Here is a 234,034-nt window from a genome sequence, read left to right as displayed (position 1 = left end):
CAGTCTGTAGATAACCTCGTACATCCATGGACAGAACTACTGCAGATTAATCGCAACGTTACGTTGATATAGTTGAAATAACAATTCGCCCATAACGCAAGAAAATAGTACCACTATTAATTTAGTACCAATTAGTACCACAGCCAATGGTCCGTTAGCTATCTGTAACAGACAGCAAGGCCTCCGGTCTCGACGGGACAATCGCACTTCAATCTCCTGATAAACGGACGTTCTCTGTGTGGTGGCGCCATCTGTCGGCGTCGATTAGTACCGTACGGCAACATTCCTAGTTCATTCTGAAGTGGCAGCCAGTTTCTAGTTCAAGGCCGTCCTGTTTGGCATATCATGATCTCTTAAGTTCATTTGGCGTGGACGCACTGCCAAGTAACACATTTGTTAACGTCAGCCAGCTCAAATAACCATGAAAAGATACCCACTATTTCTGAGCATTGTAAACACTCGTTATAATGAGACCGCTTTGCTCGAATGATCATTACATTCACAGCATGCGCTTGAGGCCGGATTCTTCGAGGTGAAATGGCGACCAACTCCAAGGCGTACCGAGCCCATAGTGGCACGTCGACCTTCTTGCGTTTTGCGTTTTTGCGTACTCCGTCGCACAGGATATTCTCGTGCACCAAGAACGCGAATAATGCAATAAAGAAGCACTATAATTATGAAGCATTGCTGCTCTTGCGAAGGGCTGATTTGCCACGTTACTCTGTAGTTTGTATTGTAGAGGCGACGTTATTTTTGTGGTGCTGTGATAAAAGGTACAGTGTGCTCATCAGGCAGTGGACTATGGTAATCTTCTTTTTTTTAATCGTTGTTGTAGTCGCTGTGGAAAACTTGGCTCACTCAGGGAGTGCAGTGCTGCGACCTTACGAAAGTACGGTAGCGTTAATACAAAAGCGAGTAGTGGCTGGCGAACATTGCATTACGGTCGAGGTACGCCATGACACGTGAAGGCGGAGGCCACTATATTGCATGGCGGCCCTTGCAAATGCTCAGCAGCATATCCCAGTTCAAGAATGCAGTCCTGTTGCCAGTAACTAGCATTCTCTCACTTCTGATAGGTTGGCACTCACGCGCGGTGTTAAAGGGAATATGTACTACGTTGCTTTGAAAACCCCCACTGCACTCATCCAACAAATTTTTTTATTGTTACAATGCTATGCGCAGTACCTGCGAATTCGTTAAAGCGGGTTCAATGCATAAAGAAAATCTGATATCACAGGTGGAATTCCGTTATCATATCTGTGGGACCAGGCAAGTAGAAGCGTAAAATTTTTTTTTAATGATTTTCTTTTTCGGAGCATATGACCCGGTAATCACATTCCTCAGTTGAACGTACTTACATGGTGTTGGGTGAACGCTGATCACCTGCTCCTTCTTCACTTGAACGCTCTAGCACGCACAAGCAGCAGCAAACATTTGCCTTGTGTCAATAAGTTCTAAATTTTAAGAAAACACATAAAAATAGCAGGAGCCATTCAACCATCGATTAAATCACGGGCTCGTTTGTAAGAGGCGTATAAACCAGGCCGGACTGCAAGATCGTATGAAAGTGTAGAAGTGGCCGCAGGACTAACTAATGGACGAACCAATCCAATGAAATACACAACACGAAAGCGTAATTACGAGCGTTTTCGCGACTTCCTTCACGGTTTATACACATGACCTCAAAAGTCTAAAATCCGAGACCCGCGAAACAATAAAATTTTGTCGAAGTCAACGCATTCACCCAAGGATGGAAACGTGCTGCGCCTAATCCTGGCTGTGTTTCAAAAGCACAAGAGAATTTATTTATTTATTTATTTATTTATTTATTTATTTATTTATTGAGTGGAGCAATATGCAAATCAGTACATTACTAAATATGCGGCAAAAAAGAAGTTGTAGTATGAAAAAATAAAGACAGATGGCAGCATACTAACATGATACAATAAAATCTGAAAGCGAAGACTAACGTGTTTACGCGACATCATTGAAGATCAAAACACGAATCACAGGTTCGCAAAAACGAACTCGACGCTATTTAGTAAGGCGGGTAATCTAGAATGAAAACAAGGAGAAAAAGAATCGAATATAAAAAAGACAATATCAGACATGCGACTCCCGCTTAGCGCGAGAAGGATAAGAAACAGTTAACGTTCTTTTATTTACGCAGGATCATCGCAAAAAAAAAAAAGGAAAGGCAATGAACCGCTTTTCGAAATGAGGTGTAATAGGATATATGGATGCGATATCAGTGTAAAAGTGGTTCCATTCGTTAGACGTATCTGGAATAAATGACCAAAATTTGTGTGACAGTGAGTCGATCCAACTTTATGTCGATTATCAATGCGAGAAAAAATAATATGCTCGATTTGGAATAAGTTGGTTGCGTAATGATTTACGGTAATACGTTTTGTTTTAAGATACACACGGGCGAAAAAAAAAAAGAAGACCTTTCTTCGATGTGACAGAGGAAGCAAAAAATACAGGTAATTAAAATTGCCCTCGTAGATATATAGCACTGAGCATGCTGCTGTAGGTCGCAAGAATAAAACGCACGCTGGTAACCTGAAATGGTTCAAGAACGTGGGTAAGTGGGTAAGCATGCTTATGCTCCCTAATGGAGGCAGCGCATTATGCATTAGAACAAACGAGGGTTATCGTAGAAAAGTTAGTACACTTCTTGTGACACTGGATCATTAGAGAATAGCATGCGGTTAACCTGCGTTTATTATGTCGATGTGTAGCTTTCAATTTAATGTCGAAATAATAATCGCACCAAAGTTTCGATATGACGATACGGATTCTAGTGGTACCAGAGAAAGGATGCCTTAGCCGAACGTACTAGCTGCCAGAGCAATCGAAGCATAGCCACGTGATCCGAATTTCTGTCAGATCCCGGTTGCGCTCCCAGGTTGAAGGTGCACTGTGAGCAGTTTTACACCCTTAATGATGCAAATTCGTTTGCAGTGTGGTGGGAGCACCTCCGAGTGCTCTGAGCAACAAGTCGAATGTGTTCTGAACGCTCGATTTAGACTAACCGAATGTAAAACAGAGAGAGAGAGAGAGAGCGCTCTAGATCGCTCGAAAGCGTCCAGTGGAATGGACCATAGGATAAACATTGTAGTTCATAAAATAAAGGTGGCGAAAAATGCTTCGTAGAGATACACGCTTATTAGTTTTCACTTGTTAGCGTTTGAATACATTAACCAGTCATGGTACCAAAGCGTTATATTATTTAAGTCATATTTCGGGGCACATATGTCGTCATTATAGAAAGCGCCACGATAAATTATATGCAGTCATCATGCGTATAAATGCGTAGGCGAGTATGTACAAGTAGCCAAGTCGTTAATACCGATAAAAAAGACGTATAGCAGACCCAGGACAGAGCTGTGCGGCAAGACTGACTTAAGAGCAGCGCATATTGGTAGCGGTTATTACAAAAACAACAACAGAATCATTCCAGTAAGGCTAGAAATTTGCGATAAAAAATTAAAGCTTAAGCAATAGTAATTTGTAACTTACATTGTCGACTGTTTTGGAAAAGTGCAGAAAAATGAAGTCTACTAGATCATTTTTGCGGATGTCACCATAATTTGACATCAAATAGTGCACGACAGCAACGATACATCTAGTAAGTTTTCACATAGCTTGTTTTCTTTGAGAACATCGAGAGGACCATGTGAAGAGCTGCCTTTTCTCACCTACACCTTACACTAAGTGACGTGGACAAGCTATAGTTTCTCCCTCTCTCTCTCTCTCCGTGTATGTGCGTGAACAAAATATGGACTCACTGGAGGCCCAACTGAGATTATTTTTTTTTCGTGAGTTTAAATACATGCGACGACACGATGCGCCTCTTGACGCAGCGTGAGAGCGCTCTACACCTTGATCAGATCATGGGTCGGAGTCCTAGGGAAGAAAGAGACCGTCCTAGGGATAACCGGAGCCAGCGATCTAGGTACCGCCGGTTCCCCAAGAGTCCCGACGCATTGTCCCCGGCCGAGAGGACTTTGAACTTTCGAGGTGAAGGGCCCTGGCATCGACGGAATGACCGCGAAATGACTCCACGACTAGGAAGGAGACCGAGGGTGGAGCACAGGAAAGGAGAAAGGGGGACGCAGGAAGCGGGAAGCTGACGGCGAACCGGGGGAAAAGGGGCCAACTCCGCAGATCGTTGAGCACTATGCGGAAATTACGGTTACGCGTCAGTCCCAGCTAGCTGTAGTTGTAACTCGATCTCCTTCGCGTACTCTCTCGCTTTCTCGTTTGCCCGTTCGAGATAAGTTGACTTGTTTACGTAGAACGCGGAAGTACTGTACCCCAGAGCAGTACAGGAAAACAAAATTTGTGGCATGGGATGCGGAGAGAGAAGATAAGAAAACGATAAGAAACTTGGCGACTGGCGCAGAGTAAAAACGAAATGTGACTGCACAATGTATATGGTACAGCACGCTAGATGACCGGGAGCCGCCTCGACCAAAGAGGAGAAGTGCGTGCTTACAGCGACTATATCTAGCCTGATGATTGTGAGGTAAAAATGAATGAAGAAAGCAAACGTCCCGCAAGTAAAATATTTTTTTGACGTGCTAGGCGTATTTGTTTACACATGGTTACCACACTCTTGATTAGTTGTTGATCATGCGTTAGTAGTCAGTTAAGATTATGTACAGCAGCTCAAGAAATAAATAAGAAAGAGAGATAAGGTCAGTGAGAAGACCAGCACATCATATTTTTTCAGTGTCTCAGTAATCAGGAGTTCCGATACAAACGCACATCCCATGGACTTCCTTGCGATAATATGGAACTAAACGGTCTGATTCCTCCTTTTTCGTTCATAATTTGAAAGCAATGATAAAGAGAAATTAATTCACGCACGCACAAACAAACCAAACGAAAGAAAGTGAGTGACTTTGGCGTAATGTTACCCAAGATTGTTACGCATCGTTTGTGCAACCTTCCGTCTATCGTCCGACTGCTTCGACAGCAATCGAGTCAGCGTTTCGCCACTCTTCGAAGCAAGGTGACTTCGTCTAAAGAAACAATCAGCTTGCTCAATCGCATCTAGAAAAATTAGGAAGTTTTTCCTTAGTCTAATTGATTTTTTTGTGTCCTCCTTTATTCTGGCAAACCAACAACCTCCCTACGTGTCTCTCGCTCCCGCGCAAGCCAATGCTCTCCCGAAGCGGGAAAACGGTCTTCCAGGAAATCTGCGCGGCGCCCCAAACGGGATCGATTCCTAGCTGCTTCCTCGTTTTACTTCTTTCGTTCAAGGCTCAAAGGCGCCCCATCGACAAAAGGAGCGGCGTCATGTGGATCTGCACCCACCGGAGGTCCCTGAACTCGGTGCGTCGGGCATAATGGTTGGCACCGAACGCGTAGTGACCGAATTGCACAGTGGGTTCATGAGGAACCCCCTATAGTGGATGGCTCCTGGCAAATTTTGACCAGCTGCGGTTCCTCTAACGTACACACGATCGTTCTTGCGTCCCGCCTCCATCGGGATACGACCTCCGCGGACGGGAATGGAACCCGCGACCTCGTGCTCAGCAGGGCAACGCCACAGCCACTGAGCTATACTGCTGTGGGCCTTTTTTTTTTCTGTTAAAACTGTACTGCCTAGCAAACGCTGCCCCAATTTGTGACGTCACGAAAGGGAAGTGCGGGAATTTAAACGCGGCGCATACGTACCTGTCTCGCTTTGTCGTCGTTTGTGATCTATTTGCAGCTCCATACATGTGATAACCCGTTCTTATACTGACGTGATAGTCCCAATGATAAAAAAAAAAAAAACGGCATGACGCTTTTCTATATCTTGCGTTTTATATCGTAACACTTCGAGACATAATATGAAACACGCGGGGCCTCTCTCCTTTCTTCTTCTTTTTTTCTTTTCGTGCCCTTTAAGTTCCTGGTAACTTATATTTAGTACATCGTAGAGGCATGCATAACTAAGGCATACGTTATATATTGTCATGTGGTGGTGACGTTGAATAACATAGTAGCAATACTGTGAACGACAAAACTAACTTTTATTGGGCGAACCTGTGCCCACAAAACAGGCTACACTTATAGCACAACGATAGCGGCGAACACGCTCGGCGATCGTCGAAAATCTGGTCAGTGGGTCAAGCGCGTCGGCTTTTATACAGTAGTCATCGAATGTTCCAGACTAATCGTTGGGACCCGCGTGCCTTCCACAAAGTTCTACACCATTCGCGTCACGCGATGAAATCAGATAGCTCAAGGTTCGGCGACAACAGACAGCGGGTAGAAGCATCGATAACTTTCCAGAAACTTCGGATACATGCAGGCGCGTCCCGCGCTGTGCGATAACATTTGTTGGGCGGCGAAACGTGGTCGCGCGATCAATATAAGTGCACGTGTCAATATACTATCCATTAATTCACGAAATACAAAACAAAATCACGGCCTTTACTTTCTTCTAACACGCGTAAATACCCTGCAAAGCCCAGCAGAACGTTTCATTTAATAGCATCGACGGATGGATGGATGGATGCTATGAGCGTCCCTTTTGAAACGGGGTGGTGCGTTGCGTCACGAAGCTCTTGTTCTTATTTTTTCTTAATGCCCTGCCTATCTTTATCACGCACATGCACACACACACACACGCATCCAATTTTCTGAACCACAATTGGGAACTTAGTTTTTGTACGCCTTCGCTGTTAGTGATCTCCCTAATTTTCTGCCACCAAACCTCCGATCGTCTTTTACTAATCTCTATTGCGGACTGTTTACTTTTCCCCGTGCTATTGCTGAACCCAAGGGCCTCAAGGTGGCCAGTGGAGCCTAAACCGACAGCTGGGTAGACAACTTCACATTCTCATTAAGCATGTTCCATCGCTTCCCTAGCTTTACCGCAGCAAGCATATTCACATTCTCAGCCTCCTCGCACTTTAAGCTTGACATTCTTCTTCTTCTTCTTCTTCTTCGTCGTCGTCGTCGTCGTGATCGTCGTCGTCGTCGTGATCGTCGTCGTCATCGTCATCATCATCATCATCAACATCATATTCATCATCCTAGTTAATGCAAGCTGCAGGACGAAGGTCTCTCCCATTGATCTCTCCAACTATCTCTGTCTTGCTCCAGCTGACACCATCCTCCTGCAAATTTCTTAACGTCGTCATCATCATCATCATCATCATCATCCTGGTTACGCCCACTGCAGGGCAAAGGCCTCTCCCATACTTCTCCAACTACCCCGGTCATGTACTAATTGTGGCCATGTTGTCCCTGCGAACTGCTTAATCTCATCCGCCCACCTAACTTACTGCCGCCTTCTGCTACGCTTCCCTTCCCTTGGAATCCATTCCGTAACTCTTAATGACCATCGGTTATCTTCCCTTCTCATTACGTGTCCTTCCCATGCCCCCCCCCCCCCATTTCATTTTCTTGATTTCAACTAAGATATCATTAACTCGCGTTTGTTCCCTCACCCCAATCTGCTCTTTTCTTATCCCTTAACTTTACACCTATCATTCTTCTTTCCATAGCTCGTTGCGTCGTCCTCAGTTTAACTAGAACCCTTTTCGTAAGCCTCCAGGTTTCTGCCCCGTACGTGAGTACTGGTAAGACACAGCTGTTATAAACTTTTCTCTTACGGGATAATGGCAACCTGCTGTTCATGATTCTCACCCGTCACCGGTCCACAACTGCGCTTAATTCACTTCCCGTGGCACCATTCTGTAATTGTAGTAGACTTCCGATTATTTGACCTACGAATTATATATACGAACCCGACTCCGTCTTTCCCTCTTACTCTCCCCTAGTATGCACACGAGGGGAGGGGGGTATTTTTGGTCGTTTACTTCCGAGGGTACTTTTCGCGCTCGCGTTTGCGTCTATATTTACGGGCGACAGCCTTTCTGGCGCAGTACCAATTAAGTATACTGCCTTAGCACAGTACAAGGAACGTTGTCTCCCGCAGACACCGGTGCGTCCACCGCTATTATCATGCGAAATCCTGTAAACGTGATTGTATCCCCGAAAGCAAAAGACCAGAAGTGTCATTGCACCAGCATACCAAGAGAAAGAGAACACATGCTGTCCTGTCTTCATTTCTCATTACATTATCGTGTATAGAAAGGTATAAGGTTCTGCATACCGTGCTTGGTTCGAACATTGATCAGCGGGTTCTCTTGCTTCTTGTCCCACACGAGGTGGGCTTACGTATTATAGGGGAAATGCTGCGAAGAGAACCTGTCTTCGCGTTCGAGCAATACTTTTTTTCACCGCAGTCAGCCAGTTAATGTTTACTCGCAGTATGTATGGAGATGAAAGCTTCCTTGAGGAAGCCTCCAAATTTTCGCTCCGGTGAATCCTTTATACACAGCTTGCGTAGTCGTCCTGGTGAGTTTCTTGCTTTTCCAAAGATAAAGAAAGAGTGCAAAAAAAGAAAAACCTAAAATAATAATCAAAGCGTAAGAGCAGATGTACTGCGTAAAAAGAGAACCGGGATGACTAACAAAATGCGAATGCAATACGCGTCAGACGAGCAGCGGAAAAACTGGCAAACCATGCACCTATGTTTGTAGCAGCAAATGTGTAATTTTCGTGTTTTATGACTGACAGCATCTGATACTAATTTAGTTTGTGTGTAATAAGTGATGTTTTGTCTCGCTTTTATATAGTTGCCGTCTGGTATATTTTTAGAATTCTTGTGGAACATTGTCACATTGCCGTCATATCTTGGTTTACGCCACATGTTCTTCATTCATCCCTAAACTCCGTGTTTATTTTGTATACACGCGTATATACATATTCTGATTTCAATTACCATGCCCACCGGAGTGATAGTGGATGCACAGGTGCGCGCTTATGTCCCGCATAAAGCTATATAAAGATTAAGCCAGCGCCAGCATAATCATTGATTTCGCACTAATATCCATTCACTCATCCGCCTTCACTTGGGTTCATCAAACGTCTTCACAAAAATGCACGGGCCTGAACTGTAGGCTTCAAATAGTCCAAATTGCTTACTATGTGCTTGACATCTTTCCTCATCATCGTCACCCATCATGCGCCTTTTTCTTCCCTCTTTCTTTCCTTTATTCCCTTCCCCCAACGCAGAGTAGCTGGCATAGAGGAATGTACCGCAGGCCGACCTCTCTGCATTTGGCATCATTAAACCTTTCTTACTCTCTCTCTTCACGAAAGAACAAGAGGGGGTGAACAGTACAACATCAAAGAGACTTAACATGACGGTGTGATCGGAAGAACCATGTTCCATTACGAATATCCGCAGCCAGCCTAAGTACGGGTGACATTAGGCAATGCAGTTGGATTTAACCGACTTGTAGGCGTTGAGCCAGCGGCTACAGCATATCCCGAAAGTATTGCAGCACTTATACGCCACAGGCACAGAAAGGTACACAGCGCTATTTGTTTATTCATACGAGTGCACAGTGCTGCTGTACTGCCTGTGGCTGACGAAAGTATTTTTTGCAACCGCTTATTCTTTCAGCATATGAATGGTCGACAGACCAACTTTCGACTTTTGTGGGTGCCACGAAACCATTGAACATCTATTGTGCATCCCGCCTAGATATGACGTCCATCTCCTCTTTCTCCAGATTGCCGTTAAACCGACCCGACTTCAAAACCTCTCCAGAGGAGGGGGTATTTTGTAAGCACGGCCGTTAACGTACAGTCATGAACAACAGAACAGGGGATGCCAAATTTGTTTCAAACAACGACTGCTCGCGATGCGTGGATTCGTGTCTGACATGCCAGTAAGCAACGATTTGCTTTTCCATTGAACATTTAGTCTCATTGAACACTTCTACGCAAGACATGTGTCTGTAGCCATACATCCTCTTGAATGCAATTTGGATGTTCCCTTTCGTATTGCTCGGTGCGGCACGTCGCTGGTGGAAAAAGGCAATTGGCACCTCTCTGAAGTTTCTGGACAAAACCTTTCTTTCCCCTTTTTCTATACCCCTTTTCGTGACACTCCCGTTGATGACATCAATACAGTTGACATCTTAAAATAGACTCAGTGAGGCTTCAATTCACTCGTACCCGGTTTAAATTTTGTTGCTGAGCACACGAGTGCAATTTTTGCTGAAGTTATCGCAATCGCTTTAACGGCGTTGCAGACGTGTTGAGACGAATGGGTGTGACGTGTGCGAAGCCTTCAGTTCTTGTTAGTATGCGATCTCCTTACCTTTTTTCTATTCGCGAACGTACTTTCAAGGGTATGTTTTCTCGCTTCGGCTCTACAGTTCTTAGCGTTCGCCTGCGCTCATCCCCTTTCCTATGCGCGTGTGCTTCGCATTCGCTCCTTTACCGCGGCCGCTAGATAAAAGCGTTGCGTGTTTTCATCAACCGGTCGTGCCTTTGCTTAACGGCGTCTGACAATCTTTCCCCGCAACAGGTTCTTCCATGGGACTGCTCCGGCGACACTCCCTCGTCTCCTGCGAAGGTGCGGCCCGGTGTCGATCCGCTCCAGTGGTGCGCTGGTACAACCGTCTTTTACCCGAGGCGGCAGACCCACCCCGCTTCCCCAACTCCTTCTCTCGCCTTCCTTCGCGACGCCGTCTCTTTCCTCCTTCTCATGTGTTTAGGGAACAGTCGCGTTTCCCCTTCGCCACGGGGCCAATGACCGCCAACACCGGCGGTGACGTCACGAAGGGAACAACGGGAAATGCTGTTCAGATGGCGAGCCTTCGACGAGGCGAGGAGGAAAGAAAGAGAGAAATGAGGGAAGTAAAGTTTCTCACTTGGTTTCTAGTTTTCCTCACTTTTTTTTCTCCTTTCGTTTCGCGCTCTCCCTCTACTTCTGTCCTTTCCATTGCAGCATTGCGATGCAGGGTTTGTTTTCGACCGGAGGATCCGAGAAACGCGCTGAGCAGGGACGGCGGCTCGTTCTTGTGTTTGCCGTTACGCTGCTCATTCGTCGCTCTTGAATTTAGCTTCGCGCGCTGTCAATAATTCGTGCGGTAATGAACTTGTGTCTGCGAGAGGTATTAAGGGCAACAAAGAGAGGGATTACGGTTTCTATTGCTTTTTTTTTTCCGGGTGGAACGAGGCTGTCGCCTTCATTGAGCGTATCTTTCGCCTCCTCTCCCTTCTGCTTACTTATATTTTATTTATTGCTTTTGTGAATAAAGCTTTCCTTAATGAAATCTCCGCTAAACATGCTCGCAGATTTGTCAGTTTCGAAAACTGCGCAATGTGAAAGAGAGAAAGACAGGCAGACGGGACCTTGCCTGCAGCGGATCTCACGGCGAAAGTCTTGTCCATCCGATTGGAGTAGTCCCTGAGTGCAGCGCATTTTTATTCCTTCTTTTATTTCGCATTTGCAGTTGAATGACCGCTGGCCGCATACCGACAAGCGTGCTGCTATCTAATTAAGGAGCAGCGTATAAAGCCGTAAAAAAAACCGTAGCCCCAGCATTTTCAAATGATTCCCGAGAATCATTATTCACTCGGAGAACGTGGTGCGCCTGCTAACAGCTTTGTCGGTCCAAGCCTTTGTTCTCGCTTGCCTACTGATTTCCCCCTTCTTATAACTTGCAGAAGAAAAAAAAAACGAAAGAAAAAGACTGGGAACAAGACAGTTAATTGTTGCGTTTGGAAGACCAGCTGTTGCATTAGTTAAACAATACTGCAGGATAAAATGTAAGCTGCGATAAAGTCGCCGTCTGTAAAATTAACGTAAAACATATTGTGGTGAAGATCGTATGCGCATGGTCGATTGTAGTTCGGCAGCCGTGATACAATTAACAACATTTCATTTACAGCTTTTATGATGAACAATAGAAGTCAATGTAGACCTAGCCGAAATAATACCGCGCGCTGTATCCCCGGTCACTTTAACAGGAGGGAGCCACACAAAAAATGAAGCACGGGCGTGTAGCCAAGCCAGCAGTAGGCGAACAACATGTTTATTGCGGTTGAGCAAGTTACATATATAGAGAAGCAAACGTGACGTAACAGATCACGGGTGTTCGGTGACGACTGCAGATTCAGCCGTGTTACAGGGCGTTCTTTTACAAGCAGCAAGTCAGAATGCATGTCAGAACGATCCTGCAGAGAGGTTCGTAGGGTTGAGCATTGGGCGAGGTGGTATTGCAGTCTAAAACTGGTACAGCGCAACACAGAAAGGAAGAAACAAGCCGAGCCGGCCATATGAAAGAACAGAGCGCTGACTTCAGTTGGAAGTCAGCGCTCTGCTCTTTCATCTGGCCGGCTCGGCTTGTTTCTTCCTTTCTGTGTTACGCTGTACCTGTTTTAGACTGCAGAGATGGCCGTTCAAGAAAAAGCCTTAGAAGGACAACAAAGTGCAGTATTTTAATTAAGAGCTGTGGTCACAAATTACAACAGCGGAATGCCAAAAATGTTCTTCACACTTCGTAAGCAAAAAGAAGGCAAAACAATAAGGAAGATGAATGCATGCATGGCGACGCCCCCGTGAAGTTCCTGCATTGCGTTCTTAGTAACGTCATGGATTTTGCCATCCTCTGTTCGGGACTAGCCAGGATTATATAGATAACTATCTAAGGAAACCAAAAACATAAATTAGCGAATTTTGATGTCCTTTTTCTGCTAGGACACGGTCTAATTAAACACGCACAACTACTTTATCTGTATCCCCTGCTTACTGTATATGCACTGAAACACCCGTATAAAGATATCTTCGAACCACAACACAAACTTAAGCAATTATCTAACTAATGGTCATTCGTGGTGTAATAAAAAAAGTGTTTTGACATTTATGTTTTTAGGCCTCCGCAAACATCATTCGTATAGCTCCTGAATGTAAATTAACAATCACATAATCGTAAGATATGAATCTAAAAAAAATAATTTTAGGAGCTGTTCAAAATGAACATTTAATATTCCATAGCCCAATTAAGTATACCGAAAAAGATTATTTCTTATCCACGTCATCGTGAAAACGCGCTCTTTTTCAAAACCAAACGTTCTCGTGTCTTTGGGTTATATGCGCACATATTGTTGCACGAGCTCCTCACTATATACCAGGGCTAGTATATATATGTTGGCTCAGCGGCCTGGAACTTGACCTGAAGAGGACCCGGCAGTGACGAGGCTGCGCTGAAAAAAAAAGAAAAAAAAAACACATTTATTTACATCGCTAAGTGAACAGCGGCCAGCCCTGGAACGCGAGGGAACCGTCCGCCGAACCAGGTGCGGGGCCGGCAGTCGGTCGCCACGTCGAGGCTTTCAGGGGGCACAGCTGCTGCTCCAACGTCTTCCCGTGTCGAGCGTCGTCGCACACACGCGTTGGAGCAGGCTTACATACGCACGGACAGACGCCTGCACGCGCGGACGCGCTCGTTCACGATGGCCGCTACAAACACGGGGCGGTCTTCGGCGCTTTGAAGAGTCACGAATGTACTCGCTGTCCGAGCGACACTGTGAAGCACTTGCCGCCGTTTTTTTGGCCGCGTGACACGAATGTTCGTCCAGGAGGCGAGTCGTAGCGACATTTATACAGAGTCATCTTCCATACTGTCTGTCTTCATGGCGAAATACAGATCACGGATCCCCCGCAACTGCATTTTGCTAGAACAAATGCTACGATTGATGACGATAATGCTATCTTCACATCGCGCTCTGCTGCTATTCTTCGTGCTCGCAACCTTCTATGACTGAGCATGCTGATTAGCCATAAGTTGTGATTAGTCATGTTTCCTCGAATAAATAACGAGTTGCGTATTCCGTACTAAACTAAATTATGGGGTTTTACGTGCCAAAACCACTTTCTGATTATGAGGCACGTCGTAGTGGAGGACTCCGGAAATTTCGACCACCTGGGGTTCTTCAACGTGCACCTAATCTAAGTACACGGGTGTTTTCGCATTTCGCCCCCATCGAAATGTGACCGCCGTGGCTGGGATTCGATCCCGCGACCTCGTGCTCAGCAGCCTAGCACCATAGCCACTGAGAAACCACGGCGGGTATTCCGTACTAAACTGTGAACTAATTACGGGGAATTCAGTACTATAGGTGTTCCGGGTATTATACAGAAATTTCTGAGACCGCGGGGAAGGGATTATACAAGCAGATAAGCATATTTTCCCTCCTTCTTTTTTTTTATACGACCATTCCTTCATTTTGAATGATAGATTAAGTAGTTTTGGATATTAGACGCATTAGCGAAAGAAGCGCGAGCCAGCGACACCGTCTATCGCGATCACCAAGCGTCGCCGGGATAAAGAAATTAATAGCTCGGCGCTGTCAAAATGCTCACGAAATGCTTGTGAGCCAATAGGAACGCCTCCTTTGTGCACATGCAAGCAGTAACGAATCGCGATGCCAGTTTTTCATATTTTAGCTTGCCTCCCTTATTTTCAATTTTGGACAGCAAAATAGGGTGCAGCGCCTACCTAACGCTCCGGTATCTCCTCTTTACGACGGTAACGGGATGACGTAGTTGTGTCAACGGAAAGCCGCGCGATCCACAGTGTGATCGGAGCTCCCGAAACCCCATTTCCTAACAAAATTTTGCCAACAGCCCACTAAAGAAGCAATTTTCTAAATTTATACTTCAGATGTCTTTCTAATATTTCCACATGTAATAAAGAAACAACTGGGAATCGCAAAAGAAAGAAAGAAAGAAAGAAAGAAAGAAAGAAAGAAAGAAAGAAAGAAAAAGAGGATCGGCGACTTTGACCAAGTCGACCATTATATAATGGCCGAGTTCGCCCAGAAAGGCGTTTCGGTCAATTAGTGGTGGGCGGTAAACCGGATTAGAAGGCCGTAATTGCCCCGCGCCCACTGTGGGGGGGGGGGGGGGGAACCTTGCATGTTTTAAAGCGCATCGCTCTGGAAGACCGTCCCACCTGATGACAAATCATGCACATTTCATCACCGTTTCAAACGCAACGTCTAAGAATATCTCATCAATGCGTTATCGAACTGTTCGATACTGCATACTCAAACACATTGTCACGCGGTTACTTACTTTTCTGCTTCCTTGTATATTCATACCGTACATCTCTTTTTTTTTTAACACTGATGAATCGGTATTTCCTTGATGACATATAAGCAAAAGGCTTATTCTCTGAGCGCTACTATTTACTTTTGTCCTCTTTTGTTTGTTTGCTTTTTTTATGCTCACGCAAAGCATTTTATCTTACGTTAGCTGCAATCTTTTGTCATACTTGTATTTACCTCGAATTGTTCCTTGTTAAGGGGTGCCCCCGACAATTTCGGTCTGGGACATTTGATTATGAAACCTCCGTTACCGACTTACTGGCTTGGGCGTGAGATTAATTCGGCCGCGTCACTAATGTAAACTGACTTAGCGTGGTCTACATAGCTGTCCCGACGACAATAGCGACGATAAGGACGTGTCGCATTATTATTTCTTTATTATTTCAAAATACTGCAGGTCAATGTGGTGGCCCAAGCAGCTGTGGGTTACATCCAACATGAATGTACAAAACAACACACAACAAAAAGGAAAAAGAAAAAGAAAGTTTAAGAGAGAAGGTGACACTCCAACTCAGCGAGAAAATTATTGGAACCAAAAATATCAGAAGGCAATGAATTCCAATCTTCCACAGTTCTAGGAAAATAACTGAATTTGAAAGATTTTGATCGGGCAAAGATTGGGGTTAATGCAAATTCATGGCCATGGCGTGTGCGTCGTGTTGTTAGGGGTTTTATACTGTCTGGCAGATCTATTTTTATGTTGCCAAACATACAATTATAAAGAAATGAAAGGCGACTAACCTTTCTGCGGGCTTCCAGAGTAGAAATGCAGTTTAATTGCATTGGGTTGGTTGGGGCTTCAAGTCTACGATATTTGCCAAATATAACCCTAACAGCCTTTCTGTTAATACGTTCAAGTTGCATGATATCTTTCTTTAAGTAAGGATCCCAAATGATAGAAGCATACTCAAGCTTAGAACGAACACAGGTATTATAGGCTAAAATCTTTGTTTGCGAAGGTGAGAATTTCAGCTTTCTTTTAAGGAACCATAACTTACGTAGTGCAGATGTGCAGATCATCGTTGAAGCCTCCTTAGATTAGATTTAAGTGTTCAAGATTTACTATCATTGGTTGCCTCTACCCTTGGGCAAAGCGACGGGAAGGCTAGCGCTGCCATGCAAGATTTTCTCTTAGGATCAATGAATTAGATTTAAACTATAAATTCAAAATTTTAAGCTTCCTCTGATTTCACCGAAACTGAATTTGAATTGTTTTATTTTTATGATTATGATATAACTTTAATTCTCATAAAACCATGCAGTCTCTCCCCTCTCTATATTTCGATTCTAACTTACTTATTATAAAATATTGTCCTCTTATTTTGTACACTTTACATTGACCCACCCGGTTCTTGGCCAACCCCAGAGTGGGTAGGTGCCAGTATTTCCCAAGGATCTACACCTACATCTACAAACAAACGCTGTTTTCTGTTCTGGCAACTCCTTCGGTTGAGAAGACGTGATGCTCATATGCCTGATGCTGACAATCGCAACCGTTGCCGCGAAATCTGACTTTCGCCGTAAGAACAAAAGAGCACTCTAGTAAATATGGATCAGTAGAGAGCGATATGTGCAAGCTCTGCAAGTCTGTTAGAGCCACCCTTCAGCACATGTTGTGGGGATGTGAAATATACCAAAATAAAATGGCAGTCTCCCCAGAAAATCTACGGGCGCGGTTGTCGACCATGCTGCTCAGCTCAGAACTCCAAGGCCAACTCTGGGCCGTCCAGCGAGCCAAGGAAGCCGCACAGGAGCAGCAGCTCCCAGTGGCCATCTAGGCGGCCCCAGGCCCGGGACTCCCAATCGCCGGATTCCAAACAAAGTTATCACATCAACACAGAGGATAATGATTAGAACGGGTATGGATATTTCGACAACAGACATAGGGGGAAAAAGATAATGAAGTCGTGGGCTGTAATGTTAACCAAAAGAAAGAAAGAAAGAAAGAAAGAAATAAAGAAAGAAAGAAGAAGAAGAAGAAGAAATACAAACAAGGACAACTCTCCATGACACGAAAAGATTGCCTTATTAAAATTTCGCTTTTCCCACGATTGATCTATTTCTACTTCAATAAATTATAAATTTAGAAACATTAAAGTAAAAACAGAATTTAAGAATTATGATATTAATGTTATTATTCAAAATTTAGCCTGCTCATATTTACGTCTATCCTTTACTTTATGTATCTTATGTTGCTATTAATGTTGCTACTCCTAAGCAAGGCTGACTGCCTTGTTATAAACTAGTTTATTTCATTTATATCCGTTTGCTTCTCATCTTTAACTATTCACGTATTTTCCTTTTTATAAGTTGTTTATTTATTAAATAATTTATTTCATTTCTGAATCGCATACCACTCACTTCGTGGTCTATCACCCCCACTGGATTTGTGCCATTAATTAAGGCTTAATAATAATAATAATAATAATAATAATAATAATAATAATAATAATAATAATAATAATAATAATAATAATAATAATAATAATAATAATAATAATAATTTCCGCCTTTCGTGGGTACGTACCATATGTTGAAGGCGACAACAACAATTGCAGGCTTGTTATATCGTACGTCCACTGTGCGATCACAGTACCTTGGCGACATTAATGCCATCATTTATTTTCCCGTCGTTTGAACGTGTAAATCACTTCTCTAAAAAATACTTAATTTTTGTTTATCTGCAGCCTTCTTAGTTCTGAGAACATATAGAGTGCAAATGGCAGATTTTAAGATTTGAAAGACTGTTTATTTCGGTTTCGAGGACGAAGAAATAAAGCAAAACAGAATAATTTAAATGCACTTTATAATTGAGATGCAGCGTTAAATGTTGTCCACAAAGAAGGTAAAGCATACTTAGTATTCATTCTTGCAACCAGGCAAGGAAGGAAACTAATTTGTTGAAGTTGATACCTGGCGTGTTAAGGTCAAGCTCTTTCCGTGTTCAGTGAACACATCGTTTTTGAGCCCATTACAGTTCCCTTGCATGGGGGTCACGAATATCGCAGGACCGTAACAGAACACTAGAATTTACTTGCTTTCTGCCCTCGCTTTCTTTTCTTCTTCCTTCATTTCTTTCTCTCCTTTTGCAAAATTTGATCTACCGCTATAATAATAACAATATATATATATATATATATTGTTACGTGTAGCTGACGTACGAGTCTACAATATATTTACACGTAGACAAGCGGTGGCAATGATGGCGACGCTATATCAAGCGGTGGCCACGTCGTCTTCCTTCTCCTCAGTGCAGCCACACTGTGGCGGCTGTTCCGTAGCATCACCCCCGGCAGTAGAAGCGCCGTCCCGGTGCTTAATCTACACATCCGCGGCGAAAGGTGCGTGATATGGCTTTAGTCTCGCCACGTGAACGATGTCACTTGCAGCCGACGATGACGCTGAGAGGCTGGCGGGGATGACTTCATACGTGACATCGGTCACTTGTCGCACCACACGGTATGGGCCAGTGTAGCGGGACAGCAGCTTTTCGGAAAGGCCCACACGTCGAATGGGGGACCAGAGAAGCACCAGAGAACCCGGAGTAAATTGTACGTCGCGATGGGGGCAATCGTAGAGGCGTCTCTGATGCTCCTGCGAGGCCTCGAGACGGGTGCGGGCGAGCTGGCGCGCGTGGTCGGCGTGTGCGATCGCGTCACGGGCGTATTCAGTGGCTGAACGTGTGGCCGAGGGCAACAATGTGTCCAAGGGCAACGCGGGTCACGGCCATATAGGAGGTAGAATGGTGAATAGCCGGCGGTGTCGTGACGCGATGAATTATACGCGAACGTCACATATGGTAAGTGAAGATCCCAGTCGTGGTGGTCGGTCGCGACGTACTTGGATAGCATGTCGGTGATGGTCCGGTTGAGGCGCTCCGTGAGGCCGTTGGTCTGTGGGTGGTAGGACGTGCTGAACTTGTGCTTAGTCGAGCAGGAGCGGAGGATGTCCTCGACGACTGCCGACAGAAAGCTGCGGCCACGGTCAGGGAGTAATTGGCGCGGGGCACCGTGCACTAAAATGATGTCATACAGAAGAAAGTCGGCAACGTCAGTAGCACAACTTGTCGGGAGGGCTCTGGTGATTGCGTACCGCGTAGCATAATCAGTAGCGACGGCGACCCATTTATTTCCGGAGCCCGAGAGAGGGAACGGTCCAAGAAGGTCTAGACCAACACGGAAAAAGGGTTCCGGTGGGATGTCGATCGGCTGAAGACATCCAGCTGGAGGTGTGGAGGGCTTCTTCCGGCGCTGACAGGGCTCACAAGCGGCAACGTAGCGCCGCACGGTGCGAGCGAGACCCGGCCAAAAGAAGCGACGGCGTACACGGTCGTATGTGCGCGAGACGCCCAAGTGTCCAGCCACGGGAGCGTCGTGAAGTTGTTTGAGGACAGTCGACCGCAAGTGGGATGGAATTACGAGCAGAAGGTCACGGCCGTGTGGATCGAGATTGCGGCGGTATAGTGTCCCTTCCTTAAGGAGAAACATCCGGAGAGAGGCGTCGCCAGGCGTTGACTCCAGATGGTCGATGAGGGCGCGTGAGGAAGGATCGCGGCGTTGCTCATTGCCGATTTCGAGCAACTTGGACACAGAGAAAACGCAAGTGATGGTGTCCGCATCAGCCGGGTCGTCGACGGGGTAGCGGGACAAACAATCCGCATCCTGGTGCAAGCGTCCCGTCTTGTATACCACGGAGAAGGTATATTCTTGCAGGCGTAACGCCCAGCGAGCGAGTCGTCCCGTGGGGTCCTTGAGCGAGGATAGCCAGCAGAGCGCGTGGTGATCAGTGATGACACAGAAGGGGCGTCCGTACAAGTATGGGCGAAACTTGGCAACAGCCCACACAAGAGCGAGGCACTCGCGCTCTGTGATTGAATAATTGCGCTCGGCGGGTGAGAGAAGTCGGCTGGCATAGGCTATAACGCGATCAGTTAAAACAGATCGGCTTGTCGTCCACGGTTCGCCATTCGGAGGGGTTGCGCTGTCCATAAGAGTAAGAAGGGCGCGGTGGGGCCGTGCGTGGAGAGAGAGGTTCCGAGCATGCGGAACGAATGGAGTGCAGGCCGACGTTGGATAACTCTTGACGGACGATGGCCTGGATCAAGGAGATTGCCACCGGAGAATGATCAGGTGACGGAAATGAAGGGGCCGCCGGTTGTGCCGCTTCGACCTCACGACGAACAATGCGGGTCAAGTGGTCACATCGCGACGGCTGGTGGAAGAGGTCGTCACAGGATGACGTAGCAGCTGTGTTGGGAAGTCGCGTGATGTGCTGGGATAACCGGCGGCTTTTAGCATGCTCAAGACGGCGGCACTCCTTGAGGATCGTATCGATGCTGGTGACGTTGGTAAACACCAGTAAATTGAAGGCGTCGTCAGCAATCCCTTTGAGGACGTGATTTACCTTATCGTCCTCAGACATGGTCGGGTCAGCCTTGGCACAAAGGGCCAAGACGTCGAGAATGTAGGACACGTAGGACTCGGTCGACGTCTGTACACGTGTGGCTAGGGCTTTCTTGGCATTGACTTGACGACCGAAGGGATTGCCAAAAAGGTCGCGGAGCTTCTCTTTGAAGAGATCCCAGCTCGAGATCTCCTCTTCGTGAGTCTGGAACCATGCAAGTGGAGCTCCGTCGAGGTAGAAAACAACGTTCGCGAGCATAATAGTCGAATCCCACCTGTGACTGGTGCTGACACGTTCGTATAAGCGGAGCCAGTCGTCAACATCAGGACTGCCGACTCCGTTGAAAACACCAGGATCTCGAGGTGGGGAAATGGCGACGTAGGTCGGGGCTGCAGGCGGAGACGGTTGCGTAGAGGAAGGGCCGCCAGCAGGAGCCGAAGTTGCACTGTCGCCGTTGCGACCGCTGCGAAGCTCCATGACGGGTACGGGGAACGTCCACCTCCACCAAATTAATGTTACGTGTAGCTGACGTACGAGTCTACAATATATTTACACGTAGACAAGCGGTGGCAATGATGGCGACGCTATATCAAGCGGTGGCCACGTCGTCTTCCTTCTCCTCAGTGCAGCCACACTGTGGCGGCTGTTCCGTAGCAATATATATATATTCTTCGGTTTTACGAGCGTTTTCGTTCTGTCAGTGGGAACACAAAAGCCGCGAGTTGGCCCGCGCGAGCGGTTTCAGCCAGCGCCAAACGAAAATAGAACAGAAGGGAAACGGGAGAGCGCGACGCTGAGGCTTCTCCGCAGTATGACTCATCTTGCAGAGAAGCCCACAGTGCGATGTTTTTCCCCCCTCCGGCACATTGAATGGAACGGGTGCACGCGTGGTGAGGGAAAATTCTTTTGTACAGCGACCACCTGCACGGTTTTCGCTCAGTTTCATGGCACATACTTTGTTACTTTTGTTAGTGCTTTATCGTAAGTACCATTCCAAGAGCTCTTTAGTCTTTATTTAGTTTCGATGCTCGCCCTCTAATCTTTCAGCTCACTTTGTTCGTGTGTGGAGGAAAAGTCGCACACGAATACAAGCGCAGATGTAGTTTAAGTTTCACATACCTGAATAACCCAGGGGCGATGATTTTATGCCATTATGTGAGGCGAACCAAATATGCCAAGTGAAGCGGTTTTATTTTTCATCTTCGTCGACGCTGCCTAATGCCCCCCCCCCCCCCCCCGAAAGAAAAAGTGAGATAGAAAGAAGAAACTCATAACGGCTTTTGTTAACAGAATAAGTACATGTTAAAAAAAGAACGACCTCGTACAATAATTTCGCCATAGTATAAATAAATACGCATTTTCTTTATTCGTACTAAGTAAAACTTGTGGTTCGCAACTTACGTGTAGGTAAAGAGTAAGCTCGTGACCGAGCACAACAAATCGATGTAACTACGTCCCCTCAAAGTACGCTCTGAAGCCACACGTGTTTGAATGAGACTTATGAAAGGAACATGAGCGGTCATTACGGTGATCCCTATGAAAGTAAAAAAAAAGTTTTGGTGCACTTTACAAGATTCAACTTTCCTTCGTGGTGACCACTCACTAGCATTGGTTGTAGAAGCTGTGAACATTCTTAAACCTACTCTATTTCTAAAGCTTTATTTTTTTTTACTGCCTTTCTTGTTTTTCAGTGGCTCATGGTCGTTTAAGACACTAATAAAAATATAAACGCTTTCCATGTACGTAGACGCGAGTTGAACGCAGCTTCCTCTCGTGCCTGTAACAACATTCAAGCTCTCGACTTAACAAGCCGGCTGGGCTTGTGTACCAAAACTGACTTACTAAACGAGTAGGGCGGCCTGGGCACGCTACTTAGTACCCGATATAAGGCGAGAGTAATGACGTGTCAAATCAATCAGTCACTCTGCGAGAAAACCGTAAAGGGTTGGTATGCACGTCAAAAAAGCTCAAACGATGGATAAGCGAAGTGCGAAACGGAACAGGTCGTGCCAAAGTGCCAAAGGAAAGAGGGCATCGCGCCAGCGTCAGCGGTAGGAGGGGCAGAAGCAGCAGGTTAAGGTCGCATGGAGCGTGGGGCATGTGCCAGGCAAACCATCGATTTTTTCCATTGACCAAGAGAACACGGGCGCTGGAGCTTGGAAAGAAAGGTAAGACTGGAGACGGTCCCCGAAAACCGTCGGGGGATGCAGCGGAGAGTCCGACCCCCGACTCAGCCTCACTCTTTCCCCAAAACAGCCACCAGCACCCTCCCCACTTCCCTTCGCAGAGTCACAGCCCCTGAAGCTGCATCCTCTCACCGGCGCGGCCGCCAACCAACGGCGGCGATACTCGAGCCACAGGCCGCGCATGTGAACGTCGAGCGTCGGAAAACCCGGAGCAGAGCGAGGTGAAAAACGAAATAAATTAAAAAAGAAAGAAAGGTGAGCGCGGAGTTCCCGTGGAGGCAGCGCGAATTCCCTCTTTCTTCCGAGACGTGCTCCGCGCGGGGATGATTCATCCACGCGGCACACGGTCGGGGAACGGACTATGCGGACACATCCGGGAAGTACTGAACGCGGCTTATAGCCACGCGGCAGCACAGCAGCCTCTTGTTGCTTAAACCAATTGCAGGCCGGACGCGGCGGTGCTTTGATTACCCATGTTGACTGGATTTCTGTTGATTAACTCGCCCCCACTTGATTCAGCGTGAGAGCGTAATTTAAGGGACGCACTAATTGCACATGCCACATTTACAGAGAAAAGAAAGAAAGAAAGAAAGAAAGAAAGAAAGAAAGAAAGAAAGAAAGAAAGAAAGAGAGCGAACGAAGGCGCTACAGAAATAGATTTTGCGCTGGCAATGTTTCGAGATTAGTCACGAACGAACACTCTGCGTGTAGCGCTCTGCCTCTCAGAGCTTACTGGCCGCATCCCTCGCAAATGACATTTCGCACGTATACAAGACGGGCTTTCGAATTTTGCGGTGATCAGAAGGTACGGCTTCCGCGCAGATGCGTCGACTGAGACGTCCCCAAGAAACATTCGCAGCGGCCACACACTTGCTGCATTGACGCGGCCAATGACGTGCACTACCGCAACAAGGCAAAACTTACAACTATAGTGAAAGCCCTATACGTTGCGCTGCATTGAGGTTTCGAGTACATAGATAGAAAGCTAGATATTGCAGCTTTAAAGTGCATGCGTGAAACGGACTTCAGTGGGAGTTATTTCCAGGAATCTTATTCAAATACCGCCAGATCACATAAAAAGAAGTTATGACCTCTTAGTCAAACGTACAGCACGTTCCCGGCGACGGGAACGGTGACTGCAGCGCCGCTGGCGACGTCGCAACTTTCGGTGATGTACTACGGCGTGCGTTTTGTTTGAGCGGTCGTGGTTGTACCAAGACACTCCTTTGAGAATCTATAGAGTAGAAAGGAGAAAGCGATAAAAGTATACTTCTGCGGGGAATGGTACGCCGTTGCAGGTACTATTAACGTCGCCAGAAAAAAGCTCACTGCAGTAACTCAATCCTGCGCGGTTTAATCAGACAGCGTCGCAGGATTTCGCCATATGACGCAGCTGTTGCAATGTATTTCTGACTGAGTACAGTGTTTTCGATTTCGTAATATATAAAGCGGAAGACAAACCAACGTGCTACATTTCTGCCCTTCTTTACACAGAAACGACGGACCGACTTAGGTAACCGCCGACAAAGGACAGCGCGCGGGCTTTTATTGCCGTTTAAGACGCCGCTACCAGAGCGCTTGCCTTTGTTTTGCTGTTAGACAAGCGTGGCGATCCTTTCACGAGCTGAATCCCGCTCAAAACAAGTTCGTTATTCAAGGACGCGCCATGACGCAAGTACAGCAGCATAAAGATGTATGCAACGAAGATTCTGTCTCGCATGCATAGTATGGCATTGGTATGGAAACCCATGCATGTTGTTTTGACGCTGTTATGTGTGCTCCCGCATCACGTCTATTCCTCCTACCCATGTGTAGGGTAGCAGACCAAGTGCAAGCATTGCCAAACTCTCGGTCTTTTCTTCTCTCTCTCTCTCTCTCTCTCTGTAGAGCGAGCGACGCAGTGGTGCGTATGAGCGGATGAAAAGAAAGATGACTGCTCGCAGGTCAAGGAGTCGGGATCGAGTCCAGGGCGTGGACCAATGAACGTTTTCAGTCTGACCGCTTCTGCCGCACAAGCACGTTGACAATGAACATAACTGTGACAGACTATAAAAGCTGGAGCAGTCTGCTATGCGAGTGCCCGAGTTACACAAACCTTCGACAAAAGCACTCAGAAACTGACAGTGTCCTGCAGCGAGCATCGTACGCATTTTCTGTGGAATCGGGCATCCTCCGCATGGTTCAACTGCACGGGAGACAATTCCTCGACATCTCCCGTTTCCCCAACCCCATAATCCCTAGCAGGCCAATGAGGCATTTAATAAAGCTTTGTCATCATTTTTGCTAAAGAACGTACTACAAATTTCACACATATTATAGTATACTATATCCCCCCCTTTCCCAATTGGAAAACAAAATCATGCCAGTCGTACACACCCGAGAAGGCATTCGCGAAATTCACGCATTGTGGATCACTTCACCTCCTCTTGGCTATCACCGAAAATTGGCGGCAGCACCGTAGCATCTTCTTGGGTGAGACTCTGTAGCCTTGTCTATTTGAAGCACCTTCTGCGGGGCCTTGCAGTTGTCGCTTCTACCGCTGCTCCTCCTTTGTATACGATTGCACTCGCGACGAAATGAAAGGGGAGGCGAGCAGGGAAGCTGACTTGCGTGAGCGCATTCGGCTGATCGCCGGGATTACGGGGAAAAGCGCACTGCCGTGTAAAGCGGGGGACGAGAAATGGGAGGGGGCACTCAGACGCAGCTTCCTCCCATCCCGTACACCGACGGTCAATCGAGTACCCTACAAATGGTCATATAGCCGCACCACGCGATTCGGAAACACAATATCCGGAGAGGGAGCCCGCCGGGCACGTACACGGGTCCAGGCGAAAGAGGCTATACGGCGGGCGAGGATAAGAACACGGTAGAACCCTACAGGCAGACAAAGACGGTGCTTCGCGCCATTCGCTGTGCGCTGTGCGGGGTGCATCGGCTGATGATTCGCTCTATATTTGCGAATTACAGTGGGCAGGCGCTCATAAAGCTCAAATGCGCACGTTTCTACGTTCTACCAACAGGCTATAATCTCCGCCGCGTTCAGCGGCGCGAAAGCAATTAACGCGACCTAGTACGCATGACAAGTACCGTATAGATGTCGGCTGGTTTTTGGATTCTGAAAAAGGCAGCCAACCCTAATGTCATCATCATCATCATCAGCCTGGTTACGCCCACTGCAGGGCAAAGGCCTCTCCCATATTTCTCCAACAGCCCCGGTCATGTACTAATTGTGGCCATGCCGTCCCTGCAAACTTCTTAATCTCATCCGCCCACCTAACTTTCTGCCGCCCCCTACTACGCTTCCCTTCCCTTGGAATCCAGTCCGTAACCCTTAATGACCAACGGTTATCTTCCCTCCTCATTACATGTTCTGCCCATGCCCATTTCTTTTTCTTGATTTCAACTAAGATGTCATTAACTCGCGTTTGTTCCCTCACCCAATCTGCTCTTTTCTTATCCCTTAACGTTACACCTATCATTCTTAACCCTAATGTAAGCCAATTTAATCTAAATGTCAAGGCCAACTGCCAAACAGCCTAACAGCTGCCCGTACGAGTTATGCAAAGTACTACCGTGTTTCCACATCATCGCAAACGGCTATGACATACAATGTGCCAACACCCCTGCATTTTCACGATGACAGCGGAAATTCGCCGATCTGTATGCGGAGTAACCTACCAGGCGGCGCAGAGTCTTAGCGGCGAGGACGTACGTAGGAGGCGGAGTATGAACCTCAAAAGCTGCTGTTGCTGCTGCTGCAGCAGCAGGAGCAGCAGCACAGATGCAGGCACATCAACGATGCCCCTCTCTCCACCCTTCGTCTGGCATTGATCGCGTCCGAGCCCACCTTTGGTATACCGTCCCCCGTTGAGAAGCGAGCCGCAGAAGAATCGCGCGCACGTTCCCCGGTCTCGAGCCGCGCTCCGCGCGGTTGCAGGCGAAAATCGACGGCGGCGACTGGACGCGAACGCGACCGATTGCTGCACTTTGTTTTCTTCGTGTCAGCCGTCGGGGCACCTTCGATGGCCCGGACACACAAAGTTCTGGCTCTCGTAGCAAAACAAGCCCTTTATGTTACAATACCACGCTCTCACGCGTTTCCCCCACTGCCTTTTCTACAGCAATGAGCACGAAGCGTTCGGTGTAGCTTTGGGGTGGGCGTTGCCGCATTCTGCATGTTTCTCGATACAAGGTGCGACGCTCCGTGAGGAGGTCACTGCAACTCATTTCCCTACAGTCGCCTCTAGAACGCGCACATTAAGGTGCACTATAGCGCGATCTTCACATCAAATATGCTCATCTATATTCTATCGCAGCCTTGTGCTTCTAGTGCTCATGTTGCCGCTACGGCTGCTTTCTTTCAATAAAAATTATTCAACATTCAGGGTCACCCTCACTTTAACGACCGTATCTGTTTGAGGCGTTTTACGACTCGAACATAAAAGCTCGCACTTTCTCCTACATGGGGTTGTCGAGCGCTAACGCGACCACCGTTAGCAGGAATGTTATTATAGCCATGCAAGATCCGACAGATATACCCACATCTCCGGGACACACTGCGTTAGGACCATTTTCAATGGAAATATGTTGATGCATGTTAGATGAGCGCATCTACGTTGCCACGTTGCTGCACGTGGTCCCGCTACTACTATGTTTTGGTCACCGCACAAAAATATCAACGCAGAAAGAAATGTTTTATCACACACCGCCGTTTATTGACAAGCGCGGTATCAGCGCTGCTAGCGCTCATGTTTTGCAAGGAAGCCGGATGGTGTCGCCATCTAGATGAGGGAGCGAGCACTCGCCCAGCCAACGCGTGTCACCAGAGCGTGCTGCGATTTGCGACGCGCTGTTTGACGGCACCGAATTCCGCCACATTCAAATCGCGGCGGTCTACGGAAAATTCTCGGCGTTTTGTCAACGCCTACCCATGCTACACTGTCCACTGAATCGGTCCAGCAATAATATCAGAAGACGCAACAGGGGTCAAGAAGCAGGAATAAAATAATCTTAAAACAAAAAGATACGCGATATTTCTTTACCAACAGTGTTTAGCAGAAAAAAAAAAGGGGGGGGGAGGGGCGGGTGGGGTGCGTGGGAGAGGGAAGGGGTGATGCCCCAACGGTCGCACGAGGAAGTCGGTCTATTTATTCTTCGAGATTTCGCAGCTTCACTAGGGCGGCGCCGAACAGGATGATGGAGCCTGTCTTGACCGGCACCAGGAACTGGAGCATGCTGAGCGCGAGGAACTTGTTGTTGTAGAGGAGGCAGGCGCCGCGCTCGTTGCACACCTCCTGCCACATTACACAGCTGTGGTCGATCACGGAGCCCAGCACTACAGGTGCTGGGATGTTGCCTGCGATGACGTGATGTGTAAGTTTGAATGATGGAAATAGCTTTTTTTCTTTTTTCTCTTTTTTTTTTTGCGTAGACGGCAGGACGTACACAAGGGGCGTGGCACGCAAACCGCGTCCGTACGCATTGGTAGTCCGTAAGAACAAGCGCCTGCCAATATTGAACACGTTAACCAAAGCAACCGTCCAATGACAAGTCGTTATTTGTCCCTGTGCCTTCACAACACATTATGAATGGAGTAAGGGGCCACTTTTTCATATCTATAGGCAAGCGGCGCTGACAACTGCAACAAACGGCAAGGGCCGCGCGGGCTGGGATATACTATATTGCTACTTTTTGTAAGCTCTCAAGGTAGCATCAGTGTTATTAAACTTTTCGAAGGTAATAGGCACCTAACTTCTGCGTCAGGCGTCATGTTATACATACTGTATCATGGCCACCTGATGCCACATTTACATTTACTCTAATTGATGTAAAGTGAACGCCTCAAATTACTTAGGCCTCGTATTGGACTTATTTAGGGCAAGTTAGCACTTTAGAGCATATTTAGGGAAAACGTAGAGCCTGGGGCGTAGCCAGTGGGGGTGGGGGGGGGACTTATGGGGCTTCAGCCCCCCTCCCCCCCCCAAATGTTTTCGTGCTGTCCATGCACGGCCGACCAAAGCAACCTCCGGCGCCGGAAATCATTCTGGATTTTGTCTAGAATGGGGGCCCTTTTCAAGCTCGAAAAGACATTTCACCGCGAACACTGCGAACTCGGGCTGGATTTTGCGGCAACGCCCATACACCGGGAGTCACATAACGCAAGCAGCCCCATCCGAGCACCAAGTTTCAAGGGCGTTTTGATGGCGAACGGGCTCGCCGCGGCATCTCTTGGAGGTCGCGGAATCTTCGGAGCGCATGGATGTCAAATGCAAAACTTTATGGATATAAAGTTCTCATAAACTTTTGATGCGAAACGTGCATTGACATTTCCAAAGTTGTGCTTCAGATTTTCAATTCCGGAACTTTGTGAGTTTAATGTTGTTATAAACATTTGACGCGAAAGGTGCATTGTCTTTTCTAAAGTCTTACATCGGAACATACAACGAGACAAGCCTAATCAACACACTATCAGACAAGATAAACCAATAAAGAATCAATCAATCAAGCAATCAATCAATTAATCAATCAAGTTGACAAAGCACGCAGTGAGGTCCGATGAAACGCAGCGTTGTGGTGGTTCATTCGTGCCGTCATGTCACATAAAAAAATATCAAAATTATTGTTCACCTACGCCAAAGCATCCAAGTCAAGACATTAAAAGCAGCCAAGGTAACTGCGTTCTTATATATTGTTTCTATTTGGACTTTTATTCGCGAGATCACGTTGAGCCTCTTCAATTATTTTTGTTCTCGCTACCCTACCTGCGGGCTGCCAAAGCCAGCCAGAGCGCATGCGTTTCTCTCGTGTTGTTCCGACCACCGCGCAGCGCACTTCGGTGCGCGTTCGGTTTTCTCTGGCCGAGTGGATTTTCGTCTGGCAGTGTTTTGGACGCTTTGTGGCTAGCAGAAGAGAAAAAGAGACAATGGTCGCTCGCCCCCATCACTGTGGGTACACGACGGATTGCACCGCGTTTGCTTGAGCGCAACCTCTCCGGAAACTATTGTCTCGCTGTTGTAGGATACCGAGCAGTATGCGTATGGTTCTCGATGGACCAAGCGTCTTAAGTTTGCTTCGATATTCCTTTGGTAGCCACATTAGGTGCCCAAAGTATGCATTGGACTGTGGCCAACATACCTTCCTTTGCGTTTTTTTTTTTCATGTCGGTGCTACCAAAAATACATTGTTGCGGCGCAACCAATTGTGGCATGGTGAACGTTCTATTTTGTTACTTCTTCTTTTGCGGAAAGAAATGAGCCACGGTATGCTTGAGTTGCCGCATACTCTTATATTATTGCGATAGTAATTATATGGACACTCCAGACGCATTCCTGCCGTCGCCGTCGCCCTCATGTTTCGTATGAAGTCCAAGGGCAGTAACATCCTGACCGCGCGCCGCATGCTGTATGTACGAGTGAAAGAAAGGGGTGGGGTGGTATGGGTGAGCCGACGATGGTGACTAAGTCTTGTGTGCGCAAAGGAGAAAAGCGGGGAGCAAGCGCGCCGCCTTCCGTCGCGCGCGATACATCGGGGAGAGTGGATGGAAGGGGGGCGGGATCGAGTATTCTGTGAATCTGTGATTGCGCAACATGTTTATTTGCCTTGTTTGACGCATTACACACAGTGACTTTTTCTTAGGTAGATTTATTGGAGACTTATGCGTATACTTAAATATCTTGTTGCCAGGTTTTGTGTATACGTGCGGTGAACTTTCTTTCTAAATGACACTTTTTTTTGCCCTTTATCAAGCCGTATCCTCGCATTTGTATATTCCATTGTATTTTCGCATTTCTAATGTACGAGGGCGAGTGAAATGAAAGTTAGCCTACCCACACCGCGCAATAATGGTTCGATTCATTATCTGCGAGGCATGCGCGTAGCACACAGGCATCTCTCATTTACAAAAGTGACACGCAGGTGTGAGGATAAATGTTCTTTAATGCTGTCATACCCTGGGTTGAACATAGTTGCGTGACTTAATGGTGCTCCAGAAGTTAAGCAGCGTGGTGTCATGACGTTTTTGACAGCTGAAGGTATTTCCCAAAAAGAAATTAGTCGCCGTATGACTGCCGTGTTCGTTGAACATGTCATTTCATTGGCCACGGTGAAGCGTTGGAGCAAACGGTTCAAAGGGCGTGAAAGTTGCAAAGACGATACATCATCATCATCATCATTGTCGTCGTCGTCGTCGTCGTCATCATCATCATCAGCCTGGTTACGCCCACTGCAGGGCAAAGGCATCTCCCATACTTCTCCAACTACCCTGGTCATGTACTAATTGTGGCCATGTTGTCCCTGCAAAGTTCTTAATCTCATCCGCCCACCTAACTTTCTGCCGCCCCCTGCTACGCTTCCCTTCCCTTGGAATCCATTCCGTAACCCTTAATGACCATCGGGTATCTTCCCTCCTCATTACACATCCTGCCCATGCCCATTTCTTTTTCTTGATTTCAACTAAGATGTCATTAACTCGCGTTTGTTCCGTCACCCAATCTGCTCTTTTTTTATCCCTTAACGTTACACCCATCATTCTTCTTTCCTTAGCTCATTGCGTCGTCCTCAATTTAAGTAGAACCTTTTCGTAAGCCTCTTGGTCTCTGCCCCGTACGTGAGTACTGGTAAGACACAGATGTTAAACACTTTTCTCCTGAGGGATAATGGCAACCTGCTGTTCATGATCTGAGAACGCCTGCCAAACGCCTATATGAAACCTCCTATATGAAAAACGATCCAAGACCGGGCCAAAGCCATCGTGCAATCACCCCCAACAAAATTCCAAATGTTGATGATCCGATGAGACAAGAACGGAGGATAAGCATCGATGAACTGGCAGAGCGTGTGGACATCAGTCATGGTTCGGTTCACGCATAATTCATGAACATCTCGGTTATTGGCTCTTGTGTCCGCAATGGATGCCCAAGGTTTTGAACCACCGCCAGAAGACGGAGATGTTCGGCGCTGCCTTGATTCATCTGATCCGGTATCATAATGAGGGTGACAACTTCTTGTCTGCAATTGTGATCTGGGACGAACCATGGTACCACTACTACGAGCCTGAAACACGACGGCAATGCTTACAGTGGAAACATTCGAATTCACCACGCTGAGAAAGCAAAGGTCGTCATTACTGCCGGAAAGGTGTTGTTGAGTTCTTTTTCAATCGTCAGGGGCCATTACTGATATAATTTGCTAAATCTTGAGAGACTATCAAATATTTCCGATACTGTGAAACGCCGCATCGGCTGCGAGTCGCAATCAAGAACAAACGACGTGGAAAATTTACGAATGGGGTCATCTTGTTCCAAGACAATGCCCGTCCCCACGTCGCTGATGTGGTTAATATAAAACTGGCAAAAATTCAACTGGGAAACGCTGCAACATCCGCCACACAACTCAGACCTGTCGCCTTGGACTTCCACATGTTGGGGTAGCTGAAAAAACAGCTCAAGCAAAGCAGATTCGTGTCGGACGATGACGTGAAAGAGTCAGTTGCAGGCTTTAAAGCAGCAACCTAAGGAGCTTTATGAGACGGAAATCACGCGACTCGCTAGTCAATGGGACAAACGTCTAAATGCTCATGCAGACCCCATTTGTCATGTATTCGCATTGGCTCATTTTCATTTGACTCGCCCTCCTATATTTTGCAGAACTCCCGCTTTTTATACGTGCTCTCTGTTGCGACTATAATTTCGGTGCAATTACACACGATACACGACCGGTGACAGCTGCTCCTGCGTAATACATTGGAACAAATGACAGCGTCATTGAGATTTCTGATTGGCCTTTGCATATGTACAAGAATGTGAACAAGGTTATTGAATGACGAAGTTTCATTAACACATTTGTCCTCAGGTTGTTCATTTCATGGCCTTTACATATTTCAGATCAGCGGCATGCACTGCTTTGCTGGTTTCGAACTGATATAGTTCTAAAGTTCGTGTGATATTTTCTTTACTTACTAGATAGACAAAAAACATGGAAAGTTGACATCAAATATGCTGGGCACTATTATTGGCACATACGACTATATTCTTTTATGAAAAAATACACATTTTACTTGTTTTGACAGTTTGTAGCGTTCAAGAATTCGTTTGCAGCATCCTTGGCAGTGGCAATGCAGTTATTATTCATGTATTTGAAACCTCGACAAATTGTTTAAGAGGAAGCTTTAGCTCGGGCCTAACTCTGACGCGGCCTATTCAAGTACATGTAAAACGCAGAAACGCTTTTCTGGGATAACCCCTCGATCGCGTTTATTGAAATTTTTTGCACTTCAGAGAGAAAGTTAAATTCTAGTGTCTGTTGGAAGCGGAATTACGATTTAGGGTCTGAATTTTCTTTAAATATCTTGAAGAATTCAAAAGTTCGAAAAAAATAGAAGCACTACGTTTAAAAATTATTAGCTCTGCATCAAGAACAGATATCGCGGTTCTGTAAACGGCATCTACTATAACAGTTAAAGCGGACAAATATGGTATGTCAATTTGTATCTTACGTGAACTGGTTACGTTGCGTACAAGGGTTCTGCAAAAGCCGTATGTCCATAATACTAAATTTCTTGAGATTCATGTGTAATATACTTATTTTGTCCGCTGTAGACGTACTATTAGATGCAATTCACAGAATTGCGATATTATTTTTAGTTGTTGAGTTAGAGTTTTAAACTCGATAGTTTCGTCTTCTGAAAATTTGTGAATTTTTTCTATCTTCAATGAGGAATTGGCAACCTAAATGAAGAAATCGAAACTCAAAGTTTTATTTTTATTTAAGTTTTTGTTTTAAATGCGACAAACCTCGTCAAATTTCGTGCAGTGGTTGCCGAGAAAAACGAATTCTCCTTCTAGATGTATGTAGATAGGAGCCCCCGAGCTAAAGCTTCTTCTTGAGGAGGAGGCCGATCTGCAATGTGAGCCCCCCCCCCCCCCCCACCCCCAACCCGAACGACCATTTCTGGCTACGCCACTGTATAGAGCCTATACGGCTTGGCGTCGGCGCTACAGTTGTGACATTACTTAGGAAGGCAGGCGCTCCCATTGAAGACTATGCTTTGGAAAATATATAAGGCACCGGCGCTATAAGGAATGTTCGCGTCCTCCATTGAAAAAGTACTGCACTCGGCCGCATGTTTCCCAACTCGAACGTTCTGCGAGCAGTCCTTTAAACTCTATAGGTAATAGTCATACGGGGATGACTTCATGCGCAATCCTTGTCAGTTACGCAACAGCGGTACAAGAGAACCACGCAAATTATGTTAAAATGTAAGTTCGGCGTAAGACGGCATATGGAAACCGCGAGGAAGACTGCACACATAAACGTTTGAATGAGGGGGTATACCGTGCCCGCGAGTAACAGAAGCTATCATCAGGCTTTGTAACGAAAACTGAAGAGGAACTTTCGGTGCTCCAGATAATGTTTGCAGATTTAGGACAATACTTTTTGCTCCTTCTAACTTGCCAAAGTAGCCCCGCCACGCAACACACGGTCTGATCACAAGCTCACGTTAAAGGACGCAGAAATGCCGCTATTTGTACATATAGCGACGATGAAGGATATGATTCGTATTCGCGAGGCATCTCTTACACAAGAAAGTTTGCTCATTGGCAGGCGTTTAGGAACCTGGCATACATGATAGCGATAGGTGTGATGAGACAATCGCCGCGGCAACGGCCAACCACAGTGCCCGCGAGCGACGTGAAGATTCGGGCCGGCTGTACCACGTTCATGATCGGTAAGCGCTTGCATTCCAGTATTCAGTCCCACACCTGCCTTCTGACGATAGGAAAACAACGAATGGATTGGTACGGCATCGTTTGCATTTAAGAACAGCGTGGCTGACATCTCAGACGGAAAATGAGGATTCAGTTGACGCTACATGCACTTCACAGGCAGCATTTTGCGATGTAGCATTATTTCGTGCACTAGCAGACTGTACACAAGCAGGTTTTGTAAATATGAACTTCCAGCACGCACCGAACAGGCGGACGCTGACCCACTTCACGGCGAGGCCCACAGCTCGCTCTTTCTCTTCGACGCAGCTGTCGGGAAAGGCACAAATAGGCGGTGAACAGTGTTGAACCATTAAGCATTGCACGTAAGGCTATCGCGTTACAAAAGGATCAAAAACAGACGCGCTCGAGAGGCATTCAGGTAAACTACAGCTCCTAGAAACCCAATGGCTCACATTTAATCCATCACAAATATTGGGTATACATTGCAAGTTGCAGGGCGTTGTATAGGGAACGTCCTATCTGCAAGAATTTTCAAGTCGGTTCATTATTGGACAAAATAGGAGAAATGAAATGTCGCGTTGCCATGCTGCCAGGAGGCAAGCTTCACTGCCAAAGAAGACAGTCTGGGTCAGCAAGCGACTTTTTTCGTGCCGTGTCCCATACCGGAGCTGAGGTACCGCGTCACGTGCACGGCGCGAGCCCCACCCCCTCATCTTCGTCTTATTTTCTTCCGCTTTGTGCTCCGCGGCGCAGTCCCAGATGCGATGCAGCGCGTTCTGAATTGGACAATTTGCGGAGGTCACGTGCCCTAACCGGTGACGTTGGAAGCAGCGCATCTTATGTAGAGGCGCGTGAGTTTGACTTAGTCTGGAAGCGGGGCTACCTAGAGAGGAAGAGCGCGCGGACTTTGAAACTTTGAAACTTCAGCTGCTTTCACGCCGCGCAGGCGCTTGATACATTTCAGACACGATTGCCACCGCGCGATCTGCCATCTACGCGCCACGCCTGTCTCTTCAATGTCCAAACCTGCTGGTATATGCCCTCTAACAATCGCAGCTACAGGTGCGAAATACATTAGCATATTGGAACCCATTTCGCAAGGTTCGCATTGCAAGCTCTTGCGTAGTGTCAGGTAGCGGGCTCTATCGGTGGACATTCGCGCTACATTTAACCTCACAAGGGGCCTCCACCGGGTGAAGTACACATTTCATAATCTGCCCGTAGAGTGAGCCGTGGTGTACGTATCGCGCGAAAGGGTAAGTCCTCAGAGGCAGTTTTGTTGCCCAGAGCCTATTGACCCTTTTCGCGGCGATCCCGTGGCCGCTGCCATGTTTGATCACGTGGTGATGCGCCCATTGCTTGCCTCAACTGCCTCCATTGCCTTTGTGCATGGATGTGTATGACGCCGGTGCGGCTTAGCGAACCTCTGTTTCGGAAAATATCGTAGACGGTGACTGGGTGGACGACACGAAGCTTCGGCCACAGCTTCAGGGAACATGCAAAAGCGCTTTCGGAGCTGATTAAGATGTCCAAACGACACGAGCAGCTTGTTCAAAAAGCGAGACTAAATATGTCTTCCAAGCTATCCGAACTTTCCGCTCATGATTTGAATCAGGATTAGTGTGTTTTGCTCTTCGTTCTTTAGTTCGCAAATATTTTTAAACAGTGGCTTGTCACACTTCTGACTCAGTAAGTTTCCTCGGTGCGGTCGCTATCTGATTACTTTCTGCCTAATCGCATGCAGGTGTGCTCAGTTCCGATAGATTTGTTCTTGCTGCATGCAAGGCTTGAAACGTACTGTTTTGCACGTTTGTAGCAAAGATTATTACCGCTAGTAACTCGCTTACGTCACGAAACATTCAGCTTCGACCATTCGTGAACTATCGGTGTAGTCTGTCATTTATTGTGCGTATATAGTGCGCATATATTCAAGTGTGCGGCCATTCATTCATAGACACGTTGGCGATAGACGGCGTAAGTTTTCGTGCCAGTTGGGGTAGATGTGTGTTGATACTGTGCGCGACTTACTATGACCATATGACTCCCTTTGCCATTGTTTAACGAGTGGTAGTGATTCTTGCCGACGTTCCGGGGCTGAAGCAATTTCTTTGAACGTTAGCGATACAAAGCTGGCGGATGAGCAAACTTCTGTGTCCGCGAGGAAAGCTGTACATCTCGAAGTGTCAGCAACACGTACGGACACTTGTAGCAGCAGTCCGCGAACTTGGCCACACATATTCATTCCATTCCTTAGTACACCAATCATCACTTTCGCAACCAACTACTGCACACGTCTTCAGTCCACATGATTAAATTCAGCATGATTGAAGCGCTGTACGTTCGCAAAAACTCAAATGCATTTCCGACAATTGATCAGACAGGCGCAAAGTGGAAGCGGCAGTGGTTTCGTATTCGCAAGATGTCGCTGAGGCTATTTGCGGCGCGCCACCGAAAGCGCCATCTCGTTTCTCTAGAACAAACTGCTCCGCGAAAAGGTTCAATAGGCAACTTCGTGGGGAATGAGCAGCGTGAATATTAAGAGAGGGTCCGGGGCGAAATATCCGATGCGCGGTGACTCGTCTCATATAGTATTTGAGATACCCGACATGTGCATTGCGGTTTATCTGCGCGGAGCATTCTGTCAGCCGACAATTTCAGTTTAGCTTGTTTAGCGTAATAGCGGGCTTAGAGGAAAAACAGGATTGAAGTGCGCATGCGCAGAACGCTTAACAAACCTTAGCGTTTATCATACGCATGTTATTTCTCAGATTTAACGTTACCGCTTTGCATGGTTTACGTAGTTTACGCAAAAACATGGCAGCGGTCTCGGCCGCCCATTTTGAACTGAGTTTGGCGTTTTGTCGAATTAACTTAATCCGTAGTAAATGAGTGCGTAAACGGCTTTCGCTTAGGCTCAGGCCGCTTCGACGACAGAGTATTATGAATAACCTCGCTCGTCGTTTCGAACTAGTCGAGGCCTAATGAGAGAAACTTCCGCGATGGCTGCGCCACCTAAGCGAAATCCTGATTTCCCCGCGAATCGGCACACATGGAAACTACAAATACAGTGCGCTCCCGGCTGTCATTGCGCTGCTTCTCACACTTTTCGGACGCACAGGCAAGGCTTGGCGAATATATAAAATCTCTTATGTGCACTCTGTGTGCGAAATATAGTATATCTCATAAAATACGGTATATGACGCTATATTATAACTCGCTTCCTGCAAAGTTCGTTTGGAGAACGGTAACGCTATTTCCCTTAACCCCGCTATTACGCTAACGTTAAACTAAAACTGTCTAGCAGCCGACTGGCATGTGGGGCTGCTCACCGCATCATAATGGTGATGGAAGGAGCTGCGCCGAAGAAAGAGAAAAATACGCAGATGAATATGACGACCATGTAGGTGACCAGCAGGTTGCAGTTGGTCGAGCACTTCAGACGCGTCGCATCGAAATCGTATACGGTTTCATTCATTGGCGCGCCAGGCAGGGTCGGCACGCAGGAACAGTTCTTGTACACTTGCAGCTCCTGCGACACGAAACACGAGGGGGACACACACACACACACACAGTTTAGATGGGATACAACATCCATTCATTCAATCATGAGGGTCACGCCCTGTAACGACCATTCCATAACGCTTTCCTTTCGCCCAGTGGTAGTTAGCCTTTCATATATATATATATATATATATGCGTGCACCACTTATGCATCGCGGTGTGTTACGTCATGGTGATGCATCGTGGTGATTTGTACAACTTATGCTCGTTATTCTGAACAGCAGTTAAGACCGTACCTGTACACTGTCGCTGTGATAAGACTAGCTCGACGACTGGCAAAGAACCTCTCGCGCAGTTTAACATCAGACGCTGAAGAAAGAAAGAAAGAAAGAAAGAAAGAAAGAAAGAAAGAAAGAAAGAAAGGAAGAAAGAAAGAAAGAAAGAAAGAGAAATAGCATGCGACCAGAAGAACTTGACATTTGCTCTCCGCTAGACCTTAAAACACGTATGCAGCCTTGAAAAAGACAAGTCCAATTGTCGAAACGTTGGCTCCTGCTCTCACCTTGCTCTCGTGTTGCTCATCGTCTTGAATTTTCATCTCTCGCATTCCCGTGTTTTTCCTGTATGCAGCTTAGTGATTTTCGTGACTGGAACGATGAAATCACATTTTATGCTTTATACCTGAGCGCTTAGAAGAATGGTGCCCTGTCCCTATCTATCAACGACTGTCTGATCTGAGAGATTTTCTTCAGCCTTATCGACAGCGAAGGTGACGACACCACCTATGATAATGCCGCAAGGTTCCGACTATGTAGATAACTACCAAAGCGGAAAACATGACGTTTCTTCTTCCATACAGGACGCGGTTAATGATAAGTGGGTTATCATATAAGTGCTGTCTCCTAATAACCGCAGGGTACACATTCAAATAATAGCAATCGACGATGATACAGCACAAAGCTGCATCGCTGGCGATGGGGAACGTGGTGGTGGAGGACTCCGGATGAGTGTTGTGACCCCACGGAGTTACATTATCCTCCATCCAAATCAAAGCACGCTATGAATTTTCGCTTCGCTGCTCGCAGGTCACGCTCATTCTGACCGCGCTTACAACTGCCTGCAGCCCTCGAATTCGGCACGGTGTTTACCCACCCAGGTTTCGTCCTCGGGGTTCATCACGATCTCTTTCTCGGCGCAACCGGCGAAGCAGGGCGACGCGTAGATCACGTTCTCGACCGAGCAGATGGGGTCCAGCAATTGCGTCCCGCAGTGGCAGTTCTCGTTGCACTCGCTGGTGAAGGCCACGCTGCGGCTGCGCACGAACGGAGTGTCGCGTACACATGTAAGCTCGTCAGCAAAACATTCACTCTCGTTCGCGACAAAGGCCAATCGACACTCGCTGCAGAGTCGTCAAAAAAAAAAAAAAAAGAAAAGAAAGACACTTTCGCCGGCTTCATGTCCACCCCTGGCACAGTTACGCGGATAGCACGCCCAGTGACGAAATGCGCTGCGTCGTTTGGTTATTTCTTGCAGAGGAACGGTGACGGCCGCTGCTACCTGTTAAAATGTCTCAGCGTAGCTAATAGTGCTTAAATCTGTCAGGCAACGCAAGCAAGACTGAGCACCCGCCGCGCTGGGTGCACGTGCCAGGTTCTAGAAATTAGCAGAACGAAGCGTTCGTTGTGGCGAATCGTCGAAACGTTGCAAGACATTTCGGCGAGCACCAAATAACGTGCGCTATTCGGTGCTTGCCAAACGACAAAGGCATTCGTGTAGCGTTGACGCGTTCGCTAGCTCAGGTATAACGCGTTCTGTTGGAAGCGGTTCCGAGTCATGAGACCACGCACTGAAACAACACCGCCCCAGTCTCGTCGGCCAGCTGTAGCGCAGTCGTTAGACGCTACCTTACCATACGCAATCCTGCAATCAGCTAGTATGTGATAGCACTGAAGGTAAAGAAATAAATGGTCGTGGCTAATGAATTTGGTTATCTCACAGGATACATAACTTCACTGCGGGTATGTGTATATGGACTGCTTCTGCGCTGTTAACGTCCAGGGACTCACTTGCTGCTCAAAACTTCCCCGTGGAAGAAGTGCGGGTTGGGGCAGTGCAGCACGAAGATCCACATGCAGAGCCAGGGGATGACGCTCGTGACACAGCACAATTTTAACATGGCGCGGATGGTCATGTCCAGCTTGGACACCAGTGCGCCGCCCATCAAGGTCCCGCCTACGCCGGCCGGAATCAATATGCTGCCTGCAAATGCCAATTTTCATTAGCATTAGCTTGCCTCGTGAAAAGGCTTCCAGATTAGAGAATGCACAAGAGCTTGCGTAAGTATACGGGTTGATCATTTTTAAGCTGTCCGGAGTAAAAAAAAAAATCGCCTGTTGCAGATAACAATTCCAACCCTTGAGCTGGAGTATTCAGAGAGGGTGACGTTATTTGCACGAGAAATGGAAACACATAAGCAACTAATCAAAAAATCCACTAGTTAGCTTCTTAATTACTTGACGGCACATGCTGCAAATTACGAATTGTAGCCGGTGAGTTTGCAAGGCGTATCCACTTGGAATGAATTTCCAGAATGACAGCAGTTTGGAAACATGCGTCATCAAGCTCGCCGTAAAAATGCACTGTTGTTCCACTTTCCTTTTTTAACGAAACGCTCTTTTATGAACTGACGCACAAAAGTAACTGGAAAGTCCATGTATTTCGTCCCACACTTTGGAAAATAATTATGTCGAAAACGGTGGCATCCTGGAGATTAATTTCAAGTGGACACGCCTTGCAAGTTCGCCGGCTACAATTCGTAAATTCCAGTATGTGCCATAAAGTAATTAATTAAGAAGCTAATTAGTGAAGTTCTTCTTAATCATTTGAATATGTGTTTCGATTTCTCGCGCTAGTGATGTACTCCCCTTCAAATAATCTATATTAAGGACAAGAATTATGCTATCTGCCACAGACGATTTTTGAAAATTCCAGAAAACTTCAAAATGATCACCCCGTATATACGCCCTAACGCCCTTAGATTTTCCGCTTTCTTAAATATATATATATATATATATATATATATATATATATATATATATATATATATATATATATATATATATATATATATATATATATACTACACTACTGCACTACACTACTGTCAAGAACGCTATTGGGGAACTGAAAGGGCCGGACATGTGTCGCTATAGATAAGGGAAACGCATGCGCGATAGATGACACATTGTGTGGGGAAACAATAAGTGCCGAATAAAGCGCGCGAATTTTCGCACCTGGAGAATATAAGGAGCACTTGGAAATTCTCCTTGCTGCGCCATTCGTGAACTGAAAGTATCGGATGCCTAGCCCTGAATAAGGAAGACGCACGCAAGTGCTAGGGAGTGTGGCTGGGGAGTGCCGGGGAATGATTGTGCCTAGCGGCCGATAGTAACAGCACGACTTCGAGAGACGGCACAGTGAAGAGCTCCGACTTCGCGGGAAACGACCAACATGCTCGTCCCGTAACAATTTTTCACAAGATCTCCAACCTTACGGTACTATATAGACTGCTGCCGTGTATACACCTGTGGTGGAGTACGTTTTCTCGGCTTTGTCCGAGCAGAGTGAGCAAATGCATTCCCTCGGGGAAAGCGATAACTATGAAATGGGACTCTATCGTTAGACCAAACGGTTGTTGCGTTTCGCCTGCGACACGTGGTTTTGCCGGCGCGACTGCGGCGGGGCGGCGGACATTTTGGCCCGATCGTCGTCGCCGCAACACTCATCGCCAGGTGTTTCCAGGCGCGACTGCGGCGATGCGACCGCCTCGGGATCATCCTCGTTCCAGTCATTGTGCCCGAAACAGGCGATGCCAAAGCAGGGATCTCATTCCAGTTATTGGGCCCGAAACAGGCGATGCCAAAGCAGGGATCTCGTTCCAGTCATTATGCCCGAAACAGGCGATGCCAAAGCAGGGACCATCTTCTCATTACAGTCATTGTGTCCGACCGGCAGCGCCACGACAGGGTGCTACGAGATCGTGCTCGACATGGTGCTACGGCATCGCTACGACAGTGTGCGTCACCATTAGCCCATTGTACATTCACGTGCTCGTCTTTTGAGGGGTTCCTTCTTGCCCTCAACTGCGAGAGTATAAAAACAGCTGCCCCCGGACGCCAAAAGGAGGGCTCCGATTTCTTCTGCTGAGTAAAGTGCTCTCCCGTCTCTCTACTTCGGTCAAACCTGACCGCCAACTCTTTGCGATGTTAAAATAAACAAGTTGTTTCGTTGTTACCAGTCGACTCATGCTTTGCCGGGACCTTCGGATGCTTCCAGTTGTACCCCAGGCCGCCAGGCCAACGCTACCCTTGGGGCTTGCGACCCAGGTACAACCACGGGCGTCAGCGCCGAGTTCCCAACAGATCGTACCAGCGGTCCGATCCAAACACGGTGTAAAGCAAATGAAACGAGTTAGAAACTCAGCTCCTTTGTTTGACTCCTTTTCGACTGACGATGACTTTTGTTCCAGTGTTATAGCTTCCCGTGAGGGAGTACAGGAGTACCATATATTTACTTCCGCTTAAAGGAGTGGCCGGCACTTTTTTGTTTTGTTTTTTGTTGTTGTGGACGCGTAGCAGAGAAAACAGCAAAGCGTCTTACCCAGAGCAGCGGCTGTTCTTGAAGGTGTCATAGCGAATTCGGCCTCGAAGAACTTCACCGAAAAGGCAGCAACGGCAGTGCCGACCATTGCTGAAAAAAAAAATGAAGAAAAGTGTAACAAAACATGCCGGTGCACTTTATCCCATTCTGACGCCAAACAATCCAGTCTATTGAAACTTTCAATTCGCATGCTATTACTTTCTTGAACCTTCAGCATCCTTAGCAAAAACAGGAGCATTAAAGAAACTCCTAATTTTTTCCTGAGAGTTTCGTCGCCTACACAAATGTGTACTTTACACCTGAAGAAGCGGTATTTCTAATACGAGAAGAAAATCAATTGCCTCAAAATCAGTCTTTCGAAATTTGTCGATGAAATTTGTAACTGTCAAAAACAACATAAGAGCTCCACACAACCAGCGCCGCTAGCAACTGCTCAAACGTTTCTTTTTTCTTTCTTTTTTCTTTGCCCGGACACCACGTGTATTCATTAAATTTTCAGCGCAAGAGGGGGCTATTTCTGTCCGAAGGGATAGGGAGTGGTCTGGTTTAACGTGCCAGACCAACAGTGGGACTATAATAGACGGCATAATGTCGAACTGCGAATTAACTTTGACCGCCTGCGCGCTCTTTTAAGCGTGCGTCCGAATTTCGGTACGCGAGTGTTTGCACATTTTGTCAACAGTGCAATGCGGTCACCGCATCGAACATGCGATGTCCACTGAGCTTAGCAGCAGAACGCCATAGCAACTGAGCCATCGAGGCTGGTGATAAAAAACGCCGCCTAAGCTTCTGTCTTAAAAATTAGAGCTATAACACACGAGGACCTGTCCTTTCCGCATGAATATTAAGCGCGGAACACATGTGCGTAGAAACCATGCGCTATAGTCGTTTTTCAACAGCCCGCTCGAGTTCGATCAGCTTTCCGAGCAGGTTGCGTCAAGTTCCAGCCATTCCGAACTGCTCTGTTTCCATAACGTCTCATCTGACGGATATCAGACATCACTTGCATGATACTCTTGACTCTTCATTCTTTTGAGCTAAATGGAAATCAGCGCCCTAAATAACTTAACACAATAGCTTTTCTACAGCCAATCTCGGTTTCGTTTCCCAGGAGGTTACTGCGTCGTGACGTCATAAGGCAGGAGATGGGCGCGTGGTAGCCAGGTAGAGCGTTGAACAAATTTTATTTTTATTTCGGTTTTCGTATTGGTCTACTGAAGAGGGTTGAATTCCGGTTCAACTCCGGAGCGAAAAATTTACTGTGCAAACCAGTCCGAACCGGTTCAGGTTTATTTACATTGCCGAATAGTAATTTCGGGAAGATAACACAAACTTACTTTGTGCAATAACTTGACGCTGCCGCTAAGCTACACTGAAATGTTACCCGTAGTTACCAAAAAATTATGCACATACAACTAGGCTGCGTTAATTAAGTATTCTAAGGGAGCCTTGATGGCTCGCTTCATTGATACGTCCGGTCAATGGCCCAGTAACGCTAATACTTCTTCACTGAACAGGCTGTTGATAAAGGGAAGCTGAAAGCTTTTCCAGAAAAAATGAGTGAAGAGCAGTACGTCGTGGTTTTCAACTCTCTGAATTCGAATATCGCATCGAAATTGAGCGAAAGAAAGCGCAAACATATTTTATTTCGACGAAAAGTGCAGCAGCAGACACGCCCAGCTCGCGCGCCTCGTTTTCGCCTGTGATTGGTCGGGCGCCTCGTGACGTCAACAATGGTGTTCGTCCGGACCGACTGCTGCCGCTACACACGAAGCACGGTTCAAGGTAGTTTGTTGGTGTTTTGCTGAGATGGTCATGGAAAATTTCGAGAGCTTGCGTTTCTCTGAGGAGTTCGGCGTTAAGTCCAAACTCCACGAGAGCGAATTTGCGCGCGACGGTGACGGGCGACGGCTTCGAGCGACAAAACGGGCCGTCGCTTGAACAGATCGCTCGGTGTTGTCGCTCGATCGCTCGTTTCTAGAAATCTAGAACTCGTCGCTCGTCGCCCGGAAATGCTATGAGCGACTAGCCATTAGTGCGAAGCCGAAACTGGATGTACATAACTCAAATACTACTGTTTGTCGCACGGAACGAGCAAACTTGAATTTTACACGTGCAAAAATAAGAACCTAGTGCAAGACCTTCAGAAATATTTTATGCTCCTTCTTCACTAAAATACATCAACTTAATTTGATAAAGCATGCTTCACGCTAGTTTCGGCGCGTATATTGCTGCCCTCATACCGGGACGTCGTCGCTCAAAGCCGTCGCTCGCGTGGAGTTCGGCTTGCCGGCGACGAGTGAACGCGACAGACATCGCCTCGCTTGTCGCGCTGTCGCTGTCGCGTGCAAGATCACTTGTAAGCGGTTTATACTTTGCTCCCTACATGTACGAGCCGAGTGCGAAGAGCCGGCCTCTCCAAGAAGCAAAAAATGCTGGTGCAAGCACTGCTTTCCACGCGATCGAAGGCGAAGTGTTAGCATCTCCTTGTGTTGGAAATGTTCTTTGGCGAGTGTGTTTTTTGCTAAGCTACATTCAGCATTCCAGTGAGTACGTTTCCGGGCAAACAACTGTAGTAGTATGTTCCTGCATGCGTCCTCGTAGAACGTAATCGGTGATGCGATCTTCGGCATTTGTGCGCTGTCCCAAAGCTGTCGGCAATCTACACAGACGGTTTAAACGCGGGAAAAGTTTACCGGCTGTTGTAGCACGTGTAGTATAGAACCTTCATCAGCGCGCCATCCGCACGCTACTCGTAACCGGCGAATTCCGTCAGCTACGTGAGATGGTCGGTTTCTCTATGTGTGCGAGAGAAGGGGGAGCGCAGCGTCCTGGCGTGAGCAGGCTTTCCAACACATGCAAACTTTACGCTTGCACTGCGTTATGGTAGCTGCATGCAGGCTATTTCACAACACACGTGCGAATAGAAAATTCGCGGCGCTTGGCGTTGAAACCTGCGTCAGGGGTGGGAGATAAACATGCACCTTCCGTTCCGCGTGCTATCTTTTTTTTTAGGAGAACACAAAGCACGCATTATTGATAAACTCCTGTAATAATCGTCACGGAAGTGGTTAGAGCAAAACACTGTTGTTCTTGAGCGCTTGAAGTTGTTTCGCTTCACAGCAGCCTCCCACTTAGCTGAAAGCTTCTTGTCTTGCAGGAACTAATGGAACATCGAAACATCGTCGCGGCCGCTGGTGTTCGTGCAAGCGTAGGCTGCACAGAACGCCGGCATGATCGGCCTACAAGTTCAATTGATGCTGCGCATGTCAACTACCTCTCCTATACACATAAAAAACAAAGGCATGTAGGGTCGAGCGAAGCAGTTTAGGACGGCACGCACGCAGAAATAAGCCCGGTCAGGCACGCTCGCGGACACTGCGAAGGAACGGAACACCAGTGTTGACGGCACTACGCCGCAGTTTCCGGTCTCCGCTCGCATCGTCAGCGTACGTCAGCGTCAGCAGCAGCGCGCGGCGCTCGACGGGGGGTGGAGCTACAGCGCAATTTTAACCGACGATTGCGTCGCTCCTAAGGGAAAAATCCTCCCCCAAATTTTTCCTTCATGGTTTATAAGGTTCCCGCATCCGTACATGAGCGTCTTATTGAATTCAACAGACTCTTCAGATTCCCTTTAAGTAGCGCTAACGAATAGATCAATGCCTCCCGTGCGCATAAGCAACAAGTGTGTGTGCTCCACCGTCTCAGGTGCTGCGCACGCATCACAGTCTGGAAAGTCCGCTCGTCGGATGCGATGCAAATATTTTTGCGTTAAGAGAACCCCTATAATCTGCCCCCTGACGCAATACGCTGAAAACCACACTTGATGCGCTGATGTTTTCCAAATCACGAGAAGATGGTGTCTATTTAGAAATGAGGTAGCCTATAGTTGAGCCAAAAGTGTGGGCAATGCATGGATGAGAAGCTCCAGAAAGCGTGGCCAAACGGAACATAAAAACGTTACTTTTTCATTTCGGTTACGCTTTGGAGTAATAATAACCATAAAAAAAAGCAATCTTCCGATTTTGTTCCAGTTCAAGCAAAAATAGCTTTCTTTTTTTTGGTTTTCGGTTCAGTTCCGGTTCGATACCCTCCTGGGAGCAAGGGCACTGCGAGGTTCTGGCACTCGCTTCGGCTCGCCCGTTCATCTGCTATGCTGCTACATCCGCCCTGAAAACGAGTAGCAGCATTGGAGGCGACCGATCGAGACGCAGCAAGTGCTAAACCGTCGCAACGTCCGGCTCCCACGTGATCACCTTCTGCGTCATGACGTGAAAACACAGTAACCTCCTGAGAAACGAAACGAAAATTGGCCGTAGAAAAGCTATTATATTAAACTTGGAGCGCTCCGAGGCTTGCCGATATTTTTTCTGAAGTTTAGATGTCTAGGAACTTCACTTACCATAAATATTTGGAGTGGAAAATACAATGTCAGTATTAACTTTAACGCGCAGTGGTTGTGTTGGTTGTGTTTCGTAGGAGAGACGTGGCGCGTTTAAACACGCGGTGCGACACTCAGTCAGATCGTGCGAACAGCAGCATCCAGCATAGTTTTCTAACGGCATCAGTCAAGACCCAGAAGACGGAGCAGCCGTCGTGGCGCATGTTACAGCGGACTCGCGTGTAGGTCCAGATCTCAAGCGTGCATGCCACCTGGTGTGGGAGACCATGCTCTTACTACATTCTTGAAGTGCTTAACATTCGCCCGCGTGTCCCGCGCTTTTTGGGATTTGCGGAAAGGGGCGTGTAGAAACCAAAACTATTTGCACCGAAAACATGGAGACAGGCGTCGATCTCTGCATAAGTGAACAATTTCCAAATGCGATGTTCCTCTCATACCAAATTTAGCAAAGTTTTAGGGGGTTAGAGCGGGGTTCCCGAATCAGAAGGTGTTTCCTGGGAAATTCCCGGGTAAATTGATTGATTGATTGATTGATTGATTGATTTCTGAGTATAGAAGAGTATTGAGTTGCATACCAAAGCTATTACAAGGAAATCACACGCCGCGATGTCTCAACGTTGAAAGCATGTGGGAGTCATGGGCAGATTGCGCGTATTTTTCAATGATTTGGCCGAACTTACTGCGGCGGTTGTTGTTGCTCTGTGCGGCAAAAAGTTCTGTCCGAGTGCTACCCTCACAATGTTTCTTTACAGCAGCAAGGTGCTTTTAAGTTCACAGCTACTTCACCTCATCACTTATATCCCAGTGCATAAATGAATATCGGATTGATACCACATACCATGTGTGATTATTTTTGATGTTCAAACAATGCTTTCATTGCCAAAGGTAAAACGGACGCCGACCAAAAACAATAAATCGATATAAATCACAGGATTAGCGACGCTAAACAGTGCTGCATAAAGAATTTGTGATGATAAAGTTAACGTAAACACGGTTGTCCAAAGGCATAGGAATGAAGTTTTGACAAATCAGTGCGCGACCCACGCATGACTCGAACGTTGGCTTAACTGCTACACACTGTCAGACGCGAGATGTCGCTCAAACGTTCGTCGTATAAAACTATGCAGCAAACGGTACGTTCATAATGTTGTTTTAGCCTTTCAAAGCAGTCTACATAGACCAGCGTTTGTAGGTGACCGCCATATCTTGCAGGAGACAGCGGAGACAGGCGGAACGAACGGCCGCGGTATAGTGCTGAGCCTGCTCTTATCGTAATGCTTATCGCTATAGCGTTCGCTCGCTAGCAGCTGTCACTTCATTAAACCGGTAGTCTCTGCGCAGGTAGCGCCGACAGATGGTGTCTGGTGCAGAGATTAACTGTGCTGCAGCAAAAAAAAAAAAAAAAAAGGAAGGAAGGAAGGAAGAAAGAAAGAAACCTGGAGAAAATTCGGCACAGCGTAATGAAATGCGAACGTATTCACCAAGCGAGATCGGTAGGAGACGTCCACCTTCCAGAAGCGCTGGGATTTAAAGAAGGTGCAAGCAGTAACCGTTCAGCAGTCGAGATAAGCAAGACACGTTTAGAGTTTTGGTGGAAAAAAACGCCGGGGAATAAAATTATAGGACCGGATGTGTTACAGGCATAGTACAAGGTAGATATAATGGTTTTAAGGTTAAGGAGACATTCGGGGGGGGGGGGGAGGTATAATGCGATGCCGATAAATATCTGTCCCTTATTTGATTAGCTCAGCCAGTCTAGGTACTATTTGTCGCCGCTCAGTTTCGAAGGGGATAATAATAATAATAATAATAATAATAATAATAATAATAATAATAATAATAATAATAATAATAATAATAAGAACAATAATAATAATAATAATAATAATAATAATAATAATAATAATAATAATAATAATAATAATAATAATTTATTATCAAATCTGCAAGTATATGTACAGAAATCGGGTTCGCCTAAGCCATCACAGTGGCTTGTCACGCGAAACCCGGCAGTCAATAGCAAGACTCAGCCAGAAACTGACTTTTCTTCCTTTTGCAAGAAAATGGAATCAAAAAGACATTGAACACTTAAGGTAGCGAGTGATAAAGTACAAGGAAAAAAAAAAAAAAGAATCACGAAAAAACATAAAAAAAAAAAAAAAAAAAGCGAAGGAACGACCAGAGCGAAAAAATGCTTCAACAATGACAGGAGAAATAAAAATACGACGCCTATAATCATTCTGTGTACAATGCCCTTAAAGTTTTGCGAATGTCGCGTACAGACTTACAGGAAGAAATTTCAGAAGGAAGGGCATTGAATATATCTGGAACATAAAAGGCTCGAGTATATCTGCCAAATCTGGTTCGTGTGTGAGGAACTGAAAAAGCAGGTGCACGCCGTAAAGGACGGCAAGGCACAGCGGGTATTTTAAAGGTATCCGTCCAGAAGTGTTTCAGTACCACTGTTTGAACAAACAGTGAGCGCATGTTCGGCATTTTTAGCATCTGAAAAAGGTTCATCCCTTGTGGTCTGTATACGTCATAAGTAACACTTTTTAACATACATTTTAGCAACCTATTTACACGGTGATGCCAGGTACTAGAACAATGTACAAATGTTGTAATACCATATCTGAGCACACTGTAGGCTAACGAGTGGACCAAAAGTTTCCTAACAGACAAGGGTAAAAACACTTTGATGCGGTACAGTAAACAGACGATTTTACGAAGTTTGGCACATATGTAAGACAAGTGAGTAGAAAAAAGAAGACTAGAATCAAACCATATGCCCAAATACTTCACAGAGTCCGAAAATTTTATTGGAGGGCAGGAACAATTAATACATCGAGTGCTGTGCAGATAAAGTGAAGAGGAAAGTGAAACACGTTTCAGAGGGCTATGGAAGCAAACCAATTTTGATTTAGAATGATTGATGTCAATTACATTTGCACCAAGATAATCCATTAATTTCGCGACGTCATTTTGAAGGATTGAGAATGCGTCTGGAAAATTCACATGTGGGGCTAAAATTGCAGTATCGTCTGCATATTGAAATAACTTGCAGACAGATAGCACGTTGCACATGTCCTTGACGTATATATTAAAGAGTAAGGGAGACAGTATGGAACCTTGTGGCACACCGGCCTTCAGAAAAACACGGGAACTGCAAATGTCTGAAATGGAAACAATCTGGGAGCGATCTGTAAGGAAATCGCGTAGCAATCGGAAGAAAGGTCCTCGAAAACCTGAATTGTAGAGTTTCTCTAGCATAATCGAATGGCATACCGTGTCAAAGGCTTTTGCCACATCTAAAAAAAGTGCGCAACATACAAGATTTTTTTCAAGTGAAGAAAATAAATGGTCACTCAATTCTTCTAACAAAGCCTGAGTGCCCCTTTTTTCAATAAAACCGTATTGACAGTCGGGAAACCCCCCCACTTTGTTAATAAAGCTGTTCATTACTAAGAAGACATGTTTTTCTAGAACTTTTGCTATACTAGGCAGGATAGAAATGGGGCGATAATTATGCACACACTTAGCTTCACCACCTTTTAGAAGTGGTCGAACTACGGCCGTTTTTAACCGCGTAGGAATACTTCCGCTTGTAATTATCCCATTTAGGATTTCTAGCAAGACATTTTTCAGAAAGCCGAAGTTCCTGTATAGATCAAACATGCGAATTTTATCGACACCTGGTGATTGATGTCTGCCAAAGCTGCCCAATAACGAGTAAAGCTCTTCTTCCGTCATAGTGGGCAGGAAAGCGGATTCAATTACAGGAGTACCAGTGCTACAAGTGTAGCACGGTTGCTTAGACACCCCAGAAAACTGGGAGAAAAATTGGTTAAAATTGTCGACGACTGTTGATAAATCTGAATCAAAATGATTCTGAATATCTTTAGCCGAATTTGAAGGAAGTCCTCTCGCCTCGTTTATTAGAGACCATGTTTTCTTAGGATTTCTACGAGATTCATGAAAGCGGTTTCTGTTGTACGAACGCTTGGCTGCACGAATAAGGGCATGTACTTTATTTCGAGAAGTTTTGAATTGTGTACGCAGCATGCAATTATTAGGCGAACGTCTGCACCGTTGCCAAAGCAAGTCTTTTTCTTTGATAGCGGATAATATCATGCTGTTCAACCAGGGCTGGTTCGGGCGGCGTTGGCGAACGTAAATTGTCCTTTCACTGGATTTATATATAATGTCCATCGAACGTGAAAATTCATTATATAGCTCGAGCCTGTCGGTGTTTTCAAGCAGGCCTGGCCAATCGAACAGGGCGACCAGTTTATCAAAAGTAGCCGTGTCCGTAACAGCGTGGCAAGTGTTGGGGCTAGAACATGATAACGACCGAGAAGGAAAGCGTAACTGACAAGCTATGAAGTAATGGTCGGCAACTTTCTGTTGTAACACTGCACCATGAACGGAAGCAGACTCCGTGCGCTAATAATAATAATAATAATAATAATGAAGTGCGCTTACTCTGGCTGTTTCTTATATCCAGCCCTGCATGCAAGCAAGGTGGAAATTATGCGCGCAGCGTTAAGTGATATGCCTATACGCACCTTCGGTGACCGATGCCAGGGTGATCATGACGAAGGGGATGTTCTTGAGGAGCGAGAGGATGGTGCGCGGGAGTTCATTCATGTACTGGCCGTACATGCTGTCCTGCTCGGTGTAGCCCTTGTTCGCCTGCAGTCGACGCACCATCTGGCATTGCTGGTACGCTGCGTACGTCATTGAAAGGGCGAGCTTACACCTACCTCGTCCACACCGCGACGTCACAGAGATTTGTATCTACGTCATTTACCACAAAATTGTCAAAACTGTATCTATGTCATTTACCAAACGTACTTTCTCTTCTCCGTTTACCTATTCGTGTAATGGCTACGCTCTAGGGGATGTTTCGCAGCATAAATATCTAGGTATTCTATTCCCTCAGGATTTATCTTGATCGCATCACATCGAACTCATGTGCAACTGTGCGCTTAGAAGGTTAGGCTACTTGCAGCGCACATTACATTCAGCCCCACTAAGCACACGACTCCTCACTTATACACTGGTTCGTCCAATACTCCAGTATGGCTCTGTCGTATGGAACCCACACAAAATATCTGACATCAACAAAATTGAATATCTCCAGAAGGGAGCTGTATACGCTTCATTTATCGTCGCTTTGACAGGCATTTCTCACCCAGTTCTGATCTTCATAGTAGAGTCTCTCTTCTCGTCGCCACATTGAATCTTTGAAGTTTCATTATACTCTGCACGCAGATCTGACTCGACATGGGTGCTCGCGTCTGTCGGGTCAGCAGTACTCTCTACTTCGTTAATAACTTCCCACGATTTTTCCTACTCAACAAATACATCGTAACCGCTAGACCCACAACCACCAGACACCATGAGATGAATGTGTCCACTTTTCACCATCATACTGATGCGTTTAAATACAGTTTTTTTTTGTCCGTTCTATAGAATTGTGGAATGTTCTGCCTGGTCACGCAAGATATTTAACGCTCGATGACTTTCTGTAGTATATTACTAATCATTGATGTACAGTGCTCTTTTTACGCTTTTCCATGTATTGTACTTCCCCACTTTTGCGATAGCCCTTCGAAACTGCAGTATGTCAAAATAAATAAATTTCTGCTCACAGTTTCTCATATTTACGCTACTATACCGACATGTTTCCAATCGGTTTCCAGCAGATATGCAATTCGTAAGACTTACGACATCAAACACGCGACTGCGGATCACTCGATACAGAATGGACACATTTGGAGATGGCGAGCGGCTGGCGCACTCCGCATGGCGGACGCACTATCTGATTGCGCATGCGCGTCGTCTGCTACACTCGACTGCCAGGCCATATACCTCAGTGCACGTGCGTACGAGACCGCATGCTTCGTCATTTCGATTCCATGTGGTAACCACGGCAGCAGACGACACGAGAGCATGAGCGTCCGCTAAACCTACGAACTACGGGAGTGCGCCAGCCGCCCGCCAGGGTGCTCCGTCTACACCGAGTGGAAAAAAAAGGTGAACCTCGTCTATACAAAGGCAAATGTGATAAGGATAAGACGAGTGCGTACAGGCCAGTTAGAGTAACGTCGGTGATAGACAGAATGAGAATGCAAGGCATAAAATCGAACCTGTCGAAGTGAGTGGAGAAAAATTATGTACTGGGGAAACTGCAGAATGGGTTTAGACCTGGCGGACGCTTAGAGGATAACATGTTTGTAATAACTCCGTGCACGGAGATTTCGGTAGCTCAGAATAAACCTTTATCGATAGCATTTCTAGATATTAAAGGAGCCTATGACAACGTAGACAGGGTATTGTTATCGGATATTCTTAAGCACGAAGGCATAGAGGACGATTTCTTGGAGCTGCCGAGAGAGATATATGGAGGCGACCGAGTACGAGGTGTATGGGAAGATCGGAAAGGTAATGAAATGGTTGGAATTCACCAAGCGCTGAAGCAAGGATGTCCTCAGTCTCCATTGTTGTTCACACTTTATGTTAAGCGCATAGAAAGACGACTGCAATACAGCGAATTAGGGTTTGATTTATCCTACATGCGTAACGGACAAACGGTGCCACAAGAACTCTCTGGCCTGATGTATGCGGACGACATAGTGCTACTAGGTGACAATTAAAGATATTTACGAACACTTGCGAATATCTGAGTTTAGCACAGAGAAATCGGGAGATATGATCTTTAATGAAGAGACAAGTATATGATTACGTAGTTTCAATTCAACAACAAGTCATACTTATAGTCAAGCAATATAAGTACGTCGGCGTATACGTAAACGGAGGAAAGACTTATTGAAGCACCAACCAAGAGAATCTGAAAATAAAGGGGAATCGAAATGCTGCAATAAGGAAACAGAGCACTGTGGGGCCACAATTAACACAAGATAGCGCGTGGAATCTGGAAAGGAGTAATGGTGTTAGCGCTAACGTTCGCAAATGCCATTGTATGCTTAAAATCGCATATCTTGTCGATTTTGGAAGTTAACCAAAGATTCTTAGGCCTGTTGGCTTTGGGAGTACAGAGTAAAACCACAAATGGGGCAGTGCAGGTTGAGATGCGTTGGGCCTCTTTAGAAGTCAGAGAAGCACAGAGCAAAATTAGTTTTGAAGAAAGACTCAGGAACACGGATGAACATAAATGGGCACCTAAAGTACACGAGCATCTGTACTCGAAAAGCGTAGACACAGAATGGAGGAAGAGGCCAAGAATGTCTGGCAACCGAGTACAGGGTAATTGAAACTGTAAATACACAACCAGGGGCCATCAGAAAGAAAGTGAGAGAAACAGAGACAGTTATTTGGATTCATAGAATGGAAACAAAAAAGGAGCATGGAGGTTTACAAGAACGAGAAGAAAGAAATTAGAAGGAAAAACTTGCACGATAACACAAAGGGCAGTGTCTTGCTATTTGAGGCTCGAGCCGGTTGCCTAAGGTCAAAAACATACCGGAGAAAATATTCGCAACAAGGTGAGGCACGTGTGCGCCACAGCCAAAATCCGGAGAACACTCAGCACATCCTAATGGAATGCGAAGGAATTCACCCAGAGAGACCCCCAGGTTATGTCCACCTTCCAGAAGCGCTTGGATTTGAAGTGGACGGAAGCATCAACCGGTCAGCAGTCGAGATAAGCAAGAGATGTTTACAGTATTGTTGAAGAAGAAGTAGAGAAGTTATTTATATGAACGGATCCACTACAGCCATATGTAGTGGTACAGGGTAGATAGGTAAGTTTTGAGGAAGAAAAAAAGGAAAAGGAAAAGATATATACATGAATGCCAGGAAGAAAAACATGTATCGCGTGCCTGATTAAATCAAACACGCTAGGTGAGAATTCGACACAGCCCTGTTTCAAAGTGGATGCCAATAAATAATCATCATCGGTACGTGCTCCACAGTTTATTGCCATAAAGATTGTGACTATATGTCATTTATGTTTGTAAAGCAGTGGGGAAGGAGAATCTGGGGAACCGAGTGGATAGCTGTCATTTTTAGCAAGAACCGCATGAAAACCCAACAGACTGTGAAAGAATTTTCTTAGGTTCTGTCAACATGAGCACACGACTTCTCGAGAACGCTGAAGGTGCACCGTACACACATAGGAAATATCAGCTAGATCTGCGATCTGATAGTCTTCTGGTGTGCTCAGTTTGGTCAAGATTCAGATAGACTGGACCAGGCGGCAGTGTCTCATTACATTCTCTGGCAAAGTCAAATTTTGTTTCTTAGCCCTTTCGGCCCTGGAATATTGTTACCATACCTATATTTTTTTTCTACCGTGTTATTTAGCCTCTTTACCCCATAAAAAGCCGAAATTTATGAAAAAAAAACTGCTTGTATTTAGTTTAATATAATGTCTGGGTTCATGTCCTCAAATGAGGACATGAGGGCCCAGTGGGCGTGGTAGAGACAAGAGTGAAACTTCGGCGACAGTTTATTCTCTAGCTTACATACATACATCGATGCTGTAAAGGTTGCTTGCTTTCTGAGGAACCCGGATTCCTTTGTATAGCTTCGTGCTACGTAGCGCTCAATTGGCCAAAACAGACACGTCGTAAATGTCAGCGTTATTAACATGAGCCATAGTCAAAAGATACCGGCCTCAACTAAAACGTACTGTTGGGTGAGTAGGTCGACCATAGAATTACTTCCAGCGGGAAGGACAGCGCGCACGAAAATAATATATTGCGTGCTTCTTTTCGACAGTTCTGCCCATTTACTTTGGAACGCCCACCATGAAATAGCGCCGCTCGAGCTTGCACTTGACGTCGGTAAAGTTCACTGTCTGATGATCTCAAGTTCATGGCTTCATTTGCGCAGCGCGAAGCGCTGAAGTGCAGGAAGAAAAGAAAAAGAACGAAGGCTTGGCGAAGGGTTAATATAGTCCTCCTTTCGCGATCTCTTCATTATTTCTTTAATTCCGGACTTCAATGCTTCGTGTTGCAAAAATCAAGCCATGAACAAATTGACTGTCTTGTTAAAAATAACTTTAGCACCATATGAACCGGTGCTTAACTTCGGAAGGCAATAGTGTTTTCCGCAGGCGTCGTCGTACAGCGAAACCATGAGCCACCTAAGAGAAATCAGTCAGAAACGCTCTCGTATGTTTGGTTCTTTTATTTTTTTAGTTTTTTTTATTTTTGTGATAGAAGTCGTATATCACGCTCAATGATGTCATAGGTTAACATAAATAATATAAAATTATTTTTATAATTAGGAAAAGCCCCTTTCCAGACATTTACGCTAGCATGCATTACGAGCTTCCAAGTTCGGCCGTCCTTCGGCCCATATTTAGAGACAGCCGAGAGTACAGAGGTCTCTTTGCAGTAACCCTTTGCTGTTCTCCACCCGTAGACACCTTCCCTCTCCCCATATTCTCAACAAGAATGTGTACGAAAATAAGATTCACAACGTCGCGCTACGCCGTTATTCACGATGGTCAGGCAGGGGTCCACTAGCTATCCTGAGTACCACAGGCCACAGTCGTGCTCGATTTGATTTTGATAGGTGAACGTCATTTTATATATATATATATATATATATATATATATATATATATATATATATATATATATATATATATATAACGGCAGCACGCGCACTGGTGCTGCGCAGCTACCGTTTTCTCCCTCCTTGCCTTGGGTCGACGGGAACCTAGCTGCCGCTACTTCCCGCCCCCTTCACTCTCCGACTTACGTCTCCCTCCTCCTTTGTGCTTTTCTCTTTTTCTTTCTTTTTTTTTCTCACTGACCTCCTTGCTCTACTTACATGGGACTCCACCCATGTATATATATATATATATATATATATATATATATGTATAGTCATATCATAAGAAGCCAACAAACACTGACATCAAGGACAACATAGGGAAATTAGATGTGCTTAATAAATGAAATAAAGAAACGATAAATTATTGAAAACTAATGTGTATATATATATATATATATATATATATATATATATATATATATATATATATATATATATATATATATATATATATATATATATATATATAAGTACATGTCACACACAAACGCAAGGCTAAATGAAGTGATAGAGACATTTCAACATCCACGCAATGTGCACAGAAGGTTTGTCGCCTTCGTGACAAACGATGCCGGGCCTCCAATGTTGTTCCTTGTACAGCAATAACCCGTCGGATATTTGAACTTACACGGCAGGTGTTTAGGAAAAGCGGCCATCGGTATGCTGACGATACCGCCCATAATGGCCGCCACCAAGAATCCGACCCACCAAGCGCCGATCCACACCGAACTTTCAGTTGTCAGGCCGAGCCTATAGAAGGTGACAAGTGGATCATTACCATTCGTGCCACTGAGACTACAGTCGCAACAGGACATAGAATACAGTTGCTAACAGCACCGAAGCGTGCAACACACAAAAGACGCGCTGTGTATTTATTATACGCGGGTCTTTATGACCGAATTCTGCACTGAGCCCGGTCCACTTGGGTCTACAACGTGGCGTTGAAGTGGTTCGCGGAGCAAGGCAATCAGAATCGCGGTCACGTGCAACTGAGCACGTGACCCTTATGCCAGAGCGTCGGCTACTGGTCACCACTTTCAATCTCGCCTTGAATGCTATAGAGAACACCTCACAGCTTCAAGTCCATTCAGTGTTGAATTAAACGGACAGGGATATAAACAAACAAACAAACACATACGTCTACATTTCGCCCCCACCGGAATGCGTCGGCGCCATGGCAGCGCCAACCATGGATCGAACCCGCGACCTCATGCTCGACAAAATAAAGGGTTATATATAACTACTTGGTGGCTCAGTTGAAGAATCCTCACTTGAAGCTGTGAGGGTTTCTCTAGCTTTTACGGCGGGGTTTGAAACTGGTTTCGACCAGACGACGCTTTGGCGCAAGGGTATGAACCGAAGACAATCGATGAAGCGTGTACAACTAACTGCGCAGAAATCTGCTCACACCGATTTGTTGTAGCTTATAACGGGCTCTCATGAGAAGTATGTTTAAGTTGCAAGCAACGCACACTTGTGTATACAGCCCTCTTTCAAAAGTTCCCAGGCTACGTGTGGCGTGCGTGTGAACACGATTACTCTCAAACAGGTGGCAGCTACGGCTCCTGAATAACGTTTCTCAGTCGATGTCCGTTTCACTTTTCAGAACCTGCTCTTAGAATCCCTGTAATTTTTCTTTTTTTTTCGTTAAATGAATGTTCAAACCACCTAAACATTAGAAAATATGCTGGCAAGTGCCAGCGCACAATAAATTATTTAGTAATACTTGTTTGGACGAACTCCGATTTGGGCATCTGCATTCAGGAGGTGGAAGCGTCATGACGTCACGACACATTGACTCACTCCGTTGATGTGGTCACTGCGTCTACACCACACGCGATCGCATTCAAAAAACGCACGCTGAGCTTTGCTTTCTTTCTTTTTTTTTAAACAAGCAATTAACACCATCCTACATAATTTTATTGCTACACAATTTTGGTTCCACCATTACGTGACAATAATGTCGATGTCGCCAGGTCCGATGTTTTGAGACCCCCCTCCCCTCCCTCACTTTAGTATAAAATCAAAATAATAATGAAAATAATGACTTTCGCGCCCTCAGTACTTGCCATGTGTGAACCATTTACGTGCGACAAGCGTGCGGTAGAGTTTCTACGACTTCGAAATTATGTTCCAGTAGAGATTTAGGGCCTAGAATGGTGAAGAGCGCGCCACTGTATACTTACTGGCTGACGTCCTTCAAGTCGACGAACACAGATAGAAAGTATCCGGCAACGAGAAAGCCAAAGGCGGGTCCCAGCACGGCCATGGCACTGTACGTTCCTATAATCAAATGGGGGAGGCAACAAAGGCAGCAACGAGTGTAACAAAATTATGCGCAATTTTTCTTTTCTTTCGTTATTTTCTCTCTCTCTCTTTCTTTCTTTCTTCTATTTATCTTAATGAACGGACAACAACGCATTACAGCGCTGCGCACTTTCAAACTATACGAGTGCCGTTTATAGTTAACTCCACGCAATGGTCAACTTTCACGTCGACCTTTCAGCAACAGCAACAATCGTCAAGACGCATAGGCGCCCAAGTGCCCGTCCGTCCAGGTTCCTATGCAGTTATTTCCCTTCAAATTACCAAGAAGCACCTGATGTCTCGCGCTATCGAAGAAGACAAAACACTGGCCAACACTGGCTACGGGGAGAAATTGTAACGACCTACACACTATGGAGGAGAGAGAGAGAGAGAGAGAGAGAGAGAAAGAGAGAGGGGGGGGGGGCTCGTTTACGAGAGTAACTGCTTGTATCACATTTAACCACGGTGTAAGGTAAATATAAAATATACATCTTACACCATGCATTCAACTCCGTTATAGTATGAATTTCTAGTATACTCCAGCTATAATAACTTCCGTTATTGCCGTTAAAAGCACGAAATCGGCTGAGTATGGGCGATCAGCATATTGTTATTGGAAAGCTAGGAGCAATACAGACCTACCGTGCCATTTAACCACGGTGACAGCCTGTGTCAACGAGAGCCGTGGCTTATTAAGAGAAAGCAACAGCGGAACCCTTTGCATTCTATTACTCTAGCAGCTAAGCGCGTCTATATAGCTATGCCTATTCAATAGACGTTGAATTTTTATTGAAAATTTAGGCTAATACCTGAATACGTATTACTCGCACATGTTACCCATACGTATTACTCCTAATGAGGCTTGGTCACGTACATTTAGCGCGGTGGAGGACGCTATGCCACTCGACCACTCAGGGAGCATGCGAGCGTTTCCAAGTGGCGTAGCCTGTTCTTTTCCTTTTCTTTTTCTTTTCGGGGTGGTGGGGGGGGGAATGGGAAGGGGGGCAAGTATTTACTTGACAGGGGACGGGGAGAGTTATAGTAGTACTCTGTAGTGAGGGCGTGGACGGGAAAGCTGGGCACGTGTGCCTGATCCCTCCCTTCCTCCTCCCCTGGCCACGTCACTGTAGCGGAGCGAGATTCGGTAAATAGTTAAATAATAAGACTAAAAAATTACCGACGATTACGTTACTTCCTAATGCGAAATGTGAGCGCAGCAAATAAGCTGTTTCACCTTTTGGATAGATTGAGGCAAAGAAATCGAGCAACACATGTATGCGCTATCACATAATTTTTTTTTTATTTTTCACACGTATTCCTTTAACAAAGACTCCACTAACAGTTCTTGACAGTCATGAAGGAAGCTTTGTGGTCGGAGAAATAGACTGATATATGTTCGACTTGGTACACCAATGCTTGATTCTCAAAGACGAGATCTATACAAGTGCCTCGCGAGGTTGTCACAGCCGTGGGGGAAGCAGAGGCTAAGCGCCGCCGCCGAGAAGACCCTGCCGTTCGCGCCGCCGAAGCGGAGGCTCATCGCCGCCGTCGAGAGCAACCAGCAGTAAGCGGAAGCGGAGGGGGGCGGCGTGTACACCCAGCGGCAAACGATGGGGGCAGAAGCGCGCGCAGCAAGCGGACAACACGATAAAGGGAGGAGGGAAGAGATAGCAGCGACTGACTGATGCCGCTGACGGCGATAGTGAGTCAACCCCAGCTATCCGCCACACAAGAACAGGGGGGGGGGGGACCCTTTCCTCCTCTTTCTGCATGGCGGCGACGGTGTTCTATGCAGTCACGTTATCTTGACTCTCTAGCGGCGTCAGCGGCATCCAGCGGTATCAGTCGGTCGCTGCTAGCGCTGGGGGGATGAAAGGGGGGCGGAGCTGGTTACGAGGCCGACGACGACGCCGACGACGACGACGACGCCGACGACGACGCGAAACCCAGGAACGGACGCCAAAGAGCTGCGCTCTAAAACAACTTCTTAGCTTCATTTTAATTCTATTGGCAGAAAAGGCTTGATTAAGAGAGGCCAAAATGGAAGCGAAACTTGCCGTTTCTTGCATTTCGCGGTAAAAACCTACATAAACGCCGGTAAGGCAATGAGACGTCGCCGATTTCACATTTTCCAGTATTTTGGCCGTTCGGGCGCAGAACAACGTTTGTAAACTTCATGCGTTTCACCAGATGATCACTGCTATCAAGTTATCGTTATGCGTAGGATATAAGCCCACTGTATCAAACGAAAAAATTATGCTGTCGTGGGTTGCATTGAGAAAGAGCCTTGTTATAACGAAACTGCCTGCGTGAAGTGAACGCTCTTGTATACATTTGCGAACGTAGGTGAGCACGAGCGATCGCCATATAGACTGTACCACGAGACATGTATAAATAGCGGACACATTAGACCCGTGAGAGCCGTCGTGCTTTGAGCGTTGTGCGTTGTGCAATTCCTTCGATAACGCGTTGAATTTTTAACTCACGCTTGCGGCAGTATTAGTCATCACCGTTCCAACAACGTTACGACCGAGGAGGTGTGTTCGCGGGCGACCATTTTCGGGGACACTTTCTGGCACTCTGCCAGGACAGCGCGCTCGGCATTGTGCCATGGAGACACGCTGTCGACGCAAACCGACGCGCGTCCACCGATAGTCACGCGATATCTCGCGAGAGTTATCTCCAAAAGTGGTCGCCCGAGAACACTACTGTGTACCCTTGCTCCTCTCTCTGTAAGGCCTTCGGGCGACTGAGTGTGCGAAGATTAGGTACAGGAAGGAGGGCTGCCTACCAATGAAGAGGGAGGTGAGCCTCACGGGCAAGTTCTCGTCCAGGAAGGACATGCCCAGCGTGTGGAGCGGCGTTACGCCTGCGCCCTGCAGCATGCTGCCGAGAATGAGCAGGAAGCGGAAGTCGCGAATGCTCTGCTCGCCGCACGTGTCCACTGTCTGGTTCAGATGCGGGGGCGTCGCGTAGCACAGGTCCGGCATTTCGGCGCCGTAGCTGAAAGAGAAAACGAGAGAACGGCGGCCGCTTGAATCGACGATAGGTACAGTTAATACGTGTTGCACCGACACCCAGTATTTTATTAGCGAACACTCAGAATACTGATATACGAGTGTACGCCACCCGTTCTTTCTTTCACTGTTTAGAACGGATACGACGTTAACAAGTGATCGCCTGTGACATATTGCGTTTCTCTGCCTTTTTCAGGCGCACTTGTGGGAGGTGCGCCAATTTTATGAGAAATTTGATTGTTTAGGTATCTTAAGAAGAACGAACAATTACTTTTCTTATCTCTTACTTTATAGGGTGAGTGTTGCAGTTGCGAAATAGAGGCTACGCAATGGTGAAGTCATGTTTACTTATCTGGAATCGTAAGACTAGCACCATTTTAGAGATAGCCGGCCTCGTAGTGTGCTGTGAATACATTAGCGTTTCAGCTAACAGTTTCCGCAAAAGCGTGCGTCATGCAGTTCATGATGATGTTAACTGTAACGCCAATGTACTTTCTTACGGCTAGATTTTGAGCGCGGATAGATCAAAAGTGGCGCAAGTCTTAGGATGTATACTAAGCATATATGACATAATACCATTCGGCTTCAATTTTGCTATTAGGACATGCGCCCTAAAGCAAATACTAAAAGCTAATGAGTAAATTTTTCTTTTATTAGCCACCAGCACACTGATTTATCGCGAAATAACCTCCGCCTGTGTGTGCGTGCGTATACTACGTTAAGTATGCACCAATGCAATTCCTCTCCTCACCCTTGTGGACCTAATTTAAGCCGAGTACCATGTGGCGTTTTTCCTACCACGTCAAAGCGGGACTCACGCGTAGGAAGGCGCGAGCGCGTAGGCCAGGAAGAACATAAACGAGCCGGACGCCATGATCGCCATGCCAGACGATATAATGACTGGCTTGTGGCGCGTGCTCCCCAGAAAGGCCACAGGCACGATGAACAAGCAGTTGATCACGTTGAATGCGCTCAGGATCATGCCGGTCTCGAGGCTGCTCAGGTTGAAGCGCCGCTCTATGGTGGGCAGCACCACGCTGAGCACGCCGCTGCTGACGAAACTCTGGGTGAACTCGATCGAGCACAGGCTTAGGAGCACCCAGGCGGGAGTGCGGAAGGCGCGCAGGAAAGGCGGCCGGAACCAGAAGAAGCCGCACTGCTCATCCTCTCTCTCGGGCGGCGCTTCTTGAGGGGTGCCGGGACGGCTCGTCAGGCTGTCGTCGTCGTCGGCGAGCTCCATAACCGGATAGAGTCCCTTCTGCTCCGGAGCGGCTTGAGCGTCCTGGGCTGCTAACGCCGCCTCAGGCTCGGCGCGCGCCAGCCGGCAACGCCAGCTGGGCGGGAAGGCTACGAGCTCGGGCGTGCCCCCAGGACCGATGATCATAGGTCGCAGGAATGGCGATGCCGACACTGGCGGCAAATGGTTCCCCCTGGCCTGATGGCCCGCCGGTGGCATAAGAGGAGCGACCCCCTCGTTTGGGCCGTGTGCGGGCACCGGAGAGACCGGTGGCCGAATCGGCGCTTGGATGGCCTGGTCTTTCTTCGTCCGAAACACCAGTGGTCCGCGCGTCATCGACGGTGCTGCTATGATAGCTGGACCCAGCGGACTCGGCGGGCTCAGCGGTGACATCGAAACGATCGTTGGAGCTGGCATGCCCCGTGTCGGTTTCCGCGCTGCCGCAGCCGGCCAATGCGCTCTAGCAGACGGCACAGCGCCAGCTAGCACAGCGCTCTTTGGCATTAGCGGCGCGGCGACCGCCGGCGCCTTTCGTCCGCGCACTTCTGCAGACGGCGCCGCACAGGCCATGGGGGCAAGGGCATTGCGCTTTGACGCTGCAGCGATCGGTGGCGCCGGACCTCGTAATGACGTGATGGCCGGTGCTCCGGTGGGAGATGGCAGGGCAGCTGCAGTTTGCGGTCCTTCGTTTGCTTTTCCGGCATTTCCTGCCTGGTCGGTGGCCATCGTCGTTCACCTGTCCTGATGACGTCCTTACCGGTCAATCGCCTTGTCTTGGCCTCCTGCAGGGGGAGAAGAAGTCAGGCGATGATTCATGAGTCAAAGTTTGGACAATAATGAACTCTCGCAACGTTGTGCAGCCTGATAAATGCAACGTTTTTGTGGCGGGTGTCATAGCATTAAATATTTTAGCTAACATGCTTATGAAGTGAAAGGAAATTGAACGCCAGGCGCCACATCCGAGGATGGTCGTAACGTCATCGCGCCAAGCGAAACAGAAGAACGTTGAGAAAATAAGAGCGGCCAGATTTTTCGGAATCAGGTGCGGCGGGCGCTACCGGTTGAGCACCAGGAACGAACTATCAGCATTGTGGTGACCAGACTGTCATCATAAGCAGTCTGTACAAGAAGTCTACAACATGTGAGACCGGTAAATTTGATACAATTGAGGCTATAGTATGCGACTACAGTGGCTATTACCGCCGTGTCCTTGGATCAGCAGGGAGGCACAAACTGTTCCGCGAAGACTAAGGGCAGGGATCCTTTTGTCATCTGCGAAACGCCACCTCCTCGTGATCAACGATCATCATCAGGGCATTTGCCAGCGGTCACCAAGGCCCACTAAATAGTGGGGGACGTCGAGGTCCCACAGAGGTGCGCTTCCAGTTCGTGAAGAAGCTCGAATATTACCATGGAGCTTTGATGAATGCTTACTACTATCTGTGAGAGCACAGGAGGAGTACGTTAGTCAAACCTGGGCCTATCTACTTGGAAAAAATAAAGCTTACTTAAATAAAATTACCACGAAAACCATTCAAGATGATCGTCAAAAGTAAGCGGATAGCTCTTATGGCGGGAGAAGGGGGAGGGGGGGGGCAGATATGAAATGAACTCCCCAACAATACTTTGGAAGTTTCTACAGATGGATGCCCTAAGGGCGTTTGATGGCGCCCATAATAGCGTTTGATGATGGCGGCAAAAATTATCACCGACACGCTTTTTGCAGCGGCACAACAACGTGGCGACGACTGTGTGACGATGATGGAACGACGATAGAGATCACGGCACGATGACGGCCGTATGTATGAACAAAACGGTCCGACGACCACATTCACGATAACGTGGCGACGACGGCGGCATGACGAGAAAGGAACGACGACAGCGGGACGACGATGACATGACAACGGCGGCGCACCAGCGGTTTCTTCTCCAATCGTTGACTCACGGAGGCCAGATCAGACACTACTCCGATCTTTCGCTCTTAAATCACGCGGAGCCCACGCACTGTGGGAGTCGGTCTAAGCAAAGCTGTGGTGAGCCGGCAAGTCGAAACGGACAAGAGACGCGCAGCGGACTTGGCGACGAAAGCGCCTCACTATACCGCTACACGTATACGTGCCAACCTGTTAACCTAAATATTCGTAAAAATTCCGCGGACGCAACAACGCACTGTTTTAGATCGCATGCAGTGGCTTCATTATGACTTTGCTGTTGACTTTTCTTTTGCTGATTTGACCTGCTTTGTCTGCAGAAATTCGTTCGAAGTAACTAGCCTCTCGGGCATATGACGTCGTGCAGGGTGCCACGGAGAGGATGGTGCGTGTACCATTACAATTCATTATCTTTTTTAGAACAAGGCATTTTTTTTTTCAGTATTGCGCCACCAGATCTTTCAGTACCTTAGGTTTCTTAAAACCTGACGCAACGTCCTTAATATTGCGGAGGGAGCCCAAATTACTAAATTTTTACGAAATTTTCGGGAGGTTTGTGAGGAACACTCCGTCAGCCTACGTGGCGGATGAACGCGACACAGCGCCACCCCCGACCGTCTGAACTTTCAGATGTCGCCAAGCTCTCGCGGGACAAGACGTGCGTCTCGGTTATCTATAGTCGGTGCATAGGCGAGAGCATGTACCCTCAGCGGAGACAATTCGACCATATTAAAAAAAAAAGAAGAAGAAGAAACCGCCGGACGAAAGAAAGTTATTGCATAACATTACAAACCGTCACTGATCAACCATATTAAAAAAAAGAAGAAGAAGAAGCCGCCGGACGAAAAAAAATTATTGCACAACATTACAAACCGTCGCTGATGGCATTGAAGCCAAAACTGAGTATAACGCAAGCACGCGCTACTGAGCTTAACGGGGTTACTCTATAACCTGCACAGTCACCTTTAAGACAAAGCATTTTGAGGGTTAGTCCGAAGGAGCGAGAGAAATAAGAAAAACCGAGGCAATTCGTGGACGAAAGAAACGTGCGCTAAACCTGACCGATATTAACCTGTCACGATATCAGTGGTGCAGCAACGCGTTAAGCTGCGAATGCCGGTCAGGTGTCTCCAAGATTACACTATGGGGCTTTACACGCCAAAACCCCAATTTGTTTATGAGGCACGCCTTATAGTGGTGGACTCCGTATATACTGTAACCGCCTGGGTTTCTTTGACGTGCACTCAATGAGGGTACGCGGGCGTTTTTTTTTTTCCCTCGAAATGCCGCTGCAGACAGTGGGATTCGATCCCGCGCCCTCCGACTTAGCAGCACAACAACACAGCCATTACGGCACCAGGGCGGGCGTCCCTGCAGCCATACACTACGCACAGCGCGGCAAAGAGCTCTTTGCCTTCGAGTTCGCACGATTTATACGGGGGGGGGGGGGGGGGTACTCTTACCTTTTACAATGAATAGTCCGAGACCGACCCAAAGTAGGCACGACTTTAGGTAGCTGATCGTCGAGCGGAGCACGAACCGGGAACGGAATGGCGAGACGATACTGGTCAACAGCTCGCACTAGTAGCTCGAGCGCCGCGTTCGCACCTGGTCACGAGGAGTAGCCGGTGCGCCGACCACGATGGTCATGAAGATGACCATCGCAGTCATTATGACACTCACAACGGGGAACTGGAGAAAAGGCGGGTTATAGAACGATGAGACAAGAGCAGCAGTGTTAATAATAAGAATGAGGATAGAAATTATTATAGTCATTCTTATTAAGGCGAAAGCCTTAAATGCCAATTCAGACTGTGGCCTTGAAAACGCGGCATGCGGTACCGGAAGTCACGTGAGCTCGCTTCGCGCAGAGAGACATTCGTGCCACTGCTTGCGCGTTCGTCGTCGTCTTCCATAGCTGGTTCCAATGCCGCTCATCATATGCAAAAAAAGAAAAAGAGAAGCTAAGTTGAGATAAAGTTAATTCAAGAACTCGAACCCACGACCTTTGGTGTTAAGGCGAAGTTAATTACCCCTGTATGCCTCAGGGCATACAGGGGTATTGGATGGGGGTTAATTAGTATTAATAAATTGTAGTTAATTATTATATAGATAATTAAGTCACTCGAAGCCACAACCTTTGGTGGGAGTCGCACTCTCCACCTTTGGTTGGATTCGAACCCACGACCTTCGTGTTAATTCGGGCGAAGTTAATTAAGGCGCAGTCGACTAAGGTGACGTGAATTAAGGCACTCGAACACACGACGTTTGGTTGGAGAAAATAAGTAATAAGAAGAAATGACGCATTCGAATGAGTATGTCAAGCAATTTAATGAATGCCTCTTGAGCGCGCAGGCTTTCGCTTTCACGCACTTTGGAGTGCGCTGAAGTGACTCCATTTTTTAAGGCGAAAGCCTTTCTAGGCTCATGGGGAAGTTTGTGTCAGCAGACCTGACCGCCGGAGTGTCCGCCGAAGCGTCATTACGCCATATGAAGACAGATTAAAGAATGAAAAATGATTGATATGGACAGTTCGTGAATGAAAACGTTATAATAGAGATTGGTAGATGTTAATAATGAATAGTAATGACTAATAATGACTACTAATGACTTGTAATGACTACTAATGACTCCGAAATGACCAATACGTCTAACGACGGCTTGTAATGACCACAATTGATTAGAAATAACTGGAAATGTCTAGCAACGAGTAGTAATGACTAAAATAACTACTAATGACTTGTAATGACTACGAAATGACCAATATGTCTAACGACGGCTTTTAATGACCACAATTGATTACAAATTACTAAAAATGCTTAGTAGTGAGCAGTAATGACTAATAATGACTAAAATGACTTGTAATGACTAGTAATGACTACGTAATGACCAATATATCTAACGACAACTTGTAACAACTACAATTCATTAGAAATAACTAAACATGCTTTGTAATGACCAATAATGACTGAAATGATTTGTAATAACCACTAATGACTATGATATGACCAACATGTCTAACGACGTATTGTAACGACTACAACTGATTAGAAATGACTAAAATGCTCACTAGTGAGCAGTAATGACTAATAATGACTTAAATGACTTGTAATGACTTGTAATTACTTGTAATGACCAATATGTCTAACGACAACTTGTAACGACTACAATTGATTAGAAATGACTAATATATGCTTAGTAGTGAGCAGTAATGACTAATAATGACTGCAATGACTTGTAATGACTACTAATGACTATGATATGACCAACATGTCTAACGACGGGTTGTAATCACCACAATTGATTACAAATAACTAAAGGAATGCTTAGTAGTTAGCAGTGATGACTAATAATGACGGAAATGACCTGTAATGACCAGTAATGACTACGAAATGACCGATATGTCTAACGACGAATTGTAACGACTACAACTGATTAGAAATGACTAAAAATGCTTAGTAATGACCAGTAATGACTAATAATGACTGAAATAGCTTGTAACGACTGCTGATTACTATGATATGATCAGCATGTCTAACGACGGCTTGTAATGACCACAATTGATTACAAATGACTAAAGATGCTTAGTAGTGAGCAGTAATGACTAAAAGAAAGGAGAGAAAGAGAAGAGGCAAAGAGAAAGAAGCGAATGATTAGATGAGGAAGAGTAGGCTTTCGCCGTTCACCTCTTGAGAGATCTTAAGAGAGCCTGAAATGTTTCCCCCTGGAGATTCACCTGAGAATCGAAGAACAAGCAGTTCATACTGCTTAGCAGGTAATCTAAGTTATATAGAAAAAAAAAACATGACGGAAATATTCCATGTTCGAAAAAGAGTACGTAGAAAACGGTAGTACCGAAGTGTATTCTTTAAAAAGAATTGTTTATGCTCAAGTGTTGCAAGCTCCCAAAGAAGCAAGCGAGCAGACCGACGATTATCGAAAAAGAACATGACAAAAATTGGTGGCTTTAAGTGGGAAGAACTAAATTAAGTAAAATAAAGGTTGATGTACACAGCATCGAAATTATAACAAGGCGATGAAATTGACATAGGATTGCGAACGAACTTGAAAAACGGGAAAGGGGTAACAACAACCAAATTACTGGCTGGAACCGCCTTAGTGGATGAAGAGATCGCCACAGTCAGGTTCTTAAATAACCAGTTACAAGATTACCCTGCGCACGTACCGACAGATAACATAATAGCCACAGACGCCCCGTGGACGACGATAGGGCGGTACAAGCCATTTTCTCGCATTCGCTTGGCTGGCCAATTTTCCGATATATGTAACGGCATGGATTTTCGAACACTTCAGAAACAAAATAGATCAATTGTTTTCAAAACGGCTTTTTTTCTACAAAGTGCAAACAAACAGCAGGAGTGCCCCAGGGGCTGTTTTGTCTACCGTACTATTCGAACTTGTTAATGAGTTCAGTTCCACTGCGCCAGGATATGCATCTGTATGTCTACGCAGAGGACATCGCATTTTTCATGGCAGCGAGAGACATCCATTCCCTTTACCTCTATTTGCAAGCATACCTCTGTGCTCTGGAGACGTAGCTTCACAATCTTCATCTGTCACTAAACGCAAACAAAAGTGCAGTCCTTGTCTTCCCACTTTTCGGGCCGATACAGTTATCATTACTATATGGTTAGAGAACCATTCTACAGGTAGAGTCGCTTAATTATTTGGGAATCACATATGACGGAAAACTTAACCTGGGTTCTCACAAATAAAATATTACAAAGAAGGGGAAACGCGTCGTAGGTTTGCTACGTAGAATTAGTAACAAGCCTCCTGGTACGCGAAGTCGCACACTAACTGTAATAATAATATTTGGGGTTTTACGTGCCAAAACCACATTCTGATTATGAGGCACGCCGTAGTGGAGGACTCCGGAAATTTTGACCACCTGGGGTTCTTTAACGTGCACCTAAATCTAAGCACACGGGTGTTTTCGCATTTCGCCCCCATCGAAATGTGGCCGCCCTGGCCGGGATTCGATCCCGCGACCTCGTGCGCAGCAGCCCAACACCATAGCCACTGAGCAACCACGGCGGGTACACACTAACTGTGATTTACCGTATGTATGCACGACCGATTCTAGAATGTGTGTACGTTTTGTTCTCCGGAAGTGCAAAATATAAAATAAGACCACTTTTTCTTTTCGAAAGAGGAGCTCTACGACTATTTTTAGGCCTTCCTAAATTCGTTCCTAATCATGTATTATACCAGAAATCGCGCCTACCCACTCTTCACACGTGATTCCTCATGCTTCCGGTCAAACCTACGTAAGAATTTATGAATATCGTCTATCACGTTCACAATATGCATTTATTAGTGAACCAAGTTCATTTTTTTGGGAACACGTGGCCACGGTTACATAGCTTACAGGTTGTATTTCCGCAGGCACAATTTGCACCTTTCTATGCTCGACTTAGGGAAATCATTCCGTTCGATAGTTCCAGGCTGTCGCTCAAAATTGAATTTGCAGTCATTTTTCCCCAATACCGCAAAATTGCTGCCCCCAACATTGTTGAATGCCCTTTTTCAAGACTATTTGGCCCATATCCCAATAAATGTAATTAGCGACTGATGCTTCTTCTTGTGAAGAGAAGGCTGGCGTGAGAATCGACTCAACATCCCTCGATTGGTCTTTTTCACTTTGCTTACTAGATTACACATCAATTCGAACTTTTGGCAATAGTTCTTGTCTTGCGAAAATTACCCCTTCCTACTACAAAAGCTATCGTCACAGATTCTCTTTCTGTAAGCAGCGCACTTAATGCGTCTACAAATTCGACAGCTTTTAACACGTTTTATACACTAGCTCCGCCCCACTTAAGTTTAGTTCATTTAGTATGGCTTCCAGGCCACCGAGACATTCGTATTAATGAAATAGCCGATTCGTTAGCAAGAGCTTCTTTAACAGTACGGTGATATGTATGCTACGGGCAACTGCGCACATCACTGCAGCCAGATAAGGTAGTCTTCTTTCACCGAAGGCAACAAAGCCCTGTCATTAGCAAAATCTGCAGATTTTATGTACTGAAGTTATTCTTGGAACCAACAATGGTTTCCTAACCGGCACTTCGAAGTATCATTTGCAAGGTTGCCTCGTTGCCGTAATCCAACACTTAATTTTTACTTGCACAGATGTGGTCTGGCGGTATCCCCTTTATGCTGCCTCTGCAATGAGCCAAAATCCAACGATCATTTTTTATTATCGTGTCGGCGGTTTTCCGCTCATTGAAAACGATGTCTAGAAGTTCCGCTTCAAAATATAGGACTGTCTTTAAGCAATACTGTTATACTCTCCCTTGGAGCAACAGTATTAGGATACAGCCACAGGAACGTTTGCCTAGTGTTTGGATCTGACTGCTGGTACGATCTGTTGGGAACTCGGCGCTGACGCCCGTGGTTGTACCTGGGTCGCAAGCCCCAAGGGTAGCGTTGGCCTGGCGGCCTGGGGTACAACTGGAAGCATCCGAAGGTCCCGGCAAAGCATGAGTCGACTGGTAACAACGAAACAACTTGTTTATTTTAACATCGCAAAGAGTTGGTGGTCAGGTTTGACCGAAGTAGAGAGACGGGAGAGCACTTCACTCAACTGAAGAAATCGGAGCCCTCCTTTTGGCGTCCGGGGGCAGCTGTTTTTATACTCTCGCAGTTGAGGGCAAGAAGGAACCCCTCAAAAGACGAGCACGTGAATGTACAATGGGCTAATGGTGACGCACACTGTCGTAGCGATGCCGTAGCACCATGTCGAGCACGATCTCGTAGCACCCTGTCGTGGCGCTGCGCACGATCTCGTAGCACCCTGTCGTGGCGCTGCGCACGATCTCGTAGCACCCTGTCGTGGCGCTGCCGGTCGGACACAATGACTGTAATGAGAGGATGGTCCCTGCTTTGGCATCGCCTGTTTCGGGCACAATGACTGGAACGAGATCCCTGCTTTGGCATCGCCTGTTTCGGGCCCAATAACTGGAATGAGATCCCTGCTTTGGCATCGCCTGTTTCGGGCACAATGACTGGAACGAGATCCCTGCTTTGGCATCGCCTGTTTCGGGCCCAATAACTGGAATGAGATCCCTGCTTTGGCATCGCCTGTTTCGGGCACAATGACTGGAATGCGAGGAGGATCCCTAGGCGGTCGCATCGCCGCAGACGCGCCTGGAAACACCTGGCGATGAGTGTTGCGGCGACGACGATCGGGCCAAAATGTCTGCCGCCCCGCCGCAGTCGCGCCGGCAAAACCACGTGTCGCAGGCGAAACGCAACAGACCGCCCCGCCGGGGGAAGGAGATCCCGATGGACAGGGGACTGCATCCGCTGTCCGGAGGGATGTCGCTCGATGATGCTCATAACCGAAGTCGGGCGTCCCTTGACGTTTCTTGAGCGCAGCGCACAGAGAAGGCCTCGTTCTCTCGTTCAGGTTCGCACGGGACACTGCAAAGTGACTTCGGGAGAGTTCACATTTTTGTTCTCGTTCCCGGCAAGCGTTAGAACTACGCTGAAAACTCAACCGCTCAGTCAGCAAGCACGGCACAACCCTCACTAAGCCCTGCCAGGCTCTTTCCCCTTTTTAATACCACTGCCTAGTTCCTTACAGTAGTCTAGCATCACTCAGAACGCGTCCACAAATTGAAAAATTGCACTAGAAAGCATATCATCACTTTGAAACACTAAACAAAAGCAATATGTTAAAAAAAATCCTGCCTCAGGAAGAAAAACATCAGTAACAAACAATTTTGAGGCTGATTCCTACGTTAGGGGCTTCGACTTAAGCCATCGGCGTTACCGTTGAGACTCCCCTTTTTGTAACGCACCTCAAAGGAATATTGTTGTAAAGCGAGGCTCCAGCGCAGGAGGCGGCCATTTTTGGGAGAGATGGTCTGCAGCCATTGGAGAGGGCAGTGATCCGTCTCAATGATAAACCTCGAGCCGGCTAGATAGCATGACAATTTCTGAACGGCCCACACGAGACACGCACACTCTTTCTCGGTGGCGCTATACGCCTGCTCACGACTGGTCAGCTTACGACTAGCATACAGGACGGGGTGTTCTACTTCTCCATTTTCCCGTTGGCACAGTACAACGCCCATGCCTCGCTCACTAGCATCGCACTGAACAATGAACCCTTTTGTATAGTCTGGCGATCGTAGCACAGGCTGGCTTGTTAGGGCACTCTTTAGGGCGCTAAAAGCTCTTTCCTTTGTCTCGTCCCAGACGACTGTTTGAGGCTCTGTCTTTCTTAGAGCATCCGTCAGGGGAGCCGCGATATCAGAGTACCTAGGGATGTACCTCTGATAGTAGCCGGCGACACCCAAGAACGACCGAATATCGGTCTTGGTGCGCGGTTGCGGAAAGTCTCGCACAGCGGCCACTTTTATTTCAGAGGGGCGGCGACGACCCTGACCAATCACGTGACCGAGGTAGACAACCTCGGCCTGTGCTAACTGGCACTTAGGAGCCTTGACTGTCAAGCCCGCTTCGCGCAGGCGGGTTAGCACTGCCCGCAAGTGTGTCATATGCTCAGACCAGGATGCGGAGAATATCGCTACGTCGTCTAGATACGGTAAAGCGAATTCTTGCTGTCCCCGCAACACTTTATCCATGAGACTTGAAAAACAGTATGGCGCGTTCTTCAAACCAAAACTCAACACTTTAGGACGGAATGTTCCCATTGGTGAAATGAACGCCGCATACCTACTAGCCTCTTCTGTAAGTGGAACCTGCCAATAACCCCTGACAAGATCTAGGGTGGAAATAAACTGAGCGCTACTAACTTTCTCAAGGCGCTCCTCGATGTTAGGGATCGGATAAATTTGATCCTTAGTGATGGAATTAAGCCTGCGGTAGTCGACGCAAGGACGAGGTTCCTTGCCCGGTACCTCAACTAAAATCAAAGGGGAGGTATAATCACTCTCACCTGCCTCAATAACACCGAGCTGTAGCATTTTCTTTACCTCAGCCTCCATAATATCGCTCTGGCGGGGTGACACCCGATACGCCTTGGATCGTACTGGCTCTGGGGAGGTAAGTTCTATATCATGAGTAAGTACCGAAGTCCTACCAGGCCTCTCAGAGAACAGACCTTGAAACTCTTGTAATAGCTGGTGTAGTTCGGTTTTCTGCTCAGGCGACAGCGGTGCTTTACTGATAAGGTCACTAATGACTTGACCGGTGTCTTCCCTGTTCGTCACTGAGCCTAGTCCCGGAAGCTCGACCGGAAGCTCTTCAGGAACGTTTACCATCATGCACACCACTGCTTCCCTTTGTCTATAAGGTTTGAGCAGATTACAGTGGTAAACTTGCTGTGCTTTCCGCTTTCCTGGCAGACTTACCACGTAGTTAACGTCCGACAGTTTCTGAACAATTCGTGCTGGGCCCTCCCACTGCACGTCTAGTTTGTTGTTTAGCGATGTGCGCAATATCATGACCTCATCGCCAACCTCAAAACGACGGGCCCTGGCTGTCCGATCATAATAAACCTTGGCCCTCTGCTGGGCCTTTGCCATTGCTTCACCTGACAACTCCTGTGCCCTTCTTAAGCGTTCGAGGAGCTTAAGTACGTACTCCACCACGACTGGGTCGTCGCCCCTACCTTCCCACGATTCTCGAAGCATGCGAAGCGGAGACCGAAGCGAGCGACCGTACACCAGTTCAGCTGGCGAAAACCCCGTAGCCGCATGCGGCGCGGTCCGTAAAGCAAACATCACCCCAGGCAGACACAGCTCCCAGTCAGTTCGATGTTCAAAACACAACGCTCTCAACACGCGCTTCATGACGGAGTGGAGCTTCTCAACGGAATTCGACTGTGGGTGGTACACTGAGCTGTGTAACAGCTTTACCCCACACCTTTCGAGAAAAGTTGTCGTCAAAGCGCTAGTAAACACTGTGCCCTGATCTGATTGGATTTCCGCAGGAAAACCAACTCGCGCAAATATGGACAGTAGTGCATTGACTATCTCAACTGAGCTGAGTTCTTTAAGCGGCACTGCTTCAGGGAACTTTGTCGCTGGGCAGATCACAGTCAAAATGTGTCTGTACCCCGTGGCTGTTACCGGCAGAGGTCCCACAGTATCAATAACGAGCCGTCTAAAAGGCTCCGTAATGATAGGTACCAATTTCAACGGCGCCCTTGATTTGTCCCCTGGTTTGCCCACCCGCTGACAAGTGTCACATGTCCTCACGAAATGGTCTGCGTCCCGAAAACACCCTGGCCAATAGTACTCTTGCAAGAGACGGTCCTTAGTTTTCTTAACTCCTAGGTGTCCGGACCACGAACCCCCATGTGACAAGCGCAACAGATCCTGACGATAGCATTGAGGCACGACCAGCTGATCGAACTCCACTCCTTGGCGGTCTAGATACTTCCGGTACAGGACTCCACCTCTTTCCACAAAACGCGCAGTTTTCCTGGCGATACCTTCTTTGACATTGCAGCGCACGTTTTCCAGGCTGCCATCCTTTTTTTGCTCGGCTATCAAAGCCGTCCGGCTGACTTTTAGCAACCTATCAAGTCCGTCTGACGTCGGCGCGATGAGCAAATCAGTAGATAGCTCTTCTAACTTTCCCGCGTCGGGCGTTTCCTCTCCAGTATCTGGCGCCTTTAACGTTACAGACTCAAGTTTATTCAGTTCGGGCGTGCTCGGAATATCAGCTTGCTGCGCCTCTGACCCTTTTTCGTTGTTTGATAACGTCGGCCCCGCAACTACCGCCTTTGCAGCGAGCTCCCGAACCTTCGATCTGGTTAAGGCCTGAACACTAGCTTCACCAAACAAAAGCCCCTTCTCGCGCAGGAGGTGATCGGACCTGTTTGAAAATAGGTACGGGTACTGGGGTGGCAGCATAGATGACACTGCCGCCTCTGTCTCAAGCGCTCCGAAAGGTCCTTCAATAAGCACCTTTGCTACTGGCAGACACACGCTATGAGCTTCCACGGCTTGCTTGATCCATGCGCACTCGCCCGTGAACATATGGGGTTCTACGTAAGACGGGTGAACTACATCCATCGTAGCTGCAGAATCGCGAAGCACTCGGCACTCTTTCCCGTTCACGAGGAGGTCTCGCATGTAAGGCTCGAGAAGCTTCATGTTCTCGTCAGTGCTGCCTATTGAAAAGAACACAACTTTTGGTGTTGTTTCCGGACACTGCGCCGAAAAGTGACCCGGCTTCTGGCACGTATAACAAACGCCCGCTCGCCTCATCTCGAACCGCTTTCTGCGTTCGGCTTCGGCTGCCGTCTCTTTACGTTTGGTCGGATTGCTTTCACTCGCATCCTCACTACGCGTGTCCCCCTTAAATCTCATGGGCGTGAACCTTGGCCTCTCAAACTTGGAGCCAAATTCACCCTTTTGACCGTCCTTAGCTCCGCGAGCTCGACGCGTCACAAACTCCTCGGCTAGCTCAGCGGCTCTAGCCACCGTACAAACGTCTGGCCTATCCAAGACCCAGTATCGCACGTTCTCCGGTAACCGACTATAAAACTGTTCTAGCCCGAAGCACTGCAGAACTTTATCGTGGTCACCAAACGCTTTCTCTTCTTTGAGCCACTCCTGCATGTTCGACATAAGCCTATACGCAAACTCTGTATATGACTCACTTCTGCCTTTCTCATTTTCCCGAAACTTCCGACGGAACGCCTCCGCAGACAGCCGGTACTTTTTTAGCAGACTCGATTTTACTTTGTCGAAATCCTCTGCCTCCTCTCTATCCAAGCGAGCGACTACGTCGGCCGCCTCGCCGGGTAACAAAGTGAGCAAGCGCTGTGGCCACGTTTCCCGAGAGAACCCCTGCTTCTCGCACGTTCGCTCAAAGTTAACCAGGAACAAACCAATGTCCTCTCCAAGCTTAAACGGCCGCATCAGGTCAGTCATTTTGAACAATACGCGTTCTCCTGCACCGTGTGCCTGACTTCCATTACGAGCGCGTTCCATTTCTACCTCAAGACGCTTCATTTCCAAAGCGTGTTGACGGTCACGCTCTTGTTGCTCTCGCTCTTTCTGTTCTTTACGTTCACGCTCTTCTTTTTCTTTTGCAGTCTCCCTCTCTTCAATAGTCTCAAGGCATTCCGACAGCTCGTCATCCTCAGCCTCTAACTCAAGAATAGCCTTTAGCAGTTCTGGTTTTCTGAGTTTGTCCGAGACATCCAGACCCAACTCTCTTGCAAGCTCCAACAATTTCGGTTTGCGCAACGACTTCAAATCCATGGCTGCTCTGAATGCTGCTTTCTCTACTGCTTACTATTGTCTTGCCGCAAACTAACCCGGCAGCAACGACAACCACAATTACCAGCTCTGTTTCTGACACTAACAAAAAGCCTGGCAAAGCTCAGAAGAAGAAAGTCCCGCACTCACCAAACCTCGCAGGCAGGAATTCCGCGCAGTCGTTCCGCTGCAGGCAACCAGTCGTCACACAGGGCTCGTTGCACTGCTCCTGGATCGTCGTTGAGCTGCTCAGCATACTGTCAACTGCATCTCTTTGCTGCTGGCCTCCGTTGTCGCGATCTCGCCGCTGGCAGACCGTTGTTTGAAGTCGTAGGCGATCTCACCGCTGCCAACCAGATGTTTGGATCTGACTGCTGGTACGATCTGTTGGGAACTCGGCGCTGACGCCCGTGGTTGTACCTGGGTCGCAAGCCCCAAGGGTAGCGTTGGCCTGGCGGCCTGGGGTACAACTGGAAGCATCCGAAGGTCCCGGCAAAGCATGAGTCGACTGGTAACAACGAAACAACTTGTTTATTTTAACATCGCAAAGAGTTGGTGGTCAGGTTTGACCGAAGTAGAGAGACGGGAGAGCACTTCACTCAACTGAAGAAATCGGAGCCCTCCTTTTGGCGTCCGGGGGCAGCTGTTTTTATACTCTCGCAGTTGAGGGCAAGAAGGAACCCCTCAAAAGACGAGCACGTGAATGTACAATGGGCTAATGGTGACGCACACTGTCGTAGCGATGCCGTAGCACCATGTCGAGCACGATCTCGTAGCACCCTGTCGTGGCGCTGCGCACGATCTCGTAGCACCCTGTCGTGGCGCTGCGCACGATCTCGTAGCACCCTGTCGTGGCGCTGCCGGTCGGACACAATGACTGTAATGAGAGGATGGTCCCTGCTTTGGCATCGCCTGTTTCGGGCACAATGACTGGAACGAGATCCCTGCTTTGGCATCGCCTGTTTCGGGCCCAATAACTGGAATGAGATCCCTGCTTTGGCATCGCCTGTTTCGGGCACAATGACTGGAACGAGATCCCTGCTTTGGCATCGCCTGTTTCGGGCCCAATAACTGGAATGAGATCCCTGCTTTGGCATCGCCTGTTTCGGGCACAATGACTGGAATGCGAGGAGGATCCCTAGGCGGTCGCATCGCCGCAGACGCGCCTGGAAACACCTGGCGATGAGTGTTGCGGCGACGACGATCGGGCCAAAATGTCTGCCGCCCCGCCGCAGTCGCGCCGGCAAAACCACGTGTCGCAGGCGAAACGCAACACTAGCCATTTGTGATTTCCTCTGCGACACTTAAAAGATTGTCTTATTAATACTTCACTTTTTCCATGATTGATCGATTTCTCCTTCAATAAACTATAAATTTAGAAAATTTAAAGTAAAAACACAAATTCACAGTTATAATATTCTTAATATTATTATTCAAAATTTAACTTGCTCATTTTTACGTCTATCCTTTACTATTTACTATTCCTAACTAAGCAAGGCTGACTACCTTATTATACACTGATTTATTTCATTTGTTATTGGTTTACTTCTCATCTTTGGTTATTAATTTATTTTCCTTTTTATTACTTATTTATTTATTAACTAATTTATTTCATTTCTCAATCATATAACCACCCAGTACGTGGCCTATCCTCCACAGTGGGTGTATATTTGTGCCATTACTTGAGGCTTCTTCTTCTTCTACTTCGTCATCATCATCATGATCATGATCATCATCATTCTCTTTGAGACTACAAGACTTCATTCCCTATCTTTGAAGCTGAGCTTTTGGTAATAATTCTAGCGCGCCGGAAACTTCATTTTTTAACGCAATCAATGCGGTAACTATAACAGATTCCCCTTCAGTCTGTACTTCGCTTACAGCTTCTTCCAATTCACCAGCCATAAAAATGTTCCTAATATTAGTCCTTCCACAGCTGAACCTCGTAAAACTATTATGGGTACCAGGTCACTGCGGATTACATTTCAATGAAATGGCCGATTCGTTGGCGCGAGCAACCCTGAGTGGACCGACAATATCGGCTCTTCCAGTAGTGGCCATCATAACAGCGATTAGATACCGAAATTTTTCAATTCGTATACGTCACTGAAACTAAAACATCGTGGGCAGAATTTCAGCACCTAAAATTTCCGTGGAAAATCCAGTGGTGTGCATCAAGTAATGATCATCAGATTACGCTGCCGTGTCCTCCCATTAAACCTACAGTTACACATGGCTGGTCTGGTGATATCGCCCCTGTGTCTATACTGCCTAGAAATAGAATCTATGGAACATGACTTTTTGTTAGGTCGAAATTACAAAGAGAAAGATTTATTGAATTTGCGCTTGCTATAAATTTGGGGTAAACTTAACATCAGAAATAGTACTAACCTTCGGTGCCTCAGTACCGGGTTTTAGCCACATGGTGCCGCTTATGATTTCATTCAGTCAACAAAACCAATAAGATTTGATATTCCTACTCTTAGTACTTTTAGTGACATGTTTGGGATAAACACTAGCATTACTATTATTAATTGTTCGGCTTAGGAAAACTGTTAATCTGACTCTTTCGATCGCTCAATTGCGCATTACTTGTAGTATTTAATATATTATATAAAATTTCAGGTGCTCAATCCTTGGCCAATCCCAAGGGTGGGTATGAGCCATATTGTAGGGACATCTTCACAACCATCATCATCATTATCACTTTTTCGAAATTCTGATGCTAACTCTCGCAATTTATTTTTCTTATCGTATATAACTAAAATATCTCTTTAGTATATTTATTTTAAATTGATAATAACAAGGTTCATAGAATTAAGCTTTTTCATTGTAATTCTGCGTTAAAGTACTATTAATATGGCTTTGATATCTACCTTCTCATTAATTTTAAAGCATTACTTTTTTTTAACCACCAGCTTAATCGACTGCACCCCGTAGTGGGTTACTCCATATTACGTAGGATCAACCAGGCAACCAACCAACCATAGAGTTTCTCATTATAACATGAAACTCTACGCAACCAACCAACGTATGTCAGCTTTCCTTCAGAGCAGTTATGCTGAAACACACCCACATGAATACACGACGTACTGCCGTGGAAGACTTCCTTCGCTACTGCGCTGGACTAAATTGACAAAATTATTTTTATTTATGCGTTTCCTTCTCTAGCTCTTTTTGAGTAGATTTCTTTATTACTTTGTTCACACACAGCACGTATTCGATCCCCGTCTTAAGTTTTCAATCGCTCTCCGTGTTTTTTCTTCTCACTATCTTTTATTTCGGTCTCACATTCCATTTCTGAAAAAAAAGAAAGGAAAATCTCTTAGGTAATGTAAAAGAAAAAAATTATAGACACGACGTCACTGGTCGCTTCCGGTGCCTGCTGTACGGTCCAAGTACGAGCTTCGAGATCGGTTCCACATTTAAGTCTCCTTGATCACATCCCTCACGTCGGCTACTTCAGGCAATGAAATGCAATTTCCAAAGTCAGGCTTTTCCGTGCTGCACGCACCGGATGGGGCGTCACGGACGCCATGTTTTGAGCAAAGCCTATTGGTGGGCATATACGGCACTGTCTGTGAGGTCATCTTTATAGCGGCTAGTGTCATCATCGCCAGTCGCCTCCTTACCCAGCAGCCTTGCGCATCTCTCGTTCCAAAGCGTTCGTATGCGTTTGGCGAGCCTGCTTTCAGTAGTAGCCTGTATGCCTTTTCGAATGGTAAGACAGGCGATGCGTCTGAAACGATCCTGGTGAGTTCGCGTGCCGCGCATTCTACACAGATAGTTAAGATAACTAGCGGATAACCATTTCAAAAGAGTGTAAGAAATGCATCCGTTGTTTTGCGTAAGCGTGTACGTAAGCGAGTTTTCATGTGCGTGTGGGCACTTGGACAAATTCACTGAGTGCTGTAATGTCGAGCTCCAAATTATTAACCTTCTTGGTTCGGCAATAAGCTGATACGGCCTTTTTGCTTACGCCGAGCCGCTCTCCCATTACGGTTGTAAAGACTTGTGGACACATTGCCGAACGCTAGAGGTGACAACTGTAGTGTCACCGTGGGGCGGCAGAGACGCCAACTCGGATGCAGCGGCGCGTGCAAGATGGCGAAGGTTCTTTATCGTTCCTAACATCCGGGTTCGCAGACCACCAGGGTTGCCTTGTCCTAAGTTTCCCAAAAAACGTCCGGCTAGCGGCTTAAGATCTTAACTGGAATACTTGTGCGCGGGTATCTCGGAAACTATGCTAATCTTAGGATTTGCGCCAAGCAGACATGCCTTCCCTAATGCCAGACTTTCGATGCGAAAGCGTCAAATGGCTCATTGAGCGCAAAACCGACGTCCGGCGTATACGTAGCAGCCTAAATTCCCATTGGCTGCGACGCCACGGGACGAGCGTGACTCGACGGAGCAGAGAGCAGAGCCGGCGAAACTAGAGAACTGAAGGCGAAAGAGAACGCCAGCGCGCCAACTGTTGCGTGAGGAAACAGGGCATCACCGCGACGCTACGTCATACTCGCTTTCGGAAGCCTGCGTTATCGGCGCGTTCCTCGTCCGCGCTAACTCTCGCTTGCATCCTGACTGCACCTGGGTAATTTCAAATCAAAGCACGCCAAGCGTCTCAGCGCGTTCGCTTGCCCGCGAGGCGTTCATAACTCGAAGTACCACTCAGTGGCGTTCAATTGGACATTGATGCTTTCGCATTCATAACGCATAAGTGCTTAGGTATCCTCCGTTTTTTTAACGCGATAGCGTTAAGGAGCTCGTGTCACAGAAAAGCCGGTGTCGTCGGCGTCGGCGTCGGCGTCCGCGGCGTTGGCCGTGAGCGATAAATCACGGCGGGCACTTCATAAATAAAAAGCAACTTCCAAGATGGGCTGGGCGGGAATCGAACCAGGGTCTCCGGAGTGTGAGACGGAGACGTTACCACTGAGCCACGAGTTCGATGCTTCAAAGCGGTACAAAAGCGCCTCTAGTGAACGCGGTGTTGCCTTAGAAACGAGCTGTTTCTAAGGCTCAGGCGTGCGTCGCTTGCTCAGGCGCACATTTCGTTGTCGCGCCGAACGCTGCGTTGCTCGACGCTCACCGCGTCCGATGCGGGGCGCGTTGTCGCTGCGCCGTAGCTCATTGTCTTACACCCCTTGGCGGGTCGACGGGAACGCTGTCGCGTTCCACTCTTGAAGGCGAAGCTTAAGCGTCCTCCAATTTTTTTTTTGCAGTTGTAACGTGTACCTTATAGTGAACTATTGTAAAATGTTAACTTGCGGATATTCCTATTTAGTTACCTGCACATGCATTGCGATTTATCGTCAACGTAATTAATGCACGCCTCTGCCGGTAATTCACTTGAACAGTCCGAATTGCGCCATAAGCTTCACGTGTTGGGCTCGTCCCTGGTCCACATTCCCTCTTTCATCTTCTCATTTTTACTGCAGGGTAGAAAACCCGGTATTCGCGCCTGTTTTCTCCGAGCCTTTCCAATTATTCTCTCTCTCTCTCTTTCTCTCTCTCGTTGTTGAAGCTAAAACAAAGTACTCACAGTATAGACCAAATCAAGATGTTCTTTTTTTTTCCGCTGCAGACTCGGATCAAAGGATTTCCTCGCGCCGGGTGTTTCTCCTTTGTTTTCCCTTTCAGGCGTTCTTTCTTTCCCGCGATCAAAGCGTGGCTCGTTGCGAGGAGTGGAGGAGTGGCGTTCCTGCTCCTCATGCTCTTGGTGGCGGCCGCCCCCTTGGTGGAGGTGTACCTCCAGGCGCGGTTCGAGCAACCGTCAGCCGCCGCGCAGCGCCAGCAGGCCCCGGGCGGAGCCGGCCGGGAGGCGACCGCGAAAACCACGACCACGACGACGACCACGGCGGGGACTCACGCCGGCCCCTTGCAGATTGGCCGCAACGTCCTTGGTCCCGCGTACGCATCTCACGACCACGCCGGTTTAGCTGCTCCGCGAAAGCTTTGCCAGGAGGAGCCGGAACATCTGAGTAAGCGAGAAAAACAAGCCTGTCTCACGTACTGCGCATATCTGTGACGAGAACCGCCACTGCGTCGAAGCGTCGTTCGTGGTCGTGCTCAATGTCTCAGGGACGGTGATCTGGGGTCATTTACCGTTCTCTAATGATAATAGCAAAGCAGTTTCAGTCACTTTCAGGTGGCATTGACAACGGCGAGTCGCGCAGGTCGTGCGACCAAGGCGGTCGCGAAGCGAGGGTCACGTTGGTCGACAAGCGACCGTTTCGGATCAGTCGCTATAGCTGCTCGATTTTTCCAGCTCCGCGACTGCAGTCGCAAAGCTGCCGAATCAATGAGAGGCGCCGCAGCAGGACGCCGAAACGCGCTCGCATTTATGTGACATGACGATGGTGGTGCGAGGGAACGCCGCCAATCGCGAGACATTTTGATGTGGCGACGGGGAGGTGTGAGCATCTAGAGTTACGGTATACGGCTCGCGCAGGGTGCGGGAACCATATACAGTAGCTCTGTATGACCATCCGCCGCTGTGAGTTGCTCCTCCACGACGTAGCGGTCTGTGTCGCGCTACCCAGGCGTACATCTTCGTTGTGGATGCCGCCAAGGAGGCTACGTGCTCGTGCACGCACGACGGGTTCTGAAGCGCGTCGGAATGCTCCAGCCGCAAGCTATCACTTGTGCGAGTTGCTTCACGGGATTGTACAATTTTTCGAGCGGCTCACGAGACAGAAGGTAATATTCGTTGGCAACCACTGTTCGCAATGACCAAAACTGGATGTCTCGACGAATACCGCCGGCCGTAATTTTAAAGAAATGCCCTTTCGTTCTCGCTGGTACCTCCAGTGCTGTATCACTCTTAATGCATTGTTTCTTTAGTTGCGGAACTGGGGCGGCTTGCACGAACATTTAATGACGAAAATAATAACGCATTTAAGGTCGCGTTCTTGTGAGGACTATAGGCGTTGTCTATGGAACATTTAAGAACGCGTTCCTAAATTCGTTTTTATTTTCGTTATTAAATGTTCGTGCAAGCCGCCCCGGGTTTTGATATCGGCTTCCAATTCATTACGCACCGCCGTTAACTCTGATCTTGTGCTCGATTTCAACCACACGGACTGCGATGCTACTGCCAAGTTCTCTGCTATTTTGCCTTTTCATTAATTGTTCGCCTTTCTCTCTCTCTCTCTCTCTTTATATATATATATATATATATAATTGATCAAACAAGAAAACGTGCGCTGTTATACTCCTACTCATATCTGGGGCTGTATGTTCCGAAACGATTCACTTCGGCGATAGTTCCGTCGCCAGGCGCGTGCTGATTGGCTGGTTGAGCAAAATTGGATGACGTAGCTCATTCGATTTTGCTAAAACAGCCAATCAGTGCTCAGAGATGGCGAAGGCGTGGCCGAGGCGACATTATCGCCGAGAAGGATCGTTTCCGAATGCGGCCCCTGCAGTGCTGCATTAATTTTGCGTTTCACGGCAGAATTTGCATAAGAAACTTCGAATGGTTGCGACGCGCCACCCGCACGGCAGTTTATGGGGCTGTTTGGAGCTCAATACACCCAGACGGATCGCTATGGAATTTCGGCAAATTTTCGCGAGTTCACGCGGGAAGCGAGACCTGTGCAGCGACTGCAAACATGCTATCGCATGGGAAGCTCTGGCGCTCGCGGCCCTCGTAGCGTCATCCTGTTCCGGCGCGTTAGGCGTTAGCCCTCTCGTCTACAACCGTGCACTGGCGCACCGCAGTAGGCCTGGTCCCCGTCGCGACAGTGGTGCCCGAGTTGAAACTGCTGGAGCCTGCTTTCCTCCACGTCAAGCCAGGAGGCCGCTGGTGGCCGAGTCACTGCTTGGCGCGCCACCGCGTAGCCGTCATAGTGCCTTACCGGGACCGGCTTAGAAACCTGCGCGTCTTTCTGCACCACATGCACCAGTTCCTGCGCAAGCAGGAGCTCGACTACGGCATCTACATTATCGAACAGGTACGCAAAGAACAAGAAAGAAAAGAAAGAAGGCGCCCAAGTGGGTGTGTGTGTAGGTTATCGAAACAGTATTCCTGTTGCTTATTATTTTGCAATTTTCAATAGTGGGCTTGTTCGTTAGCAGAACCGCCTTAGTGCACCTTTAGTATACCTTTCTATTACTTCAGGGTGCCAAGAGGGTGTTATGTGCAAAAGATACATCGTAAGAATTTTACGGATGCTCCGGCAGGTCAAGCTTTCAGTTAAAACGTTGTGTGAGCTCTTTGTTTCAGCGGTTTGCTCTAAATCAATGTTTGAGCACGTCATACAATCGTAGTAGGCTACGGATATCGCCCTTCTGCTTCATGTGTATGTCGCACAAGATATTCGTCCATTCAGTACCTCATCATTTTAATGCCTTGGGCGACATGCACTAAACGAGCCTGCTAAACACAGGCGAAAGTTTTTTGAGTCTTAGAAATATAGCTGCAGCAACGGAAATGTTCATGGAAAATCTGTTTTACGGTAAACTCGGGGAGGTGCGGACATTACTGGCTAACTCAGCGGGTTAAGTTGCGAGATTAGTCTACCAAATGACCATTCATCCAATAGCCGAAAGAAGGTCCATCACCAGCTATTGCAAAGCCTGAGGCAACTAATTATGTCTTTTTGAAAACTGGGAAGGAGGCAAGAATAATATACACTTTTAGGCGTCCGTTGCGTCTATGACGGCATAATTTGGAACTGCGCCGTGTGGCATGACAAAAATATTTAAGGACACAGGTTTCCAGTATAGCGCGAAGGTTAGGTCAGAGGTTTCGAGTGGTGAGGAAGGCGTTCGATCAGACTTCATATGCAAGAAAATGACTATGGTTGTATGCGTTCGTTTGAGAATAAGAACATGTCACACGTCGTCTGTGTTGTTTGATATGAGTGCCACTGACAAGCGATAACGGCTCATTTCTCTCATCTCACTTCATCCAACGAGAGCCCGATATACGTTTCTCCGTCCACCCTGGAAAAAAGAAATGTGAATAAATGCTGACTGCATCATTGGTGCAGAGTGGCGACGGGGACTTCAATCGAGCCAAACTGCTCAACGTCGGCTACGAGGTGTCCAAGACGATGCACGACTACAACTGCTTCATCTTCCACGACGTGGACCTGATACCAGAGAACGACCGGAGCATCTACGCGTGCCAGGAGAACCCGTACCACATCTCCCGCTGCCTGGACATCTACGAATACAAGTTCGTCGTTTCAGTCCCACTCCTCTCTTCGCAGACGATGTGGCACTGACATTAGAGAGCACGACGGGTATTTGCTAGCGCAGACGTATGCGACCTCACCAGTACTGGCTGGTGGCGATAACTCGTGACACACGTGATCAACCATAACCCTTTAGTGGTGGCGCTGTCGTGTTGCTGCGTTGCACGACTCTACTTAGAAAGAAGAAAACAAAAAAAAAAGACACAGCATTGCCTATGTGGTGACCCTGACCCCTGCCGACACGTCTGCGCTTAACGGACGAGTGGGGCATACCCTCGGTCATTGAGGGAAGAGCTTTGCACGATTTGGTCAAGCGCAGCGTCACAGTGTGTCGCCACTAGCGCGTTTGCTCGGGCCTACATAAGCCTTCCCATGCACATTTACAGTAATGCGACTGCGCTGTATTACATATCTCTGCTACCTAACAGAAAAAGAAAACGCCGAAAAGTAGTAAGTGAACTGCCTAAAGCATGGTGGTAATGTAGCGCAACACAAGCGAATACAAAAGGCCAGAGAAGCAGGACATGCCATGCGCCCTATGTCAAATTTAATCGTCGTATTGGACGTTTATGGGAACCTATTTACATAAAAAATCAATGAGTAGACAAAAAGAGGAAAGAAAGAGGTATCAGGAACGTGACCGCGCATCGGGACGATTGGACTCGCTACGTGTGTTGGTGCCAGTGGACGCCTGACTGACGCATATATATGACGCGTCCAGCTTTTCTTTTGAGGTGGAACGTTATATTATGGGCTATAGCCATCACAACATGCTCGGGCCAAAAACGATTAGGCTACACCAACACGCAGGCCAACGCGCAGTGAGGTGAGAAGTATACGAGACAGAGGGCGAACGACAGTGCTCGCTTAATTTGATATTTGCACGTCGTCCATTCTTGCCCATTGATGACTTTCCGCACGCCAACCGCGGCAATCGATACACGTCAAACATGTACCGGCTCTGCGTGGTATACTCTATATACGCCCCTGTCCGCATTCTCACATCGCTTGTTGTCTTTCGAGCAAGTATGTACAAGACAGCTTATCAGATGAAGAAAACGAGGGTTTAGTGTCACGGTGCTTTTAGAAGTTTTTTTTTAAGGCCCTGGGAGGATGAGTGTACATATGAGGTATCATAGGACACACTTCTGGCTTGACAGGTTGTTGCCATCTTACCTCGGTTTGATAATTAAATTTCACAGACTTGGCCTTTTTCTCTTCGCTGCCCCGAGCGATGAAATGTGCTAGAAAGCCTACCTACGCAACGTTTTCACTTGTTCAGCGGAGCACCGGACGAATACGGGGGAAAGCTATACCACGTTTGATGATTCTCTGAGTGACTCGACGTGAAGGTAACTAACCGCTCAACCAACTTGGACGATAGTGCGATCACACATGTCAAGGTGAAAATTCTTGCGTCGTGTCAGGAAACGGGACTTTCTTTTTTTTTTAACACTTCAGCCCTGAAATGCAAACCCATTCCGCACTCTCGAAACGCGATTAATTTGCGCACAATGCCTCTGATTTTAGTTATCACTCTCGATAAAACAACTAAAGTGTTTCGAGAGAGCGAGATGGGCTTGTCGCTCATTACTAAAGTGTTACAGGAGAGAAATAACCAGTTTGATGACTTGACCATCGAATTTTCATTTTCACGTGTGTGCTGATGATATCATATTACGATCGTTGGAGCCGTTGCTTAACTTGACGACGACGGAGTCACTCTAAGAGGGCCTTTTGTTCGGCACCACTGAGGTCATAAAGCATTTTTTTTTTCGGTGCCACTGAGGTGACGTAGCGACGGTATGTATAGAACAGCTCCGATGAGACGATGCAAAGATTACACCAGGCAGCCTTTGGAACTCGCTAAAGAAAATTAGAAAAATGTGATCATGCTCTGCGAAATGGAAATCTCAAACCGACGAAAGAGAAGCAACAACCTGACAAGACATAAGTGTGTGCTCACATAGATTACCCGCATAAATTCCCCCAAGGCATGAAAAAAAAAAAACTGAACGAAGAGCTTTGCGCTGTCCTGCCAACGACAAAGCGCAAAGGTCAACAAGCAAATGATGCGAGAACGCGGGTAGCAGTACACGCAGTAAGTTGCGGTGCGTGCCAAGCTTCCACATTGATACCGTGTAAAGCGGGTGTCGCGTATACATAGCCCTTGACTGGCCGCAAGCCATCCACGTGACATAACGGAAGATGTGTAAACAAGACATAGAATGAGCACAGGCGTTTCCTCTCCGCTTCAAATGGTTCCCATCTCGCTAGGAATTTTCGTATGCGTGACTGAAGTCCAGCCCTCTTTGACGTGGATATGTTGTTTGTATACAGTCAAGTTCACAATGGTCATGGTAGCCTTCAATATTAGAAGGAAAGGCGATAATAGTGTCATCCAAGCAGCCATTGCTCCTACTATCAAACAACTTGAGTATCTTAACAGCAGATGTAGTGTGCCACGAGTTCACATTGATGCGAGGCTTAATTCGCTCCTGAACTATTCTTACTTTTTTTTTTCACTCGGTATATATGTTCGCTTCTTGCCAATAAAAACAACAATGGGGATGGGGTAGGGGGAGGAAATCAAGAACGCCTGGGTATTTAGATTTAGGGGCACGTTAAGGAACCCCAAGTCAAATTGACCCACTGAGTCCTTCACTTCGGCGTGACCCACCATGCAGGTTTAGACGTAAAACAGCACAATTTGCATGTACTCTTTCTAATAAAACGATCAGATGAGTATCAGCGCACGTCCTCCTTTACGTGCCTTCTGTTTTCGTTTGTGTACCATTCCCATACCACCATTAACGCCCACCACCTCGTCCAATGTTCTATCCTAATGCCCAGCGCACATGTTTTTCCTTTTGAGTACCCTTCTCTATGCATTGTGCTAGCAGGACAGCTTGACGCTTATGCAGATCTTCTTCACTGTTGCACATTTCAGTGGAATCCATCATACGGTAGCAAATTTTCTAATCCTATCCCGCCACATAATTTTCTGTCTTCTACTGCGACTGCACTCCATAACTGACAGCCATTAGGTCACTATAATCTGACCTAGGCATCACATGGACAGTCCAGTTTCATTACCCCTTTCTATTAATTTCAAATAGAATAGAATTCTTGCACTGTAATCCATACGGCAGTGTTCCTGTTTCCTGACGTTATAGTTAATACTCGTATGGTTAGCGAGAATAATACGTTTAAATCATTGCTCGATGCCTATTTGGAGAATCGGCTAAGAAAAAAAAAAGGTTATCGGGTTACATACATTGGTTCACTATGGAAGCTTCCTATATGAAGCTCTTTAATGGGTGTAGTGCCTCTTCACGACTGGCCAATGGCCGGATCCAATTCTGGACAAACTTCACCCAAGCGTTGCGCCCAACATTTTTCTGTTCCACCGCTCGTTGCGCTGTCCTTGGTTTCTCCTATGCGGCTTCTTATTATCCTCAATGTTTCTATCGCGTAGGTTGGTACTGGTATAGAATGCACTGGCTTTTGCTTTGTTGTGCCTTTAAGTAAGCCTGAGGCTCTGGTAACCTGCACGTTCCCTATTCTCACCGCCCCAACTCCCCCGTTTTCTCCCTTGACAGGCCGTCCTACCCCACGATATTCGGCGGTGTGAGCGCGTTGAGGCAGGAGCACATAGAGAAGGTCAACGGCTTCTCCAACGTATTCTGGGGCTGGGGAGGGGAGGACGACGACATGTCCGTGAGGTAAGCTGCGCGGCGGCGTCGCCGCCACCACCGCCACGAGGTTTTTGCGCGAGAACGAGCGCGCAGTAAGCTCACGTGGCAGATTGTGACGTTATTAAAGAGGACCAAATCAATCAATCAATCAATCAATCAATCAATCAATCAATCAATCAATCAATCAATCAATCAATCAATCAATCAATCAATCAATCAATCAATCAATCAATCAATCAATCAATCAATCAATGACTTTATTGGCCCGGCACAGGCTGCATGTTCAGCGGGGCTAAATAGTCATGATTGGAACTTGACTGCAATCGCACTCACAATCGCACTCTCGGCTCGTTTGCCGGTGGAACATTTTCCTTATTAAACGCTGTAGCCGCTTTGTGTAGGGATATAGTAAATGTGCAGATATTTTGCGCAGTTACCGCTAATTGAACGTTATTGTGGAATGGGACCGTGTCCACGTGACACTCATTTGTCTTCAGTACAGAATGGTCACCATTGTCGCTCTTAGTGTCCTGCGTCCGTCGACTATTTCATCCTATAGCAACCGCCACCTTCATTCAAGTTGCCGCGGCCAGTCGCGCGGCAATTTTGCATGTATTCGCGGGCTTCTTTCACGCTCGGAAAAATGCTTTCATGCAGCACGTACTGAGCAACAGAAGGCTGTATCGGGAGTTTTTCACGCTGCTCAACAATTTTCTCATTGACGCTTTTCATATAATATTTGAGAAGTTGAATAATTAATTAAGACTGTTTGTCTAATTAGGCTGACGGAAAAATTAATCTGAGCATCTCCAAGTGATGACAAACAACATTGCCTTAGTTCTGTCCAGCTACGTGGGATTTGCATATTTTTTAATGTTTGGCTCAAGTTACGTAGGACACCCTGTATCCAAATATAGCATGCACTTGGTCTCTGGGACTCACCCCAGTTGAAACAAGTAAAAATACCTATGGCATTATGCGAAGGACATCGAGTACGTTACGATGATGAGGTAGAACTCCACTGAAACGATCGTCTACGCATTGTCACGGTTCCGCATATTTTCACATGAAGTCTGCATAGCTATCACAATCTTTTTATCTGAATAATAGACAATAGGTACCGTGTTGTGATAGTGGATGAGGAACCATTTCAGAAAAAGCTCATCTTAAGTTCAAGCTAACCTTTCTACACAATGTGGCCGGGCATCACAGTGGATATATGATCCGGACTGCAACGGCACGGTTCGTCAAGCGGCTCGGTATACCGTGAAAAGCACAGCCGGTGTCTCTGTCGCACTGCCGGCTGCCGGCTAGGCCCCACGAACTGGCAGGTCATCCGTCGGTTTTCCAGGTCTCCCTAAATTATATATAGCTGCATTATAAGCTGCGCCCGCAACCGCGTCCATGTTTAATTCCCCAAATCTTTTCACCGTCGTATTGCCCCTGACTTAAGCTTTAATCCTTTCACTTGCCTTTTTTTTTTCTTCCGAAGTTTACTGCGCATTCTTTGCTACTCTCTCATAAGACTTCTCGGCGAGGCTCCCACTGTTGGCGCGGCGCTTATCAGCGTCATCTGGGACGACCAGTGTCGGTCACGTGAGCGAAACGGACGCACAAACTTCACTCTTTCGCCCTCACACAACTATAGGGACCACGTGATCGACGAGCATTAAGAAAGTATAAAGGTTCCCGCTAAATTTTACGTATTAAGTTAAATGACCCCGTAGTGGGGGACTCCGGTTTAGTTTTGACCATACCTGGACTTCTTTACCTGGCACCTCAATCTAAATATGAGAGCGTTCTTCTTTTTTCTTTTTGTTGCATTTCGCCTCCATTGAAATGCGGCCACCGAGAACGGGATTGAACTCGCGAAGACCTCGAGTTGAGCAGCGCAACGCGCAGTAGCCAGTGGGCTACCACGGCCGGCAAAAAATTTCAGTGATGCGAAGTTAATTTCCGGTTTCATTTTGTTTGTATATTTGTCGTTACAATATTCTGGACGCTTCCCTGAGTTTCACTACCCAACCTGCGCAGGCGAACATAGATAGACGGTAACTCGTATATACGAGTAGAGTATTTTTATCCCAGCGTTAACGTTATACAGTTATCGCTACCGCTTCCCCCAAGTGCGCATGCACGACGAACCCTGCGCATGCGCAATCCGCGGCATGTGGTATCGGTTACGGTAGGACGATAACGCTTTGATAAAAATATTAACGCATTAAAACAAAAACGGCTGCTCGCTAAACAATTGATTTAACGCTGGCAGCGAACGTGCCTGAGCACGTTCTTTAAATGCTTGCTCCATATATATGTATGGAGCAAGCATTTAAAGAACGGAGCAAGCTATAGCTTGCTCCGTGTAGCTTGCTTTGAGAAGTTGGAAACAAATTTTTCGTTGTTTCGTCCTAAAGTTTTCGGAAGTGGTTTAGTTCGAGTGCACGCGCCGTTTTAGTCAGCCGTTCGAAGTAAGCGGGAATTTCGTAACGACTGCAGGGTGCGCTACAGCGGCTACAAGCTTGTGCACGCCAACTGCAGTATCGGCCGCTACATCGCCATGAAGCACGAAAATCAAAAGCAGAGCGAGTCAAGGTAACGTATACGCTGCACTCACTGCAGATTACAGGGTGATCACAGCCCCGCCGAGAGAGACATACAGGGCGTTTCAGCGAGAGAGGAACAACTTCATTTAGTCGCCTGCAGAACGACACCATGACCAAATGGCGCCGTGACGCGGGCCCTGACGTCTTCTCAGCGGGTAGTCTCTACTCAACTCCAGCGCGTGTTACTCCCGCGGTCGGTCGCCCTGAGGGGCATCGTTCCGTCGGTTTCGCTCGGCCTTTGTCTGCGAACACTTTCTCAAAAATTGCTTTTTTTCTTTAAGTTGCCTGTGGCACATAGCACAACTAAAGTCCATGAGGCGGTCTACTCTACGAGGCGAACATTAGTTGCACAAGAAAGAAAAATTAAAATGCGCAGTCGACTAATTAACAAAAATCAATAATTAGGCTTTTAACTAATAACCTTATGGCACACATTGCAATTTACAAATCCTAGTGGGTGAGACCACAAGGCATATTCACTTAAAAATAATTGTGTGGATGACACCATTATACGAGATATGCGCCGTCAATATTGGCGGTCAAAATGCACTGCCGTTCCGCTCACTTTCTTAACAAAACGTCGTTTTATGCATTGAAGCCCAAAAGTAGCTGGAATGCCAATGCATTTCTCAGCAAATTTCTGGAATTAATATCTCAACACTTGTGCCATCTTGAGAATTCGTTCCGAGTGGGTCCGCCTTGCGAACTTCCCGCCAAGAATTTGTAAATTGCAATATGTGCCATAAGCTAATTAATAAAAAGATGAGTGAATTTTATTTAATAAGTCGATTATACATCTCAATTTTTTGTGCATGTTCGCCTCTTCGAGTAGACCTGTTCATGGACTAGAATTACGCTACCTGCCACAGGCAATTTAAATGGCTCCTCACCAGGTCTGGCCATTTTGAGCTGACAAGCGCAGAGCATACAATGCGCGATAATAATCGTGTCTGCAAAGTATTACATCGCTACGCGCCGCGGAAAGATCTGAAATTTCAATCCGAACGCCTTTTCCCACTTCACTCGCGGCCGCCGCGCTCCAAGCCGGACGGTGACGTAATCGTGCCCCTGCGCCTACGTAATCGTGTCCGCAGTGTGATGTCGCTCGTGGTGACACGTGACTTCGAGAATAATTCAAGACAACATCTCTTATCTGTGCGATCTGTTGCTTGAATTGACGAATTGAAGTTTAGAGAAATAATAAAACACACAAACGTAATGCCTGCGTGTTTTTGTTTTACTCCGCACGGAAGCAAGAGAGATGTATTTCCGCTTCGTCTGCTTGTTCCCACGGTCGTGCGGTCACGTGCGCAGGTACCGAAACTATGCCATTTTATCGTGTTCCAGCACGTGATCACGCTCTGCGATCCGCTTGTTCTGCGTCAGTATTCGTGTAGCACTGAATGATGCCACTAGTCATGTTTCCTTGTGCACAGCGCACAAAATCGTGCGCTGCGCGAACGAAACAACAGCTTGCGCGCGGCGCGGTCAGCGGAAATGCGTAGCGCAGAAAAAGAAAAAAAGCGAGGAGAAAAAGAAATGAAGGCGGGCCCTGTGACATATGCGTCACGCGATCCTCGAGGTCGGGTTTGTGAGAACGCAGGGAAGGAATTTCCGTTGCGAAGGCTAGACCGGGCGAGTGGAGAGAGCGTCTTGCTTGGCAGTGGAGCACGCCTGCTGAAATCATGGGTTCGCGGCACTGAAATATTTCTATCTCGGCTGTTAATGAGCCGATTTGAAAAATTTTTTGCGGCAAAACGCTTCCTAGAGTACACGTAACAACTTCCAGCGTATAACCAAAATTTGCTATGGGGCCTAGTGAGGGGGCCCTCTAAAGAAAATGCAGCATCGCGATAGCAAGAAATAGTGAAATCGTTCTCTTTAGGCAGAGAGTCGACCCGTGTGAGTGTCTTGTAAGCGCGGTAGCGCTGCATTTAAACACGCCTTAATATTAATAATAAAAATTGTATTTAGCGGCATCGAGCGACGGAACATGTGCTCATGCTCAGGACGCGAACAGTACATTTCTATCATTTCCGACCTACCGTCTTACCACCGACCTAACACAAAAACGGCGGAACAAGCCAAATAAAGCTATTCGCTTTAAAAGCACCTGCAAACATAAGTTCCTACCGCCCGTTACCGCATTTTTAAAAGCGAAGTTTTTCTTTGCGAACCTCTCCGGGTTTTATGACCGTGGTTGTTGCGGCCCCGCTGTTCCCTTGCCGAATAGGCCAACCAATCACAGTGGAAAACGCGTACCGCACGGTCCGCTGGGTTCCTTGCACCGCCACCAGATGGCACTAGCCTTCGCGCATCCGTGGCAGCGGCGGCGCCGCCCTTGCGGGGGAAAGAAATAAAAACAGAAAACTCGCCTTAGCGCATCCGTGGCGGCGTTGCGTTAGCCTCTCTACAATGCCCGAATAAAGCCTTCCGTGTCACTTTGTGCGGGCATTCAATAAAAACAAACTCCTGTATCGACTCTTTATGCACTCACACTGTATATACGTATATACAGTGCATATACGTATATATCGTATATACCTTTGCTGTATATGCGAGGGCGAATCAGAAAGTCTTTACCCCATATTTTTTAAAGCCAAATTACGGTTCTAAATGGGAAGGCAACATATCCATTCACAGCGGTGGCCCTTTCTTGAACCGGCCCGGCCTCATCTGCCGGTAGCTCCACGGCACGACGCTGTTGTCGTTTGTTGAAGATGACGGTTGTGCTTCACACGTCCATGGCCTACTAGCAACGAAGTATTTTCTGTGGAGCAACGGACGAACGCCCATCGAAATCCACAGGAAAATGCAGACCACTTTCGGGGGAAGGTGTCTCGCTTTGAGAAGTTGTGAGATCGCAAAAGGCAATGAAGACTTGCACGACAATAACCGTTCTGGGAGGCCACGGGCGTCGCTGACTGACGACAGCGGTATATTAAATTTAGTGCTGCGATGAGGCAAATGTCTGAACCGATGTGAGTAATATGTGGATAAAATAGTGTAAGGTACGTAGAATAGCACGTATACTTGTAATTGCTACCTTATTTTGGCTAATAAAAGATAGGGGCCAAAGACTTTCCGATTCATCCCCGTAGACTGCAACTCGCTGGTTCTGCTGCATTTATTCCCGTCGACTCTTTCAGGCACCGGCTTATAAGGCGCAGCTTCTTCCGCATCTACAAGGACGGCCTCAACAGCCTCAAGTACCGGGTGCTCGACATTGTTTTCAAGAGGCTCTACACCCACGTCATAGTGGACCTTTTTCAGCACACTGCGCCCAAGTGAAAAAGGAAGAGAAGAAAAGCACGCCGTAGTGATCAACACAATACGCAGAGCGTGCACGCAAGCGGTGATCCTGCAATGCTTCGTCGACAATTATTTTGTTACCTACTCACTTCTTGGGCTGCAGTGCTGATTATTTTACCATGCATGTAACAAGGCGTGTGTCACAAAACGCCAGCAAAATCATTTATTGCGCAGTATGCAATACAGTCGTTTTAATAGAGCAAAAGGACGTTTTCTGCGTTGGGTCCCAGATTGGCATAACTGCGGGTGCGCTGACCTAGATTAGTAAATGGGAAAATTTTGAGTAAAATGTAATAAAAACAGTTTCGTGGATACCACGCTTGTGTAGTGAAAGCTTCTTTGAAATACTCACTGGCCCAAGTTGTCTACTTCCGTCTAGACATTCAGCTGCTTCTGTCGCCGACTTCTTCACCTCTCTGTGGCCGACATACCCAGCTACTCAAGTTATCTGTTCGGCAAGACAGCGTAAGCCAGTACCCTCAAAGTGGGAAGGAAGCCGCAAGGAAAGCGTCATCTGTGGTGCGGGCATGGCGTTTTCGCTCCCAATCTCGAGCTCGCCTGATCGCTCGGGGATGTGAGGGCCCTGCTTCCTTCATGACGTTTCAGGGTAAAGGATGTTTTATAGAGTTCTGGTTTCAACTACTACGCTTCTCTTAGATGCTTGTGAGCTTGCCGATTTATTAAGCATACACTGGTGGAACCGGGCACGCAGCAGCGCGCAAAGCGAGTCACCATCACTGGCGCTCCTGTGAAAGGATAAGCACGCCGTGATAGCGAACACCATCTGTTTAAAGCGCCGCCACCGACTCGCGAAGGGAAAGGCGAGGCATGACCCCTCCGCGGCAAAACTTCCACGATACTGCGGGTACAAGCGGTGGGTTCAAACAGCCGTGAGGCGAGCGATGCGCTGACGGCAGCGCCATCTAGTGGCGTTGCAGGGAATCGAGCTTTGACGATAAAGGCCGTCAAGCCACATTAATTTAGAGTGAAGAAAGCGACACTGTTGACACCATGGTTAGATAAGTTATTTTTTTTAAATGAGGGTGCATAAAAATGTCACTGCCTTCAAATTTTCACTTCGAACTACCCATAAGGCACTAATAAAAACATTAATAGATTTTTTTTAAATTATTGTTCTGAAGCTCACGATATTGGCGGCAAAGTATGACCATCCCGCCTACGAACCTCTCGGCAAAAATGCCATGTTTGCTGCGCTTGTAGGGTTTTTATATATAAAAAAGAAGTTATGTATATTCTAAAAAATATGTCACCCTGTGTCGCCGCATGACGGATCATATATCGGAAAAGGCGCTGCCGAGTTCAAGTCAAAGAACTTTCCGGCCTGGTCTTTCCATTTGGTGTGCGCATGCAGACTCGGAAAGCCGTATCCACCTTACTCGGCACAGGAAAGAATTTAGTGCATTAGTGAATTTTGACATAGCGAATGCTTATGACAATCTCGAGTACCCACTACTGCTGAACACGTTACTGTCCTAGTATTTTCCTATATATATATAATGGCATGGATTTCTGAATACTTAACAAACAGAAAATTTCAATGTTTTCAAAACGGCTTTTTTTTCCCGACAAAGTAAAAGCAAACAAGAGGAGAGCCCCAGGGGCTATTCTGTCTCCTGTACTATTTAAACATGTTAATGAGTTCAGTTCCACTGCGCCAGGACATGCACCTGTGTGTCTACGCAGACCACATTGCACTTTTCGTGGCAGCGAGAGACATCAATTCCATTTACCTGTCTTTGCAAGCATACATTTGTACTCTAGAAGCGCGGCTTCATAACCTTCATCTGTCACTAAGCTTAAACAAAAGTGCTGTCCTTGTCTTCCCGCTTTCCGGGACGATAATTATGATTAGTATATGATCAGATAAACATTCACAGGTAGAGTCCCTAAAGTATCTGGGTATCGCATATGGACGGAAAACTAAACTCGTATTCTAACATGGAAACTCTTGCAATTAAAGGGACACAAGTGCCAGATATCATCATCATCATCATCAAGGAGCTTGCACCCAGATGGTTCTGTCTCAGTAAGCCAAGGCTTGTAAAAACGTATTCCTCATCCGCAAACTAAGACACCATATACGTTACCAGAGCGGTGCTGCGTCGGCAGAAGCGGACGAGCCTTCCGTTTGATTCTCGTCCTGTGAAAGAAGTACTGATGGTGACGGAAACGTTTGCTTGCTCGCCTACGAGTTTCCTGGCCGAGTATGTGAAGATGTAGCCACGCGCCGCTTCCGACATCACTGAGGTGTATGCTTAGCTGCGTCACCGGCGAGTTGATAAGAGTTCCTGGCCGCAGCGATATGTTTCCAACTGCGAGCGCGCGCCACTAAAATGGTACAACTTCATTTAGGCATGATTATGTAACGCATACCGGCAGGCAACTCTGCTCTTTTAAACCGTGGTTGGCGCTAGGCGGCCTTCGTATATGCCGAATGCACCTCGGCGCTTTCATCGAGCAGTCATGTCATATCTATAGCTAAAGAACTCCGGGGTAACGACGACTTATAGGCTTATAAGACTCGACCAAGATCCAAGGTTCATGTGAAGTTTCTTGGTGTAAGTACTGCGTTACGGAGAAATCTACGGTGACCTGGCCAAAACGATGAACCGTCAAATACAGCCTAGCTCGAAATTTTATCTGAAACGAGCCAGCGGTCTCCCTGGGCGACGCAACATTCAGATTAGTGATAATTACAAAAAATCCTTGGACCAAAACTACAAACATTTTCATTCGCAAGTGCTCTCTCCTATTGGCTGGTCGCTTTTGCTAATAAGATGTCCGACATCGCTATTGGCTGGTATCTATACTTTTACGAACAGTTCTAGCTTAAGAAATTTTTTTGTATGAATACGGGTCCTTGCTGCATCGCTACTATGTTCCTTCCAGGTACCTGCCGCTGATCTTAAAGTCAGCAGCTAATTTAGGCGGAGCAAGGAGCATAGCGTTCCGCCTGCTCGGCGTCGGCGTGATCCAGCTGCTGATCGGGTGCGTCGGTGCAGCCCCGGCAGTCGGCGATGCCCTCGCGTTCGGCCACGCGGTCACTGCACGACAGAGCCACAACGTCGTCGAGCCCTCCGTCGGCCAGCGGCATGCGACACTCGCACGCAGGGAGCAGGCCGCACCTCGTTCCGAGTTCTGTTCGGTGGACCGGGGACAAGGCGGTAAGTTTAGCACCCCTATTAATAAACGTTCCACCATCTGACCTGCCGTCTCAATCGACTACTGAAAGTGGGTGACCTTGGCGACGCAGTGTTTTTAATGCCTTTGGGGCGATTATTCAGCTGAAATTTCATTGTCACTCCAGCGTACGTTTAGAAATGCTGGTGCGGGAAGGCGTTTCTCTATAGCTGCACTCCTAGTCCTGGTGTTCACCTAGCACCGTTAATAATACGCATATAATTTGGGCACTGCATAGGCACTGCATGCACTGGCTTTATAAAAAAATTCGATGTCGCTTCGCGAGTGATCAGGTTTGTGCAAGGAGTGAGTGACAAAACTCTGCAGCTTGCAGGGAGCTCTTAAACTTTGTAAAATGACTATGCCACCTTCAATCTCTAAAGATTTGAAACGAACAAAGTAATGCAGGCGTCCGTTTGCATGACCCGGCCACAGGTCCGAAAGCTTCTGGTAGACGGTCTATAATCAATGAACTATAATTGAACTTTATAATCAAATATAGCATACATATAATATACGGGTGCTATAGCTCCCGTATTCATAAACGTTCCTTCACTTGTCGTGCCAGCACTACTTCCAAAGTACATGTTGATATTCTAAAGAATTACTGCAGTTAAACCTCGATATAACGAAGTAGGTAAAATTGGCAATTTGCTTCGTTATATCGAAATTTGGTTATATTGAAATTCGACCTTTTTATCCAAATAAGTACAGTCACCGATCCGCCGTTTGATTTACGCGGAAAGGTGGCACAGAATTTTCCAAATTATCGGGCAACCAAAAAAAAGCAAATCTGAATACGAAAACAATTCACTTTGATAAATTTGGGAGTCGGCGACGAATCATACGGTTTCACGCCGCATCGACGATATTTTCACATCGGCGGTGCGAATTAAGCGAAGCCAGCCACGTTTTCGCGTGCACTCTGCCCCCACGGCTGATAGCGCCGTTCGCTCTGGGACGATGCTGTCGTGAAGAGCGCCGGCAGCGGGGAGCGAATGCTTCGTCTGCCTCTCACCCTGTGCGGCAATCATCACGCTGATATTTTGGTCGCCATATGTGCAGAAAACTGCACATTGATTTCGCTAACTTCAACTTTGCTGCAGAATACTATTTCTATTTACCCTATTTTAAAGAAAATAGCTTGTTTTTAAATGCGGTTTCACTGATTCGATGATGCTTTCTTCGCTAATATTCTTATGGCATGGCGGACACTACACATGTCAAATAGCCGTTGGAGTACGTTTGGTAATTAAGCTTGGTAATTAGTATAACACTTGTCCATCAACTTTTTTCGTTACTGGCTTTAACAATAGCATCAAAATTGTAGTATTGGAGGGGGACTTAATCGAAGCGGGAAAAGGGGAATTTTCGTCAACGTATAACTTATCTACAGGTGTCGTTCTTAAAGTCGCGTAAATTGCTTTGGATTTCAGCGGCGCGCATCATTTCAATCGCCCCACGGCAACATTTGCGTTAGAACGAGTAAATAAGAAGTTAAAGAATTGATTGGCTGCGATGGCTGCTCGACTGTGGAACCCTTACAGTGTCGTGTTTCTTCGACGTGATGCAGCTGCAGCGTCGGGTTTGTTTCTCCGATATTATAAAACGAACACCACATTTTTTTTTGTTATGCAGAATGAAAAGAAAAAGAACTGCACGGATGACGGAAAATTCATTCTTGGTATGGTCCTCGCATTCCTACTGACGTCAGTGAGATGGCGGGACGGAAGCGCGAAAACGTGCCGGTACGTCAGTCACACTGAAATGGCTAATGTCCGTCGCGCTGAAAAAACAAATAGTGAAGAAAGCACCACCACATCGTTAAATCCTATTTTTCAAAAATCTATTTTCATTTTTAGAGATGACTCGTATATGATAATGTGTCAAAAGTTTCGAAGCCGCCATACCCCGAGTGGCAGGATGTGTACAACATCCGAGTAACGACACGCCTATATGCGTCATACATTGCGCTTTCAAGCTCAGCAGATTACATATGTAGGATGTGACCCGAAGAAACTTTTGATAAACATGAGGTAATGATTAAATTAGCTTCAACTGAATTTAGTTAACTTATGCCCACGTATTAAGGCTCCCGCGCATGCCAGCGTCAGTAGACCACGCGCCAAGCACGACATCATGTAGATGCGGCGTCGCTGCAGTCAGTTTAAGCCAGGGGCGTAGATGGAGGGGGGGGCTATGGGGCTTCAGACCTCCCCCCCCCCCCTGAATTTTTTTGTGGTGGGCTGCCGCTCTGCGCAGCTCAGACCTCGGAATCCAGACGTGGGCAGTCCAGCAAGCCCGTGAGGCGGCGTTGAGGCAGGGCCTTGACGTTCCCCCGTGGGAGACCTGAGCCCGGGTCGCGTTAAACCTTGCCGGACATACAAGAAAGTTGTATCCATCCATCCATCCATCCATCCATCATGCACCGCCAACCAAAACAACACTCGGCGCCGGAAATCATTCTGGGTTTTGTCTGGAATGCTTTTTCCACGCTCGAAAAGATATTTTGGCGCAAACGTTGCGAACTCGGGCTGGATTTCGTGGCAACGCCCATGCGCCTGGAGTCACATAACGCAAGGAGACCCCTCCAAGCGCAAAGTTTCAAGGGCGTTTTGATGGCGAGTGGGCTCGTCGCGGCATCTCGCGGAAGCCGCGGAATCTACGGAGCGCATGGATTTCAATTCCAAAACTGTATGGGTATAAAGTCCTCATAAACTTTTGATGCGAAAGGTGCATTGCCATTTCCAAAGTCGTACTTTAGATATCCAATTCCGGAACTTGTCGGTTTAATGTTCTTATAAACATTTGATGCCGAAGATGCATTGGCTTTTCCAAAGTCGTACATCGGACCATACAACGAGACAAGCCAAATCAACACACTATCAAGAAACTTGACAAGGCACGCTGCGAGCTCCAATGAGACGAAGCGTTGTGGTGGTTTCTGTGATATGTGAATCTGTGATTGAGCAACATGTTTATTTGCCTTGTTTGACGCATTGTAAATAGTAACATTTTGCTTAGATGCGTACATTTATTGGAGACTTGTACGTGTATTTAAATATATTGTTGCGAGGTTTTGTATATACATGCAGTGAACTTTGTTTCCATTGACACTTTCTTGCCTTTTATCGAGCTATATCTTAGCATTTGTATATTCCACTGTATCTTCGCATTTCTAATGTATATTTTGCAGAGCCCCTGATTTTTATATCTGCTCTCTGGTGGGACTATAATTTCGGTGCAATCGCTCACAATACACGACCGGTCACAGCTGCTCCTGCGCAATACATTGGAACGAAGAACAACGTCATTGAGTTTTATCTGGCCGTTGCATATGTACAAAAATGTAAACAAGCTTGGTTCTTGAATGAAAACGTTTCATAAAAATATCTGTCCTCTACTTGTTCATTTTATGGGCCTTACCTTTCCATATCAGCGGCATGCACTGCTTTGCTGGTTTCGAACTCACGTAGTTCTAAAGTTCCTGTGATATTTTCTTTACTAATTAAAGAGACGAAAAACATGGAAGCATTGGTATAAGTTATTTCTCGCACCACTTTTGGGAGACATGAATATATTCTTTTATGAAAAATACATATTTTACTTCTCTTGTCAGTGCGTCGCGTTCAAGAATTCGTTTGCAGCATGCTTGGCAATGTCAATGCAGTTATTATTCATGTATTTGATTCCTCGACGAATTCTATAGGAAGGAGGCCGAACTGCAGCGTTAGCCCCCCCTGAACGAAATTTCTGGATATATATATATATATATATATATATATATATATATATATATATATATATATCCAGAAATTTCGTCACTGCTTTCACTAGTTTCAGCATACCAATGGAGATTTATCCGACATTCCACTCACGTGAGTTCAATTAAAAACGCTATTATCGCTGTCAAAACAAGTTTTCAAGACATGGCGAAGGCACTTTCACCTTAGACGGCCGTTTCGCGGTTGGACAGTTTTCGTTGCGCCTGTAGCCTAGAAACATTTCCCTTCGACTGTACTACAACTACCTGTTCCCGGTGTCCTACCTATCTTGGTGCTCGTTAACGATGACGCTCAACGCTGCATCCACCGTCTCGCCCAATCCCGCGCTTTCTCGCTTATCGGCGTCACTCACCGCAGGCGACATGCTGAAGATCCAGAGGAAGGGCCCACCGCTTGAAGAGCTGGAGAAAGCGATGCCGCATCTGAAGCCCGGCGGCCGCTGGTTCCCGACCCACTGCAAGGCCAGGCAGCGTGTGGCTCTCGTGGTGCCTTACCGGGACAGGCTGGACAATCTGCGAGCCTTCCTGCAGCACATGCACCCGTTCCTACAGAGACAGCAGCTCGACTACGCCATCTACCTTGTGGAGCAGGTCGGCACCGTCGCAGAACGTCACGGAAACGTTCCGTTTAACGCGGTCCCAGAAGTTTTGACCATCCGTATACCAGACGGTTTTAGCTATAGTCCGTAAACGTTTTAACTTTCACGGAACAGCGAAGTAAGGTGGACGGGAATGGCATCAACAACACAGGTAGCGACACCTCCTGACGTTTTGTCCAACCATGATGAGTTAGACACCATTTCCTGTGACATGGGTGTCCTTGCGGAAGAAAAATTAAAAGGGGAGCTTTTCCTGTTAACGCTTGCGCCACTTCCGACACTTTAAACCAGCAGCTATAACAGAATATGGTTGGTTAGTGCAATGGCCACTCCGTCCTCCCCGATGAAACCTCGCGCCAAAGGATGGCGTCAGCAACTCTATAGGCCGCTTACGTTTACGTGTCCGGTAGCCCGCTATTCCGCAAGGTGTAATGCATTTATGGACAAGAATAAACATATATTACCACTTTTACGGAATACCGGAAACGATACGGAATTCAATGGAAGCTTTCAATGGAATGATAGAATGCATGAGAGAGTGAGTGTGTTAGTGAGAGTGAAAGAAAGAGGAATCTCCGCATTAGTGCACATCTGGCGCGCAGAGTTTATGTCCAGTATCTGATAAGGCGCCACTCTCCCGTAAGAATGCATGATCGAGAAAAAAAATCGTGTAATGAACATAATAAGCCGCCAGACTCGATCGTTACGAAAACACTGTGGCTACTGTTACGGTTGGCGTGTAACACGCCGGGCAAGAAGGATGCTCTACCACCATGCCTCATCGAAACGAAGGGTGGATTCCTAATTTGCTGTGGTTGTCTCGAGTGGTCATCGGTCTGGCAGGTGCACCGCAGTATTCACAGGCCCCTTCGTATGTGTGCATGCCTAAGCGAAATGAAGAATGGATTGCCAATTTTCTATGGTTGTCTCGAGTGGATGCTAGTCTGGCGGACGCCCCGCAGCGTTCACAGGCCCATTTGTGTGTGTTCGTGAAAACCCTAGGACTCCCAGGCTGCCGCCAGCGGAGGCACGCTCGTGAAGACGTCCACTGGGGTAATGGATCAATCGCCCATCCGCAACCAAACGCCCTTTCCGCGAACCAGCGACGCGCGAAATAGAAGAGATCAGCTGCCTACGATCCCCAGGAACCACGGGTTGCCCCCAGCGGAAGCAAGCTCGGAAAAACATCGTCCTGGGAAAATGGATGCCGCCGCCAAGCACCATGGGACTCAGTGCATGTCACGTGGCGTTGACGTAAGCAAGATCCCACCTACGATTTTAGTGGGCGTATTTAAAGGGCCCCGCAATGTACTCCCCCCCCCCCCCCCTCTTCGTTCGCTTCTTCTTATCTTTCACCAACCGTTGAATAAACCGTGCAAGTTTCGCACTAGAAGTCGTCTCGTCCCTGCCTAATTGCCATGGTCTACCGGACACCTGCAGCCTGCCGACAACGCCGCGCTACCCCAACGTCGATCGAGCTTCGAGAAAAAGACGTCGCATAACTCGGCAGCGGTGGGATACGCTACCCTGGAGAACGCAACACTACCCTGACGGTGATGTTGCACGGCGAAACTGGCCGCTAATACGTAGTGACCATGTACTTGGTGAAACTATGGGATAGTCGCAGGCGCGCAACGCCATGTGTCGGTGTCTTTCTGGGGAATAATTTGGCGTATAGCTAGGGCCAGAAAACGTTTTTTTTTCTTGACACCTAAGCGCACTGTACGGTGTGCGAATGACAAAACAGTAGCGGTGTTTCGGGCAACCTCTCAACACAAATGCTATACGTTTGTCCAGTGGCGTAGCTAGGTCGTCTGGGACCCGGGGCCCATAGGTCTTCTGTCACCCCCGCCCCGGGTGTAGCCGGCGGAAAGGGTGTCTTCAGACGTATATGACACCCCCCCCCCCTCCCCACTGGCCCCTTGCACCCGGGGCCCACGTCCCCCCGGCCCCCCCTGTTGCTACGCCACTGCGTTTGTCGCCTATACGAGCAACCACCGTCATTACGCATGTCATCGCTCACTCAACGCCTCTCTTTCGCGCAGAACGGAACGGGAGACTTCAACCGCGCAAAGCTGCTCAACGTGGGCTACGAGATAGCCAAGGCGATGGACGACTACGATTGCTTCATCTTCCATGACGTCGACCTGCTGCCGGAGAACAAGCGCAACGAGTACGCCTGCAAGGACGGAGGCCCGCTCCACATGACCACTTGCCTCGACTACCAGAAATACAAGTGAGCTATATAACACTGAGTCTTAGATAAAGAGCGAGAGAAAATTGATTCAGTTTTGTTAAGTATTTTTTTTTCAAGAGACCACTCGTATAAAGTTATCTGGCGGAACGTTTTAAAGGAGGAAAATAAAAAGATTAATTTTCCCCTTTGCAATTTCGCTCATAAAACTGCCCGCCGCAATGCGGCAGCGTGACGTCACATATTTTGAACCGTTCTTGTACCGAGAAAGTTACCGAACCATACGTTTATGCTCTGGTGTCTTCGAAGTCCGACGTAACCGTTCCTCCTCTGTGTAAGCAATTACTATAATCCCGAGCAGGTGCTGTAAAAGATAGGTGGCGCCACAAGCAGCTGGGTGGGAGGCCTTTTAAGGTGGCGCCAGGAACTGTGTTTCGATTTCGCGTCTTTTTTTTTTTTTTTGTTCACCCCACTTTCTTCTTCACGTCTTTCCTTTTCTACGAGCTGTGGCATACCACAGGATTGTTAAACGAACGAAAGCTGTTTTTCACGCAGGCCGTTCTACGCGACCATCTTTGGAGGCGTGTGTGCCCTGCGCAGCGACCACATGGAGAAGGTCAACGGCTTCTCAAACGTGTTCTGGGGATGGGGCGGCGAGGACGACGACATGTCCGTCCGGTACATTACTCAGTGTTGATTGCTGCAGCGCAGACTATAACGCATTTTACTGTATATATGTGCTAGATGCCACCATGATGAGCAATGTTGCGCATGCTATAGACGCACTGTTGTGACTACTCGTGCGTGCTGTCAACGCATAATATCTACATAAATTCGGTTAGCGAGCTCCACGATAGGAAGGAGAAGCGCTAGGCACCACTTAACCAGTGTTGAGTGGCGTGCAGTTTTCCTGGTCAAAACAAAAATATTAAATTATGAGGTTTTGCATGCCAAAACGCCGATGTGATTACGAGGCACGCCGTAGTGAAGAGACTCCAAATTAAGTTTGACCAAATGGGGTTCTTTAACATGCCCTCAATATACGGTATTATTGCATTTCACCCCCATCGCAATGCCGTCGCCGCGACCGGGATTTGATCCCGCGACCTCAGGCTTAACAGCGTAACACCAAAGCCACTTCGCCACCACGGCGAGTTATAAAAACCTATAATTTCTTTGTGGTACACATGAAAGGAGTGCTGAAACAAAATTCTAACTCGAGATAGCTTGTGAGGTCGATTTCTGTATACACACACAGAGCGTCGACAAAGTATCAACGGCGAAGGGAGCTTAAAACACATAAAAAATAATACAATGTTAAAGTACGTGCGCGCATATGAACCGAAAAGCGCAGCACCTCGCGACATTGACATCAACGAGTTTGGTTTGCAAGGCTGTATTCCAGCACTCGCTGTGTATAGACGGCTAAGTGGCCAGACAGCGGCCATATAAAGCCTCGTTCCACAGTCTCGTTCAAAGATGGCAGCTTTGCGAAGACAACGTCAAAGTCAGAAACGACACAGGTTATGTAGCTGTTCAATAAGACGGTGGCTCAGCAAGAGGCCTGGAAACTCGGCGGGAAGGTCGTCCGCGCGCGAGAAAACGTAACCACGGTTTCCTGTGCGCCTAATGTAAGTCACGTTGTGTTCTTCATATAGGCTCGCACGCGCAAGGAGTTAAAGCACAGAAATAATATGTTCCTTGGCTCCATTCATGGCGTTTACGTGAGCCCGACAGAAGTGAGTCAAGTCAAGGCTTGTCGGGCTGGAATATGCCTGTCGAGTTCATGTAAGCGCTTGCCGATCGGGATGAACGAGCGTCGAGTCACGCTGATTCAGCCCGAACGAATGGGATAGGTTGCTCCAGCCCAACCCATTTGCAGCGTGCATGCATGTAAACGCGGATGGGTCGCGCCCGCCAGCGACGAGACTCTCGTGGGACACACATTGACGTCGCGATTTATGCGCCGACAGCGGGAATAGTATCAGAACAAGGCCAAGACAAGCACTGTGCAGTGCAACCTCACCGTAGCGATAACATCTATGAAATAGAGTTGTTGCAGACGGCAGCGTGAACTGGAAGCCCTGTTCGAACGCGTTGGTGTCTTCTGCTCGAAGCTGTGCGCCGTCGTTATCAAGATTCGTCAGAAGCGATATTGGCGATATCATGTAAACGTGGTCACGCCTGGCTCGGCTAGCCCGATTTCTGGCTCGACCCGCTCACGTCGAGTACTTGTAAACGTAGCCATTGCATGTTGGCTTTATATGGTTGAGAAATAATATGTACTTACCGTAGCTTTATCACCTTACCATGAGGTGACATCACGTCGCAAAGGCGCGTTCTCATCGTCTGCTAGACGGTCCCAGACGCGTTAAATTATTTGGTCTCGAAGCTGTCTACGTAGACTGTTCCCAATGCTGGCCTGAATTAAAACACCCTAAAGATACCAGAGCATAACGACAACAAGAACGGGTGTTATGTCTGGTGTAGGTATTTGGGCATGCCGCTCTTATCGCATGATGGTGCAAATGCCCTGTCGTGGGCCAGTCTCGTTGCAGTCGACCTCCTTCATCCGTAGCACGCTTGAGAGCAGCACAACAACAGTGCGCAAGCGCGCCGTCACGTGGTATTTTTTTAATATTTCGTGGCCTTTCCTTGGAACGCAGAAAAAAGGACCACGTGAGATATATCGTGTTGGAAACAATTTATTGAGCGGTTTCTCAAAGTGCTCTAGAACTTTGCGTATTCCACTAGGGGTCGGCAGCCAATACCTAAAAAGTTGATTAATTAAAACAAAACTAATCCTTTAGTTAAAGGATGGATGGATGGATTCAAAACTTTAATGAATGTCCTTAGGTACGCGACTCAGCGCGCTGCTCCCACGTTGGGACAGTCAGGCCATGCCCGACCGCCGCATCGTGGGCCCTCTGGACAGCCCATAGTTGCGCCCCGGCATAGGGGCTCTTGATAGCGGAGAGCCACTTGTCCTCATTGATTTGTTCTGCGACTCGTAACGAGGGGCAACGCCAGAGCATATGGTCTAGGCTAGCGATGTCATTGCAGTGCCCGCAAGACTAGTGGCATAGGTGTCGGGATAAAGCTTGTGGTATAAAGCCGGGCTGGATACGAGCCGGGCTGGGATATCTCCAGATTGACTGGGATCGCTCGAGAGTTATCGGCCAAGAAAGAAGCCTGAAATCGCCACTGTATCTGGAATCACTGGGGGATACAAAAAACATGTCACACGCTCAATCGAAATGAGGGAACCCTCCCCCCGTCATACACGCGCTGCTTACGTCACGTTATGAAGTATACATAAGCTTCCGTGAACTTCACCCGCCGTGGTTGCTCAGTGGCTATGGTGTTGGGCTGCTGAGCACGAGGTCGCGGGATCGAATCCCGGCCACGGCGGCCACATTTTGATGGGGGCGAGAACACCCGTGTGCTTAGATTTAGGTGAACGTTAAAGAACCCCAGGTGGTCGAAATTTCCGGAGTCCTCCACTACGACGTGCCTCATAATCAGAAAGTGGTTTTGGCACGTAAAACCCCATAATTTTTTTTTCGTGAGCCTTCCTTCATCCCATTGTGAACAAGGCTTCCGTAGGGAAGCCGAAACGTCTTTTAGATTTATTCCCTTTTTAGCACTTCTTTTGGTCGGTGTCCGTCGTTTTATTGCTTCATCCCGACCAGACGGGTTTCCGTCGAACCCTCGACTTCATAATATGCAGTTTGTAGTTATTATTAGTCATTAGTATAGTGATAAGTAGTTGTCCCGTATTCCATGGCAGATACATTTCTTGTGTACTGTGCAGAGTGTTTCTATCAATAATTTAAGTAACATTTAAAAATAGGCATTTACAAATACGAGGGCGGTTCCTTCGGAGACATGCCACCAGCAGTGCCGACCACGGTATGACGAGTGCTAGGTGGCAATTATTAGCTAATTAAATAAAAAGTTAATAGGTATCATTTGAACATTTATTTTCAGAGGGCTCATTGTAATTGGGAAATTGAAGCAAACTATCTGCGTGAGCCATATCAACTTTCGAATATGGAAAATTGCGATTACGCGCGAAATCGTGGCACAACGAATTTCGGCAATCAGAGCGGGCGAAACCGAAACTATAGGAGCTTGCTGCGGCTCCGTGCTCCGCGCTGTGCAGCGCGCTGGCTGCGATAGGCCAGCAATCTTTACAGGAGAGAGCGTCATACGAGTCGAGAAAAAAAGAACACGCATACCTTAATTTGGCATGATTAAATTGCGACCGACAGAACATGCGTAATATAGTAGACACAGCAAAGCTTGGTTTCACTTTTTTGCAGGCTGCGGTTTAGCGGCTTCAATATAGTGCGTAATGACTGCACTGTCGGCCGGTACACTTCCCTCAAACACGTCGACGTGCGCCGAAATCCCGAACGGTAAGTTCTAAACAATGAGATCTGTTCTCGTGGGCAAGAGGCATCAGTTATGATGGGCAATGTTGTAAGAGGCCGCGCAACCTTGCGGAAAAAAGAAAAGAAAAAAATATTAGGGCAGATTTTAAAAAAATTGTGTGGGAGGACTTTGTTACAGGGATTTCAGAAGTCGCGGCGCTGCTTCCTCCAGGCCATCAGCTGCTATAAAGTTAATTTGAGGAATTTTGTGTTTGAAGAGGAATTTTGACAAAGCGGGCTTTTTCATTTTGATGTTTCCGCGAATTTCGAGTCGGCCCGCTGACATTTGTTCTTGCAGCGCGAATATTGAAGAAAAACGCAGTAAGTTGTGCATGCATTCTGACTATACAGCGTTCGCAATCAACGCCGGGTTGCAAGTGCTGCTTAAGCCGGCCAGCTGGAAAGCAGAAGGGAATGTCGCCTGAGAGGCGCCTGATGGTTGAGTCTGTGGTAGAGAGCTTGTGCTGTGGGAAGCAGAGCTCGCCTCCTCGCACAGTTGCATCGCGGCCATGATCACAACATTTCATTTGCTTTGATCTCCCCTGCAAACTTAGCCAACATTTTATTGCGAAGCATTGGTGGGATCCATTCTCGAGTTTCTTCGTGCGGCGTCCCGCTGGTGGGACCTACTAGTTAGTTCCAGTGAGTGCAACAGTGAGTTGCACTCTCGAAACCATTGACACAGACAAACTTCAAGTTAACAACGCCTGACTTGTTCTCCAAATTACAACTGGCCCATTGACCTCCTACATCCTCCTGATATATATAAAGACAGGTGTACTTATTTGCCCTGTTCTCCAAGACTGCATTTCATCCGCTATCAAATGTTAAACGTTGTCGCTCAGTACAGGACGCGTCTGCATGAATCAGAAGTTTATTGAATGATGTTGATAGTCCTATCCGTTGTCTGTTGTCACTGAATTTCGTAATCCGATTGCATGCGCGACGCGAATTGCGTAGTACTTTCTGGAAGGAACGCGGTGTTACGATTGGCGTTTAGCATTCTTGTACCTGGCATCTCCTCTCGACGATTAATCCTTCGCCGGCAAGCGTGCAGCTATGAGAGGCTCTTCACGCTGTATCGCCGTTTTCTCGGGACAAGGGAGCTGGCGACTAGATCAGTGTCACCAAAGCTGACGGGTGAGACGAGCGCCCACCTGGACTGGACTGGACCCAACATAGACTGTGACACACAAATAAAGGTGCTCACGTCGAAGCGACAACAGCCGCCACCCTTCGTGGAAGCAATGACTACCGTGAATACCACTCTACCGAAAGATGACCCTGACAAGTGGAGCGTCACGGTATGGCCCACTAATTGATTAAAGGGGCCAACGTCGAGAACTTCGGTGGGAACGACTTCGGCATTAAGTTCCCAGTTTGCCACGTCGCTGCCTCGTATGCGGTGGCGCTCGGGCAACTGTACGGCAGAACGGTGCGATGTCAATGGCGAGATTTTGCGAATGATTCAGCGATTGTGGTTGACCGAGAACAGTACATTTCCCCGACGAGAGAAAGGGGAGAAAGAAGTGCTTAAAAAGTGTACCTTGACTTTCGTGGGGGGAGGGGTGCTCCTACTCGTGCTCATAATCGTGCTAGTGCTCGTGCTCGTGCTCGTGCTCGTACGTGTAAACAATCACCATGTCAATTTGTAAATAAACCATTTTTCTCATCTATTGGACGTCGCCCCGGACCTCTCTCTCGATTGCCCGGCACCTGGCACATCACCAGCCACGGAAACTTAATGACCGCTCTAACACCCGAATGACAACATATATTATTTGGGAGCTAAAAGAGAAATATAAAAGAAAGGTGCTCCAGTCAACAGCGGGCACTAGCGATTACGCTGGAACCTTTGACCAGTCATGTAAAAGCCGACACGATTGACCCGCTGATCATATTTTCGGCGATCGCCAGCTGTGCTCGCCGCTGTCGTTGAGCTTTGAGCGCCACTTGTTTCGCTGGGCGCAGGTTCGCCCAATAAAGAGTTAACATTCTCAAATCGCGCTTTTGAGAGCGTGTTATTCTACGCCGTCACGACAACGGGACAATGCATGTTGCTACGGTGAGAATCTATATACAGAGGATATATTTACAAAGGAAGGCGCACAACATCGCATCATTTAAATGGTAGGGATAGCGCATGCACACCAGACAGCCACACTGCCGTCGTCGTCATCGTCGAAGCACCGACCACAACGTTTGCAGCGATGTTGCCGGAGCGCGACGGGAGTTCTAGCCGGAGAAGTCACGCGGAGCAGTCGACGAGGGCAGCGTGTGTGGACAGTAGGTCAATTCCAAGGTCATGAGGGCACTGTTCTAGGACAGCAAAAATAACAGATGTGTGGTCACCAGTAATGGTGATGCGTTCAGTGCACATTCCAAGCACGGCAGGTGTCCTCTTGTCGGCTACTCGGACGGTAGGTGAAGCCGCGGGCGTCAGGACTTTCTGGAGGCGGCGGCGGCGGAGGTTCAAGCTCATTACAGAGATTTTTGCGCCGGTATATCAACAAGAGCAGTAACTGCCACACCATCAACCAGAACTTCAAGGAGGTTTCATCGTGTAGGAGGGACAATCATAGGATTTTCAGGCCGCGTCGTAAATGCAGCGTCACCTCCTGGGGCTACAGCGGCAAGTTTTCGCTGTTGGTCGAAGGGAGACCGAGAGCGGCGAGGTTGGGGCGAGCGGGACTGACGGCGATGGAGTGATGATGAGCGGCTGGTCCGGTTTTCCCTAGAAAGACGTTCTAGCTCTCGAGGCTCCAGGACGGAACAACGGAGCAGACCGTGCACGTTCCGAGAGCCACCGATTACAAAGTTTCGTCGGTATGACGTGCGCCAGTGGCTGCAGCAATCGCGTGCGATGTGTCCAATCCTCGAGCATGTTAAGCAGATGGACCGGTCATCCAGCGTGCGCGATTCATCTGGATTACGAGAACGTGGCGTGAAGGTCGTGTTCGGTGTAGCAGCAGCGCCAGCTGGAGAGACTGAGTTGGGAGCGGCATTATACCGTAAAGAAAGGCAGGTAAAATGCCCATATTCGCGACCTTTTGGGGAAGCGTGGCCTGAATTAGTGAAATAGTAGCCAGGTCGCTGCATATTGTCATAAAGAGTAACGGGTTCCATGGCCTCGAGTTCTCGACGGGCGATCCTGATGACGTAGCGTGAGTAAACCTTCGCATGAGGACGTGGCAGCCGTATCGGAAGTCGGTCGAAGCGGTGAGTGATAAGCTGACTTTTTCCCTGCTCAAAACGACGACATTCCGGGATGACCAACTCCACTGTAGAACAATTATTACGAAGTAGCAGATTGAAAGCGTCATCGGCTATGCCTTTCAGTACGTGTCCGACTTCGTCCGCATCAGGCATGTCCTTGTCGACCTTGCGGCACAGAGCCAACACGTCCTGAATATAAATGTACGGCTCTGCAGTGGACGTTTCGGCGCGAATTGCGAGTTCTTTCTTCGCCAGCAGTTGTCGTAGGATAGGTTTCCGAAACAGATCACGTAATTTCTGCTTACTTACGTCCCAACGTTTCACATCTTTCTCACGTGTCTCGAACCAGAGTCGTACAGTGTCCCGCAAATGGAAGATGCCATTCGCAAGAATTATCGTCGGGTTTCACTTGTTATTGTTGCTAATGCGCTCATACATAGCCAGCCACTCATCGGCGTTTACGCCGTTTGCGCTGTTGAATGTCCCGTGATCACGAGGGCGCAAAAGAGTGACTGGTGACGGCCGTTCTTCACACTGGGTCGCTTGATCGGTCATTGTGGAGGCAGCAACGTGCCGTGCGCTGCGAAGATCCAGTTTCCGGTGTTGTAGCGAGCTGACCCCGCACCTCCACCAGAGATGTTACGGGGAGAATCTACATATACAGATGATATATTTACAAGCGAAGGCGCACAACGCTGCAGCAATGGTAGGACTAGCGCGTGCGCACCAGATAGCCCACCGTCGCCATCGCCCAAGCACCGACCACAGGATCGCCGCCCGTGGCATTACATATATAAATGAAAGAAGAAGGGAAACCTATAGGGAATCGATTTTTGTTAATCATCTCCATATGAAGCGAACAGACAGTGAAGCCAAGAAAAGTATCGCGGAAATTAGCGGTGGTTGAAACTGAAACGTAGAACATAATAAATAAAAGGGAAATGGAAGTGGACGAAACGGGAACTTGCCGCCGGTGGGAGCCGGACCCACAACCTCCGCCCGATGGCGTCACGTAATGTCGAGATCTCGATGGCCTATTGATGTCCAGATCTCGAATCTGCCAGCCGTGATATCATTAGGTAGCATACGAGGGTATTTTAGCCATGTGCCTGCTCTAAGTTCACGGTGGCCAGCACGCCCAGGGCTGTATTATAACGCGCACGCACACACACACACACACACACACACACACACACACACACACACACACACACACACACACACACACACACACACACACACACACACACACACACACACACACACACACACACACACACACACACACACACACACACACACGCACACGCACGCACGCACGCACGCACACACAGCAAGTGTGCCAGTGAGCCCAGCCTAGTTCTGATCAATCAAGTAATAACTCACTAACTAAAACTAGTGCCAGAATTTAGGTGTCTAAAGTACACATATACCTTTTAATAGAGCGATGCATGATTCAACGGCTTCTTTGATATCGGCATCACACTGCAAAACATGCGCTCATGTTTGCTAAGCGAATCATACGGTTCGAATCGTGTTATCTTTGAACGCGAGCGCTTGCTCCGTACGTATTGCATAAAATTTTATTCCCGCACTTGCTGTAAAGTGTAACAAATTACTTCGCGTTACTATTTGCAGTGTTATTCGACGTTGTTTAACTTTTATACGCCTATTACAGTGTAATTCAAGCTATGCCAAAATTTGTTTACCATTTTGCTTCTCTAGTTCGTTCAGCCGAGATATGTCCTCGGAACAAGAGCCGGGTCCATAATCATGTTCAGTAAACGCGCTACTATTACCATTACCAACTGCAGTGTTACCGTCCAGGCACATGGTATACAGGAAAGCAGCGAAGGGTGTTGATCTGGCAGAATTGAGGCAATTCGTTTTTTTCAGGACAGTACGAGGAGAAACTTGGTGTTCTCGGGAAAGCATGGCTGCGATCACTCGACCGACGGAGCACGAGCTCGCTTTAATTTCTCTTCATTTATTCCTTTCAGGTTCCGGCTCCTGAGGCGCAGCTTCTTCCGCATTTTCAAGGACGGCCTCAACACGCTTCAGTACAGTGTGCTCGACATTGTATTCAAGAAGCTTTACACGCACGTCATCGTGGACCTCTCTGCGCACACGGCGTCCGAGCCAAAAAAAGAAACAAGGAAGAAAAGCACGCACAAGTGACCCACGCTTTACGAAGAACGAGCACGTGCGAGCGAGGATCTTGCAGTGTTTTGTCGACGATTGTTTCGTCTTCCCCCTCCCCCCTCCCCCCTCCCCTTCTACTTTTCCGTGTGCGGTGATACCCCTTTTATCATGCATGTAGGATGGCATACACAGAAACGTTTGCAATATTATTTATTGTGAAATCTTCAATACAGTCATATTAAGAGAACAAACGTGCGTTTTGTGAATTGTTCAGCACGTTGGAACAGCTTCGGGTGCTCTGGCACAATACACTGTGATAACAGTAAATTTTTTTTGACAATAAAGGAATACAGATTCCGTTGGCTTGCCATCAGTTTGGCATGATTGAAACAGCATAAACGACTGCGGAACGTGGCTGTTGGCGAACTGTTAATCCCTTTGTACAACGTAGAACGTATACAGTCACAGCCTTATACGCGAAGAAGGTGACTATCGCAAGGTAAGTCAATGAGGACTACGAGTATATGACAACCTAGGAATAACAACCTACCATGTCCCTCTCTCTTTCCGTGTTTTTATCCTAGCGCAGAATAGTTGGCTAGAAGTATGTACAGCCGCCGTAAGATGAATACAGAAGACATTTCTAGCGGCTTAACTTGGACAAACACTGTTCGTAAGGACCAAACATTAAGTGTTTTGCAAAGATTACCAATTAAGCTAGAAAATTCACGGCAACCTATTCAGGAATAACTAGCACCACCCGTAGCAGAATAAATGAACGCACTTAAGTTGTGTTCAGGTTAAGTATGAAGGTGGTTGCGCTTAAGTCTGACGTCTCTGCCTTTGATAGTGCCCTTTTCTCTCTCTTCTCTACAGCTTTGCAAAACTTCGAGCGTTTTCTTCCCTGTTGGGCAGTAAACATAAACAGCAAACTTGTTCGACACTGCAGAATCACATCTAGATTTTGAGCGAAGCTGTTTCTTTCGAGCAGCTGCACTAAGTATTTCAGTTGCTTGTATGAAACCACACAATTTAATAGGTTGACCGCAAATGACCCGTCTGAAACGCTGCCCGCAAATAACGCTTTGCAGCACTTACTTAAGAAATTTTTAGCAACGACCGCATGTTGCCGAGACATGTTTAACTTTGCGTGCACCTCAATCATAAAGTTCCCCCGTTTCCACAACATTTGATCTCGATTGCTCGTACAGCCCTTTCAGTACAGCTAGATAAATTATACGCAGTTACGTTTAAGACGCTCTGGAACGCTTGATTACGCAAATTATTACAAAAGTTGCAATTAGCCAACACGCTTAGAAATTTGCTACATGCACGCATAAGATGACCCCAGATTTCCACCAAATATAAACAATGAGGCTTGTCTAATTCACCGAGGCCATCGCGGGCGTCTCGTATAATGTATGAAGATAAGGTGAAAACGGGAATGCAGTAATTATTCGCAAAGCTCCTAATTCAGAAACGTTAAAGTTTCGCCACACATTAGCCCCCCATTAACATGCTCCCCATTCTCATCTAATCTCAACATGACGCGTGAAGTAGAGTTTTCTCGCGACAAACAGCGAATGACTGCAGCTTTCGAGCGCTTGCTGAAGGAGTGTTCTAGAAATGCCAAAAAACATTCAGACACATACGATTTCGCATCCACAACGGCCACAAGGTTCCCTACATATTCACTAAATTTGATCTGGGTGACAGTTACAGTTTTTTTTAGACAGCGCGCGAAATTCTGAGCCGTTCGTTTAAAACACACAAAAAACTGCAAAAATTACAACAAAATGCTGTAATTGACCCACACCATTCGAAATTTGCGTACACATCACTCATAACCTACCTCTTATTTTTCACCAAACATAAACCAGGTGCTTCGTTTAGTTCACCGCAGACATCACTGGAACCTACTTGGTGCCTCGGGAATCGCACGAAAACAGGCAGAAAGCGTGGGTTCAGTTATTATTTGCAAAGCTCATAATTAAGCCAGAAACTGGCTTAATTTAACGTATAACGCAAATAGGCACGTTTGCTTGCATGCCCATGTGTGCTATACTACAAGTTATGCAGTACCAATTAGCCCACCATTCTGTTCTTCTTGCCTAATTTGTAACAAATTGGATTTGCGAGTACGTTAAGTGTAACAGCTGTAGAACGTACGCTTTCGAGCCCTTCCTAAAGGATTTTTTGACAAAGGCTGCATTTATGCCCCAACGCTTAACTTCCTATGCAGCAGGTCATATGTACTTCCGGCCATATGTACAAAGATTTTTATTAAATTTGGTTTCGGTGACGGGTATATAGTTCTCCCAGGACAGCGGGTTAGATTCTGTGCCGTTCGTAAAACACTCCGGAGCGTTTGAAACGCAATTTACTACAGAGGGCCGCCTAAGTAACACACACTCTCAGTACTTCTCATAGCCATCACCCATAACATCGCTCTTATTTTCACCAAATATGTACAAGGTGCCTCGTTTAGTTCATCGAGGACATCGGCGAAAACCTGTCACAAAGCTCGTACATAACGGATGATGAAAAATAGCAGAAAACACGTATTCAGAAATTATTTGCAACGCCCATAATAAACGTTACACTTTCCACACACATAACCGCTAAAGTGGCCAGCCCTCTAGTCCACGGAATGTGAACTCGGTAACGCATACAGTTCTCCCTGAGGAACCCGGATAATCGTCGTATAACACTTGCGAACACTTTCTTACATTTCTTGTCGTTGTTGTAAAGGCCGTAAATAACTGACACTCTTGAAACACTGCCCACACATTACCTATAATATGCCCCATATTTCCTCGAAATGTCAGCTTTGAGGTACGTTGACTTACTTCAAGATATTGGGTAAAATTTCTACGCGGTTCATAATGCGCACTTGTAAACGTCTGAAATGCTTGCATAAGTAACTTTCTACGAATGCTCTAATTATACTACAGAGCTACGCAGTTTAAACTCTTATCGTGCAGCGCCAAAAACGTGCTTCCTATTTTAACGAAATATAAACAACAATTCCCGTTTAGTTCACCGAGCAGAATGGGTAAACCAAGTTAACCAACCACGCGCCTCGTCTAACGCACGGGGAAGGACAGAAAACAAGTATTAAGTAATTATCTTCAAAACACACAAGTGATTTACTCACTTTAAACTGTTTGTACGCGTCACCCATGACATTGCCGCAATCTCTCTAGATATAAAATTGCTGGCGTCTTTAGGTCTCGCAGGACAGTGGAGAAACATTGTAAGCGTTTCATGCAACGCTTCTAAACAGGCAGAAAACGAGGGTTTAGCGGCGTTCTTTGAAAATTTATCTGGACGTCAGCACTAACACACGTTTCATTTCCTCTAAGTACAAACTCGGTAAATGATGTAGTTCTTTCAACACTCCGTGAAAACGCGCATTAACGCTTTCGAGCAGTTGTGTAGTCGCACTCACAAACAGCTTTCTGTCAACTCTTTGAATTACGTGTTAACATTTCCTCTCTCCACTTTAGTCGTCCGGAGTGGAAGGGGGTAGGCGATGGCCAATGGCGATGCCGCCTTTCGTCTCGCTGCTGCTACTCTGGCAGAAAGACAGCGAGGAAACTCGCCGACAGGAGACGCACCCAACGCTCTTAAGTTAACCGCAACTCGTCGTTCTTGTAACAAATAAAACAAAATAGGTCAATTCAACGTTCTAAATAATAACGTTGGGTAGGCATGTGACTACTCTAACGATGGATAGCACTGCGCGATCGCCTTTGCACACGCTCCTCGAGAGCACGTGCTTTCACGCCCAGGTGACGAAGAAGAAGACGTCAAGAAGAGTGCGCTCTAGAACGAAAGCAGCCGCTCCAAAGAACAAGAAATTGCGAAGCTCGTATCCAGATTTTTATGTCCAGGTACGTTACTTGTACACGCACCTCTTCTTTGTTTGCAAAGAAGAACGCTATATGTTGCTTGCAAGCAGCTGCGTCGGGAGAAGTGGGCGAACCTTCCGTTGGACTCTCGTCCCCTATAGCTGTCAAAGTCCTCGGAAGCGCTTGGCGGCAGGGGTAAGCGGTTACTTGCTTGCTGAGCCACGGCCGCGCTGGAACGCTGGCACCGTTCCAGCGCAGCCGTGGCCGAGCTTGTCTCAAGACGTTACTGTTATATAAGGCGTCGCTGCCTACCGCAGCGCCATGAGCAGGCGCGCGCTTGGGGCCGCCCGAGGGGGAGGAAGAAGATGGAATAAACGCAGAGGATGTCTTCATTTCTGTCGTACTGAATAATATGCACGATATAACATAATTGGCGACGAGGATTTAACAACCCATGTGCTACCGGCTTCCCCTTCATCTGTGCCGTCGTTTGCTGCATATCATCCTCTACGATGAGTATTTCGGGGCTACATCCGCCACCCCCGTTCCTGTCCTCACCTGGAGACCCAGTCATCCCATGGGAGCAATGGATTCAAGCGTTCAAGAACTACATGGTGGCGTCGGGCGCCTCCGACCTACCTGCCTTGCGTCGGAAGGCGATTCTGCTCAACTGCCTGGGCTTGGAAGGACAACGCATCTTCCAGACCCTCACGTCAGAGCACGATCCGCGCTTTTTGGCTTCGAGCGCCACCGGAGGGACGTTGACGACTCCTGCCCCAGATGAGTTTGACTGCGCTGTTGCGACACTTGAAAGTCACTACAAGAGCTCTGTCAATGTCACCGCAGCGCGTCACCGTTTCCGTCGGCGTGCACAAGCCCCAGGTGAGACTGCGCTCGATTACGTCACCGCGCTACGAGGTCTCGTAGGAGCTTGCAACTTCGGTGACTTGGCGGACGACATGATGCGCGACCAGCTTATAGAAAAACCTAATAGCGAATACTTGCGTGAACGTCTTTTACTGGAAGAGTCTCTTACGCTTTCTCGGGCCCTTACCATTGCGAGACAGCATGATCAGGCGACTAGAGAAGCGACAGAACTTGCACGACATGAAGCACAAGTGCATCACGTTGAAAACACAAACACGTCAAATATGCGAGAAAAGCACTGTGGCACGTGCACGTGCTATAAGACGCCAACTGAAAGTCGTCGCGCTCTGAAAGAGCAAGAATGTTATCGTTGTGGCTATTTGGGCCATCTGGCGAATAGCCCTCACTGCAAAGCTAAGACACATAAGTGCCGCAGATGTGGAAAGACTGGCCATCTGGAAAAGGTGTGCAAGTCTTCCGGAAAGTCTGCCAAGAAAATTCAGCATGTCACAGAAGGCGACGCAGATACAGCTGACACGGACGATCACATAAGTGTTTGTCACATCTGGAGCCGTAAGAAGGGCATTTATGCAGTGTTGGAAATTGCAGGAATTTCCGTATCGTTCCTGATTGACACTGGATCATCGGTTTCAATCCTAGCCGAAGAACTTTACCGACGTCATTTCGATACTGTATTTCCTCTGACATCAACCTCCGTCCAGCTGCTCGATTATTCTAAGTCGGCCATTCCTATAAAAGGATGTTTCATTGCTCCAGTTTCATTTCATGGCCGATGCGCTTCTGTCCTTCTGTACGTTGTGTCGGGAGGAACAACAATTCTTGGTTTAGATGGCATCGCGGCTCTGGATATGAAGATTCAAGGGTCACCTCTCAGGTGTCTGCTAATGACGCAAGAAACTCCTGTGCTCCCTCCTGAATTACGTTCCGAGTTCGAGCACTTGTTTGAAAAGCAGCTAGGAACTGTCAAAGGTTTCACTCACAAGGTCAGAGTTCGCGCATCTGTGCAACCAGTGGCCAGCAAACTGAGACGACTACCACTCGTCATTCGTGAGCAAGTCTCGGCAGAACTACAAAAATTAGAAGCTCAGGACATCATTGAGCGCGTCGATTCTTCAGAGTGGGTCTCGCCAATTGTCGTAGCCAGAAAAAAGGATGGCTCGATTCGCATGTGCGTAGACCTACGAGAGCCAAACAAAGCTATAGTAGTGGACAGTTTTCCCCTGCCACAAACTGAGGAACTTTTGAACAGCTTGGCTGGTGCACAGCGATTCTCCAAGCTAGATTTAGCTTCTGCATACCACCAGTTACCACTAAGTCCAGAGAGTCGTGATCTCACGACGTTTATAACGCACGACGGACTATTTCGCTTTAAGAGGGTGTGCTTCGGACTGGCATCGGCACCGTCAGCGTTTCAGAAGATGATGCACATGATTCTCCAAGGATGCAAATGCGTCTTGTTCTACATTGACGACATAATCGTGTACGGACACTCCAGAGAGGATCACTTGGTCAATTTGCGCACTGTTTTGAAACGGCTCTCTGACGCTGGTCTCAGGCTAAACTATAAATGTGTTTTTGACGTCACTGAGTTGACTTTCCTGGGCCATGTTGTCAGCGCAAAAGGGTTATTCCCACTGATGTCATCTATCGACGCGATAACCAAGGCACCATCACCTACAAATATTAATGAACTTCGCTCGCTGCTGGGCCTCGCAGGCTTCTACTCCAAGTTCATCCCGCATTTTTCTGATGTTGTGGAGCCAATGCGTGTTTTGCTTCGAGGAAACGCGCCTTTTGCTTGGACTGCGGCAGCCCAAACCGGCTTGGAGCAGCTGAAAACGTTGATAACATCTTGCGAAGTTCTTCACCTTTTTGATCCTGAGTTACCCGTGTACGTTACAACTGATGCCTCGGGATACGGATTAGGTGCTGTACTGCAGCAGGATAACGGAACATCACTGCAAACTGTCGCGTTCGCCTCACGCACTCTTCAACCGCATGAACGGAAGTACTCCGTCGGTGAACGTGAGGCCCTTGCCTGCGTCTGGGCTTGCGAGCACTGGCACGTTTACCTGTGGGGCCGACCTTTCACCTTGCGGACAGACCACGCTGCTTTGGTTACGCTCCTCTCAACGAAAGGCACAGGTCACCGTCCGTTAAGGATTGCGCGCTGGTCATCACGGTTGCTGTGCTACAACTACACCATGGAATACAGGAAGGGTAGCGAAAATGTCGTGGCTGACGCACTCTCCCGGCTGCCCGTACAGAGTTTCATCCAGGATGCACCCGAAGAAGAATTTATATGTCTCTTGTCCCCAGTAGTTACCATGCAAGAGCTTCAAGAAGCAAGTGCCGCCGATCAGGCTATCTCTCAAGTTAAGCAGTTTCACACTACTTCTTGGCCTGACAAGAAATCCTTGTCAAAAGAGCTGCTACCTTACTTTCACGTGCGATCTGAACTCTCTGTTGTTAGCGACATTCTTTGCCGGGGTGACAGGATTGTCGTGCCTTCCGCTTTGACCCGCCGTCTTATGGATCTGGCTCATGAGTCACACCCAGGAATTAGTCGTACCAAAGCTCGTCTTAGGGAGTCATATTGGTGGCCGTGCATGGATAATCACATTGAAGAACTTGTACGCACATGTGTAGCCTGCCAGTCATGTGACAAATCAGCGCGTACATCTGCAGCACCAATGCAACCCGTGACTTTAACCGAGAAAGCCTGGGACAAAGTTGCTATCGACATTGTGGGACCTTTCACGCAAGCTCCAGCTGACTGTCGATTTGCCATTACGCTTATTGATTATCACAGCAAGTGGCCAGAGGTGACTTTCGTACGCGATGCGACCACGTCTACAGGGACCAAATTCCTACTTGAACTTTTCGCAAGAGAAGGATATCCACGTGGTGTCGTATCCGACCATGGACCGCAATTTTCTTCAGCGAGTTTTGAAGATTTTCTGACAGAGCGCGGAATCGCCCATTACTACTCTTCTGTGTATTACCCGCAAGCTAACGGCTTAGTGGAAAGATTTAACAGGGTATTAAAGTCCTATATTCAATTAGCCCTGTTAGAACGTCGTGAGATAAGAACAGCGATGTTCGATTACCTACAAACATATCGCTGTACGCCTCATGCGACTACTGGTGTTGCACCCGCTATTCTTCTTCATGGACGCCAACCTCGCACCAGACTTGACATTGTGGGATTTCCTGACAGATGTTTCACCGATGACCCTTCAAAAGCACTACAGCAGTTGAGAGAGCGCATCAAGAACAAGCAACTGACGTCGAAGCGCTACACCGATCCAAAACGCGGTGCCAAGGAACCCAACTTCGCCGTGGGTGACTACGTGCGGGTTAAATTACCTGCAGTTCATGGGAAGTTATCTTCACAGTTTTCTGCGCCCAAGAAAATTATTGGAAAGCGCGGACCCGCCTCTTACCTATTGGAGGATGGGCGGGTGTGCAATGCTTCCAAATTAGCGGCCGTTCACCCTGAAGCTATCAGCAGAATGAAATTAGGTACCACTGCTGTCATGACCTGGTCACCGGCATCCGATCACTCAACTAGTGCGGCTGTAAGCAATTCATCACAACCTGGCACATCAAGCGCAGATAAGGCACCCCTGATTCCTGCACCACCTGCTGCAGGGCGCACGCAAAAAGCTTCAGGTAATTTGCCAAGTTGCGAAGAGCGCGTGAGGAGAAGCGCCCGCAACAAGAAGACACCAAAGAAGCTGCATGATTACATCAGGAAGTAACGGACAATTTTTTTTTTTTCTTTCACGAGGGGATATGTTATATAAGGCGTCGCTGCCTACCGCAGCGCCATGAGCAGGCGCGCGCTTGGGGCCGCCCGAGGGGGAGGAAGAAGATGGAATAAACGCAGAGGATGTCTTCATTTCTGTCGTACTGAATAATATGCACGATATAACAGTTACGTATCTATCCACTCAGCTTCCGAGGTCACTGAAGTGCGTGTGCCTAGCTTAATAGCCGTTCATGCCATTGCCGCTGTGATCCGTTGCGAACACAGTGGCACAGTGCTCGAGACTTTGAAAGCCTGGACCCACTATTTTGCCTGCACGGTTGTGCGATGTACGTACAAAGGTAGTCAGCGTTGTATTGCACCAGTGTTGACGAGCCTTAATACAAGCCGGAAGGTCCTTATTTGGCATGGTATTTATTTTTTGCTGCGAAGCTGTTATCGGGAGTTCCGGGACGGTTATTTGTGCCGCGGTGAAGGCCGGCGTTGGACGGCGTGGCCGATATCAGATGTTAATGCAACGCAGCGTGTGGTGTGGGAGTAGTGAATTTCCTTTGAAATGGAATGACCAGTGATTGTAAAGAACATTTTGTACAGATTCAACCAACCTGTTGGAATCTGAGAAGCGAAGCTTTCGTGAAGCGGTTAAACAAATCGCATGCTACTGATTATATTCTGCATAGCGTTTTGCACCATGATGATTACCTCCCTGTCAGTGAAACGAGCAAGATGCGGAGACCAGCGACCACCTGACCGTGGTGACCGCGCATTATGCTGTCTCTGGGATTGCCCCCACCTCTCCCACTTGCTATGACACTGCATCCAGGGTTGGCGCGCCGACTAGAGATGGTCGACTCTGGAAATATTGCAAAAGTAAACTGCAACGCGAAAGACCGACCAAGCAGATGGGCAAACCCCAAACCCTAGTAAAGTAGGCATGGAAAAGTTTGCTTTATGAAAGGAATTGTGCCCTCTCTTTCGCATATTTGTTGCAGTGAGAATATCTAGCTATTTGTTTTATCGCTGAGTAATTCCGTACAAAAAAAGGCCAGCAGCCAGGACACATTAGGAGTAATAAACGTAATAGTGCTGTCCTGCGTATGAGCTATTCGCAGCAAGGCAGCAGCTCCCAGCCACCATCAGGGAAGTACGGGAGGGCTTGCAAATTAAGGAAGCTTCGTGTACGTCCCATTCGCATAGTCAACTTAAATGCGCGGTTTTTTAAACGAGTAATCCGAATTTTTTCTCACATCGCATTATACCGGTTCGGCGTTGGAGGTCAGAGTTTGTTCGGCTGGGACAGGAAATGCTGACGCCGTAGTTGCAATGCAGCCTGCCTAGGAGAAGTCGCTAAAAATAAAAAACAAACAAAATGGGCTGCAATCCACGCTGTGAAGGTGGTTGGCCAGCGAAGTTGCGCTATCACCTTGTCAGATAGACCAATGTGACCTAGCCTTGAATTGGGTCCTGCCAAGCCTGAGCACAACGCCTTTGTGCATATTGACGGTGCTGTTCCTTTCGTCGCTCATCGTGCTAGCGCTGCTCTTCAGGTGTCCTAACTGTGCTTAACTTGCTATGGGCCGGAACGGCTGCGTCCTGCCTAGACTGAGCACGACGCCACTGTGCACATTGATGTTGCTGTTCCCGTCGCCGCTCATTGCATTCACGCTGCTTTTCAGGAGTCCTAACTATGTGTGGCCTTTCCATAGCGGTATCAGAACACAAATGAAATCAGTTGCTAAGCGGGTTCTTCTTTTACATATGAAAGTGTAGTTACGTAACTCCCTGCTTCGTATGCTACGGTTGCCGCTTCCCGGCAACTGCAGTTCATGCAACCGTAATCGTTGCTGGTAAACGCTTGCGGCGAAAGCTATGCGCGAAGGCGAGCCTTCTGGTTCTTTCTTTGCTTTCCCCCACACGGCCGGTGCGCCGCTGTCGCGGATGCGAGCACCATTTGGTATTGCTGCAAGGAACCCAGCGGCGCACGCGGCGCGCGCCTGTCACCGTGATTGGTTGAGTTTTTGAGTGTGGAGACGAAGAAATCCCGGGGCCTTAGTCATATACAGCTTCCCTGTAAAAACAACCAACCAGGAACGCGCTCTAACGCAGCTGCGTTAGAGCACGGTTGTGGATGGCTTCATTTTAATTACGGCTCCCACGCAAGCTGCGCGATCCACATTGGAGGACAACTAGGAGCTTTAGGCGCAAGCGTATGTGCCCCGCCTGTGAAATCGGCAAGATTATGTCTGTCGCTGCGAGGGAAGCGAGCGCCAGAGGATGAAGGCGCCTGTAGATTGAGAAGAGAATCGCGCAACAGGAATAGCACGGAGGAGCGCGCTCAGCGCGCGGCATAGCAATGCCGCCTAGAGGAAAGCAAAGTGGCGGTTAGCAAAGCGGGGAAAGAGAAAGTAGGCGGAGCGTTGCGGAGGAGGAGGGTAGGCGGAGGCGCGCTAGGTTGACTTTTCTGGCAGATATGCTAGGGGTTCTGTGCGCGCCATGGACGTACCGGGTTCGTCTCGTGATCGAGAGGCCGAGAGCCAAGCGAGAAGGGCGCAGCAATGACGCAGGCGGAAACAGGCCGAGCGCGAGACCAAACCAAACAGACCAAGCGCCGGGCACGAGCTCAGCGCTTAGCGCGCTAGCCCATACTTCCCCGGTGCGCGATTCTCTTCTCCAGCTCCAGGCGCCTTCCCCGGTGGTCGCTTCCCTCGCGGTGACACACATAATCTCGCCGATTTCACAAATGGGCCACGTACGCTTGCGCGTAAAATTCAGTGGCGATTTAGCGGCTACTGCGAGAGAAATGCGTTACGTCGCACCTCTTTGACGTCCTGGGTCCATGATTTAAACCGCGTTCGCCACATACTCTTGTTAACACACACACACACTATATATATATATATATATATATATATATATATATATATATATATATATATATATATATATATATATATATATATATATATATATATATATATACCACACTGGCTTCCCACACGTCACATACTTTTTCCCACTTTGACATTCCTACTCCTAAAAGAGTAAATAGATGTTGCACTACCATCTTACAGGCACCTGTCGCTGGTGTTCAAGACTGCAGAGGATATGGGCGGCGTAAGGAGCTTAGCGTCCCGCGTGCTCGGCGTTGGCGTGGTCCAGCTGCTGATCGCATGCGTCGGTGCAGCCCCGGCAGTCGGCGATGCCGTCGCGTTCGGCCACGCGGTCACTGCACGACAGAGCCACAACGTCGTCGAGCACTCCGTTGGCCAGCGGCGCGTGACACTCGCACGCAGGGAGCAGGCCGCACCTCGTTCCGAGTTCTGTTCGGTGGACTGGGGACAAGGCAGTAAGTTTAGCACCCCTATTAATAAACGTTCCACCATCTGACCTGCCGCCTCGATCGACTACTGAAAGTGGATCACCTTGGCGACGCAGCGTTCAAGTAACGCCTTCGGGGCGATTATACATTTATAATTTCATAATCACGCATTTTACAGCGCCTGTTTAATGACGCTGGCGCGGAAAAAATTGCGTTTCTCAAGCTTCACTCTTCATCGTAGTATTCATCGAGCAGCGTTAATAATACAGATATAGTTTGTGGACTACACGGCTGATGCACTGGCTTTATCAAACATTTCGATGTCGCTCCGCAAGTGACAAGATCTGTGCAAGGTGTGAGTGACAACCTCCTGAAGTCTACATGACGCTCTTAAGCTTTGGAAAATGAGCATGCCAGCTTCAATCTTTGAAGGTTTGAAGCAAACAAAGTCATACAGGGGGCATAGTGACATAGGTCCAGAAACTTCTGATAGATGGCCCATAGTAAGTTGACTTAATTGAGCTTAATAATTGGAGGCACCCGCTGGAGGCACTCGTGCGTGAAGCCGTCTGTAGACAGCGCACAAAACACGACGCCATGGAAATTCTGCGGCACTGCGGTCAATTTAAGAGCACCTTGCGTACGTCATTCGTTTCGCATGACTGCATTACAAAAGACAGTTAATGCATGGGGCACCGCACGTTTTCAAGATTTGCAGAAGGAACTCACCGACTAAATATCCGTTTCACAGGGGCACCTTTCCCCTGCACCTGCAAGCTTGAAACACTTCGAATCTTTCATAGCTTTCCATACGCCCCACCTGTTTGTTGCACTAGCAATCAGATGGACAAGTCGACGTGTGTTTGCGCCGTCGCCGACGCTTCCGTGCTGTCCCCGGTGCAGTGGCGCGTGCGCGGCCTTTCCGAGCGTAACTGCCGTATGTAAGCGCGTGGCTAGAGTGTACTAGAATTCTAGAGGACTAGCGAAGCGCATGCGCTGCCCTCGCGGCTCGTGGTCGATGTCACGTGATTGTGTCTGCGGGCATGCGAGGGCACGCGGACATTGCGCGCTCTTCCGCACGCCCTTGAAGGTCACGTGATCCGCTCAGTTTCGGAATCGCTGCATAGTTAAACGGCAAAAGTGAGGCGCAGCACGGAACAAGTCTCGTTTTACGTTGCAGGAACAGTTTGTCGCTCTAACGTTGAGACCACGAAGGTCCACAGTGTGTGCGCTGCAGTGTATGTGCGTCTTCAGTTAGAAAGCGAATTTTATTGCGATAGCAGTTATACCGATGCTCTAGCACGTTCGCGCCACCGCCGTTGGCGTTGTCGTGTTGTCTCGATACTTACGCGCATGCGCGGTGGGCGCGAGTAAGATCCAATGAGGTTCAAAAATATTTAACCTCCTTCGGAGGGTCAGAAGGTCTCCCAACACGTGCAGTGCGTTCGGCTGCAAAATCGACAAAGCCATGTGGACGAAAAGTCATGCATTGCTCAATCGGCTCTGCCAGAGCCAGGACAGCGTTCAGGCTTCCACTGCTGGCATGAGCGATGAGCGCGCACACATTAGCTCTCCTGATCAATAGCCCAGTGCAAACCACGCCGTGATGCATGTACTGGTCTACAGCTAGACGGATAGTAAACCGCCATAGTATTGATGTATCTAAATAGCCCAGTGCAAACCACGCCGTGATGCATGTACTGGTCTACAGCTGGACGGATAGTAAACCGTCATGGTATTGATATATCTAATCCCTTCTTTGGTAGCTGACCAATTCCGATCGGTTTCCTCCGTTCTCAACTTGCGTGCACTATCGAGATGCGACGTTTTGCAACGCCGTTGACGGTGCTTCTCTTCACGACAGCTTTATGAGACGCCTGCAGCGCAAAACCTTGCTATCGCTTTCAATGCTTGGCCTTCAAGTGAGGCTGCCATCAATTTTGAATGCGAAAGCCCATACTAGCCTGCCAACCTAGACTTTGCCTCTATCTGTGTGAAGCCTCTTCATAGGCACGTTTCATCACGGGCGTTTCGCGTGCGAAACTTCTACTTCGTCGCACCAAGAGCAGCGAACAACAAAGAGCTCGGCGGCAGGGACAGCGGGAGTCGACCGACGAAGATGTGGCCAAGCGATTGCGACTGCAGCAACAAAGAGAATTCATGGCGTTGAAGCGTGCCAACGAAACTGCCGAAGAAGGACAGACAGGATTGGAGAGCCACAGATTGCCCAAACGTGCCAAGCGCGCTGCCGAAACGGTTGAACGACAAGCCCGACTAGCTGTGGACATTGCATGCCAGAATCACAAGGTCAGGGAACGTCTGTCTTTGGTAACGGCTGCGACGGCCATGTCCAAGCGGGTATACATCGACAGCCCGTTTGGTTTTTGCGTGTTCTGTGTATGACTGTGGCACTTGGAGTGCATGGACTGCGTCACGGCCCTCATGTACGCGACCTTGGCTTTGGTCTTTCCCGACGTTGAATTCTTTTCGTTTAAGGTGTGTAGCCTTCGCTCGCCCAAACTTAAGTGCATTTGTACATTTTGCGCAATGAGTATAAATATTCGCCCAAGCCTGTCCGCCTCCCTCCGCCGAATTGTAGTGAGGGGCGGATGATTTCCCCTCGCATAACCTTCTTGCAAATGCGAAGGCACAACACTGGCAGTGCGGTGCGAAGCCACAAAACAGCCTTTGTGCAAGTCTGCAATCTTCGTCCTCTGTAAACCGAGTAGGACCGTATGCATTATGCAACCCAGTGTGCATGACTATATATATATATATATATATATATATATATATATATATATATATATATGCCAGACACAATATATATTGAAATGATGGTTTAAATCGTGGATCCTGGACCTCAAACACGTGCGACGTAATGCTAATGCATTTCTCATTTACCGCTATATCGCCCCTGTTTCTTTTTTCTTATTTACTGTCCATAGAACTACGAGTCTTACTTCCTGTAATATTTTAATACGTACATTGCTAGCGCTGTCAGTGCTTCGCCCTTCGGGCATAACGGCGACTTTTTCTTTTTTTCTTCTTTGCGTTATAGTTTGCCCCACGGCAAACTGCGACTTTTTTTTTTTGCGCTCTATAATGATAACGCTCAACGCTGCATCCACCGTCTCGCCCAAGCCAACGCTTTCTCGTCTATCCGCGTTACTCGCCGCAGGCGACATGCTGAAGATCCAGAGGAAGGGCCCACCGCTTGAAGAGCTGGAGAAAGCGATGCCGCATCTGAAGCCCGGCGGCCGCTGGTTCCCGACCCACTGCAAGGCCCGGCAGCGGGTGGCTCTCGTGGTGCCTTACCGGGACAGGCTGGACAACCTGCGAGCCTTCCTGCAGCACATGCACCCGTTCCTGCAGAGGCAGCAGCTCGACTACGCCATCTACCTTGTGGAGCAGGTCGGCACCGCCGTTCAACGGGAACGTTCCATACGCAGTCCACTGAGTATAATAGGACTTCCGCATATTATTATGTGGGAAATGATGCGGAATACATGGAATATTTTTTATGGAGTGAGCACGAGCGAGTGAGTGAGTCGGTTGGAACCAAACTCCATTATTGGAACAAGGATGGGAACTTGGTGAAAATGGAGTTAAGCGAGGTTCGCCGGTCATGTCGATCCTCGAGTGCAATAATGAATTTTTTTTCGTCTCTTTGTAAGGACAAATCAAATCACAGTATAAGTACACATTCGGTAGACTGTTTCTTTCCAGCCTCCTGGATGGACGGATATTATATGAGGTTCCGTTTTGGAACTGGGTGTTTACGGATGAGAAAACGTTCGTCATTTTTACCTTTCCTTGCGCTTACTATCGGCCTTGAAATCCATCGCGTTAGCAAACCATCGTACGGAAATGAGAGTTAGTCTCCGAAAATCTATTCTTTGTTTCGTGTCCTTGTGCTACCAATACTCAAGCCACCTAGCTATAATTCTCTATTGCATATTCATGAATCCTTCCTCTATTGCCCTCAAAGTCCAATACCTAGGGCAGGAATACTACGTCCTCGCTGACCTCCGAATGGATACTGTACTGCGACAAGGCAACAAAATATGCCCTGTGGTATCGGCGCTATGCATGTTCAGTCGCCACCAGCAAATTTCTCCTATAACACTGTGCTTTCAGAAATCCTGATATGGTTTTCGAACTAGCAATACACTGCTCTTTGAAAGATCGTAATACCTGTAAGCTTTGATTTCATTCTTCGGTTGTTTGAGATATCTTCATCACTCTCGTCTCCATTGTTGCTATCCGGCATGTTCTTTCTGCCTCCCCAACTTTACGTTTAACCCCATTTTCCTGGTCGCTGCCAACGCCGTTGACGTAAAATATTCTAGTCGGTTTCCTGGTTCGTATTCCCCGCTGTAAGTCGACGCTTTTCTATTTAGGTGCCTAAAAGCCTTAGCAGCCGATATCCTTTGTACATCACGAAGGAGCATGCCGGCCAGCGTATCCTCGTGGATTTCTCGCCATGCTCACGTGCATCCTAGCCTTTCAACTGTCCATTGGTTTATACTTATAGCCCAGTTTGCGCTTCTGATTTTATATGCAACGCCGAGTTTCCATATGTACATACGTCGAGAAACCAAAACTCCTTTACGCATGCCTCGCAATACCTTATAATTGCCGTGCCCCCATGCATGTTTAATGGTGGATACATTTCTCTAGCGTTTCCCTTCGTGTTCTTGTTCATGTTCCTTTCTACGCAATTCTCCTTTTTAATGCACACTTTTTTTCCATGCTTTAATCTATACATAAGTATTCGTATTCGTCAACTCAGTATTTAGTCTCCGTTCATTGTGACTATCTGATCACACACGTGATCATAACATAACCATAAACACCGTAAGGCCTGGCTGAGTTCCTTCCATTGAACCCATACCTTAGCGTGTCGCTCTTCGCAATTATCGGCCAGAAGCTTAATTTCTTACCGACTGGCTGAAAAAAAAAGTCACCTGCATACATCAAACATCGAGCGTTTAGCCGCTTCCACACCATGTCGTTTATACGTACCAAACCTAACCTAACCTAACTTACTTGACTCTAGCCTCCTTTCCGTGCCTATCACCCGCATCACAGAGAGCGAAGTCTATACTAATCAACCCTAGCGCAAGCATTTCTAAATGCCGAAGTCTCACCGCCTGTTAACCCGTCCCGTACTATTTCTACTTTGTAATATCGTAAATTTCTTTTAGTAAAGCACTGTGTTCCCCAAGAAATTCTTCCCAAGAAATGTTCAAGAGAACTTCAGTTTACATTGTTGGATGCACCGCTAATATCATCGAAAGCAAAGTATAAAGGTCAGTATTCTGTTCTGGCTATTTCTACCGACTCTGTCATAGCAAATAGGCTGTCCTCTAAGAGCCTGCCTAAATTAAAACCGTTTTATAGTTTTCCGTTATATAATTTCTGTCCACTCTAGAAACTTCAATTTTATTACTTGCATTGTTAACCTCTATACTACTGACGATATTGTGTAATCGGCCTCTAAGATTTATTGTTGGTCCTATCTCTTTATACTTCGTAATTTGTATTAATTCTACTCCATCACCAATTTGAGTTTTCTTTGTCCCGTACGATTTTTCCAGTAGATTTGCTTGCGCTAACTTGCCTTTTTTAGGCCCCTGCCTATTTGTCCCATAAAATTTTTCCAGTAGCTTTACTAACACTGATGTTCTTCTTCTCCTTTTTTTTTGCTCCTGCTTATTAATTAGCTTAATCGATCATCTTTTCAGTCCGTTTAGCGAACAGTTCGATGTTTTTTCTTTCACCTTTTTCCACTGGAGGTTGTTCAGGACCAATTATCTTCCTTCATCAGTCTCACTTCTTCGCCTCACTCAGTTTGCTCTTTCAATACCTTTGAATGACTCAGCTATATTTCCTCTACTATCACATAGAGCAGCTTGAATATTCTGTATTTTCGAACATCGTCCTTTTCGAACCGCTCTTCGAATCGAGTAGCCATCCTTCGACAAGGCCCTCGAATGGAATAGTCAATACTTGAAGAAAAGGATATTTTTTTGTAATACTCTACGCCGTCGACTGCACGCGATAAAACATGAAATTGAAGCAAAAATGATATATTTTTCGTGCCATCCACATTAGACATAGCGTACTGGAGCACGCTGGGTCACCCAGTGAGCCTGAATTTGCCAGCTAAGCAAGATCATTTGCAATAAAGTTACCTTTATTAAATCTATATGATGATGCATGGCTGCAAATTCTCCCGAGAGCACCGATTTTTAGAACTATCTGCTTAGTTGTTCCTAATGCTGCGCTCTTCATAAAGCATGCTTTGTAATGTGCAGTGCAATGACTGAAGCTATCTATTGTTGTGAATACCAGGTTGTTAAAATTGTTTTATACTGATGATAAGAAGGCTGTACATTATTCGTAACCTATCCGAAAAGTATTCGATTCGCTTCGCTTCAGGCTCTACTCGACTCGTATTCGATTCGGTCTCAATAACTCCTATTCGTACAACCCTACTATAGTAGTGAATTTCATTGCGCCTTCCTATAGTGTTCGTGTGTATGGCTCATGTGTACAGGGACATTACGTTTCCCCCGTGCCCCTTTTCAAGCATGTGGGGTGCTTCTCGTCTGCTGCTGGGGATACTAGCGCTCATGGTCTCCGAGATCCCTGGGGCGCTCCGAAGCAATCTCGGAGGCTACGCATAGCGAGCTCTGGTGCGCCTGCGTTACCGTGGAGTAAGCCTCAAGCGTTCCACTGCTCGAGCGTTAGAGAACCACTATGGCCAGCCCGCAGCCAGGCGGTGCCGTGCCACGCAAAAACGAACTACTCCGTTGGTGACCTTTCACATTATTAAACTCTTGGCCATAAGTACAGGCGCGCAACATGTGGCGGTGTTTTTCTAGGAAGTATTTTCAGTATAGCTGGTGTCAGTAATGCTGTTCTTAACGCCTCAATGTACTGGGGGCGGGGGGGGGGATGACAAAATGCAATTTACACGCGAGTCAGGCAACCTCTAAAACACAAATGCAGTCATTACGCGCGTCATCGCTCCCTCAACGCCGCTCTTTCGCGCAGAACGGCATGGGAGACTTTAACCGCGCAAAGCTGCTCAACGTGGGCTACGAGATAGCCAAGGCGATGGACAGCTACGATTGCTTCATCTTCCATGACGTCGACCTGCTGCCGGAGAACAAGCACAACGAGTACGCCTGCAAGCACGGAGGCCCGCTCCACATGACCACCTGCCTCGACTACCAGAAATACAAGTGAGCTATATAGCATTGAGTCATTGAGATAAAAAACGACAGAAGATCGATTTTACACTGGTGAACTATTCTTTCAAGAAGCTTATTCGTTACTATTTACCTGACCTATTACAACGTAAAATAGAAAAGTGAAAGAGCCCATTTTGCCTTCTTGAATTTCGCGTGCAAACCACAGCGACGGAGCGTGAACGTGACGTCATAAATTTAAACCGCAACATTTTGTCTTCGAGCCATTTTGTGCAGAGAAAATTGTCAAAGCTTGCTGCGTTTATTCGCTGATGCATTCGCAATGGGATTATTCGTCCCGCACAGATGCTGCAAAAGTCCATGAAGTCAAAGGCAGCTCGTGCGGTAACTACTAAGGTGGCGTCGTTATCTAGCAATAGTTTTAGCGTATTAACGCGACAGCGTTGAGGAGCTCACGTCGCAGAAAAGCCGGTGTCGTCGGCGTTGGCCGTGAGCGAAAAGTGGCGGAAGGCAATTCATAAATAAAAACAACTTGCAAGATGGGCTGGGTGGAAATCGAACCAGGGTCTCCGGAGCGTGAGACGGAGGCGCTACCACTCAGCCATGAGTTCGATGGTTCAAAGCGGGACAAAAGCGCCTCTAGTGAATGCGGTGTTGCCTTAGAAACGTGCCGTAGAAAGTTATACTGCGGTGTATATGGGTAATTATGAGCATGTAAATTACAGCAGTCGCAGTTAAACGCGTCGCGAAGTACGTTTTCGCTACATTTCTTCTGCGCTTGGCGCACACGCAGAGCCATCTTGCGGCAAACACAGTAAACCCCCTTCTCGCAAGGTACGGCGCTGCCCTGACAGATGGCGCGCCACTCGCCCGTTTCTCCCCTTCGTCTCGTTTGAACGCATTGGGGCCGTGCGGAGACCGGTGCGAGGATGCCCCAATACCCTTGCGTTTAATAAGTTTTCTCGCTCTCTCCCCTTCCAACTTCCAGCGTGCGTAACTTGAACCCTCGTGTTTAGGCGACGCGGCTCCTCTTTCCGCTCACAGCGCGATTCCTAGGTGCAGCGTCCGATGCGGGACGCCTCTGACGTGATCGCTGCGCCGTAGCGCGTCTGGTGGGAAAGCGTCTCCTGCGATGTGTGCGTGCTGCTGGCTAGGAGTCATGCGATTGCGTTGTGCTCCCAAGCGAGATAGATGACGATCCCATCGAGGCGTCAGCCCCATGATCGCGTCCGCCTTCATGGCGCGTCGCGCCCCGGCTGTCCGTGCCGATCACGACGTTTGGCTCGCGTAGATCGTTTCTCCCTCCGAGACACCGAGTTCTTTGGTGCGTTCCGCTTGCTCAGGCGCACGTTTCGTCTTTGTGTGACTCAATAGCATGCCGAGCGAATGAGTGGGCGGTGCGAACTGGGTGCCATAACGCTATCGCGTTACACTCTTGAAGACGAAGCTTAAGCGTCCTCCAAGTTTTTTTTTTACCTATCGATTCTTGGTTCATGTTAAGTGACCTTCTTGTTTTTCTACAAATATATGCTGTACCAACCCAGTGCAACATTGTTCTGTGTCCCTTTAAGCTGGGGCGCGATAGGAGATGGCTGTTCGGCGCGTTCGTTCGGTTACCGGCGCGCGCGATTGGCCTACTCCGCGCCGACGTCGCCAGCCGCGGGGCGCGGCCGTGTTTTTGGTGACGTCAAAACGACGACACGCTCCTGTCAATCATCCGCCCACCGAGCATTTCGTCTGCTAGGCGACGAACGCGACGGGAGTTGAGAAGTTTGGAGCGATCATCGCTCGTTACGAGACCGGCTTCGCATGGCGCGTCTGGTCGATTGGATTGGATCCAAACGGCGGTTTCGGCAGCTGTTTAGCACGTTCGGATCCAATCCACAGTTTAATTCGAGAAAAATGGCGCTGGCGTTGGGAACTTCAGTGTTTGCGATGGCGTTGCTCGAGGAGGAAGGAGAGCGGGTGGCATTGCGAAACGCGTTTGAAGAAATGGCAGAAAGCTAATTCCGGTGTCGCTTTCGCTTCTCGAAACAAATAGTGCGTTGGTTGTAGGGCGAAGTCGACCCCATCATGGGTGCCAGCGAGCCACTGGAATGTTGTTGCTGCCTCTTGAAAAGTGCGCCACTGCTCCCGTCGTTTCTTTTTTCTCTTTGTTCTCGCTGTGCGCGACACCACCTAGGGAAGACGCAGAGAAACTAATAGTTATAAATTGTAGGGTTCACACTTACTATTTGAAAACGTGTTTGAGCTGGGGAAGGCAAAATTTAGATAAAGATTTCATTCATTGGAAGACGAGAAACATTTCGTTTTGTAGTATACTGTCTGCAAGCAGACGGCAAACGCCGGAAGTAAACTTCCGGGGAGTTCACCACTTGCCGATTGGCTGCTCTCTCCGCCCCGTTCTCAGAAATTTTGGATACTGCCACTTAGTGACGTCGCAGCAACCGAACAGAACGCGTATCGAGCAAAGATCTCCGATCGCGCCTCTGTAGTAGTAAGATAAACTTCAGTAATGTCGGAAAAATTACTGTGCAGAAGGCTTTGCAGCCCGGAAAAAAAAAAGAAAACTACACGCGGGTGCGAACGCCAGCTTCCCACACCAGCTGCGCGTGAAGTTACAGCGCCCGCTCAGGCCTAAGTATTGTTTATTGTTAAGGGAGGGTTACATTGCATTTTCAAGAAATCAATAGCTCCCCGTGAAGTTACAGCGTATGCTCAAGTCTAATTCTTATTGTTAAGGGAGGGTTACACTGCATTCTTAGGAAACCAAAAAATAAAAGCAGAAAACTTCGATATCACATCCTTTTCTAAAACGACGCAAATAATGCATACTGTAAAACAACGACTCCATGATTTTGGCGATAAGTTAGAGACAAGTTACTATCGACCAGTTATCTTATCCCGCACAGTGAATGAATACAGTTTTCAAATCATTCCTGTTCCAATTTGATTAGATGTTACTATTTAGCGCCCTTTTATTACAGGCGCAGCGAAGCGCATTGACGCATATACGCTGCGATGCACGCAGGCCGTTCTACGAGACCATCTTTGGAGGCGCGTGCGCCCTGCGCAGCGACCACATGGAGAAGGTCAACGGCTTCTCAAACGTGTTCTGGGGATGGGGTGGCGAGGACGACGACATGTCCATCAGGTGCGTTGACCGTTTCATTCTGGAGGCAATTTCAGACGCAGCCATGTTGAGCGCTGTGATGAGTATGCGCATGCTTGCAGTAGAGTCGTCATTCAGCAAGCAACGCTATCGTGCGGGGGTGTTATTCTGAAGGTTCACAAATTCTGCCATATTGTCGACTTCCGTCGCCATCATGTCAGCTCTGATTGGCCCAGAGGAATGCTACGGACTCTCTGATTGGCTCAAACTGCCGCCATTACCGAATTTGGCAATACGGCGAAATTTGACTATGTCCAGAATAGCACCCCTATCTCGATGCACAGTTTTCCTTCTCGAAACGGGCGATGATCGCTCCATTAGACCAACAGAGGGTCGCAGAATAAGGAACCATCTGGCTTGGTTTTCAGCATGGTGTAGCCATGTTTAGCCTGCTCCGAAGCTTTTATTCTTTACATTAAAATTTTCTTCTTTTGAAAGCCCTCCAAGCCTATTTATTTCCTTCATGACCTAACGGATGCTCGGCGATCAGAAAGTAGACAACTCGATACGCCATCGATTGTCGAATGAAACACGCATGTCTTAATTCCACATGATTAAATTGGGACACAGCACATATAGACACAATGAAGATGGGTCTAACTTTCTTGCAGGCTGCGGTTCAGTGGCTTGAACATTGTGCGTAATAACTGCACTGTTGGCCGGTACACCGCGCTCAGACATGGCACCCAGCGAGCAAATCCCAAACGGTAAGCCTTAAAGGAATACGTGACTTGGTTTCATGGGCAGGAGGCGACCTTTATCATGGGCAATTATGCAGAAGGCCAGCACTATACTTATGGAAAAACATTAGGGAAAATGAAGGCTGCTACATGAGAACTTCGCCACAGCCCACAGGGATTCCAGAAGTCGAGGCGCTGCTTCGTCTAGGACATCAGACACTTTGGCGAAGTTAGGTCGAGCATTTTCGAATGTTACAGTACAATGTACTAGTTATAGCTACACAGCAAGTTCGTGAAGGCAGGCTTATGTTCTAGCAGCGCAAGCATAACGTGTGGCCCAAATCTACACAAAATGCAGCAAGTTGCACATGCATTGTAACACCAGATTTCGCAATCGGCGACGAGTTAAGATTGTAAATGGTAATCTCAGACTGGCCACCTGGAGAAACCGATTTTTTTTTTTTCTGTGGGTATGTCAACTGCCTTGACATGTTATATATGGCTTGCAAGCAAATCAAAATTAGTGATTTGGTAATCTTAGTAAACTTGAAGGTCCCCTCGTTAGGTTTGGGTATTGCAGACAGACAAGCGCGGCGTGTAAATACAGCGGTGATGATCGTGTATGCAAAATACACGGCAGAGTATTACAGTGAAGCACAATGCAAAAACTAAAATAGAACAAACACCCGAGTGGTCTTGCCGCCAGTTCCGACGGCGTCGCTGGTGCCGCCTAACAAAAAACCGGCAGAACCCATGTCACGATGACTGTCAATGGCAACGCGTTTAGCATAGAATAAATATAGCGACACAACATATACTGCCACCGTCAAAATGAATTATGAGACTTGTACTGCAGCGGGACCCGTCCTTCGCGCTTTGATGATGGTGACTTATTGGCATACCTTTTGTGTACCTTTTGTGACGGGGAGCTGACATATATTTACCTGGCTTGCTTGAGTTAACCAGGTGTGCTACACATGTTTTTCGTTTTAGCATTTCATTTAGATAGCAATTATGTGGACACTCCAGGCGCATTTCTGCCGTCGCCGTGAGGTTCAGTATGAGTGAAAGTGTGTGAAGGTAAGCAGGCGAACGCGGTTCAATCTCGCGTGCCCTCGATGTCCTCCTCACCCGCCGCTCCGTACAGAGTAGAGACAACCGCGGCGTTGACCACGCTAATCGAGGACGTTGTAGTAGGCGCCTTTGGCGGACGCCGTAGGAACGCGTTGCCGGCGCTCGTGTTTTGAAAGCGGTCTGTGACGTGGCTAAAGTGCGCGTGGCTCATCTTCAAAGCGATTAGCGATATTTGCATAGTGCGCGTTGGTAGCCTCGTATGCGCTGTGATTTCGACCTTTCATAAACATTAAAGCAATAGATGCACGGAGGTCAATTGGCTCGCGGCTGCGGCCGCGATTCCTAACTCCAGCGTTTTCACAGACAGTTTCCGTGGTCATCGAGCGATGTGTGTTCATGTTTACCTGTGCGCGCGTGACACCGTGCTGGTTAATTTAATCAAAGCACGTCGACGGGCTAGTTGGTTTGAATACATGATAGAATGTGTAAGCGCGACTGAACAAGGACGTAGAAAGAAGCAGACACACAAAGCGCTGTCTCTTTGTGTCTGTTTCTTTCCAAGTCCTCGTTGAGTTACGCTTATGCATTGTCATTGTAGTTAGTTAGCGAATGTTTTACAAGTTTATACGGCCGATAAAACTATCCTTACTTCGTACAGCTATCCACTAATTTTCTATCAGACGCACAAAGCGCTGTCTCTTTGTGTCAGTTTCTTTGTAAGTCCTCGTTGAGTTACGCTTATGCATTGTAATTGTAGTTAGTTAGCGAATGTTTTACAAGTTTATACGGCCGATAAAACTACTATCCTTACTTCGTACAGCTATACACTAATTTGCTATCGCAATCGGCGCTTCACCTTTCCGGCGGAACTGCGAATTTTTTTTTGTATACATCTCTGATCTTTTTTTTTCTATTCCTCAAACTTCTCTATCTTGTGCCGCTACCTATGTCTGTAACGGATCCGATCGTATCAATTTCTTCCCTGCTTTCTTCCACCAAGAACACTCGGCGCCATCTAGCGGTGCCGCCGCGAAGCCTGCGCGTGGCCACCGAAATGCATGGCGTGCCGGTGTGTGCGAACGCTGAGAAACGTGGTAACCAGGCTCCTCTCGCGTTTCTTTCTGGACACCCTGCGCCATCTGGTGGCGTAGCAGAGAAGCCCGCACTTGGCCTCCGGGACAAGCGTGGTGTGCCGGTGCATCTGAGCGCTGAGAATTGTTCCCTCGCTTGCCGCACACTCATATTCAGTGCATTTATGGCTCACCTGGCTAGAGTGCTGGCATGAAAGGTGTCCATTGAAAAGTGACCCATGCCCAGTGTATTTGTGGCGCAGCCTGCTAAGGCATTGGGTTGCTTTCATTGAGGGACACTTGTCGGTTTGATTCCACCCAGCATTGGAGAAATTTCAACGATCTTTTTTACTCATTGTACAGTGGCAAATACCTATAGTTACCCATACTGGCGTCAAAGATGTCCATTAAGAGGGACACACACCTACCGTCCGGCACATATTCAGTAACTCATGTAGACATATCAAAGAGGTTAATTGAAGACCAGCGCAAACTGAGTGGCACGTATCAGTGCTCCAAGTCGGCATCAAACAATTTCATTGAACAGCAGTACGTACCCAGTTTTGCATCTACAGTGACCCATGTTGGCGTGTAAGACGTTTGTTGAAGAGCGGCACATATGTACACATTGCCACATACTCAGTGACTCAAGCTGGTCTAACGGTTGGTTTCGAACCCTGTTGACTCAGCACAGCAGTCCAATGCACTACATGTTCGACCACCACGGACTCCCCACTGACCTAGGTAGGCAGGAAGATTGTTAGATACAAGCTAGATGTTCACCCAAAAGTGTCTGAAGTACGTAGCCCAAGAATCTTAATGCATTAAAAGTATCTAGAAATGTGCACTGCTTGCAGTGCACAAATACCCAGGATGCATGCAGCTAGTACATGTCTACTTTCCAGCTTGATCTAGCTAAGGCCACAGCTAGTAGCCTTCTTTTGTGGGATGTACTCAAGACCCAGACCTATACAAGCCAGCTGGTAGCTCAGCTATTGCTCCCTGCACTTACAGTTAGTCACCATCTTGGGAAGCACTGCTGTAGCTGCAGTGTAGATATTTAATTTCCAAGCTTGTTTCAGCTTCGCAGGTGCTATAGTTAGCTCTACTTACGTTTGTACAGACATGTTATTTTGCATGTTACTACAAAAGCACAAGAAAGGCAACAACCACAGTAAGATTTTCACTTAGACTGTGGTTGGTGTACTTGTGCCAAGTTAATTCTCAACCAGAGGAGCTGTTGTCAAACCCTTGATTTCAAGCCACTGTAATATTGCACAAATACTAAATTGATAATCATTGAAAGAACTGATAGATACAGTGCAACAAAATCTTTTTGTCAATACATAGCACCAGTACTGAAATAGTTATCCCAACATTCACAAAGAAATGTATTTGGGCTCTATTTATTGTTCTCCCACACTTTCCTCTTAAACTGAAAGACAACAGTTGTTGCCTAAGCTCATGCAAGTATAAGCATTCATAGTGATCAAATGGCATCAGCAGTCACCAACTTTAATGTGTTCCAAAGTTGGTAATGAAACATTATTGGGGCTTTTTATGCAACGTCTGACATCTGCCACTGCACATGAATGGCAGAACAAGCAACTTTACATTGTGCCCTCTTATTTTAAAGAATTTAAGATGCACCTTAAAGAAAGTGTAGCAGTTCAGCCTAAGCACACAATGAGTGCGCGTAACGCATTGCAGTCAGCTCCTTTTGTTCAGTCATTCTCAATGTTCAAGCACAATGCCTATAAATAGTTCTACCTGTTCAGAGTAAAAAAGAACCACTGTTTTGTGACAGTGGTGGATCAGTATTAGCATACTGTACCATGTATGCTGGCTGTAACTCTGTGCTTAATGAGCATGTCTGTCTGAAATATTGCAACAAATGTACGATTCTATTCCCCTAGTTCCACAGGCAATGAGTAGATAGCCCTGCATGTGCACCTTGTGCCAGTAGACTTGCACAGGTGTGAAAATTCATGGATTCGTATGCAAAAGTCCCATATGCCAGTTCAACAAGCAAACACAGCCAATAAATACCAGTATCACTTCAGGCAAACTGCACTCTAAATGGTTGCATGCAGTACTCACGGTAGCAGAAATGGGTGCAAGCTTGTGTAGAGTGCATATCAAGCAAGCTAAAACAGCATTGCAGAAAGGCTGTTTCTTGTCTCTACACAGACACAACCTTCCATAATGGCTCATAGATGCTTAAGGGAGCAGTAAAAAAATGCGGTTTATTTCATACATACAAATGTTATTCAGTATGGTTGCTATGAATACGACTAGTATAGTGGGTACTTGTTAAATACTTCTTTACAGAGAACTTCGAAGTTGTCATAGTTACAGTAGTAATTCAAATGGTTAAAAATGGGTATAGGGACCAATTAGCTTTTCTGAGAGCATCACTAAATGTAGTAGTCATTATATTCAAATAAAGGAAGCAGCGCAGTGAAAGAACAGGCTAAGATTTCAACAGAATTATAAACTTAAAAGGCAGCAAAGGTGAATTCACAATGCCTTCTTGAAGGAATCTTTACAGTAAACAAAAAGACTTATTTTGACTAAATTTAGGCTGCAAGAACTATCCATTGTCCCACCACACATACACAAACACACACAAAACTGATTTGCGGTGCTTTCAAAAATTACCAACTGGAATTGCAACTGAACTGTGGCTGGCCTACCACAAAAAACTTGTTATGGGCCTCAGAGCTATGTTTTGATTAGTAGGCCCACCATTTCTGCTCACTGAAAAGGCTTGATTTTAACCCTGGAATACTTTGTCGCAATCTTCTACTGAAAACTGGGACTCCCATGGAGAAAGTTGGTGAATGAGATCACATCTACGGAACTTGAGTCTTCGTGCCACCTCAAAGAAAGGTACAGCTGCTTACACAAAGATTCGTGGGCTCAATGGTTTTTAGTGTTCAGCACAAGTTAACACAAGCATGCATCCGAGCGCTTTCTTCCTTTCTCTTTTTTTTCGGGGAACTTTCCCCTTATATCGAGCCGTGTGGCTGCGTACACTACCCTTCCAAAACCTTTCGCGACTAATCCGCTAGGGCATGGCACATGTGCCATCGCACTGTGAGAAAGGCGGAATTAGCATGCACCAGCGCGGCACCGGTGATATCTCGGAAGCCTTGCAAAAGGAGGGGGACTTCGTGCACCCGTCACTAGATGTCGCAGCATGTCTAGAGGGAAGCAAATATTCGCAACAAGGCTAGGCATGCGTATGCCGCAGCAAAAGTCCAGAGACCACTCAGCACATCCTAATGGAATGCGAAGGGATTCACCAGTGAGATCCGTAGAACGTACACCTTCCGGAAGCGCTAGTATTTAAAGTGGACAAAAGCATCATTTGGTCAGCAGTCGAGATAAGCAAGAGACATTTAGAGTAGTGATGCAAAAAAAAGGCAGGGAAGAGATGTAAAAAATAAAACTATGGGGTTTTATGTGCCAAAACCACTTTCTGATTATGAGGCACGCCGTAGTGGAGTAGTGGAGGACTCCGGAAATTTTGACCACCTGGGGTTCTTTAACGTGCACCTAAACACGGGTGTTTTCACATTTCGCCCCCATCGAAATGCGGCTGCCGTGGCCTGGATTCGATCCCGCGACCTCGTGCTCAGCAGGCATAGGTGGCAATACAGCAGGCATAGGTGGCATAGGTGGTTTCAGGCATAGGTGGCAATACAAGGTTTGAGGAAGAAAATAAAAAAGGGATTATGGAAATGTATACAAAAATAGTAGAATGAAAAACAGGCAAAGCATACCTGATTAAATAAAGCAGTCTAGGTGACTATTGTCACCCCTGTTTCAAAAGGAATGCCAATAAATCATTATCATCGGAGATGTGAGAAAAGGCCAGCTGCAGTACATGGCTCATACATGATGCGTTTCGTTGGTGACAATGTGGTGTGTCACTGCACTGCTTGAATACTAATCGCATTAATGTGGGCGGTCATTAAAGTTCTGCCAGAATAAAAAAAATTGCGACAAAATGCTCCTTTTCTCTTCGCGGCACTTCACAACTTTCAATGTGTGGCTATATCTGATGAGACTTGGTGCTAGGGCTTCTTAATGTTTAACAAAGAGTATGAATACCCAGACCAAATTTAGAAGCTGCAAACACGCGTGATTACCATGTTTTGCAAAGCACCTCAGCTGCGAGATTACACAGCTTTGAAGTGTTTCCTAACCTGCTGGTTTTTAATTAAATTCCGAAGAAATGCATCATGTCGGTTTCAGCTAGCTGAGACCAATTGGTCCACGCTTTTCATTAGTCTATTCAAGTCCACCTCACAACAAAGTCGGCTAGAGTAAGCCTTTCTGTGGCGTGACATCGGACAGCAGTGTGATGAGTGCCTAATCTAGCAGTACATGTACTGCAAAGGGCATGCCAATTACATAGCCACTTTTCTTTCCCATTTCTCGCCAGGATGAGACTGATCAGACGGTCCTTCTTTCGCATCTACAAGGATGGCCTGAACACACTCAAGTACAGGGTGATTGACATAGTCTTCAAAAAGCTATTCACCCACATCAAAGTGGATCTGTTTCAGAAAATACTCACCCGGCCAACTGAATGATTGCGCTTTTCACCAGTGTTGCAAGCGCACTGCTTATGCAAGGATTTTTGAACTGGTGCATTTTGCACAAATCTCATGTGCAAATGACATTTTCTTTCACTACTGCTGTTTACTATTAAACATAGTTTTCGATAGGTAATGTCATATCTTATTGCCCTGATCGTAAGGCTAGAATGGTTTTACGTTTTGCTGCAGATGTGACAGAGTACTTTTGGTGCACACACACACATGCACAATTAATCAACAAGACCAATAAACTTTTGTGTTACTTATAAGTGAAGGTAACAATGTATGGTTGTTACACATGGCTAAATGAAAAGAAAAACCAGACAGAGCCCAGGACGAACCAGACTTGTACATTTTACAGAAAGAAGTAACAAATTCTTTTAAAGATATAATTTATTACAGTTACCAATTACTGCTCCTCGAATGTAATTGCTCTAATTGTATGATGTATTCGACATTACTTCTCTCTCTATTTGATTAAAGTTGAACACATACAGTAAACAGAATGAGCGGGCCTAGCTCTTTCAATGCGTCCACCACAGCACTTAACACATTAAATTCCCTATGAATTTATTTTTGAAATTTTCTTCCATAACCTTCCCTTGTTTTCTTGTTGAAACATCTGTAGTGACATTGAAAACTCTCTAAATGTGTGCACTGAAGAGAAGGGCTGTATTGTAATGTACAACACCTTGCTCACTAGATTGGGGAAGGCGCTCCCAACAGGGACAGCGAAAAAATGAAAAATCACTCATAGCCAATTTTCTGGCATCAACATCGGAAGTGGCCATGAAGTGCCATTTGAAGTGGTTGGTCACCATCTTGTGGACCTCTTCCCGGTGACCTTTAATTGTTAGCCATTTAGACATAAATGACTAATTGTAACATAATATAAAGCTCTATATTATTTAGCCCTAAAATACTGTTTGTATGCTACTATCGCAAAAGCAGGTGTAATATGAGTCCCGTATATAGGGAATTTTTTTATTGTTAGGATAATTTTTATATTGCCTGTGCCATGCAGCATGATTCTGCTTCTTTAGATAGAATACTATCAGAGACAGTCAACAAATAAGTTTATGGCATATATTGCAATTTATGAACTGTAGCTGATTACTCTGAAAGTTATATGTACTTGGAATGAATTCTGAGGATGACACTAGTTTCAATATATGCATTCCCAAAGTTTGTGACGAATTTGTGTTATTGTTCTAGTAACTTTTGAGCTTCAATGTATAAAAAGCAATTTTGTTGAAGTGGAACAACAGTGCATTTTTACCACAATTTTAACTGCAAGTCTCTAAAAACTGGTGCTAGTTACAGGATTCGTACCAAGTGGAGGTGCTTTGTGAAATCACTGGCTTCGATTCGTGTATTGTGAAATGTGTCCTAAAGAAGAAAGTTGATTAGCAAAACGTTAATTAGTCAAATTCTCATTTTTAGTCTAAGTAATGTCCTTCTCTTCGAGTGATCCAGATTAATAAGCAGGTCTGTGGTATGTGCCACAGGCAATGCTAAATATTTTGTTAAGGTTAAAATAAAGCATAGACAGAAATATGTGTTTAATGGCCTGAACTTCTGTCTATACGAGAGATGTCACAGAATGCACTAATAAAAGAATAACTAAGTAGCAGTCCTTAACCCCATGCAGGCCGTTTAAAAGCATTCCCAGGAGAGAGAGAGACATTATAAGAGAAAAGCTCAGAGGTTGGACCATAGAGTAATATAGTAAATGTAGAGTAGACACTCCCGTTGTCCCCTGCAACCAACTTTGGCTCTCAGTGCATCTAGCGGAATTGGCGAAACACAGCAGCCTCCAAGATGACCGCCGTATGCTGCTGAATCTCGGAAGCCATAATTTCATTTACAGTTCTTTTTTTTTGTGACCAGTAATGTTGCAAGCATCAAGGCACGATTTCATGCAGGTGCTTGTGCCGCTGTTTATATGTTGCGACGACGAGCACACAAAGGAGTTGCTTCACTTTATGTTAGTTTTATTTAAATTCATATTTGTTATGTTTCAAGCCGTAACTTAGCGCAACAATCATGCCAGCTATTAATGAGGAAGTAGAGCATTATCATTTGTGATACTGTGCTTTCAGATAATTCACACCAAAAGGAGTACCATGAATAAAGGTGTCATGTTCCTGCAATATCAGTCAGCTTGCTGGACAGCCAAGAACACAAAAATAGCAGATAAGAATTCATTGCAGCACATGGAAACGGGAATAAACTGCGAAACGCAAGTAATGGAGAATACTCGGAAATGAATGGCATGATGGCAATAAGCTTTACACAGACATAACACACACAACACGTGTTTGCAAGCATTAAGATAATAAAGAAAACACAAACAAGCCAGCACATAGTTTACTTAAAATAGGATTGTTTTAGAAGGAATAAATATGACTGTTTCTTGTAATTCTATAACGGAGGGTGAATTAAGGTAGCAAAATGATGCGAATGGTTGCGTGCCAAAATAAAATGGCTGCATAAACAATTCGGCGCGCACCAACATCAGCTCTAATGTGCAATTCAGCGAGACCCTCATTAAACAGCTGCAAGATATAGGCATCTCAGCCAATTAAACGTTTCGACTGTGCTGGGGGTTTTCACTTGCAATCTTGGAAGCCTTGCAATCATCTTCTGATACTTGGGAATTTGCCTTTGAATAATCATAATCGAATGCATATGCATATGAATATTTTGAGGAAAGAATATTGGAGATTCCTACAATATGTAGAATGGCAGAAGAAGAAGGTAAGAAATACTGGAGTCTTCAAAGTCTTTGAATGTAGATGCTATGTTCCTTTGTGTAATACATATTTTTCTGATCTAACAGTGACTGTCTCTGGTATTAATGTATGTATTAATTATGTCATCAAAAAGATGTCAAGGAAGCACTGTTTTAAATGCTAAGAAACAAGGAACTTTCTATGGTAAGGGCTCCACACACAAAACATGAAAACACATATCTTCACCACAATGCAAAACAGCTAGCAATGCTTGAGCATACACAGCATGGTAAAGAGGTTGACAGAGCACACATTATTGCCGTACTATAAATATTGCACGTGTATGGCTTTACAAATAGACATATTTCTTTCACAAAAACTGGCGCACCACACTTTTTGAGAAGCCACTGCATGCAATCTCCTTGAATAAAGCAACATAAAGCCCTCTGCACCTAACGGCATGTGTTCATAGGCCAGATTTTTTATCAAACCGTGTTCCTTTCTTTTTGAACTTCGTCATTGCTTCGAATGTACCTTGCAGCTCGGACGCTGCCATGTTGCTGTTATCGCTGGCATCGCCACTCACAAATGGCAGTAGCTATTTGGCTTCAAGGCAGCTATGCCGTTACTTGTTCGTGTGGCGAATAGTGACACAACGAAATAAGAAGAGAACAAGTCTTTAAAACCATGCATGTTGAGCCCATATTGAGCAACAGAAAACTGCATCGAGAGTTTTTCATATTGGCCTACAATTTTCTCATGGACACTTTTCATCTAATTATAATATTTGAAAAGTTGATTAATTAATGAAGACTAATTATGTAATTAGGTGGAATGCCAAAAATAATCATGAGTATCTCCAAGCAACAGCAAATAATGTTACCTTGGTTCTGTCCAGCTACGTGGCGTTTGCATATTTTTAAATCTTGGTGCATGATAGTTGGGACACCCTGTATGTGAACATGCAAATACTACAATCGCACTTGCCTATTCCCGATAGGTCATGTGCCAGTGCATTTAGAGCACAGGCTGTGGCTCAGTTTCTAAGTGCCCTAGTACTGAACAATTTGTTACCAGGTGTGCAGATTTTCGTAAGCTGCAAGTAAATTTGAAATGTCCTGTTACCAGAGCATACAAAAGACATTACTAAATGAAATGAACACACTGCAAATGAACGACAGTTTCTGTAACAAAATTTATTCAACATGACAAGGCCATCATACATTGGATAGACAAGAGGCCCTGTAACATTTCTTGAACATAGTAAAAAAAATTGCCCAGTCATTAGGACAACGCTATTATCACGAGCAAGTGAATAAAACCTGCCATCTATGCTAGGCGACAATTGCAAACGTTTCTGGAAAATTATTATACCTTAGTAGCAAAACAGAATTTCATTATGTGATAGTAATGGCTGCACTATACTTGATTAAATCGTCAATATTCTAAATACTATGTTATGCTCCGTCTTAACCCGCGAATCCTCTGAGAACCCACCTTCATTCCCATTACCTGTGCATCCCCTCATGAGCTGTATCACCGTTTGATAAAATGGTTTTGCTAACGTCATTGATAAACTAAAATATTCATCAGCTGGAATGGTATAAAACACTAAAGTACTCAAGACCACCAAACAAGCAACAAGTTTTATTTTATCACTCATAGTTCAGCAATCACCTCAATACAGGATTGGTTCCAGCAGACTGGTGGATGGGAAGGTCTTTCCTGTGTTCGGGAAAGGTAACCGGTCATCACCAAACAATTATCATCCCCTATCCATCACCAGTTTATGCTGCAAAGTAATGGAGCATATCTTGTATTCTGTAGTAGTGTGTTTTCTGTCTTCTAAAAACTTTTTTTTACCCTAATCAGCATGGATTTCATCTTGGCCACTGTCGTGAAACCCAACTTACTCACTCCCTTCATGAAATTCACTCGCACCTTGATCATAACATTCCCATTGATGCTCTGCTTCTTGATTATGAAAAGGCCTTTGATAAGGTTCCTCACTGTCACTCATTACTCAAGCTATCATGCCTTAACTTAGATCAGTCTGTGCTCAAACGGATTCATGAGTTTCTAACTGATCCTGGCAGTTTGTTGTTGCCAACTCTTGCAGGTCTTTTATCTCTCGTGTACACTCTGGCATTCCCCAAGATACTGTACTAGGCCCCTCTTTTTAATGCATATTAACGACTTGCCACTCAATGTAGATTCGAACAACAGACCTTTTGAAGATGACTGCATTCTATACCACCCTGTAACTAATTTGCCTCACTCTTCCATTTTTGCAGAGGGATCTTTATTAAAGTACAGGACTGAAATGCCAAATGGCTAAAGTCTATCAATATTACAAAAGCTTTATGATGTCTTTTTACCAACATATTGTTTACATACCCTCCATTTATACCCCTTGTGGTTTTTCCTATGGCCACTACTAACACCGTTACATACTTGGGTATTCAAATTTTCTGTGATCTAACATGGTCCCAACATGTTATCAACATTAATAATTCTGCTGAGTCCTGGGTTGTCTTCATTGCAACCGTGCCTTGGCACCTGCCACCACAAAACTAATAGCTTATGAAACACTTGCAAGATGTAAAGTTGAGTATGCCAATGCCATTTATGACCCTCATCAAGCTAACTTTACAAATATGCTTGAATACATCTAGAACCGCGCCACCAGATTCATTATGGCTAATTACTCGAACATCAGTACAAACTCTCTAAAATTTCAGCTTGACCTTCCTTCTCTTGCCTCTCATCGTAAAATTTCATACTTCTGTCTTTTTCATAAATTTTTCTACTACTTGCCACCAGGCAATGCATTCATCAGACCAACCCATTGGGCATCTTGCCACTGTCATGCAAACACCTTATATCCAGAGCGCACCTGTACAAGGACCTTCCAGAGGTCTGTTTCTCTACATGCAACACAAGATAAGACTGGAACAACCTTCCTACCCACATTGCTATGCTAACAGGCTGCACCCAGTTTAAAACAGCCATAGAGAGTCATTACTTAACATGTTAACTGAGAACCATTGCCCTTTTTGTTTTCCCTCACCCTTCATGTAACATTCCGCCGGGATCCTTGAGGTATGAATAAACAAGTGACTGTACATGTAACAAGAAGCCTACAGCTTCAACTGAAAAGACCACCTGCACTTTTCTCACTTACTGAAATCACCACCCCTTTTTGATTTTATTGCGACATTCCAAGAATGAATGCTATTGGCCACATTCATTTAGGCATAACTCAGTGCTTCTGGTGAGAGCATAAACGTCTTCAACGACGATGCTATTGGTTGGTGCTATGCTCTCCATTTTCTGGCCACCTCTCTACATTTTGCAGTCATTAAACTACTACTTCTGCCAAATACCAGTAATAAATGTGTCTTCCTTTTTATTTTTCGTATTTTAACATACTATAAAGCATCACTTGGGCTATGAGAGATGCCGCAATGGAGGGCCCTGTATTACTTTTGACGACTTGGGGTTCTTTAACATGAACTTAAACCTGAATACATGACTGTTCTTGCAGTTTGCCTCCACCGAAATGCAGCTGCTGTGGCTACATTTCGACCCATGACCTCGTGCTCAGGAGCAGAACACCATAGTCACTGAGCCACCCCAGTGATTTCTAATTTGTTGTAGTGCTGGCACAACAACACGAACGTAAAGCCACATGAGATTACACACAGCGCTGTGCATTGTCTTGCACTGCTATATCTGTGTAGTGCCTGTGCTGCAAAAAAAAAAAAAAAGGCAACAACCTACCAACAAACCTATATAGCTACCCTCATTCATTGTGGTGGTTATGTCTGTCATAAGTGACAGACAATGTCCGAGCAAGGAATGTCTACAGGGCCTCCAGCGTCATCTCTTGCTTAACTATTTTTCACATTAAGTTTAAATTTAATTCTGGGGATTTAATTTAATTCTGTGTGCCAAAACCATGACATGTGATTATGAGGCACACAGTAGCAGGGGACTCTGGATTTTACGACCACAGAAAGCTGAGCTAGATGGCAAGGATTCATTATGCAAAAAAGAGGCGAGGGGTGCAGACAAGACACAAGAGTAGACAAGTGGACAACACGAACGCCGACTATCACCTGATTGGAGCACTGAGGCGAAAGAAGACACAAAACTCATCTGCGCAAGCTTGGTGTGCATGCATCACCTCTTTTTTGTATAATGACTCTGGATTATTTTTACTACTGGGGTTTCCTTGACATTCATGTCATCTCCATCTTATCAGGTAGTGTCTGTAGTCTCAAAAAGCAGACTAAAGGACAATATTATCGCATTTCTGACCTTTTGAATGAAGATGGTCGGATCAATTTATGCTGCCTCCTCCACAGTAGACAATGAATTTTCTAGTGTTTGTACTTTATTTTTCAGTGTGTCAGTGTGTGTGCGTTTGGTGTGTTCGTGCGCATTCATGTTCCAGTTAGGTACCTGCCAGCGCTGTCATACCACTGTTCCCAACACTGGTATTTTTTATTAGTAGGAAGCTTTAAGCACATGTTTGAACTATGCTTCTGCCTACAGCCGAGTGAAATAAAGTTGTAAGTGTAGCTTGTCGACAGTCAAATTGAGCAGCACTAATGACATACTTGATTCAAAATGAGCAAGAATGTGCTACCAGCAGCTGCAGCAAGGGCTGACAAAACATCTCACCACTGATAAGACGGTGGCATCATCTTGCGGCAGGAAATAATATCTGTGTGCATATACCTAAGGACTGTGAGATGACTGGATGAAGCATTACGGCCATTGTGTCACATCAGCGAGTGACAGGGCTCCCAATGCAATCGGAACAGAAAAAAAAAAAAAAAAACTAGGCAATAACTTCTCATTGGAAAAGCGCTTTTTGGTGATATGCAGTAATGTTGACTTACACTTATTGCATTTTTTTTAAAAAGGTGCTGCATACTCTCCTAGCTAAACTTGCAAATTACAAAGGAACTATGTTTGACAGAATTAGGCTAAATAGCACACGGATATAGATACACCATAACAAATTGCAAAGGACATGCAGATACACAGCAGCTTTTAAGTGAAGGTCTCGCTAATAAATGACACAAAAGTTTGGAGTGGTACCTTGCCTAAAATGGGTGACATGTCACTCTGGTCCACTAATGCTAATTTCAGGCAAGAAATGAGAGGCAAGTGGGACATCACAAAGCAACACGTAAGCTAACAGAGGTGCCATAATTGAGCATCTGGATTAATTTGGGCACCTGGGGTTCTTTAATGTGCCCCTACATCTAAGCACACAAGCATTTCTGGATTTTGCCCCCTCATAGTGCGGCTGCTGTAGTAGATTCAAACCTAGGACGTTGTGCTCAGCAGCAGAATGGTATGTCAGTGAGAAATGGTGAACTGTTCAGCAACCATGGCTGGGATCTGTAAGGTGAGGCATTCGTCTAAGCAAACCTGCCGAAGCCAGCTAGCTTTTTTACAAGCTTATCTCAAAAAGCACAAGCCAGGCATGCCATCACAGTTTGCCTGGAAAACTCGTGTGTGTGTAGATGCTTCACCCGTCCACAACTACATGAAAAAGCATCTTTCCAATAACATTTGTACTCTAGACATGCATTGCCAAGACTAGACGACATATGCAAGCTTACATTGGCCCACCTTGCTTTTAGTGCTGCGGAGGATGTAGATTGTAGTAGTCTTTGCCAGAACTGCAACTGCAATATGTGCCTGGAGGTTGTCAAAATATTACTTTAACACTCATAATGGTCGTAGAGCAGTAGCAGTAACACTAAAGAATTAGTTGGCATGCATATTTCTTCTAAAGCTATCATCACCTTAACTGCAAAGCTGGTTTCCACATTTAAGCAGTAACTATTACCATAGTAGAAGTGACCCTAAAGAAGCTGCAGTGGGCAACCCAATTTTGCCACAGAGTGGTGGGGCTTGCACCAACGTGGCCTACTGCCTCGTGAGCTCCGTCCTGCAACCTCGCATTATATATCAAGCACAGTTCCTAAGATTGACTCCTCAACAGTAAAAAAAACTTGGAGGTTATCAATAGAAGTGCCATGAGAGAAATTGCGGTCCTTCCTCGTCAAACACCTATACCAATGCTGCAAAAGCATGTGCAGCTTAACACCATTTCTGAGCTCACTGAGCAGCGACAGCTAGCAAGAAAGCTTAAAAGATGCCACATAATAGCAGTTGCGGCACTCCGGTCCAATTTCTATGGCGACTGTGCCATTATCAGGAATTTGGACAATCTCCCACAATGGAACTATACATCACTAGCTAATAACAAGACGACAAAGCTCCCCCAGCGGGTTCAACCGATTGCAACAATTAAAACGACTGTACTTACGGGGCGATGTGCGATGTGCACAGATGCGGCAGTTAGCTCAAAAGGAGGACAAATAACCTTGTCAAGTCCTATACACCCCGAGATCCAACCCACTCACAACTACGCAACTGCATTTTTCAGACCCCTTATTATTTGGGCTGCAGGCTATACATGATGCGCTAGAAATCCTTGTTAACTTGTCTAACATCAACAAAGCCCACATCTATACTGACAGGCTCAGTGCAGTTAAGAATCTCAAACAAGTAACGAAAACATTGTGTATTTATGAGCAGGTACACAAAATTCACAATTCTACCCATGTGAACATTAATGCCTACTGGGTGCAGGCACATGGTCATGACAACAACAATGACCTTGTGGATCGTATTGCTCACTCTTTCTCAACACCCGTAGCTCCTCCTCTTTTCCTTCCCTGTGACTGCTGCTCTGTTTTCATTGCCCAAAAACTCATCCTTCGATGTGAGACTCATGCCTTCATTGCCCCGCGTGTCTGCTCCCTTCCCCACAATCTATCTCGGGTGCAGGAAGTCTCTCTCTGGAGACTTTAGGCCATCACTTGTGACTGGGGTCAACCATACGAAGACATCATCCAGTGGCCTAAGTGCACCGCTCCTACGTCTGCAGAGGATGCCTGCCATCTACTCTGGACATGCCCTGGGACAAAGACAATTGGTGAAAGTGTACTTGAAGGTGCGAATCTGAACAGTGATCAAGCTGAAGACTATGAAAGATGGATTATGGACAACACAATTTATAAGACACTGTTGCAGTATCTCTATGAAACAGACATGCGTTCTTATATTTAGTTTCATACTAATATTATGCCATGTGGCGACCCAATTGGAAAAAAAGAAAAGGTGTGGGGACCAAAAAGTGATTTTAATGAAAGCAAGAACATGCATCCATATTATAAAAAAATATGACGATACTACGATAACTAGGCTACTGGCCATATATTACATGCACTTTAAACGTGAAGTTGGAAAAAAATACATAATATGCTAGTAACACAGAACCTCGTTGCCACTGTTTAACAACGAAAGTGGTTTGGACGAGCTTAAAGTAAGAACAGCTAAAAAAAGCCAAAGGATGCTGCTTTTTTGATAAAAGCAGCATGCAAATCTAGTGAAAAGAACCAGAAAGCACATCACAATGTGCATAGTAGCGAGGAGGCAAGCGGAGAATGAGAACACGGCAGAAACCTAGGAATATTTTGTCAATGAGACAATGTTTAAGCACAATACCAAATGCGTCGTAGGATGTAGAAGAGATGGCCCTCCAGCATACCTCCCCCCAATGCTGACATAGCAAGCTCCAAGCTCTCATTTGAGAATAGTCCACACAGACGTGTTCTTTTCAAAAGAGCTGTAGTCTTTTGTTCATCGGGTTTGGTATAAAAAAAAAAACACTGATGTTAAAGTGAAGTTTTCTTTAGGTACCCTACAGTAGTGGCTGTCCGGCGCCTCTCAAGCACGGTGCACAGAGCACCACCTAAAGCGTACAAAAACACTCAAGCATCAATGCCTTAATCACAACAAGCAATGCATATACATGCAAGTGTTTATGAACAATTACATGATACAAATCTGAGCAGTGGTGAGGCGGGACCACCAGATATGGCTATAGGCAGACCTCTAATGAAGCGCAAAGCTGAAGGAGAACATTGGCACCATGCAGCAAACAATGTCGCATCAGTGTCAGGCAAGAACATTCACACAAATGCTTTGAGAGGTTCGAGTTCTCATAGTTCTGAAACGGGCATCGGACTTGCAGATTTTTTTAATAAAAGGCACTTTCATGGAGGAATCTGGATTGATTTTGAGCACCTGGGATAACTTATGCGCTACCAAGGTGTACTGCATGGGCAGTTTGGCATCATACACCTATAAAGAAGGGAATTGCCACAATTGGGAATCAAACTCGTGACCCCAATAGAGAGGAAATAGTTGCAGCTTTGCTGCAAAGAAAGCATACTGCATATGAACGTGCAGCAGTAGTTCTGAATAAGTAATCGAACAAAATGCACTTTCTCGTCACAGTGGAATGAAAAAACACTCCCCTGGTTGCTCAAACCATGACAGCAGGAACCTGCATGCTGCCGACTTGTCCCATCATGGTATAAGAACGCGCTTTGCTTCCACTGTTGTCCCGACGACACAACTGTCTCTTGAGTTCAGGAGCCTCTCCTTTCACTAGCTGGCCTTAGCTTGTAACAGGCATGCATGGTTTTCACTAGTTGAGGCAAGTCCTTTTTGCACAGAACCTTGGATTTGGAGAAAATGTGGTGGCGGCGGACATCCTTGTACTCCACGTCAGGCGTGCGTACCGGGAACAGCATGTAGTACAGGCAGGAGCTTGAGACAAGCCGGTGAAGAGACAATGAGTACATTTCACGTGTAAGCATGCTGTCCGCGGAGTTTAGGTCGTTTGTGCGCCGTGCATGCTCGTAATGGTCCAGGTAAGCTCTTGAGACTAGTGGCACAATGGCCTTCACCTGTCAAAAAAGAAAGAGAACACCCTTGAATCTATAGCTGCCAGTAAATCCCAAGTTCTGCTACCCTACAACTCCGCTGTAAGTGTAAAATTTTACAGGGCCACATGCTTATTAAGTTGGTGAGAATTACTGAGAGAAGAAAAGGAAAAAAAAAATCCTTCACAGATGTGTGCCAATCTGATAACTGTTACATCAAAGAAAATGAAGCTGTATAAGTGAGTTCCCACACCCTTCAGAACTACAGTCGACTTCCATTAATTCCATGCAGACAGGACTGGCGAAATTGATTGAATTATCTGGCAGGTGTAATTAAACAAGATGCTAAAAAAACATGAAAACACACCGCTCTTTCATTTGGCAGTATTTGCCATATTCTCACACTCCCCCAAATCAAATGTGCACCCACTTTCTATGTGTGCAAAGTAGAAAACTAACATAAAGATAATGTTACCGCACCTAAACAAAGTATACATCTAACATGCACCCGATTTCTTGAAAAAAAAAAAAAACGAAACAGAGAAAGGGTCTAAAAATTGGAGGACGCTTAAGCTTCGCCTTCAAGAGTGTAATGCGACAGCATTCCCGTCGACCCGCCAAGGGGTGTAAGACAATGCGCTACGGCGCAGCAATCACTTACGAGGTGCCCCGCATCGGACTTTGCACCCACCAATCAAGCGGTGAGCGTTGAGCAACGCAGCTTTCGGCACGGCAACGAAACGTGCGCCTGCGCACGCGGAACGAACCAAAGAACTCGGTGTCTTGGAGAGGGAAACGATCTACGCCAGCCAAACGTCGTGATCGGCACGGGCAGAGAGATAGTGATCTAAAGAAAGGAAGGACGCTTGATTCTGCAACCCGTGAGGGAGCATGGCGAAGCGTCGTCAGGGGAGAGGGAGTCTGGGCCGTGACACGCCTTGCACCGGTCCCCGCACAGCCCCAATGCACGTGTGGCGCGCCACCTGTCGGGGCAGTGCCGTACATTGAGAGGAGGGGGTCTTCTGTGTTTGCTGCAAGATGGCTCTGCGTGTGCGGAAAGCGCAGAAGAAATGTAGCGGAAACGTACCTTGCTACACACGTTTAACTGCGACTTCTGTAATTTACATGCTCATAATTACCTATATACACAGCAGTATAGCTTTCTACGGCACTTTGTAAGGGAACGCCGCATTCACTAGAGGTGTTTTGTCCCACTTTGAACGAGAGAATTCATGGCTGAGTGGTAGCATCTCCGCCTCACACTCCGGAGACCCTGGTTCGATTTCCACGCAGCTCATCTTGCAAGTTGTTTTTATTTATGAATTGCCTTCCGGGATTTTTCGCTCACGGCCAACGCCGCCGACGCCAACTTTTCTGCGACACGAGCTCCTTAACGCTGTCGCGTTAATATCTGTTACAAAGTGGCGACCAGTTTCCTAAGGTTAGCTTTGCCGCAATACAGCTGTATTATGCGGCAAAGCATAAAATGCCACAAACGCAGTTTTTCGATTCTTCATGGGGGGGGGGGCACTCTTAGAATTGAGTAATTGCTGTAATCAGATGGTTGTACGCTACTGTTATTGCTTGAAAATTTTCCTAAGGGAGGCCAAAAATAAACATTTTCGATGGGAAATGATGTGTTCAGTGCATTCACTGTCTGCTACGCTCAGTTGAGATGGACGCTGCCAGCAAAGGGGTCGCTATTGGGGTCCCCATAGGGGGAAAAGCGCATGCAGACTGACTAGTCATTTTAATTCTCAGGCGAAGACCAATTTTAGGATAGAAATAACGAAAGTTTGGGGCCAATAGAAAGGCATGGGTGCTGGTTGGAACCTTCGATAAGTATCAAATCAACCAAAATATCTCGTTAACTGAAGTCATGGCTGGCTGCTCTTAGTGAAGGCTCCACCCAGGCGACATTCCAGCACAATGGCGTCAGCTTTCACCAGTGCAGCCATACAAACTCATATACTCGGAGACATCTTGTCTTGGCTATGAAGCGAAGGCTACAGAACCAAAGCGCACCTGATTTGAAACATTCACCTGTCACCTACTGGCATTTTACTGTATTCTTAGTTTGCCCTTTCGAGTTTTCACACACCTGATACCATCGCGTGCTTTACACAGTCCTCAAATGCAAAATTGCAGCCACATATTCTGGTGAGTGTTTGTTGCTTATTGTCCTGCCAATCAACTCCCCTAAGATGCTGTTGACTAACTTCAGTAACAAAAGACTGTTAAACACACAAAACAAGTGTTTGCAGTGTCTACGCAGAAACAAGGTGAACCCATCTTGAAATTGCACTGTCAGCACGTCAAACAAGTGAGTGAGCTGAGTGTGGCACCGGCTCTGCCAACACTAGCATCGGATGCGCATCAGTAACCGACGCCGAGGTCATATGGCTGCTTGAGTGCTTCGACAAAGGTGTGTGGCGAATGTGTGTGGCATTTAGATGGGTGCGGCGGCTTGCATTTAAAATGTGGGCTTTGGTGCCGAAATATTAAGTGGATAGAAGAAGGGACAGAAGGAGCACCAACCTGCAACTGAATTTATTATATAGAAATACCCATATATTTATACAAAAAGGATTGGCATGCGCACAACCATCCGGTGCACTACATGTGTAAAAAGACGCAGCATTATTTCCGTGCAAACTGACAAAACATGTCATCAAGACCAAAAATTTCAAATCACCATTGTAAATCTAAAAATTGATACTCATTATTCAGAACTGCAAATGTTTACTCATGAAATAGCACACAAAACAATGCACCTTGCATTGTTTCATGTGTTATTTTGTGAGAAAACACTCGAAGTGCGTGACAAATTTTATTTTGAAAGAAGAAGAAAACTATTCAGTGATGCATATAGTCCGAGCCATTTTAGTTTGTCTCAGCTAAGACAGTAGAAGAAAGGCCCGACACCAGTTAGATGAGGCACATCCTACGCAAGTGAAGGCTGTAAGTGAAGCAAATGACAGAGTGCCTTCGCTTAAGATTCTCACAATGTCTTACCAGCGGCTGCTTGATGGCGAGTACCACTTTCTAAAGTCATACATTGTAGTGTCAGCCAATTGTAGCAGCTGGCAGCGTGAGTGCGGTCTCTAGACACAGTATTAGATGAGTTGAGTAGAATTATTAAGCAACACAATTTTGATATGGCTCAGTAAAATAAGTAATAAATTGGAATTATGCTGCAAGAGTCTTCATGCTTCCTACATTACAGGCAGCCTTCTCTATCTTTTCCTTCAGAAAAAAAAATATTTTGACCATTGCAGATAGTCTGCAAGTAGAATGCAGCAGGCAAGTGCATCCAGTGCTGTGAACAGAAAATGAAGCACAAAAAGGAAGCTTATGTAACGCAAAGATTTCACAAACCTTTTGAATTAAATCCTCAATCAGTGTGGGATCTGTATGGATAGCAGGCAGGATCTCAGCCTGTGTGAGGACATAGCACTCGTATTCGGTTTCCAAGGTCCTGGCCAGATCTTGAGCCAGATCAATGTCCTCTTCGACATGGCACACAAGAACTGTTAATTTGTCAAGCTTTGTCTGCAACAGAAGTAAAAGAGAAAAAAAGTTATAGCTGGCGCTGGCGCGATATGTACTGCCCACTTCTTGGCATACTGTTCTTGGCACATACCCCATTTTGGCTAAGTGGATATGCTATTTGGCTGGATCCCTTCTTGTCGGTATGCATGATAGTATGGAAATCATTATCATCATCTACACTTGGCGATCATCTCAAAAACAGGCAGCTGCTGTTGGCACAAGATGTACTGCCTGTTTTTGGCCAGTTCCCCCATTGTGGGCATGTATGGAAACCATAATCATCAGCAACACATGGTGATCATCTTAAGAGAGCCAGCTGGCGTTGGCAAGATAGGTACTGTCCACTTCTTGGCCTACTCCTCCTGAGTATATGCCATATTATTAAAATAATAACATCATAATCGTAATCAACATGAAGACATGCTTTTTGGTTGATCCCCTCTGCTGGTATGTGCCAAGCACAGAAAAAGCATCACACACTCGCGCACGCGAAGAACCTTAAACAAGATACTTACTTCATTTCAGCTTACCTCAAAAGAAGAATAAAAAGAAAAGAGGAAAAAAAAAGAATGCTAATACAGTCGAACCCACTTATAATGATACCGGTTTTAACAATATATCGGTTATACTAATGAGAAGTCGCTGCACCATCAAATTTTATATGTTTTCTATGGTGAAATAACTTGCTTACTGCAATGCCCCCACGCCACATTATCGGTTATAACGATGAAGTCTGGCTTCTGGGTGTCCATGCTGAAAGGTAATGGAATGAGAAATCCTTAAAAAAAAGATCATGCCACCGCACACTTCCCACCACCCCAATGGCCGCCGTGCACTCATACAATATAGAACCTGTTTTCCAGCCTACTCGGCATTGTTATAACCAGGTTGCATGAAAAAAGCAAACTGGGGGGATGGCAGAGCTGTCGTGAGAAAACTATAATGGGGGAATGGCGGGTGCCCTTCCCTACCACTTTCCTCCATCCGGCTGCTGATTGTATTGACTCGTTTAACTGTTTAACTTTGCTTCCTGCACGCTCCGATCATGTGCAACAAGCCGTGGCTGTCGGCGTCAAGACTGGCACTGCTTTAACAACTGCAAAGAAGGGTCACAGATGCCATGTGACATGCAAGCTCTGTGGAGGCATTGCTTTGGTGGCCCCAAAAGGGGCCTTTCAAAACATGCAAGAAGGTTGCCGTGGCAGCCTCTCAGCTTCAGAAATCCAGAAGAAACGCTGGGGTGAGATCACCACAATCATCTCGCCACATACTCCTCAGTGTCTTGCACAAAAAAACCCCATGTTTGTCAGCCTTGCTTGCTTTACTCGAAGCTTGCCACCATCTTTCTCCAAAGCATGCATGTGCTCCACGTGATGCAGTGAAAGGTCCCTCTCGAAAATGAAGCCCCGGAGGGAGTGAATCATCTGCAGGGCCTCCTGTGAGGACAGCATTGAGGCAGCCTGCCCTACCGCGCCATCGCTGCCGTCGTCATCGCTATCCGATACAAGCTCGTTCACAACGATCGCCTCATTGGTTAGAAGTTCTGATGTTTATGTCAGCATGACTGCTAGCCTCGTGCGCTTCTCTCCCGTTGCCCTCCCACCCCTCCAAACATGGGCTGCACCCATAGCTCTATGCTGCACCACCCTCCGAAACACAAATGGACTGCGCCAACTTAGCTGACAGCGCTGCTCCCAGATTGTTTGTTGGCCCGCTGGCCCCTCATTCTGTGCAGTTCTGCCAATGGAGTAAGTTGCACATGCTCGTCTTTGTTGGTTGCGTCGATGTTGTTCCTGGTCACACAGTGTCTCCACCTCATGTGACTTGCCACCGAAACGGAAGATGGCTGATTCGCCTGCTGATCATCGGTAATGAACAATGTTGCCGGTGAAAGGAAAGTGCACTGGTATAGATTTGAAACAAAGTGCAGTATCGTGAATGACCACAAAGATAACAAAAAAAGTGTGCAACTTGGTGAAGAAGTATGGACTATCGCAACCGACCGTGTCGACAATCATCCACTCGGCAGAGAGGTTAGACAAGGAAAGCTGCTCACTCGACAACTGGTGCAAACGCTTTCGACAAGGTGCCTATAAGGAGGTGGAAGAGGTCCTCTATGAGTGGTTTCTCGGTGCCCATGCCATGAACTTGCCCATCACCGGGCCAATTCTGGCTACAAAGGCAAAGCAGTTTGCCCTACTCCTCAACAATGTGGACTTCCAGCCAGTTGGTGGCTGGTACAGTGCTTTAAAGAGAGGCACACAACTGTTTACAAAGCTGTCACTGGCAAGGGAGCTTTACTTGATGTGGAGGCGAAGCAGAAGTGGGTGGAGGAAATGCTGCCCCGCATCCTCCACAACTATGACACCAATACATACACTGTCGATGAAACAGGACTCTCCTTCCAAATGTCACCATCGAAGACGTATGCACTCAAAGAAGACTTGTGTAAGGGCAGCAAAAACAGCAGGCTGCGCCTTACTGCGCCTTTGTGCACCAACATTGACGGGAGCAACAAGTGCCCTGTATTAGTGATTGGGAAAACAAAAATTCCCAGCCATTTTCACGGTGCTGCCAGGATACCGGTGGGCTAACATCACAACCACAAGGCATAGATGATACAAGAACTTTTTCATGAGTGGCTCTTGGAGTTCGATCAACGTATCGAGTGATCTAAGAGGAAGGTGGCACTCATTCTAGATAATTGTAGTGCCCACCACTCCATGTCTAAGCTCTCAAGTGTAGAAGTTTTTTTCCTGCGCCGAACATGACGGCAGACTTGGGAGCCCATAGATGCTAGCGTAATCACCAATTATAAAGTTCTGTATCGGTGCTGCATCCTGAACGAGTTAGTCTTCTTGATCGACATGGCCATGTGGACAAACAGGGAGTGACCAGACTTGGAAATCAGTTTACTGATGGCCGTGCAGTTTATCTTTGGTGCGTGATCCAAAGTAAGTGCTTCTATGGTGCGGAACTGCTTTAGGAAAGCATGGTTTGTCCGAGGCAGCAGTGACTTTTACGAAGCCTGCGAAGCTTCCATCGACAAAGTGATGCTTGAACTTTGGTCTGCAGTTGACGAGGATGCTTCAGGACTCGAAGAGTTTCTACATGCGGACGACACATTATAAACATCACAACTTCTAACCAATGAGGCGATCGTCGTGAACGAGCTTGTATCGGATAGCGATGATGACGGCAGCGATGGTGCGGTAGGGCAGGCTGCCTCAATGCTGTCCTCACAGGAGGCCCTGCAGATGATTCACTCCCTCCGGGGCTTCATTTTCGAGAGGGACCTTTCACTGCATCACGTGGAGCACATGCATGCTTTGGAGAAAGATGGTGGCAAGCTTCGAGTAAAGCAAGCAAGGCTGACAAACATGGGGTTTTCTTGTGCAAGACACTGAGGAGTATGTGGCGAGATGATTGTGGTGATCTCACCCCAGCGTTTCTTCTGGATTTCTCAAGCTGAGAGGCTGCCACGGCAACCTTCTTGCATGTTTTGAAAGGCCCCTTTTGGGGCCACCAAAGCAATGCCTCCACAGAGCTTGCATGTCACATGGCGTCTGTGACCCTTCTTTGCAGTTGTTAAAGCAGTGCCAGTCTTGACGCCGACAGCCACGGCTTGTTACACATGATCGGAGCGTGCAGGAAGCAAAGTTAAACAGTTAAACGAGTCAATACAATCAGCAGCCAGATGGAGGAAAGTGGTAGGGAAGGGCACCCGCCATTCCCCCATTATAGTTTTCTCACAACAGCTCTGCCATCCCCCCAGTTTGCTTTTTTCATGCAACCTGGTTATAACAATTATGGGTTTAACAATGGAATTTTTGTGGCACTTGCATATTGTTATAAGTGGGTTTGACTGTAACAGTCTTTTCAACACCCGATTCATGGCCGATCCACAGAGTAGGTTGCACGATTTCACTCAGCAGCAAGAACAAGAATTCTTAAACTTAAAAGGCAGTCTATGTGCCAATCAGCGGAAGTAGAGCAATGGCAACAACCAAGAAAAGTTTAAAGGGGCCCTGAACCACTTTCTATCGAAGCCGAGAAATGCATTTCCAGTTAGAATAGACTATTTCAGAAATACCTTGCCATGAAAAGTATTTTAGTGCCTTCAGCAGCAGTGGAGTTATTGGCAATCAAAGTTCTCATATGATCCCCTTCACGCTGCTTCCGTTCCTTCTTCAATGCCTTGCACTGCGAAGGATACAGCAGAGCAGGGCGTGCCCGCAATGGTTTGCCTACTGAACGTGGTACTGCTGTGGTACAGGTTCACTGGAAGACGTGCTAAGCAATATAAATTTCGATTCACTAGGCCTTACTACGTTGCAGAAGCCTTTTAGATTATTTATAAGCATGTTAGGGAGGGTACATAGTACTGAAAAGTGCAAATTTAGTAGTGTTTATCGCAGATGAGTAGGCCACGGTAGATTCATTGTAGGCAGACCATTCAGCCTAGTTTTGTGTCCACTTAATTGTGCGAAGAAGACATTTTTTTTCTCTTAGGCGTTTCAAAAGTTTAGTATACCAAAAAGCATTGTTATTCGAGAAAATGCACAAGATAACTGGTAGACAAGATCGTGAATTTTCCTTTTGCATATACTATTCCAGTTAGTACCCAGTGAGTGCGTGCTGACATCAAGCAGGAAAGAATCAAGAAAAAGAGCAAGTTCGTTGTCGATGGTGGTGGAGCTGCCATTTTTATGGTCATGAATGGTTTTAAGACTGTTATGCAATGGTAGAATTGTCAGGCTAATGGAAAAATGCAAGACATTGTGATCGCTCAAGCCGGGTGAGTGTGTAACCTTAGATATAGCTGTTGATGATGTCAGAACAAGATCTAAAGGAGATGATGTGGTGCCTGTTAGGACTGTACAAGAAGTAAAATCCTGGTTCAAGTTGAATGAAATCTGCACATATGTTGATATATATGCATTCGATTCTGTGGAAGCCAAAGTTAATAAAGGACACATGCCTGACCAGGAAATGTTGAGGAAATTAAATTTGCCCATAAATAAGATTGCTGCTCCGGGAAAAAACCCTTACCTGGCATAAACAATCATACATACTATCACAAAAGGTCGGGGCAGATGACGGTGCTCAGTAACAAGCACAAATTTCAACCTTTTTAAAATTTACAGGGATGAAGCACCAAGCACATTCAATGAAACATGTTATGGCTACAGGTAAACAGTCAAAACATTCATAAACAACAACTAAAAAAGCACCTTCTAGTGTGTTAGCGTGATTGGTACAGTAAACATACTTTTTCTTACAGTGGAATGATGAATTTGTTGTTTTATGGCGCAAGGGCCAATCTTACAGTGGAAAAACTCAGTTATTACAAAATAAAGGAATTAATAAACAAAATAGCTATATCGTGTAGCCTGTACACTGTAATATACATGCCCAATATGTCACATTCATTCAGCAGATGCTGCAAATTATTGTAGAGCAAGCGCAGACCATTCACGGAATGTCAAGTCGGAATTTTACAGAGTTCCTACACCTTGTCTCATGGGCGAAATAATTTTTCTGAATTCATAATTTCAGTGAACATCCAAGTTTCCTTGCTTCGGGCTCAGGTTAGCCTATACCAGTACAAAAATAGCTAAACCTTAATATACTACACTATATTTCTTGAACGAGTATGATGTAGGCTCGTAATAAGACATGTTTGCAACTACCTGTAGGATTCTTAAATTTTGTGTTTGCAAAAACCAAACAGTTGTCTGTCACATTTGTCAAAAACAAAATTTCAGTCTGCAGCGCAGCACTAGCCGTAAATTAATTCATGCACTAAAATCACGCAACAGTAACACTAGAGTCCTTTGATACTTTTTAAAATTCTCTGTCACATGATGGGAGAGCTTCATACGCTGCCACCAGTGACCACATGGTGGCACCACCAGTTCAGAGGGGTACCCAGCAAGCGGCGCAGCAGCTGGCCAGTGTGGTGTTTGTGTAGCTTTTGTAACGGCTTTACGCACTCCTTCTGCCTTTTAGCATGTGCACAGAAGCTCGAATAGTCCTCACGAGCTTGAAGAACAATGTTGACCTGTTGTGCGCAGCAGCGTCATTCTGGCTACAGAGGGACGGACGAAACGAGCTGCCAGCTTCAGTGAAATCGACCATTGAAAGAAAACGTCACAGAGAGAAAAAACAAAAAAAGGAAAGGTAAGGGAAAGAGAAACGCGATGCAAGATATGATTACAGTGAAACCTTGTTAAGCTGTAGTTGGCTGGAGCTCAGAAAACATGATAAAAAGTAGTACTGCTTAACTGAAATGGCGTGAGATTGCCCATTTACCTGTCAAAAACGGAACTATGAGATAGTGAGATGAAAGTGCAGGAAACATGCAGTATTTATTCACTTCACGCGGCAAAAGTATGTTATTTTCATTTGATGCCGCAGTGGGCTAGCAGTGACGACGGCGGCCTCAAACTCGCTCAAGCTACGAGCCAGCTTTTCCACCAGCTCCCTCTTCTCGACGAACACCCGCATGAGGCTGACGTAACTTGCAGCATCTGCCACTGTTGAGCCTGAATCACCCGTGCTGTCGCCTTCCATGTTGTGCTCATCGCTGTCGTTAGGCGACCCTTCGGCAATAACAGAAGCAATGATGGCGAAAATTCGAATCTCAAAGAGTCGAACTTTGTAGCCAACATATTTTCACGGTCACAGCAGCACTGCCAACCAATTTCTCTTTCGCATTCCACATGCCACACACCGTAGTCAATGGTAGATCCCTCTCGCATGACAGCACAGACTTCTTCATGCCACGTTCGACAGCATGAATGATGTCCAATTTTTGTTTTATGCTGAGCACCCGATTTTTGTCCTAGCTTGCATGAAATGACAACACGGGCCACAACGCTCCGACTCTGGCACAGCGCCAAAATGATACTGATGTTGATGTGGCTTCACCCTGTCAAGTGGCCTGTGCATTTGCGCTTGGAGGCCGTTCCTATATGTGAGGCTCGTTCTGCCGGGCCGACGTACCGCCACGATTTCACGACGAAAAGTGGAAACACTATGTGTTAACCGATGCGTATGCAATAAGATTGGTACCATACCTGCCAACCTGGCGAGATAAAAAATCGGGAGCCTTCTTATTTGCGCCAAAGGGGAGGTGGGGGTTGTTTCGTTTAAACTTTCAGGCAGTGTTCGACGAGTCCTTCTGCAGGGACCTTGCAGTAGCAGACTTTGCTCACTTCAAAAATTTGTCGAAGTAGCTTTGCTCAAAACATGGTCCAGACTGATGGCCCTTCACTAGCAGCAGGCGTTGGAGGGTTGTGTTGCACATTGATGAGGGGAATTCAGCCCTAGTTTTTCACGCCGCGCTAAAAATCCTCTCACACTCTGCCTTGCTATGCGGTATCATGAGTAAATCGAGCATCACCTTAGCAACTCGGTGAAACATGTTTTTCATCAGTGTATTTCATTTTTCCAACCATAGACCACTGCACGTCCCACCTTTCTTCATTCAGAATGTCCTCTTGAAGACTGTATGCCTGTAGTGTGGTAAACTCAGCTTCGAGAGCATCTAAAGCGCCTTCAGCAGATTCATTGGAATCTCGGGGCAGCAGCTGAGGGAAACTCTGAATAAAGAAACAAAGACTCAAGAGCGATGCGTGTGAAATAAATTTCAGGATGGCCACCTCCACATTCTTCAGAGTTGCACTTAAGAGTTGTGTCCACATCCACAATGCTTCGCCTCGTTGCATTTCGGGAACATTTTCTGCAGAAGAGGCCCAACGTGGTCGCTGACACTAACGGGTAGGTTGCGTTCGACGAGGAATCCCGTAAACAGGCACTCCATACATATGACACTGTCGTTGCAGTTGTTCTGGAGAAAGTTCACTATGTTGTCTTGCTGCTCAGCTGTGCGAACATAGTTTTGATGCTTTGCCGTGAAAACATGCAGTTTCAAGTCTTTTTTGTGAACATGAGACACGCTGACGTCGCATCCCCATATTGTACAAACTGCAAAATGTTCTGCTATTCTTGATGTCAAAAAGCATGGAAGTTCAGAAGTATAAGATCGAAAGAACTGCAAATACCTTTTCTTGGGCTCTGATAGCGCCATGGCATCAAGCACACGAGGATTGTAACTTTACACAGTGCACCGCACACACACGGCCTAGCCAACACTAATCATACACACATGCAGCAGCAACAAGATGCACCATGGAGGAAGGCATGCATGAAATGCAATCTGTTGTTTCGTAATCTCCCTCCCGAGTCTTTATTTTCCTTTTTTGGCGCAACAATGTATTCATTAGATCCCAACCAACTCGCCCAGCAACAAGTTCTACTCAGCTACATTGGCTCTGGCTTTGGTCGGCTTACTAGGCACCGCAGTCAGCTGCTTAGTTGATGATACTGATGGTGCTAGTGAGGCCGTTTTTGGTGATGCTGACGATTACGATGTGGCTGTAGATTCCGCGGTGCCGGTTTTGCAAAAACCATTATTGCGCAAACAGAGACGACTTTTCGAGATATATAAGACAGTGATCGTACAATCAAAAAGTTCAGTTGAAAGTCGGGAGTCTCCCGGACGAATTGGGAGGGTTGGCAGGTATGTGGTGTGGTTTATGCAGATACAAAACACATTATGTTCAATGGCTGCTGAGTGTGGGATTTGACTTAAGTACTTTTAAGAAACTACTGTTTAAGCGGGTACAGTTTAAAGAGGTTTTACTATACGAGACCTACAGTGTTAGGTTGTCAGATCATGTTTTTATTATTATTTTCTTTTAGCAGCTTGGCTAAGTTAGATGGGACACCCAATATTTATTTGATGGTTAAAGTGAGTTGAAACGTCCTTGTACCCGCCGTGGTTGCTCAGTGGCTATGGGCTGCTGAGCACGAGGTCGCAGGATCGAATCCCGGCCACGGCGGCCGCATTTCGATGGAGGCAAAATGCGAAAACACACATGTACTTAGATTTAGGTGCTCGTTAAAGAACCCCAGGTGGTCGAAATTACCAGAGTCCTCCACTATGGCGTGCCTCATAATCAGAAAGTGGTTTTGGCACGTAAAACCCTGTAATTTATTAACGTCCTTGTGAAGTTGAAATTTGTGATTTTAAGCCATTGCCAGTCATTCAAATCGAGTTTGAGTTTGTGTTAATCTCGTTCTATGAATATTAGGCCTACCTCAGGGGACGAGTTCGTGCAACTTCTACCTAAGCACCTGAACTAAGGAATAAGCAGTCAGGATGAAGGAAATTGCTTTTGTAGTCCAGTTCTGGCTATGGCGATTTGACACAAAAAGCGGGAAGCGGTGACAGGGAACAGAGCCAACATTGGTACGTCATTGTTGTTGATCAAAGACTGCCAGTGAAATACAGTACAGTACAGTGAAATCTCGTTACTACCAACACCATATTAATGGAATGTTCAGGTTAACAATCTTTTCAGAAATCCCCAGCTGACTTCTTATGGTTTCGACGTAAAAATATTTCAGTACTACAAACTACAGAACAATGATTGTTATTCAGCTTCCGTGTCATGTTAAAAACGCCTCAGTACTACAAACTAATATTCTGAAATCTGGGGATTCTTAGATTTCTGTGCATCTTTCATGGTAGCCAATACTCACAGCAGCATGGATTTGGAAAACCTGAGCCGGTGCGGGAAAAAAAAAAAAAGAAGTGAGAGAGAATTTTTTCGAAATCTATTTTGGAGGCAACGATGCATCGGGCTTTGCGAGCACATGCCCTGCCCAGACGAGTGTCGCCTAGCATTGGAGGTGCGTCTCTTCCTTCTTTCGTCATTCTTTCGATGCATGCCTCTTTATTTCTTGCTTCTTTCTGTGGCTGTGCTATAACTGTTCGCGTGGAGAAGTGTAACCAGCGGGGATGCCACATGGTCACACTTTGCACATTCTGGATGACGTTTGTTTATGCGCGCTTGCACTCTGCAATAGTTCAGGTGTCTGCCTTAAGTGAGACAGTTGCGGCGTCCACGGCAAGGAATGTGAAAACAAACAAACAAGAAACGTTGCACTTTGGAAGTGACATGGAGCTTCTTTTTTGTCAGTAGCTTTCTCAGCGTCAGTGTCTGCTTTGTGCACGTCACTCTTACTATACGGCACTTCAGTGGTGTGTGGCTGCAGAATTTATGGAAAATAGCAACAGCATAAGCCGAGAGCCAACAGTGACATTTGCATTGATAGTTCAGACAGTGAAAACTTATGAATTGATGGGCTGATGGGCGGAATGGTTAATTTTGGGGTTTTACTATAATGACCTTTCAGAATAACGAACAATTTTTGGCAGTCCCGTGCGAATCGTTATATCAAGATTTCACTGTACAGTGGTAGCTCTGTAAGTACTGTTCATGACCTATAGGAGGTGGTTGTGATATCCCTATGCCACTACATTTGTTTGACCCTTTGCCAAATGGGCAACAAGTGACAGCCCCCACAATACTGTAGCGTGCCTTGCTCAGTATGTAAGTATCCAGCCGGCATTGATGTTTTCAAAGAAAGCTACACACTCTCTAAATGAGCGCTTATAAGCGCAGAGTATCCTTTAACAATACTACATAGAGCAGACTGAGTATCAGGCACGTACCCAAGGGGGGGACCGGGCCCTCCCCAAAATTAAGCGGCATACCCCCCCACCCCTCCCCATCTATTCGCCCACGCCACCACTCCTCACGCACATTCCTAAAGCGCCCACAAATGAGTCTACTCGGTGCTACCTTTTACAGCAAAAGCAGTATATGACTAACTTCTGTAATTTTTGCGGCGTCCATCACAAGAAAAAATCATCATGTGGGCAGAAAGGGTGATATATATAAGGGGATCCTGGTGATAGTGCAGAAAGGGTCCGAGCTCAATGGCACATACTCATGTGGGTTCGGGAACATCTAACGCACCTTTCGCAATTGTATTGTAGGAGGTACCAGTGTATTCACTGATACCCACTTCTTCAAGTTCATCGTGCACTATTGAACCTTTCGATTGTTGGCCAAGTAAAAATGAAATAAAATGCTTTTCTATGAAGTTTTTCTTTTCATATACTGCTTTACTTTTCTGACACTCTCATTGTTTGGTTGGCCAATGTTTTCGAGGACATAAGACCTGAAAACAACGCTAACTCATTGCACTTTTTTTGCTAATCAAATCAAATTATTCCATATTCACAAAAAAGAAAATGACACCAAACCTGCACCACAATCCCAATGTTAAAGTAAAGAAACAAAAGGAGTGCCTGAGCTCACAACTGTCACAAACTTCACATACCCTTTCAGCTTGTCTTTGGAATCCCTATCGGTGCAAAGATGCAACAGTGCTCACCTTTGGCAGTATCTTATCAATCAGAGACTCGCAGGTGGATTCCTCGTCTTGGTTGCATTCACTATTGCTGAGAGGTGAACTGTCAGTGCTGTGATTTGTGAAGCCTAGGGAACAAAATAGTGGCAGGCATTAGCTTTTATGTTTAACCCAGACACGACATGTAACAACGTCAAGCTGCTGTTTTAACAACTTTGCAATCAAGATGTCAGTTTTATGACTGGCAAGCAAAATCGATGGACCCCCAAAGTACAACAGAATATTTATTCCAATTGCCGTAATGAATGCCAAAGAAAGCAGTTTCTGTGTTTTGGTCTACTTTCTTGAATATTTAAATCTCATCTCCATTCTCAAATTTTAATCTTGCATGCTTTGAAGTGTCCACACTTCAAAATGGGCTTGAAGTATGGCGCACAGCCACATGTGCTGCAATGCAGAGTGGGAAAAGCGAGCTTAGCAACAAACGCGTGATTAACGAAGCAGCACAAGTGGCTTGAGAACCGTGCGCATGTGCAACCGAGCCATTGGTAGCCTTATCTGATAAATACACAAGATTCGAAGAAGGAACCATGTGCAGTGGGTGACAGTGACTAATCAGGGGTCTTTAGTTGTTTTTTAGATCTTTTTTCATATAAAATGTTTCGCATAATCTTTTGTAAACATGTATAAACGCTACATACCTACCAATAAATTGTCGATTGGAAGTCAGCACTCGCCCTATCCTGTTTTTTGTGCCCATGTTGCCTCTCGTGCTGTATGGGCTCATTATGAATTATGAACTAGCCTAGTCGACCACCTTGCTAAGTTATATAACAGCTCTGCGAACAATGCGGGCATCTGGTGGTAAGCGGTGAAGTTTGCATGCAGGCAGAGATCTCTTAACTGATTTCACACAACACAGTCTAAAACTGACAGCACTGTGCAGTCAGGGTTGCATGAGTGATGGCTCCACTGCATGGTGACATACCCTGGGGTGTGAAACTGGTGAATGAAAGATGCTCTCACATTTTTGAGCATCACAGTGTGTTCATTCTTTCAGTGAAGCAGAATGCAGTGAAAAAATGAAGGGCAACATAACTAGACTATTAAGATTCGTTTACTTAATCTGCCCAAATTTTTTTCTAACATTTTCATCCCCCCCAGTCTGCTAAACATCAGTTGGCAACTATTCTCATTAATTTCACTGCCTCAGCCTATCCTAAGGCAAAACCGAATGGGCAATTGATGCTCATGTAATATATTAAAAAACGAAAATGAAAAGCCACCACTACCCAGCTTTACATCACTCTAAACTTACTTGGAAGTGTACCATGACTGTTGTATTCAGGAGAAAATACTTCAGGAACAAATACTCCATTTCTTGAATTTGGTGGACAAGGCAGCGCAGCTTGCCTTGAGGCAGACCCAATAAGGATGCTATCCTTGACTGTGGTGCCATTGAGACAAACTTCTGAATTCAGGCTGGATACACCAGAATCGATCGATGAAAGCGGGCTCTGCAGGTCTTCTAACTTCTGGTGAAGCCTCTCCTCGAAATAGCAGATGCCATAAGGGGGCTCCATGAGAAACCCTGCATAACAGGAAGTGGCAATGTAGGTTCAACTCTTGCATCATCACTCAGTCTAACTAAGCAGTACTGTCCCAGAGTGGGGATCGCAACCAAATCCTTCAAGCATGCTCCCGCTGCTCAGTCCCGACGGGTTGGGCGGATGCTCATCAACCCCCCATCTGGTCCTCATCTGGCAGACCATAAATGCTATCTTTCCTGTACGAGCAGCAGACCTGGAAGCCTACCGGATATGGATGATCTCTAATGCCAGCATTTGGAGCCTTCTAGACTTTGCACACGCTGCCAGCTTGCATTTCCTACTTTAAACCCCCTTCCTTTTCTCTAGGCGTACACGCCCTTGTTATGGGGAGTGTGAGCTCATGTCATCGAGGCTGCCATATTGTTGAACAGCCATCATCTACATATTAACTCGATTTCCTTATCTTCAGGACCACAGTGGAAGTTCCGAATATGACAACAAAATGGCATATGCGATGGCATATGAATATTCCCTATTAGAAATAAAGAACTACAACAAGCACAACCCTTCCGACTTCCAGGAATGAGCTGTAGCTGTCCTACCACTTTGTATTATTGCTGCTGAAGAAAGTCCTCCTAGTCAATAACACAGCCAGTCTTCTTTAAAGGGGCTCTGAACCACCCCTCGGGCTTGGTGAAATAACATAGTTTGTGGGTAGCATATGCTGATGTGAACATCTCAACCAAGTTTTGCTGTTGTATGTGGTGCGTGCTTGCAAGTGGAACACAAAGTCACCTTTCTCCCAAACACACTCTTTTCAACAGAAGCCTGCTCGTCATTCTCTTATGGATGCTTTATTTCATAACAAAGCAGATTCCCATATGTGGCTGCTACTGGCAGCTGCGATCGGCTATGTAGCGTAGATACTGCGGCCACCACAGCGTGCCGCCATGAGTCTACTGGCTAAGCACACCAAGGCTTGCTGAGGACAACCGTGTTTGGCTTAAGTTTAGTGCGCTGTAGGCACCAAAATCGGAAGTCATGGCTTCTACAGTAACATCCAGAATGAAATTTTAACTGCGCGTCATGGTGACATTTAGAAAGCAGAGTGTTGTGGGCACATCCCGCTCCGCCGTTGCCTTCGCGGTGCAAAGCATTGAAGGAGGAACAGGAGCATAGCAAAGGCCGTGTTTGACTGCCTATAATTCCGCTTATTTTGAATGCATTCAAGTACTTTTTGCGGCAATGTATTTCTGAAATAGCCTATTTTCACTTCAAATGCCTTTCTCCACTTCGATAAAAAGTTTATGTCGCTGAAAATTAACCTCGCTCAATATCTGATTTCGGCAAATGCAATTGTGTTGGGCACTCACACTTATTACATTGTGATTTGCATCTTATTTCATGATGATGCAATGACATAATATGGACTTTATATATGTTTTGAGCAACAACTTTCTTATGACCAAGTTTTCTTGTTTAATATCTTGTGTGAATACACTAAGAGAACTTTGCTCATTTTATTTTCATTACCCCTGCTAACTTAATATATTGTGACGTTACCAGCAGAGACTGCCTTGCAGACAGAAGCAATGTCTGTGCAAGCCACATGGTCTGAACAAACATTTTGGACACACTATCACCATGTTTGGGTAGCAACCTGATATGTTACCACTCCTAAAGCTGTCAAAGCCACAACAGGCCACTACCAACAAACTGTAGCCATGGTGGCCCTTTCTCTGTTCATGTAGACTATTCCCAAAGGTGCTTTGCTAGCAGTAATAAGTCAATGCCAGCAATAACAAGTACAGTTAGCCAACTGCAACACCCATTTCTTCTGGGCTTCTGAATGTTGGCTCAAGTGACAGTAACTGTAGGATAGCAATTCAGACTTGTTTGCATGCCATGTTGGAACAATATTGTAGCAAAAAACAAGATGAGGATGTGAGAAAAGTATGTGAACACACAGGCACGGCACTGCATCATTGTGCAGTGCTATGTCTGTATGCTCAAGTGCACCTTCAAGCCTGACAGTCATTCAGCTGCCCTTGCACCTTGAAATGTACATGATGCCAGATTATTGCTCTTTGTTCAGCTTTTCCTTTTGTAAGCGTGACTATTTGAAACCACAATACAAGTGGTATTATATGCTTATGTGATGTAGTTGTAGCTTGATTTTTCTCTTCATGTACCTCAGCAACAGTGGTGCTAACCTCTGCCTCCACTCCCCTCCCTTTCTATTTTGGCACGCCCTCTAGTCTGTGGTACCACTGCTATTGACAGTGCTCAGATGTACTGCCCTCTTTTTCCTCCTTGGCGTGCACACATTCTCCAATTGTCAGGAGTATTTTGTTAATGATGTCAGTGCTCAAGTCAACCAATCAGGCTGCTCCTATGATCTCACTGTGTTTCTACTGTCCCTCCTTTGTTCTCCTCTGGTGATGGCAGGTATAAGATGTCTGCCACCGACCATTGGCTCCAATGACTGTTTTATTTATGAAGCTCAACTCACAAAGCAACCGAACGGCTATGACAGACATCATAATGCAGTGCTTAGGACCACCTGAAGTTGTGTAATGTGCATCCAAAGCACATAGTAATTAATTTTCCATCATCACTCCTCATCCTTTACACCTGTGTGCAGTGGCGTAGCTAGGTCGTCTGGCACCCGGGGCCCATAGGTCTTCTGTCACCCCCCCGTTTGTAGTCGAGGAAGGCGAGGATATCGATAATTGCCGGGTGTCTTCAGACGTATATGACACCCCCCACTGGCCCCTTGCACCCGGGGCCCACAGCCCTCCGGCCCCCCCTGTCGCTACGCCACTGCCTGTGTGAAGGCCAAAGACATGCTCCTCTGGCCAACCTCTGCACTTTTCATTAAAACTTCTCTCTCTCAAGGCACACCACACAAGAGCATTTATGTTCCAGCCCATCAAAATACTACATGAAATTGAACCTATAGCCAAATGGTTGGTGGCAAAATATCATAGCCACTGAGTCACCATGGTGGGTCACTGGCTCCTATTTAATTTCAGTGAAACAGGGCTGGCACTGTGAAACAATGGATGGAAGGCTATGCTTGAAGCTATGTGTAGCAAGGTAAGAACAGCCTAATGGCCTGCAGCACTTCTCCCGCACCTTTAACTTGCTGTGAGATCTTATTGAGGACATCCAAGCGGCCTTGTTCTCTCAGGATGTCAACCAGGTGGCCGAGACTGCAGCATTTTGAGCAGGCCTTTAGAGCAGGGTATAAGTACTGCAATGCTACCTGCAGGGGCATCAGCTTGTACCATTCAGCCCGCTGCTCCACACCCTGGTAAACAGAGACAGATCATTAGTCAAAGCTACAGCTAAAGTACACTAAACAACTGTTTCTATAAAAATGCAATAGTGCACTTATCTCATTCACTTTTATTAGCCTTTATAAACTTGCTTGCTTCATTGACATTTGTTTTTTTGGCATCTGATTATTTTGTTTTAATTTGTCTTTGATAGTTTGTATAAAATTTAGGGCTACAATCATGACTACATGTCTAGCTATGCATGTTACCAGTGAGGAAAATAAGGAGTAATTAAATATGCCTACCTCACCAAGCAATGACTTGGGAGCTCAGAGACAGAAGGCATGCCACATACAGGTTAGAAAATGCAGAAATATGCTGAAATCATGAAATAATCATAGCACAGTGCTATATATTTATCAGTTAACCTACATTGTAATGTTGACCAGGAGTCCTAGGAGTGTAGAGATGACCACATTTATGGGGTATGTAATCCAATTAATTATGTTGGTCATGTAAGGTCTGCAAGAACACTGAAGCTCTAGTTAAGATATAAAAATAGAAAAGAATAATTAACCAGCCAATTAAATATCTACAGGAAACCAAAAAGGGGTTCTAATGAGAAAGAAGCTTTGCAGAGATAATGTTTTGTTAAATGTGGGCTGGAATTCAAGCTCTGCACTAGATTTTTTTTGGTCAATTTCTTTCTTAGCTAAGCAGGAGAGCAGAAGACGGTGAGGCAAAACCGAATTTATCAACATAAGTAGTGAAACACAGATCTGTCTTTGTGTTGTATTCAAGTGGATGTCAATAAGTGAACCTTCCTCTACTTTTCAGGCTTCTGCAGAACTTTAGTAAATAGGAGAACGTAAATGAGTTCACCAGTCTTAAGGCATGGGCAGACAGTCACTTCGATGGAGTTAATGATGCTCATCTACTAATACGAACCTTATCGTTTAATGAATGACTTGAACAGAAACTGGTACCAAATCATTTGCAAGATATTTTCCAAAGAAGCCAACTTGGGGCGGTCTCTCTGGGTTGTCGTCTGATCACCATTATGGCATGCAGCCAGTCAGACATCAAGAAAATTCGTAAGGAGGGCTATGAAAGTAATTGTTACAGGTCATGTCAACTGTCACAGGTTATGTACGCAGGTCAGAAAAAAATTATGAAGTTTTGAGCTCAAAGGACCAGAGTTCTACGCCACGCAAAAGCGTAAAGAATAACACACTCACCTCCAGTTCGGAGGCGGGAATACCCAAAGCACAAGCAAAATCTTTCCATGATGAGCCAGGAAAGCAGGATGCCACAACAGGGCTCAAAGACGCAGCCACTTTTCCATAATCAATTTCGTCAAGCCGATGTTTGTTGACTTTGTAGAAGTGCAGCAGCTGATCGTTTGCTAGCCGCCATTCACGAAATGCTTCAGCTTCCAGGTCATCACCTGCGTTAAAAGGTTAACCACAAACTGCGTTCGCATTTTATGTTCTTCAAGAATTCAAAAACGAAAAAGTACGGAGTCCTTGACTTGCACCGATCGCAGGCAAAATCGATACAAAAAGTTACGTTTACAGAACTTGTTCACATGCACAGAACACCTGTCACTACGGCACTATGTACAGAATTCTATCAGTTTTGAAACACAGCGGCCGGAAAACGCAGCTGCAAATGGCACGACCAGCAACTTTCAGGGCACAGCTGAGCGCAACATCGTTGACATCATTTGGCAAGCCTTCTCTAAAACTCACACCTGTTAACGGCTTGAACTAAAGTCACGTTCGCCGCAGCAAAGGCGGCGGCATCACATAATCAAGCCACGCAACAAATGTTCGCGCGGCGCCCAGAACCAGTAAACAAGTCTCCGCATCATCTCCGCTCAGATCACACCATAGCGAATATTTTCCCTTACTCACACAGCTTAGTTGTCTGTTGTCGTGGTGTTTTAACGTCCGTAATAGACTTTTTTGGCGCAGTTACCACCACGTCTGCCCGTAGCGTCGTCATGCCGAGACCTCGCACCAAAGTTGCAGGTTGCGCCACAGATGATCAAGATTGAGCCCGCGCCCAAAACACTGAAAATAGCAGTAGCACTGTGACTAGCAGTACTTAGTTTACAAGGGCTGATAGCACAGCCATTTAATAGTGAAGCGGTGAACTTTTACAGATTTCACAACAGAAACAGCTTGTTTTTTGAGTCCTGTTGACAGGAACAGGAACAGCCACCCTTGTCACGTGACAATCGACGTTTTTTGTGTACTGTGGTGCAGCCGTTCCGTAGGGGTAGACCATTCTTGCATGGATCTACCGGCGTGTCATCTAAACAACTCTTCCCCTAGAAGTGTTCTACTATCCTCGTTTGTTCATAATGCTTCTTGATTAACCCTTTTGAACTGCAGCTGTGTAGTTACACACCATAAATTTTATTTTCACCCCGTACGACGTAGGTAGCCAATAATTATGTGTGATGTGCTGATAAAAGCCGTTTCAGGTATTATTCATTAGAAAAATCGTTGCATTTTCGAGCTGCATTAAGTTTTTGTGTTAATGTAAAGCAGCCCACTTGTTTTGCTTCATTGGGCTAATCAACGCAATTACAACAGTGCAACTCTCGTTACGTATACGGACATGTAAATAACCTTATTTGATATTTTCACTGCATCACTGTTTTCCGAAAAACACAGGGTGGGCTTCCTAATTCCAATTACTGCGCCGGAAGTACGGAAGCCAGTGTTTATTTCTGGTCAGAAGTTAACGTCCGTGTTATAGAATGCACGCGGTAAAGAAGCGAAAGACAAAGACGAAAACCAGCCACAAAACTATATTTGCTATAATTGTTTTCTATTGTGCAGTTCAATACACGAATCACTTCTTTGCCAACATAGCTCGTTTTCCTTCGCCCTTCTTCGGTCTTCCTTTGCCTCGCAGCCTACGAAGACGTCTCATTTCTTCTTTGAAGTCCTGATGTTCGTCTCTGTACAAGCCATGCATTCGAAGACGAAACATGAGAGTGGTCAACTGGTGATGCGGTGGATACCAGTCCACGACCTCAGGGTTCAGGTCATGGGGGACGTCACTGAATAACTGGACAACCCGCATGGACTTCTTGTTCGTAGGACGAGAAACTTCTCCGAAGATGCGCGCCCCCAGCAGCGCCATCCTTTTGGCGTAGTTCGATATGGAAGACATGAAGGCAGTGGACCAGGCTGTGATCAATGAGTGAGCGTAGTTATGAAAGGAAAACAGTTCGGGCGCAAGGCTGGTCGGCAATGAACACGAGAGTCAACAGCACAGCTATAACGGTAGTAGAGATGCTGACGGCAGCACATCAACAACCACCTCCATGCGGAGCACTGGGCTTTTCTTGGCTTACACGCTGGCCATGCGCTGGTTTAAATTTTGGCTACCCATGGCTGAAAATATAAAGAATTAACAAATACATCTTGTATAGTCATAAATAAATATATTTATAAGAAATTGCACTTACTTTGATTACATGCATTTTATGTTATTTCTCATTTTTGAGAAATGCCACAATGTAGTTTTAGTTTCGGTTCCACGGCGAAGCACCGTAGTAGCCATCGTAGCCGTGGTATTGCGACGTTGTGCAGCTCTACACTACGGCTTACCGTGCTCATGGTAGAAAGTTAGTCTGGGGAACTCTTGTTAAACATTATGCAAAGTCATAAAGGTGACGTAGAACAAAGCAGCTTTGCTTGACCTCCGAGACCTTGGCCCAGCAATGAAGCCTGTGTGGCGTTAGCCAGTCTTGGAGGCCATAATTTTTAGGTGGTTCACTATTGCTCGTTTTCAGACATGCGAAATACGTTGTGCAAGATATGAAATGGATAGCACAACCGAAAGAAATTCTATGGTTCATGGTAAACAGCGAATTACAAAACATCCGTTTCGGGGTGGAGCACGAAAGCTTTAAAGCATGCATGTTTAACCTCGGTCGCCGTGACCGTCTGAAAATTTATTGATGACCAAAAAAATTTGAGGCTTAAAGGCTTAAGGAGACACTAAAGGCAAATACTAAATCGACGTGGACTGTTTTAATACCTTTAGAGAAACCTCGCAATGCTTATTTCGTGCCAATAAAAGACTTAGTTTACGAAAATATTGTATCTGAAGGGTCCCAATATTTCTTGCAGACTTTCTGGCAATTATTCTAGCTATGAGAAAATTGGCTCCACAAAGTTCTAAAGTAGTAGTTGTTACTGATGCGTTTTGGGTTCGTGCTCATTTAACTTCTAATAGTCGGTCACACCTTCTGAGTACATTCTCGACGCTTGCCCCGAACATTTTGTCTGAAGTCCGCTTTGTCTGGATCCCCGGTCATAGTGGAATCTTTTCAAATTAATCAGCTCACTCGCTCGCATCCTCATGACTAAATGGTCCAGGAGCCAGATAACAGGAACTAGATTTAAACGTTTTTTGTTATTTTCAAATTGTGGTGATTCATCCCTACTTTCCGCAGATGATTTCCGACACCTAAATTTGCGATGGAACACGTGCAAATGCCTTTCACAACAATGCGAGATGACCTTAACAAGCTTCTGCTGTACAATTCCCCGCCTAAATTTTTACCTCCATAGATGTGGTTTATCCATAGCCAACCTCTGCTCTTTTTGCAATGTACCAGAAACTATGGACCATTTGTTTATTTCTTGCCACCGCTTCTCCTCCCTCCGCAGAATGTTCCTCTTATTTCCAACTGGTAAGCTGGGGTTATAGCGCTTACTACACCTGGCATCTTGTCCTTTGGCGCTTTTCAATTAGGCACAAGCCAAGCGTCAATGATTACTGCTATGCATAAGTTCATTGAAGCTTCAGGAAGGTTTCGCTGCTAAGGTACCGACTGTGGGACGATTTACTTAATTTTCATTTTATCCTAAATTTATGTATAGGTCATCTATAAATTTCTATTAGCATTTAGTCGCCTAATGCTTCGTTTTGAATGCATGCCTTTACCCCCTTTTGATACTTTATTATATGCATTTTTCAATCAACCCAGTGGGGTCAATTCCCCCCGTGGGAGCGAGTCATGTTTTGGGGCAGCAGCAGCAGCAGCAGCAGCAGCAGCAGCAGCAGCAGCAGCAGCAGCAGCAGCAGCAGCAACAACAACAACAACAACAACAACAACAACAACAACAACGAGACAGATCTTCATATGCTTATATTAGAAAAAAAAAATACAGACCCACATGCGACAATCGAAACAGGTGTCGTCAGAGTGCATTCCCAGCCAGCCATCATACGTGCGTTACAGGAATAATCAAATTCGATGTAAAATCAGTTCGTTAGCCATTTATTCTGTTATGCTGTCTTGCTCATCTTTCTAAACCACCACTGGAAATATTTAATAAAGGGAATTTTCCAACTATACAGCTAAACTTTATGCGTCAACTCCTATGGGTAGAATTTTCTACATTTGCTGGAGGTATAATCGATGCTGACACGTGGTAAACCTCACCATTTGCAGGCAGGAAAAAATAAACGTGTCCGTCGTGTCTTGAAGTTTAATGTACTGGGGTATACGAAATGGGCCCGCGAAGCTTGTTGCCATTCGGTTAGCTTGCCGACGTTTAAAAAGAGCCTCGCTTGAGCGGTGTTAAAATTGCTGCGCAGTAATTTGTCGGATGACAAGAGTAAAATCGGTAGAGTATTTTGATCACTCAATAGCGTCACTCCTCTGTAAGTCGACGATTTCCTTCTCTCTTTATTTTTTTTGTGTGTGGCAGCTTTGTGTCGCCTGCGTGAAGCTTTAGCGCAGGCAAATTTACCCACGGGTAATACTTTCTTACATTGATAAGCGAAGTTAACAAAAGGAAGTAACTGATTCACCTTTAACTTTTTGTATCAATTGGTAACTTCGTGGTAGCGCAAGATACCCATAATAAATGTTGACGTTCACTTCTGAAAGCAACACCATTAAGGCGTCCGTGTATCGACGTTTCATGAACTTGTTGATACTGGGTCAACATCGCTTTACCGCTTTCCTGAACGCTTAATATACACAATACGCAAGTAAAAAATATATATAATATATAATATTATATATAATATATAATATTATATATAATATATAATATATATATATATATATATATATATATATATATATATATATATATATATATATATATATATATATATATATATATATATATATATCTCTTTTTTTACTTGCGTATTGCCTGAGCCTGAGCCTGAGCCTGAGCCTGGGCCTGAGCAGAGCTTCATAAAGCGGCCCGGGCCCGGGCCCGGGCCGGAAGATCGGGCCCCTGCAGTGCTCTAATACATTGTATACATAAATTCGCGGTCTGCACTCATGTTTCGCTGCGTAGCGAAGACGCTCCTGTTCCGCGCGACGTTTCCTTCGGGCCTCGGTGTCCTCGACGCTCAGTGCACGTTTTGTAGCCATTTTGCTGGCGCGTGCTTACGTGCTGCTCCTGCACACGTGACCAGTACCCTGTTGAGACGCCAGCAGATCCAAGCGCTTTCTTCAGGCTACGGACGATTGTAACGTTTACACTACTACAGCCCAGCACACGACCTCCACAGCCCAGCACCTGTATTTTTGTCGCATAGGAAAGCAAGCGCAGCACATGCCATACGCACAAACTACGCATCCCGGCCCGCGGCTGGGATGTGGTGGTGTTGAAAGAAACCCAGCGGCGCGCACGAGCAAGACCACAGTAGCAGCGCCCGGATAAGAGGCAGGGAAAGCTTCGCTCTGAAAGAACAACTTTAACGAATAGTTCTGGAATTACCACTAAATATACAAGCCTCCAGGAGTGACCAGCTTTAGTGTCGCAATCACTACGTGTTCCGTAATCAAAGTAATGATGGAGTACTTTAGGCTGCTTATTGCATCTCGAATCTACCAGCTTTGACGTCTCCAGCATACTAGGGCTTATTGGCCAGTTGGCTACTCCAAATTTAACATATCAAAAGAAAAACAAAATTAAATTATTGGGTTTTACGCGTCAAAACCCCTTTAGGATATATGATGCATGCCGTAGTGGGGGACTCCGGAAATTTCGATCACCCGGGGTTCTTTAACGCGCACCTAAATCTAAGCGCACGGGTGTTTTCGAATTTCGATTGGTGCGAAATGCGAAAACACCGATTTACTGATACAGTTACTAATACAGCTAAACTTAATTCCCTGTATAGCGTCGCTAGCACTCGTTCCCATGTTTGTACGAGTGCACTGCGGCCGTCACCGCTTTTCGTCAGAGAAGCGGTGCGCGCTGTGCGAGCTGAAATGCAGGGCAAAAGCCCAGTTCGTTCTGCTGGTTCTGCACTGCGCTAAGTTTATCACACCAAAGGGGTGGCTGGTCAAGAGCGAGTTACAACGCACCCGGCAATATCAGTTTACCGGGGATACAATATACGACTGCAGGTGCCAGAAGCTTTCCGAGAAGGAATCTCTGGTGTGGGGTGTGGCTCGGGACAAGACGTACTTCTGTCGGGCTGCAGGAAAGGTATAATATATATATATATATATATATATATATATATATATATATATATATATATATATATATTCGCTAGGTATACTTCACGGGTGCTCTTAAGAGGAAGCTTTAGCTCGGGCCCAACTCCGACGCGGCCTATTCAACTACATGTAAAACGCTAAAACATTTTTATGAGATAACCCCTGGCCAGTCTTAATGAAACTTATTGCAGTCGAGAGAGAAAGTTATATTATAGTTACTGTAGGTAGTAGAATTTCGATTTAAGTCCTGCATTTTGTTAAAAAGATATTCAACAACTCGGAGCTTGAAAAAAAATAGAAGCACGAAGTTTACAAATTCATAGCTCTGCATCAGGAACAGATATAGCGGTTCTATAAACGGCATCCATTAGGTCACTGCAATCGGACAAATTCAATATGTCATTTTATATAATACGTGAATTTGTTACGTTGTGTTCAAGGGCTCTGTATATTTCCATATAACTGAATTTTTTTTTACATTAATGTGTAACTTATCAATTTTGTCCGCTTTAGATGTACTATTAGATGCGATTCAGAGAATTGTATCATCATTTATTGTTGCTGAATTAGAGAGTTGTAAATATGATAGCTTTGTTTATGAAAATTTTCAATTTTTGCCAATCTTTAATAAAAATTTAACGATCTCAAGCGAAAATCGGAAACCAACAGTCACTCGATTTTAGGTTTTTCTTTTAAATGCAAGAAAGCTCGTCAAATTAGGTGCTGTGGTTGCCAAGAAAAACTAATTCTCCCTTTACATGTATTTACGTAGGAGCGGCCGAGCTAAATCTTCCTCTTAAGAGGAAACTTTAGCTTGGGCCCAACTCCGATGTGGCCTATTCAAATACATGTAAAAACGCAAAAACGTTTTTCTGGCATAACCCCTGGACCGATTTAATGAACTTTGTTGCATTTGAGAGAGCAAGTTAAATTCTAGTGACTGTTGGTCGCGGAATTTCCATTTAGGTCCTGAATGAGCCAGCAGGACCGCCGCAGCACGACGTGATAACGAAACAACTGAAACTCCAAAGCGCGCGTGGCGCAGAGTCGAGCGCGCAGAGTCGAGCGAAAACGAAACATCTCGACCCCCCCTAGTATACTGAAGGGTAACGTCAAAATGTTATTTTTTCTTAGAATCGAACAGAAGTAGACAAGTAGCATTTTCTTTTCTTCCGTCTTATAATCTAATGAAATTATATTTTTAATACGAGTAGGTAAGTACTAGTGACATAAATTATGATGAGGAGTGCCTTCGTCATCGGGCTATAGTACCGGAATGTCGCTGGGGGGTCTCAAATCGTGTCATGCATTTACCTCAATTTCTCGGTTACTAAAGCTCTGTTCGCGATTATATTGACGCCTTAGACGTTCTACAGCATTGCTTTATCACTTTAACTTGACTTCATGGTAACATTTAGTGGTCCCTTTAAGTGAAATATTGAAAGCACCGTCTCGACAACCAAATTACTCGGGAAGAAGCCTTCTTTAGCCCCGCGCTTTAATGGCGCTCCGCTTAATGCCACTTTATTGGGCCTACTAGGCAAGACCGATAGAACATCGGTTAGAATGGCGCAACGCCTACAACTGGCGCTTGAAAAAACCCGTGTACGCGCGCGCGCGCGCACCGGCAACATTTCTAGCGTCTGCGTCTTGTGACACTTAAAACTAAGCAGTGTGGATGACATCGCTTTGAGTCCTGCCGCTGTGTTCTCATACCAGCCAGCGTCGGGGTTTCCCCAGCGACGCAAATGCACAGTACCGCGCCAAAGGCGCGTGCCCGGCGGCTCAGCCCTTTCTAATCGCGCGAAGCGACGACGTGAGCAAGAGTAGCGTATGCACGCCAAGTTCACTGGAAAACGTCATCTCCGATAAGCTGGCGAGATCGCATCGAGTTGATGGTGCCAGGGGCTGTGTCGCGCTGGTGGAAAGAGCCTAGCGGACGGAACTTGCGCTTCCTGTAACTTGGTGCGCATGCGCTATACTCTTGGTGATCTCGTTGCTTCGCGCTTTGAAATCGCTGACCCGCCGGGTAGTCGACGCTCGCGCGATACTGTTAAAGAATCGGTCGAACTGTGCCTGCATTAGTTAACGCTAACTTACACTAGGCCAAACCGACACCGATTTCGGTCTGTCGGCGACAACGTTTTTTACCTTCGTGTCGGCGCTTCACCGACGTGCATGAAGCTCTCTGCCGACCGTCGGCAGATTGTCGGTGTTGGTACAGTGTGACAGAGGCGCTGACACGAAGGAAAAAATGCTGTCGCCGACAGTCGGCAGACCGATACCTATGTCGGGTCGGCCTATTGTGAGTGAGCATTTAGTATGCTTTTGCCGCGCAGCAAAACATTCCAGCTCAACCTGGTTGAACAGAGCGTCGCAAAATGCCGCGACTAGCGCTGCTGTAAGTTAGGGGATCGTTCTGCTGTTAGGAGATCGTGAAGTCGTAACTAAAGAAAATTGCGAATTTTAATAACTTACAACACAGTTAAACAAAAATAAGAAGCTGAGCATGGTGGCAACTGCCATCACCCCGTTTCAAGGGAGACGCTCCTACCTTCCAACCATCCATCCATCCATCCGTTCTCGGTGCTCCGGTAAAGCGTCGATCCGCCGAATCTCCTGTGCTTGCTTCTTCATCTTCCCTGTTTGATTCGCGCGCTACTTCATGTATTACTTCAATGATATTGTTCCCACTCTTCCCACTCCACGCCGATGATGCCACGTGTACGATGACACGGCGCAGGTTCTCGAGCAGAAGGCAATAAGAGCAGGCCGTGCGCTGCAGGTCCCCTATCGCAATCCGCCGGAGCTTGCGCCTGCTGGGAAGCTACGTCTTGGCAGTGGTCCTGGTGCTGTTCACGCCGTTCTACCGCTATTATCGGTGCGCCCAGCATCTGTTGCTCGGCTATGCACTGGGCCTCGTGTGCGGGGCATGCAGATGCTGTCCGACCAGCCTGGGAAGAGAACGTCGCCGGTGAGCTTGACTTGACCCTGTGTAGCGGAAAAGGGGTGGATGATGTTACGACCACCTTTATTAAAGAAATAAAAAAAGAAAACTAGCGAATGTAGTAGACATTTAGTATAGATATACAATCAGTAGACACGCATCAAAAATCAAGAACGGCGTCAGCATCGACACTTACATCGCTGTGCGCTTTGTCTACTCAGCATGCGGATGTTTTTATTACGATACCTCTGCTTTCCTGCACGTGAGAATTCGTAAATACGTTTGCGAGCTATAGTTAGAGTAACAGCGCATGGCACAGGACAGACAGGAGGAAACCGACGATCCCGGCGTTTGCGCTATTACTTGTTTTAGCTACTTGTATCAAGCAGCCTCTTTTACGCTTAGGAGCACAACCCCACATGACTGCTGGAGCGTGACGTCAACGAAGTTTATGTTCACACGAGTGCGCCCGCACGCACGTTCAATATTTCGTGACAACTTACAATTTATAAAATTAAATTCCAAGTTTCCACGTGCCAAAAGCATATCAATATAAGACGCGCCATGTTGTGGGCTTACGGAATAATTTTGATCACCTGGGGTGCTTTAATGTGCACTTAACTGATGCCAGGTACACGGACGTCCTTGCATTTCTCCCCTATCGAAATACCACCACCGCGGCAGAGATTTGATCCCGCTATCTCGGTCTTAGCAGCGCAACGCTAAAGCCACTACGCCACCGTGGCGCGTAACTTTGTCGAATTTTTGCCAGACATTTGACTCGCTAGCATTGTACGCAGTACGCAGTACTCAATGCACGCAGAGTTTCGGCCCGCAACCTTTCTATAAATAGCCGCTTGGCTGTGCGGATTTATTAGCCATTCGGTATAGACTGAAGATGGGGCGGATGGAGGACAGAATCGGCAGATCGCAGATTATGCTGACACTGCAGGGTCTTTTGTAAAAGGGTATTCAATTACTTTGTAAGTTCTCTTCCTCTCCAGTATGATCGATAGGGGTTGATGGGGTATAGAAGTGTTCGCTGGTGCTTTAAAGTTCGGCCGCGAGGCTTTCGTCTCCTAGGTAAACCAGGAGAACATGCAGGAAAATGTGCAATTGACCCACAGTGGGAGCTGTGAGACGAGTGGGCGAGCTTCAGAATGTGACTATGCGAGATGTTCTATCCGTGACAAATACAATTGCCATGCCAGGTCGCGTGGCCTAATGGGTTCAAGGGAAACGAACATTGACATCTCGCAGAATTTCCAGTTGAGCTTCGCCGATATAATTGTTATAAAAATATCATGAAAGAATGAGACGCACACGATCGTCATTAAAAGCCGTTGTGCAGGAATATTTATTTTCTATGAACTGTCTACGACAAACGCGCACTCATTTTGCTCAAGTAATAATGAAGAACCGCTACGTTTCAGTGTCTAGATATTTATGAGGCGTATATTGTAACTAATCTTGCCCTCAGCCTGAATAATTTAGACAGAAAATATCCGTTGGAGATGTGGGAACTCATATGGCGCATCGCATCATCTCATTAAGGGCCGTAATGGTAAGAATTATTTTCCGTTTATTCCGTTCATATCTTGTCATCTGTCCGAGCTATAGAGGCCGAGACTGTCAGTAAGGAAGGCCTTACGTCATACCAGCGACTGCCGAAGAAAAAAAAAAGAATAAAAGAAATACTAAAGAATTTTTACAAAATACGGTCCCAGGGGATGCAAACCGATTCCGTAGCGATAACTACAGAACCGTTTCTTTAGAGCACGCTTTCAAACACCGATTATTTCCCGTTTCCGGCATATAGCCTTTCTGTCGGCGGCTGCTCTCGCGTGGCTTGCTGGTACGCTGGGTCACTTCGACGCGGCCTTCTCTCGAGCATCCGTACTCGTGATGCTGGGAGCCTCAGCGGCAGCGGTCGCCATATCGCATCCTCTCCATTTACTGGCAGGAGCGCGACCGTGGTTACGCGTGCAGAGACCTGGCGCTGGCGCCAGCGATTTTTCCAATATATTGTGCACGAAAAGGCCGCACCGTGGAAGAGCAGCGTTGTTTGCGAGCGCTCATATAAAACACACCGTGCGGTGAAGAACCGAAGCACATCCGCCCGATCCAGGTGACGAAGTCGACGACCTGTGTGTACTCGGCAAACCAAAGGCGTCAGTGGCATGATAGCCGTTCTGTGTACTGTTGTCAATTGATCCTGTGCAAAGCAACGCTGTGAACAGAACGTCCCCATGAATTAAACAGTGGGATGTTTCGGCGTGAACTGTTGCTTATTCTACTACGCTAGTAGTTATCGAATAGTTGAAAGAAATGAACTTCATTTTGCGCGCAGAGAAATTTATTTATTTTATTTATTTACATTACCCCTAAGGGCCCTCACATGAGGGTATTACATAGGGGGGGGGGGGTACAAACATGAAATATACACAAGAAATAAAACTACATAAAATAAACATACACACAAGGAACATAAAATATATAGATATGAACAAGGGGTAAATGCACTTAGTCATGAAAACACAAGAACATTTTACATATGTTAATATGTGCATATAGGCATAAGTAATATCTAATCTGCTACCACTAACCGTTTTCTTGCAACAAAGTTTGGAAAGATGGTAGGCTAACTTCAGTAGCTATGTGTGATGGTAGGTTATTCCATTCTATTATTGTGCGAGGAATAAAAGATTTTGCGTAGAGCGACGAGCGGCACATTATGCGTTTTACTTTGTTAGCGTGGTCACGGCGCGGGAAAACTGCAGGGGGTGGTGAAAAGAAGTCTTCGTGAAGCGTGGAATGGTGATAAAGCTTATGAAATAAGGTTAGGCGAGCAAACTGGCGTCGACGTGATAGTGATTCCAACTCGGCACGTTGTTTTAACGATGTGACGCTGGTGAAGCGTGAATAATCGGAAAAGATGAAGCGAACAGCACGGTTTTGCAAAGATTCAATGTTGTTGATTATGTATGCTTGATCGGGATCCCATATGGCAGAAGCATATTCAATTTTTGGGCGGATCAGCGTGATATAAGCAAGTTTTTTTAAGTGAGAAGGTGCGTGCTTGAGGTTACGTTTAAGAAGACCGAGTGCTCGGTTAGCTGATGCTAAGACGGTGTTAATATGGTAATGCCAAGTTAAGTCAGACTGAAGATGAAGGCCAAGATACTTGTAAGTTGGCGCAAGTTCTACTCTAGCATTATTGAGAAAGTAGGTGGTAGGAAGTCGAGTGGAATGGTTGGTAAATGACATTAGCTTGGTTTTAGATGTATTTAAAGACATTAACCACGAAGAGCACCAAGCGGTCACAGCATCAAGATCAGTTTGTAAGGAAAGTCGGTCAGCGTCATTACTAATATTACGATATATAACACAATCATCTGCGAATAATCGAATTCGAGATGAGACACATTTGGGTAGATCATTAATGAAAATTAAGAAAAGTAGGGGACCGAGGACGCTGCCCTGGGGGACTCCAGATGTTTAACTGTAAACTGTCTTTTGATACTGTGCCGATGTATGTGGACTGAAACTGCTGCCGTTGCACGGCATGTCCCCGACGGGGTTCACACAAGCAGATTACAAAATCATTTCGAACGCAGGTGGTGAACTTACGGAAAGTGCAGGATTCGGTCATCTAAATTTCAGCCGCGCCTGCGTTTTGAACCAATCAGAGAGGGTCTAGCCTTTCCGTGATCCAATCAGGGCTCGCATGATGCCGAATTCAACAATATAGCGGAATTTGACAGCGTCCAGTATTACTTCTTCCACGGCGTCCAGAACAACATCCGAGGTGAAAAGTGGGGCCAGATTCTCGAGCAGTCTCTTCGGCAGATAATTTCACTCTCCCTTGACGTCAGCTGGTCCAGGGCGTCCCCTCGAAAAGCTCACCGCACATCGAGTCAATGTACTCGAGAACGATGCGCCGTGAGAACATCGAAGGTCGAAGGTATATCATTCCTGTGGCCGTGTACGCTTCTGCTTTCTTAGCGAATCAAGGCGCACTAGAAGGAAAACGCCCATAAACATGGCGAAAGCTGTTCTCAGTGCCCCAATACATTTCATTATGGTCGAGAATACGACCCGAGACATTTGCATATTGTTACGGGAAAACGAAGGTAGCGCAAGAGCGAGAATCCGCACTGAGAACGAGTTTTCCTTGGCTATTTTATGCTAAATTTTACATACAGAAGGTTGCCAGATAAAACATTCATTCTGGGTGACGTAACAGCTGCCATAGTTGTCGGTAATAATTTAGTCGGTTCTCTCGACTATAACACACTCGTACGATATACATGCAAGCCGAGAGTCATTCGTAAATCGAAACCTACAGGGGGAGCGAACTTAGCTGTTTCTGCGGATTTTGAGATGCTAGAGCTTATTGTGCCACCGGTAATGTAGCGTCAGCCCGGCGTTATTTTCGGCCGTCTTCCAAGCTTTACTATATAACAGCTTAGATATTAGCACAATGAAAAAGAAAGGTTCCAAACGTGTCAAAATCTTTCATCCGAGCACTTGCGTCATCGGGCGGCGGCTTGCCCAAACGAACAGGCGCGCGGAAAGAAAAGCTGTTCCTTGATGGCAGCACCAGCGCAGCTCATGTGAATGTCGAAGCGTCGCTTTCTTGTGAGGGCGAGAGTATGCAATTGTGCAGACAGCATCGAGACAGAAATTTGTTCATCCCCGCCCCCATCCCCAATACGCTGCGCTGTGCTCTCATATGGGTTCCAGAATAAGCGTACTTTCCTTCACCCAAACCACGAAGAAGAGAGTTGTCCCATCTTTAAATCTCGGACGACCGCTTGTCAGCAAATATGAGCATGGATTGTGTTCTCGAATAGCTGAAGCGTTTGATGATATGGTCACATGGTGGGGCAGAGCGACTGAAAAAGAGGAGAACGAGGTTTATCTTGGGCACCACGCGTCGACGCTCGCGCTCGGTAAAGTGCTAGCGTCTGGAGACTCGGCGTTCGTATGGCGCAGCCATAAAACGAAAGGCTTGCCAGAGAGAGAGAGAGAGAGAGAGAGAAGGAGAGAGAGGAGGCACACAGGAAAAAACGGGCTATTTCTTCTTCCACGCAGGGAGCACGGCTCAGCGTCAGGAAGTTCGAAGGTGATAAACGACGCGAGTAGTTACTTGCCACTCCAGTTGATTGACACAGGTTATTTGCTTTCCTCCAAGCTTTGCTGGAAGTTACTACTACAACTAACTCGTGACGAAGCGAAGGGTAATTGTCGCTTGGAGATTACAGGCTTACTCCTTCAGTGACATCGGCAAGTTACCTTTCAACATCCGCGCGAGTGCCCGCCGAGGGCAGCCTTCAATCTATTCGCAATTTCTGCAGAGTTCCCATCCATGGTCCGAAAACTTTCATAAGAAAATGTAGACAGGTCAGCTTGAAACAGGTGGCGTTAGCCTACGCTGGGCAGAGGACCAATGGAAGTTTCAATAGAGGGACGAACAAAGAGTGTATCACCCTCGCCTGAGGAGCTTTCGTCGAACTAAGGACTAAGGAACTAACAAAGTACGCAATACTGTTTTGGTAAACATGTTCACCGGAAGATTAAACTTTCGCTTCGATTTCATCGCGCAAAGCACATGCAAGAGTGCCCTCTAGTTCGCGGCCGTAGCCCATGGTTACGAGCTCACCAGTTTCCCAAGTAGCGGTGTTTGGCAGCTAGCTACGCTTTCATAGTGTACACGATAAAGCAGAAAAAAGGATGCGGACATTACCCAAATACGAGGTTTCCTATGAAATTAACCACACTGTATATTATGTAAGGCTTTGGTTTGTTACGGTGACTGTCGCTGTTTTACTCGGCTTCCCGGCGATGAAGTTTAAAGTTCATTTCAAGCAACTAAGAAAAGGAAATGTACAGTTGCCTAGGGGATCAGCGAAAAGGCAGAACAGCTTGACAAGGCTGTTCTGCTCGGTTCCGTGACAGATAACCCAAATTCACCGCCAGAATGACACAATGCTCAGTGTTACAAATTCACAAAAGTTGTACCACGCTTTGATCTTTCTCCTTTCCCTCTTTTCCGCTTTGCTCCTAACACTGCCACCCCGGTTACGGTTTTCGACTCTTAGCAGTTTTTTTACATCAGCCCATTTAGTTCGCATAGATCAATTACAGTTACATGCGTCCCCCTCTCCTACTTTTGCACCCTCTCCCAACGAACGCATGCACGTAGGCACATACTTGCATGCCATCACTTCGTTCTATAGCTTACGTTTGTTATCTATGATTAGCGTTAAAATGAAAACATAAGGCGCTTTCATGCTTCCAGTGTATCTGAAAATGTGCGTGTAGTGTACTGTTCGCTATAGTTGAGGGGTTCGCTATATGCAAGAACGCAGTGGATAATCGCGTCAAACCAAGCTTAGTTGCAGTAATAAAATGTGCACGAAGGAATTAAAGGTGTAGGCGTGCAATGACTGCGTCTGTCTTCAAAGTAAAAGAAAATGTGCGTAAACGTTGCGGTTAGTTGCTCTTGTCGCAAACTAGTGGACATCAGCATTAACTCGTAGCTCGATCACTTTCCGCTGGCCCCAAAGTTGCCCGCAGGAAAAGCTGTCGTGCAGTGCAGAACCCTTGGCACAGGAATTTAGATTCGCTCATTCGTATTGCAGCAGTGTAGTGGTAACAGCTTTTCTATGAGGATCTGGTTTTAAAGCCCGTGTGGGCGATATGTCCATGTAGAGCATGTGTTTGCATCCGCGCTTTGCGATAGAAAATACACCGTCAGTTTCCTTTTTGTTTTGTTCCGCAGTCCTGCTTTCGTCTTTCTTTCTTTAATATCTAACGACAGAAAAAAAGGAAGGCGCAGGAAGATTCGGGCAGAACTCACCTACGATGAATAATCTAAGCATGCGAACAGCCGAAATGCGTCATGTATGAGGCGTGTGCTGCAGCCAGGCTTCTCTCTCACGCTTCTCTGGGCACGCTGCGCCATCTGGCGCCGCCGCCACGAAGTCAGCACAGCCCGTGGCACATACCCGCAAGGACGGTCCACATTTTGAGACTGCGCTGTCTTCAGGAATTACCCATATTTTTGCTTGGAGCGTCACATAACCGAAAAGAAAGCTTGTCTGACAATTACAAGATTGCTATTGGCATTAAGAGAAATTCAAATCCACACTGTTACCTGCCACACCTCACTTTGCATTACTGATTGATTCACAGGACTCAAGAGGAAGCAAAAGCACGGGCCAACTCTGATTTCGTATTCAAGTACACGCGAAATGCAGGAATGCTCTTACTAGACAACTGCTGTACCACATTGAATGGAATTTATTCAGTTTATTAGAGAGACATAAGATCTACATATTCCAGGGAGCAACCTATTTAGAACCTCAGCTTTTTTTAAATAACCAAATATTAGTTAGCTAAAAAGAAGATTGAAGCATAAAGTTTACAAATCTGTAACTATGCATAAAAAATAGATATCGGAGTTCTGTTAATTGAATCTGATAAAGCATTTAAGCAAATACTGATATATAATTTTACAGCACGACGCAAAACTGTCACAGCGTTTGCGAGAGTTCTTCGAGAGTTCTGCGGCAGTTCTGCGTTTGTGAGAGTTTTGTGAAATTGGGAATATACTTCAAAGTGGTGCCTAAAGCATCAATTTTGTTCGCTTCGAGTATCTCAATAAGTCCAGATTTCAAAATTGTGACATCGTTTTCTGTTGTTTAATTACATGGTTTTAAACGCGATGCTCGTGTTTGTAAATTTTTAAATTCTCAACAGTGTTCGTAAAAGAAAACGATAATTTAAATAAAAAGTTTGCTCCCTACTGTCGATAGTAAAAACCTTTTCTTTTAAGTGCAGCAAACCTCGTCAAACCTCATCAGGGTGTGCTGTGCGAAGCAAGCACACCCGGATGGCTCCCATGGCTCCCATGTATATATATCGAAGCTCCCCAGGTAGAGATTCTCCATAAGGCCCTCAAGCGATTCGGGAGCTTCGAAACACGCTGTAGCGAAAGAAACACACTTGGAAATATTTTGGACAATGTGGTATTCTTTAACGCGCGCTCAAGGTTCGGTACACGATGATCTTGCCATTGCACCCCCGTCGGATTGCCTCTACTGTCGGCAATCAAACCCACGACCTCGCGCTGCGCAACCACTTTTGTAGGCAGATTACGGATACGGTCGTCGGGCGCCCCAAAAAAGTCTCATCTGCAAGGACGCGATTTTCGGTAGCTTTATCAGCGCGTCTAGGTGAGCTATATTTCATGCATCTTTTGGAAGCAAACCCCGCTGAAAACGAGACAAAACAAGGAAGACACAGACAAAGCTTTTCCTAGACGACAAAACAGAATAGCTTCTATCAGTCGACTGGCGTTCCAGGTGTCCTCCACTTCAGTACAAACTGCTCCCTTTTTTCTATTTCTCCCACCACTGTTCCTCGCCTCACCTTTGTGCATGGATCCGGAAACCGCGCTCCTCCGTCAAACAAACAGTATACCGCAGTTAGGCTCCTGCGGGCCTTGCTCGCCTCTACTTCGGACCCTTTGTACGACACTTGGCTTTCTCCAAGACTCTTCATCACGCAGCATAGCACACAGGAAACTTCAATATTTATCATCTGGACTCTGATATGTATATCGGAAGCGTTTCCTTCTCAAAGGCACTGGCACTACCTCAGTTACACTCCTCTGCGCCTCGCTCACCTCTGAATCTTTCGAGACACAATAACAAGACCACAATTGGTGCTAATATTTTCGCGGATAATCCTTATCAGTCCGTAGCTCACACGCAAAAGCTCAATGCTTACAATTTAAACTTCGATTTAGGGCAAGCTCGCATTTGTATATTGTCAAGCTCGCCGCGCGGATAAATAGCACAAGAAATGATGGTTGCTTCTTCCTAAGCTTTAACTAGGCTTGTGAATACTTCTGCTTGCAAAATGCGGTCGTATTTGCTGCAGTACATGGGAGCAAAGCTCTCACTACGTAAGCGTTTATCGAAGGAATCCGGCAAGCGTCCTAAATCATCCCTGCACATGCCCTCGGCGCATGCAGGCACAGTATAGGAGAGGGTGTCCAGCCTATCTCTTATCTTTAATGCTACGGCAGCCCCCGCGCTTTAGTTTTTAGTAAAAGAAAATCATTGCTATCGGACGTTGAAGGCCGAACGTGGCTGGTCAATTAATTGTTCACGCAAGGCATGATGCGCTTTCCCGGTCCAAGCAACAACGGATGCGCTGGCGCTCGCATCTTCATCGAGGCGTTCCGGGTGGTAGCGCGCCGTCCTTCAGATTCCAAAAGCCCGTCGAGCCGCGCTTTTGGAATGAATTAAGATTTTTTTCCCCAATACCGCCAGAACATACATTCGTCTGTAATTCCTTCGCTGTATACAATGGCGTCAAGACAGCGACAACATAGGAATGAAAGCAGAAAAGAACGGCAGCAGAAACTGAAGTGGTGCTCGTTTTTTTTAAAGCGAAGCTTTGTTTGCCTCTTTCTTCGACTTTCCGCTGCTGCTGTTCCTGATGCTGCTGCTGCCGCCGCCGCTGCCACTGCTGCTGCTGCGGTCGTCGTCGTCGTCTTGCACGCCGCTAACGCAGGCCACGTCAGGACGTGATTGAGACGTGGCCAAATAACAATAACATAAACGCCACGATCTGTCTGTGTTTTGCTTCATGACATTTGTTTATGAGCTGTCATTCTCAAAAGTGCCAGGAATAGAGAAGAGAGAGAAAGAAACGTTTATTATACGTTACAGTGTCCCGAGCGAGGACGGGTATCACACTAAGGTGGGAAGGCTCCTTAGTCCAGGAACCCTCTGGCTTCGACTGCCCTCTTGGCCCAGGCGACGAGTTGTCCAGGAACAACTTTCTAAAAAATGTGAGACAAGGTATGCAACTCGTGGGAGGGCCTGCGCTGTTGTGGTTCAGAATAATTATTCGCCAAGCGACGCGGCGTCGACACGTCGCATGTGCACAGTACCCTCTGGACACCGTACAACTAGGCGTAAGCCCCACACAAATGCAGTGCAGGAGCTGCCGCACTTGTCTCCGTGCTCACCCGCCACAGCAACGACAGTTGAGGGGAGTAGGTGGGGAGAATGTTAGCGAGGGAACAGAGAGAGAGAGAGAGAGAGAGAGAGAGAGAGAGGACGCACTTGTGTGAGCTGCAATCTGGGCGCCAGTCTAGGCTACAGACCAGATTGGCGCCCAGCGAAGCAGGCACGGTAACATTTCACATCACGTCACGACTGTCGTATATGCACGTCACGACTGTCGTATGCCGTGAATATATCATCGCCAAATAAAGACAATGAACGCAAACCGCAGACAAAGCTTCGCTTACATCGATTTCCACAGTGCGTGGGATCTGCATAGTTTCTTCCCCCCGGAATGTGGCAAGGAATGCGCTGCTGTAATGATAATGCGCTGAGCATCTAATTAATTACTGCCGACACCGCGAGCTTTGTGTCACTGGGAAAAAGAAAGGACTTTGTATTAATGAGCCGTTTCAAAGATCGCGGTCGCAAAGTTAGTGGTTGTTAAGCCGTCCCTGTGTACGAAAGAAGAGCAGAGCTTGGGCAAAGTTCTGCGCGGCCACAAATACCGCTGGCGCCGCTGCTCTGTTACCCTATAAGCAGCTTGCGTCTGATGCTTCTAAATCTGTACTTATTAACTTGTTTTGTCGCGGTTACGCCGTCATCATAGTGCTCTGAGTTTGCGGGTCCTTGGAGGCCCCTTCCCACGCGCCGTTCAAGACGCAAGACAAACAATCAGAGCGCAAAATTTTTTGTAAGTGATATGTTAAGCCATGCGCAAAAATTTCAGCTCTTTTGCAGAGAGTACCAATGACGGTTTGCTGATGCATGAATCCCCTAGGGCATCAATGTGCTCGGCTTCTATTATAAGTCTGGTGAGTTTGCACTTATTTCTACCGGTAATGATTGTTGATTCGAAGAGATTGGAGCACTTATGTTGCTTACAATGAAGGGAGAGAAAGCCATCTGATACAAGTTTGTCGACTTTATTTTTGTGTTCGCGCAGTATATAATAAAATGTAACTGCCCGACTGTCCGACTTAATACTTCCAACTCGATAAGGGCACGTCATTGGAACTCTCCGAAAAGGAGCTGAAATTTTTGCGCATGGCTCAACTTATCACTTACAAAAAATGTTTCGCTCTGATTGTTCATCTGTTCGCGTGGTTGTGACTCACGTTGGCTGAGTGTATAAGTATGACCTGGTTTTCGATAATAAACATTGTTGGAAGTTAGCGCTGTGTGTGTCCCTGTGTGTCTTCTTTTGCCCCGTCTTTTAATCGCGCTACCGTACAGCCCTCGAGGTTACGAAAGCTGCTGCGTTAGCGTGTCAAGCGTTGCGTGAGGGGAGAGGTCATCGCCGTGGCACGACGTCACCCTGCGTTATCCGCGCGTCCCTTTTCCGCGCAATCTCTCGTCTGCGTTCTAACTGAGCCTCGGTATAAGGTGAAATGAAAACGCGCCAGGCGTCTCAACGCGCTCTCATGACCGCGGGGAGTTCCTAACTCGGATGGCCGCTTCCGGCCTTCAACTGGACATTATTGCTTTCGCATTCACAACTCGTAAGAAGTGCTTCGGTGTCCTCGGACTCTTTTTTTTTTTAACAAAACGCTCCTTTATAGCATAGAAGCACAAATGTAACTGAAACGCCCATATATTTCCTCCCACACATGGGAAATACCTTGAAACTGAATTGTCATATTGAATATTCATTTCCGATGGATGCGTCTTGAAAACTCACCGGCTGCAATTCGTAAATTTCGATGTGTGTCGTAAAGTAAATATTCGGAAGTTAGCGAGTTTTTGCTGATTTGTTGAATATGTATTCTAATTCCTCGAGCTAGTACTGTGCGCCACTTCGAATAATCCAGCTAAAGGACAAGAATTTTGCTATCTGCCACAGGCGGTTTTTAAAAATTTCGGCAAACTTAAATGTGATCACCGCGTATAGTGTACAGAAAACAATCTTTCGCATGCAGGTGGGTTTCCTGCTCGGCAGCTTTACGGCCAACAAACCATCTTACGAAGCCGCTTGATGTGCTTTACAACCGTAGTACATAGGCCGCAGTGGTAGGATGAAAGAAAGGAAAACGATCATGGCTTCGCGAAAGGTCTTCCCGTGGAAACGATATTGAATGGCAACGAATCCTTGGGTAACGCCGCGAAGAGAAAAAAAATTGGGAGGGCGCTTAAGCTTCACCTTTAAAATTGGAACGCGATAGCATTCAAAGATCCCTGACGGCTTTTCACGCTTCCCGGCAAATGCAGTTTATGTAACCGTAATGTTTACCGGGAAACGTTGGCGGCGAACGCTATGCGCAAAGGCGAGCTTTCTGGTAGAAACGTGGCCTCCTGCGTGGGCGCAACTCCTGCTATTGTTCCGCACTTTTAATACTTCAGTCTGAGAAGGTTAACATAAAAGGTATGCGCTGTCGGTGTTTTGTTTGCATAACATTTGTTTGTGGGTTTAGCAGAATGCGTTGTTGGGCAAGTTGGTTCATTGTAATTGGAAACGTTGGTTGCGCTTTTTAGACAATCACAAAGAAGGGAGACAGGACAGGCGCAAACTAACAACTGAGGTTTATTCAAGAAAAACACTTAAATATCAGACCAAGCCAGCGCAGGCGCTTCAGGGTATCAGCAGCGTAAAAAGAAGAAAAACCAAAATCAGAAAAAACCAATAGCGTGGTCCACCTAAACATACTATCTAGAAAACGTGCCTGCCTATTGTAAAGTACGACCGATGTGTCGCTGGTGCATGCTTGTCCCTTCTTTTTTATATAATATGACTCAAGAAGTTCTCGTGCTTTTGCATTATTGCACTTGCGCAGGATCTTAACCTGGTTGAGCAGAGGCGCGCGCGCACTCGCGCGCACGCACACGCGCGCACGCACACGCGCGCACACACACACACACACACACACACACACACACACACACACACACACACACACACACACACACACACACACACACACACACACACACACACACACACACACACACACACACGCACACACACGCACGCACGCACGCACGCACGCACGCACGCACGCACGCACGCACGCACGCACGCACGCACGCACACGCACACACACACACACACACACACACACACACACACACACACACACGCTTCATAGTTATTTACATTCCATGTGCGTCAATGTTTTTCCTGTACAAACGTGTCGTATGGTTATTGAGCCATCTGTCGGCAAAAATTCTAAACCAGCTACCGCAATCTTCAACGTTAGCAACTCTTCATTAGTAAGCATATCTTAACCGATTCAGTGATTTCGTTGCCTTTCGCGTGGTTAGAAACTTCAAAGAGCGCCAAGAGGCTTAATTAGCCCCTCGCGCTGGGTTTGCAAGCAGGTTGAATGCATACGTTTAAAAATTTTATTACTACGGGTGTCGCGTGCCAAACTCTTTAAAGTTCAGTAATGTCGAAAGGTGGGCGAGTTGGCGACCAAACAACGTGGGTGAAGCAGCGCACTGAACAGGACAAAGCGGAGCGAGCATAAGGAAACACGACATTCGACCCATTTCTACATTACTGATCTTATAGAGCGTCGCTCCTTCGCTTCTCCGAGTCTTTGATCTAGTTTATATATGAAACTTGCCTCTTTATCTGATAACTTGGCTGTTGTGGAATGCAAGCAGCATTCACTGACACGGAAAGTATGGTTTAGAATTTGCACCAAGATATTGTTGGAAATACCCCTCCCACTGAAAAGGCTGAACGGATGAGCGCGCTTTTATAACCTAATTTGCGCTTTGCAGAGCTTCTTTTTTTTCTTTTGGAAGTTTCGTGGAAGTTTTGGAAGTTGAGAACTTCTGTATTAGTAGGCAAATTTTCTCGCAGGTGTGAGCGTTTTTAAATTCTTTAGAGGGTCCTCGAGTGGCTTTGACACACAGCGACATACTTTGATGGGAGTTGTAGAGGTGTAGAGCTACCTAGCCATACGCCTGGAAAGCTGCTCTAAATGAACACGCTCAAAATTTAAAAGGAAGCAGAAAACCCGATGACGAAAGACGAGAATAAGAAGGTTGTGTATGCGACCTAGATACGCTGAAGAACGGTGCAAGCATTAAAAGAAAATCAACCTTGCATATCATTACGCTTGTTATAAAAGTAAAAAAAAATAACGACAAAGAAAAAAGACAGCGCTGTTGTTGTGGTTACTTTTGGAAAATATAAGGGCCAGGATATTTCCGGAACCACAGTTTCTGTTTACATTAACTCGAACTCCTGATAACATACCGGGTAATGTGTCAAGAGAGAAATGAGTTGCCTCTACTCTAAGATTTATGAATGAACGAGACTGTGCAAGTAAAGGCCCCTTTGACCATGATATCCACCTGCCTGAGCAATTTTACCAAATAACATTACTTATTCATTTATTATTCTGAGCGAAATCTTTGCTCAGTCACTTCAAACTACCATCCTTCCGAACGATTGGGAGGCAGGGATGGAGTTTCCCGTGCATAAATCTGGCAATCGTTACTCCCCACTTAATTACAGACCTATTTCCCTAACCAGCGTTCCCTGCAAATAAATGGAGCACACAATTTACTCACACTTGGTTTCCTTTCTCGAGTCAAACTTATTTTTTACTCCCTACCAACACGGATTTAGAAAACACTTTTCCTGCGATACACTGCTTTTGTCATTCACTAATGATTTATTCCAGGCGATGGATACTAACGTTATTATTGACTGCATTTTCTAGACTTCGCCAAAGCCTTCGATACTGTTTCGCATGCATTACTTCTCACTAAATTAAGTAACCTCAACATTGATCCTAAGGTGCTTGCTTGGATTAAGTGTTTGTTGTCTAACCGTTCACAATTTGTTTATGCTAACGAATGTTTCTCTTCCACTGGTCGAGTAACCTCCGGTGTACCACAAGGGTCAGTTCTAGGAGCATTATTATATTTAATTTATATTAATGACCTCCCAGACCAGATTAACTGATCAACTAGGTTATTCGCCGATGACTGTGTTCTCTATCGTGTCATTTCTAACCCTGGCGACTGCGATACTCTTCAATCAGACATTGGCATAGTAACATCATGGCGTTCTAGATCACAAGTGAAGCTCAATTCTAATAAATGTAAGGCGATGCGTGTGTCCCGTGATGTCAGAAATACCACTCTTCCTACGTACAATACTAACAACATACCTGTAGAAAATGTTTCATCATACAACTATCTTGGTATCCACATTACACACAATCTCACATGGAACATTCATATAAGTTACATTTACGGTAACGCTAATCACATGCTTCGGTTTTCACGGCGTAATTTTTCGTCGGCAACTGCCAAGTTACTTCTGTACAAATCCTTAGTGAGGCCTCAACTTGAATATGCATGCTCCATTTTCGACCCTTCTACTCTAAAGCTAAAAAAAATACCATTGAATCCATTCAAAACCGAGCTGCTCGTTTTATTCTTTCGAATTATTCTCGTCATGCAACTGCCTCGTCAATGAAACTAATCTTTGGCTTACCTAACCTAGAGTTACGTCGTAAATACTTTCGCCTATGCCTTTTTCATAAGATTTATTACACTAACGAAACATTTAAGGATGAACTAATCTCCCCGCCATCATACATATCGTCACGCACGGATCATCGTTTTAAGGTTGAAGTTCCAACTTGACGCACCAAGATTTATTTTGATTCCTTTTTACCAAGAACGACGAATGACTGGAACCACCTCCCTGCCTCCATCACTGCCATTTCTGACCCCACAAGCTTCAAAAATTTTGTCAAAGAATTTATTTGTAATAATCACCACTCCTCTCCGTAATGCCCCCGGGCCTTGAGAGTATGATAATAAATAAACATAATCCAGGAAATGGCTGTGTTGTCTTGGTTTAGCTGGAATAATTTTTTGTTGGATAGACTGATAGAAAACTTTTTTTTGGATTATACTTTATAATGCCAGTGACATAAAGGAATCTTGTTGGATACGGGATCTACCGTGGCATTGATTGAGGAATACAGCAAAGTTCAATTCATGTAGGAACGCAACAGTAATTTTCTCCTTATTAAAGGGTATACTGCATAGCCGATTACCTTTTCCGTTTACCACAAGACATTGTTAGTACCTATGAAACTTTAGGATAGTATGCGGCAAAGAAACTTCTGCAGTACTATTATCTTCATCATTTCCCATATGACACTGTTAAAACCGATGAAACTATAAGATTACATACGTTAGTTTTTATTATTGAACTTCGACAAGAGTTCGAAGGTGTTTGCGCATAAATGTACCAGGCACTTGAAAGCTGGCTTCTTTGCGCTAAGAGACTTTGTGAGGAGAAGCCTACTTTTGTTAGTTCCTTAATATTTCATGGTCGGTCCCTCCTCACCTTGCCAAGTATTTCCACAGTGCTGTTTGCTCGCTCTGCTTTGCTCAACATCAGACAACTTCTCTTGCTTGGACGCCGGATGCCCTATCACATTTACGTCGATGATATCTTATTGTAGTGCGCTTATACTGATTTGAAAATGGCTTTGATTTGCTTTGATTTGTTTTAGAATATGCTCTAAATGTGACAAGTTTTTTGTTGAAGGAAATCAGCCGAGAGTTCTTATTGGAAAAAAAAATACAGCCCCCATGTGAGTATGTAGCGGTCGGAACCGCCGCCGGTTGCAGAGCAAACCTTTGTCCCTTACTCTTCATGATCACCCTATTCTACACTCCTGAAGCCTCTTTGCGCTCTAGGCCTCTATATTGTGGTTTCTGTCTTGGCTGTGCTCTGGGTGAGCGTAGCACACCTTTCACAAGCGAGGTTCATCACTCCGTCTCCAGCTTTCCAATAGCCCAGTGATCCAAACGTTTATAAGGGATACATGCATATCTTTCATCAGACGACCTTTGCAGCCTTCCACCATGGTCGCGCAGGTGACTAAGCGACTGCGAACGTCTCAGTCGTATTGGAAGTTCGAATTTGCGACCAACTCCCCAAATGACAACTTTCGTTGAAGATAACGGTCGACCTCAGGGTTTTGCTGATAATGAAAACCACTTGTTGCCCCAAACTGGTGGTTTCTATTTCCCTAAATTCTCATCCCATGATCCAGCCGTACCAAACACGTCAGTACCACGTTCTCCTCGCACCCGCTTCTCTGTTCGCCAAACTACATGCCCTATACGTCGCGCTGTTCTCGTTGTGACTGGTACCGTCACAAAAAATATCCAGATTGGTTGTACTCACTATTTCGGCCCGGGAAATGAAGGACGCCCGGCCTATCGCAGACAAAGCGCATATGCCGCAGTGTCGACACTCCCGTGAACTGCGATGCCTCATCTGCATTTCACGGGACGCGTTCAGGCAGACGCAGCAAGTTATAAACCTTCAGCCACAGAACCGTTGCCACTCTTCTCGCAACACCCATAACCCGGATGCCTCAAAAAAAAAAAAAAAAAAAAAAAAATCGCCCTTTCTTAAGAGCGCTGATACCTCTGCGTGGATCAGAACACCTGCGCGGTTTCTCTCTCCACGAGGAGATTGCGCTAAGAGTGATGCCCCTTGATGCTGTATTGACGCCAGTTGCAACATGTCCACGGCCTCCGGATCGTCGGCCGGACTTCGGCCCAATTTTCCTCTTCTGTTTTCGCCCAGCTGCTCTCGTAAAGATACTGCACCTCTCCCCCATGCAGGGTAGCATACCAGAAGCACATGTGTTTAACCCTCCTACCTTTTCTTGTCTCTCTTTCTCTTGTGGTATTATCCTGTATTTTGACAACCAAGACGCCACTACCTCTCGAAATCACGCTTACACAGAAGCCGCCTACCAAACTACCATCTGTGGATTTGCGGTCCAGACCGTAGATGTTCATCTATCTATCTATCTATCTATCTATCTATCTATCTATCTATCTATCTATCTATCTATCTATCTATCTATCTATCTATCTATCTATCTATCTATCTATCTATCTATCTATCTATCTATCTATCTATCTATCTATCTATCTATCTATCTATCTATCTATCTATCTATCTATCTGTCTGTCTGTCTTTCTGTCTGTCTCTCTCTCTCTCTCTCTATATATATATATATATATATATATATTATATATATAGAGAGAGATATATATTATATCTATACTATATATATATTATATTATATATACATATACTATATATATACTATATATATATTATATATATAATATATATATATATATATATATATATATATATATATATATATATATATATATATATATATATATATATATATATATATATATATATATATATATATATATATATAGAGAGAGAGAGAGAGAGAGAGAGAGAGAGAGAGAGAGGATTCAGTATTCGTTGTATTCAATGCCCACTAACAGATAAAAAGCGTCATTTCCAACTTTCTCAAGGTATTACAAGCCACATGTTGTTTTTTCGAACGATGACAAAGCTTCGAAGTGTTCCTTACATACGTAACAATCCTTCTCGAAGCTAGCTTGCCCACAGCAAGTTATATGACGTTATATGACGGACGTTATATGACGGCCGTCATATATTGTGTGACGCCCGCTTCCGTAGGGGGCTTTTGTTGTTTTAGTGGCGTTCGCCAGCACACCGGATGTGTTTATACGTGTGAAAATGAGAACGCTGGTCGTCGCAACGGCAAACATTCTTATAAATAAACGAGACATGTTTCTCATCGTTCACCGGCAGAGAACGCTAGTGAGCTTATTATGCAGCAAAACAAGAAACAAGCTGCTGACGTTGGCGCCTTACAAAGATAACGTAGGTTACGAGGTTTGACTAGTCGGTGCAAGAAGAATAAAGGAGCTCGTCTGATGTGGGTAACGTTGAGCTGGCGTGACTAACACAAAACAAGAACGGAAGCGTTGAAAAAAAAAATTAAAACGTAGCAACGGCGACAATTCCAGCTCACTGTGCTTCGACAAATTGCCTCGTAAAACGCCTTGATCATGCTGGCCGCCTTCCACACTGACGTTTCTCCATGGTCTGCGTTTACACGGAAACGCATTGCGCGCCAATAACAAACAGCAAAGGCTGTGTTTGCTTCATTTATACGTTTGCAAGCAAAAACGGTCCGCACGTGTCGCCTGGCGTGTATCCTTCCTGTTTTCTGTTCGGCTAGTTCCTGGAAACGAACTTGTTACTTCGTTAGTGCGTGCTTGTAATGCGTACTGTATTTATTGAGTAATGTAATGACTCCTGGGCACATTATGTATAGATAAGGCAAGTATACGTGGACGCACACTTCCTATATAAGAGGACCAAGGAGAAAAATACGCGACTTGGTTACATATGAAGCTACATGGGGGGCTTTAACGTGCCCAGCGTGTAATGTACGAGAGGACTTAGCAGAATTTATCTGCAATTGCAGCCTCTTTTCACTCCAATGGATCGTATACTAAACAACGCACTAAATGGACTTCAGGGTTCAGTGCAGCATTTACTTGGGTCGTGTAGTGACGCCGCCTGTGCGACCCTCGCTACGAAGGCGCTCTTAACTTATCTGAGACAGACTGGTCTAAACGAGATGCCTCAATGCTGTATGTTGCGTTACGCGCGTGATATGTGTGTCAAGTGTCGTATGTCCTGTGTCAGCAAAACGAAAGCAATATGAAAGCAGGAGGCATCGTTTCGACAAGTGGAATTGCCTTTTTGAAGATACATTTACAGCGAATCTGGGTATGGCTAGGATAAGACGGATCGTGTCCGCGCGTGTACCAACAATTTTTCATACGAGGACCGATCCCGAAGGTAGTGAAATTCTGGGCCGACCCGCGGCGTAGGTCAAGCAGGCGTTAAGCACTCCCCATACGTAGGCCAATCCCGAACATAGTGCAATGTCGGCCTGACCCGCGGCGGAGGTGAAGCGGCGGACGTTGACTGATTGAAAAACTTTGTTTAATAAATAGGAAAGATAAGGGAGCAGGAAGGGTGGGTCCCTAGTCCAAGACTCTAGTGGCCGTTGCTGTACGCTCAGCCTGACCTAAGAGACCCTTCTGGGACTCCAAGTCATCTAGAGCGAGGACGGCCTCCCAAGGCTCCCTGAGTGAGGCCAGCATCAGGGGCGAGTTTATTTTCGGTGGCCTATATATGCATTCTCGCATAATGTGGAAAGGAGACGGCCGACCCCACATCAGGGACATATACGGTTGGCCACATTCCGTGCCACAGTCCCAAGAGCGGAAAGCTGTGAGTGTGTTTCTTTTTTTCCATTTTCGAGCGTCTCCTACTCCGAGCTGCGCATGCGGAAACGCGTAGATTTGTCGTTCGCGATGCTGGTCCTCCAGGATGTCATGCAGTGTGCGAGGTACGTGCAGGGCGTCGTCTGCTCGGTTCGCTAGTTCGCGAGCGAGTGCGCTTGCCCGTTCGGTTCCTGGGACACGCGAGTGTCCCGTACACCACGTAATGCTTTGTTGTGCGCAGAGTGTTTCACCTAGTAGGTTGAGAGTAGGATGCGCGGTAGACGTTCGTTTATGAACATCCAGCATATCGCTTGCGAATCTGTCAGGACCGCTATCGAGTTCCCGCTCGCGTCTGCTTGACTAATTGCTAGAGCTATTGCAGTTGCTTGGGCTGTGTTCGTGCAGTGGGTGCGCACTGAGGCCGAGATTTTTATGTTTGTGTGTGTGGAGTAGTTGACTTCCGTTAGAACGTGACCATGGTCGGAGTTCGCGATGTCCGCGTAAATGACGTCACGGTGCCCGCCGAACATTTTAGTGAGTTGTCTCGCTCTAGCCGCGCGCCTTGCGCTATGGTTGAATGGACTCATGTTCCTCGGAATTGGGGAAATTATCAGATGTTCTTGTAAAGTCTCGGGGACAGAAACGAAGTCCTCCTCGCAGTAAAAGGGTTGGATAGGGAAATATAAATCCGCGAGGACCCGTCTCCCTGCCTTTGAACGGTCGAGGCGTTTCCTTTGCCCCAACGCAGTCGCTGTCCTGAGCTCCTAGAAAGTATTATGAAATCCAAGTGCGTGTAGTCTTTTATTGGATGTGCTGAGGAGGAGTCCCTGAACCACTTTGTACGCCATACATACGATCACGTCCACTTTTTTGTTTTTGCTAGGGCTGAGCTCTTAATACGGCAGGCTATACCTGGCCCTACCTAGTACAAAGGCGTGTACTAGTCGGATGGCCTCCGCATCGGTTAGACATCTGCCTTTCCTCGTTATCCTGCTTATCATGCGAGCTATTTGTTTGGCGGTCGTTTTCAGCATTTTGATAGTGAAATCTGCTCTGCGGTTTTCTTTTTTTCATAGGCCTAGGATTCGGGTTCATTGTTTTTCCTGGATTTCCGTGTTGACTAACCATATGCTAACGCCTTGTTCTTTCCGATAGTTTCGGCCTTGCAGCTTTACCCATTCCGATTTGTTTGGTGCACAGGACCTGCCACTTTGTTCAGCAAAATCATTTACAGTTTCTATTTCTTCTTGATAAGACTTGTTCCGTGTGACCTAGAGGTCCTCTTGTCACCCACAGGGTGATGTCCGCATACAGCAAGAATTTTAAGTCTGGAATTTGCTTTAGTCGCCTTGCTAGTCTGTTCATGCCTCAATTGAAATAAAGTGGCGAGAAGATGGACCTTTGAGGGGCATCCTTACCTGGCATGTCGAATTTCTCTGACTTGATGTATTTTATTCCTATCGTGGCTTTTCTATCTGTGAGGAAGGAGCGTATGTAGTTGTACATTTCCTCCCCACATTCTACTCTTTCTAGTTCTTCGAATATGAGCGTATGCGACGTAGTGTAAAAGGCACTTTTGATATCTAGTGCGACTACCATGTGCTCCCCTCCCCGTAGGTATATTGTTTAGGCGCTCCTCTTTAAGTCTGAGAAATATGTCCTGAGTTGTTACGTGTTTCCTACAGCGGTAAATGTAGTCTAATAGGAGGCTACGGTCTTCTATAGGTGATTCGTGAGCCTCGTGTGAATTACTTTTTCAAAGAGTTTTCCTAGGAATAATTTGAGGGATATCAGACGTAAGTTCTGCATACCGCGAGCCTTGCCATCTTTTTGGGATGAGTATGACGGTGGCGTCTTTCCACTGTTCGGGAAGGTGCCCGGTCTCCTAGATGTGCTCGTTGAAATAGTCTGCTAAGCGCTCAAGCTGCTCGTCGCTTGAATTGCGGAACATGGGATTGGTGATCCTATTTTCTCCTGGTGCTGAATTTTTCTTAACGGCTTGTGCGGCAGCAGAAAAGCTCTGCCTTAGTTGATTTATTTATTTATTTATTTATTTATTTATTTATTTATTTATTTATAGTGTAAATCCCGATAGGGATTATAACAGAAGGGCAAGAAAGAGACAGGGATTTTAGTACAAGCCAAAAAGTAAATTATTATACAACCAAATGTCGCTCAATTGACGGCTGTAAGGCATACAATAAAATCTACAAAAGTAAATTGCACAGACAAGATGACATTGGCACTTGACTTATATGAGGAAAAGGCAAAAAAAAAAACATAACACGATTTTGAAATTACGAGGCTAGCAAATCGCTTTCAATTAGTTTAGAGAAACGAACTTAAGATGTGCTACTGGTAGTGGAGGAGGTCAGGCTATACCATTCTCAGATCGCCAGGAAAGAAAAGGATGCTGTGAGGGCATCTGTGTAGAATTTGTAAGAAACAAGGGTATGACAGTGTTTTTCGAGGGTAGTTCTTGCTATAGATTGCTTAATATAACGGGACTTGTCTATATTTAGCTGATTGTGTACTAGTTGGTGCATTACCTTTGAGCGCGGCAACTTCGTCCGGTTTTTTATGGTTAGTAATCCAGCTTTCTTAAACAGTAGTGAGCGCGATATTATTTGGTTAAATTTGTTAAAAATGACTCTAAGTGCTTTTTTCTAAATTTCTTCGAGCTTGTGGACTATTTTATTTTTGTATGAAAACCAAAGCAGTGTTTGCGTATTCCAGGATGGGTCTGATAAGTGTATTATAGGCCAGTAACTTTGTTAATTAATGTAGCGACCGGGTTCGCGCCCTCTCTGTTTGTGCTTCGACGCTGCGCATGTTCGCGACGTCGCTTTTAGTGATAGTGAATTTAGTGATAAGGAATCGAGTTATGGTACCGAAGATGACAGCAAAGCAGATTCAAGCTCTGACTGGGACGATGTTTTGAGTCAGCATGAGACAACCGCAGCTCTTCACCGGCGAGTTTCCTTTGCGGCCTTGAGCGGTCTCCTTCCTTGTGCGCGCTTATCTGCCGATCTTGTTGCACTACCTGAAAACTCTACTGATTATCTTCAGGGTGAATACTTTGCTTGGTTAGGATGTGCTGCCATCGGCACCAAAGAAACTCGTTCACGCCAAGAAGGCCGCCCGTAGCACATCTCGGCCCAGCACTACGAATCAGCGCAAGACAGTTTACAACGGCGTGGGATTTCTTTCTACTCTTCTTCTCGGCACAGGTGATAAAGACAATCTGCTAAAATGCAAACAGATATGCTTGGATGCATAATCTTGTAGATGCCCGGCTACGCTGAGAGCGATTGGTCCTGGAAGAGGTGCATGAAATCTAGACGAACTAGCTCCTTGCACTTCTCGTCGGACCATCCCCAGAAGATGACGAAAAACCAGAACTGCAAGATGTCTTACAAGAACCGCGATGTTGAACAAAAGCCAGACATTTTGTGGGAAAAGTGCGGAGTGCACCTATGCTTCACAAAAACCAGGAACTGCTTCACCGCATGGCATGAGCGATTAACTGGTCTTAGTTTCTTTTTTGTCCGAAGAACGGAGGTGTACTGAGCATTTATTTTTTCAGACACTTTCTTGGGTTGTTTGTCTCTGAAATGTATATTCTGAATTTCCTTAGATATTAATGTTCTTGTAGATATGGTTTTTTATTGTTGTTTTTATCAACTGGCAGCAAGAACGGCGAATTTTAGAATTTTTTATGTTTTACGTAATAAATTCTTTTGTTTGGCAACGTATGTTTCTAGAAAGAGCGTTTCATCATGCACGCTATGATATGCTGCAATGTGCGTTGGAATGTTATTCGTAGTGGCAAATAATTTTTTTTCCGAGACCTATAAATAACGACCATTTTCTCGCGGTCACGAGAGTAGTCCAGGCTAAACCAAGCTTTCATTTTGCATATCCACGGTTAGCTGAGCTAAGCCGCAGTCAGTGTGCTTTCGTTTAGACTAGTGCCCAACTCGTCCACTTGCTCTGTTAATTTTTGAAAATCGTTATGCAACTGCTTCTGGAAATTCTGCATCCCCTGCGTTTGTTGCATCATTTGCTGTAACATCGGTTCTATCGGATTTTGAGACGGGACATTTTCTTCCGCTTCTTTGGTTTTCGGTGGTTCTATATTAGTCGTTTGTTTCATCTGTCCTCTGAGGGCGGCCATTTCCTGTTTGACTTTTTCTAGGGCTTGTTTGAGCATGTGATTTACTGCCAAGACTCTCTGGTACTCGGGATTTGATGTAATGGGAGCCTCGGTTTTCGCCGCCCTGTCCAGCTCAACTTTGTATGATCGGTGCTATCCGCCTTGTTTCCTGGAGCCCTGGGCCTAGGGTTGAGCCACGGGGAGTTGGGTTTGGGCTGGAGGATATCGACGTGGGCGTCTCTTCTCCTCGATCTTGACCGGGAGCATGATATCGCTTTGGGCCTCTTCGGTTTGAGTGGATTTGATGTTTTAATGTGGCATCTTGATTGTGATCTACCTCTCGGTTTTGTCCTGTATTCTCGGTGTAGCGAAGGCCGTTCGTCCTCTTCGTCCTCCGAGTTATCCGAGCTGAACCATCTTGGTCATGGTGCTGGCAGCTAGCGTGTGTTTTTCCAAGGGTTCTTAGTAGGTGTTTTGACAAAGGCACCGGGGCATGCTTGGGACTTTAGTGTTTTCTTACGTTTCTTGTCTCCCATTATCGGTTCTCCGCCGCAAGAGCCACATGGGGATGCATTGGTGGTCCGTGTAGGGTTCTTTTGTGCCACACTTGCGACATATTGGCAGATCAAGCAGCGGACATACGCAAACGTGGTGCTCGGTTTATCGGCACGCGTTACAGAATTGAATAGCGTTATACGGTTAACACGGCCACTCACCGCCCATGTAATATACATATCGCTGTATGATTGGCCCGTAAAAGATAATGACTGCGGTTTTGGTATCGCCGAGCATTCGTGCTCTGGGTATCTCGACTCCTTGCGTGCGGATTCGTAGGTTCTCCATCAGCGTTTCGGGAGGGGTGTGAGACACTAGGTCGTGTGTTACACCTTCGCCGGTGCCTTCTCCAATGGCCACCTGTGCATTGACGCCATGAGTTCCTCCATTAAAGTTGAGGTCCGTTATGCGATGGATGTGGTTTACCGTAATTTGGTCCGGCGTCGACACAATAAATATATTGGACGACGAGGAATTGGTCGCCACTTATTTGGCCTCCGCACGCTGTAATCACGGCTTCCAGGAGTTGCAGGCTTGTGAGGTTTTTTATTGGCAGTTCCTGATGTGGGCGAATCACCACTTTAAGGTCTTTCGCCAACGGGGGTAGTTTCCGGAAAAAGGGTTTCCGTCTGGCGGTGGGCGTCGGTTTTGATCGTTGCCGTTGGCTGGTCTTGCCTTCGCCTTATTCGGTGTTTTAACAGCGGAGCTATTCAAAGTCGAGCCTTCGCCGTCCGGCGTCCAGTGGTTCCGGTGGCAGGTTCCGAAGCTTACGGTGGCATCCACTGGCAGGTTCTGAAGCTTACCGCTAGAGGGCGCGCCGGGGGGGGAGCGGACCAATCAGAGCGCGCGCTCAGGGAGCGGGAGCAGAGGGTCATAGGAGCAGGTGTTTCGCCGACTCACGCCCTTTCGCCCCACGGATTCCGCTCGGCGCGAGTGGCAGCGGGAGCTCGCACGAGGGCGGCAGCGCCGACGTCGAGCAAATCCCGAGCTTCGAGAGCAAGACGCGCAAGCAGAGCGCCAGCAGAGGGAAGCCGCTACCACCGAGGATCGAGAACGGGAAGAGCAAGCCAAGCGCCGTTGGAAGCAAGCCAACCCCCACCTAAAAGAGAAGGCAACCCAAGCAAAGCGCCAGCAGAGGCAAGCTAATCCCCAACTTCGAGAGTAGGAGGTCGAGCAGAGACGTCGACGCAGTGAGATTTCTTGCCACGGAGGGTGCCGATGAATGGTTCAAGAGAGAATTCCTCGACCATGAGTGCGGCCACAGCTGCAAGGTGTGTGATAGACTGTGGTTTGATCACAACCTCACGCAACTGAAATAATAATAATGATTAGAAATACGGCTTAGTCTGACATATGTACACGTACAAAATGTGTGCGCAATCCGGATCTGAAGCTTGAATCTCGCAAAACGACGACAAAAAAGACTTTCATGAAAATGGCGCTAAAGAGTTCAAACTTGAGTAAACGACCACCAGCTTCGCTCTTTTGACAGCTTTCACTGCATGGAACTGACTTTATTTTTTCTTCGCTTTCTTGCTTTGTGCCAAGGCTTCTTCTGGCGTAGCTTTAGCATTGTTTACCAGCCGTCCTCGTCACCGGCTGGTTTCTCTTGCATGGGTGCTCGGGTGCCTGGTTTGCTACCTTGGCCCGTGTATCGGCGTCTTGGTATTCCATGCTACCGTGCTCGGAATCGGAGGCGTTAGCCAACCGCGTCAATGTCTTGTTCCTCGTCGGGTTCCCCTGCGTCGCCACAACCGCCGCCGCAGCTGTCAGGGTGGTCGCCGTCATTACCGTCTGTTGCAAGCACGCCATCGGCGTTCCCGCCATCGGCGGGAACGCCTGTCAGTTGCTGCTTTTCGCCATCGGTGACTGCGACAACAGCACGCTCGCGGAGACAAGGAGGCACCTCTTTCAGGATAACAGCCAAGGTGTTCACCAGAACTATCACTTACCAGATCTTCGCTGCAGCTTGGAAGAATCCTGGCGTGATTACCAGTATCTATGCTCCAGAACTTCACATGACCTTCAAGACATTCAGCATAGAAGACCTCATCTGTGCCATTTCGGCTTGAGGGGTAAAGGCAGCAGCCACAGCGTGAACTTGCTCTTAACGAGGCATTTTTACATACTGCAGTTGCTAAATCGGTCCCAGATCCACAACTTTGGTGTCCACTGGTGCAGCTTGACTTCGTGAAAGCAATGATATCAAAGTTTTCCAGGTGCTTTGGAGGTACACCCGAAAAGCACATAAAAACTGTGAAGCTCGATGGGGTGGCGTCCGCACTATAGACGGCGTCCATGGCCTTTGATGCGGAGGTGAAGCAGGCATTAAGCAATCCTTATACGTGGGCCCATCCCGGAGATAGTGCAATACCGGGCTGGCTCGCAGCGGAGGTGAAGTTCGCCTTAAACCACATCCTCTGGGGCTGCCCGGAAGACACCCGCCCGCCGACCTCGTCTCGCCACCGCCCACCGACGAACAGTGGGAGGCCCTTCTCTCCAGCACCGACCGGGACATCCAAACACGGGTCCTGGCACGAGCTGAAGACTCCATCGTGAAGCACAACCCGGAAGCCTACGTAGCTTAGCCTCCCTTATCCCTTACCCCTTCTAATAATAAAGTTGACACTCACTCGCCATTAAGGGGTATGCATACACAGCTTCGCTGGTCATCTTTCTTAACAGAGTGAAAGGGCACAGAGTTTTTTTTTTCAGTCGTCGAAACGTGTTCTCCTGGTTTCATCTTGTTCTCGTTTTGCTGATCGTCTTGAACTTGGATCTCGCGCATTCCTTGTATTTTCTCTTGGTATGTACTGTGTGTAACATTTCATTTTTTTCATCGCAATAACCCGCAGTAGCACGCCACGCTCGCTGCCAGGTAAACCTCTCCCATTCTGATTAATAAATATCCTGTTTTTCTTCCTGTCCTCTTTCGCTCGATACGATTTCTTCCTCATGAAACGATATTCACGACTGGTTCCTGGTTCAGATGTTGGTGATAGCGTACGCAGAGCACCCATCGTACCACTGATTAAGTGCGTCGCTTCAGTATACTGATGATAGACCGGGATAATGTAAGGTTTCTACACGCGATGTCCAAGTCCACGCCCCAGCGACTCCTTCTCAGTAACAAAAACCACTCTCGAAGGCCATGTGCTTTTTGCGGGCTGCAGGCCCCGTAAGTGATTGCAGAGCCGGAAACACACCATAGCCACCACGTTTTAGACACTACCTATTTGAATTACTTTCCATTTCCGGCTCCGTCAGTGGTTAGAGTGGCGCCCTGCCTGCGTTATCATCGGGATCAGGACCAGGTATCGGCTGTAAAAATTGGATAAGAAAGGAATAGAATAAAGCGAAATGAATCTTTATACAAGCGCCTTACGTTATATTGGCCCCCATCATGTTATAATCCTTATGTGATGTCGGCCCTGGTCACGTTCCACGAGACCGTGGCTTCGCTTCCGTCCGTTACACAAGCGGGGCATTGTACAGAGCAACCGCATTCGTCTGTTCGAGTGTCAGCCGCAAACAGCACGTGCCTATAAGAAGATGTGGATTCAATATTCGGCCGAATGTATCGTCTTTCTCTATCTTTTTTTAAAAGTGCGATTGAATTTTTATTATATGGTGCTTGGGAGATGCTGTCGCCTTTAATTAGCCAACTCAGAAAGTTAACTCAGAAAGAGCGAATCTCGCCATCTGCACTGTATTGTGAGAAGTGGCGAGAATTGAGACCTCCATTGCAGCCAGCTTTAAGAAAATCAAGAAGAAAAACATTCAGCGACTATTTAGCGGTAAATGCGAGAGAAATGCGTTAGCATTATCCGTGATTCCGGATCGGTGATTTAAACCGCTTTCTCCAAATTGCAAAGTGTTGTTCAGGAGCTTACTCGACACAGGCCTTGGCTCTTCCAGGAGCGATGTGCAACTGACGGTGGAGAGGAGCAGACTCTCTGTTCTCCATTGTAGTACACAAAGATACATATAAAGGGTTCTTCTTTATTTAGGCCATTCAGCCTTTCTTGTAGAAATGCAATAGGCGCAAAAAACTTGAACTTTTTGCAGACGAGTTCCTAGGCGAGCTGGACATACTTTGCGCTAATAACGTAAGCTTCAGAAGACAAGATGACAAAACACCATGAACTTTTTATGACTGCCTTGGGGGCAGTTGTCTAAGTGGCCGTGTTAGAGGCAATGACATTTTCGTGCATACCCATATTTTAAAAAGCCTTGAAAATCGCACGTAATTCGAGACATTCGTCGTCAAATTCAAAAGTTCAATCGAGGCAATATCCAGACTGAGCTCTTCAGACGGCAACTTCCGCAGGCAAAGCGTGCCAGCATCAATAGCTGGCGCGACTGGCCGAGGTGTTCAGTTTAAAGCTTTATTGCGCTTGTCGTCACGGGGCGTTTCCGCCTGATACAACAGTGGGCCCGCCTTTATTGCTCTCCCGCGGGGCTCTGTTTCGATATCGCCTGCATTTACCGTTGCAGTTCGATGATAAATATCTTGAATTAGGTGGGACTTTCAAGAATAAAAAGATAAGTAATATTGAGAGTGCATCAAAATGTGACTGTCGCCGAATCCGCCATTTAAACAACTGCTCCTAAGGCACTGATAAAATTAATTGAATTAATAAAATTTCGTTCATTAGTCTTCTGAAGCTCACTTTATTAGCGCCAAAGTGTTTCCACCTCACCTAAGAACTCCTCGGCAAAAAGGCCGCGTTCGCTGCGCTTATAGGCTTCTAAAGAAAAAAAAAATTTCACGTGACCGATTTCCCACACCTCACGCTAATACACTTTTTCCCAGTTCGCAATGTTAATCCTAACACATTAAAAATGCGAAGGTGGGCTAGCCGACACAACATTGAAGGTGAGAGTTCAAAGAGTATACGCAGTAACTAGGAACTAGTTGCATGCTATTCGTGCCAAACATATAGAACCAGCTGCTGTATACGTAGTACTCTAACCGTGGTGTTACATAGAACGTTGCTCCACCCGCTCGGCACTGAACCTCGGCATAAAGAAGGGTGGCGCCGTCGCTAGCTCCTCTGAAAAGGTCGCTACATTTCACTGACACCCCATGGTGATTCTTCAAGGGAAACGTTAGTAACCAAGTGCAATATGATTTGGAGCAGTTGCAGAAGTGGTGATCAATCGATCGATCGATCAAAATAAATAAATAAATAAATAAATAAATAAATAAATAAATAAATAAATAAATAAGAACAAGCTTTATTACTTTGCAAAAGGGTGTTACAATGAAATTTCGAAACTCGAAATTTGCTGCTTAGCTTATGTTGACATCCGCATAAATAGGGCGTTTTTTTTATAGCTGCAGCAAATTTGCAAAATTAGAAAAAAATAGAGATCATGGTAACGTTATGCTTACCATTCGAGTGTACGGACCGGCAGCCTCTAGACAAGAGCAATTTCCGCAATTACGTGCGTAATTAGCGAAGTTGCGGTAATTAACGTTGTAATTATCAACAATAAGTGGCTACAGCAAATGAGTACTTTGGGGCCCTTCCTCGACACTACCTATCCCAACGATTAAATTTGGAATAGTGGATTTCATGTGGGAGCTACGCGAACAATTAGTTCCCCTTGGCAGGCTCCTTGAAACCGAAACTGGCTGGAAAAAGAGCGTCTGTTACGTCGATGTCGCCCATTGTCTCCAGTCGGACATTGGATGGCGTCATCTAGCGGTCCGTATAGTAGATACAGATGGCCACTCCATGAAGTAGCAGCACGTGCTTACAGCCATATACTTGTGAGCCAAAGAAGCGTTCCTCTTTCTTGAATTAATCTAGTAATAAACTGTGTCGTTGTAATACATCGTTTTTTTTATGAATGCGACTTTCCGCACATTAGCATGAAGCGACGGCAGACGATGCTGATGTGAATGAATAAACCATTTGTTTTGCCAGGATGGCTCATCCACCTAAGTGGAGAAGGAGGTGGCAGGAGTATGAAAAAAAAAACAAAGAAAAAAAGAAAAGAAAAGAATTTAGGGGAATTGTATCTAAAAAGGATCCAGAGCGAAATGCATGCAACCTGCGATGCGTGGTTAAACCATTTGTAGGAGGAATATCTTTTCCTAGAATGCGTAAGAACTTTTTTATGGAATCTTCTGTCAAGGTTGTCTTTTTTCTATAGCAGGTCTGCAGCTATCGGCTGGTAAAATAGATGGTGTTCTATTTCATTTCATGCTTCTTTCTCTGTAGGTGCACGTACAGACGTATTACATGTGTAATCGATGTGTACATCCAAATATCATTTCGTTGTCGCATATATCGGGATGCATCGCCTATTGCCAGCTACGCGTTTCACCTAGTCATCATTATTGAAATCGATTGAACTCGTACACGATACATAAGGGGCGGCGCGTCCATGTACCGAAGACTCGACAGCTGTCGTCTATATTCGAATGCCGCAATTAGCGCATTTTATTATATTCAAGGACCACGACAGCTGTCCCGAGACAAAGTGACACGTGAAGCCTCGCTCTAAGCTTTGCGATAAATGCCGTATAACGTGTTTATACGCATTTCGTTCGGACAGAATACCCGTCCGAAAATCCCCCAGCAGATGCCTCGCTTCGGGAGTCCAAACAAAGACCTAGGTAATTCGATGCAGTTAGGAACCTGTCAATTTTTCTTCTCTTCCCTCCCTATCGCCACCTTTTTTTTCTTTGATCGTTTCTTTGCATTCGAGTATCCTTTTCTCTTGTTTTCACTAATTCAACATTTATGTTTTACCACGGTTCTCTTTTCATAATAGTGCATTTTCACTGGCGTTCGCTGTGCTCACGTGACGATGGCTGGCGACGCTTTATGGGGAAATGTCTCCTCTCACTAAGTTCTTTTTTTTTATTCGACATCGACGCCAGTGACATGTTTGTTTCCAAGCGTCAACCGTCTCTGAGCGCTGCTCGACTTCCTTCTTCTTGTAGCGCAGCTTGCGGAAACAGTCGCCTGAAGAATAGCCGATAAAGCAAGGAATGCGCGCGACGTCATGAATACAGCCTACTTTCTTTGACCAATTGTCGAAAGCGCATTGCGGCGCAGGATGAAAGGGCGGTGGCGAGACCGCTCTCGGTGTTTGTAGATGTCGATCGGCGCCGTGTTTATAGCCACGCGCTGTTTCGTTCACGCTCCCTGTTTACGGCCTTGACGCTTGCACAAAACGAGTGCCGCAGTTCGCGCCGTTTCCTTCACGCGCTTCTCGTGGTGCGGGGCTCCCAAAGTGGTTTGGTGGCGGAAAAGAAGTTCAATCGCAGACACTTTGATGCTCTCGTGGTAGACGAAACACTTAAGACGTCTATTCAGTAGCTGCGGCACATGGCCATTTGCTTAGGATAGCACTGCACACGCCTGCCGGTACTATAAACAAATCGCGTGTTTGTTAAGTGACTTGGGGTTTGCTTAGCTCAGCCAAGAAGAGCAGATGAACACGTCGGCAGCCCGCGCCTTCTTCTTCTCCTATTGGGACCTTATAACAGTAAACTTCGTGAAGTGACTTTTTAAAGCTTTTCTCCGGTTAATCCGAGTTGCGAGGAAACGTACTCCAGTGGAGCTTGCCAAGAATGTTCTTCATTTGCACCGAACTGACAACGTCGTATGAGCCATATGTAAAAATACTGGAAGATATCTATAGCGGCTCCACAGCCACCGTAGTCCTCCACAAAGAAAGTAACAAAATCCCTATAAAGAAAGGCGTCAGACAGGGAGATACGATATCTCCAATGCTATTCACAGCATGTTTACAGGAGGTATTCAGAGGCCTGGAGTGGGAAGAATTGGGGATAAAAGTTGATGGAGAATACCTTAGCAACTTGCGATTCGCTGATGATATTGCCTTGCTTAGTAGCTCAGGAGACCAATTGCAATGCATGCTCACTGACCTGGAGAGGCAAAGCAGAAGGGTGGGTCTGAAAATTAATTTGCAGAAAACTAAAGTATTGTTTAACAGTCACGGAAGAGAACAGCTGTTTACGATAGGTAGCGAAGCACTGGAAGTGGTAAGGGAATACATCTACTTAGGGCAGGTAGTGACCACGGATCCGGATCATGAGACTGAAATAACCAGAAGAATAAGAATGGGCTGGGGTGCGTTTGGCAGGCATTCTCAAATCATGAACAGCAGGTTACCACTATCCCTCAAAAGGAAAGTGTATAACAGCTGTGTGTTACCAGTACTCACATATGGGGCAGAAACCTGGAGGCTTACGAAAAGGGTTCTGCTGAAATTGAGGACGACGCAACGAGCTATGGAAAGAAGAATGATGGGTGTAACGTTAAGGGATAAGAAAAGAGCAGATTGGGTGAGGCAACAAACGCGGGTAAACGACATCTTAGTTGAAATCAAGAAAAAGAAATGGGCATGGGCGGGACATGTAATGAGGAGGGAAGATAACCGATGGTCATTAAGGGTTACGGACTGGATTCCAAGGGAAGGGAAGCGTAGCAGGGGGCGGCAGAAAGTTAGGTGGGCGGATGAAATTAAGACGTTTGCAGGGACAACATGGCCACAATTAGTACATGACCGAGGTAGTTGGAGAAGTATGGGAGAGGCCTTTGCCCTGCAGTGGGCGTAACTAGGCTGATGATGATGATGATGACAACGTCGTAACATTTTCCTGCAGCTGGTTTATGGGGGCGTCCGAAGAGCAAAAAGTTATATTGCGGCATCTTTGACAACGTACTCCTGTGCGACTGGAGTAATATAAGTTATATCAGCGCCTAGCTGTATAATGTTATAGTATATGTATAAGGAGAAAAGTGACCAACTCTAGGGGTTTCTGCAAATACAGCCTTTTCGGTCGTAATTAATTTATTGTAGCGGATTAGTTCAGAGTTGGCCTGCCTCCCATGGCGTTAGTCGATTTCGCTTGGACGATGTAGAACAGCACAATTTTTGCATGCTTGGCTTTAGAAGAATGCGCTGCGAGGTCGGCGCACTCCGCGGTGAATTTAGGCGGCTTTAATGCTGCGAAAGTGAATCAGAGCGGTCGGCAAGACTTTTGACAGGCGATCTGTTGCTGCTAACCCATCCACGCCAAACATCAAGCTAAAAACATGCCGATTCCACTACAGGGGAACGGTGCCATCATCTGTCATGGCTACGATGAACACCGTGCTTTCGTAATAGCCGTGGCAGACGGTACCACAGTTCTAACGCAGCGGAATCGAACGAAAAATTTAGTGACAACTCCGCAGACGACGCCAAGTTCAGACTAAGCTGGTAAGTAATGCCCGCAAACGGGGTGTCATAATAAACTTGATGCAAACCTCCGTGCGATATCTGGACGGAGATCAGCATGTGGTTTAGCGCCCCTAATACAGTACAGCTAGCCCACCTATTTATGCCACGCTCAGTATATATAGTTGGAGACGAGGAAAAGGCATAAATAAGTAAGAAAGCACCGATCAAAATTGTTGGGTTTACAAGTGAAAGCGGGTGCACGCGGCAGGCCGTTATATAGTCGAGAACCTTTCTTCCATGCAGTCGGCAGGTATTGAATAAACGAGCACATGTAACAAATTATCAGGTGATTATTTTTCATGGTTAAGGCATAGCTTTAGGGTACCATAATAACGACCTGCATATGCAGGATCGTGCCCGCAGTAATTTTTTATCACGCGATTTCTGTAACACTGTTTCAGATTTCAAGATTCCCGCCAGCAGGGGTGGATAGCCTTTCAGTGGCGTAAATCAGGAGTACCCTACGTCACCGACTTTATGTGAACCCACCAAAGAGTTAACAAGAACGAAGTAATCCGTCATCTGCCTGACTTCAACACGTGAGTCCGCGTTCGTCGAGGCCGCGTTTCGACAAACGCGCGAGCTGCCATTAGGAAAATGCCGTCGCCATCGTCGTCTTTAAAGTCACACTATTTTGTTCTCACGAAGGCAGTTTTAACGATGGCTATCGCGAAGAGTCCCGAGCAGAAAGTCGCGTTTAATTCCCGGACTTTGAAAGAAATGACTTTTTTGGCCATGTCCCGTCAGTCACACTTGGTGAGAGCATTCCTTGTAAATTATTGTAACTTATTGTAAATTTAGCTTCTAAATTTTGTGTCTACATTCCTTTATAGGTGTTTCATGCTACTGTGGCAAGTACAGACCCCTGACGCCTCCCCCTTCAACCCCCTACCTTTAGAGCGAAGCTGTTGAGTGGACTTCCACAGCCGTTTTCGTCGCCGTGGTCAGTGCAAAATCTAAATGCAATGCAACGTGTTTCGGATCCCAGAATTCCCTTTGATGCATTTTATCAATGATTTACGCTGCGTATACTTCGGTGGAACAGACAACAATTTCTTTTACGCTACTTTTCTGGGCCATTAACAAATGTAATAATAATAATAATAATAATAATAATAATAATAATAATAATAATAATAATAATAATAATAATAATAATAATAATAATAATAATAATAATAATAATAATAATAATATGTATAGTAATAAATATACAGCCTTAGAACAGAGAGATGAAGATGACGTAGAGGCAATGAATGAAATCGTAACCAGACTGGCTTCAGAAGCAGCAATTAAAGTGGGAGGTAACGCACAAAGGCAACCAGTAGGCAAGCTCTCCCAAATAACAAAGGACCCAATAAAGAAATGACAAAGAATGAAAGCGTCCTACTCAAGAGATCAGACAGGTTTAGCGGAACTGTCAAAAAGTGATCAACAAGGATAAAATAAGGGATATTTGAAATTATAACGTGAGAAAGACTGAGGAAGCAGTAAAAATGGACGCAGTATGAAATAAGTGAGTAGGGAGCTTGGCATAGGACAAACCAAGATGTATTCACTGAAAGATAAGCAGGGTAATATCATCAGCAATCTCGAAGATATAGTAAAAGCGGAGGAAGAATTCTATACTGGCCTGTACAGTACTCAAAGCAACCACGATACCTCCATTCGAAGAAGTAATGTGCAGGTTACAGAGGCTCCTTCTATAACTAGCGATAAACTTATATAGGCCTTGCAAGACATGAAACGGGGGAAAGTGGTAGGGGAAGATGGGATACCAGTCGATTTAATCAAAGATGGAGGAGACATAATGCTTGAATAACTGGCAGCCCTTTATACGAACTGTCCATCGACTTCAAGGGTCCTAGAGAACTGAAAGAATATCAACTTTATACTAATCCACAAGAAGGGAGAGGTTAAAGAATTGAATAATTATAGGCCCATTAGCTTACTTCCAGTATTATATAAATTATTAAGCAAGATAACCGCGAACAGAAAAAGCGCTACACTGGACTTCAGCAAACCAAGGGAAGTAACAGGTTTCATGAAGGGATACTCTAGAATGGAGCATATGTAATGCGTAGGTTGGATAACCGGTGGATCATTAATGTTACAAAATGGGTACCAAGAGAAGGGAAACGTAGTCGAGGGCGGCAGAAGACTAGGTGCGGTGCTGAAATTAAGAAATTCGCAGGCGCTAGTTGGAATCGGTTGGCGAAGGACAGGGGTGATTGGAGATCGCAGGGAGAGCCGTTCGTCCTGCAGTGGACATAGAATAGGCTGATGATGATGATACTTCTACTGACCACACGTAGGCACTCAGCTGGGACGGTGGTGTAGGAAGGTGGCGGCGGCGAAAGCTGACGGCGCTGTCCGGGAGCGCTGCCTGAGCGGTAGCTCCGAAGCGGCCGTCTGACCAGCGTCACTATTCTGGACATTGTCAAATTCTGCCATATAGCCAAATGCAATAATGGCGACATTTGAGCCAATCACAGAATCGGCAGGATGCCTCTGGGACAGTCAGAGCTGACTGGATCGCAAATTATACAGTATGGCGGGATTCGAGAATATACAGAAAAATTTGGAGGGCGCTTAAGCTTCAGCTTTAAGAGTGGAACGCGATAGCCTTCAAAGATCCCTGACTGCTTCTCACGCTTCCCGGCAACTGTAGCTTATGTAACCGTAACGTTTATCGGGAAACGCCGGCGGCGAATGCTATGCGCGAAGATGAGCTTTCTGGTAGAAATGTGGTCTCTTGCGTGGGCCGATCCCGGAGATATTGTACAGCTGCAGCAAAAAAAAAAAAAAAATTACATCATTTTCTGGTTTGTCTTATTGTTTCGCACTGCCAGTATTTCAGTCTGAGAAAATTTAACATAAAATGCATGCGCTGTCGGTGTTTGTTTCATGACATTCGTTTGTTGGTAGCCTGCCAACGCAGGTACTAGCAACAACGCAATTTCTTGGAACAATACGTGTACTTGCCTTCCAGGTGCGACAAATGTGATTTTTTTTTTACTCTACCCTGCAATCGACAATCAAAGTAAAAAAAAAAGTTATTCTTGGACTGAAAAACACGAAGCCAGTAGGTGACGACGGCATGTCAGTTGAGCTTATAAGGCACTTATCTACACTTTTAGTTCAACCCTTAACACATGTTATAATGATATTTTTTGAATCTGGCTGGATTCGTTCGAAATTAAAGGTCGCCAAAATAATTGCAGTCTTCCAAAAAGTGCCAAGATGAAACTTGCGAACTGCCGACCAATCGCCATTCTGTCAGCATTCGCTAAAGTTGTCGAAAGAACATTGTATCGTAGGCTCAATAAATTTTTTGAGAAACAGCTAATGCACACCTGAGCAATACGGCTACAGGACCGGAAAATCAACAGAATCTGCCCTTCTTACTATTGTTGAAAAAAGAAAATTACGTATTGAAAATAAATTACATACAAAAGGTATCTCGATTGACCTCACAAAAGCGTTCGGTGTGCTTAACCATGACGTATTGTCTAACCAAATTAGGACACTGCGGGATACGCGGGAGTGGGTTAACGCTCTTGTCTAACTATGTAACTAATAGAGAGCAATATGTACATGTAAACGATGTGTCATCATCACGATGTACAATTAGTAGTGGTGTTCCGCAAGGATCAATTGTAGGGCCATTCTACCGTCCGTTATATCTGAAGAATGCATCCCTTACGCAAACGATACTGACATACTTATAACAGCGAGAAACGAAAATGAACTATATGGCAAAGCTGCAACAGCCCTACAAAATTATCATTCTGGCTTCATGCAAATGAACATCTCGCTAACACCGCTAAAAGTAACTGTGTTATCTTAGCCTCTGAAAACACTCCTTTTACGTCTACTAGCTCGCTTGTAATAAATAACACATGATTAGAAAGAGTAAGCAATACAAAACTTCTCGTTGTCCACTTGGACACACAGCTTTCATGCCACACATATTCATAAAACAACACTTAAGATTTACAGGAAAACACCTCTTCTTTATAGGTTACATTACCTTTTCCCGTTAAAGACATTGTTAGAATTATATTATTCTTTCATACGTTCACGCATTACATATGCTAGTATAGCAATTTTAGGATTAACCTACCAGAGAATGCCGGGAAGCCCCTTAAAGTAGCACAGAACAGAGCACTACGTACTATTCTTTTTATACAAAAAATCGACTCAGTTTGATATGCTTATGGATTGTAAACATACAACTTATTGCAGTTTGTATCAATTATCGTGTTTTACTACTTGCTTACGAACTTTTACATAACGCTGCTCTATGCCGGTCAATAACGTTAACATATCAAAAACCCATTCACTACGTTCTACCTCCACTGTACCATTATGCGACCGCTACATGAAGACTAACTATGGATTACATTCATCTTCTTATATTGCCGCGAAACTGTTGGAATGCTTTATCGTATAACTTCAAATCACCCAAATACTTTTATTTTTATAAGCAACTTGTTCGCGTTCATCTGCTTAACTTACAATAGTAACCACGTTAGCAAAAAAAAAAAAAAGGAAGTTTTGCGCGCATTTGTGGCAAAGCTACTGCAATATTTGTACTTTTTGCCTTGTTATTCACTTGTAATCACTTATGTTCAAGAACGGACCTCTGCCGCAATCCTTGAAAAGGTTCTGGGCTCCCACTTGTATAAAAATAACATGTCATTATATGTATCAGAAACGATAAAAATTAATTAATTAATTGATTGATTGGTTAGTGAATCAGTCAGCTTAGTTAAGCTAAATTAGTTATAAGTTAGCTTAGTTATTATATAATTTTGTAATTGTAGCAGTTAGCTTTGTTAGGTAATGCTAAGTTTAGCCAAGTTCAGTATTAGTGAGTTTAGTTAGCTATGAGGATAGGTATTATATAAGTGTTAGTTACGAAATTAGCTTGCTTAATTCGTACGTTTAGTTTCTTAATTAGCATGAAAGTACTTATTAGTTTAGTCAGATTATTTGAGTTCCCTTGCAACTGGACCGACACGCAGGCGTACAACTAATTCTCCGCATTGTCGCTGCTGCGAAGCATACTGTCATCCCACGGAGAGGGATGTACAAATAACGGACTGAAAACACGAGCAGCTAAAAACAGCAACGCATGCCTTTTAACGCCTAATTACGTAAACGTGCGACGTGGAATCGCTCTGTAGCCGCTTCCTAACGATGGAGTAGTCCCAAGTGTACCTTTTTAATGCTGAATCAGGCCGCTGTTACAAATGCAGGTGAGCCTGGAAATGAAACACCGCGTCGTAGTTGTTTGGAAATTTTTTCGCGTTAAAATTCTTTGAACACTGTACAGAAGCGGGGGCGGCGATGTGGACAATGTGCCTACAATGTTTACATGCCGATAATGGGAGCCGACCCTTGCGCACGCCCACAACCCCTGTAGCCTCCGTCCGCGGTCTGTCAGGGTAACCGATGATGATGATGATTTATTGGCATCCCCTTTGAAACGGAGCGCTGGCAAATTGTTATGCAGACTGTTTGATTTTCCATAAATATCTTTTTCGTACATACTTTAATTACTTTACAATTTCTTTAAAGTTAGAGGCAGGTTATCGGCAATGTGTAAACTAAGTTAAAAATATGTGGTCAAATTACGGTATTAGCAGTGAATTACGTACGAAGGCTACCCGCAGCGTTAAAAAAGTGTGTCAGAATCTGCTGCCCCAGGGGAACTGCAAACGCCACCAGGATCACAGTTTGCACAAATGGAGGGAACTTTCTAGCCGTTGTTCTGTTGAAAATGCGTGTGCATGGATTACTACCTTTGTGTAAATTCCTCAACAAGTACTCGAAAGCTTCATATGCGGCTAGGGTTCCAAACAGACCAGTCATACACAGGCAGCGTTTCAAAGCACGTGGCTTAATTACAGGCAACTGTAACTGTTATTGCACCTGCTCGGAAGAAATAGCTTCGCTGGAAATATAATTGCGATCCTGCACGGTCGCACAAGTCTGCTGTCAGTTTTCCTTTTTGCGCATGACACATAAAATATTTGCGCAAGTTATGTTGTCATTCTGTGTTATCACTTGCGATTGCTTTCTTTCGAGGAGTCAAGCGACATCTAGGAATCTGGAAAACTTCCATTAATTACTGCAGTGTATGCCGAACCTAGAAAAAATATACTATATTTGTGCAACGAGTGAACTCAACTTCCGTGTTTACGCAGAAGCATCCCGCAAGCTTTCACCCAAACTAACAAATATAACAGCGTAAAGAACACTCCGCGCTAGCGGGGCTGAAGCGTACTGGAGTGAAGTTTCTAGTGGCGTCTGTGCCCATCAAACTAAAACCTGTTGCACTACGACGCGCCATGGGCTATGCGTATATCGACAGCAGGCTCCTCTGATAGCATATATGCTTTCTGAAAGCAGTCCTCGCACCAACTATCCTGGAAACGTTCGAGCTTTTATGTACACCGACATGCTAGGCTGATGTCAAAGCTCTTCAAAGGATCTTCTCATATGTGCACTCGTTCGCTTTCATGGATCACAACCGCGTAAAGCCTTCGCATCAAATAGCTGCACTGATAAATCCTATGAAGTTCCTTGTTTCCCTGCTGCGTTTATCTTTCGAGCGACTTCTTTGTTGGAAGCGGCGCGAAGAGGCAGGCGCCGTAGCCTCTGTTTATTTAGGCCGACCAGCCATGGTGCCGCGGGATCCTGGAAGCGGCTGACATCGCAGCCGCTGAGATAGAGTGCTCTAGCATGTTTTATTCTCACGCTGCGCGCACGTGAGCCGTCTCTGGAGGCGATAGTCCCGCCGCTGCAGGGGCCCCCTCCTAGTGCGAAGCGCGATTTCGCTTAGGGGATTAGCGTCCATTAAGGAGTCCAGGTAAAGCCCAAGCAAATGATTCCAGGTAAATGTGTAGACGGTGCCGTAGGAACCCTAAGTCTGGACACAGGGTTCATTGCGCGTTGAGGACGTCGTTGGTAGCGTTGGGTGCACGCAATTCGAGCACGATGTATACCAGGCAGCAAGGGCAGCGTGGGTTGTGGGCAAGTCGCAGCCACAGTCATGCCGTAAGGCGAAAATACAACCTTCTTCATGTTCTCATAGGTGCCCGGGCCTGGCAGAAGTCAGAGCTCCGAAAGAAGCCTGTCTGGGAGCTCGCGACTTGCGTATATGTAGCGCAAGTGTTGGTCACTCACGTTGTTGATAAAGTGATTCTCGAGCTGAAGAAACCAGAAGGCAGAGATACTCCTGCGAAACTTCGGTAGGCCATGCATCCACGGAAAGTGCGAGCGCAGAACATCGGAAGGCTCGCCTGCTGCTGCTTGCGGCAAATCTCGAATGCCAATAGCACCAGGGTTGAGGTGGTCGCTGACGGCATCGCGAAGGTTATGCTTGCGAGAGTGAAACTTGCGCCTCTGGGAAAGCCTCTGAATCGATGATGAGTGAGGTGCCACCGAACGGAAAACGGATAACGCGCGCGAACGTACAAGGAAGGAGAGCAGTGGGTTGTAGGGTAGCCGAAAGCACTTGCGTTTGGCCCGGTGAATTCGTTGGAAAGAGTCGTCGCGCTGCTGCCTCTGAAATCGGGAGGAGGCTCACGGACCGAGCAGAGGCTTCATGCTGCGGCCGGCGCGTGCTGACGATCGGCACTGGTGGACGCTGGCCATGCGGGACGACAAAACGCGGAATGACGCGATGGTTGAAATGGCAAGAGCTGTTGTGACTGAGCGCTCTAGGTGGCGAAGTGTGCAAGGACGCATGCCCGCAAGTCCTCGTGGAAGTCGGAGTTGGGAGTGGCAGCCGGAGCCTGGAACCTTGTTGAGACGAAAGTGGTAGTCCAGCTGGATGAATTAGGCGCCCGGCATGTCGATGTAGAATTACAGGACACCCTACAAACACGGGATGTCTGCCGGACTACGTGAGGCCACGTCACTCTTGCCTCGGTAGAGTCGGTGAGTTGACACTGGCATGGCTGGGCTCGGTCGTCGATTTGTGGGATGCAGCGCGAAGAGGTTTATAACTGTTCATTTAGACCGGCCAGCCATGGTGCCGCGGTATCTCTGGAGGGGCCTGTTAGGGTTGGCGTCTGACACCATGTGGCGACAGGTCATTCACCCCACCCACCTGAACCGGAGCCCACGTGCACCGGAGGGGTCATTCACCCGACCTTCTCTGAACCGGAGCCCACGTGCACCGGAGGGGTCATTCACCCGACCTTCTCCCCGGATTCGTCGATGAGAGGATCGACCTCTCCCTCCCGTGCTTGGTATTGCAGGAGAAGGGGCCCTCTCTCCGTGCCTGTCACATGTCATCGATGGACGCAAGATCCCGCCCACACTTGTAGCTCCGAAATGTACTTTGATATACTTCATACTTGAGACTTCATACTTCATGCTTTCTTATTTTCTTTCAACTACCTTTGAATAAACAGTGCAAGTTTCGCACTAGCAAATCGTCTCGCCCCTGCTTGGTCCCCATGATCTACCGGATGCCTGCAGCCCGCCGACAACGCCATGCTACCCAATAAGTAATGTCGGTCGAGCTTCGTTAGGCAGGCGCCTCTACTTCTCGGCAGCAGTACGGTACGCTACCCTGGAGTACGCAACAGGCCACACCTCGGCCACTTAGATCGAGTGCGCTAACGTGTTCTATTCTCGCGCTAACCGCACGTGAGCCGTCTTCGTTACCGGCGCTGGAGGCGATAGTCACGCTGCTACACCTGTATACCTTCCTTTTCATCAAGTGAACATGATAGAAACAAATGCTGCTTTATGCTCTGCGCATTAATAGGTAGTGACCATGTAAATACTTCATCTCAAATAGCCGCAGTGAATAATTTTATGAAGTTCCTTTTTACCCTGCTACTCTCGAGTGATCCCTGTATACCTTCATTATCATCAAGTGAGCACGATAGGAACAAACGCTGCTTTATGCTCTGCGCATTAATTTACTGCCACCGTGACGCCTAATAGTAAAGCTTTCAGCTAATGGGGCATAATGGGGGGGAGGGGGGGTCGTTTCAGATCTCTCTGAAAGCGCTACATATTTGCGCACCAAGAACACCTTAGTTTTTTTTTGCCGGCAAAAAAAAAAGAAAGAAAAGCCACACCCGGTTATTCTCGTAATACAGTTTTAAAGCTGTTTTTCCCGTTTTTCGTAGCCCTGCCAGAGCGCTCTCAAACGTCCGCCCGAATATGCCATTAGGTTGCACGGGCGCCACGGTTTGTACGGGCTTAGCTTGCATGTGCATGCTCCCACGCACGCTCTCGCGCGCGTGCGTGCAGGGGAAGTGCGTTGTCTCACAAATAAAGAAGAATCCTGCACACGAGCGGTGGCTGAAGAGCAGGTTTATTTTTGTGTTCCCCTGCCGGACAGCACAGGGTTCTGGGAGTTTTATTTACGTCAGGAGCTTTTGATACGTTACATGTGCAGCGAGCAGTAAAATCGGAGGCTCACCGCTGTGCTTGCGGCGTTCTGTCTACTTTGACGTTATCCACTCCGCAAAAAAGAAAAAAAAAACTTTATATTCATTCGATATAAAAAATCACCTCATTTGAGGGATTTTCCTTTTTGTTGTGTGTTGAATATTGTATCGTGTGTGAAACCTGCCGTCTACCGGGCTGTTTTACCTCGTTTTTGAGTAAATGCACACGTGCGCGGGGTGTGCGTAGAATGTCGCTCCATCTCATGTTAACTGAGGCCTTATATGTACTATACTATAGAAGTCATAGCATTCACATGTCGACATTAGTTGACATCGGTGTAAGCAAGGTTGACCTGATATCAGGCACCTGTGAAAGACACAGGACACTGCCAAACCATGTGATCCAGAGTAATCATGCCATTACACTTCTCGCAATTGATTGGTACCTCTCTTTCTGGATATAGCTTGTTAATAAAGTTTGGACTCGGATAAGTTATTGTCTGTAACAATCTCAGAGTCACTGCTTGAGCTCTATTGAGCTTAGCGTGTGGCACTGGGAGTTCCCTTGTGTTCATGTAGTAGTGCTTCGTGATTTCATTATATGTAACTAATTGGTCTCTGTTCTCCTCATGTATATTATTATGGTCCTGGTCGCGTAGTGCACGGATAGCAAGTCCTCGTGCACCTGCGTTAGCCATCTCATTTAAATTTTTCCGAGATGGATCGACAGACCCCATGTGTGCAGGAAACCAACGGATTTCGATCCCTTGGCTGTCCATCTCACCGATGAGCTGGGCAGCGCTTTTGGTTACAGAGCCTTTGGTAAAGTGTCTAATAGCCATCTTAGAGTCACTGTAAGTTCGCGTCCACTTATTCCTTAAAGCAAATGCTATTGCTACTTGTTCCGCGACTGTCGTGTCTTCAGTCATGACTGTAATAGCATCCTGAGTGAGACCACGTGCATCTACTACAACTGCCGTAAAGCCTTTCTTTCCTCTGACCGATGCAGCATCTACAAAAGCCGCGTGTTCTCTGTTGTGTTCTATCTCTTGCAGGAGAGATTTGGCCCTTTCCTTTCATCTTTTCAAGTTGTGCACCGGGTGCATACTTATGGGAAAATGAGTCGTCTCGATTACCTGTCTCATGCTATCTTTTAATTCTACTGTGTCTTCACCTGAAATTTTGGATTTGGTTGGGCACCACCTTACCTCTTCGAGTATTGCTCTACCTGACATTGTTTCAGAGAGCCTCTCTTTGTGGGCAATTCGCTGAGCTTCAATTATCTCGGCTATTGTGTTGTGGAGCCGCAGTTTCATTAATTTATCATCCGGCGTCTTAGTCGGTAACACCACTGTTGTTTTGACAAGCCTTTTAATTAATCTGTTCAGCTTGTTTAGCTCTGTCTTTGTCCAACTGAATATCCCAGCTACATATGAGAAGTGACACAAGGCGAAAGCGTGGACCAGTATCATGGCGCTCTCCTTTCCCAACCCTCTGTGTCTGTTAGTGATTCTTCTTAGGAATCTTATTACTTCCCCAATCTTGCTTGTGATGTGTTGTATTGTTCTTCCGTTTGCCCCGTTTGCCTCCAGGAATAACCCTAAGACTCTAATGGATTCTACTTGCTTAATAGATTCGCTTGCCTTCGTGGTTAATACTAACCTCGATTCTTCATCGGGAACATATCTCCTCGGTTTTGTACCTCTTCTCCTGTTATTGAGTACAAGGAACTGAGACTTATCAGCAGAGCATTTGAGTCCCATGTCTTGTAAAATGGACTCTACCTTATAAATGCTCTTCTGAAGTCTGCTTTCCGCCTGTCCCATACTTCCTTCAGCGGTCCCTATAGTCACATCGTCTGCATAAATGGTAAATGACTGCCCTCTATCCCTTTTAATCCCTTCGCCGCTTTTGACATGTCCAGGTTGAAAAGCATAGGTGACAAGACCGACCCTTGTGGGGCCCCTCTGTCACCGAGATCCATCTTCTTTAATTTAATATCCCCAAATCTAAGGTAAGCTGAACGACGGCCAAGAAAGGTCCACTTGATAGAGTTTCCTGCCCAATCCCAGTTTGGAAATGATTTCAAGTATTTCAAGTTTTCAAGTTTTCAAGATTTCAAGTAAATTCTGTCAAAAGCTTTTTCGACATGCAACCCCGAGAGAGCTCGAATGTTCTTTGGTTTGACTAATAGCAGTTGATGTTTGATTAACAACATGGAAACTTGTGTGGACGAGCCTGGTCTGAAGCCAATCAGATTATACGGTAAGATGTCATTGTCCTCCACATATTTCGTTAACCTGTTCAATACGACATGCTCTATTGTCTTCCCTAGATATGATGTTAACGAAATTGGCCTGAGGTGATCCAAGTTGAGTTGTTTGCCCGGCTTTGGTATTAAGATAGTACTGGCCGTCCTCCATTCTTCTGGACGTACCCCATCTTTCCATAATTCATTAATGTATGTAGTCAGATATTTTATTGATTCGTTGTCCAAATTCTTAAGCGATCTGTTAGAGATGCCATCCGGGCTCGCTGCTGACCTACTATTCAAATCATACAGTGCTGTGCGTACTTCACTTTCAGTGAATTCCTAATCCATATTGTTGCATTCTACGCCTAAGTAATCGGGATAACTTACATCCTGATCCTCTTTCCTGAGAGGCAAGTATTTAGCTGCCAATCGCTCCATTATGCTCTCTGCGCTTGCAGTCTGACTTTCCTGGTGCACCAGATTCGGCACTACCGTACGTCTATTCGACTTAGTGCCTTTTTCATTGAGCAGATGCCTGAGCAGACTCCAATCGCCTCCACGTTTTATCCTTCCATCTACACATTTGCACACCTCATCCCATTTTTGTTTCTGCAAATATCGTGCGTGCTTCTCGATATCCCTATTGGGCTGAACTATTCGTTTCCTAAGTCTTCTGTTTAAGCGTTGTGATTTCTATCTCTGTAAAATCGATTGCTTGGCTTCGTTCAAATGCTCCAATCTACTGTCAATTTGTTCGACCTCTTTCTCTGTCTCTATAGCCTTAGTTACTGTATTCAAGTCGTCCCTAAGCTGAGCCACCCACTCTGGTAGTCTGATGCGCCCCTTTTTTATCTGTGTCTGCTCTGTCTGCTTTGCCTTCTCTGATTTTTCTAAAGTGATCCCAGTCTATGTAAGTGAAATGCTTTACCTCCACCCACATCGTTTCCACCACTATGTGTGGTATATAATGGTCACTCCCTAGATCCGCGCCATAGTTGATCCAGTCTGCCCTGGGTAAGTTATAACTTATAAGTGAAGGATAAGTCCGGGGTAGTGTTACTACACGTGGAAGTGCCACACCTAGACGGATAGGCTAGGTCCATGGTAAGAGAGAGGCCTAAATCCGTGGCGAGATGCCAGATTCCTTCCCCTTTCTTGCTACTCCAGCGGCAACCCCAAGATTGGTGTGGGGCATTGAAGTCCCCTCCTATTATGAGGGGCGTAGTTTTGACTAACCCCATGGCCTTATTAAA

The 234,034-nt window shown here is 46.3% G+C and overlaps 4 protein-coding genes across 11 annotated transcripts; 2 read left to right on the top strand and 2 right to left on the bottom strand.

The window, feature by feature from the left end:
• Positions 1-27,679: 27,679 nt before the first annotated feature.
• LOC142577760 (solute carrier organic anion transporter family member 4A1-like) lies at positions 27,680-66,540 on the bottom strand. Its single transcript, XM_075687213.1, has 12 exons — positions 66,409-66,540; positions 62,596-63,796; positions 61,552-61,763; positions 58,640-58,736; positions 57,082-57,203; positions 51,428-51,589; positions 42,461-42,550; positions 39,868-40,060; positions 38,954-39,113; positions 37,630-37,829; positions 34,542-34,606; positions 27,680-27,930 (listed from the first exon to the last, which is right to left on the bottom strand). Exons 2-12 carry the CDS (start codon positions 63,738-63,740, stop codon positions 27,722-27,724), a joined length of 2,655 nt encoding a protein of 884 aa, XP_075543328.1. The 5' UTR covers positions 63,741-63,796; positions 66,409-66,540; the 3' UTR covers positions 27,680-27,721.
• Positions 66,541-80,787: 14,247 nt separating this feature from the next.
• LOC142579175 (beta-1,4-galactosyltransferase 4-like) lies at positions 80,788-115,906 on the top strand. Of its 6 annotated transcripts, XM_075689130.1 has the most exons (12): positions 80,788-80,910; positions 82,739-83,135; positions 84,877-85,109; positions 86,151-86,338; positions 89,960-90,082; positions 92,552-92,647; positions 98,881-99,155; positions 103,314-103,546; positions 105,600-105,790; positions 106,304-106,426; positions 110,074-110,169; positions 115,401-115,906. In XM_075689130.1, the coding sequence occupies exons 2-12, from the start codon at positions 82,865-82,867 to the stop codon at positions 115,576-115,578; spliced, it is 2,007 nt and encodes a 668-aa protein (XP_075545245.1). In that variant the 5' UTR covers positions 80,788-80,910; positions 82,739-82,864; the 3' UTR covers positions 115,579-115,906. The 6 variants fall into 6 exon arrangements, with proteins under 6 accessions (XP_075545245.1, XP_075545247.1, XP_075545249.1 ...); XM_075689132.1 differs by lacking the exon at positions 92,552-92,647; XM_075689134.1 differs by lacking the exon at positions 106,304-106,426.
• Positions 115,907-119,333: 3,427 nt separating this feature from the next.
• On the top strand, positions 119,334-145,332 carry LOC142579174 (beta-1,4-N-acetylgalactosaminyltransferase bre-4-like). 3 transcript variants are annotated; one of them, XM_075689127.1, is made up of 7 exons: positions 119,334-119,438; positions 127,128-127,402; positions 130,557-130,789; positions 134,441-134,631; positions 137,630-137,752; positions 138,382-138,477; positions 145,048-145,332. In XM_075689127.1, exons 1-7 carry the CDS (start codon positions 119,431-119,433, stop codon positions 145,196-145,198), a joined length of 1,077 nt encoding a protein of 358 aa, XP_075545242.1. In that variant the 5' UTR covers positions 119,334-119,430; the 3' UTR covers positions 145,199-145,332. The 3 variants fall into 3 exon arrangements, with proteins under 3 accessions (XP_075545242.1, XP_075545244.1, XP_075545243.1); XM_075689129.1 differs by lacking the exon at positions 127,128-127,402; XM_075689128.1 differs by lacking the exon at positions 138,382-138,477.
• Positions 145,333-149,115: 3,783 nt separating this feature from the next.
• On the bottom strand, positions 149,116-178,672 carry LOC142579172 (uncharacterized). Its single transcript, XM_075689126.1, has 7 exons — positions 178,356-178,672; positions 177,678-177,886; positions 176,297-176,471; positions 172,927-173,199; positions 171,633-171,736; positions 160,143-160,316; positions 149,116-156,788 (listed from the first exon to the last, which is right to left on the bottom strand). Exons 1-7 carry the CDS (start codon positions 178,444-178,446, stop codon positions 156,468-156,470), a joined length of 1,347 nt encoding a protein of 448 aa, XP_075545241.1. The 5' UTR covers positions 178,447-178,672; the 3' UTR covers positions 149,116-156,467.
• Positions 178,673-234,034: the final 55,362 nt, after the last annotated feature.

The sequence above is a fragment of the Dermacentor variabilis genome, chromosome 4, assembly GCF_050947875.1.
Source record: "Dermacentor variabilis isolate Ectoservices chromosome 4, ASM5094787v1, whole genome shotgun sequence".
Taxonomy (NCBI): domain Eukaryota; kingdom Metazoa; phylum Arthropoda; class Arachnida; order Ixodida; family Ixodidae; genus Dermacentor; species Dermacentor variabilis.
Note: the sequence above shows the minus strand (reverse complement) of the source record. Positions and strands in the feature narration are given on the sequence as shown.

Coding starts and splice junctions, on each gene's coding strand:
- LOC142577760 (XM_075687213.1), bottom strand. CDS start 63,740: ATGGCCACCGACCAGGCAGGAAATGCCGGAAAAGCAAACGAAGGACCG. Junction 58,737..61,551: donor GCTCACCTCCCTCTTCATTG/GTAGGCAGCCCT, acceptor ATTTGATTATAG/GAACGTACAGTGCCATGGCC. Junction 34,607..37,629: donor TCCATCACCATTATGATGCG/GTGAGCAGCCCC, acceptor CTTTCCCGACAG/CTGCGTCGAAGAGAAAGAGC.
- LOC142579174 (XM_075689127.1), top strand. Junction 127,403..130,556: donor GGTGGACTGGGGACAAGGCA/GTAAGTTTAGCA, acceptor TACTCGCCGCAG/GCGACATGCTGAAGATCCAG. Junction 138,478..145,047: donor CAGCGAGCAAATCCCAAACG/GTAAGCCTTAAA, acceptor ATTTCTCGCCAG/GATGAGACTGATCAGACGGT.
- LOC142579175 (XM_075689130.1), top strand. CDS start 82,865: ATGCTCTTGGTGGCGGCCGCCCCCTTGGTGGAGGTGTACCTCCAGGCG. Junction 105,791..106,303: donor CTCGACTACCAGAAATACAA/GTGAGCTATATA, acceptor TTTTTCACGCAG/GCCGTTCTACGCGACCATCT. Junction 106,427..110,073: donor GACGACGACATGTCCGTCCG/GTACATTACTCA, acceptor ACTTTTTTGCAG/GCTGCGGTTTAGCGGCTTCA.
- LOC142579172 (XM_075689126.1), bottom strand. CDS start 178,446: ATGACGACGCTACGGGCAGACGTGGTGGTAACTGCGCCAAAAAAGTCT. Junction 177,887..178,355: donor ACAACAGACAACTAAGCTGT/GTGAGTAAGGGA, acceptor CTTTTAACGCAG/GTGATGACCTGGAAGCTGAA. Junction 176,472..177,677: donor TTCCCGCCTCCGAACTGGAG/GTGAGTGTGTTA, acceptor TCTGTTTACCAG/GGTGTGGAGCAGCGGGCTGA.